Here is a 288,358-nt window from a genome sequence, read left to right as displayed (position 1 = left end):
CTAAACATCTGAAAAATGCCCTGAAACAAAATCATATAGGTCAAATTATAATATGCAGCAAATCCTGTATATATTTATAGTTAGGATTTGCTTAACATATCCATTTTCAGCATTGCTCCATTTCTCCACCATCTGTGATGACAAAACTTGGTCTAGGTCTTAAAAACCTTTTAAATAAAACCAGAAAAGAATAGTTATTATTGAGTACTGGCAGCACAGCTCTAGTTCTTTAGAATATTTTCTCTTAAAACCAGAAGTAATATATACTAGACATCTTAAGTGCTTAGTCTGCTTCTGATTTAATTCAGTTCCATCATTAAGTCGTAGAAGGTGATTGCTGAAGTTTTTTGTATGACTCTTGAATACTTGTCATTGGCGTTTAGTCCTACAAATCAAGAAGAATTAATGAACTTTATTCAACCCTCATACCATCTTGCTTCTATCTGAGATCTGCTACCAAATACATATACTGAAGCTTAACCATCTGAATTCTTCATTTAGAAAATATTAAGTTCAGTTCTGCAGCTTGTTAGTCACATGGATTAATGGCAGTACTTGTTGAGATCGTTTGTCACTAAAATATAAATTTTAATCAAAATAATAAAAACCTTTGCACAAGACCTAGAGTGTGTTGACAGAAAATGTCTATCTGCTGAATGTAAAATTGTTTACAAGATTATTTTTAACAAATCTATTGCTTTGGATTTTCTAATTGCAAAAGTAACTTATTTGTTTCAAAGCAAAAATATTGGTTTTCCATTGGAATAATTTTTTTCCAGTATGTAAGCTAATAAAACTGGGTTGGTTGGTGGGTTGGTTGGTTGGTTGGTTGGTGCGTTTTTTGTTTGTTTCTTTTGGTTTTTTAATGAAAGAAAGGATTAATTAAAAAAAAAAAAGAGAGAAAAATGTTTTCAACATATTGAGAGATCAAGTGACATTGCTTTGTGTGGACAGTTGTTGAACATTTATTTTCTTAAAGATTTAGATCTTTGTCCTCATTTATAATTAGGAAAAAAAAACCAAGCCAAACAAACAAACAAACAAAAAAACCCCTCTTTTTGACTGTTTTTCCAAAATAGGAAAGATGTTTTGCTCAATTTTAATAACGCCATTTATGAAAAAGTTTTCTATTAAGAAAAAATTCTGGATGGAAAGGGTTGTCAAGCATTGGAACAAGCTGCCAAGGGAAGTGGTGGAGTCACCATCCCTGGACGTGTTTAAGAGGTGTTTAGATGAGGTTTTTAGGGACATGGTTTAGTGACAGTGTTAGGTGATGCGTGGACTCGATGATCTTGAAGGTTTCTTTCAACTGAAATGATTTTGTGATTGCTTGATTCTATGATAATGACAGAACGACCATCATTGCTGAGAAAGATGTAGAGAGGAAGTAGAAATGAATGGCAGTCTCCATGGATTCCACTGCTCTGTTATCCCATCAAATGTGGTATCTTAAATATATAGCTGAATTTACTAGGATGCTGATCTACATCTCTGAGAAGTAAAACAAGGAAATAAGTATGGCTTGAACTATTTACAGAAAAAAACCTGTCACAAGCTCTTTGTTGTGCTCTGTTCTGCACAGGTGTTGCAGGAGGAAGGGAGGTGTTTTCAATCATGACATTGGAATTAAACTAAAAAAAAAAAAGTTTTAAACTTTGAGTTTCTAATGTATAAAATAATCATACCTAAAAGTGAACCAGCTACACTGAGGTTTTGTTTTGATTTGCTTTGTTTTGCTTTTTTGGAAATGCCTGTTTTGCTGTGGTGTTTATTTAGAAATTGATATATCAAGCACTACATGAGTGAAATAACCAATGGCACAAAGACATAGTCATTACTCAGTTCAGTTATCATTTTAACTGTGTATGCCCATATAATATGAAGAGTCTACATATTTAATTAAAGTTCCATTCCCCTGTTGCTTACCTGTACAGATCTCTTGCCCCTAATAGACAGGTTTTTCTCTGGGAATAGAACGTATTTGTGTGTGTGTGTCTTCATAGTATATGTTATAGAAATGTAACAGGACTGTTAAAATAATTTTACTATGGATAAATCTGCCTTTTCTCTGCCCCAAATATTATGCTTTGAAAGATATAGGTTTACCCCATGATTTCAATAAAAAAATTTCCATCATTTTCTGTTGTGATTATATTCATCTGAATTTTTAACGTGATGTCAAGATAGTTGGTTATCAAACCTTTTGAGAGGGAACCTCAAGGGTAGTATATTACATCTTTTCTTCCTTTTTCCAGTCTACCTGGTTATTGCAAATTACTTTCACTCCACATCACGTCCTCTATTTGAGATTATTTGGTGTTCTAATTGATAGATTATTCTAGAATGGTCTCCTGATTTTTATTATGTGTCTTCTCACACCTCATGACCCATACATTGTTAACAGAATCATATACCTTTAAAAATGTGTTGTTACACTATTTACTGTCAATGGGAAGCAATTTGTGGTAAACCTCCACATTTAGCTCTTATGCACAGAGCTTCTGTCAAATAAAAGTGCAGTGCGTACTGGACCACAGTACTAAAGTGTGCCCTACTTGGTCTCTATTTTGCATAAATACACACAGAGTTAAAATTAAAACGTGTGGTGTATTTATTCATGCAAAATTATATAAAAAGATGAAAAATACATTATTTCTTAAATATCTAAACTATGGTGATCCTATTTTTTTTCACCAAATGAAAATTTTTCTATATGGTCCATAATTACATTCAGATGCAAATCTCTGAAAATAATTCCATATATTTTAAAACCGTCTTAATAATATTTTGCAACTAACAATAAAGAAGAAAACTATCTAATGCTACAAAATGGGATTTAAAAACAAAGTCAAGACCCTTCCATATAATTGTTTTAATTATACTTAGATTTAGTAATTTTCACCACAATTGCTTTGGGTTTAGGCTAAAGATGTAGAAAAAATGACTTTGCTTAATGTTAATCTGGCCAGCAAAGTGTCTGTTCCCCTTCTTAATCAGAGATTGAGGAATCACCAAAAATACCTTAGGCAAAGATTGCATTAGAGCTGAAAGGTCTTAATGTGGAATGCTGTTATTTCAATTCTATTGAATAAACCAGAATAATATTTTCTGACAGTATTTTTCATTTGAAGAACAAATTAAAAAAACCCAGATAATTTACAGTTTATGTGAATTTCGAGAAACTTGGATTCTAGTAAGAGAAAAATATATCTATATATATTTAAAGCTAGGCTGTAAAAGATTTAAATAAATTTGGAACATTCACTTTTATTATTAATCACTGAGGACAGAAGAACATTTTCACTTTGTGTCAGATGACTTGGATAACTATATGTCAGATTTATAATTAAATTATGTTTATAAGTAGTATCTGTTGAAGTCAATGGAGAAGCTTACAATTTATTTCAGAAGGGCTTAGACTTCATTCTTGATGAGCACTTTACATGATACAGATCTTATTTGGATAGTCATATTAAGATCCATGAGAGAGATTTTTAATAAATCAACTTTGACATAAAAACAATGTATCAAATTTTTACATCTGTATAAGGTGGTATGTATACTCTGTGTATGTATCCATATTTATATGTACACAGAGTAAAATACTTGTAATGAGCTGATGTAGTAAAATATATATTATTACGATACATTTGGGATAAGCAAATCAGTGATGAATCTGTGTCACTCACACATTCATAAATATAAACTTTTTCAGAAGAAGAAAGATTTATGGTTGCATAGTATGACCTTCCACTTAACTCGGGCCATTTATTTCACGTATGTCAAACAAGAGTTATTAATTCTTTGTTTAAGGTGGAAATGGAGAAGGTTATATAATTTCATGATAAGAAAATCTGCATTTTATACAATTAAACAAACCAACAACAAGCAACTAAATAAGCAGATTTTCATTCACAATAAAACTGGTAATAATAAATAATGATTTTCAAAGGGAACCTTCTCTCCCCATAGACACATGTTGAACGTGCTGAATTACCTCATGGGCTTATTTGTGACAGGTAAAGTAGGTAGTTTTTCCCACTGTAATGTGTTTTTTTACCATTTTTAATTGTATTTATATATGATATTGGTGATCTCTTTCCAACTTGTCAGGAATATATTGAAAATACAACTTATCTCAAGCAGTTATCAATAAAACCTTCCTGACATTTACAGAGGCTGTTTTTTTAACGTTGATGTTTTATTTTTATTTCCCACATCAGAAAAAGCCATCTAGTTCAGTATAATGAGTACCATTTTTCAGCTTTTGAAAGGAGAGGGGAAACTCCAAACAATAAAAAAATATTTCTTCCTTTTAATAAGAATGTTGAACCTCAAAGGCAAACACCTTTTAAAATACACATGCAGTAAGAAATACCTTATTCCACTGTAGAAGTTTTCAAATTATAATCAAACCCCTTATTTGAGCTAGTCATGACCTACTGTACTGTTTATCTAAAATCCATTGTTCAAGACCTGGATTTCAGACAACTCCACATGTCTTTGTTGAAACTTTTGACATTCCACTCCATTGAGCAGCTGCAATCATCCATCACAAAAATAATAAAACAAAGAGAGGGTAGGGCGCTGAAACATATGAGGCGATCAAAGGTACATGATATATGAAATTTACCACAAGAGTCTTAAGTGTGCACCCTGCATGTCAACACCGTACGTGTGTTTAGCATCATAATAGTTGCGTTCAGATGCATATGTCATTTTTGAGATTGACATTCTTCTCTAAACATGAAGTTGTATGTTTATCTTTTTATTGCCCTATTCACATATAACTCAGAGTTTAAAACAAAAATATGACTACTTTTCTCCAGATCGCGGAAGTTGTGGGTAAGAGATTTTTTTTTTTTTTTTGATATAGAGAAAAGCTGGCATGCCTTATATGAAGCATCAAATCTGCCATTCAGACTGCTTATGGGGAACCTGAGTAGGGTGGATTTGAAGAACATTCATCATTTTGAGAGTGCAACATTACAGACCACCTTCTACAAGCACACATAAGGCTTCATGTCACAAAGCACGCCCTGAATAAGCTTTCCAAATCAGCACTAATGATACAAGTGAATTGCACGTCCTAAGTAAATGAATGTATGCAATTCATACCTGTTGGATTCTGATGTCTCAATATATATAATTCCTCAAAAAAAAAAAAAAGGGGGGGGGAGAATGTGTGACTCAGAAATGGAAATGCTAATTTTTAAATCAGTTGCATTTCCTTCTCTCTTATGAACTCTTAATTTTTTTTATATAAAATAAAGTACCATTTATGGACAGAGATACGTGACGTTTTTGAGGAATCCCATTTCATCCTAGGTCTTTTAAATTTGGTGTACATCTATAGAAAAGAAGAACTAATATGAGAATATTAAGGTTTAATTCAGACAAAATATGAAAAGAGGTTTATATGCCAGTCTGATGAAATCAACATTGTTTATGGATATCTGATTTCTCCATATTTTTTTGACATTTTGTTTTAAAAAATTTAATTATTTAAGGAATATAAATTACAGGGAATTAGTTGCTCATATGTTAACTGGCTGATTGGTGTCTAAAGAGTATTGTTAGTGACAGAATATCAGCAGGAGCCACTCAAGTTTGGTAAGAGAATAGAAAAATCATACATGATGATTACAGAACTGTCAAGAGAGCTGATAAAAACACAAAAAGTATTGGATTGCTAAAAAAAAAAAAAAAAGAAAGTAGGCAAAACTTAAAATTGACATCAATAAATTTAACTAAGACATTAAATACAATAACAACCTTCTAACAAGGGAATAGATCAACCATGACCTAGGACCAATAAAATCTGTCTTTAAAAACAAAACAAAAAAACCTGCTGTAATCCAGATGTCAGTTTGTCCTCCGCAGTAGTCCTCTCAGTCCCAGGTTCATAATCTAAGAAGATAAAGTATGGTCTTCAGTGCTCTCAATACATCAGCAATGCAATTCTGCATAAAAACTAGTATTGTCATTCAGTGATCTTCAGGAGCTATTTGCTTACAAGGACTAGAAAATTTGGGAATATGGATAAATTTTTTGTGCATGTCCAAATAATAATTTGAGGATCGGGTTGGGGTTTTTTTGGAGCATAGTACAATAATCACCTCGTACATTCCTTGACTATTTTTCATCAGCCCCTTTGCTGGTCAGTGCCACTCCAGGCAACTGAGGATTGAAATGCTTCGTTTAGCTCAGGTCACGTGGCCCCAAAGAGGAGTATATGGGTGAAAGTTAACAACTTGTGACATGCCATAGATTAATATAGAATATTTATTGGGTTCCCGTGGCCTTAAATACTGTGAAGTATAAAACATAAACTCACACCAGCTGGCTTGTGTAGTTACCCATCTGAGTAAGTTGATTACAAGTTAAGTACTGATACACTGAGGACTTCAGAGGCTCACTGGAAAAAATCCTTAGCCTACATGAAACCCCTGTCAAAGTCCCCACTGAACTCAGTAAGCTCAATTTTTTATTTAAGTGAGAACCTCTCCAGTCAAGTACTGAGTCCCGGTAATCCCAGCTGCAGTATTTTCCTCAGGACACTTCAGGACCAAGTCTTTCACACAGCATTCGATGAACAACACCCTCGTTCACCAGAGAAGTTTGAGAGTCGTGTGAAAAAATTCCTCGTGTAAATTGAAACCAGTGGTATTTCTTTCTTGACTTCCAAAGAACAGTGACAGTAAAAATGAAAATAAATCTCCTTGTGTCTTTCCATAACTTACCTGAGATCAAAAGAAGGTTTTGACAGTAAACACTCTCTCATTAGTAATCTAGGTAGGGAGAAGAGGTAGAAGATGATGGTCACAGTTCAAACTGTTCACCATATCATTCTGTCTCAACGTTACACATGATTGTTGACAGCAATACAACTACTATCATCATAATGAATGAATAATGTGATTAGCATAATTCCTTCAAAACGGGCCAACCTTTAATAAGTAGGAGGGTGTTTTTTAAGGTTAAAAGAAATAGAAACGAGCAGTTTCCCTTTCACTTCGTTGTCCTCCTCCACACAACACCCACACAAGAGTCTTTTTTTCCCTCAGTATAGCAGTTGCTGAGGCTCCCTGTGTCTCTTCTCTGGATAATCTCTCCTTATTTCCACCAGGGACAAGCATCTACCAAGCAGGAAACACATAAAGAAGAACAAAATGAAGGTGGTAACAACCTTCGGATCAGATCCTCAGCCAAGACAGAGTTACACCAATTAATGCACTGCTTAAGAATCTGGCTTCCAGTGTCTGCTTATTTTAAATCATTCAACAAAAGAGAGAGAGAGAGAGAGATTTGGAGAAAAACTTTTCAATGCTCAAGCCACCAGTGCAACATATGTTTTCTAATAATTCTTAGATATGCTTCATTTTAGGCACTTCGCATTCAGAGCTCTGAGTTGCCAATAGCCCAACTCAGAGTTTATGGAGAAGAGTAATTATAATTTCTGTTCTTCTTTGTACCACACTATTTCATTATATTCTTAAATCACTTCAGCGTGTAACCCCACAGTTCCAACCCCTTTCCAAATTCAGCCACCTGCCTCAAAATAAAGTAGCGAGTAAAGGAAAGCAAATCTCTGTTATGAATCAGAAATTATAACAAACCCAAGATTGGAGGGATCAGTGAAGAAAGGCACCATATTTAGCATTTGGAGCTTTTTCACTAGGAATATTGTGCTGTCAGTTTCTTCCACAGTTTCCAGAGAGCTGCTGCTCTTGACACAATGGTATCCAAGAAACTTAATTTCAATTAAAAGGGCTACAAGAGGTCATTATCTTGAACTCCACTGAGAAGTGAACCACACTAAGGCTTGAAAAAAGCTGCGCTTCTGACTCTTACATTCTGGTCTTTAAGGTGGCAAGGTAAATCATCTGGGTAACTAACTTTAAAATAACACATGGAGTGGATTGCCCATGTTCTTTTACAGTTTTACAGGTAACAGAGTTTGATGTAATTGAAAATGTTAGAAGAAATGTGTATGGAAAACTATGGACAATAACCATGAAAATTAACAGCTCAAGGCTGTTTTGAGACAGAAATGTTTAAACAGGGACATGTTCTGATCTCAATGTGAACTTAAAGTCGATGCACTCACCTTGGCCTGATCCACATTTGCACTGAAGAGCATGAAGGAGATCAAAACCTGTAACTGGAGGTCACTGCAGTAACCCCTCACAGCTGCAGTCACAGATTGACTTCCCTTGCTACCAGGGGCACAACCTCGTCATTATGTGAAATCTGTCATCTGCTCTGTAAGAACCTCATCTGAGTTCTCTGGCCTCTCTCCTTACCTTCAGTGAGGAGTGGTTTCTACAGACGAAAAGCCAAAATAGAAGAAAGACAGCAAAGCCACCCAGTTAGAGTATATTTATATAGCCCACAATCGAGCAATGTCTGTTTTAAATATCTCCACTCCTTAATTTTAATGAGGACATAGATTGAGCTTTTTTTAAAAATTGAGGTGTTTATGTCTTTTTATTTATTGAGATAACAAATCTACACTATGAAAATACACATTTGTCTTATGCATACCTTTAATTGTGTTGAGTTTATACGTGTGTTTAACTAACAAAAATCTGATTCTAGATAGTAACAAATGTGAAAATAAAAGAAAGAAAAAGAAAATAAAGCAGAACTAACTAATGTTCATTCCTTAGAAACTTTGCAGAATCTACAGTGTCAGATATTAATTTTATTTACTTGCACAGGGCTAGGTAAAGGCTTCTGGTCTATTTATTTCACCATGGGATTCTTTCTTAATCTTTGTATTTAAGATTGGTATGGAATGAAATTAAATATTTCATTGATATTTCTCTTAATGAAGGTGTGTTACAGTTCTTTTCTGACTGCTCCCTTCTTCTGAACCACCTACATACATATTCACAAACTCCTGAAAGAAGAAATTCTGACTGAATACTCAAATTGTATTTCATCTCAACAAAGGAGTGAGACTGAGAATATTATTTCACAAGAGGAAAAAAAGCCTGATTAGCATTTTAGAGATGTTATTATTCTTGTATTTGTTTCAAGTTTAGGCTAAAAATTGTGAGCACCAGTTGTGACATTCAGGACACTGAAGGTCTAGAGCAGCCTTCCCATGGAAATGGCAGACACAAAAGCAATGAAGGCTTGGCTGACTTGTTTACACAGAACCACTTATTGTAATTTGAGGTACCTACATGTGGACACCTAAGTTTGGGTGGCTTGAACTTGAATTAAATTTTATGCTTGTAGAGGTTTATGTGTGTGACAGATGCTTATTATAGACACTTGGGCTATGATTCAGTTGTCTGTGATGACCACACACAGTTATCTAGTGTCATTTGCAATTTCTCAGGGTATCTGAGACATCTGCACAAAGGGACAGATATGACACAAAACCTGTGGGAGACTAGAGACCTTCTGCAAGAGTAGTTGCAGGCATCCAAAATGGCATGAGTTGCCTGTGTGTGGGTAACTGGACAACCTCTAACTAAGCTGCTCCCCCAAGTCTCTCTCTCATGAAAAAGCTGATGACTGAGGATCAGCTTTACCTCAGTGTACAAAGTATTTAATATCCAAGTCAGCCACTTAATCCAATTTAGCTAATTCAATACTCCTCACAAGACTTCAGATTATACTAGGCCTGTGAACTCAAAGAATGCTGTCACCAGTCATAAAAATTATAAAGATCTAGATCCAGATCCAAATGTTTGTGGCATCTGCATGTGTCCAGTCCAAGGTTTTGTTCTGGTCACAGAGAGAACAAGTTGAATCAGACACAAATACCAGATCTGTAGGGGTAGGTGAACCTCAGGTTTTGATCCAGATTTACTGTCAATTTTACATCTTTTGTTCTGTAAATCAGCAAAGGTGGGTGGAGATGTTTGCACAGAGAGGTGTGATCCAAAGGAGAATTACACAGCAAACATAGGGCATGTCTGCACTAGGTAATGTACCAATGACATCGCACCTGCTGGCAAGCTCCAAACTGTTCACTGCTGGGTGGGTGCACCAGCTTCCTCAAAGACATCCAAGAGGTCATTTCACAACACTCCACTGTGTGAGGTAGACAGGCCTCTTGTGGAAAAATATTGTACAGATATAAATAGTTTTTGTGTACGGCTGATGAAGTTCATATCCAAGGGATTTGGTACTCTGACATGTAAAGTTTTAAAACAAATAAAAGGAAGGACACACATTCCTTCTCTGCTTTTTTTCTTTCTTTCTGCATTATAAGGTGAAGATAAAGGGATATATATAGTCAGACAACTCAAGACAAGCTTATGATAAGAAATGCATGTATTAATTTATAAATCTTTCCCTGCAAATCAAATTTAGAATTGGAAATCTGGGGCTTTGATGGGTCTTCACCTTGCCATATATCCTGTAATTTCTCTGCTGCTGTTTTGAATTTTGTATGCATTATTTAAAGAAAATTCTTCCATTGTGGTTATTAAATGCATTGAAACATTTATACTTTGGTAAGTATATACACATTCTTTAAATGGAAGACAGAATTTTCACACTTGAAAACTGAATATTAGATGTCTAACTAAAAAGAAATAGCCCATTTCAAAGACACTAACTTCCATAAACACACTATATAGTAGGTTGAAATTTGTATTTGACATATTTGGCTTGGGGTGTGATTTAATTTTTAACAGATTAAATTATTATACACATTTCTATTGGAAATCTATGGAAATATATTTATTTAAAATCAGTATTTACCATCAGTGTTTTAAAACTGAGACAGGCCATGTGAAATTTTAGGCAATTGATGGAACGTTTTGCTCCAAGACTAATGTTGACAATAAAAATTACTTATTCATTAAATGAAACTTTTTCTTACTCACAGTAGATTATTATAGTATTGGTTCTGCCAGTAGTGGTACACAATCAGAACTTAAGACTGAGACACTACCCACTGAAATATGGATGTGGAGTTATTTCAGTTGACTTTCTGCTATTCTATTAATTTGGATTATACTACTCAGGGAAAACAAATAGCATGATGACAGAAATCCACTTCACTTTTGTGTTAAGAAGTAGGATTTTTGCCACATACATGGTAATAACTGATTTAAAAGAGGAAAGTCAGTAAGGTAACTCTTGCTACAAAACAATTGCTAGTTACTTCTTGTGGGAGAAGGAGAGTTGTTCTTTGGGAAAGAAATCTTCAGGAAAAAACACTAATCCCCTCAATAAATGAAACATTTTGGTACAAAAAAAGTGTTCAGGTGGATTGCCTGTAGACATCACTTGATTTGCCTTTGTTTTGTTTTTTTTCTTTTCTGCTAAGATGTGTAGTTCCCTCAATGCAGGATGAAAATGTTTAAAGACTTCAAAAAGAAAAATATTAAGTCTCCATTTAAAAACATTTGCAACCATCAGCACAGAAACTGCCTGTACCGTGAATGAACTTAAAAAGCGGAAAATAAAAATATCTTAAATACTACCACTGTTTCTCTAATATGTGCTAGGAAAACTGAGTTCAAATACTGTTATAAAGAATTACTAAATCAGGAACATACAAAATGATACATCTGACATTAAATAAAGAAGGGATTGTTTCATGTTACTTCTTCCTTTTTGTTAAGCTTTGTTTTCACAGAATCACAGAATGATTGGGATTGGAAGGGATCTCTGGAGATCATCTAGTCCAACACACTTCCTAAAGTAGGTTCACCCAGAGCAGATCGCAGAGGAATGTGTCCAGATGGGTCTTGAATGTCTCAGAGAAGAAGACTCCACAACCTCTCTGGGCAGCCTGTTCCAGTGCTCTGGAACCCTCAAAGTGAAGTTTTTCCTCATATTTAGATGGAACCTCCTATGTTTCAGTCTGTGCCCATCCTATTGTTGGGCACCACTGAAAGCAGTCTGGTCCCATCCTCTTGACATCCACCCTTGAGATATTTATAAACATTGATGAGAACCTCTCTCAGCCTTCTCTTCTCCAGGTTGAACAGACCCAGTTCTCTCAGTCTCTCTATAAGAAAGATGATCCACACCCCTAATTATACTCATAGCTCTCCAATGGAGTTCCTCCAGTAATTCCTTGTCCTCCTTAAACTGAGGAACCCAGAACTGGACACAGTACTCCAGATGCAGCGTCAGCAAGGCAGAGTAGAGGGGGAGGATAACCTCCCTTGACCTGCTGGTCACACTTTTCTCACTGCATTCCAGGATACTATTGGCCTTCTTGATCACAAGGGCACATTGTTGACTCATGGTTAACCTGTTGTTGACCAGAACACCCAAATCCTCTGTGGTGTTTTTGCCCTCATCTTTTGAAAATGTTCCTGAAAGTAGTGTTCTGACCATTGTACTTAGTATCTGAAACAAAGTACTGATGAACATGGTTGGCTGATAATGTGAAGTTCCTTTGTCTTTAGTTATTAAGTGCAAATAATGACTCAACTGATGTGCTGCATCTGAGTCATGTGTTGAAGTTTTACTGAACTCAGGTTTAACAAGGGGTTCGTATTTTATCCTGTTTTCTTGGCCAAAAAAAAACAACACTACGTTACAGGTGCAGACTGTGGTTCAGCAGGATTCTCTCTTCATTAATATTGCAGAAGGTCTCTTAATTTATTCATAAATTAAACTTTATATAGTATCTTCCAGTGATAATGCCAAGTTTTTATTCGTCAGAACAAAAAAAAAAAAAACCAGTAATTTAACTTGAAATAAAATATTACTGTAACTTCTTGGTCTATAACCCTGAAATAAATTTTGATGTTTAGAGCTTTTCAGTCCTATTCCACCTATACAGGACTACAATTTATAAGTGATTTCATAATGTGCAAAAATAATGTTTTATCGTCAAGTAGACATTTAAACTGTTGTACTAATAAGACAAGAGACACCCACAGGCCAGTCTTAGTTGTTTTTACAGCTTGTTTTCCAAGATGATGTGACCCTTGTCTTCTTTTGAGTGTTACGGATCTGTTGGTTTAATAACACTGAATCCCCGCTACATTGCACTACAAAAGCCTGAAGAATTAACCTTGTCTCAAATCAAGCTTCCCTAGTGATGTTAAAAGCTAAAAGATATTAAAGTATGTAAATTTCCTAACCTTATATGTTCTGACTATTACCTATTATGTTCCGATATCCTATCTAATTACTGCAATGTCGCATCTTTAGTAGTTATGGGCACTCCAAAAATCCAAAGAAAAACGTATTCTCCTCCATTTGTTTCTTTAAAACTTCATTGTTCTACCACATTTTTCCCATCTCCAACAAAAGAATAATAGAATTCAGTTCCATTTTGAAGCACTATCTGTATGAACCAGGAATTACATTAAACAGTAAATACTAACTTTAATAATTTTAGTAAGTCAGAATATTTTCCACATTTTCCTTACTTATTATTGTCAATTTTTCTTTTCCTTCTCAGTTATATCAGTATTTTTATAACAGTCTCTGGGTGTTCTAAATTGCAACCCTCATATACTTAAGCAAGGAAGGTATTTACAAACAGTGAAGGCAGCACTAGCCTTTAGTAGCTTGAAAAATCAGACAGTCACAAGTGAGATGAGCAAAATCTTTATTATTTCTATTTTATGGACCAAAAGCTGAGGCCAAAATGACTAAATTATTTGCTCAACATTCATAATGTTTTGCAAAAAAAAAAAAAAGGCTGGAAAAAAATATGTTCATAGTCATCTTTAAAGAAACAAATATTTCTGTTGTCCTACTATCAAGGAAAATATCTTCTCCAGAAATAGCTGAAACGTTCTAATTTCAGCAGTTCTCCCTAAAATTATAGAAGGAAGATTCCTCTTTTTATAAAACACCAAAATAATCTCTGATATAATCCATATCAGACATATTATATGAACCAGAGGACATTTCTTATTGCTATTATTATTTTCAATAGCACCCTGAGGAAAAGTAAGAACATAAAGAAAGAAACTGAGGCTGCAGCCTGCTGAATAGGCAGTGCATTAATCCTATGTAATCTCTCTTTCACTAGAGGATTCATACTGATTACACTGACAGAAATGCTGAATGTATATCATTTACAGCAGAAAAGTCGTAGAAGCGCAGAACCAATACTGAATTCTGACAAGTTCTAGGGTTATTTGTACATTCAAGATCTCTACAGGCCATAAGTATAAGGGTTATATTCTACACATTCTGACAGCATTAACACCAGAAAAATTCCCCTTTGAATTAAAGTTAAAATATTAGTTGGCCAATAGTAGGGTGACTAACCTAAATCAAAGCTAATTGTATGCACTTAGAACAGCTTGAATCTGAATTATCTATGTTGTACTGCACCAAAAGGCACTAAAAAAAAAAAAAAAAAAAGCTTAGAAGCATTTGGCTTTATTCTCTAACATTTTAAATCTGCAATTTGCATGTAATCCATTGCTGTGAATAATATCAGACAAAAGAAGATTTAGGGAAGAGCAGGATGGAAAAGAATATTTGTTTCTTGTGATCTCATATTAGTATTTTAAAATTACTCTGAAACATTGCCACAGATGGCCTTCTGAAAAGGTTAGTTGCTGTTTTCTTATACTCCTTTTATTTGCTGTTGCAGTTATTTTATTGAGTAATAGCTCATGAGTGTGGTAGGCAATTGACTAAATTTATTATTAACACAGAACAGAGGTTTTTAGCTCTAAAATGTTGCCACTAACGAGATCATTTATTTATTTATTGCTTTTTAGGATAGTGGGTCTATGTGCATGATGAATACTACCATACATTAATATTTTAACAGCCAAGGCACTAAGTATTAAGAAACTTTGTTGAGAAAGCACTATATGAAATAGTCTATTTGTTTAGTAGATTTCTCGTGGCTTTCAAAAGTCAGAACGTCTGAAACTAAGCAAGAATGACTATGTTCGTACTTTCTGTCTCCTTCCTACATAGCATTCATTTGCCTTTTTTTTTTTTTTTAAACTCACACACGCATATTTATTACTATACCACTTCTTGAGTGTATGATTAAATGTGTTTTCTTTTAAACAGATGTATGGAGACAAAGTTTTCAAAAAAGTAAAGGCATATATAGGAAGTGCATGTGTATTTTTACTCATCAGCACTAATACTTTCATACATACACAAATAAAAACAAGAAGGAGAGGAACTGTCTTGCTCCTCACCGGGAAATTTAAAGAATGTATTCATCTCCTCAGAACCAACTTAAGCCCTTGCAGTCATCTCAAGTCAGAAATGTTCCCTCTAATTTAAGGAATCAATAAAAGTTACACTCAAAATTAAAAAAAAAAAAAGTCAGATTAAAAAACTAAATTAAAACCATGATGAATCATATTTTTAATGCTAGTAATGTTGCAGTAATGCAATGAGTTGCATTTCTTGCATTGCTGAATTAAACAAAAATGTCCCCTTCAGTGGTTAAAATGGCAGTTTAGCTTCTTAAGAAAAAAAACATGCCATTTGCTTCTGAAGCTGAAGGAAGAGACAAGTTATGCTTATTGTTTTAAAGAAAAGTGTTTCTGCCTAAAGATGGTAGTAGACTCTACCCATCAGCGTTCATAATAATACCAAATGCATAAAAGATGTATTATTTAATTGGGAATATTTGAAACAATGTATTAAAACCACAGAGCATCACATTAAAAAAAAAAGAAGTATTTTGGAACATAATTATAGCTTTATCGACATTTGGAATTTTAAAAATGTGAAATCCAAGCTGATGCAGAACACCCACACACATATTTTAATAGATATTTTAAGTGTTAAAGAGGGGATTGTGTAATGCTTTGTTCCAAAGACAGTTTCCTCCTAATTTATTTACAAAGTTCTTGTTCTAGTGTCCTTTCCATCCTTATATACAGGTGTAAATTCACTTTAATAGGTGAAACATATTTTCATTATGGTCTGGTAACATTAACAGGCATTTTATGTGACTTGTGTGAGTCTCTCATCCAAAGTACAGAGTCAGATTTTGTTGTTATAGGCCTAGGCAGGGAAAAAAAAATAGATAATAATAATAATTCTTATTCAGGTAAAGTTTAAGGAGCCCATGGAACCTATAAGAGTTTTACACTATACCAGCAAAAACTTCTACCCTTGTTGAAAAAGGTTATCTTGTATCTTACTGAAAGTGGTTAAGATAAATTACAGGATCCAAAAATGATAATCAATTGTCTGCTCATGATTACTTTCTCATAGAAGCAATAGATCACAACTGTCTAACTCTGTTTGCATGAGACATTCAAATTATGTACTGAGACTGAGGCCATACTGAATACCATGACTACCATGACATCATTAATAATCATTCACACTGTGGTTGTGAATGACAGGATTGCTGAGAAAAGAAGTTAAGTAAATAACATTATTTGTTGGCTCGTAAAGTAATCGGATAACTTCTCAGGATTTTTAAGTAATCCATTAATGTAAACCATTACTTAACAGTTATTTGATTCCATGTAACCATTGCTTAATTTCAGCACAGCACTTAAAAGGGCGGAGAGTGCCATGCTGCCTTGGTGCCAAATGTCAGTCATTGCCTATTTTAATCAGTACCTTTTACATGCTAGCATCAGTAACAATAAACAGTCTAAATCACCTATCTGCACAGCTGCCTTTTAGAAACCACAAATCAGAATGCCATCTTTGGAGAGCCTTTATATGGTTATGTACTCATCTATGCATGTGTTGATACATACAGATATGTGTTTATGTATGTACATTTGGAACATTTATTTTCATATCTCTGCACTATGTAGAAATGGTGAAGGTATCTAAAGTGTATCAAGGAAGCTACCAAGTTCAGGAAAGGAGAAAGAGTGGAAAGGGGAAAAAGAAGTTAAAGTGTACGGTGGAAAGATAAATATGAGGTGAAGAGAATAGGAAAGGATAAGCCACAGTACATATGACTTACTAGGTTCTCACCAATCCTGAAGACAGCCTTGCACTTCAATCAGCCTGCATAACTGAAGGAATCACTTCAGACTGATAGCTTTTATTCAGACCAAACCTGTTCAGAATCTTAGACTCAGTAAAATATTTGCCTTGCATCCACATTATTGTTCATAAGCAGCATTTTGTTGGGAAGCAACAATGGTTTACAAAAGGCTTTACTTTTTTTCTTAGAATTTTCTTAAGATCCATCGCATTCTTTCTTTCAACAAACTTCAATATGGAGAGCTAGTAAAGAAGGATTATCATAGTTCAGCAAAGTGAAAAACTAATTGAATCATTAACCAACCATTCAGATTCAAATGTCTTCCTCTCATTTGCACCCTTGTTTATACTTCTGCTTTATTCCTGCACATCTCTCTTTAGTTTGCCTTATTTGTAAAACATCTTAGATTCTAGCTCTACCCTGAAGAGGTCATGTGAAAATGCACATCAAAATATGAGTGAAAGTCAAGGTTTTCTGTCTTATTAGTCGTACATTTTTTCTGGTCAGACTTTTGTGCTTAGTGATTGAAAATGCACACCAAAAAAGTGCTAGAGGTTTTACAATTCTATTATTTTATGCAACTTTTTGTTTCATACAGTTATCATCTTGCCATGAATTATGTACATCATTGAACAAAATGCATGATTAAACACAATATTCACAAGTATCAACAAATTATTATTATGATTTTGCAAATTAAAAGCATTCCCTTTCAGTATAAATTAAGTTTTGTTTATCAACTACCTTGGTTGTTGTAGTGACAAATTGCAGAACAGTTTCATCTTATCATTCCATATCATCCCTTAACAGCAGCAATAAAAATAAAAATAAATTACGTGTAAAGTTAAAGGATATTACTGGTAGAGTTCTGACAAGTTTCTGTAAAGAGTTGCCTACATTTAAGTGTCTGACAACAATTTTTGTTTCAAGTTTCAGTTTTCCTGCCTGAATACCCTGTTAAATCTCACACTGAATGCACTCATTTTTAGTACTTAAAATACAGTTACCTTAGTGGTATTAGTCAACACAGAGATCAAAGAGTAGGTTCTATGATTCTCAAATTTGAGATGCAAACTTGTGTAGCCTTTTGTGACTGTGGTCAAAGGATATTTTGGATTTGAAAGTAAAAGTAAACTTTGGTTCTTTAATGTAACCATGGCTAGATGAATTAACAGATGGTCAAATTTCAAGGCCACTATTAAATCCACTTTTATGAAATACAATACTTATGAGCCACACGACATGTACCATTTTAGGGTTAGCAGCAAACATCAGTGTGAGATGAGTGTGTATCTGAGCATGTGCACAAAGGTAGAAACTAAGGTGTATTTCCTTTAATAAACGCAGTGTGATTTTCTTCCAGGAGTCATCAACATTACTAGAAGAACAAAATATTGATCTTATCCTTGTACTTGCCCACGTACAGATTGCATTTATGTATCTTTTTAATTTTGCTTTCTTAACTTTCTCTTTTATTCATATATGAAAGAGACAAAAACTATAGATAGAAGACTGAAGCCAGAACAGCATACCTGTTCACACATAAGTTTGCATATTTTAATCTATTTGATTTATATTTCATTACTTCTGTAGCTTTATAGTTAGTCAAAGGCAAACTGTAAGTGTAAGGGTTAAAATGCACCGTACACTTGAACTTAGGAAAAAAAAAAAAATTCAGGTGTATTCAAGTAATATTTCAGTCATTTCTTAGCATAAGAACAACTTTCTGAAACATGTTCATTAGTTTTTAAAATATAATTCTAAAAATTATACTTTTTATAAAGAAATTCATTTATGTTAGGGAGTTGAGAAGAGGGAAAAACACATCCATAGTGTCCACCTGAGGTTGCTGCAGCCCCCTGAAAATTCACTCCCCCTCTGTCCAAACCACCAGATTCTCTTCAACCCTCCTTGAAAACTTACCTAAATGATAATCAACTTCACACAGTTGACAACCCCTCTAATTGCTGCCTGCTGCTCCCATCTACCTATAGACTCCTCCACCACTACTGACCATCATCAGTCCTCTAGAGCTCCTTCCAAACCACCTGAAGTTTAAAAAGGGCAAGTGCCAGATTTTGCACCTGGAACACAGCAACCATGGCTGCAAATATAGACTGGGGAACGAGTTGATGGAAAGCCTCTCTGCAGGGAGAGATCTGGGAGTTCTGGTCAACAGCAAGTTGAACACGACCCAACAGTGTCCCTGGGAGCCAAGAGGGCAACCGTGTCCTAGGTGCATCCAGCACAGCATTGCCAACCAGGCGAGGGAGGTGATTGTCCAGCTCTGCTCTGCACTGGTGCAGCCTCACCTGTACCACTGAGTGCAGTTCTTGGCACCACAGTATAAAAAAGATATTAAGTTACTAGAGAGTGTCCAGAAGAGGGCCACAAGATTGGTGAAGGGTTTAGAGGGAAAGCCGCATGAGGCGTGGCTGAGGTCACTGGGTCTGTTCAGCCTGGAGAAGAGTAGACTGAAGAGAGAACAGTTCTACAGTTTCCTCACAAGGAAAGGAGGAAGGGCAGGTGCTGATCTCTTCTCTCTGGCAACCAATGATAGAACCTGAGGGAATGGCAGAAAGGTGTGCCAAGGGAGGTTTAGGTTGGACACTAGGAAAAGGTTCTTCACCCAGAGGGTGGTGGAGCACTGGAACAGGCTCCCCAGGGAGGCAGTCACAGCCCCAAACCTGACAGTGTTCAAAAAGAGTTTGGAAAATATCCTGAGACACATGGTGTGAATTGTGGGGTTGTCATATGCAGGTTCAGGAGTTGGACTTGATTATCCTTGTGGGTCCCTTCCAACTCAGGGCATTTTATGATTCTGTGTTGTTATTTTGCATTACAAGCACCAACACAGAAGGAAAAATCTTGAATTCAGCCAAAGTCAGTTTGGTGAGTATTTCATGAAGATGAGAACAATTTGGCTGACCTTTCTCTACATTTACCAAACACTGGGACAGGGAGCTTCCTCACTTGTGATCTGCAGATCACAGGCTTGTGGTCAACACTGAGGTTATGCTGGAACAGGTTTTTTTATTCAGTAAAATCATAAATTATTCCTCATGGAGCAGCTAAGAATGGTTTTCTTGCCCCTCATAACCTCTTGTCTTCCTCCCTCCCAGGAGTTGTATCACCCATGTGCAGCTTCAACATACATAAATACAAACACACGTACACGCACAATGTTTCTCTCCCACTGCTCATGTGGACTCCAGATGTTCGCCAACCACAGGCTGATTTCTTGCTGTTGGTTTAGAGGATAGGGTGGGTCAATGTAACAGGTAACTGAAAATGTGATGTCAAAGCCCATTCTCTTGTATGAATCTCGTTCTCAGAATAGACACTGTCTCCATGTAGAGTTTGTCATGTTGCACACATCCAATTACTCCTGGTATCTGTAGTAAGGTAATAACATATAGTGAGGATTTTCAGAGATGAATATATATTACAGACAAGCTCAGATCTTTGCAACAAGAAAGAAGCCTGGAAAATCCATATCTAGCCACTTATCCATCTATCTATCACAGTATCACAGTATCACAGTATGTTTGGGATTGGAAGGGACCTCAAAAGATCATCTAGTCCAATTCCCCTGCTGGAGCAGGAACGCCTAGGTGAGGTCGCACAGGAATGTGTCCAGGCGGGCTTTGAATGTCTCCAGGGAAGGAGACTCCACAACCTCCCTGGGTAGCCTGTTCCAGTGCTCTGTTACCCTCACTGAGAAGAAGTTCTTTCTCAAATTTAAGTGGAACCTCTTGTGTTCCAGCTTGATCCCATTGCCCCTTGTCCTATCATTGTTTGCCACTGAGAAGAGCCTGACTCCATCCTCGTGGCACTCACCCTTTATATATTTATAAACATTAATAAGGTCACCCCTCAGTCTCCTCTTCTCCAAACTAAAGAGCCCCAGCTCCCTCAGCCTTTCTTCATAAGGGAGATGCTCCACTCCCTTAATCATCTTTGTTGCCCTACGCTGGACCCTCTCCAGCAGTTCCCTGTCCTTCTTGAACTGAGGGGCCCAGAACTGGACACAATATTCCAGATGGGGTCTCACCAGGGCGGAGTAGAGGGGAAGGAGGACCTCTCTCGATCTACTGACCACGCCCCTTGTAATACACCCAAGGATGCCATTGGCCTTCCTGGCCACAAGGGCACAGTGCTGGCTCATGGTCATCCTGTTGTCCACCAGGACGCCCAGGTCCCTTTCCCCTACACTGCTCTCTAACAGGTCATTCCCCAACCTATACTGGAACCTGGGATTGTTCCTGCCCAGATGCAGGACTCTACACTTTCCCTTGTTAAATTCCATCAGGTTATCCCCCGCCCAACTCTCCAGCCTGTCCAGGTCCCGCTGGATGGCAGCACAGCCTTCTGGCGTGTCAGCCACTCCTCCCAGCTTGGTGTCATCAGCAAACTTGCTGATAGTACACTCAATTCCCTCGTCTAAATCATTAATGAATATATTGAATAATATTGGCCCCAGTACTGACCCCTGAGGCACTCCACTAGATACTGGCCTCCAACTGGACTCCGCACCATTGACCACCACTCTCTGGTTTCTCTCTTTAAGCCAGTTTGCAACCCACCTCACTACTCTATTGTCTAGAACACACCTCCTCAATTTAGCTGTGAGGATGCTGTGAGGGACTGTGTCAAAGGCTTTACTGAAGTCAAGGTAGACCACATTCACCGCTCTGCCATCATCCATCCACCTTGTTATATTCTCATAAAAGGCTATGAGGTTGGTCAAGCGTGACTTACCCTTGGTAAAGCCATGCTGACTGCCCCTAATGACCCATCTATCCACCTCTGCAAGACAAATTTTGGTTTCTAAAGAACAAAATATTAAGTATAATGTCTGTAATTTTGACTTAGAGAGGTGGTTTTTACTATTTTTCACTTAATACTTTTTAATCTGAACTCATTATCTCTTAAATCATAATAGATAAATAAAAAGTCAGTTTTTATTTCATGGGCTAATGAATATGATGTGAATGGTAGTTAATAGGATCTTACCTATTATACAGGACTTCAAAATTTCTTATAAAATTCATCAGTATCAGCAGAAGGCAGCTACTTTCACATGAGAAAAGTGACCTTTTCCCAGTGAACAATTACTCCTAAAATAAAATGAAAAAGTTTGTGAAGTCTGTAATGGCTTATTCATAATGCTGTTTATAAGTTTCCAAGTCTTCGTCACTTGATAGCCTACAAGGTTTAAATTTGCTGTGTGGTCTTACATGTTATTAAGATGCAATATTGCTGACATTTACATGTTGTTGGTTTTAACCCTTATATAGCACTTGGAGGGGGAAAAGACATTTTAAAAGCAAAATAATGTACATGTTAGTTTGAGACTGACAGGGGAGCAGGTGGGAATAATGTCTGGGTCAATGCAAGTAGTTACACGGAAATTGTAAGTTACCTGTCCTCTCCATGCTTCAAAGGTGTTTTCAGGGTGATATGTAATTCTGTCTGGTTTGATTCTCACTCACTGTATCTTGTACTTGAGGCAGGGTAAGGGCAGAGAATTTGGAAAGTGGCAGAGAGTAATAGTCCACTTCAGCTAGGTTTCAGTTCCTCGCAGCAACTTCCACATTTCCAGTTAAAAACAGAAAAGTTGAAAGCAAATAAATGAAGAAATGAAAAATTCAAAGGGAATGAGGCATTTTTTTGTTTGTTAGTTGGGTTTTTTTGTGGGATTTTTTTGGTTTTTTGGTGGACTGGTTGGTTTTTGTTGTGTTGTTGTTTTGTTTTTGTTTTTGTTAGGTTTTTTGTTGTGGTTTTTTTTGGTTTTTTTTTTTTTTTACTCTAAGATGTCCTTAAGTCAAAACCTACTCTATCATTATAGACTAGCTTAAAAGGAAAAAAAAAATAACTAAAATATTATTCTAACTGGGCACATTGGGTTTAACCAACATAATAAATGTTTTTTACTTTCCCTTTAGCACAGCTATCACAACTGAAAAAAAAAAAAACAATTCTCTTTGCATCATCTGACCAGACACAGCCTCTGAAGTAAAAAAAAAAAAAAAAGGTTTATTTGCATGCTATGATTTTTCTTTTTCCTAGAAAATCCATTAACTTGAAAAGATGGGAAAATTGTTTTAAAAGAGGTATTTTTCAAAAAATCTTTCCTAAAAACTATTCAACATTAGTCATGTTACCATACCAATAAGTTAAAATGAGTGTCTATGAATCCTTCCTACAAACTGTTCTGAGAGGAAAAAAAAAGTTATTTAGATCATTCTCATTACCATTCTCTAAATCACAATAACGCCTTGAATAGAATCAAACCATCCTTCCTTATTGCATGCAAAAAAGTAACAAGGAAATTCTCTCCACTGCAAAGAACTTGCAATCTCATTATAAGATAGACAGCAGATGGATGCAACAAACAGATGGAGGAAGAATAAGGTAGCAATAAGATGATTATAATCAGCATGATAAGCAGTGATGCATACCAGCAAACCGGCTGCTATTATCTATGTGTGTGTGTATGCATGTAAAATTAACATAAATACCATTTGTGTGATATTAACTAATTCAGAATGTCTGATATTGCCAGTTTAGAACAACAAGAAATGCAGACTCAAGCACTGAGACCTTGATGACCCTCAGGACACGTTGGGAAAAAGTATTAGAGATGCCTGATGATGTTAGCTGGTGAAAGAGTGGAAAAGACTTTCAGTCAGAAACTGGTTTGCTGAGCTTTTGCAAAGTGATCATTTCCATGTTACTGGGAATTATAAAGTAAGGAAGGGAGCTCAGGATGGGAAGACATCCTTCTAGACTTCGTGTTGTTTTCTTTCTAAATCAAAGTAAAGAAAATGAGTACTAGAGATAGATAAATCTGTCTTGGAGAGGAGGCACAGTCTGAAAGGCTGTATTGCTAAACATCTGAGGTCATTTTGCTCATTCTTAGAACAGAATTTTGAACAGATTATTCTACTCATTATGGCAGAATTGTTTTGGAAGACATTGGAATACCCTTGGGAATTATTTGATCTATGTTCTCTCAACTTTTTTTTTTTTTTTTTTTTAATATGCCTTTTAACTTTTAAGACCTGAGCTTCCACAAATATTCACGTGGCAAATACTAGCGGAGAAATATGGTTGTTGTTGCAAAAAAGATTTCTATAGGTGAAAATATAAATGTAAATTTATATGAAGTAGATAATTCTGCACACTCGTTTGATTTTTGTGTGTTACACAAATAATTATCAGGAACAGTGAGCTGCAGATACCTCTGGACTCAGGACAGCTTTACTATTACAACATGGCTGAAGATGTTATGAAAATGACAAAGTTCTGCAAACTACAGCACCTAATTTTTAAATTAATTAAACAGTGAAAAATTGCATCTAAAGTGTACTACAGAAATTACTTGCAAAAGACGTCTTGTGCTGCAGTAGACTATATTCTTCCCAGGATGGCATTCAAGGCATGACTTGAAGGGTGTTACTTTTACTTTCTTTTTTTTTTTTTTTTTTAATTCCTATACAAATATTAGCAATATTCAATAACAGGGATTTGAAACAGATCTTATGAAGATGAAAATACTGCATTTGCATGTCCAAGAGGGATGGCAATGAACATAAGTGCTACTTTAATTTTTTCATGCAATTTTAATTCTTACTTCTTAAACAAATTTATATTTCTCATGAGTACTTTAGGACTCTAAGTGTTAATGTTGTTAAAATTCATTCTTTTACTTAAATTAAGCCAGGTTTTTCATTTAAAAAAATGACTATGAGGAAACATTTCTCACCTATTTTAAACAAATTAAAAGTAAACTTTTCAACTGGATTATTATTAATATTCTGTTATTAATGTAATACGTTGCTGGCAATATTGTATTTTTTTAAGATTCTTTATTCAAAAATTATTATTTTTTTCTATAGCCTATTTCATTTTACCTGTAGATGAGGGTAGAACTGTGATTTTAATAGCCATGACTACAAAGAAATAATTACTTTCAAACCAAGGGATTCTTTAAATATGTGTCACTTAAATAAACTCTTCACAGATTAACATGATGGGGACATGTGAACACCGACTAAAAACACAAAGATATAAAGAAAGCTTTCTGTAAAGAAAAAAAAAGTACATAGTTTCTCTCTTTACACATGCAAATGAAAGTAACTCAATCATCCTACCACTGTTATTTTGCTTCATTGAATTAAATAGATCATTATGCATACCCTACCAGCCACTGATCTGAAGGTGGGCAAGCTAGAAATTGCAAATGGTGGCCCAAACCTACCTGAATGCTGTGAACAGTTCTTTGTCTGTGACAGAACTATATCTACTGGAGTCTTCTGAACATATCCATAGCACTTCTGTAGACATGTAGGTTTCTTAAACAGGTTCTTTAATGAAGCTTTCAGTTTCTTGTGTGATACATTTCCTAAATTATTATGCTTGATATCTTTGAGATCCAGACGTCAGTCATTATTCAGGTGATGTGAATAGATCATTAAGAGTTAAGAAGATGTTAACATCAAAATTTTGTAACATTCACACAATTTCACTAAAAAGAAAATTACCTTATTTTTTGATGTAGTGGTATCCAAAGTAATTGTATATACTAAAAAACAGCAGCTTACCTTTTATTTAAAAAATAAAAACACTTCTGCTATTTCATTGCTTTGAAATTTTGCTTTCCATGTTTTCAATACTTATGTCCCTTTCTAACAACAAATATTAATATGGCTTTTACCAATGGCTCTTGTGTCCTAAACCCAGAGAAAATAATCTAAGAACTAATACCAGGGAAAAAAAAAAAAATGGAAGGAAGAACTATAATAAAAGCGGGAGAAGAAAGCTGATAAATTAATAACAGTAAGGATGAAGAAATATACTAGAAATACAGGGACAGGACCATGGCTGAATATTGAATTTTATAGAAATATTGTACAAGAGACTATTGTAATATGCAGCTCTTTAATTCCAGCTGCTGCTACGGTTTGAATATGCATTGCTGAAACAAATTATTGTCTTCTTTATGAAGAGGTTATAGTGCTGTAAAGCATTCCACAGCATTCCACCATTTCCAGATTTTGTTGAAGCGATATAATTTTCTAATATTCAGGGATGCTGTAAGAAGTAGTGTGTTTTTCACCCTTCTCTAACTGCATTGTTCATACTATCCAGATGAAATAAACCCCAAGTCATTCCAGATCAAGGAACTGAAGTGGAAAGGAACAGTGTCTTTGCTCACAATGTCTCTGGCATACGTTTATGGACAAAGATCTTAGATTCATTTCCTTGTGACTACGTTGAAAGACAGAGTAGAATCATGAATGCCCAGTAGTAAGTAACACACATCCTTTCTGAAGTTATTCATAGTCATAGATCCTTCATAACTTTGCTTGTCAAATATTTCTTATGCTATATTTAATAAATTCAAATATTGCATTGATTGTTTCCATCATTCACAAAACTCTAGTATAAATAACAGTTAATCCAAATTTGACTTTCTGTTTCATATCTCCTGAAGAATTCTCATCTTCTGGTATATCTGAAGAAAGATAAGAGACAGGTCATGAGAAAGTTATTAAGATTTTCTCATGTGTTTTCTCTTTCACATTTTAAAACTTATTTTACAGATTACTGACATTTTAAAAATCCATCAACTTTAACCAGTACAAATTAACTCAGTTGAAAATATTTGGTAGCTTACAATTTTGTTGACTACATTGCTTATATCTCATATTTCTGACTGGGTGATATAAATCTGATAAAATCAGATAACCTAAAGAGTCTATGAATTACCCTGGCTAACATACTGCAAAGAAGAAAAAGTACCAAATGAAAAGGAGCTACTGCAGATATTCAAACATCAATGAAAAATGTCTTGCAATGCTCAGCCAGGGCTACAGGGGTTTGTTTGGGTTTTGTTTTTTAAAGACAGCACTAAAACTACTGTAAAATTATAATTTGATGAACATTTGGTTTAGTGACATAAGCCACAGCTATTGTAGAATTAGGACATTAAGATGATAAAACATTTCATAGACACTTAGAATGGAAGTGAGAACAACAGTTTTGAGTGCTGTATATTCTATTATGTTTTCCATCTCAATTTTTTATATTGTTTCTGGTGACATACAGTCTATTTGTATTCAACAGTGATGACAGATAAATTATTTTCCTTTCTCTATATTTTTTAAATTTGAGAGGATTTTATTGATTCCAGACTAATTTGGAATATAAATCTGATTTGCCTGTTTTAAGCAAGCAGTATCACGCATTTTCTTGTATTTTTGTCTGCCAACAGTAAGTGTATGATTACAATAAAAATGGAAAAACAGGTACCCAAACCACAAAACATATCTATTGTCACGTCTGAATACTGACGGAATAAAAAGATACTTGGACACTGCTAAGAGACATGACACCCAGCAGCTAAGTGTCTCAAATTCTTAGCACTGCATTAGCTTCTCAAGCTGCTTATAAATTGTAGGGGAACCGTACAGCTGATGATACATCAAGCAGAGAAATGACCAGATGAAACAATAAAGCCATGCCTATAATTATGTCTTTGCTGGACTCTTCTGTAACTGTAACCTTCAGGAAGACAACCATGGGAAACTGAAAATCCCTTCTGAAGATGTAGATCTCTTCTCAGCTTAAATGCCTAAGTAACAACACTGAGCAGAGTTGATCAACACTTTTAATGGAAAAATATTATGAGAAAATAAGGTAGTTTTTGAGTGACAACTACTGCCTGATAGGTGAGAACATGGAGTAGAAATTGTACACACTGCTTGGCCCGAGGATGTGCAAACGTCTGTAGAAGGATGAGTTAGCTTACACTGCCTCACTCCCCACACCCCGTGCAACGCTTGGTAGCCAAGGAAGAAAGGGTCACAGGAGCAGCGAGAAGGACATGGTTCTGCATCCCCATAATCAGGACTCTCACTTCAGAGATCAGAGACCTCTCAGATCTGTCAGAAATGTTCTTTCATCAAAGAAACCTTAGCCTCAAAACCGTATCCTACATGTGAATGCATTGTGCTGCAGATAGCACAATGCACCAGCACTACTAATGGGCCTGGCTGTCCCTGTCCAGCCCCTCTCAAGGGCTCTGCTCTACCCTACCCATGGCCCAGGATCCCATTTCAGCCCAGTGACTGTGGCTGTGGCTGTTCTGGTGCTCCCAGCTGCCCTGCTCCTGGCTGGGGTGGTGGGACAGGCTCCGGCTGGTATCCCCTGGGGACACCCCAGCCCCTGTTGTGGGGGCTGGGGAGCACATCTGGACTAGGTTATACTATAAGTGAAACAGCTGTCAAACACCAGCTGGGTTTGGAATGTCTATAAAATTGGATATTGGTAACTATTTTAATGTCATTTTTGTCATGTTTTGAAAATGAAAGTTGAGCATTTGTAACTCCATGTGCCAAGAAGGGAACTGACATATTCCTCCTTCCTGGAGCAGCATGCCAGCTACTAAACATATACACAGAGCTCCTACACAGATACACAGAGCTCCTACACTGATATCAGACTTCCTTCTCTGGACTTCTTGTTTTGGTGAATTTGACCATGGCTACTGGATGACCATGAGCCAGCACTGTGCCCTTGTGGCCAGGAAGGCCAATGGCATCCTTGGGTGTATTACAAGGGGCGTGGTCAGTAGATCGAGAGAGGTCCTCCTTCCCCTCTACTCCGCCCTGGTGAGACCCCATCTGGAATATTGTGTCCAGTTCTGGGCCCCTCAGTTCAAGAAGGACAGGGAACTGCTGGAGAGGGTCCAGCGTAGGGCAACAAAGATGATTAAGGGAGTGGAGCATCTCCCTTATGAAGAAAGGCTGAGGGAGCTGGGGCTCTTTAGTTTGGAGAAGAGGAGACTGAGGGGTGACCTTATTAATGTTTATAAATATATAAAGGGTGAGTGCCACGAGGATGGAGTCAGGCTCTTCTCAGTGGCAAACAATGATAGGACAAGGGGCAGTGGGATCAAGCTGGAACACAAGAGGTTCCACTTAAATTTGAGAAAGAACTTCTTCTCAGTGAGGGTAACAGAGCACTGGAACAGGCTACCCAGGGAGGTTGTGGAGTCTCCTTCCCTGGAGACATTCAAAGCCCGCCTGGACACATTCCTGTGCGACCTCACCTAGGCGTTCCTGCTCCAGCAGGGGGATTGGACTAGATGATCTTTTGAGGTCCCTTCCAATCCCAAACATACTGTGATACTGTGATACTGTGATACTGTGTTTTGTATTGCTGGAACGCATTAGGTCAGGTAGCCCAGGGAGTGTGCTGGGCACAAAGGTCTATGTAGCTTGTAGATCTGAGGAAGCTCAAGCAGCTGGTGAGCACCTAGATACATCAGTTAAGGGGCAAACGCTTTGGGGCCCGATTTGTAGAAGAATTTTAAGTGCATAAGAAATTGGTGAGATGAAAATACACTTCCTGAACAGGATAAACGGTTTTACAGACTTAGAGATCTAAATCTTGTTTTGGATCTTGCTTTCAATCCATACCTTTAAAACACTAAATGGTCTGTATCCAGGATAGTTGCTCTTCAAAAGGCACATCACTGCTGACAACTCTAATCCTCATGTCCAGACAAAAATCCCCAAAGAGAAAACTCTAATCTCCTGGAGACTCATAACTTTAACAGAGCTGATCATTTTGATTACTGTGATTATTCTTCAAAATGAGTTTACTAGAACAACTTCCCATGGGAAAGAAAACCCACTTCTTCAACCTTCTCTACCTTAACATAAATACACATAGTGATAATATACTCACTAAGTGGGAAAAAATATTCCCAGCTAGTTTTGTTTTTGAGTGGCAGGTGGCAAAACAAAGGTGATTTCTAACTCAGTGAATTTATGAGAGTTTCTCAGATATTGTATTTATTCTGTGTAACTGCCTATGTAGGATGCAACACCTCTAATGATTTATCTGCACTGAACAATGATCTGAACCAAGTGTTTCTGGTAGCTGTATTAGTATATAGCCAGGTGTAACTATGGACGAGAATAACTCCCCAGATGAGACTTGTAAACTGGTGAAGGTAGCATCACAGAGGAGGATGGGTAACCCTTCAGAAAGTTAATGGTTTCAACAACTACTGAAACCTGTGGGTGCCTTTAGAAAGTTGGTAGGTCCTAGGATCATTTCAGGTCTGAATGCAAGGACAGGAATTAGTCAAACCCAGGTGACAGGCAAGGAGAGACCTGTCAAAGAAATGGTATAAGGAATAGGAACATAGGCAATGGAGTGGAAGAAGGCAATAGACATCTGTGGGGTTTATTCCTTGGAATATGATCCAAACCATTATTTGAAATGAAACTTCAAGCCTTTCAGTACTTGTTTATTGTTGTTAGTGATGACAGAATAGAGACTGGAATGAGCAGAAGGATCAGTAAAAGAAAATATTACTAGATAAGATATTTGTTTAGTTTAAAGATGTCAAGATATATCTTAAAAAGAATTCTCTCTCATGTAAATTCCAGGTAGTTTATATCTTTGCTAAAGAAGAAAGCTTTTCTTCAAGCAACCTTTCCTTAGACATAACCATGTCTTCTCTGTCGTCCCTTTAGAGAGAGCCTCAGCAAGAGGAAAGTTTGCTTCTGAACCTCCCAATATATTCTTCACCTTTATAAAAACAAAACAAAACAAAACAAAACAAAAACACAGGAGCTGAAATTCTTAAACAACATAAAAATATTTTAATAGTAGTAACCTCATGGCTAAATGCAGACTAGTGTGCAAAAAGCCTGTTAAGAAGCTGAGTGCTAGGAAGATTTGCGATCAACTTCATTTACCCCTAGAGGATGGATAATTCTCCACAGAATACATTGACCCCTTCCAGGCTCCAGAAGCTCATTCAGGGGTCTTAAACATGTCTGTTTGGAAGTTCCTTCCCACCAATACAGCTTAGGAGCTGAGGGGGAAAAGGCAAGGCATCTGCCTAAGACTTCAATGCACTTAGACATACCACAATTATTTTCCTATTTAGTTTGTTCAGTTGTTGGATAGCTCAGTAGGTAAAGCCAAGGATTAAAAAGCAAGAAAGAAAATAAGAGGTGGTCTGAGATAGGCTGAGCTGTAATCTAAACAAGGAGAGAGTGACTGTGCATTATCTTCATGTGAATGGAGATTCCTGGGATAATGCTTATGGCTCTTAACTGCAAAAAAAAGACTTTACCAATAGCCACCTATTGTCCTGCTTTTGTCAAGACTGAAACAAGAGAGGACGGGCTTTTCAGGTCCAGCCTGTGAGGATGGCAGGGTGGAATGCAGTTGGATTCCAGCTGAGTGTTTGATGTCTTCATTTTTGAGGCCTCTTCTGAAAAAGAGCTGGCAGGAAAGTGTGGCCTTACATAGAAAAAGGGCAAGTCCTGGAGCAAGTTGCTTCCCTAGTAATGACTAGACATCCAATTCTATTATAATAATGTGCTTTCATTGCCACAGTGGAGCTAATAGAGTTGTGGCGACTTCACACCTGCTGCAGCCTGGCAAAAAAAAAAAAAATAAAATCACCATGAAATCTCCCAGAAGGCTCATGCTGTCTGTGGGCAGGAGTGCAAGTGACAGATAAAGTGTCTGACAATGACATATTGCTTTAGGACTGCAGTGAAATGACTAGAATGCTGTAGCATAATCTCCAACTTTCCTGCTTCTGAAAAATAAGAAAAAGTCAAGGAAATGATACATACAATTCAACATTACCATTTATTTTCCTGATTATCTGGGCAAGCTCTAGTATCCCATTTGAGAAGTTTAATTGAGATTTAAACTCCTCAAGACCATGTTCAATTCTATACCTGCTTTTATTACTATTAGAAAAGAAGCATTACAGTCTTATAGTTTGCATTAACTTGCAAATGACATTTTGTTTTTAAAAATATCAAGACCAGCTTCCTGTACTTCCAATGGCACAAGACTGCATTATTGCTTTTCTCCAGCTTCTACTGATAAACACAAGCTTGGTTTTCTTAAACGCCAAGATGCCATCTTTTTTGACAGATACAATATGTAGTTATGTCACAGCATTATGATAAACCTTATAGGGTAGACACAGCAGAGTCAGAGAGTTTCTACATTCCCAGCATAGTTTCCATGAAAGGAATATTTACATGACCCACAGCACTAAGTTTAAATATATGCAGCAGTTTTGCTGTTAACTCCCTGAACTTGCTTGCTGAGCAGCCTGTGACCAGCAAAATTCTGCTCGACTTGTTGTTATGGTGTTAGTGTTAACATTTTCCTGTCTTGTCAGCTGTTTTGGACATCTGCTGTGCTCTACAAAATGTCTTCACAGGGGTGGTTTTGGGGGTTTTGTTTGGTCTGTTTGAGTGGCTGAGGAACATAAATATTGGTCTGTCCTTTTGTTTATGTTGATTGAGGGTAGATGAGAGAAGAGAAGGAAATCTTGGATATCAAGCCAATGAAAATGAGTAAGATTCTCACTTGACACATGCAGTATTTGCCTTTTGTGACTCTTTTTCAAACCTGTAACATAGATGTACACAAAGCACAGGGTACATATGACCTAATGTTTTGTTAACATGCGGTTTTACAGGACGAATTAAAAACTCATTTTAGTCATACAGGTTTTTCATAATCAGAGTTAATATCTTTTGGCTTAGAGGGAATTGCTTTATGCATCATGAGCCTGCTATACACTAGAGAAATTAAACTGGCTAAAATGGTTTGAATGCTTACAAAGCACTTTATGTTGTTCTCAACAAGGCCTAATTAAAGCAGGAAGGCAGAGTAGATGGGGTACAAATCTGTGACTGGTTGAAGTTTATGCACAGAACATAGGCTAGGCCCAATTGTGTTTGCTCCTCTGGCTAAAAATTCTTACTTTCCTCTCAGTCGTTCTGAGAATATTCTATCCTAGTTTAAATCCATAGCCTTTAAAGCAATTTTTTGAGGGATATTATTGTTTCTAGTCTACAAATGGCAAAACTGAGGCAAAGAGAAAAGCAATTATTTCTCAAGTCTAAATGATAGACCTAAGAGAACAATTCAAGACTAAGTCTGAAGTGTTGGTCACAGTAGGATCAAGTCCATATTTAACTGCCTAGATTAAAACTGGTTAAAGCACTAGAAGCCACATAGGCACGAAGATGAGCATGGGCTTCAAAACTAATGATAAATGATAGCTGTAAGCTCACAATAGCTTATTTTATCACTGTGGTTGAACTATTAGGGGTGCCTGTGCTATCCTGTTTAAAGCTGACTTGATTATGCTTAGAACATATTACCCTTGCTTTTGTGACTGATATTCCAATTACTATCCACAGAAGAATGCTGCTTCCTTAGGAGTTCTAATTAGATTGCTAGTTTTGAAGGACTTTCTGAACAAAACTCAAAACTCTGGGGAACTGCTCATCATAGCCTTAATTTTGTGTCATTGTTCAAAACTTTCAAAAGTTTTTATAAAGACCAATTAAGATTGCAAATAACTTATAGAGCATACTTGAAAATTAAAACACTATGGCTTTGATTTATTAGAAGTTTCTCAGTTGAAGCATTTGACCTTGCTTAGAGGCTTTTTTCTTTTTTTTTTTTTCTTCATTACCTGCAGTTACATTCAAGCATTTTTCATGCATTTGCAAAGACTGATACGATTAGGGTTGTATTCATAGTGTGATGTCTAATGTCTTGGATGTTACTGTTAAAGAAGGGTTACTTTTCAAAATGTTATCTTTATTGCCTCTTAAAATATTTCGATTTTAAATTTGGAAGCAAATTCTTCCCATTTGTTTTTCCTTCACATGAACATATATGGCAATTATCTCAAACAAGATAGGCTACACATATTTTTTTCCACTTTTTACTTGACTGTATTTGAAATTTCTTCAGCAGTTGCAGAGAAACTGCATCTCAGCTATACAAACACAGTGTTGATCCTTCTCTCCAAATATAAATTTAAGTAGGATTCTCACTGTAGTTATTGGGAGCTCTCTCTGTATCCATATTCCTACTTCATCGCATTTTTGATGTCTTTAACAGCTTAAAATAAATTAAAAAATCATGCTCTATGACTCATTTTTTTAAACATTCTGCACTAAAACAGACACATCTGAAGTCACAAAAATCAAACAAACATTTCTCCATCTGAATGCAAAATCTGAAAGAATGTCGATGTATATCTTCTTCCCCACAGTAAAAATTGTAAGGTAACAGCTCAGTCATGCAGTCAAGTTGTTGACAACACAGGCTGAAAGCTCAGCAGTCAGATATGAGAGAAATGAGGCAGAGGATAAATTTCAGTCTTACTTGTGTTGCATGAATTAGCTTAGCAACAGAAGGGAGGGACGAGGTTTTCTTTATGACAAAAATGTCAGAGATGGTCAAAGGAATGCTGCCAAGGTTACAGACAGCACAGCACAACAGCAGCAACACTGAAACAACTGCCTGGCCAGTTACTAAAAGTGAACAGAAAGCACAATGGGAAAATGAACATTTTTCACCATCAGTTTTGAAAGAAAAAGCATACATGTTTTTCTTGCCCTGCAATATTTCCTGCCATGCACCTGTCTCAGACCTGCCAAATTACCTGGATTCACCCTGTGCTCACTTAAATTTGTTCATTTAGATCTCTGGTGCTTCAGGGACTGGTAATCCTGGAAACGCGGAGGGAATCTTAGGTTTTGATCTCTCCACCCTTACAGCATGTCCCACAGATGGATATGACAGCTGTTTGCATCTGACAGATTAAATCTGGTAACTGAACTTGCTGTGTGTGCACTCAGCCAGTCCTTGAACCAGAACCCTGGGGGTGTATAGAAATCAGGTTTACCAAGTGAGTCAAAAGGGAGCCTTCCACTAATAGCTGTGCTAAGCTTCTCTCAGTTTGAAGTCAGTTATTTGCAAGTCTTACAGCAATCCTTTGACAAGGGAGATTTTTTTTTCCTGTGATGAAACAAGAAACAGAGCTGGCATTAATAAGAAGAGGGATGTTACACTTTGCCATGCTGAAACTATGTGTCTGTTTTATTGCAGCAGGCTCATGGCTGTAAATGATGTCATTAATGCTTCACTATAGAAATGTGATTTGTAACAGGATTTGAGAGAGGGACAGGAGGTTGAGGCATTGCTTTTTTTTCCCTCCATTTAAATAAATGGACTCAGTCATTACAGAATTTTAAAACAAGACAAAGAACTTCTCTTTTTGTCACCTGAAAAAAATCTGGTGAAGGCTGGCAGAAGCTCTAACTTTGCTACAGAGATGCAGCTATCTACCTGAATTCCAGAAATACTGGGCTCAAGAAGAAATGAAGAATCTTAAAAAACAGAACCTGCTGCTAGTTCCCTGAAATTGTCCTTTGAGCCAGGTTTCAGCATCTCCATGAGAGCTTTAAAGGAATTTTTTCCCTCTGACCTAGGAATAAATGCCAATGTTTTGACCTAACACTTTTAGTGATGAAACTGTTGAGTTATCCACACTATTCTCACCTTTTGTATACATCAAAAAGCACCTAAACTATGACTGTGTTGCTTAAATTATTCAAAGAAAAATACATACTCGACTCCAGTCAAAGCTAGGTCCCTTTTTAAAATCTTTGACCTCACCTGCTTGACAACGAAGCTACGTTTTAGTGAAAAGTAGGAAATTTAACTTGAATTATTTCTCTCTGTGCATTCTTCTGGTAGATAATGTAAACTCAGGGCAGGCATATCCAAACAATGCTGTGGCAGCAGAGTAGTCATGAACCCCACTTCTCCTTGAAGGACTTGCTTTGCCTCACAAAATCTGCAGGAATTAACTTACACTTCTAAATAGATTTCTGACAGCTAATAAGGTCACCTTTGTGACTATTTTGATATTTTTCGTCAATCCATTTAGAAACGTTTCTCAGATGTTTGAGTTTTATGTTGTATATGACCTAAATACTAAACTGGTGAATGGAGGTGTTGTTTTTTATTTGTTTGTATTGTGCGTTTTTTTGTGGGGTTTTTTTTGTGGGTTTGTTTTTTTGTTTGTTTTTTTTTTTTTTCTGGTGTGAAAAAGGAAATACAAAATACAGCTCTCTAAGAGTTTATAGCTGTATACAGTGTTGGTAACACTGATCACAGAAAACTGTGTGTGTAATTTCAGTATTCACAATTTCACAACTTTGAAAGGAGATAGAGATGATTTGAGGTCTAGAGAAAATATCTTACAGTGAGAGATGTAAAGGATTTAATGTGTTGACTTTTTTTTTTTTTTAAATGGCTTTTTAAGTTGCAGATGTCATCGTAGATGGAAAATACAGGGTACTGAGGATTTTAAAATCTAGTAAAGAAAACCATAACAAGATTTACGGCTGCAAGAAGAAGACAGAAAAAAAACCAAATTAGGAATAAATCATTTTATAAAAACAAGTGGCCGTGATTAGTGAATGGAACAACCCAGCAGAGAAATGAATTCTTTGTCTCTCAACATCTTCAAATCAAAAGAGGATGAGTTTTTGGAAGCTACGCTTTTACTAAATACAAGTCATGGTTTAGTCAAACAACAACTGTTGGCTTCAGTACAGGGGTAAAGGGTGAAATTTAATGTCCTATATTAAATGAGTAAGGCTAGATGATCCAATGTTCCCTCTGGCTTGATTTTTATTAATCTCTTATTCTCTTATATAAGTGCTCAAGAAAACAGCAGAAAAAAAAATCACATTATGCATGTAGAAGTTGTTCTGTTTTTTATTTCATTACAAACATCTTCTTGAACTGGATGCACATTTAAAAAAAATGTATATACACTTAATTTCAGTACATGGAATTGAACAAAACTGAGTTTTTATTTCCTCAAACCACAAACAAATTCAGAAAATCATACATCTCTTTGCTTACATATAAGGTCTTTCTATCTGCAACCTACAGACCATTATTGTATGTGACAATAAAGACAGTCATAATACAAAGCAAGGTTAGATTTTTTAAATTATTATTTTGTAAATGCTAGATGCTTGCTCTCTTCATTATTACGTTAGTCTTCTGATGTAGATGTACATTCAACATCAGATCACAGTTTCAGCTACAGCTGACCTGCCATATCATTGGGTTTGCTAAACCTCCACTGTGTTTGTAAGCATAGGCACCATGCAGAGGATTCAAAGAGTTGAAGGCAAAGCATGACGGCTGGGGTTTTCTAAAGTACATCATTGCATTGGCCAAACTGTCGTTCATTTGAAATCAGCTGAAGTTGTACTGTTGATACCATAGGCAGTAGCTTCAGGCTGATACTCAATGCTTTTCATTATCTTAAGTAGCAATTGTTCAGCATCTTTCTTATTTCTGAACCATATAGTATTAAATTACAATAATGAATTAGTCGTAAACTGTGGCCAGTTGTAAATGACAACATTTATTTAACTAAAAGGAACTAGAAGGTAGTTGTATGATGGCAAGTACAAATGTAAACCTGTACTTTCACAATGCCTCTCTGAAACTGAAACAACTATTACTGTGAACACTAGAACAGTGTCTCCTTTTCCTCTGAGTTTTAAGTGGAGGGAGACTGAAAAGTTAGTACAGCTAATTTAAAAACACCTTACATTTTTCTCCCCTCTCTATTGTTCTCCTATATAATCAGCAGGAGAGATTATATGGAAGCTTGTCACCATGATGAGAAATCCAAATGCCTTTAAAGACAGTTAGTAACTGATGATAAAAGTCACGAGACAAACACTGCCCTATTCCTCTCAACTTTGGGTTATAGGTAACTCTCATTAGATGTTTACTATCCCACACAGCTCTGGCTTTCACCTATTTTCAAAGCCAGACATTTTTTTCCTGTGCACCTCTGTTGATTTTCTGATGTCACAGTAAAATTATTGGAGCATTGGATTAATCATTCTTGCCAATTTTAATAAGAAGTAGTCATTGCCAATGAGAAAAAAAAGAAATGTTCTGTGTTCACGAACATGTTTTTTTGCTGCTCTCGTCTTGCTAAATAAATGTGTGCCTTTTATGTTAGTTCTGGTCCCAGGTCACCCCCATAAAGATTGTGATATGAAAGTAAATTTAGGAAGAAGCTGTAGATAGAATCCTTATCAATAACAAGAAGAAAAAAAAATACAGCTACTTGTATCAATTTTAGGGCGTAATGAAGGGTGATATTTTAATGCATTATAGTTCACTTTTACACAGGTAAGGATGTTCGAATCAGCTGTGGCTCTATAGGGCAAAAAGGCATAAAAAGAAATCACTCTGCGGAGAAATGGATAATGTGCAATCTATTTAGGAATAATAATCAGTTGTGTAAGGACTTGATCATTGATTATAGTTCAGTTAAAATCTAATATATTTCATTTGAGGGACAAAATTGTTCTCTCATGTTTTTGCTGTGAAACTAATTTTTTGGAATTGCCCAAATCACTTATGAAGCTAAATCTTTTGGTTTACCTTACTAAACGAGCTACGTACCGCTAAAAATATTTCCCAGGGAAATTAAGTGCCTTTTCTGTATTATGCATTTCAGTTCAGCTTCTTTTTCTTTAATATGCCCATATTGAGAGCCAAGTACTGGATTCTATAAACCTTTTGTTATTGCTAGGGCAAATATAAGGGAGATTTCATATTATAGTATAGGGAAACCAATTTTTGTATATGTGGCAGCAAAAAAAGATTTTTAACTAAAAGGCAGCAATAAAATACAACTAATAATAATGCATTACAATGAAATGTCTGGAGGGAATAATGTTTCTTTTTTGGTCAGTTGTTAGATGAACCTATCCTCCAAATCACAAATAGAAATATTTGAATTGTTGTTCTGTGGTCTTCCTTCTCTAGCCTCACGGTCAGATTTAAATATTTCAGCCTCTTGTCAGCACTTCATCTGAGCTCTTCTGATGCATTTGCAAACAGTAAGGATGATAAACATTTGCTTACATGTCCTATCAAGAGAAAAAAATTCGGATGTTTCCCTGCATCTGGGGTAAGGGGCATGGGGGAGCTATGTACACTACTTTCTGCTGCTGATGTTAGGCTGGGATTAATGATAAATGATTAATTAACAGATTAGTCAAGTATCCATTGGGAATGGGGTAAATACATTTGGAGCAGAAAGATAGTATAGGTGACTCCTCAAGGTTCTTTGCAGATCTATCTTCTATTGTTCTATGATAACACATAAGTCCTTCCTCTTTCGTTGTTTTAGGTTTTTCTCTAAGGGAATGTCCCTATTCAAGGTCACTTCTCTAGAATGATATGCCTCATGGTTTATTGCCCTTAAGCAGAACTAAGCTGGCTAAAAATTTAGCTACAAAGTAGGGTGCTTCTGCTTACTTGCCTGGAGCTGCTGCAGTTCATAGTGGCTGAGGATATGGCTCCCATACTTCAACTTTCACCTCCAAAATGTAGTGAGCTCATTCTCAATATTTCAAGTGCCAGTGTGGGTGAATTCCAGCACTGGAAGCACATTTGAACTGGCAAACAGTAAATAGTTGCCATCAGGCATAAGCATTTGTTATATCAAAGCTTTGGCACATTATTTATAGAAGACTTACTCTAATGAATTCCATCCACACCTACCAGATGTGCAATCCTGGATTATGCCAGCTGTTTACTGAAATACTTGATGTCCAATAATATCATGAGTATAACATGACATTCAGTTTTAATGTTGCTGAACAAAGAAACTTTGTCTTGATATATTTGTGAGAAATGAAAAAGCAGTGTCCTCACATATCCTGATGCAAAATGGTAGCAAAATGTAAGCTGGTCCTGCTCTTATGCAAACACATGCGCTTCTGTGCATTTGGCCAACACCAATTAAATGTGCACAAGGCTTTCTGGTACTCATAACAAATAGACCTCATACATAAAATCTGTGGAACAATACAACACCAAACAAATGATAAAACAATCTGATTAGCTCAATAGCATTCATCATAGTCTGTTTATTTAAAGGTATCTGCAAGAACAAAACTCCATTTCTAATAATATTTAATGGTTTGATTCACAGACTTCCTCTCCATCACAGATCCCATTGAAATTAGTGGTATCTCTGACAAAATCAGGTTTTATCAAACATATGTGAAGATGGCAAAAGTTAGTTCTGTTTTTCTGTTATGTTCCATTTATGGAAAGAAGATTCCCTTTGTGCCTGTGTGGTGTTTTGTTTCATTTGTTGGGTTTGTTTGTTCGGTTGTTGTTTTGACCTGATTTTGTGTGGAAATGTGCCCTACTTGAAATGGTATTTTATCATAGAACATTGAAATAATTAAATATTAATAATTCGGTTTCTTGTACAAGAGCATTTAATTTTCAGGTTCACTGCTTGTAATGTATTGGCTTCATGGTCATTGAATTTACAGATACAATAACTTACCAATGAGAAGAATGATTCACTCTTTTAAGATCTATTCAAAGCTGGTAAGGCAACAAAGTCTTCTTGAAAGAATTACACCTTCTGGGATGATAAATATTTGTGATAACCTGTATGGCTTTATAACTATATAATCCGTTGACATATCAAATTAGGAAGAAATATAACGCGCTGATAACAACCCAAACATACACATTTGTTAAAACATGATGACTTTTTTTTTTTTTTGGTAAAAAAATTGTTTAAATGTCTTTATTTAGATAATGTAGAATACAAACAATTTACACAAGAACTGCTCTCACTTAATGGAAAAAAATAAAAACATAGTATCAGTTTATTGTATTGCTTTTTTAAAAGAGATTTTACTTTTAATTAGCTGCTATGTTGGCCTTTTAAAAATTCCTTTTCCTTAAAAATGCTCATCAAATTAGGACTAACTAGGTCTTGATCTCAGAAAAGATAGTGGTTCAAATTTCACTAACATTTCCTGCCCAGGTCTTTAATTTGTTAAATTATGTACTCCTTGGAACACATACTGTTAATGAGAAAGGGTAACTCTGCTGCTGATGTAACCGCATTGAAAATTCTAGTTTCTGACATTCCAGCTTGGTATTCTTAGTAGTAAAGCATCACACAATGATGTAACAACATAGCCAGATGCTGGATATATATCTGTATTGTGGTTGTCCAAAGATAGGGCATAAACACAGTTAAAAATATTACTTTGTTTATATTTTCTTGCAGAACAGTAGTAATACTTGTAATTTAATTTTCAAGTCTTCTTTATTTCCCCTGTGGGCCTGATTCTATATCAGCCCCATTGGTTGGTATCTTGAAAATAGCTTCAGATTAACATTTCTGTGTTGTAGTATCCCATTTCTAGGCTTTCATCTGTAACAACATCATTAGAATTCCTGCATTTCAATGGTGTTTGATAGGTGGACAATATTTATCAATGCGTATCAACATCTTTTATTCTACTTCTTGTTGTAAATATATATGTGGAAAAACAATAAAAGATCTTGGCATGAAAAATATATTTCACTGTCGAAAAAGAATTTCCCCACTGCACTCTGAATGAGCTTTATTCATCAGCCTTTTCCCATGGTTTTCATTGGCAGCTTTGGTCCAAAACTTACTGAAGTTGGTAGATTTTGAACTGGTTCCTCACATTCCAAGGTCATGAACATCTTTTCTATTTTTGAATCTTGTTAGAGAAAGAGTGTTATATATTAAAAAATATCTTAATGAAAACCAAAACCATCAGAAAATTTAATTAAATCATATATTATACTTTGTTCTCCACCATTACCAACCTGGAACAAGTAGTTAATTCTGCCACATGTGTACCTGCTTTTCAGTCATTATTAAGTAGTCATGTATGTTCAATTTCTGCAAAGCACTTTGAAATGTAATGTCAATGCTTACAGTCTTATTGGACAATGTTATGACTTCCCTATAAGTGCTCCTAAGGAAACATCAAAAAATATGGATGCATGTAAGATGTTAGGAGAAGAACATTTGCATTTAATAGTGAATGCATTTTTATTGTTTGGGTTTTTGTCAGCATAATTTAAGAACAAGATGAGGTCCAGGAGAAAAAAATCTGAATAAAAAAGTGAGACCAGGTTGAATAACATCTTGGTAGATTTTGAGAGTAGAAACTGAATGTATGAAGGCTGGAGGAAGGGTGGGGAGAGGAAAGGAATCTGATTTGCAAGGTATTTCCTGTTACTGTTGTTAGTGCACCCATATAATGAGTTCCTGATTGTCTCTATCCATTTCAGCAGTAGCCTGGAGACAACTTAATTTGTCCTAGAGACCTATATATGATCTGTGTCCAGACACAAAAGCCTCAAGCTCACTTCAAACTCTCCAGGAACACTGGCAGACAGTCCTTATTTGCTAATCATACCATATGCAGGTAAAAAGTTGCCAAGAGTCAAACCAGATCAGAAATATCTCCCAATCAATTCTGTGCTTACACATAACTCGTTTTAGAAGCCAAATTGTAATAAACAAATTGTTTTGCCATTTGTCCCCATCGTCTTTGCTCAGTCTTAACAGTGCAAAAACTACCGCTTTCCTAAAACTTCTCTCTTTGGACACCTGTCCAAACCTCTGACATGTAATAGCAACTCATTATTCATTCTTGTTTCATTGGCAAGTATATCTGCTGACAGAGACCAGGGAGAACTGAAGCTTCCTGTCCTCATAAACTTTCCAAGTGTCTGTAGAAAGACAGCATGCTCTCACATATATAGATATTAACAGTCATATCCAAGAACATAATACAAAAATAATGAGTATGACAACAAATGGGAGAAAATGTTGTACTTTAAGTCACTTTAGTTAAGAAGTTGTTCTTTTTTCTTCTTGAAGGGGTTATAAAAGGTAATGTGATTTAATAGGCTTGGTAAATTTTTTGCCACTTCATGGTGGAAACAAAGTTGACTTAATATGTTAGGTAATTCACTGTGCATTACAACTGGACACAAAATTGTTGTGATCAATAGAAAAACATCTAACCTTTTGACAGTGAGATATGTAGTGTGAACATAAATTTAGTGCACTTGAAATCTGAAAGGAGGCTCAGAGCTTTATGGCCTATCTACATAGATAGAACCAGTGCTTCTAGGAATTGTCACCAGGACACTTCATATGTACTTTTATCTGCCTTTTATCTGCTATTTATAATGCCTTTATCTTTGTATATACATGTATGTGTGTGGTATGTGTATAGAGAGGAAGAGAGAGAGAAAGAATGTGCTCTAAGCTTACACAGATACAATGAAGTCTCATAAACTTTTATTAATATCTCATCTATTTCTATCTTTTCCAAATGTAGTTTTATATCAAAAAAAAAAAAAAAAAAAAAAGGAAAACAGCAAGAAAGCAGGCAAGCAAGCACACTGAGACACACTGTAACAATTTTTATAAAAACTTGGAGGAGACTCTGTCTTCCATAAAAATGAAACAATTTGATAGAACATACATGCCTGTTGACACTTAACATTTCCAGGGAAGTATTCATTGTACAGACACTGTGAAACAGAGGCGAAACCTTCATTTGTATATTAATTTGCTCTGTCATGACACCAAGCTGCATCTTACTGTAGAAAAGAAACATTCTCTGACCATTTATTAAGACTGTATTATGCCTTCTTTGTATGTAACCTAGGCATATAAATATGATAATTCTACAGTTAAAGAAGGAATGTATTAGGCCCTCCACAAAGCCAGTGTTAAACACACAAAGCAAAGCAATGCACCTAAAAGTAGCCTCCTAAGCATGGGGCTGGATCAGGTCTAAGTTGATACTCTTTCTAAACTTACCCAACACCCCCTCATGAGTTGATATGTGCTGTTATTCACAAATTAACATAGATTCTTTTTCACTATCTTTTTCTCTCATATAGTTTACAGGTGAAGAGGATTTCAGATTTTTCACTACTTTCTAACCTCTCAGTACCGTTTTCACCTCTCTCATTAAATGTGCAGCTGATTGAAGAATTATTTATTTGATTTAGGAATGGATCAGTAAGGAAGTACTTATTTATTCATTAATTATTTACTTGATGGCTGATGTAAAACTGAAAGAAAAAAAAAAAGAGTCTGAAAGTGATTCAAAAGGAAAAGTATTTCTTTTACACGGTGAAATTTAAAGCTTAAAAGAACATCCTTTATCATGCAGGTTGACACTCAAACTGCCTAATTCCCTCTAACTTGATACTCAGAATTTAAAGCATTTATGTCTAAGAGTGATCCATTCCATCTGAGCTGATGGCATGAATATCTGGACACCTTTTGTTTGGAAGATAAAGTTTGTAATGTGCTTACATCTAAGCTCTAACATATGTCTGAAAGAAGCACCTGTTTCCCACCTAACCCCCTTTATGATTCACAGATGGGCTGGGAAGCAATTACTCATTTGGAATTCCCAATATGTAATCTATGATCTCAGTAAGACAATACACTCACACAGTCTAGAGTTTTAATTAAAAGCTACAGCCAGATGAAGAATCTTACTGCAATTAATTCTCATAATTGAAATGCTTACCCAGAAAGATATGGACGTGGATACTGGAGCTTCAGCACTAGGAGGGAGTCAGAGCTTCATCTCCTGCAACCAGGAGAGAGACTTAGGTGCCAAAACACAGGCCAGGCAGGACCAGCCTCATCTACATCTCCCTGTTGAACCTGAACTACTCTGGGGGAAAAACTGCAAGAATTAGTGGTTCAGAGAGCACAACAAAGAGTGTAGTTGGTACTCTAATCTTTAAGGCACTTGCTCTGGGTTAGGACACCTGAACTCCAATTGTTTTCTAATGAGCATTTATATATTTTAAGGAATGACTCTGTAATGTAAGAAAGTAATGACTACTTAAATAGATGTTAAAATTGAAGTCACTGTTTTCCAACTTTTTGCCACTAAAAAGGTCTCTCTAATGTTTTCACACTCATGTTCAGATTTATGGCTTGGCTACTGTGCAGAAGAAAGTTATTGTAAAAGGATCATCTCCTTGATTTTCTCCTCTCGTTGCTGGATTTTAAAAGAAAATGGCACCCACTTCTGCATTCTCTGTAGCACAGGTTTCCTAATAGAGGTGTACAGTGGACTCAAGTGAAGAAAAACAATTACTTTCTAGATTTGGATTGAGTTTAAGATGTAAAGCTGCTCTGGCACATAAAAAATAGAATCTATGCTGGGAATGCAGAGGCACCTAAGGAATGTTCATTTCAAGTGTTAACATGTCTATATGCTTTGGCACTCCGACAGCCAGCTATCAGTTGAATGTGGGTTTTCAGGATCATAAATCTGGACCTAGACAGACTGTTCCCACCTCATAGTCTTTTTCACATCCTACTTTGCGAAAATGTTGCCTGCAGTTGTAAGGGGGAAAAAAATATATATATATATTTCCCTGACATTTATATCACTGTATTATTAGGAATGCTGATTGAAGTGATTCTCTAGTTTGAATTTTAAACCCTTTCTTTAAATTGATTAAACACATCTACCCTTTTTGTTTCAAGTCATATAATGTTTGTCTTAGATAAATTACACATTGTCTTACATATTTATTTAGAAAAAGATATTGCTGACCATCTCATTTTGTCATTGAGCATTGTTATGAAGTCGAATCTGAAAATAGTTGAATTACTTTAAACAAGTAGTCCAATTTAGTGTTTAGTATACTACTGCACAAATGTCTCTGATGAAATTGTGTTGCTTTCTCTGAAAGAAAAATACATAATCCCAAATCCGTAATCACTGAAAATTACTACAGTTCCATTTAATGCACTTAGTTTCAAAGCTGAAAAAAATGAGACAGTTTCCTTTTGACAGGTTCTATTCTAAGTTAAAAGACATATTCCAATTCAGAAAACATGAGCATTCCTTCAGAAGAAAAGGAAGACCTCAAAGAAAAAGCTCAACATATGTTATAATGCACTGTTGTTTTAATACTTTCAAAATAACACCAGAAGCCACTCAAGGGTTCTCTGTTGAGCTGCAGAGGCTTGTTCACCAGCCACTGGTTATTCAAATAGAAGAAAGAAATCCCCTGTAAAACCAGCTAAAAGGCTGTGAATTTTTCTTCCTTTCATCTGACAGACTTCTCTTGGACATAAACTGCAGAAATGTATCTGAAAAATAACAGAAAGCTACACCCTTACCTTTGAAAGTTACATACATAAATATATATTTTGTATGTGTGTGTATATAGAGATGGAAGTTGGGTCAGGTATCACAATGAACTACCCTTCTGCTTGCATCACCTTCACTACTGAGCTAGATTTTGGTGAACTCTGATATTGCTTTTTTTACTTTCTTGATGTTATTTTTTTTTGTGTAAACATAAATGGACAGAGGGAACAAATTTATTAAGTACATGAATTGGAAGCACACTAAGCCACTGGGCTGATACTCCCATCTCAGACAAAACTTGATCTTTGCTGTGAGATGATGTTGAAGTTGTTGATGTTGAAGTTGAAGTGATGTTGATGTTGAAGTGTGATGTTGGTGTTGAAGCCAATATTTCAGACAAATCGGTCAGCAGACCATGTATAGACACTGGTCTGTGGCTTCCTAGTCATGCCTCCCTCATTAGCTCATGTGACGATCTTTGGCCACCAGCCCATCTAACCTCGGTTTTGCTAGGTTTTTTAGAATCAGAGAATCATAGAATCGTATAGACTGGAGAAGACATCTACAATCATATTCCTTCAGCCACTCCTCATAAGACTGGTGCTCCAGACCCTTCATCAGCTTCATTGTCTTTCTCTGAACTCTCTCCAGCACCACAATGTTTATCTTGCAGTGAGAGGCCCAAAACTGAACACAGGATTTGAGGTGCAGCCTCACCAGTGCCAAGTACAAGGGGACAATCCTGATGGTCAAACTATTTCTGATTTAAGTGAGGATGTTATTTGCCTTCTTGGCCACCTGAGCACACTGCTGGCTCAGGTTTAGCCAGATGTGTGCCCAGGTGGCCAGCACTCTTCCCTGAGCCCATCCCCAAGTCTACTCTTGCCTCACTACATGGGGTTGTTATGACTCAGGTGCAGGACACAACACTTGGCTTTGTTGAACCTCATACAATTGGCCTCAGCCCATTTATCCAATCTGTCCACGTCCCTCTGTATGGCCATCGCACCCTCCAGGAGATCAACACTCCCATCCAACTTGGTGTTGTCTGCAAACTTACTGAGGGTGAACTCGATCCCCTCATCCAGATCATTAACAAAGATATTAAACAGAACTGGCCCCAACTGGATTTAACTCCATTCATCACAACTCTTTGGGCCTGGCCATTGAACCAGTTCTTTACCCAGTGAAGAGTGCACACGACCAAGCCATGACCAGGTTCCCCAGGAGAATGCCATGGGAAATGGAGTCAAAGTCTTTACTGAATTCTATAATGGATAGACAACTTCCACTTCCCTTCCCCCATCCAATAAATAGATTACCTTGTCATGGAATGAGATGTGGTTACTTTAGTAAGTTAAGAGATCAGGTTTTACTACAGGCTGGGTGTAAGGGAAGTTGTAGATGTACAGCTTCTGCCTCCCAGCCTGGAAGCAGTCAAATGTGGGGGAGCCCGAGGGAAAATCACTATGGTTTCTTATTTCACTGCAAGCCATGACACAGTTATGCACTTTGGACCTTAAATAAGTGTCACACACATTTGTAAACATGCCTTCACAGCTTGCTTGAGAAGTTCAAAGCTGGTCCATGCCTATATATGGTTTTTTTTCATTATTTTACTGTTGGCCTTTATCCAGTTCTCTGTTAATTTTCTTTTCCCTTCCTGACTGTTGGACAGATATTTTCAGATAATGTCTTCTGATGGCATACTAGCTCTTGCAGTGCATTTTAACATTGAGCTTAGGAATCCCTGACCATACAAGCAGTTAAAAGTGCGATAAGGGCAGAGAATGGGGACAGAACACAGGAATACTCACTCTCACAATGTTACCTGCTCATTTTGGTGTTATAAAATTGCTGTTTACTTGGTTTATTTCTGAATAATTTTGTGGTGAGCTTATAATGTAATAATATTCTTAAGTCCCTTCAGACTTGGAAATAATTATCAACTGTGAGGTTTTTTAATGAAATTTAACCAGTTTAAAAGACTACGTTTTCTTTTTTCTTTTTTTTTTTTCCTTCTTCTTTTTTTTTTTTTTTCCCTAGTCACATTTTTATAAGAGTAAGACTTAGGAGCAGCGATAAAGAAAGCTTTTATTTTTTATGGGAAAGGGAAGAAAATAATAAATTGAATGAACTACCTTTGCAAACAGATTTCTGATTGCAGTTGGTGCTCTGGGACTATCACTTGTGTTAAGACCAATAAACAATTTTCTAAGCCAAGTTCTAACTCTCTAGTTGCTAATTTTAGGTAGAAAAAATGTTTTAATTTTTAATATGTTTTTCTTTCTCTTATATGTTTTTGATATCCTCTGCTGAGTGAAAAGGTAAAATTGTGTTCCATTTAAGCCTAAATAGGTAATTTTACTGTATTTGTCATCCTTCACTCAGTATTTATTGGCTGATTTTCACTTTAATTATCTTTTTTTCATATTTGAGTAAGAGAAGAAGGAAAATAATTTCCAATATTAAGATTAGAGTTATCTTACGTGAACCTAAAGGAAAAAGCTTTATTTAGATCTCACTTTTTTTTTTTTTTTTTGCCATGTGACTAGGAGCTAGGCTTTTTTTAAAATTTATTTTCAGTTAGTTACATTTATACTATGGGGAAAAATACTAAAAGAAACACACTAACAACAGTCTTCAAATTTAGGTTCCTCAATTCTCCAGTGCCTCTTGTGAAATCAACGTTATTTTTCAGACATGCTGAGCTTCTAGTAAATCAATGACAGTGCAACCTGTGAACATCAAATAAACAAACAAATAAAACCAGAAAAGCCCTTGACTTGAATGATGTGTTCCCGCTAACACAGAAAACAGTTTTATATCTATTGTCTCCCTCTCTGTCTTCACCTTCAAAAAAAAAAAAAAAAGAATAATCAAAGAAAAGAAAAATAATCCCTCAAAAATATTTACTTGTAGTAACTAGAAGGTGTTGTTTATATTCAGAATAAGAAATACTAGTGTATAGATGTTGTAGACTTTTAAATTATATCTGCACAAGAGTGTCAGGAAGATTAGTTAGCTGATGTTTGTAAAGTTATATACAATTGCTGAGTGTTATCAAATTTTTACTAGTTGTAGAGAACCTGATGAATTTCTGATTAAAAAACAAACAAATAAACAACAAAAACAAAACAAAACTTGAAAGATGTACTAGTAAGTCAGCTATCTATCCTAGCAGAGAGAACAGGAGGCAGACCTATAGAAGAATGGTTTTCTGAGACATTTTTAATGGACTGGGAAGGATGAAATAACCTCAAAAAGGGAATGCATAACCAGGAGACAAATAAAGACAAAATCATAGATTTGTTCCTCAGAATAATCACACACATTGCCACTGCTAACCCTGCCCTGTACTCCTGCTATCATCGATGGGAATGCTGCGGTGCATGGTAACAGATGCCAAATAGGCAAATGTGACAATAACCAGCTGAAAGATTCCAGGGTACTTGCCTGTAGACAAGCATCCAGAACCATCTGAGAATCCGTATTTTTGCCCCTACCTGGCTTCCATACACCACTGAAGGAAAGCATGTGTCTCTCATGGAGCCTGCGTTAGATTTGCCAGCACATGTAAATGTCCCAGCTATAAAAGAGTAACACCGTACTTACTACATGTCCAATGCATTTTCACAGACTCACAAATATGACACGAGACCTATGGGTTATTGTCTTTCTGGATGGATACTGAGTATTCTGGTGTTTCTAAAGTGTCTCCAGACATCTGTGTTTTACCAATACTAGGAATCTAATCTAAACTTAGCAGAATCATTCAGCTCCACTTAGTGTATTGACAAGATTTCCATTGAGTGTAAGACAATCTTGCGGTCTACAGGTGATAGAAAGACCTTTAGATAGATACCTACATTTAGGTGTCTTAGTCTCAAACTGAATACCACCCAAAGAGTTTTTCCTCAATTAGATGATGGCATTGAATATCCAGTACACAGATACTCACATAGATACAGATTTTTTTGTCTTGTGTTTGTTGTTGAATCATGATAAAAGAATAAGTGTTATTAATAGAGCTTCCCTATGAAGCCTTTTCCTGCTGGCTGCTGGCAGAGCTGTCCTGCACACTTTCTGTTTAGTTGACCACATAAGGTTACTCTGTAACCTCCAAATCTGCTGGGTAATATAGTTCTTGGCTGCTCTGAGTGAATCTTTTCTTGGTTGAACACCAGGACATACATGAAGTCAAAGGATCTCACAGTGGGTTCCTGTGCACCACCCATGATGGTTTATCTGCTGAATTTATTCTACTTTTTTTTTCATTCTTTGTGGAAAATTATCAGCTGTAGCAACCTTTAGTAAGAGTCAAGTTGCTCACAAAAATGCAGTCATATTCTTATAGCATTCTTACAGGTATTAAAAATATTTCCAGATGTTCCATTTTCCTTTTTTTGTCCACTGTTATTTTGTCAGCACTTCTGGGCTTTGACCTGTCTATTGGGGCTGCTTTCTAAGTACCTATATGCTTCAACTATTCAGACAATACTTTACACAAGTCTGGCTTTCAATGATTCTTCTCAAGACATGCCTGAGCATGACAGCAATCTTCAGTTAATTATAAGATTATGTATGTAAAAGTATTTTGGCGGATGCAGCTGCCAGAATGGATAAGTCTTGTGTTATTCATTCACTCATGTTATATATTATAAAAGATTCTCCTGACCATCCTCCAATGCTGAAAAGAAAAAAAAAAAAAAAGTAACCTGGACAAAAAAACCCCCACAATTTTTACAAAAGTTATATGTGATAGCCAGATACTACCTAAGGAAGACATAAACATTTTTAAATACATCCATAATCATCTTAATAGTCTTCACAGAGATAGCAAGACTTCTTATTTTTGTTGCTGTGTATGTCTAAACAGAAAATAAATAATCTGATTTTTTTTTTAAAATAGATCATAAGCAATTGTCTTTTGTGTGCAGTGGAACAGGGAGAAGACATACAGATGATGAAGAGGAATCTACCAGAAACAGAGATCCAGCTAAAGAATGATGTGTTATAAGAGTAATGTAGAAATCCTGAGAAAGTGAAAGAATGGAGGATTTTCTCTTTCTATTACTCAAAAACTCTCAAGTCCCAAACCTGAATCTGAAAATGACTTTGCCATAGCAGTGGGCAATTCACTTTTCTGAGTTCTCCCATATGTGATTTGGAGATAAGTATTTATTTGCCTCGTAAGAGTTGTATGAGGAAAATTAGTAAATATATGTGTGTGGCTTCATGTTGAAAAGTATTTTGATTTTTAAGCTGGATTAGTTATTTTGTCTTATATATCTTGAGTGTTTTTACTGTAGTTGGTGTAAATACAGTTGTGGTGTCAGACGTTCTCATGTAAAACCCTCCCACAGGAACTTTTAAATGAGCTCTAAATTAACCAAAGGGGATCAAACATAGTCCTCTGAATGTAATAATCTCTGCCTTGTATAAATATAGAAAAGTAATTAAAAAGCTGAATATAAGGATCCCACATCGTGTTTCCCAGTTCATTCTTGCATGTAACATTTCATGCAAATCAGATTATGTTGTTTGACTTAAAAATTACTGGGCCAGATTCTCAGCCAAACTGATATCAATGAAGCGAATTTGATTTACACAAGCTATGGACCTGATTGATTACATTAATTTAACATATTTAGATGTCAAAAAAAAAAAGAGAACTTTCATTAGAGAGGAAAAAAAAAAGAGAACTTTGCTTCAATGCTACCTTTTTCTTTTTCCTCTTCAAAGTAATATTATAGCTGTACTTCATGATAGGCAACATTTAACTGATGAGATCCATGCAAAACTATGAAGGGCTAGAGTTTGACTTCTGGTTCAGCTCTGAGAAAATTGTGACTACTCCCACCACAACTACAGGATGTATTGTGGCTGACAAATCCAATTCCTCCCATGTTTTCTTTTACATTCTAGGAGTTATTATAATAACTTATGACTGGTGAGACTAAACACCAAATACCTATGCTCCCAGTGTAAGTTGGTTTGGTTATTTTGGCTAGGGAAAAGGGGAAGTAAACCACTGTTGTGATTGTTCTTCCATGTCACACAAGGCAACCTGGCCTCATACAAAGTCTGTCAGGTCCAGCAGGAAAAAGCAATATAGATAATGATGCAATATATATGCTTTGGAACTGGAGCAGCAGTAAATGAGTAAAGAAGGCACGGTAATTTCCCCAACCTCGCCATACTCTTATTGTATATCAAAAACTGAGAACCAGGACTAGGTATAGTGGATAAAAATCAGTTGGAAAAAGAGAATTTAATCCTGACTGTTCTTCAGTTTCCCTGTTTTTATTTGTTGTCTTCAGATTCTACTGAAATTGAAGGATCACTATAGAGATATTGGAGGGAAACAGTAAATTAAGGTAAATTTCCTTATGAGTTCCTAGAATTTTAATTCCATTTCCAAATTTGCTTTCATAATTACTGTGACTTTAATTATCATAATTTAATGGAAGAAACAGAGAGATCCATATTAGTTAAGTGAGTTACACAGGTATTAAAAGGTCACATTTTCACTTCTGAAAAAGGAGTAAATTTTCATAGAATATGTGTATCTTTACCTCGCTTATCTAACCCACCTTCAACAGGTTATCTTAATTATCAAAAATCACTTTTAATAATATATTTGTCATCCAAGCCTGGTGTGAGCAAGTTTTATTTTGTGGAACAACATGTAAGTATTGTTCTTGCTTTGCTTCTGCGTAAAAGTTAAATGGTAATAAATATTTTATTAAATTGCAGTGAGGAACATGGACCCCAAATCCATTAACTGAAGAACTGACTGTATAAAATTTACTTAGAAGCTACTCACTGTTTTTTGGATCCATTTAAAGGAACACTTACAGAAGCAGATGCTTCCAGCTCAGGAGCAGTGAAGCCTAATGAAACAAATACTAGATGCAGAGATATGACTTTGTAAATTCTAATCCATGTTTTCTTGAGACAAATTGAGGAAAATTAGAAGGTATCTGGCCAGATCTCATTTGGAAATACTTTTTTTAGATTTTTGGGTTTCTTGTGCGTTCTACTTTCTCTGGCATATTCCAATTAAGACAACCAGAAAATCTATTCTTCCAAATTAGTCAACAGGTCCACATGATGGTTCTACAGAATCTTAGCATTTGTTCTTTTTATTATTGCAGGAAAAATCTGCCAGGAAGTACTTCTTACTAGTTTTATCCTTAAAAGGGTGATTGCAGTGGGCAAAAATCAAAATATATAAGTACAAATCTTCACATAAATCTGTTGGAATAGAGAACAATTTGAATGCATATTTTTATATTGACAGCTATGGAGTTCACACAGCTAAATTCAATACTTTTGGAATGTATTTCTAAACAAAACCAATTTTCTTGTGGCCTGCATGTCAAGTAGTAGTTTAAATGTAATTATACTGATTGCTATCTCTGGAGTTTCATTTCCCTGAAATATCTATCTATCTATCTATCTATCTATCTATCTATCTATCTATCTATCTATCTATCTATCTATTTGTTTGTTTGTTTGTTTGTTTGTTTGTTTGTTTGTTTGTTTGTTTGTTCTAGACTATGAAGTACAGATGCAGGACCAAGAAGGGATGATTTCTGGACTGTCACTGAACCAAGGGACCCAGAAGTGCATCTGAGTTTACAGTGCATGTTCTGACCATGTCACTCACCCACTCTCTGTATCCTGACTGTTGCAACAAAGAAACCTGAATATACAAGGTCTCAGAATGTTCTAAGTAGGTCCTCGTGGAGACAGACAGCCTGATCCACCAGCAAAGTTTTCTTGATTATTCCTGTAATTTGGAGATGAATTAAAATCTCAATCCCACCAAACAGGAACATAGAATAGTTAGGCCTAATTGTTCAGATTTGCTGCGAAACACCAATTAAATAACTGTAACCTCTTCATGTCTCCAAGGTTAATCCAGAAATAGGAATAGCAGTAAGAAATTTTCTCAGTTTTGTCTTTCTCTGTGTTTGAGTTGTTGCCTTAAGACTTCGTATCCAGAGGAGAGAGTGTGTGCATGTGTGCACGAATGTGCTAGAACAATAGTGCTGCAGCACACAATTTTAGAAATCAAAATAGATATAAATATTTATTAGTGTAAGAAGTAAATATATATGTATATATATATTTTTTACAATTGCAAAAAGCATTCCTTTACTGACTGTCGCTGCTCTGGCCACATTAACTAGATCCATGTTAGTGAGCTGTGCAGTGATGTTCAGTGGTTCACATAGATTTCTTAAAAGACTTGTAAAGACCCATCCCTACATGTTCATGGAACCATATGCTCTTCTAATGGCACTGTCTTTGCTTTAGACAAAAATAGTAGGAAAAAAATTATATCTTTTGAAGACTGTTTATTATCTTGTTTGTCTTGGAAAACAATTTTCCCTACAGTCATCACAATTACAAAAACAGTAAATGACTGTGTTCAAACCGTCTTCTAGAGGTGCCAAATATAAGCATTGTAGATACTTTTGCACCTCAAGTCAAGTTAAGAAGCAGAATTTTGGAACGCCTTGGCTAATATTTGCATACCTGTCCAGCTCTATTGTCAGTGAAAAGAAAAACATTCAAAACCTAAATTAAGAAAACAGCAAACTTTTTACTCTGGGAGTTTAACTTAAATATCACTCTTGTTCTCTCCATTGACCCTAGAGTCAGTAGATAAGCCAAGCTGAAAGAATTTTGTCCTGGAAATCTGTCATTATAATCCTGAACTGAAAAACCTCTGGAAGACTAAATATCACCTACAACAACCATTATTCCTGCATGAGGGCTTTTTGAGTTTTGTTTGAACTTATGTCTTCATAACCTGGTTATGGCATGATTTATATTACCTGGCATACTGAAAAATACCCAGTTTCTGATATTTAATCTTCCCAGGCAAATTGCTGGTATGCACAGGAAAAAAACACTATATTTAATTTCTTATTTATCAATAATTTTATTCAATACAAAATTATTTGCATTTAACTAAAAATGTTTAAAAATATGTAAATTCCACTGCCATCTCTTTTCTTAATTTTGATGTTTAAATCTTATCTTTAGAAGAGTCATATAGTTCTTTTGCTCCTATTTTTTTAGTGTACACATTATTGTTTGCTACTAAAAAAGAAAAGCTGGACAGTTGATTCAGCTGTTAAATCATGTCTACAATGTGTCATAAACAGCAAAAAGATATAAAGCAAGAATCTAATAGACCAATACTTGGGTGGTGTGTGACATTACGTAGCTGTTTTAGCTGGCTTTGTAACATCGCAGAAATCTATAAGTTCATACTTCATGAGTCAGAATCAATAAACCTGCCATTACAGACTCCAAAATCAATCTTGCCTTGCATGCTCCCTCCTTTTTACTTCTTCCTCTTTTCCTTCTAGTTCCCAGCAAAACAAAACGAACTGCTTTGAGAATTTATAATCTTTTGATCTAACTAAAACCGATTAATTAAGAATGTGGGTTCTATGGGCAATATCACTTACCACCCTCTTCAGGGCTGAGTGTTGAAACAAACACCTCAGAGTTGACACTTGCGCCCAATCTGGTTTTCCACTATAGCCATAGCCCCTCATTCCTCTCTTTTTTTTTTTTTTTTTAAATTACTGTGACTTAAGTTCAACTTTATCAGCCTTAGGCAAATGAATACTTCAGGTAAAGCCCTAATTTATCCTGTAATATCTGCAATTCCTCTGTTCTTCTTTCTGAAAACTCATTTTACAATCCAGATATCCGACATTATGACCTATATCTTTGCCATCCTAACGCACTTTTTACCCCTTCAGTTCAGGACTCCACCATCATAGGTGCTACGCTTCATCTACCTACCTCCTTAACCACGTACCCAGGTGTCTTAAAGCCTGTACCGATGTCACTGATCTCCCCCAGGAATTTCATGAGGTCAGTCATTGGAAAAGCAATGTGGGGCACTGCTGTCATTCTAAAAATGTTACTGCACCAGTTGTGTCATGAGAACTATTTGTGTAATGTCTCTTTGACCTTGTAGCACATGTCAGATGGTTTTAAATCCTTACCCTTTCAGGAAAGAGGAGTAAGCTCCTTCAGATATCCCATAAAGAAACTGGATGTTCATAGCAAGAGCATCCTCAGATCTTTGGAAGTCCAAGAAATCACTTACCTCCTTATTCTTAAGTTTTTGCTAGTTATCAGAGAAAAAGGGATAGAAAAATATGTGAATATTACCAACATTTAAATGACAAAAATGATGGTAAAAACTGCCCCTATGTTCCTTTCATAGGGGATTTTGTTGTTTACTCAGTGCAAATCCAGATATTTTGTTACTAAAGGCTTGGGTTGCCACTTAATTATCTGAAAGAATCAGCTCCAAGGAAGTACATGAACCATATATGAAAACAGTTTTCACAGGTATGAGTACAATGGAAAAAAATAACTTGTTTGAATAGAATTCTGTGATTCTGTGAGAATAGACCAAAATCTCAAAATCAGACAAGAAAGGTGATAGGATCTTTGGTTTGGTTTATTTATAAAATATCCCATTTCTGTTTTCTTCACCAAGGAAATTCTAATAGATCTACAATTTTATCTTGCAAAACTAATACACAAATAGTATGTTTGGTACATCATATAGCTCCTGGTGCTAACTGAATCCAAACAATGTGAATACTAATCTCTTCTGAGCACAGATTTTCTGTATTTTCCTCATTATTTATTTATATTTCCAAATAGCCCAGACACCACTTATGATGTGGTTTAATAACAGTAGATTTTACTGTTGAGCTATTAGTGCTCTTGTAGAGAGCATTTTTAGCATGTATTTTGCTGTGTCAGCCCACTGAAGTACTTAACAAAAGTTGGTAAATGAGAAGTTTGAGAACGGAAGGAGAACAGTTAGCAGGTGTCATGCATTTACATAGCTCCACTTGCTACACTGAACCTGTAATCTCAGAAAATTATTGGCTTAAAATGGCAGAGAAGAATGAAAAAAATGCTTATGTATGGAACAATTATATTTTCTTGGCAGTTTTTCGCAGAATTTGGCATCATTTTTGCCCATTTCTAGGAAGACCAGAGCAGTTCCTCCACACAAGATGCCATGTAATCCTTAGTTGGCTTCTCTGATCTTACCAAAAAGGGGATATGGACTCTTTCCAAGATTAATGACTGTGCATCTGTTAGTATAACAGTGAGGCAGATTTGTGGTCAATAGCCCTACACATGTAATTGAAGAAATCAGTGGCACTGATTGAATCTAATCATGTAATTACAAAAAATGGGCCATTCTACAAGTCATCTGTGTCTCTTTATTTTGATGGTATTTGATTCTGCTATGATATTTTAAATGCTCAAAGTGTCAGTATTCCCTTCCCTTTACTTTCCTTCCCTTTTCTTCCTTCCCTTAATGGGGACTTTCTCCAAAACTATTTCTTAACAAGAAAGGACAACTGCTGAAAGATCAATTATAAATCATTACTTCCTATAGCTGAACAGAAAATTGAAAGAAAATTGCAGAGCATTTAATGAATATTTAAAATTCTCTCTCTTGTTTGATAGAGAGATTGCCTTGAGAATGTTTATCTCTCTTGTAATTTCTGGATTGACTGACTTTCTTCTACTTGTCCACTAATAGTAGCAATGAGGTTGCTACACAGATTTCTAAAAGTGAAAATGGTATTGAAAAATATTTCTGATGTGTTTTGAGCTTTCTTCATCTTGACATAATCTGAAAAGAAGAAGTATTATTCCAGTTAAATTAAATGAATGAAATTTAATTAATTGCAATAAAACATGGAGGAGAACTTGGACCAATCAGTCCTCAGTAGGCCACAAGCAGGTTCTCCTTTAACCACTTTGGAAGCTATTCGGATTACATGACAACTTTAGTACAGATCATGTTTGTTCTATTTTTAGTCATGCTATCAAATACTAGTAATGCAAGCATAGAAAAAGAAAAAAAAAAGGAACAGTGTAAAAATGTACATTTTAACAGCAATGTGTGCAACAATGTTAACTTTAAAACCTGACCAGAAGGCTTGCTCCCCTATATATGTGATACTACAGTCTCTATGCAAATAAAATTGCCGCTGAAATACACTGTCTGAGAAATAACTGCAGAGAGCTTCACAGCCAACTCACACCCATACTACCATTCAGTACGAATAATTCCTTTTTTGCACAGGAGAAGAAAGTGCTATGTTTTTGTCTTAATTCTGTAGAGATAAGCTAGTCTACATAGAATTAAAAATCTGAGCTCAAAGAGACTGAAAGGAGCTTGTGGATCTCAGTAGATCTCCCTTCACACCAAAACACAAACCATCACTAGTTGTTGTCACCAGCCTTCAATAACATAAGATCTTTTTTCACCCTGCTAGAAATGTGAGAAAAAGTCTCTGAGAACACATCTCAAACCATACATACATATAGTAAAGGCAATGAAACAACATGACCAAGCAATAGGTGTTTAGTTTCTTTCAGAAGAAACTACAAGTTTTGTGAAAAAAAATACTATAATCTGACTTTGCACAGAAGGAAGAAGTAATTATGCTTTTCAGTCAACGAATGCAAGAGAAACTGCACATGTATATGAATTCTCATGTTCCTGGTGAGTTATTTGGCTATGGAAAAGGATAAATTTAGACCCAAATGAATGTGCTATGCCACTACAAGTGATTTATCTGCTTGTAAGAAACAGTAATTCAAAGGAGGTGAAGAACAGGTCTAGCTGAGCATTCTGAAGCTGTTATCACTAATTAAATAATAATATTAAGCTGCACATATTTCTGAAATTAGAAAATGGTAAACCCATGGACATAGCACCAATAAGAAAAAGGTTAACGAGATAAGTAAAACTGAGTTCTAAAGGAATTGTTTGTTTTTTCTTCACCAGTACTACACAGTGAGTATTCTCAGCGAAGGTTAATCTTTATCATCTTTTCGCAACACAAAGAATCTTTTTTTTTATGCCAGCTCTACTGATACCTTGTACTTAAGTTTGATAAAGCCTTAAAGAAAGCCTGTATTTGGCCTCTGTGAGTTGTTTTTTGACCCTTTGTGGTGGCCTCCTTTTAACTTATAACCACAGTTCTTCAGAGCAGTGTATCAGTTTTCTTGTGTTTGGGAGAAAATCTTGATGAGAGTGAAGTTTCATCACCTCTCCCTGAGGATCTGGCTTTTTTTTCAAAATGTAAGTTATAATGCTTCACACGTTGTCCCTGGCAGGATGTTTTCTAAGCAAAATGTCAAGATTTGCAATACGAAAACAGTTTCCTACCTATTGAAATTTTAGTGATGGAGACATGAAAAATATTTCACTTGTCAAAGAAATCTTATTAAGAGATTCTCTTTGCCAGTGGTAGGTTCATGTAAGCATGTGAGTAACTGCTGCTGACCTCTAGTCTGCTCAGGAACTTGAAGGTCAGTATGGGATTATGTGCTACACAGAGTAGCTGACATCTACCAAGCTAACTGTATTGACTTCTTTTTTACTTAATACCTACAACCTGTACTCTTCTTATTAGTTGTTTGTTTGTTTTTCAGAACAGTATCCTTGCACAACTTTATGAGAAGAGGAATGGTCTCTCTTCCAAATTCTCATTTGGGAGGAGTTAATATTATTGTTCTTTCTCCTGCACCATTTTGTCACATGAGCCATTAAAATGACATGCAAGAGTTTGAAGTTAGGAGTGCTCTAAATTATGTATTTCCAGTGATACTGCTTCGTACAGCTGCCTGGGAGACATGAGCTTGATTTTACATCTCAATCTCATATTCCTGCACATTTAAATAGAAAAAAAACCAAAACAAAACAAAAAAACAAATGTTAATAGTAACTAGTAATTAATAAGCTTTTCCAACTTGGCATGTCCTTCAATCCCTGAGAGAGATACTGCTTCCCTCACTAGCACAACAGAAATTGTAAGGAAATAACAATATAGTTGTGAATGTTATTATCTTTTCTGTAGTGTTACTTAACAGCAAGCTATTGCTTGAAGTCTGAGAAAAACCTCTGACCATAAAATGAGTTAATGTGTCCTTCCTCCTACCTTGTTAGGACCTCCATTGGGTCTGAAGAGCTCTTATAGTAGAAAACTCTATTTTTCCCCAAGGAAGCAGGTTTGTGGGTCATTTATCAGAATGAGAGACCAGGCTTTGATATGCCTCATTGATCTATCTATTCTTAAGTTCCAGTATGAGATATTGGTTCTCAGAACCAATGGCTGTGATAGCCTGCAACTATGCAACTAGGTCATCTATTCCAGAATATAAAATAGACCCAGAATAGACTCAACACTTCCTGTCCCTGTGGAATGATAAGATCAAAACTACAAATATACCACTGCCTGCCCTGTTTTTCTAGAGACCACCAAATCAAAAGGAAAGTTTGAATTCCTATTGCTAGTTCACTCCCAAATTTGTTGTGACATTATTCTTCAGAAACAGATGTAAGCACATTTGAACATTGCAACATTATTATTACATTAAAAAAACCCAACTTTGCTCTACATATGTATATAGATAGATTTCTATAATATTGGTTTTTATATATAAGTATTTATTCATGTGTATACAGATCTTAGAATGCTGGTTTATGGTTGTCATCAGGCTCATTCTTGTTGCATTGCCTGCTCTACAACTGAATTTTGAGCCATGTACCACTGGGATTCCATATGTATACAGCAGTCTGCCAATGCTCAGTGAATTGCAAATTTGGGAATTTAATAAAAGTATCATGAAATTGCAGGGAATATTTAATGAAAAAGACTCACTTTTAAGAAGCATAGCATGCCCACAGTAGTTTACAGGTTTGTGAAAATCATGAATTGATTATGAAAGTATATCATGGTGTAACATTTTGAACAATTCTGACTGTGAAAAGAATATGAGTTGAACATATAGTCCAAAATTTAACATTAATACATAGATTTTTGGCAAACACTAGAACAAAGAAAAAGAGTGTACCTTTAAGAATATTTATCACTTCTGTCTTATTTTTCATTACAAGGGCTCAAAGTGCTTCATAAACATCAATTAAATCATACTCATCTCCTCATCTACTTCAAATGAGCAAACTGAAGTTCAGAGAGATTAAAGGGTTTCTCTATAATAAAGTAGCAAATCAGTGCAAGAGCTAAAAGAAGAATTGAAGAGTTTGGATGAAAAGACCATATTATGCAAAATTTTCGTAATGAATGAAATTAAAAAAAAGTCTCAAATATCAAGGAGATTTTTTGTTATAGATTCATAATTGGATCAAATCTAGAGAAAACAACATTTAAATGCTAGTGGGAACAAAAATTATCCTTGTGACTGAAGTATTCAAATCACATTTGAGACTGTTTTCCAGTAATAACAAGCCTGTTTGTGAGTGAAAATAGATTCTTGAAAATTGTTTGTATATCAAAGAACAAGTGGTTTTATATATCCGTATCTACGTATGTGTGTACCATTATATTTATAATTATGTATACATATAGCCAGTAGTATCATCTTATTAAAGCTACAAATACAGGAAGAACAATGGGCCTGAAAATATTGTAAGACAATGACAATTTTCATGCAAAATCACACAAAATCAAAATGGCAGAGGTAAGCTAGCTGTAATCCTGACCATGAACCCAATGATAGAAACCAATATGATGCATTCTTTCAACCAAAAATTAGTTTCAGTTTTCAGAAATGTGAGCAGTTGTTTTTTAATTTATACAATTTCTTTTTAGAAAGCACATTAGATCTCGAAGTAATGGCAAGTAATGACCAAAATTAAAACAATGAGATATATTTAGGATATTTATTGTTTTCTTTACTGACAACAGCAAAACCCACTGAAACCTTTGGCGAACTTCAAACTGAAGTTTCAGCACTTCACAGGCTTCATGATGTTTTTGTTCTTGGAGATTTATTTGGCTATATTATATCTGGCACTAGCCAGTGAACAACTAACAACATAGCACAGTAATGACTGCATGATGCTGTCTCTGTTCTCACTGTGAGCTGGGCTGTTTCCTATTTCATGTAACCTTAACAATTTGTTCAGGTGGTAGAAAAATAGTATGCTAAACTTGTCACACACCGAAAAGAATGAAAATAATATTCATAAAAAAATATTTCTGTCTTGTTGGTTTTGGAAAGTTATCTGAGAGGTTAGATGTGCAAAGTAGACATCTTGGTGATTGTGTGGGCTTATCTCATTGCAGCCTCCCGGAGTCAGCTCAGCACCCAAGTGTCAATAGTTTTAGCTGCAGATGCTGGGTAAGTATTTCAGTGTGTTATATTGCAATCTCCCCTACACCTTGTCACTTATTTCTTTCACACATTTTGTTTGTTTCATATCTCAGTAAAATTTCAGCTTCCCAGGCAACTGCCAGCTGCTGGTGCAATACGGCTGGCACATTCACCCTGGTCCCACTACAGTCAATGAAAAGAATCCCATTGATTTCATCAAGATCTAGATCAAGGCTTTTTTTGTGAAGCAAAGCTCATTCAAGTTCCCAGTAAATTCCTCTGCCATATTCTTGGTCAGAGAGTGAGATTAAAATCAAATTCCCGTTTGCCAGACCCAAACAGTTGAATGCAAGCCATTTTTTGATTCACCTGCAAAAATCAGTAGTGTTACTGCACTAGAACAGGAGAATGGACAGATGTGTTGTTTTTTTTTGGTTTTGTTTTTCTTTGCTGCTGACTGCAAGCCTATGTCTATCTAACTAACTACTTATTACTGTTAGGTTATTTGATAATATCGAGCGGGTTGGTATGCTCAAGGATCTCAGGTGAGTCTTGTTCTACATGAGGCAGGAAATACATTTGTACACAGACATGTATTTAATACTTCTGTGACAGTCCTTGCATTTACAAAGAATAGGGAGATAACGTTCTTCATAAGAATGTTTTGGGAATTCTCATTCTGAAATTTACTGTTTCTTTAATTCATGTGGGTGGAATTCATCTCATTTAACCTTCAGCCGTCTACAAGCTTAGCCACGTCACTGGGGGTTTATCTATAGCCATGAGAAAGAAAAGCAATGCATCCAATTCTGAAACAAGCAACTCAGTTAAATGGAATGAATCACCCTTTAATAACGCTTGCCTTTCTGCATTAATTATAGTACCTAAATAATTAATATAGCTTAGATACACAGATTCTCTGTCACACTATTATTTTTTTCCTTTAAAAAAGAAATAAGCCCTATTCTAAAGACAAACTTCATATGCATATGACCAGTAGCATAGGTAAATATAAATATATAATACATAAACATGTACACAGATGTGCAAAGACACATAAACGCACATATACATACATTTATCTAGATATATGCATACTTAAAACACCCATAACACCTGTATCCATGTATGTGTGTGATCAGTTTTTTCAGATTGCTTTCTGTAAGGCATTCATTTAGTTTCTCTAAATATCAGTAAGTAACCTATACAGCTCTCCTTCTAGTGTCCTAGGTATTTCATTAATAAAATTACATCAACAATTAAGAAAGGCAGAACTTTTTTTCTTTTTCAGTTGACCTTCCATTAAAAAAATCCCTCACATTTTATGTAACTGTTTTCTTCCTTATTGTATTGTACTCAAAATTATCAGCTACAATTATATTTTTTAAAATAAAATATTTTAAATATTGGAAAGTTTTATTTTCAGATTTCTAATATTCAGTATTTTTTTAAAACATAATTTACTTTTTTTTGTAGTGATGTCAACAGATAAAGTGTCACTAGATTAATTTTGATGACACCTGTCATATTACCTGCTGTAATAAGGTCTTAAAGTTCATGTTTTGTTGAGAAAATTATTATGACAGTGGAAGAAACAGCTCATTAGTAGGATGATAAAGAGGGACAGTAAATGCACTGTAAAATAGAAGTCAGCTTTACTTTCAGAGTGATATTAGTTTTGTACCAGAGAATATAATTTCATTGAAAGTGATTTTATGCACTGGTTTTCAGTTTTGTATTTGATTTAGGCTTGAACATGCCATACCAAGGAGTTGCTGAGATGCTGCAGTTAAAATTTCCTGTAAAAATATTTAAATGCAAAGAGTCTTGCTTCTGGTTTTGGCTTGCATTTTTCCTCCAGATAAATGCTAACCTCTTATGAGATTGTTATCATTACCAGTAATTGTTAACAACAATATTGTTAATACTAATTAGCAAAAATGTTCCTACATCCGGAGAAAACATATGCATATCTAAAAATACGGGCGAGGCGCTTGTTAGGAACCTGATCAAACAAGCTTAATTATGACCCCCAGATAAAAGGGCTGCCATTAAGCCATTAAATTATCACAGATAACACAGGTTCTCAGTCACTGTCTGATGGTAAATCGCAGCTAACAACAGCAAGGAAATCAGAGCTTGAACTGCTAATCCTTTTGAGGTTTGTGATGAGCACCAGTTCTCCTACTGTTTTGCATCTATTTATGTTGCACTCCAAACCCCCAAATGGCCTCTGCTTATCTGCAGCTCTAGATAATTTATGCCTATTGGTGTGTCACCTCACAGTAGAGGCTGTTATCAGGAAAGAGGAGCTTTAGGAAATCTGATCCCTTGAAATGCTAATCCTCTGGAGATCACTGCACATAAACAACTTTTCTGCCATGATTTACTTTTGTTTATTGTAGCAGAGATTAGAACTTTACAATTGCCATTTCAGACAACTACATAGTTTGGGAATAAAGTGATTATTTAATGTGGTGGATTTTCACATCTGAAGCTGTCCTGTTTCTTGCAATCAGAAGGCAAGACAGTAATTTTAATTTATACATTCTCTCTTAAAAGATTTGTAAATATTTTACTACATGAAAGGCTGAACTTAAATGCCTCATTCCCTAGACCCTAATCCAGAAAGACATGTACTCTTCTGTGTAATTTTAAGCATCTGGGTGATCATGGTAACTTTGATAGGATATTCTTGTACTAATAAGGCACACTAAGGTGTGCTTAAGCACTTGCTGGGTCAGGCCCCAGCAATAAGATGCTCTCTCGTTTCATTCAGTTATAATGGGTACTTTCTGTGCTGAAACGATTACTGATGAGAAAGGATGTATGATACGGAGTTTTATTAAAAAGTTTTTTTCCCTATCTTAATGCTGTTGAACTGCTAAAAAATCTTATCTTTTAGAATTCTATGGGGTTATTTGGCTGGTAGTTAAATGTAGTGCTTTTTAGTGCTACGGAATATTCCTAAATGAAAAACTACCAAAGCCATCAAATTCAAAGTTGTCTCTAAGTGTAACATAATGAAACCTTGAACTGCAGGCACGTAGGGCTGCTGAAAAAATAAGCGGACTAAACACACAGTTGCTAATTGTTTCCAATTTCCTTTTTTGCTGTTGTACTCAGGTTCAATAGTCAGACTGGATGAGATCACACCAAGTGACATGACTGATTACTAATTAGCCAAGCGTTCTGATGGTAGCTGTTAGTGGCAGCTACTGAGATACAGTACAATGTGTCAGAGAGATAAGGAGAGGTAAGAAATTAAGTTGACCTTGAGATTTCATTACATTTAATATCACCTGATAGCACCTGATATTTTTAATGCTCCTTACCAAATCCATTTCCACTGGCAAACATGATTTAAAAACCAAAATGAAACAAACGAACAAACAAACAAACAAAAGACAAAAAAAATGTTTCAGAACTTTCGCACTGTTTTCCCCCTTGGGAATACTTCAGTATAAAAATGCATATAAGGGCAGTCTGGAGGGAAAGAAGTAGTGTCCGCTATTTTCAAGGGTGACAGAGGGACTATTATATTTCTTGAAAGAATGTACTCATATATAATTTTTAGGTTTTTTTTTTTTTTTTTTCTGGGTCCCTTGGGGGGAATGCAGTTAGTCTGTGATTCTGTTAATCTACAAAAGCACATTAGTGAGGAGGTGGAAAGTAAGCATGTTCTCAAAATAAATCAAAAGATGGACACACAGATAGGCAAGCAACAATGCAGATTACATCTCTGAATGCTTGTTTTTGTTCTATTTTAGAGAATTACGTCTTTATACACATTAAGGTTTCTGTGTAATTTCAATTCAGATATCATGCAAAGGAAAAGATTTCCTTAAAAGTAGTTTGATTCTGAACATGCCTTTAGTTCCTGAGTAGAAGAAACAAAGATAATATCTTTTGACCGGCCTCTGTACGTGTGTTTGTACATGTGCTTGAATATCTGTATGCACCCATGGGTAGGTACAGAAAATTCCTGGTAAACTTAAGAGTAAAATCTTTTTAGCTTTTTCCCAAGAATTTGGTCTAGATCTGCCTAAAGATTTATGTATAGTTTCAGTGACAATTAAGATGTGATGACACAAGTATCTAAATCCTTTGTTTTCTTTTTTTCTATTCAGCTGTCAAAACAGATGTATAGTTGTTGGTGACTGTATAGATAAAATATTACATTGCATGGACTAGTATGACAATTCCTACATTTTTATTTGGCAAAGAAAGATAATATAAATATGTCGTACTAGCTTCAGACTTAAAGTGATTCATCTACAAAAGTCTGCTCTTTTGCTGTCAGCCTTGCCTATTGTTTCTGTAAGTTATGCTTAAATTGTGTTTTAAATGAATGTTAGAAAACATTATAGCATGAAATTTTCAGAAAGGAGGCACTCCATACATTTTTACAGATTAATTGGTAAATTATTGACAACATAAATACTTCGCAGTAAGAAAACTGTAGATCTTAAATTGCCTAAAGAAATTTCTGCTGGCTCTAGTCACTGAAATACAATTTTGAAATGGTGTTATTGTTGTAGGGATAGTTATTTCAACAGTGGACTACAGCAAGGTTTGAAATATTCTTCTCCAAATTAGTATTAATTATGGTTGACAACAGTGCATCTTTTAAGTTTCACTTAGCTGAAATATTTAATGAAGCATATCATCAGCTCCTTGTATTTATTAGAAAAACTGCCTCCAAACTGACCATCTCAATTTGTTTTCATAGATACTTCAGCTTTGATAAGAATTTCTGTCCACTGGTTAAAAGTTCATTTGTAATATTAAATTGGCGAGCCTGCCCTGGCTACTCAGTAAAGTGCAGACATATAGGTATGCATTTATAATATAGAGCTTCAGCATAAAATAAAGCAAGGCCCTAAATGTCAAAAGAAAAGCAACTGACTTAGGCTTTTTATTTTATTTTAAATACTGGGTTTGTTTGGGTGGCTTTTGTTTGTTTGTTTGTTTGTTTAAAATATATATATTTCTGCAGTTTGTAACAAAGTGAGAATTCCTGCATTTAAAAGGTTTGGAAATCAGTTCTTAACAAAAAAAAAAAAAAAGTCCCATGAAGGGTTTCAAGTTAAGTTCCAAACTTTCGGAAACCACAATGCAAAATTATGTTACAGGAAAAGTTTTGATTTTACAGAACTAGAGAAGATGATTTTTTTTCCCTCTCTCTCTAAAGAATCAGTAATTACTCACTAAATTCTGGGAGTTTGTTTTGGAACAAAAGATTGAACCAAGTCCATCTTTCAATAATGTAAGTAGAGTTTACATTCAAAATGAAACTAAAAAGACAGAAAAATCTTAAATAGACCTGAGGCTAACAACCAATGAAGTGATATAAGAACAAGTCCAAGTGAAGCAGGGTGGGAAAGGGTGTGGACATCCAGCCTTCAATCCCAGCCTACACAGAAAGAAAAGAACTAGAAAGAACTGGTGAGATGGGTTGTGAAGAAGGAATGAACATTCCTAAAGCACCTGGTGTACACACTCAATAGCAGAACTGGCAATAAAATTCATCAGCTTGCAGTTAGTACCATTTTGGCATTGTATATAAAAAGATCTGTACCCACCCAGTACATACCAGGAAAGATTTGCTGACCTGGCATTTGTTATTAGTTTTCCTCTAATCGCAGATTTCTGTTCACTCTATTTTTTTACTGCCTGCCACTGTTACTCAATAGTTGTCAATAGAGAGACTGGGCCAACATATATGTCTAACATAAACAGAGAAAGTAAGAAATTAATTGCAAATGTAGGAACTAGCCTTTGTTGGACATAAGATGATAGATATAGCAGTCACTCACGGTTTATTCATTCTTAAAACATTGCATGGCAGTTTGATTTGACACTTTGTGGAGTCTCTTAATTTTTGGCTTATTACTTCCCAAAGTTCTACTGATTCAGAGAAAGATTTACAGGCATCTACACTGCAATGGAACAGATGGAAATTCATAACACTTTCTCTAGAAACATCAAAAATCTCCTCTGACAGCTAGTCTCTTTAGTCTCTGAACCAGCCCAGTATAGCTATATATTTTGAAAGAATTAGTTTTATAACTACAGAAAAAGAAAAACACAGTACTACATATTTCTGTATTTTTTTTTAATAGAAGCAAGCAGAGATGTTTCTAAAAACCAAATAAATTAATAAAAGCTCTTCATTCCTCCTCTCAACTATCCAAGGTGCAACTCAGCTTGGGAAACACTAAATGTCAGTCATCACCCACTTACTTCCCCCGCTATGTAAAATTTCTAGTATGTTATGAATACCAGTAACTCATAGGGTCTACTCCCCTGTCTATAATTACAAACTTGCAGTATTCAGATAAGGCAACATGGGTCATGGCATAATCCTTGTACAGACAGAGAATAGGTTTTGGAAAATTATTAAAATACCATTTCAATGAAGTTAAGATATGGGACAAACAGAAATGATTCCTTTGTACACAAGCAAATTTAACAGATTTACTAATTCAGGGTTCAAATTATTCTCATTGCTTTTACTGGTATTGTAACACAGACCCCACCTTACACCTGCAATGAAACAGAAGTGGTTCCCCAGGGAGGTGTCATGGCCCCAAGCCTGACAATGTTCAATAAGAGATTGGACAACACCCTCAGAGACATGGTGTGAACTGTGGGGTTGTCATGTGCAGGGGTAGGGGTTGGACTTGATGATCCTTGTGGGTCCTTTCCAACTCAGGACATTCTCTGATTCTATGAAATGCAGCTTTGGGTGCTCACACTGACGTGGTAGTTCCCCAAAGTTCACACAATTGTTGCCTAACACTGAAAGTACAATATTTACTGGGATAGAGAGATAGAGAGGGATTGGCACTTCAGTGTTGCAGTTCCGTGCTAGAGCTCACTGCAGGGAATCATGGAACAAATGAGAGAAAAAGGTACTGTGGCAGAGATTCTGAGAGTCTTACCTCACAACACCCTCTAGTCCTGTGAGTAAGGCAGTGTTGAAAAATATACCAATATCAGCACACCATTCACTTGTTTTATTTCTCCCATCTGACTCTTTCTCCAGCTCACTCAGACTGTTCCCTGCTCCGTATGCCAGAGTTGGTGGAGGCTGTTGCTGAACACCTGGCTGTCCCCTTTCATTGTAGAGGGATGTGCCTAATCTGGGTTTATAGCTTCTGTGAGGAGGCAGGACATTGAAGAGGCTAAAGGCTATTCCTAAATGCACTTTATGGATCTAGCCCTTAGCAATTTTTCACTCTGAAGGTTGTATAACCACTCTGTCAGAACCAGTAGGCAATAAGAAGGTTTAAACTCTACTTTTGAGGTTTCCAATTAATAAACCACAAATAGCTTGAAGGCCTCTCTCCCCGACACTGGACAACGCAGAAGCAAATTATAGCAACCAGGCACTTAAGTGTGTGCAAAGCTTCCTGGACTGAGGCACGAATTAAAACAAAGGTTTTAAGCAAAAGTACTTTTATTAGTAGTAAAAGGAAATGTGATATCTAAGAATTGTCAGATGAGAAAGTTTGATACAAAATGATTTTTAAAAGTTAAATCAGAAGCTGTCTGTAAGGAACTGCAAAATGATTTCACAATTTTGAATGCCATTGGCAATAAAGTGGTGATGAAATTTGATAAAACAGAAAGAAATGCACAAGGGAAAAATACGTCTAGCTATATATACACAGGCAGGGACTACAAATTAACTTGCTTGAGAAGAAAAAAAATAATTAATACTAGACAGCTTTCTGAAAACATCAAGTCAAGCACTCAGTATCGATTAAAACTGTAAAACAGGATATTTGGATGATTAAGAAAGAAACTGTAAACAAAATAGAAAACATATATATCACTGTATAAATACACTGTATCGCTATATCACTGTATAAATACATCATATACTCTTATGTTGAATAATTCATGCAGCCCTGGTCATTCTATTTTAGAAGAAAGAAGGGCAAGACAGAGAGAGAAAGAGAGACAGAAGGAGAAAGTAAATTCACAGGATCTAGGACAAATTCAGACTATTAAACATAGTGCACCCCTCATTTAGGAAGCATTTGAACTGTACATATTGGATACAGAGCCCTGAAGATGTCTGTAAGTCAACAGCTGAAGGTGTTCCTAATCTGTATGGGACAGTGGAGGCCTTATAACAACAGGACTGTACCCCTACCATGGCAGGGGACCTGCCAGGTACACAGGATTATGTGAACTTGTGGTTTGAATCAGTGCAGCTATTCTTACTTTATGCACAACCAGGTGTCCTCTTGGAAAATCTGACAGATAACAACAGGAAAACATTGGCAGGAAAAGTATAGGCAAGGTTAAAAAAAATAAATTATAGGCAAAATAACCATGCTGTCCTTTACTCTCGGGATACATTATAATATTATATATATTTTTTAATTATTTTTTTTTTTAAAAAACTTTTTCCTTTAACACCACGTGGCTACTGAGGTAGCTGGTATTAACAACCTTCCCAAATCATGCATCTAGTTCAGTGTCTGAACTCACAAGGTAGATCAAACTAAAGTTTTCAGAGGTTATGCCACCTCATCCAATTGAAATTAGCTTTTTTTTTCTTTTGGTAGCAGAGGGTGGGAAGGTGCCACACAGTGGAATCCTCTCTCAGGGCCAGAAGATAGGTGCACACATCTTCCCTATCTGCTATCATGCCAGAAGCAGGGGCAAAATTATGCAAAATCTGGAGTGTGGTTAAACGTAATTAGTAGAATTATTAACTATGTCTTGATATTGCTTTGTGCTGAGCCTCTTTTTGCAAAAAGTTATACGCAGTTGAGTTAATAGGGATCTTTCAAACGTAAAAACGACGTAAAAAATTCTGTGTTGCGGGGAGATGACAGTGCCTTACAATCTCTCTTTTTTTTTTTTTTTAACAATATGTGGACTGTTGTAAAACTTCGAGCTACTTTTTATTATAAGAGGAATGTAAACATGGTAGATTTTGTAAGTTGACTCCATGACTACATGATTTAAATCCAATATTATTTCAATAACAGTAGAGAGAAATTACTAAGGTGGGCCTGATTTTTCAAGCACTGCTGAGCATTGTGTAGCTCTCTGCTTAGTATTTTCTTCAGTAGCTGAAGTTTCTACATTGACAGAGCAGGTCCTGTAAACCTCATTGCTAAAATGGTATGCTGAGGTGAAGAGTTTGATTAACTTAAGCAAAGTTCAAATTGAAGACAACTTAAAAAAATGTACTTGGCCATTGCTGCCATTTGACAATCCAGTAAGCCACCATTTACCAAAACGTTCAGGCAAATGATGGACAAAGCCAACCAATTACAGAGTTTTGGTAATATTTCAGCTATGACTTTCAGTTGTCTCCTCCTCACCTAGATGAATTATTTGAATCCTGTCCAGAGTCACCATGTTCTTAAACAAGGCTGTTGTCTCCGCTAGATGATACTTACATCATCCTACTGTTAGGAGACTGAAAATGGGCATCATATTGATAAGGTGTCACAACAACTAACTTGATATTACTCTGGTGCACATTCAAGATGAATGACTCATGCAAAACTGTGTTAGCCTGAAGGAGAAGAAAAAATTATCCAGTGTTGTCCCCTGAAACTTACAAGAAAAAATAGAATGGGCAACTACCTATAGTACCCTAAACATAAATACTTTACAGTCAGAAGCACCAAGCAAAAAGTGTCTATATATGCCAAAGTAACAGAATACTCTATCACCAGCAGTAGTCTGTCAGCTGTCATACCAGTACATTTGCCACGCTCTAACTATGTCTAAAACCAGTTTCACTGGAGATAGAAAGATCTGAGCCTTTCCAATATACTTTCTGATAAACTTTCCCAGGCAAAATAGAAGAGCTGTGAGGAGGATTTAAATGGAGACATAGTCCGCAGCAAAAAAAAAGTAACTTCCTGTAAGCATAGCTAGTTAATAATTCTTAAAGAAGTTGGCAAAATGCCTTTTCTGAGGGAGACAAAGAAACTGGTTTTGCTCTTTGCAGCTTAATCACTAGACATGTCTGATCACCGAAGCAGAGGAGAAGGAAGTGAGGAAGAGATTAGACTGGCCACTTTGCAAATTTCTTGCTCTTGAAGAAATCTTACTTTGGAAATTAGGGTAGTTTAAAATGTCTAACAGAGTGAAAATGACAATTTTCCAGTTTCCTTCTAAAAACATCAATTTTCTAGGAAAAAAAAAAAGCCAATCCAACATAATTAAATAATTTCAAATTTTATCAGATATGTTAATGAAAAGTTATAGAATGTATTCTTTTTTTTCAATTAGCAAAATCCCCCTTATATCTTTCCGTAATACTGAAATTATTATTTTCAGCTTTAAAAGAAACTGCTCAAAGATGTTTCTTCCCTGTTTCCATTTCACTGTGAATGTTTTAATTTCTGTTTATTTCTGATCTAGAATGAAGGACATTTTAAAATGCCCTGGATTGGCTAGAGTATCATAATATCGCTGATTATTTCTCAGCAAGGTCTATTTGTAAGTAGTGGCAAAGGCTCCCATTGATTTGTCTGTATGAGAAAGGCTGACAGGATGCTCTGTGTCACTTGCTACCAGCAGCAGCATCAGTGAATCTGTATCATCCCAGCTTAAACTTCTTCCCCAGCAGGACCTTTGGAAGTGTTTGATTTAGCTGCCTCTCCTTCTCCTTTGCTCTTCTATATACATATTTTGTGTATAAGAGGGGAGCTAGAAAGAAGATGGGGAAGCAGGTTTGTATGAGTGTGAGGAGCTTCCAGGGCAGGGTTCCAGGGCAGCTTTGCTGGCTCTTCTCTATCTAGCAGCATCGCCATGTCCTGCTTCGCCATCCTCCTGAAATCATCATGCTCTTCAGATGTGGTCTTTCATTCTTGGCAAAAGTCATAATCCTCAGTTTGTCAGGTGTGTGTTCTGGCCTTTCCCATACACCTCTGTTTACTCTTCCTCCTGTTGCCAGTCTTTTTCCTCCCTTCTTCTCCATTCCTTTCCATGCTTCTTTTCTACATTTCCATTCTCTAATCCCAACTACAGTCCTTATGTGCTTTAAAAAAATGCCTCATAGCGTTCACTGTGCCTCCAAACCAACCTCATGATCTTATGGTTATAACTCTTGTTTTGCTTCCCCTTTCTGCTTCCTTTGTTTCCTGTCATTATGCCATGTCTATTCAGGCTGTCATCTCTTCTGGAAAGGGATTTTTCTTGTTCTCTGTTTTGCAAAGCACCTGGCATGTTTTTGATTCTGTCAAACAAATAATAACAACAGATATGAAATTGGCAGTGAAGCAGAATCCTGATATTAGGAAGCAATAGAGGCAAATTACAATGTCATTGCCATGTATACACCACTACTTGATAAAAATTCTCATCAACTAAGTAGGTAAACATCAAAAATGCAAAGATTCCCAAGCAAACACTTCTAACATGTTGATTCATTTCATGTTGGATCTCAATGAGCCACAAGGTTATACTTGACAATTTCAGAATTTGAAATAAAGAAAATAAATGAATGAGGTGTAGTTTTTCAGATGGATGTTTGGGTATAAAATTAAGGATTGGGAGAAGATGTGGATAACTCTTTAAAACAGAGAAGCAGGAAAAGGGTGGAACGGGTGTGTTCAATTTAAACTCTGCTTAATTAAAAAAGCATACACATGGTAGTTAGCTTCTAGCATGTAAACTAATAAAATACTCTCCTTTAGCCTAACTGACATTGTCAGAAGCTCTCAGTATTCTGAAGAATCTTGCAAAACATTTTAACTGACTTGTCTCAGTCATTACACGATATCAGGCACTCCAAGACAATGTTTATGTTGCTTGTGTTGCCAAAAACAAAAACCCCCAAAAATTTAAAAAAGAAAAGGAAAGATGTCAATTTTACTGTACATTTAGTGACAGGCTAGCCATGGGAATTCTCCAAAACAATATAGCTCCAGGACTAATGGATATAGGCCAAGACTGAAGAAAAATTGTTTTACATATGGTGAGCAATCTCTTAACCAAATTATTTTAAATTCCTGAGAGAAAAGCAATTTATTACAGACATTGAGACAAGCCAATGTAACACTAATACTAAAGAAAAATAAACCAGCAGAGGAATGTCCCCCTGCCATACCAATCAATAATCTTGTAGTTGATTCCAAAGAAGTATCTGTCATTTTGGCACATGGATTAGATTATTTAACAGTGTGAATCAAAAAGAAGATACTCATTCAAGAGAAGAGCATTATTAATATGTTCTAGAATGCCATACATCTCTGTCACCAAACTGGACACTATGGGAGCAGATGTTTTATGATAAACTGAGAAGAGGATCTGACAATACTAATAGCCATAATGTCTCTAAGGCTTAAGAAAAAAAAAAAAAAGGAAAAAAAAAGGAAAAAAAAAAAAGCTGGAGGAAGCAATCTGATGGAAGGACAAAATGTTTGTTTTTTTGTTTGCTTGTTTGTTTCTGTCTACAGTGTAGTGTCCTAGGGACTAACTTTACATGAAGGGAAGGTATTAACTAGCTAAATTTAATTTCTATTAGTTGGGTTTTTTTTTGCACCTGCCCTTTGAAACCCTAGTAATGCCAGGAATGCATGAGAAAAGAATGCAGCAAAAAAAACCTCTGAGGAGAAATCCTTTCCAAAAATAAGACTTTTTTGATCCTGATAGTTCCTTTTTTTACTGTTTTGAAGGTAAGCAGATATTTCAATTCGTAAAAATGATTGACATGTGAACTTCTTCAAAGCTAAAGGCAAATGCATAGATACAAAGGTATTTAAAACCTCAGGTTACATTTATATTGGCTATGCCTCTACTGACATTTTTGGTCAGCACCAGGATGAAGGTCTTCAGATCAAGAGATTCATGAGACACTGGGTGTATACCTTGGACTGTGGCACGGCTGTACTCTGGGCTGCACCTGGTTCTCATTGCCAAGTGCTGGTTTCACCAGAGTTGAGACCAGGTGCAAGCTAACAAGTATGAAACATCAACAGATGGGAGATGAAGATCCCTGTGTGACACATGGTAAATCAATTTGATAATTTCCTTGCATTTGTATGACCTAGTTATTCATTATTTTAATGCTTGGTTTCTAGCTGCCCTGCTGTCCATTGTCACTCCTGAATTAGATACTCTGTCTTGCTGGGAAGAGAGAGAAACCTAAAATGGTTTTAAGAAACTGAAGGCCAGTCAAAGACAGTGGACAAGACAGATGACAAGCCCCACTGAGGTAAACATATGCCTTCAGTTCTTGGTTGGGATATCTGTATGGTCAGATTTAGTATTCATTTACCCAGTCTCTGATGGTGCCAAGGCCATACCTGTAGTTAATAATGAAACAAAACCAGCACACACGAGTTATCACTCACCCTAACTTCCACAGCAAGGAAACACCTTGAACTAGAACTAGCACTCAGCACACTTATGAGGGCCCTGGGTATGCCATAGTGTATCCCAGCAGTAAATCTGGATGTGTCCCGAGGAAACTATTTTCAGGGATTCACAGCCCCAAACTGTCTCTGAACATAGATGCCCAAATTCACCTTTTCAACAGGAAACACACATAAAAGCAGTATCAAAGAGATGATACACATTTTATCTAATAGTGGAGCAATGGCAGAATGATAGGGGAAAGTATGGTCTCTGCAGACCAATATTTTAGCTCTTCTGGGACATGACAGGACACTTAACCTCTTCCATGAAAAATCTCCATCTTCACAGTATCACAGTATCACAGTATGTTTGGGATTGGAAGGGACCTCAAAAGATCATCTAGTCCAATTCCCCTGCTGGAGCAGGAACGCCTAGGTGAGGTCGCACAGGAATGTGTCCAGGCGGGCTTTGAATGTCTCCAGGGAAGGAGACTCCACAACCTCCCTGGGTAGCCTGTTCCAGTGCTCTGTTACCCTCACTGAGAAGAAGTTCTTTCTCAAATTTAAGTGGAACCTCTTGTGTTCCAGCTTGATCCCATTGCCCCTTGTCCTATCATTGTTTGCCACTGAGAAGAGCCTGACTCCATCCTCGTGGCACTCACCCTTTATATATTTATAAACATTAATAAGGTCACCCCTCAGTCTCCTCTCCTCTTCTCTTACTCAGAACAATAGTCTTCTGTTGTCTGAACACCAATTTAAGAGGGAGGGGATTTTTGGAAGAGAAAGGTGCTTCAGGAAGGGAAGAGACTGTACAGTGCAAGTAGGAATTCTGAAAGTAATTTTGGATTAGGCTTAGCTTAACCAACTTTCTTCCAAGGCAAGCAGCTGCAGATCAAAATGTTTGGCAATATATGAATACCTACAGTTTCTCCCTTCCCATACAGATGTTGAAAGTATCATGTTGGCCTTCTTGTATCACCTTCCTGCAGCCCAAAGCTGTTGAGTCAATCTTACTCTTTCTATGCCTTTCTTACCCAAGAGATACATAAAATTTCCATGTGTTGTCAGAAAATAACTAAGTCATTCATCAAACAAAAACAAAATATGGTGAGCATTCTTGGAAGCAGAGGTAAAAGGATGCCAGATAGGTATTACATTTCCATCAGCTATGTATCCTGAACTATGAGTAGCCATTGTTCAGCTGCCAATAAGCATGAGGGGAGTCAGTCTGTTGGATTGCTCTGGCAACACTAGACAAGGAGGGAGAATGAGTTCAGTAACAGCTGAACATCAGCTCTGTGAGATACAACCATACTTTAATCAAATGGCTTCTACCAATTTACACCATATTTATCTGCTTACTAATGTTCACTGATCTCAGCTAACAAGAGCTTGCATCACCAAAAGGCCTTAAATACAAAAACAATAGTAACAACACAAAAGAACTTACAGTCTAAGCGTCAAATATAATATTCCATTTTGCAAAAGTATGCTGTGATGGCTCAACAACAGATACATAGATGCATAACTATATGCTAAGATGTATGGTTTCTGTTTCTCTGGTATCTAAAGTGAAGCACTGTGAGTTTAGACCTCAACATTCAACCTTAAATATCATGCAACAATTTGTGAAAGCATTCTGAAATATATACTATCTTATAGGATTTAAAATAACTTGTCAGCATCTGATGTTTATAAAAAAAATAAATAAATTCAGCTTTACACAATACTATTTCAAAATACAAGTGTAAAAACGGTATTAGCTGCCTTGAAGGCTTACTTTATAAGGATTTCTTTTTCCTTTTCCATAATTAAGATACTTTGCTAGGCTGAAAGCATGTAGTATTTCTAGGGAACATCTTTATTCTTTTCCAGCAAATAAATCAGAAGCAGATAACACAGGTAAAGCATTAATTTCCATATGATTTCTATTAATCCAGTTATATTAATTTCATAAAATCCGTAAGAAGTAGGTTTATAATAGTATGAAAGAATGAGAAGAGACTTTCCTCCCAGTCATTATCGGGAGTATAAAATCATCATTATTTTCTCCCACCAGCCTGAAATAGTCCCCTCTCCAGGTGTTTTGATTTCTGCCATTCAGCTCCCTCTTAGATTGTATGGCCAATAGAAACGCATACTCCATTAGCTTGTACCATTGGTGTTGCTGGGTGGTCTCTTGTAAACCTGGATGGTTCAGCTTTTCTGTGTTTCAACATGCCCCTCCCACATAGACACGCTTTTTTTTTGGTGTTTGTTTTGACCTACATTATTGACTTCTGCACTTAGAGGGCAGATCACCTGGAGAGATCTCTATGACCCATAGTTTGTTGGTTGTAGATAGATGTTGCATTTGTTGTTGCTGAGGTACTATAATAAATGTTCCTTCCTCACTGTCATCTTCTACTTACCCCCCAGTGAAGCATGGATGGTGCTAGGTAAGTACGAATGATGAAGGCCAGCTAGGGAGAAATGGAAGTAGAGCATAGTGCAAAAAAAAGTTTCCCTTCACGTGGTTGGGGAAATATCCTTCAAAAGCCAGCGACACCTCTGCACAAGGAATCAAACATGGACATCTGGTGGTGAGTTACTCAGGTAACTACCACAAGAAAGGTACTGCCTGTGAAACACCCCGTGCTTTGCGAGCAGTTTCATGGGATAGGAGGCAGCTTGTGAACGAGATTTTCAACAGACAACACACAGCTTATCTGGGATTCTTTTACCAGCAAATAAGAAACATTGAAGAGGATTTGCTTCTTGAACAAGTTTGGGTAATGTAGGCATCAAGACAATTATTTCTCTTGAAAAGAGCACGACAAAGAAATGCCTGAAAGCCTTTTTTTCTTCTTCCCTGGCCCCCTTCCTGCTCTTGACAGTGTGGAGTGTGTAGGGAAGCAATATGGTAGGGTGTAGGCTTTCTTGTCACAATAGCAATCGATAGTACTGAGGCCAAGTAATATCAAAGGAAACTCTCATTAGGAATCCCTCTCAGAGCCTTGCTGGCCCAATTTCTTCTTGTATTTGCCTGGATTTGAATCTAACAGTGTCTTCTTCTGCAGCCCTTGAGGGTATAAACATTGGCTACTGGGGAACAAGACACTGCTATTTTGTACAGAGTAATAAAGAGAGGACATAAGGTGTTACTTGAGTAAAAAAGCCAGGAGAGAGACCTGGGATGAAACAGTCTGAAGGCAAGGGCTCTGCACTGCAAAGATCCTGAAACAGAAATACAAAGTTTGCCCAAAGTCACCCATAGGTCCAGCACATCCTCTCAGCCTCTCAGTTCCCAGAGTCTCCTCACTCCACCCAGTTCCGTGTTCCTCTTGTTTACTGGACCCACCTTAATTTTCCACTGACACCACAAGGAAGCACCAGAACTGCCAAGACCAGACAATAAATGGTGAAGACCTGGTCTGATTCTGTTATTTGTTTGTTTGTTTGTTTACTCCTATGAACTCATGGATTTTGCATTTTTTATCTAGTTTCAGTGACAGTGACAGAGGATATCTGCTGCCCAGAAAGCTCCATGCTTTGCTATGTAGAGTGTTTTACAGAGTGTGAAAATTGCACACACAGACTTCACGTAGACCCACTTCTTTCACTTTCTGAACAAAATCCTAACCACCAACTAAAACCAGCCATTTCTGAGTGACCTTCAGGAGGTATCTGAGTGATTTTACTAATTTGATTCTAGACCAATCATATTTCTCTTATAATTTACTATGAGCAGCCTCTGTGGGCAAATACATTTAATTTGTGATTATGACTGAAAAGAACACTCTGAAGAGAACTAATCTGAGTTTCCTGCACCTTCTTACTCTTAAGCTACACATGTGTTCTTGGCACAGTCTGGTTGGTCCCTGAGGAAAGGAAACTGAAGCATGTTTTGCAGCAAACATCTTAAAAACGGACATGCAGCCCTTGAGGAAGCCAGTGGAAGCTGGCCTAGTAAGACAGGTTGAATGATAGTCAAGATATTGCCTGGGTAATGTTTCTGCAGAGGTGAAATGCAAGGGATAAACATGGATACATTGTATTTATCACTCTTCAGTCCATCCTCTTTCAAGCTAGATTTTGATGTCTTCGTAAAACAGCGAGGTGGCATCTTTGGAGCAGGAAGTTTTTTTCTTGTAAGGGATAAACTCACGCTTTTCTTCGTAATTATAAGGAATTAATCAGAAGATGATTTGTATTGCACTTGATAGGCCTTACAGACTCCTCAGCATTCCTTCCATCTTTTTATTTGGCACAAAAGAGGAAGGCTTAGTTATAGACTTGGGCCTATAATGTCTCCAGTTTATAGCTGACTTGAAATACTCAAGAGTCACGTAATTCTAATACCAGTAGCACACATAAGTCTTTGGGCATAGCTGTGGCTTAATCACTGTGTTTTTCAATGTTAGCCATATTATGATTCATCAGATGACCTCTTAGCTATAGTTTTTCATTATTAGTATTAATTATTATTAGCAGCACAGTTCTACAATTGATTATTTGGTTAAATTAAACACAGAAGCCTTGGTCCATGGATGAATAGATTTTCTGTTCCTGATTTAGCTCTTCTGGCACTAGGTATTATGTCTTGTTTTGTCCAAGATGCATTTGGCTGGCTACACAAGTTTTCGCATGGCTGTGTCGCATCTTTTTTTCACAGTCTATCAAGACATCAACTATTTTTTGACTAGTGGTTCTTTTTTGATCACCCTAATTAGATATTAATTTCATCCAGTTCGTACAGTATCAATGCTAAAATCTGCTACCATTACCCTAGACTTAAAGAAAACTACTCTAAAACCTTCTGAGAGTAAATATCATCAGAGTCCATGTTTTATTTTCAGGCTTTTAGTGTAAAATTCTCCTTTCATGTCTCTTTCAAGTCTGCTTGAATTAGCGTATTACCAGTTGCTTTCCCATCTGTCTCAATTTAATCTCTTTGACAAATTCCAATCTGGCCTGAGCAAAAATCAGAGCACTGAAACCACTCCATATTAGATTATAAGGTATATTTTATTAACAATGTCTCTTTAGTTCAACAAAAAATCTTGACACTCCGTAACTCCTCTGCCAGCGATATCTTGTGGAGCCGTATGACGTAGAGTCACGTATAGTGAATGGCTCTCCTTCCATTCCCTCCCAAATTCTGACTTTTAACCAGGTACAAAAGTGAGGGGTTTCCTCTTTAGCTTCTAACTTTTCACAATCTCTCTGGACATAACCTACACAGTCTGTACAGCATATAAACTCCATACGACTCCTTTCACTTTCAAACTGCCTAATCCTTACCCATGCTGAAAGTGCACTGAGAATTTAATGGACTTAATAGACATACTAGTTTTGTCCCTTAGCCTTCCTCAACAGACTTTATTCTAAATTTGTGTGGTAATTATCCTAACTTAAAAACTCACAAAACCCAATCTGGAGATGAAAAACTCCCACAAATGTAGCTTGCATTCTGCCACTACTCTTTTGTCAGGATATTGCAGATTTTATGCCTTTGGTTTAATCTTTTATATTTTCCAAATTCCTGTATGTAATGTGCTACAAAAAATGGTGAGTCCAGTCACACTTTGGGTTTCACAGGTCATTTGTTGGATTGGATTTTTCTTTCTTTCTTTCTTTTTTTTTTTTCTTTCCCCAAAACTTTTGTATCCCCCCCCCGCACTATCCCCCATCATCCCTCCCTGATCCTTTTGGCAGGAAATTCAATTAAAGAACTGCCTACTCCCAAGAAAAGAAGGCTGCACTATGCAAACAATAAAAACCTCTGTTTATAAGCAGTTTTTGGCTGTGTTTGACAACCCTTAAGGGAATAGGAAAGAAAATACAGGCTGCTGCCCAGAATTTCTTGTTTTACTAGAAACTGGTTTGAGGCTAAGACTTTTGAGTAGTCTAGTGAATCCCAAATATACCATCTGCAAGTCCATTCCAAGTTAGAGGGGGAAAAAAAATCGCATGTTTCTACATATCAGTTAATTCATCAGAAGTACAATCTTAACAGGTCCTGAACGTGCAGTAACCCTGCTGTGCTAGATGCTCAGCAAATCATAGCACCATCTGCCTGAATACCCCTGCAGCACCTGCTGCCACGGTTACTGTTAGGCAAGAATTTGTATTGTACTTTTCTTAAACTCAGCTTGTCATTCTATCTGGGAACTGTTCTCTTCAACAAGCATGCCAAATGTCACTTGTTTAAAATAAAACAAATAAATAAACAAACCAACAAACAAAAACTGCAAAAACCCAAATGCATACGATGAGTATATCAGTTCCTAACTGCATGTAGGAAATAATGCATTAAGGATGTGTTAGCTCTAACATATCACATATATCTATTTTTAAAAGATGAAATGACCTTTTTTTGACTGAGTTAGCCTTTGCTCCTCACACACAGCTGGGGGACGGTTTCATGCCATTACTATGCAACAGAATGCCAGCTGAATCCGCCCCTGTGGCAGAGTGTCTTGGCATCACTTGGTATTATGGCTGTTGTGACATGATTGCCATCTCAATAGTAACCCAAAAGTCAAGGAATTTAAATCATTCTCAAAGTTGTTACATATGAATGATTTAGAAAGTTAAGGACAAATCATTATTTTTTTATTTCAACTACTAACCAATAAATGTAAAAAAATACCAACAACAAACCAAAAATAACCCCCTTCATCCCCCACATTAAAGCAATAGATTTTGTAACATTCAAAACAGTGGAAACTATTTAACATGTATTACTATTAGTGGAAAAAAGCAAATTTAATTTAAAATAATTGTTTCAAACTCCCTCAGTGGATGCCAGATAACTCCAGCTTAAACAAATATAAAACCCTCATTTTAAATGGAGAATAATACAGACAGAGCTCAGTTATTGAGATATTAAGGGCAACATTCAATTTGAGATACAGTTAAGCATCTTTGCCTCCTGGAGATTTTTACATGACAAGGCTTTATATAAACATGGTTTTGCAAACAGCAACTATCATATCTGATCACATAACCTCTGGACTGAAGCAGTATGTCAGCAAATATTTCTGATTATTTAAAATACTAAATAACTGTAACTTACTAGGCAGGTCTTTCTCAGAACAATCACATTTTTTTTCAAGAATTAATATCCATATACAAAAAGTATTTAGATGATATGTTACCAATCTCTGAATTAAAAAAAGAAAAATCAACTCTCTCTGTGATAAAGCCCAGTTCTGTGAGATACTAGTAGTGGAGGTTCTGTCGTTCTATGACACTCAGCTTGTGGATGAAATTGTATCAGCTAAGGACATATAGGGTAGGAATCACCTCACCTAACTTCAACTATCTAGACATTAGATACCTATTTTAAGCTAATCATCTGGGTTCCCTCTACAGGTAATAGAGATATGCATTGCTAGAGGGAGATTCATCCTGCTTGTCTTAGGCCTCTCTCTTTTAGATGCTTATAGATGAATAAAATCAAGGAAGATCAACCTCACTGACAGTCTGCTAATCTGTCTTTTAGAGATGACAATTTCCAAATTCAATGAAATTAGGCCAGAACTGAGATGATGTTTTTTTTTCATCATTTAGCCTTCAATCCTCCTTCTTACCCAACTTTTTCTTTTGTTCCTCTCAGGAACATCAACTTTCTCTGGCCTTTTATTTTTCTTTCACTGGACTATGTTTTCCTGGAACCTGTGGAACTGCAACCAACATCAATACGTTGCTGCTTTACCAGTTACAAATCCATTTACATGCATGTGCTCTAAATCGCAGTAATGTTCTGAGCAGATAGCTACGATAGGAGTATTGAATAGCAATTGTGCTTTCTGGGTCTACTCTACCACTTTCAAATGTGTAAAAATCTGTGGCAACATTAAGGCAGTCAAGGTATATAGATGAATGCTTAAATCTATTTAATATTCAAAGAAGATGGCTTAAATCAAACAAGGAAAAATAAGGAAGAAATACCATTAGGGCTCTCACTTTTACATGTGTGAGCCCAGGTCACCACACATGCTTCGAGGCCTCTGTGCTTCAGAATATTGAACAAGTCTTAAAGGTGAAGCCTGGCCTGAACTCTCTTGCATTTAGGGTTCATGGGTTCTCAGCAATACCAGCATTGCTGCATCGCACCTTTATTCACCAAGCCCTTGGAAACAATAGCCAAGATTTATAAGGAAGCAGGCATCTGAACTTAGACTCCTAAATTCATAACTGGGTGCTTAAAACAGTAGTAAAACTGACAAGCACCCTGATACTCACTCCAGCAGTGAGGCACTTAGCTTTTGTCATAACACAAAATGGATGTTGATTAATTAAGAGTGTTCCAACGGCCACTTGAAGTGCCTTGGCCGAGTGCTTGCGTGCACTAAGTTCAATATTGGGCATGCAGTCTACTCTGCGTCTTACTTCTACACCATTTCTAGAAAATTTATTTTAATAGTTAAAAAAACATCTTGAGCTGCATACATGAAAATAACTCCATTTCTACTGAATGACAATCTAATATGAAATAAGAATATTCACCTTTTTTCTTACTCTGCCCAAATCCAGGCAATAAATTAGGCTTCTCAGCATGACTGTAAAGTGCTGTGAATTGTATAAACAATCATATATGGACACTGAAAAATAACCCTTATGCACATTGCATTATAGTTCCAAAAATATATTTACAGTCTATTACAAAGATTACAAATGGAAGTGTCTATGTAACGGGATTATGCTAGTTAAAAGCTTTTTACAGATTTTCTTCAACAAAGGCGGGAAGGGACAAAAAATTAGTATAACCAAACTTTTTTCTACTGAAACAAATAAATAAAATGACAAATATAACACTGTACAGTGATCTAAAAAGGGGCAGAAAAAAAGGAGAGGGAAAATGATGCATTTAAGTTTTTAATAACTATCTTTGGTCCTAAATGTGGGAAAACACATTATGTAGCACTGAATATACATGTTTGTGATGCTCTGCAAGTAAAATAGAAAAATATAGTGCATTTTCAATGTATTCAGAGCTCACTACACATAAATGTGTGTACAAAACAAGACAGTATAAATAAAATTTACAAGTTTTACAAAGGAACATTTACAGGTTTTTTTTCTTTTGTTTTTATTTTTTTTGTGTGGATGCCCACATTATCAAACAAGACCAATTTATGACTGATCCCTGGGATCTTTCTCTATTAAAATCAATAGAAGCAGCCTAATTCTCTTTGGAAGTACAGCATTTCATTGCTGGGGTAGTTCACAATTTTCAGATTTTTTTAAAGCATTTCTCTCTGGTTCATATACATTCCTGCAATATCCCTAAAGACATCATTCATTATTGCTTATGGTAGTTATATATTTTAATCAAACAAAATTCATCTATAAGTAAATGGTGTAAAAAGATATTCTGTTGAGCAACTACTCTTGCATCTGTGTTCCTGATGAATGATTGCTGTGTCTGTGTGAACACACACACCTATGTTTGTTCAGAGCAGCAAAAGCTTGTAAAAAACTTGAAAATTTTGAACTACCCCTTGCCTCATGCTCTACAGTTCTCATATAAAATCTATGTCCTTATTCTGACAGCTGGACTGCATTCGGCTTAAACTCATATAAAATATACTCCAGCTATTTCTCTCAGATTTGCTAATGCAGAGTATAGAAAAAAAACGTGATGTGCTCAGATTAAATGGTTTAGGTAACACTGGAGAACTGCACCCATGCTCTGAGACACTCCTACAATCACTTGTCCATTCAACGCAGTGTCTCAGCAGGTTTACAGTTGTAGATCTACATCTTAGAATATATCTCACTTTCACTCTAGTCCATTAAAATCATCTTGCAAACAATTTGCTAAAAGTGCCTAGAACTACTTAGGGGTCATTATTGCTTTTCTTTTTTTTCTTTTTTTTTTTTTTTTTTTTTTTGGCTTTTATTTTCTTTTAAAAGATAGTATATGTGTAACCTTAAAAAATTCTTTAAAAAATATCAGAGCTCTTGGCAACTTGCATTTTCCTGACTCCCTGCCAATTAGCTAGCCATGTTGATATAGTGTTGATTTAACAAAAGTAAATGGCACAAAAGGATACCAAAGTTTGGACAGATATACATTGCTTGGTCATGCTTCTTAAATCTCTAGGAACTCAAATAATCCTTCAGAGGTACCCAGTGTAGTATGTGTCATAGAATTAGCACTAAAAAGGTCCAAAGATATAAACATCATACTAAAAGAATGTCTTTATGAAGAATAAACACATATGATTAAAAAAAGATTCAGAAATCACAGATTTAAGGAAAATATTTTGTTGAATTCAACAATAATATCATGATTTTATCTGACAAATATATTCTTTTTTAAATTTTTATGTACATTTAAAAAGTCTATTAGATAAAAAGGAGGTTAGAGAGCTCAAGGTGTTTGTATGTTTATTCAGGTAGTACTTTGTTTATTGTCACTGCTGTTTTCCTTGCCACCACTGGTGGATCCTAATTCCCTTTTCATAAATTCTGGTGGCACTTAGGAGTTCAAGTCTGTAGGTGCTTCTTGTAGCTCTTCTATTCACTGCAGGAAGGACCCAGGAAATCAAGTGTCTTCTAGCAGCACTTCATATATAGTGAAGGCCAGTGCTGTTCTCTCAGTCTGTCACCTCCCTCATAAGGGAGAAATGTCTATCACACTTGGATGCCAGTGCCGTGTAAATGTAGCATTTGTGCTCTCATAGTCTGAATGCTGCTCATGATTTTCTTTTGATGACCAACCAACGTGATCCCTAAACTCATCACATCCCTGGGGAAGATAAATGCGTACATTGTTAATTTTTCAACTTAGACTGCTATTGTATGGTATTAAACTGTGAGTCAAAGCTATGTAGTGCTCTGGGCTACCAGCTTCTAACATTGAAGTTACACTGGAACCTCAGCTCAGTACTGTGAAGTTCATAGAGGCGGCTGTTCAACTTCTCAGTGAGCAATGCATTTACATGGTAAGTATCACGTAATTATACCGCATGTGGCTCCACATCTAAGAATGAGGCCAGTATATTTTGCACTACAATAACCTTTTATTGTGCCTTTAAGGACATCCGAAGAAAGAGACACTTCTCTTGTAAAATACTTCGGATGGCTTTCAAGACAAAGTTACCTAAATACAAGATTTTGGGGACCACCGGCTTCCTAAAGAGATGCCTAGAGAAACCCTTTGCATATTGACCCATATCCATCATGCAGATGAAGAAGAGCAGCTGTTCAGTTCCACTGCTACTAGTGTTACTGATCTAGCAGAAGCTTGTGGGCTCTGATGACAGTTCCCAAGCTATAGGGTGAGTCTCCTAGTGATACCAACTAGGCAAGAGTAGGGTTGCAAACTTGAGAATATGGTTTAGAAACTTGTTTAGAAAAACACTGTTCTCTATAAGAGGAATAACATGTGTTTGGCAACCACCAGGACAAGAATGTTGTTTGCAGGGTGCCAAGAAGACCCATTTAAGATGGCAGCTCTAATACAGGCCACACTTGCCTTCAGAAAATTGTTTTGCTTCCATAGAGTTTTATCCTAATGCAAAGTCATTTTTTGCAGGACACAGACAGCCCCCCAGCCAATTGGAAGAACATTCCACATCTTCTAGTACATGTCTGGAGAAGGTACCAATTAACTAGTGAAGGCAAAGTGGTTATTTTCCTATACACACATATTTTGAAATGGGCCACATTCTCCCTCAAATTCTAGCCCCTTGGTTTTCTTTCAGTTGGTCTCAAAAGCAGGGAAAAAAGTGATGCCACACATAGGTAACAGGGTATTTGCCCTTTCATGGGATGCTGCTAAATCGGCTTGGCTTATCCCCAAGTACCATGTTTGTACTCAGGGTAAAGTTTTGGAGGTGAACATTGTGTATTATTTTACCTAGAAATTCCCTAAATGCAAGTTAAACATGCCCAGTACTAACTTACTCAATAGTCATCCTGGCAACTGATTCAAGAGAGTTGTAGCCTGCTGCTGTGAAATTATCCTTATATCTTTCCATCTTAATAGCTTGTAACCATTCGCCTACGGAGCAGAAAGTGGTAAAATCGGGAGTGTTCTGGTCCAGAAGAGGGCTAATTGGTCTACGGAGAAGGAAAAAGGAAAGTAAGTTGTTTCCAAAGAGAGTAAAACATCAGGGAGTATTTAGCAAGGTGAGAGTTATATAAGTTTGGGATTTAAAATGTCAAGAGTAGAAAGTAATAGGCCTTTATACACAGTTTAGATTATTCCGTGAATAGCTGTTGACTACTCTGTAACTCACAATATGTGTTTCCTAAGCTTGCTCACGTAAAAGATGAAAGGTCAGAGTGAGCAAAATCAGCCTAATGGACTATTGTTACCAACAGAAAATCAACCTTATTACCTAGCATGACAGAAGCTGCAACTAAATTTGCTGGGTATAATAAAGATGCTATTATTTTAAGCATCTTAGAAAATGTAGCAGCAGCTATTGCCATTATTCAATTGGATGGGACAAAACAGAGACAAGGAAAGAGCAGAGACACGAAGTAAGTTGCTTAAGGTCACACAGCAAATCAGTCAGTAGAAGAACTGAGAGCAGAACACAGGCCAGTTGATTTCCTAGTGCAGTGATCTAGCTAGCAGATCAAAAGATTACCACAATTAAATAATCCACCCGAAATTTATGAAGAAGCCGTTAAAAGCTACACTGTGAAATACAATGAGATGCAATCACTGAAAGGAGTTAAAGCCAGAAAATGAAAGGCAAAAATCTACAGTGTAGCTTATCAAAGCACATTGGCCAAGCATGAGTATTGCTAATTACTATTTCTACCGTAGTAGTTCTTAGGGCAAAGGATGCACCATATAAAAGTATAATAGATTATGATCCTTGCCCTCCAGACTTCACAATTTTAAGAAACAAGGAAAACAAAGACTGCTAGTGGTGAGAGTGTGGAAAGAGTGATGAGCAGGCAGTAGTTCATTGAGAAATGTGTTAGTTCCATGATATTTACTTTCTTCATTTTGGTTATTTTTTTTAAGAAAGTCCTTTTGGGCTTTGTTCAGCATGGTAAAAAAGAAGGCCAAATGAGGGAAGGTAAAAACAGGGAACAGAAGGAAGAAGGAACTGAGGGACACATGGAGTAAGTGTGAACTGGAACCAGCCACCAAGCAGAACATCCAGAACATCCAGAACCAGCCACGTGCACCATCAAAAGAATGCACACTAAGGATTTTCTTACCTGCTACAGGTTCCCATTGGGGTTTTCAAGCTGTTTGGGTTTCTTATCATTTTGTCCAGAATACCAACTATCTGCTCAAACTTTGGCCTTTCACTGCGTTCCTTCTGCCAACAATCCAGCATCAGCTGGTGCAGTCCTGCTGGGCAATCCATGGGTGCTGGCAAACGATAGCCTTCTTCGATTGCTTTTATAACCTAGTAGCCAACATAGTTAATCATTTTTCATCAAGGAATATTTAAGGAATATATATTGCTACCCAGTTCAAGAAATAAAAGAAAAAAAATCAAGAAATAAAATTTGCCATCAGTGTTGCAAAAATATGAATCTGCTGTTTTGACACTAGCCTTCATGTTTTCAAATAATTTCCCCAACTGTATCTTTGGGCTTATTAAGCATATTGTCCTATATGTGCAGAACATAGATATATTACCTAGTCAAGTGAGCAGTGGCGAACAACAATTAAATTCACCAAGAGAGCAACAGATAGATTGATAAATGGAGTTATTTTAGAAAGCATTATTACTTGCCTCAAGGCTTTTATGAAAGAGTGTGTGGTAGAAGCATCTGACTTGTAAATGGATAGAGATCTGCGTGTGCACATATAAAATACAAAACCCCTGAAGATATTATAAAAGGATCCAAGAAAAATGTTTACTGGACAGAAATTGTTAGGGAAAAAAGTTGTGTTCTATGTCTAGCCATGTTATATTAATGATAAAGTAGCAGAAATGTGCCATGTGAGAGATGAAGACCTGGCTGAATGGTATTTTAATATATCACCTAAACAGAAAGATAGATTTAATAAGAGATGCTGCCAGATAATGATATGATTGAAGGAGAGCATAAATGTCTGAACCAAGAATTATACTCACCCATTGATTTCCTTAGACAAGTCCATTTGCATTTAAGTAAAAAATAAAAATGGGTAAAATAAAATCAGAGGAAACTGCTGTAAACCTTGAGGGCAGGATAAGAAAGCACATCAGGAAGCAAGGCAGATAAAAAGGTTTGTGAAAAAGGACTAAAACACTGTTCATGGGGGATTTCAAGTCTATTGACATTGACTGACATAGCAATATTAGAATTGCTAAGGAAGGGTGCTTGTTCCTGAAGGGTAGCGCATAGGACTGTCTTCTCCCGTGGTTGCTATAGATAGCAAGATTAGAAGCTGTTCTGGAGGTAGCCCTAGGAAGTAGGTCTGCTATGATAAATAAAGTTGGTGAATATCCAGAGTTTAGTGAAAATAATAACCTCAGATGGGAAATATTCCATAGGTTGTACGAGAAAATGAAAAAGCAGTGGACTGCAAAGTAGACAGGACTGCAAAGTAGACAGAACTGCAAAGAATACAAAATAATCTTAAAAAAGCTGGCTGAGAACCATGATTGTATCAAAACCTTTTGCAGAAAATCAGTTTTGTGAAAAGAGGAGGTATAGCCCAGCGGCAGAGTGCTTACTGCATGTTTGTGTCAGAGAATGTCCTTCTGACCCCAGGAAAGTTTCCTCGTCTCCCTGGGCCTCAGCTTTCTATCTGAACATTCAGAATGACAGTACTGTCCTGCAACTCAAAAATGACTGAGAAATATTCAACTCCTGTAGTAACATCTGTGCCTTGAAGAATGAGTAAGTGAAGTTATCTGTCAGAAAGGGCAGGGAAAGAGTATTTATGTAGAAGAGCAGGCGAATTGGAAGAACAGTAGTATATAGAAAAGAAAACATTAAAAGTAAAATTTGGATCTTTCAGAGCAGTGTTAAGAGGAAACATAAAAGAACAGCTCCTTATGCTCAGAAGCAGCAGTGCAATAAAACTGAAAAGCTACAGTGTGTATAGGACAAAAGGTGTATTATGAAAAGTAATGCAGAATTTTTGACTTTTGACTTTGACTTCCAAAAATCAGTACTCAGAGATAACAAAATAGATGCAGATTTTTATATTTTTTTAAAATAAGCAAAGCGACAAAAAACCAAAACAAAACAACAGAGCTGGACCTCCTACTAATAGAATGGATTTATATTATTTACACTTCCCACAATTTTTTTTTTTTATTCAGATTCTGCTTTTGTTGCAAAAAGAGAAAAAGGGAATACTGTTAAAAGTCAAGTATGTTTTTATCTTAATCAAGCTATCTGAGGATGTGAAGTAGAACAGAAGAGGGCCAGGTCTGTATATACTGGTTGCCAACAAAGAAGCACTAAATACGGGTAACTGGATAATGTAGTGTTATCACTCTGCTTCTGGGTACATAAAAATAATACAAATTAATAATCATAATAATGGTAATAAATCCAGGAGTACAGCAATGAAAAAAATATGCAAGCCTAAGTTCTAGGCCTTTTCTGAAGAACTAATCTGCACTAGGGTTAGTAACTGAATGACAGCAAGAACTAGCAACCACCAGCATCTAACAGAGGAAAAGGGTAAAGTGCAGTGGGTTTAGGGCTACTGTTACTAGAAAGGATCAAGCTGAGGGGAGCCCACTGATCAGAGAAGTTGGGTGAACTCTGTGTATCACCTGTGCTCAGCCCGATGTGCCTCTGTGGGGAGCTTGTAGGATGATTATTCTGGTGCACCCTGACTCTAGTCGCTACTCAAAGGAGGACTTTTGCTTAAAAAGAGATTGCAACAATGATTTGTATCCTCCATCAATCTAAAACAATGTCTTAAAGGAAGCAGAATTAAATAAATGGCATCTGAAGATCCAAAATCAGGGAGACATACTTTTTTTGAGATCTGGTTTATGACTGCACCCACATCCACTTTTAGACAAATTATATAATTAAGATATATAAACTGCTTGATTGCTTCTGCAAAATCAGAAAAATTTAGCATTTTTTATTACAGTTAAATACTCCCATTGGTAACTGTGAAAGAGAATCAATAACTAATCATAAGATAATTCAAAATTTTTTCATCATATATTTACTCAGGGGATTGGTAGGATGTGTATATATTTTGGGAGGTATGTTTCAGGATATGATTGAAGATCACAGCATACAAGAATATCTGAAATTATTTTACCAAGATGCATCTTTTAACCATGTGCTATTGAAGATTATTATGTAAGATGCTAAAAAGAGATAAAACTGCAAGAAACGGTAATTAGCTGTTCTATGAAAAAGGTTCAGTCATGCGCTTTACTTGCATGGGGATACTTCTCAAAATCCAACAAGAAGCATGAAGATACCAAAATTTCTCCACTATTTGAAAGTTTTTCTTTATTGTTCCCTGAAAGCTAGGTAAGGTTTGCCTTTGAGGCATCTTATATTCCTGTCAGACTTCTTTTATGTTTAAATCTAGTACAGAAGGAAGGTGTCAAAAGAAATGAAACTCTACTTGGTGTCTAGGGAATGTAAATATTTCTCTTTCTCTGCCCCAAGGACTTGTTTGCCCGTATTTTGACAGTCCATGAAATCTTTGACACTGAGACCTGTCAAATATTAACAACTTTGCACTGTGCCAAACTGACTCATCATTTACACTTTTATCTTTTTTTTTTTCAAGTTTGATGTCGATCATTCAATCAAAAAATAAAATAATAACAAAAAACACTCAAGACCCTGACGTGAAGAACTTTAAATGAGACTCTTTCTGACATCTTTCTTACCTGTATGGCTTTTTCCTATGTAATTTCTATATTAATAGATACTCTTGTCAGAAATCAAGATTAACACCCATTTGTTCTATTACCACTAACCTGTTGGTCTGGGTCATATTTTATGCAAACAAGGCTATTGTTTAATCAGCATAATTAATTTGAAAAAGCCAAAGTAGGTCATTAACTGCCACTCACATTTTTAACAATTTTTATCAGCTCATTAATCATTGCTCTGAGGTCAGAAACCTCAGAATTATTTTTGTTGGAAAAAAATAATTTCTTCTGTGCTGAAGTATAATAGAGTGAAGAGCATATATTACTATTTTTGATATTCCAATTTTACTTGATACTTGGGACAGAAATCTACAACATCCACATGGCAAAAGAAATATTTAGAGATTTAGGTAAAAAGTGAAAGCTCTGTATCTTTTTAATTTTGTAAGAACACTTACAGTATTTTGATAAATCTTATTTCTAAACCAACATTTTATGCATGTATAGTGAAACACATATATATGTGTTTACAGTATGTAATTTTTGTTTTTTCTAATACACACACATGCGCACAAACAGTCAAAGTATAACCTACATCTTGATTTGACATGTCCCAGTAAGGCCGTTCTCCATAAGACATTACTTCCCACATAACTATTCCATAACTCCACACATCGCTGGCTGAAGTAAATTTGCGGTACTGGATGGCTTCTGGAGCTGTCCATCTCACTGGAATTTTTCCACCCTAAGAAATATAAAGAAAAGAATAAAGTTTTATTGTTTGCTTGTTTGTTTTATCCACAAAATTTCCATAACATCTTCTGTAGAGTGCATCTCCAATTATTTCCATCAACATCAGAAGCAGCAACTATGATATCTACTATAGTTGACCTACTGTAGAATTTTCAAAGCAGTCTAAGGAAGTTCAGGCAGAAACAGAAACTTAGACACCTGTCTAGGCTAAGTTGGATGCATTTCTCTGGAAATGCTTATCTCTCCATTGATTTTAAGCGGCTGGCTAGACATCTGATTTACCTAGTCATTTAAGTCCCGTCTGGCTGAAGCTAGGGAGGGTAGTGTCATCCTGTTCATATAAATCCAGCTGACTTTGAGATCTTGGTCTGACGTATTTAAACTGAGGTCCTATTTTAGACCCCCGTGGCAGGAGTGACAGCCACGAACACTGGTGCGGTTTCCTCGATCCCTGTGCCTGTTGGAGCAGATTCCAGGGGCCCCTCCTTCCCTCAGCATGAGAAAATAGGTACAGCAAAGCCCCACGGGTGGGAAAGTAGAGCTGGCTCAACAAAAGAATAAAGAGCATAGTGTGCCCAGTGAATGCTTATTTAAGAAAAGCGTCCCACCCAAAAGCAAGGGAAAATACAGGAGTTGAGCTTTGTCACAGCCTAGCCTCAAGCTAGTCAACTTTTTGTGTGATAAAATCTAGTCTGAAAAACAGTAATAGCCTACAAATATTTTAATTGACTCATAGTAAATGAGACAATTAAAATTTTTATGGGTTAAACTTCAATATTTGTTCAAACAGAAAATCATGAGGAAGGGAATAATGAAGATACTGTGCAAAATTTTGAGAACTTTACCAAATAAAAATTAAAGTTCTTACAAAATTATCAGTCCCTAATTCCAGACACATTTCTAAAGAGACTCTTCTCCTTTTGACTAGCTAATATTTCTCAAGCAATTTATCTATTTCTCTTATCTATACTGTCCATAAGATGTGCTGTTTCTTAATAACCACAATTCAAAACTACTAAAACCCATCGATTTCACTTACGGTAGTAGTGTAGACGGCCTCTGGATCATCTTCTATAACTCTGGAAAGGCCAAAGTCTGATACTTTACAAACAAGGTTGCTGTTGACAAGAATATTGCGTGCTGCAAGATCCCTGTGTACATATCCCATATCGGCCAAATATCTCATTCCAGCAGCAATTCCTCTCAACATCCCCACTAGCTGAATGACTGTAAATTGCCCATCATGTTTCTGGAGGGAAGAAAGGAGCAGCAATTCTTGTTAGCATGACTGAGAAGAAAAATAAGGATTAGTTTCACAACTTCAGCTTTCTACTTATTTACTACTTCTGTGGCAATTCATCCAGGGGCAAAGAAACTCATTTCAAACACAAGTTTTATGAGATAAAGCAGTACATCCAGTTGAGAAACGTGTGAGTAGTTAATGTACTAGAAGTAACAAAACTTGTTAATCACTATAAATTTCTGGCTAAGTCCTGACAAGCCTCTTCTAAGAGAGATTACCTGATGCACAAGTCTTTATAGTTTGCCTCTATGCGCTTCATCTCTCAGCATAATTATTTATATCAAGAGAATAAGGACTATCTCCTTTTAGAGATACAACAATATAACAAACATAATCTTTTTGTTCTCTATAGGGTGTTTATATATCACCTTGCACTGTCTTGTACACCTGGTAAGGAGTTTAGGACACACACTCAAAAAATACTAAATTATTGTGAAGTTGCATTGCTTTTTCCTTTGTTCTTCTCTTATACACAACCATAGTTCATTTAGTGATCCTTGTATACTGATTTCTACCATGCTGACACAATAAAATTCTTCACCCAAGAGGCAGAAGATTGGGCCTTAGGTATCGGTGGTTTTAACTTCAGGTGGTGGCAATAATAGAACCCACCATGTCTATGCCATATTAAATCACCTAAATTCCTAGAATGTTCCCATGTGATCCTGTCTGATCCTCTCATTTCTGATCTGGTTTTGCTGAAATAACATAGTGAACTCGTAGCATTTGTCAAGCTTCATTTCAGCCTGAAAACCATTTTAATTATACGAATATCATGCATGTATACCTATATAGGCACATATCTAAACCCACATTTTTAAAGGTGACAACACATAATATAATATACATACCACTTAAAATATGTTTATGTATGTTTTCATTTTGGTACTCACCCTAAGAAATGCATCTAAGGCCCCATTCTCCATGTATTCTATTACAATCATGACTGGTTTCCCTGAAAGAAAAGAAGACTTATTTTGTTTGAGAAACTGTAACGCAAATGGAGTGCCTTTTTTTGATCAAACACATGGTACTCCTTTGAAGGACTGAATCACTGAGGCAACGAACATTTCTGAGGCCTCCAGCACTGTTGCTGAGCTCTAATAAGTTCTTAAATGTCTGTGTGGAACGTGGTCATGATTCACAAAATTAAACCATACAAATCAAAATGTCAGTGTGTTCTCCTAACTCCTGCTGTGTGAACAGGACTCTGGAATAATGACACTTCAGATAATATAAAAGGACATAAGAAACCTTATCTCTCTGCATGGTCTTTGAGGCTAAATGAAACTAGAAAAATAATATATTTAAAAGTACTTCATCTTTTAATCATGCATGCATCTTAATTTTTTTCCTCAGGTTGCACCACAAAGTAAGTATTGTTTTAGTTAGTAACGCATCAGGAAAAAATCCATTACGAGTGTGCAGCCTAATTTGAATCTTTGACCATGAATAACCTAAAGTAATTTCTGCCATTATGTTGTTATTTGACTGACAGGTGGAGCCACTGCTTACCTCTGGTAACAACCCCTTCTAAGTGAACAACGTTCGGGTGGTCAAACTGTCCCATGATGCTAGCTTCACACAGGAAATCTCTCCTTTGCTTTTCAGTGTAGCCAACTTTCAGAGTTTTTATGGCTACTGCAACATCTCTCTTGCCAGGAAGCTTTAGACGCCCACTGCACACTTCACCAAACTCTCCTAAAATGAAGTAGACCAATGCTGAGTTACTCCGACTAGAATATCAATATTTCTCTTAGGCCTTGAGTCAACTAGCAGCCTAAGTATGTGTTAAAATTTAGCATGTGACTGTTCATATTTGAAATGGATTACTTAGAAACATAAAGACAGGCATGTGCTTTAAATGAATTGCTGATTGAATACCTTACACAGTAAACACTTCATGTTAAGTCTATCTACAAGACTCTTATTTGAATATTTCATAAGACTTGTTAGTAATTTGTCACATTTTTTCATAAATAGGAAATAAATATGAAGTAGTTTTCATAAGAAAATACTATTACAGAAATAGTAATACCATTTCTAAGTGAAAATGTAATTCTGTTCTACATGGTTTCCTTGTCATCTTTAGATCCGATGGGCTTTTTTCTTTCAAAAGGCAGCTCTTTCAGAGCTACTTTTAATTTAACATCATTATGGTGTTAAATGAAGCACTACATTATTACCTTCAAGTAGGATAATTTACTTTGCAGATTATGAAATGAAAGGTGTGACTTATAATAATTTTGCTACATTAAACAAACACAAGCGTATACTAGAAGTTTGTAAAAGGTTTCTAAACTAACAGACAACTGGAACTTGAAGAAGTATGTGAAAAAAAATTGCCAAACAGCCAGCAACAATGCCAGAAAAAAAAAGCCCCAACAACCACATGGAAGCACGTGAGATGTGGAGATAAATGCCACTACTATTGAGACTGTGAAAGATTCAAGGATTGTCCCATGCCTCACAGCCATGTCACCAGAAAGGAAAACAAAGACCTCCCATTCTGTGGCCAGGAAGAAAAATCTCTTGAAATATATAGGAGAAAAAGTTAGTAACATATACTGAATGAAGGGGAACATCTCTTTAAAAAGCAAAAGATTCATCACAAAAATATTTAATAATCTGGTACTTTTTAAATTTATCTGCAGTATGGGAGATAAAGATCCAAGTCCCTCTTCCAAATCAAATCAAGTCAGAAATTTATCTCCCACATATCTATGGAGTGCCTTAACATTAACCTATTGAGTATACACAAGTATGCAGACACACCTATATCCACACACACCTATACAGGGCGAGTGCTGAAAAAAATGATTTGTATGAGGAAAGACTAACATAAAGACTTTGACTAGAGAACTCCTTTGGGACATAGGCTGAGGTCCTAAGAAACCTGGTGGGATCAGGACTTAAGTGCACATACACACTGCCAAGGCATCTGGCTGGCAGTGGAGAGAGAGGTATGCCTGGAAACGGAGATGAATGCCTGAAGAGGTAGATGTTTGAAGTGTCCTAGTGGATGAGTTCTGTTTAGGACACTGCCGCCGTTCCAATGCTACTGTTCTCTTCTCACCCCCAAAAGCAGAGCCTTGGCTTCACCATTCTCCAGACCAGACAGAAGTGTAGAACTTTGGCCAAACCTTAATATTTCCTACTGACTTGTTCAGGCAAATCTCCACTCAGCATGGCTGGTTTTATGAATCTCACAGGAGATGACTGCATACTGAATTGAATTTCTCTCTCTCTGTTCTTTGCTAGTTGAATTAAGGTTAGCTCAGATCAACTCCATATACCTCTGCTAACACCGTGCTGTAGCAGAACTAATTGGCCAGATAGAGTACAACTGTTCCTGCCTGCACAGGTGAGGCATTAGCCTCAACCCTCCTTGGGTACTGGTGGTGGTGTCTGAATTTCCATCTCATAGCTACGAATACCATGAGGCACAGCTGTGACGTATGTAACAACTAGCTGCTCATGCCCTTAGCCTGGTGCCTTGACCTCCTTCATGTACTTCATTAGCCATATGGATGACTATTAATGAATTCACCACTCACCTGGCTCACAGCTCCTAGCCACAAGAACTTACTAAAGGATAATAATTTTCTCTAGTAGTATCTTCCAAAACTGTTTTTTGTTCCATGTTGAAAATGAGACGTGTGTATGTGTGTATGTGATACTTCAGATCCAGGTAATTAGGATACTTGGCACAGGAGATGCTAAGGCTTAGCACCTTTCCAGCTCTCTGTGATCTTTTTTTGATCGATTTCCAAAAGCAGATCACTCACACTCAGGTAAACCAGAAACTTGAACTTGGATGTTATGCATTTCAGGCCAGGAAGCTAGCCATTGCACTACTTTTATTCCCAATAAAATAGTATATTCAGCTGAAATGATGCCCAAAAAGGATCCACAAAATATGACAACAGGAGAGGGAATACTGGACAGTCACATAGCCACTAGCTCAGCACGTCAACAAGAAAGAGATTGAAACAAAGGATGTGTGGTATGAACAAGGACTCATCATAGTGGACACCATATTCTGTGTCTGACAGGTGGCCGCAGCAGGGTAGTAATGAAAATGTTGGCAAGGAAAGCACATATCCCTCATGCAAATTGAGCACAAGCATACTTTCAGCCTGTTTGTCTGATAGTTGACATGGCCAGGATTGCTGATGTGTATTGAGACTGCTAAGTGGCTTTTCTGGTGCTGTCACTAGTACAAATTCTATATTCTTCTTTGATGTGTGAGTTTCAGCTGCTTCTTTGGGTCTTTAACATTCTGTTGTTCCTGGACTTCATTTCATTTCACTCCTGTCTGCTATCTACATCAACAGGTTAAAGCCGTAGCTAAACCCCATACACAATATGCTATTCACCATAGCACTTCTAATTAACTTTCTTCAGTATGACTAATGACACGTTAGTTTTTTGCTATCACTCGTACTGAAGAATAAATTCATCTGCAGTCAACAAAATTAACATTCCGGAATTACTCTGTCACAACAGTGAAAATACATTTTAAACTGTATACTCTTTGCAACTGAAGCATTTTCAATGTTTTGTTCAGAAGGCATAGGCAAAGTCCAACTGAATATATCTTTGTGCTCTGAGCTGTTGCTATGCTCATAGTTTTTTAACTCAAAGGAAAAGATAAAGCTCAGTAATTTTTCTATGCTAATCTTGATTTTAAATATTGTATATTATGTATTTATTACAAGAGATGCTGCCATTCTAGCATCACAAAAGTTATTAGTTGGCACGGGCTGGATTCTTATGGTCTTACTCATCTGAAGTAATAATTTGCTCAGCAGTGTTGTTAATTTCAACAGTACTACTCCGTGATTAAGACATGATTCAACATGAGTGAGGTTACATTAAGGAGGCATTGTGAATTCTAAGTGTAAAGATTTTAATACAGGTAAACCAACTTGTTTTAGAGATATTTCTTCTCTTTTTAAATAATGCCACAGTATGTAATTTACAGTGCATACCAAACTACAGGGTGATTTAAAAAGTATTCTACTAATACTTTTATAAAACAACAGGAAAGCAAAAGAACATTTCCTCCAGGAATCCAAAGTATTTGATATTTTTCTTACTCATGGAAACTTAATTTTACTACATGGACTAGTGCAATAAAAATGTCACATATCTTATTAATGCAAACAAATGAAACTGCCTTTTTAGAGCATGAACACCATGTCTTAAGTAGGTGGTAGACAGTTTAAGAGGAAGAAAAGCAATGTAATGCTGGTGCAATTACAATCAGTCATGACAAGTTAAACAATAACTTTTTGTATTCATAAAATATCAAAAAGAAAAATGGTAGAACAAAAAGCAGCCTTAGGGAAGATTCTGTTATACAGAAACAAGACCTTCCTAGTCTCTATTTAAGATTTTGTGCTGCAGCCAGTTTTCCTTACATACAGGAACAAAAATTCAGAGGTCAAAAAGCCCTCTTGCAAAAGGAAAGCAAGTAGAATTTGCACTCATGCCTAACACCTTTAATATGCAGCAAAACTCCCCCCCCAGTTAAATTTTTAACAGTAGATACAGAATTAGAAACCCACAAGATTTCAATGTCAAGCAAGGCTCTTCATTTACTTATTCATTTGGGTTTTGTAGGTTTTTTTCCCTGTGTTTGTCTTTATATTTTAGAGGCGAGTAAAGCTTCATTGCTCTTAACCACTCTGGCAAATGCAAGAAGTTCTTCTATACTTGAGGTATAATTATTTGCCTGTCATTATGATGTATGAGTTTCGATCCCGGGTAAATGGAACAGTTGAATCAGGAAGCCACGGCAGCCTTACCTGCACCAATCACGCGCTCAATTTTAATACAAGAGGCATCTAGCTCCTTGGCGAATTGATGGACAGCTCTATTTGGGTCCTCATAGGTTTCAGGGTCGATGTAGGTTTTGGTGCCTGGAAATTTAACTGTAATGATGTAAGAAAGCATGACTGTGATGAAGCAAAGGCACTTATTGTGCAGTCAGCCCAGGAATTTCATTATGCAGAGTGCTTCTTGGAAGAGTGAACCTGCTTCCACGCTGCCTGAGTCAGAGCTGCTCTGAGAGGCAACTTTAGTTTTAGGCATCATCTGCAAGCATGCTGACACAACTACACAATCCCATCTCTAAAAATTACTAACATGAGCATCTGCATCTCCAACTTGAAGTGAAAGAAGTAATAAATGTTAAATAGTGCTCAATGGAATAAAATGTAAGGGTTGAGTGGAAGCAAAAATAAAGCAGGGGAAGGGGTATAAGAGCAGCAGGTGAGGTGAAACTTTCTTTTCTGTTTAAGGACAGTTTATCTTCTTTTCCCACATTGTGTAAGCAGGGTTTCTTTATGTTATCTCTGTCTTCTAGGGGGATTTGAAAGTCTCCTTCACCTACTTCAATTTGCTTAAACTACTGAATCTAGTATTATTTACATGCTGTGGCAATAGTCAGGCTGAACTATTCACAACACTCAGAATTTATATCCTTAGGTAAGTTTCTTGCACTAGAATATGAACATAAGAAACACTTGTAGCCAACTTGTAAAGGCATATGAAGGGAAAGTGGGCTCTGTAGCACAATTATTCCCTCTCTCAAGCACCTAAGTGAATAATATGGTGCAATTAGTTTTTTGCTCCCTCTTTCTCCAGTATAGCATTTAGTGCAACTCAGGCAGCACAGAGCTCTGGCCAGTATGTAGTTTTTCCCCTTAGTTAGCTGCTGATTCAGGAAAATTATTTTTTCCTCTTCTGGTGAAAGCAGAAACTTCTGGTGAAACAAGAGTAATGCTGGAAATCTATTAATCAAGCATTTTTTTATAAATAAATTCAGCTCACAGGGATTACGGTTCTGAGCTTTAATTAAATCAGTGAATCAAAACTCATTATGAAAATACAAGAATGTTCCTCCATTAGTTGATACACTGATACACAAGAACAGGATCAAAAGTCAATACAAAACATATGGTAACTTTGTAATCTTTTAATTGAACATAAAATATTTTAAATTTGAACATCTATTGAAAAATACCTTACTAATCACGTGTATTTATGTTTCAGATGGTATTAGTGACCAAAAAAAAAAAAAACCCAAGCCCTCAAAAGAACAAAAAGCTAGAGAAAATGTTTGAGTTATCTAACAAATTTACATCCAGAAAAATTATTTGAAATGTTGCCCAGATGTTATTATCTGAGACATTATGTATTTAAATAGATGTTCTTCCAGTTTTACTGATAGTACTACAAATATTTAAAATTATAAATATTTATTTCTTAAAACCAAAAATGACTAGAGAAAATGAGAAGGAAGAAATAGGTTAATCTCATATGATACTGCTTTCAGGCAGGGAGATGGAGGAGTCATCCTCTTGTGTTTGTGATAAGGGGCCTGGAATGGAGGTAACCTTGTGAATCTCAAAAAGGTCTGTGATGGTTCTTTATTCAAGCTGTCATAAAACATTTTGTCAGACCAAGGCTATCCTGGCATACCAATGTGAAATAATGTTGGCTTAGATTTGAAGACATTGTTAGAAGAAAATGGTAGGAGGAAACCAAATATAAATCTGAATTGCTTGACTAAACTCCTGCATTGTACTTGTATCTTCAAGTGTAGAACTTAAGGTCACAGAGAGTTGAAGGGGACAGAAACAAAATATTTGACACACTATTAAACACAGTACTTTAAAACCTGCTTTTAAAAATGGTTACTTGTAAGTTTTTGTGTTAATTAAGCACTTGTTATAAGTCACATTTTTGAAAATCCAATCTGATACCTCAGCACAGAAGAGGGTTGTCTAGATGTTATGAAGCAAAAGGACACCAAATTGGTATTCACAGCTTTGTGACCAAGTTCGTGTCCACAGCACTGGGTTCCATCTCATTCTGTACATGGTTGTCAAATAAAATTAAACACTAAACTTTCAATCAGCAGATGATGAAAAAATAGGTTGGCAAAAAGTGTCTTCTACTTGGTGCCATGATTTTAAAAGACTATGTATGCTAACTCTTCTGACTGATTCGCTGGATAACCAGATTTCTTGAAAGCAAAATGATCAAAATGAAAACTTATAAAATCTCACAATTTCTGATAAACTATTAATCATTATGTAGCAACTTTCATATTAATCTGTTTACACTTTCACTGAAATAAAAAATGCCACCGATAATTGAGATGAATTATTTAGCTACCATATTGCTTTTGTTTATATACTGACATACAAGAATACATATCTGACCTTTTTCTTCAAGGACATAATGGGGATTTTAAAAGTGAAAGCAGCTCTTCTGAAGACATGAAAAGCTTATAATGCATCTAAGAGAGGTAAATTTCATATCCATCACTCCCAGAATAGTAACATTTAAGTAACATCAGAAATTTTATCAATACTTTAGAATCAACTGCACTGCAAAGTGCGTGATAAATAATTCTTATCCCATTCTTATCCACCTTTCTTGCACAGATTATGAATTGATTGACTAAAGCTGCAATGATGTCACTACTTAGTTTGCTACTCACTGCATTTCAAAGAAATGATTTAGGTAGCAACACACCCAAACTCAGGGAGAATAAACAAATTCCCACTGATCTGATTTTTCAGGGCAGAAAGGTGAGACAGAAACCTTGATTTTGAGTGGAGCCTTGGATAGAACTACTCATTTAAAGAGACATGCATTGAGAAGATGCTACAAATTTGTGACTAGTGGGTACTTCATTCTCCACATGAAGTTACATTCTCATGATTTTAACATATGTAAAATAAGATAAAACATATTGCTTTCATCAAAAAAATCTGATGGATTTAAGCTACATCTGCAATTATCGGCAGACAACAAAGGCTATATACATCATACCATGACTGAATGTCAAGTTCTGCTGATAGGAGGTGTGGGAGAATACTGGAAACCCAGGCATTGTTCTGTGTCAGAACTTGGGGTTTAATTCTGTTATGTGATTTTGGATTTTAAAAATTATTTTGGAATTTAATTTTACCATACTTCCTGAGTTAATGACTGATTGTAAAAGAAATGAAAATATTTTTAATTTCTCATGTCAAAATGATATTACAAGTGAAATGAGAAAGGGCTAAAATAAAGTTTTTTAAAATGTATTTTGATAAAAAATAAACTATTCTTGTATGAGTCTGCCTCTCCCCTTAAATTTTCAGTTGTCATTAACCAAAGAAAGATGCATTTTATTAAATTTTTTTCAGGGTTCTGGCATAAGTTCGGGTGGTAGCTGTGATTTTAAGAAGAGGCTTTAGGTGTTATTCTTCACTAGGCGAGTGATTCTAGAACAGAGAACAGCAATAAAGTAGCTCACCTTTCTTTTCACATTAAATATTCTATTTTTAAGGGCTTTATGTTTTGTAAATATTGATGCCACAGTATTCACAGTAGCAGAAAACAGCTGCTGAGCAGAACAGCTTCATTGTTAAGGTGATGCAGAGACCCATACTTTTTTAATCTGAAGTTTGCCTGAGGTAAAGATCATACAGTCACTTAGCCAAAGGTCTCGCAAATACTGCACCTTAGAGGGATCATTAGGATGGTGTGAAACATGTATTTAAAGCAACTAAATTAAAAAAAAAAAAGGCAAAATGAAAACAACAATATATCATACACATGTATAGAAATAAAACTGTCTGTGTGAACAACGTTGACTTTAATCTGCATTCTTTTTGTTTAGGTCACATTTTCACAGTGTCTAACTTCCCACTTGCTATTTATACAGCATTTTTGAATTTCTTATGGCTTTCTCTTTTATGAAGTGTTGTTTTAGTATTGTTTACACTATTGCAGTTGGTAATTTTTGAAAGCTGGGGAAAAAAGCAAAACACTTACAATGAAAGTAAAGTTCTTCATCCCCTTCTTGATCAGCTTTGCTATAGCCACAATGCCTGAAAAGAAAAATGTCAGTTTTACTCATAAATAATGATTTGCTTCCTCACATTTCAAGTCCTGACAACATCAGCTTTGCGGGCTGAGATTTTTAGGCACTGAGCACCTAACTCCCGTAAGCCCTTTGAAAGTTTCAGCTACAATTCTCTTGATAGCAGAGTTTTAAATAAATCATGAACAGTTCTAAGCAAAAGGCTTTTGTACCAAATACCAGTTGGGACAGGTCCTAAAGAGAAAATTCTAGTTCTGGTGAAAAGCTTCTACGGATAAAACAGAGGATTAAAGAACTTGAAAGTAGAACACTGTTTTACATGATGGTATTCTTAAACTTACTGCTGTGCTTCTTTTTCTTGAATGTAAAGTCATTTAAAGGCTGATCAGATAAAGTGTCAGACTTCTACACACAGGAAAACTGAACAGAAAAAGGAACTTTTAGGAGTACAGGTAAAGAACCTAGTAGGGGTTCCTTTTACAGCACGTTTACATAGGACAAAAAGAACATCTTGATTTAAGTATGTCTTGCCAAAGAGGACAAACTATAATTGATAACGGGATTTAAATGAAAATGGTCCTTACTAAAAACTACTTCTGTTTGAGTTCTGCAAATTACCATCCCAGATTAGCCTATGTCTCAAGAATTCACAAGAGTGTGGTCAGATGTGCTTGTGCCTACACAAGGTGCAATACCTTCGCCCAATGATGAATCCAAACACCATGAAGACCAGAATGATGGTTCCTGCCACAGCAACCACAGCTATGATAATAACAGGATTCTGTTCACTGGAAACAGCTGTGGCTACAAACAGAGCACAGAGTAGAGATTAGTCTAAAATTATTCCCTACAAAGGAACTGCAAAAAATTAAGTAAACGTTCATGAATTGCAGACTGTTAGTTTACCTTTTCAGTTGCCTGAAACTATTAAATTGATAATGTTAGCCTGAAAAGGGGTCTCTGTTGGAAAGTCATCCAAATGTTGGATGAGTTAATGATCATCTACAGGGAGTAAAAAGAAGCTATGTTGGAATTGGTTTGGTCAAAGTGGCACAGCCATTGACCAAAAGCCAGCACCAGCCACTTCCACTCCCTCCTACAGCTGTGCTGCCTTCTGTTTTGCTCAGTGGTTGACTTCTTCCTGAAAGAAAAGACCTGGATGTCCCTGTAAAGGGGGAGAGTAGGAGAACAATCCCTGAAGACTTCTTCTCCTAGCCTCCTGCCCAAAACTGCTTAATGTGACTTTGAGGGTATCCAAGGAACCAGTGTCTTAACTATAAGAATAATGTTTGAGATGACACACTATCAATTAACACACATTTCCTAGTTAGCATATTTCTATCTCTTACTGCCATTAATCATTATAAATTGCTATTATTATTTATTCATTTCTGTTAGGAACAAAAAGGTGCTTTCACATATACAAAATTGAATTCTCTGTGCTTCAGAGAATTTACATGCTAAAATATCCACACGTTATTGTTCTTTATATTCAGATATGCCAATGCTATTAATACATACGAATGTATACCTGTCACATCAATGTAAACTGAGGAGTAAATAGCCTCAGAGACCTCCAGGTTTGTTAAATAGTAATACATTGGTGCCCAACATCTAAGGAAGGTGGCCATATATTCAGTCACATTAAATTAGTGCAGCTCTACTGAGCTTTATGGAGCTTTGCTGGTTTGTAACAGAGAGGATATAGCCCAAGAAACTGAGAATACAGGAGGAGACATCAGGCAGTGATCCTGAGCAAGGGACTGTGAAAGTGTGAATCATTTGGAAACAGCAGAGAGACAACAGAGGGGGGAAAAAAAGCAAACCCAACTGACAACTGATTAACTAAATTGTGGATGGTTAACTCTGGCAGAGGTAACTGAAAGGAACGTCTACATGAGGATTTTATGAATTCCACAGAACCAGATTCCTGTTACAGGCTTAAGAGGTTCCCATAGAAACAAATAAACCAATCTTTTATTTGTTCTGTCCTGGGAGAAGTGAGCCAATCAACATGATGTATTTGACACTGACCTGTACCAGTTGCTTCCACCCCTCAAAAGAATAAATTCCTTGTTATTCCACACAGATACAGAATACTACTCATTGATGGGAAATTTCCTCTCCCTGCCCAGTTTCAATTCCTAAAGAAACTTTGTAATTTTTTAATGTTCTAGCTAATGCAGATAAGGAAGATCTCATTTTTCATATTGATCTTTAACTGAAAAGAACAAATGCTTATTTTTGAGTAACTAAAGAAAAAATGCTTATTTTTGAGTAGCTGTAACTTTCTGAGATGCTCAGATCAGCAGGTTGCTCCTGCAGGCCTGCACATATCCCACTTGTGGGACTTCTGGGAAATCAGTGGTCACTATTTCGTGCAAGAGTGTAGGGGCATAAGTAACGCAACTCAGTTCCTGTAGCATCACCAGGCCATCGAAGCCAACTTTCCCAAACATGGGAAAGTAAAATTTATGTATTACACAGCATTTCCTAAAACAGTTCCTTTCTCTCTTTGAACTTCAGTGCAAACCTCACTTGGAAGTCAAGAAGAGGCAGCATCCTGTCACAACAGCCAGGGTGCAAAGCTGCATCCATGTAAGACAGTCTAGAAAAATACCCACCCCAGCCTGTCATCTAATCTGGCAGCTGAGCTAAGTGCATAGAGGTTGACGTGTGTGAGTGGGTTGCTCTGCATAACTGCCACACAGATTTTAGGTATTGGCACATTCTGGAAGCAGGCCGAGGATGTTATCTGAGTTCTGGAAAAAGATGGAGGCATGGTTCATTGGACAACTGGTAATATAGGTGGGATGCAATGTATGATGTATTTTTACATCTTCCTTGATGAGAATTATATTCTACAATGTCCTCTCAAGATAATGGAAAATACACCACTTTTAAAATTTTCTTTAATGACATACATTTTACATGGCACGTCAAAACACAAAGCTGGCCTTTGAGAAGAGAAAAATCTGCTGTGCATACTGGCCAAGTATCTCCCTGGTTTATATGCAGTTTTTCATCACCTGAGTCACAAAAAGGGCACATGGGCATGGTCGGTAATGCATTCATTCTAGAATTTCCTAATCTTCCATATGTTGACCAAACTCCAGTCAAGACTTTACCTTTGAAATTATCTTTGCTAACCTCAGTAGCTACAACTGTGCTTACATTCAGTATATAAAAATTACCTACATAATTAAGGAAATGTGGAAACATTTTGGTCTACTAATTTTAAACCATTATGGACAATAAATTAGCTAATTAGCAGAAACCTATGACAGATTATGACAGACTTTTAATTTGTTTTCTAGCAATCTCCTCAAAATAAGAAATGACTTCTGGCTGTACCTCATGTTCTCATTCTGTAAAATGGGAATTCTGCTACTGGCTCTTTCTAAAGTGGAACTTTATGGATGGAAAGCATGCTATCAGACACAGAGCTAATAATATTAGTAATAACAGTTTATTGCTGCTATTATGATAATTACTATTTCAATTACGTCTATTAGATATGTGGTGTTTTTCATCATCGATAGTTTACATGTTCTGTGTGGAACCAAGCTGGAATCATGACATAACTACTGTGTTTTAAGAAAGCCTACAAACTGTTCATGTGGCACCTGGCTGCAATTAATTGGATGCAACAGTGTGCGTCCACACCTTAGGTACGCTGGATAAAGTGTAAAGAGCAAAGCCGGCATTCCTACTCTTTGAACCTGTTGGCTAAGTATTCTCAGCTCCATATCTGGCTGATCTGCTGTGTGACAGGTCAACGTGAAGCAAATGACCCAAAGAAAGCATAACCAAATTTGGGTCTGTGACAGAGTGGTGAAGCTGCAAGTGACACAGGCCATTTTCATGAGTGGGCTTATGGCTGCCAGGTCTCAGTGACTGAAGAGTTTCTTTCTGAAGACCCAAAATGTGGAAGATTTTCTCTAATCATGAATGCTCATATCTACATTAGTGAAGAAAACAGGTATCAGTATAATTTTTAGACAAATAAAGAAACAAAATTGGTTTCAACATTAAGGAAAGAGCAAGCTCTCCTGAAGTGTTATCCCTCTGCTGAGATGTCACAGCCACATTCTCTGGTGTACTGTACTCAGAGAGTGTGTACTTCAGCTTCATACTTTGTGAGAGTTTTGGAGAGGTGTTTTTTTTTCCTTTACATAGTTTACACCTTATTATATGAGAAATCTAGTATCTTTGAGACTTCTGTTTCTTTATTAAATCAAGCTGAAATTAGCCAATGAACTCAAAAGACACTGAGGATGGACATACAGCTTAAACAAGACACACACATAAACAAAACTATGAAGAGTCTGCTCCAGCAGGGGATTGGACTAGATGATCTTTCGAGATCCCTTCCAATCCCTAACATTCTGTGATTCTGTGTGTGAAATCAAACAGGGAAAATATGACCTGGAGATGCCTCTGTGGGCTGAAATTTCTTCCGTGCTCCACCCAGTTAAAGAAGAATCTAGTAGAGTTATTCAGGTCACCACTACTCACTTCTCTTATGGAGGGAAAGAGGTGTGTATTTGAATGAAAAAAAATCATTTCTTGACGTTAGAAGGACATCAGAGGAGAATAACCTGATATGTTACAAATCCTTTCCAGCTCTTTAGGAGAGTGTAATCTGTAGTTCTGTAGTAAAACAACTAATTTAAGCTTATTCTTCAAAATACAGTGAGAACAATCCACCTTCCTATAGAATTTCATTCTTTCTAATTTTAATAATATTACCTATGACTCTTTCCTGTCTTGCTTTACTTACTACTTCTATTGAAAGTGTTAAACTTTCAATAAATCTAATTGTTTACCTGTGGCTTCTTCAAGTGTGGCAACATCCAGTCTGGGGCTGTAATTTCCATAACCAGCAGCAGTAAAAGCACGAATCTGGAAAACATACACTGTTCCTGGCTTTAGGTTATTAATAGAAGCTGAAGTGGACTTGGTTTTCACTGTTGAATAGGTCCTTTCTCTTTGATCCTGTAAACAATAAGACAAAAGATTAAATGACATTTACAGGTCAGATTTTATCATGGTTGCACATCAGCAATGGACAGCCAGCCTGGGTAGTTTATTTCAATTTGTTGAATGTTTTTTTTTTTTCCCCAACATAAGAAATAAAACATACTTTGTGGAGTATTACAAAACACTGTCAATGTAATGAAGAGCTCTAAGTGTAACATAAAATTCAAATGGGATGCTCATGTTGTTACTCATAAAACATCCAGATATAAAATGTTCCTTTGGCTCTGGTTACATTTTGAGAAATTCTGCTGAGTAAATAGTTTGACCTCAGATTTCCAGGGGAAACTGTGGGGTTTAAACAGTTATACTTAAGTCAGTTTTCACTTAGGTGTTCTTTTGTTTGTTCGTTTGTTTGTTTGTTTTTTTTTTTTCCTCTGGCTTTTAGTCTTTTTTCAGGTTTTAACTTTATGGTATCAAGGAGAACGCAGGGAAAGAAGCTTAGTATGACACCATCCAAAACTGAAGAAGTAAGAATACAAAATCTATGAGCAATAACTCACTTTCAAATACCAGAAAAGCTGTATCACAGATCATTACAGTATTCAAAATGCTCTACTTATTCATCACATTTACTGATCCAGATTATCTTTCAGCATAGATATGTGCAGCCCTGTTGATTTTTGGTGGCAGATGCAACCCTGATTTGAAGGGCAGAAGAGATGAATTAACCAACCATCTGAATGCAACGCATGACCAGAGAAGCATGAGCCGAACGAGGCAGTGATAATGAGACAGATACAGAGGGAAGGAATAAATCTGTAACTCATTTCAATAGCACTTGAGCAGCTAAAAATTATAGAGAACCTTCCTCTTAGCAGACAATAGAGCACCAAAGGCTTTTGCTGAAACACAGGGTTAAATACAACATATAAGATTATTTTCTGAGATTCAGTCATGGCCTCTCCTGGGTCTTGTCCAGTCTGTCATTTCAGTAAGCCTGCTGGCTTGACTAGCAATTTTTCATATCTTCTCCAGGACGGTTTAAATCATCTGTAAGTGAGAACCATGGTGGAAAGTGTGTTGTTATGTGAGAAAGAACAAGAATGCTTGAGAGATGAGAAACAAGTGCGTGGAAACCATAAACAGTCATGTTTGGGACTGTAAGCCACAGTGGAATTTCAGAGTTTCAGTTTTGATGTATAAATGGGGCTTATTTGAATTTCCAATAGTTCTTGCATTAAAAATAAATAACAAAGAAATAAAAAACCCATGCTAGAAATCTCACAGGACAGGTTTACTAAGGAGATTTCAGGCAGTTTCCATTCCAGTTGTAGCCAGAAGTGAGAGGTGAAAAAAACACTTATCAGAACACTTCGGAACCACAAAAATGTTTGATTTAATTTGGCTCTAAAACAACCTGAAAGCTCAGATTTTTTTCTTTTAGATTAATGGACCAACATTTAAACTGCCTCTCTCGTTCTGAGCAAGAAGCTTATGCAGCAATTTTCGAGCTGAATAGCATTATTTTGGAAGGAAGGCAAGCATTTAAGTATTTGTGTTGAAATTCTCTGCCCAAATTAAAAGGTACATCATTTAGTTTAGCTGTGACTGTAGGATGAGCTTCTTATTCTCTTTTACTAATTTCACTTTAACAAGTATAGTGCTGGTAGGTTTCCTCCCATTACAAAACAAGTTTAACATCAGTTCTTGTCTTTGCAAACATAAGAAACTAGCAAAGAAATTCTGCTGCTTATGTAAAGTAACATGAATATACAGGAAAAACAGAAAAAAGTCACATTCTGAAAGTTGTCTCTTTATGAAATATCTAGTATCTCGAGCATTTTTCTGTAATTTTTCATTAACTATTTTATTGTAACAGACTGGAAATTCATCTGCATATTAAAAAACAAAAATAAAACCAAACAGAAACCAACTAAACAAACTCTATTGTTTGTAGTTTTGTTTTTTTTTTTTTTTTAAGGTTTTTTAGTTGGTTGGTTGAGGTTTGGTTTTTGTTGTTGTTGTTGGGCTTTTTTTTTTTGTGTGTGTGTGTTTGTTTGTTTTGGCGGAGGGGGGGTGTGGGGAGAACATTTTTGCCTTTGGTAAATACAAAACTTCTTTTCTTTAAATGTATGGACTTTACTTGTGTGTGTGCACACACACACGCTTGAGGGACAAAAATTACTATTAAAATTATTACAATTCCCTTAAAATAATTGTTTAGCTAACTGTACATATCTGGTAAATTTTATAAGAGTCATTAAAATGAACAACCTAAACTGAGAGTTAGCATCAACAAATAAATATTTTACTCCCCTCTCAAATCATATAAAGATCTTTTGATAACTATGTGTGTACAATTCAGCTTTGAAAATTAGATGTGACACTTCATATTAGATCCAATCTGGTCTGAATGTACCTGATTCTACGTTATCCGGTAAGCAGACATGGTCTTCTTGATATAGAGGTGACACTACCTTTTTTGCAGAGATGAAATATCTTCACAAGTGATCACAAAGGAGCTCCTCTGTTCATTTCTTTGCGTTTTTATTCTTTCCTTTTTCTCCCAGAATGCTTTATAAAAATTAGGAATATGTTATGTGCTACAATAAGTTTCCCAGGGAATCTGGAGGAGCCACACTTAGTCTGGGTCTCACGACAAACACATAGCTGCACAACCTGCCTTCTCTCTGCTTTCATCCAGCTTATGGTTGCATGTGGCCCTACTTATATGCTTGTCGGAATGTTTTTATTCTGGAGTAGTTCAAAGTTATCACGAATGAAGCCCTAGACACGCTGAAATGAATGGCAAAACTCCGGCTGACATCAATAAGATTGCAATTTCACTCTACCAGAAACAGATCACTTAATCTACTATTGAAAAGCAGCCCTCAATTCATTGTTGTGTTGAGACAACAAGTGAAAAATAAATCTCACAATGCTGGGACTATTTAAAAGGATAAATAAGGAATATTTATCAGCTGAAACAGTAGGGAGTGCTTTGAAAATTTTCAGACATCAAGTCGAAGCGGCCCAGCTCATAAGGAAATACCAAATGCAGTCAAAGTGTTGTATTTCATAGATTATCTCAAGACTGGAATTACAGTGACATAGAAGGAAATGAAACAAGCTTTATACACAATGTAGAAGAGACGGGAAAATGACAAATATCATGGCAAAATATCCAAGTCCAACTTAACAAAAAAGAAAGTGGGAAAAAAAGCCAGATTTCAAGTGGATATTCCATTGTTAGGATACCAAAATACAATATATGTGACATATGATAACATTAATAATTGTAAGGATTCACTAGTTATTAAAAACAAGCAAAATCACTGTGACTTTGAAGAGACAGGATAGTTGATAGCTGATGGCTTTAACATTGTTCCACAACATAGCAAGCCAAAACAAAGCAACAGCACATTGTCATACATTACAGGTAATCTTAGCACTTACTTTCTCATAATACTTGATTTCATATTCAGTAATGACTCCATTGGGATGTTCTGGTTCCTGCCAGGAAAGCTCCACGCTCCTTTGCAGCACTCGCTCTTTCATTACTCCACTAACTTGCGAGGGAGCTGTTTGGACAAGATGTGTCAATAAATAAAAAGCAAATTCGTTGGATGACTAAAATCAAATGTCACTACTGATCCACCCCATGCTGAGCCACTTTCATTAAGGCAAAAGAAAGCACTTTTTCATAGCTCAGAATTCAAAGCTAATGAATATTCAAGCAGGACCCTATTACTGTTCATAAACTTAGAATGGAAGTCGAATTAAAGTTCAGACAGCAAAAAGTGGCATTATTCAAGTTAGTGCAAAACTGAGATTAATGGGATAGGAATAACAATCAAGCAAATTAATTCTGATTAAGATAGCAAGGTAGATTTTTAGATTGATGTGTAGCAAATTAAGAGTCTAAATATTTATTGCATTTATTTCTGAAATGCGCATAAAAAGAAAAATAATGTTTTGGAAACAAAATCACATTTTAGGCTGATTATGTTCATATAACTTATTCCAATTCTGCTTAAAAAAAAAAAAACCGTTGCACTATCTGATTATGGCATGACTTGGTGATGAAAACAGCTTTGTTAAGAGACTAAACCCCCACTTTTTCTTTAATTTAAACTTTCCAGGGCATTATCTCTTTAGAGCTCAAGTTTCTATATTTGGTCTTTGATTTTTTTGAAAGTGTGAGACAATTGAAGAAGTAGATCTTATGAAATAAAGGGGTTACTGTCTTCCTTCACCTCACTCTACAGAGACATACCTATATACACACTCACACGTGTGCACACATACACGGAGTTTCCGAATAAAAATCACCAACAAACAAGAATTTTTTGAAATCAAAGAAAGTCAATAATGTACAATCACTATAGAGCCATTGACTGTCATTTAAAAATGTTTAAGAGATAATTTAATAAAGTGTGAGCGACTGAAAAATTAACTTGCTTTATTGGTTTATCTCATATCGATTTATCTCATAAGGATGGAAGAATTTCCAGTGATGTGTGGTTGTAACGGAGGTCTAATATCACACTTATCCTCAAACATACATACTGCCTCTATGAATGTAGTACAAAAGTCCTCTTAAAACCTAGCTCTTTAAAAAAACCCACAACTTGATCCTCAGCCCCCTACAGTTAAAAGCAAAATGACACTTATGTGTACAGGACCTTGGTCATATTCAGAGAGCAGATTCAGACACAGGAAAAGAAAACTTGAGATAAGTTTATTTATATGTTTTCAAGTGTATAATCTAGTACTGATTCTACACTGGAATGTTCAAATAAAAATCCTGTAAAATTTAAATCTTTTTCTAGGTAAAAAAAGAACAACGTTTCAGAACTGTATATAAAGATTTCACTATGTAAAATGATGTACAGTCTTCAGAAAACACAGGGTTCCTATCCCATGCAACAAGCAGGTGAACTGCACTTTCTCTTTTACCATTCCCCTTGAGTCTAATTAGAATAACTCTCACTCCAATATTCTTTAGTGTGCAAGCTTTATTTAAATAACATAGAAATAAAATACATAGAATGCATACTCCTGTAGCATTAAGAATAAAAATATAATGGTAACAAAAAAGATATATGGCACAACTGAGACAATAATTCCCTAAAAAACTTAAAATCTGATTGTTAACTTCTTATTTTAATTGTGACATTTCTAACTTTTTTATTATAACACATATATTCATGTAGGTTTTTAAATTAAATTTATTTACATTTCATTAGAAGCTCCAAGCAACCATGAAAATTAAGGATTGAAGCTGTGCATGATAATTTTCATTAGGAAGTATTATGTTATATATGATCAATATAATCAGAGTTGAAGACCCCTTAACATAGGCTGCCCTACTGATAAATTCACAACATCGTATCATGCAAACACCACAAGTTGATACACCATTCCAAAGCCAGGATCTCTCTCTTTTGCTTTTCTTGCACTCTCTTTCTAAAAGCTTAGCGAACTTTCTCTAATTAGTGAAATATATTCTTTTTCGTAGCTAAGAGTCTGGAATGCAGCAAACTAATTTACTCTGTCTAGTTTTCTTTGCCTTGATTAACTAGTTGTCCTCTTTGTCTAAATGAGTAACACAGCATCCTGGCTGAATTTCAGAGAGGTTATTATGTTTCATGTATAATGTTCTATCTCATCCAGATAAATGCTTTCAAATTGCTAATTTTACATTTTAGATGCCTAAAATCGTTAATGTTCATACTTATCATGGAAAAAAAACCCAACATGTTACCTAGGTCATTGGAGTTTGTTCTCAACGTTTGCTGCCTTTTGTTTTAGCTTATCAAATTTTTTCATTCCGTTGGTCATAGCATTCATTTTTTTTAAGCAGTGAAGCAAAATGAACTTGCTTCCTCTGGTATTAGTTAACTCTCTCTGTGTATGTGGTGAAGAAACAGCAATGAAGAGAAGGAGGAACAGAGAAGGCAGAAGATTTTAATCGGGGAAGTGAAATATATTATGTGAGATTCCTACTTAACATCTGTACAAAGCACAACACCAACAGTCATTTTCCATTCTGAAGGAATTTTCAAAACAAAATCTTTGTGCTTTATGGACATTGCAAGACAGTATTCAAAACTCTTCAATAAATGCACTCAACAATAAATAATCTGTCAATTAATACTCCTTTCATTCAAGAATGCTCAGATTAAAAGCTGGTTTGTCATTTGGTTTTAGCTGTTTGTTTTTGTTTTTTGGAGGGGAGGGTTGTGTTTTGGGTTCTGCCCCCTTCCCCTGTAACTAAAATGTTGTGCTACTTTTCATTGGTAGAACCACCACACAAGGAAGAAGAGAATGTTCAACCCTGCAGGTTCTATCTGTTGGTACCTCTGAAGACGATTAAGTTGTATGTAATTCCCATAACACATGATATTCCTAAAATGCAGTTAGTTACATATGCTTATTTTGTCTCTATATTTGTTGGGGGAAGAAGGGAATCACCAACTTGGTTGAAGCCAGAGTATCCTTCTCTGGCAAGGTATACTGATCTATTGTTACTGCAAGAAAATCACTGTAAACTAGAGCAACCACATAAGCCAATCTATTGACGCTACAGGCCAGACGTATACGCTATCTTTCTCCTGCCTTTTGAGTTGCATTTCTTGAACTCTGCTTTATGAGACTGTACAGGTCAGAACCATATTGTTCTTTATTCTAGTATAATAATTTCATCTGTATTCTCTCTGCGGCTTTCTTGCAGACTGTTTTGTATTCGTGTTTTATTTGTTCTGGCTTCATCACACCTCATTTTAAACCTTTAGCCCGTTTCTTATTGCCTACCTTTGTTAATTAGCTAACAAACTATTTATGGTTTTGAAACAACTATGTTTGAGCAATCTTGAAAATGAGTTAAAGCATTCAATTAATCCCTAAATACAAGGTCATATATGTTATTAAACCACAAAAAAGATAACTCTATTAAAAACATAATTTAAAAAATATTATTAACAATAATAGTTGATTAAGTTTTGTTTGTTTGTTTTTGTTTTGTTGTTGTTGTGGGGTTTTTGTTTGTTTTTCATTTAGTAATCTAGCTCTTGCCATTGCATCTATAACAAAGCTGCTCATGGTGAAGACACTTCTTACAGTATTTCTAGATAACTAAGTACTCAGTCTTGAATGACTTGAGCATGCATAATCCCTACTGCATCACTTCAGGTTACAAAGAAGCATCACTTGTCGGAATCATTATTTCCATAATGTATTACACTGGGGGATACAGGCTGTTCAAAACACCATTTGCTATCAACTTTCTTTCTGATATACCTCATCTCTTCTTTTTCTCCTTCCTGCTGACACAACATCCAATGCATCAAACAGACACAGCCTCTCAGGGCTAACAGGCAGATGTACCTACACATGCTGCATAAGAAAGTACTTAGAGAATGACAGGCACTCAGCACACTCATTCACCTTTTTTAAATGATTCATATATACCATTCAGCAAAAGGAAAAATTGATTTTTCACCAGGTTTCAACATCACAGCCACAGAGAAATATAACTCTGCTGGGCTTTACTGATAAAGCCTTCAAGTTATATAGATTTCAAGCTGGTCATCATTTTCAGATCAAGTTATAGAAAAAGTTAAAACTGAGGTGTCAAAAAGAGCAGGATATTTCAAATAACTATTCTAGTCCAGAGAGAATATTGCATCTGGTAGACTGATGTGTTACATCTATATTGCTAAGCCAAACATATGGTATATTATTAATGAGTGCAAATATTTATATACAGAAAACTGTACTGATTGTTTTGGAAGGCATTGGTTTTAGTCCAGAGTCCTCTGAAAATGTTTAAAATTTCTCATGCCTTTAATCTCTATGTGTAGCTATTCTCTGATTCTTACGCCTAACATTTCCCTTGTTCCCCAGTGTACTTTCCAAAAGACAAAGATATATGCAAAATTAAATCTTTTGCACTTTGTATCAGAAACAAGCAAACAAACAAAAACCCAACAAAACCACAAACAAACCAAAATAAAATACAATACTAAACCAAAACAATAAAAACTGAAAAATGAAAATGTGAAGATGGACATTCACATATACAAGGAACCAGGCATAATGCACCTATTGCTAGCACAAAATCAACTATAACACATTTTTATTGAAAAAAAAGATAACTCAGAAAAAGAAACATACCTAGCCATCTCTCTGATATTTCTTAAATTTCTGCGTTTTAAATGTGTCTCAATTCCAGCAACAACATCAGTCCTGGAGACCTTTAATTTGATACTTTTTAAAAAGTCTCTCTAGCAGAAGCATTCCAGGTGTTCAGTAGTGTATGTGTATAAAACAAACCACTAAAAAGCCTCAGAAATAAGGGTTTCAATCCTGCAGTACCACTTCATGCAGAATGTTTCAGAAATGAACATGAGTAAAGGCTCCCAACATAAGACCAAACTCCTTATCAACAAATGCTACCAAATATATGTTTGCAACTCCAGTTTTGTCAATTGTTACACAAAGACTAATGAATGAATGGGCTATCAGCCTTCCTTAACTATTTTTTATACTTATTTATTTTATAGCAGCAATAATGTGCTTAAGACAATCTGAGCTTCACCTGGTACTTGCTGAAATCAGCACTAACACTCTCATTTTCATAGAATGGACCCTTACAGCACTTCCTAAAGGACAAAAAGTCTTGACTTTTGACATCTTTCCTTTTAATATCATGAAGATACGCATAGTCACTCAAAACCACTGGCTTCTCATACAGCAGCAAAAAGATCAATTTTTATATTCCTGCAAAATTGCATCTTAGGGTCCAATGTAAGTTTTACATTATAAGAAGCATTAACATAATTTTTCTGCAACCATGTTTTACAGTAGTTGGGGGGTGTTTGGGGTATTCAGCCTGAAGGGGATGTTGCTAACAGATGCAAACCATGGAAAAAATGGAGATATCGGCATCCCAATGGTTATAACCTGCTCTATTACTTTTTTAAAAAGTGTCTTTGCTGTCTTCTTTCCTGGCAGAAATCTTTGTATAACAGAGTTGCTTTGACTCTACATCTATTTTAAGTGAGACTGGAATCTGGCATTTTACCAACAACAGATGCAAAATGAACCCATGTATACATATATGGAAATAGTAGCAGAAAATTATACTGTTGTTAGCTCTTAAATGGTTGTTCAGGAAGAGAATACAAAACTCATGATACTCTATTAACAATGCTGCACTGATATTACCCAAGTGGCACCCTTCTGCACTGGTTTGTGTACTAATTTGCTCCCAAGAGAAAGTGTGCAAATGAAGTCACAACCTGGCCTCACACCATGCTCTGGTTTGCTCTGAAGGGAAACTTACACATCAGAATTGCTGAAATTACTAAATATGACACCTGGAGGGACTGCAGCTACCTCTGTCAGGGGCCTGGGATCAGCATGTGGCACCACACTGGTTTTTATGCTCACCTGAAGCAAGTATCTTGACAAGGGTTTGCAGGTACTGGGGAAATTTTAAGACTTTATTGTGTAGACATTTCCCTTACTTGTTTATTCATTTTCCCATAAATATGAAAGCTTTGTGTGGGAAAAAAAAAAAAAAATTTAGAGCACTGTAATGTGGCAGTGCTATTCAAGCCATGATAGACATCTGCCACAACTTGTTTGTTGAATTCTTCAGAAAAAGGGCCTACATTTATCTTCATGTTTACACTAATATGCACAATAATTTTCATATTGTTTTTAATAAGAGTTCATAACACCCCCCCATAAAAACCAAACAAAACAACAAAAACAACAACAACAAACACCCAGAAAACAGGTGGTTTTAAACTGCACGTTATTAAATAGATAGATGGAAATTCATAAGACTTCCTTTTTTGTTACAATGTGTTTCTGTCCCCTCAGTTAAGTCTCTACATGACAAAGCAGCCCATGATAAAAGATTATTGAGTACCACTGTATTATGCCATTAGTACCCATTGCTTTGGATCAATGACAGAGAAATTCCCCACTGTGTTTACAAGCTGCAGCATTCAAAAAGAGACCCAAATAAATCAGATATTTTACACTAACAATATCCTACAAAGAAGCCATTTTAACTTCCTCTCTGATACACTTTACTTTCCGGCTCATAAATACAGCACAGTATGCCTACAATGCTCTATAATCCACCAGCAGAGGCACACATGGCTCTTTGGGCCACTTGGGGATGTCCTGAGTACATGGTAACAGCCAATGTAGTCAAGTAATACTTGACTGCATTACTCCATTTCATTTTCTGCCATTGCTTTTGTGGTTGAGAAACTCAAATTACCTGCTGATCTACAGAGAGGAACAGAAGCAGTAGTTCCCTGAATACTTTTACAAATCAATTAATAAATGCAAGTAAAAAAAAACAGTAAAAACAACAAATACATTCTGATTTCCCCTAATATCATTAGCAAAGTTTTAAGAAAACGTATACTCAAATAGCATTCTTACAAAAATGTAGCGATTTACTAATTGTCCATATCTTTTATATATCTGATGCATTTAAAATACTTAATGGTTTGCTAATTCCTTCATCAAGCTCAAAAGTCATCAGCTTTATCAGTTTCATATGCTGTCGATTCTGGCAGAGTTCTGGGGAGGGAAACTGATAAAAAGAAAAAGGACTTACCAGAAAGAAATGAAACAATTTAGAAAGATCAGGGTTGACAGTTTGTCTATCATGCTTTGTGGTATTTTTTTTCTGGTCAGAGTCTACATCTAGACCCATTCTATGAAGTCCCCTGTTTCTCCTGCCTGACATTTGGAACAAATATTATTGTCATGTCTGTATGCCATTTCTTCCAAAACTGGCAACTTGGGCATCAATCAGTGCTGAACGGATGCTGAGTTGCGTAACAAGTGACAACATTGACTCCCATGGCATCCACAACTCTTGCTTTGTGAATAAGTTTTGACATGTCAGGCACAAACCTGATTCTTACAAATGTGTTAGAGTAACAAACCAGCCTTACAAATAACAGAGAGGGGCTTTTGTTCTCCTGAAGCATTTGTTTACTTTTGCAGAAGAAATATTTCTATGTTAATTAGGTTTTTCTTTTGTCATGCCTTCTTTTGCAATTCATCTTTCATAACTTTTTTTTTTTTTTTTTTTTTTTTGTTAACAGAAACATCTGCCACCAGCCTTGCAGTAAATCCTGGACACACAGGTATTATTCTTCATTAAAGAAAACAAAACACCACAAACCTCTCCAAAGATGAGGATATGCTTTCCCCTGGTGAGCTACTCAGACACATTATGTTCTCCTTCTGTCTCCAGCCATCTCTGCTGGCAAGTGTCAATTACAGACACAGGTTTTAGGGAACAGAAGGATAAAGCACAATTTACAAATACGTTCCTCTGGAAGCAGACAGGTGTAATGACTGAGACTGTCTGCTGTAATTGAATTTCATGCTGTCATCTATTCAGTCACAAAAAGATATCAGCTTCAAGGATGCTACGTATGGGGAAAAAAAAAAAATCCAAACCCACCTTAATACATTCTTATTGCTACTGTATAGCTAATATTGCCACCCTAGTTTGACTTCTCTAAAAGTAAAAGTTGCTTTTGCTAGAGGGTATGAGGTGATTAGAACAGTGGCTTTGGAGGCCTGCAGACTGGTACAATTATGTTTATTTAGTGTATGATGCCCAAGAGACAACTGAATGAATTCCAGCCCTATAACAAAGCATTTTGTTTCACATATAGCCAACCAAAATCTGGAAACATAGTGCCATGCCAAAAAAATAAAAAAGAAAAACAGTTGATCAAATATTAACAGAAAAGCATATAAATATTCTATAAAGATGTCAGTACAAAACAATGATTATCATTGTGCCAAAGGTTTGATCAAACTGATGCTTTCAACGACATAATTGTTCAGTGGGGAAAAAATACTACTCTACTAACATTGCTAAAATGCGTGAAACTTCTGTTCCAGCCTTCCAAATTCCTGTGAAATGCATTATAATGGCACTGCTAACGACAGACATATTTCTGAAAGCAGCATTGGTGGTATTCGCAGGGAACACGGGAAGAATTCCTTGAAAAAATGGCCTGCATTTTTTTTTTTTTTTCATGTTATGAACCTGTACTTCTTCCCCCAAAGAGCAGTAACTCTCTAGAATTTAAGGAGATACATATATATCCGTCTGGGATTCCCTGCTACAGTGATAAATATCAGAAGTAACAAGCCTGAAGTTAGTGACTATGTGCGGGAGTGAAAGTCATGTTCATGAGAGGAAGGTCAGGCACAGCAGTCAGTCCATGGCTCCCTCGGTCAGAGCTTGTGGAAAGCAGCAGTTTCACTGACCAGAGTGAGGTCACCACTGTGGAGAACTGCCACTGACATAAATACAATATTCAAAATTTCCCTTGAAGTATAAAAATTCACGTACATTCTGACAACTGGAAAAAGAACCTACTTGACACAATGCTGATTGTCCCAAATGAAATAATTTTGGAAGTATGCATGAGTTGTTAAAAAAATTCTGTCAAACAAAAGCAGAGGAGAATCCCTTATCTTAGGGGGAATATATTTCATAAAGTGAAGCTAGTTGATTGGTCTGAATACGCAGTATAAATCAACACAGGCCTACTGAGCAATAATTACTTTGGAGGTAATGTCCATATTTACTTAATAATAAAAGACACAAAATTTGCATGAAAATATCTTCAGTTTGTTTATTTTATTTTTTTTTTTTTTTTGTAATCAATAATATTAAAACTTGAAACAGGAATAACACATTTCTAGGACTTACACAACGATACCTGATAAATTGGCATGATTTTTTTAAAAAATGTATCCCTACCATCTATTACACAAACACTAAATTCTAAACAGAATTTCCAAAATACCTTAAATATTCCTGACTTTGAGTAGACATTGGTTCCTAAAATCTCCTTACTACTTGAAATCACATGCGATTTGAGGGAGTTTTTTTTGTTATTTGAGAACATGCTATGGTTCAATGCTTCTCCACGTTCTGTTAACCGGAAAATTTTGCACAAAGACTTGTCTGATTCAGAAACTTATTAAACTGGAAAGACATGAATCACTTAATGAAAGAACTTACTACGTGGTTTTAAAAGCTGTAAAGCATCACCATCTTTTTACAGAATTTCTAGTGGCCTCACTTCCCTGAATGCTATGCGGCTCTAAGGGAAACCCAAGATCTATATCCAAAGGTTAACTTCTTGGAGATTTAGATTACGAAAATGTCAATTGCACAAATTATAAACCCATTTAGCTTTCTGATTAGTTTCACTTCTAGTATACCATTTAGGGCTCAATTCTGACCTCTCATCAATTATATTTTAGTTTGGCTGCACTGATTTTATCTAAGTTATCCTTGTGTTATACCAATGGAAATAAGATCAGAATCAGGTCCTAAGGGTAAAGTAATTAAAAATGTAATTACCACAACTGATCATGCAACGTAGCTACATCATTAGTTGGTTACAGCTTAAAAAAAAAAAAAGATTAAAATTTCTTTTTACTCTTCTATTTCAGAAGTAGATCTGGATGGAATCCAAACAATCTAACTTAGGCACCTGGGTGCACCTACCCTTTAGGCGACTACAGCTCTCCTAAATCAAGTGCTTAAGTTCCTCCAAATAGCTTTGCTCCCTATGACAGAAAGATAAGTGAACTGGAAATATCCAGAAAGACATCCTGCTTGTTTAAACTAAGACCTATAAATTTGTAAACATCTTCATTTTAAAGCCTCTGAGAAACTTTATCCACTAACGACATAGTGAATTTAGGCACTGATTTTAGGAGAAACAGATGACCAACAGGTACACTAAATAAAATTGACATTTACATACTTCTTAGGTGAGGTAAACTCCATCTTCCTCGCACACTATCTAGAATTTCTTCTTATCTCATAAGTTTTCCTTGTGAATTTAAGGAAGTGTATTCCTTGGTCCTTAAGGTAATTAGTCTGGAGTCTGCTATGACTTACCTCTCATCACATCTTGTGGGATCCAGGTTTCTACACATAATCATATAACTCTAATTCTTGACAAGCTTAGAAGTATTTTAGCAAGCTGCTAGCTAAATACTCTGACTCCACATTTACAATTGTGTGGAATCAATTTAATGCTGAAAAATATTCCTAAATAGAATTGAAGTGTGAACCAACATTTTTATAAGAAAAACAAGAAAAACAAAACCAAACCCAAACCAGAACAAAAGCTCCTGGGTGTGAGTATCTTTCAGTTTTTAATGGCGTGAATAAGTACTGACTGCACTGACTCCTTTCATCCTGGATGTTGAACTTTAATCAATATCTAGGATGAAGGAGATAAAAATGGGGCTCTTTGCAGTAACAGAAAACCATGCAATGTTTAGTCAAGGTTAAACATAAAAGAAAAAAAAGAAAAAAAGAAAAAAAAAGAAAAAAAAATACAAAGCTGTTCTGTCATATTGCAGAATTACTCAATATATTGGAAAAATAAGCAAAATTACATTAGCATCCTTGAATAGTTTATTATGGTTTTATTTATCCTAAAAAATATACTTAGGTCTGATTCTCCATTTCCTCACTCATAGTGGATGTATTGGGAGAGTGCAGGGTTGGTCTCTTTTTCAGACTGCATGCAACATACACTGTCCTTTTAAATAAAACTATGAAAAATTGTGTCTATACACCTTACGGGTCCTTCCAGGTTGCAAAGGTTACGACAAAAATACAGTAAAACTGGAATGTCACAAAATAAATTAAACTTGAGTCACAACCAGAGCACTATCCTGTGTTTTAAAGAAAATTACCATTTTCCTACAAAGACTTTGTAGATCATTTTTCAATCACTGTTTTTCTAAGAGAAGCTCTAACTCTACGGTAGAAATTATTGCTCCCTACATGTATATATAGCACGAAAGTTGTATTCACCAGCAACATCAAAAGACATAAATTTAGTGATTCCCAAGCACATCACGAGTAAAGCAACTCAATTTACATGAGTGAGTACAGTGTACAATATCGTTCACATTTAGATTAGCTGAACAATATGACATCATTTGGACCAATAGTGTATTAAATACCAGAACATGTAAGGTTGCACAGTGTGTAAACAGAAAGAGAAATAGGACTAGATCCTCTGCATATCACTCTATTGCCTTATTCATATGAAAAAGATCCAGTGTATTTACACTTATGAATGTATTATAATACACATATCAACATGGATATACATCAGAATCATGAACATCTATAGCTTGTTTTCTTAATTAATATAGTTTCAGAACTGCTGAAAACAGATATACTAAAACACTTGGAAAGTCCTGTCATGATCATTAAATGATAGAAACACTTAATCTACTCATTACTTATATAAGAGTTTCTATAGTTCTTTAAGTGAGCCCCACTGAAGAAGGTGAAATAGCAGAGAGCTTACTTAACTAATCAAAGCTGTGCTACACACATGCTCAAGGATAATAAAAAAGGCAAAACAAAATGTCCCCCTTTGTTCTGAATAGCCAACAGTGGTTGAATTAATCATAAAATAAAGCTGGCAATGATAAGGGCTTATTTTATTTTAAATCTCTACTTGAAGGGTTTTTCTTTTTTTAACCTTGTAATTTCTCTAATCCAAACTAAATTAAAGGTTTATGAAACGTGCATATAAAGTCAGATAATATAAAGACTCAAGGCACTTTTATAATAACATCTGTATCCCACAGGAACCAATCAGAGCTTCATACATGCAATATGTGTGCAGATCAAACAGGATAGATACCATCAAATGGACACGACTGCAAACTGATTTTAGGAATGGAACACCCAACAGACTTTGTTGCTCCAGGTATGGCCTGAGATGGAAAAAACACCACTTGATTGGTAGGACTCATTTTCCATGCTATGTCTTTCATAGGGTTTGAGGGTTTTTTTATTATCTTATTATCATTATTCAGTTTTAAAAGGCTACCCTAATATTTGTTTTCTGTAATAAAAATACAGAGATGCTGGTATCTGTATCAATTGATTACCCATAGCTGGGAAATAGCCTCCCTAATTTAAACTCTTGAATCTACAAAGTAGTCACCTAATGAAAAAAATCTCTCCCAGAAAGAAATCTAATGAAGGAAAGGGGGTGCCCTTAAAGGCCTCCAGAGAGGTCATCTTACCTGGCACAGCTCAGGCACCCAGCTAGGGAGGCAGGAGTCCCCTCTGAGGGACCTCAGAAGCATCAGCCACTCTTCAAGAGGCAAATCAGGCATGTCCTTTAAGCAGCCTGGTTTACTCAGAGCTTAAAATTTGTGTTGATATGTGATACACAGAAAAGTTTGGCAGATGGAGTCTACCACCTACCCACCTTTCTGCTGCAGTCATTAACTTTTCTCTGGGATCCCTAGAAACCATTCTAACCCCCTAGATACAAACATAATTTTGAGTTTCTGCAATTAATTTCCACAAGATTGTATTCTGCGAGACACACTTGCATAAAAGATATGTAGATATATATGTGATACATTAGGACTGTGCGTAATGCAGGTTTGTGCAGTGTAACATGTAATCAGCTAGCCAGCTGACCTACAGCACAACAATCATATATATGTCTTAAGTAAATGAACTTGGACTGAAGTTACAGGATGACCCAAACCTGTGCTTGAACCCTACATTTTACTGTACAGCCAGTCTATCCAGATTACATACTCCAATGTTAAGTACGTACTACTGGTACACTTTTGAACTCTGTGGTAAGCTGCTGACAAAATAATTAAAAAACAACAAAAAATAGATCATCAATACAGTATATAAAAATACTTAGAATACATTTTTATATGTATATGTATTTTATATATATTTAATAACAAGCTAGGACTCAACCCCCTGCCCCCCCCAAAAAAAAAAAAAAAATCAAGAAAGAAAATCCAAATCTGCAGTGGTTTTGAACACAGGTGGATTAAATTAGTGTGAAAATATCCTATTTGCTACTTTTCTTTAGTTTTCATACTAGTCCATAGCTCAGGGAATACGGTACAAGAAGGAAGAGATAAGGTGTCATGGTTTAACACCAGCCAGCAACTAAGCACCACACAGCCACTCACTCACTCCACTGCCGTGGGTGTGGGAGAGAATCAGAAGCTAAAAACTACAAAGTCCTTGACTGCTTTGCAACAACCTAAACATCAGTGTGTTACCAACATTATTCTCATATGAAATCTGAAGCACAGCACTATACCAGCTTCTAGGGAGAAAATTAACTCTCTCCCAGCCAAAATCAGGACAGAAGGGAAGGGTTGCAGGTTTTTTCAGTCAGTGCTTGCTTTATGAGAAATCAGATGCCTGCATCTTCCTCATCGATTTTAACATGAAGAAAGCAAAATCTGAAAAAAAATTCTGTCCCTGTCCTGATTGTATAACAGCAAGTGAAGTGCCTTGACTGGTCTTGAGTACTCACTCAGTGCTTCCAGAAGGTCAGGAATACAAGCAGTTGGCTGGACTTTAAAGGAAACTCAAGTTGAAAAAAAAAAAAAAAGAAAAGAAAAAAAAGCCATTTTAATGACTTACCAGTGTCTCAAAGCAGGTTAAGCTGTCTGCATAGATACAAGCAACGACAATAAAAATGTTAGACTAAAGAAATTCTCCTTACCTATAGAAAATCAATGTTTATCAGAGGAACTTTATCTTGTTCTTAACAACTTGAATCATGCAAAAACAAGATCAATAAGGGAGGATGTCTCTAAAGATCCACGGTAGCATAATGGCACTTACTTTGAAGAGCTGGCTGTGCGTTCATGGAGAGTTAACAAACTGTCCCTGCAGGCACAGGTGACATTAGGCAGCTCAAAATACAGTATTTCACTTGAAGCATATCTGACTCATTCTATTGGCATAAACATCACATGTTTAGCATTAACTGCTTTTACAGCCTGCTTTATAAATACATTTTGCTTCCCTTTCCAATGGTTGTCTTTTCCTTTCTTCTGTTGCAAATATTTTTGCTTGTTACTTTTGTCTCTGACAGTTTGACAGTTATTACCTTAAGACATTGCAGGTGTTCTTTAGCTCTTTTCAAAGAATCATCTAGGAACCTAAAGCTTTCTGCACATTAACAGATGACTAATTTTAATAGTACATCTAAAAGAATAAAGTTCAAAGACACAAAATACAAATAAAAATAAAATGGTGACAGGAGGACTTTTTTTTTTTTTTTAATGCAGTGGTATTATTTTTAAGCTGAAATGAAGAATAGTCTAATCATTGGCACTTTATAACATGGAACTGCAACACACAGATTACAACGAATGGAACACACTACCCTCTTAATAAGGCTGTTAATCAGCAGAGTGAAAGGTGGATCACCTGTGTTACACTTGCTCTAGATGCAGATTTCTAGACGGTCACTGGTTGTCCAGACAGTGGTCATTCTGCAGAAATGCTATTTTTGCTTAAACAGCACACTTCGACCCAGTCATTCGGGGACTGAGAGTAAATCTCCCTTGTTTGTCTCCACAGCAAAGTCCCTTTGAAAGGAATTTGGACTTTGAAAGAGAATTGTTTCGTATGAGAAGCAAATTTATGAATTTGAGGTTTAGAAATGTCCCCTTGGTCTGCACCAGCTTTTCCTGGATAGAGCCACAGTTTTTTTCTCAACGGAAGTTAACATGGGCAAGCCTCTCTTTCCAAAATCAAGCAGGCAAGAGAAAAAGAAAGGTCAGCCTTATTTCTATATATCTTTTATCCTTTTATCTCTTTGCTATGAATGCCTGATGAGACTGATCTGAATTTTGCCTTCTATAGACTTCCTGTCCATTCCACCTTGTCTTATTTTGTCTACATTTAAAAGTAAAAACAAGGACAAAGTGTTTCTAGGATTGACTCAACTATCATTTAAGTTATGCTTCATGCACTTAAATACACTCAAAGTTTTAAAATAAGCTTGTAGATTTTGAATAACAATATGGTGGAGTTTAATGAAACCTAAATTCTACATAACTTGCAATATGAAATTGGGACAAAGACTTTAAATATCTCTATTGTAGAAGAATCAAAGAGCAAGGAAAAGACAAACTTTTTAAATATAGCAAAACAGAGGCATTATGTGGAAGGCTACATCAAGCCACTAAAAGAATGGGTATCAGGCATGACCCAGATTTACATATAGTTGAGAGATACCTCAGGAAATTATACTTCTAGGTCTCTTCTAATATTACCACATAAAACACCTAACTGTAACTTAACTGAAACTTACCTTTTACTTACTACAGAAAATGTTACTACAGAAGACTTCTCTCTGAGATGCCTGCCCACAGCAAATGTACAAGAGGATTAAAAGTTGTGTAAGTAAACAGGGATGTACTGATGCTGAGTGGTCCATTTAAGAGACAACGATGTTTGAACAGAGATTGTCCAAACTGGACTTTTTTTTCCACATCCTAAGATTATCTTTCACCCTTTTAATTGCAAGCAGTAAATTCACCTTAAAATAATAAATAGCACATGGTACCTCTTTCTGTTCCTCTCAGTTTAGGAACAATACCTGCACCTAGCATCTATATAGATAGCATCTATACCACTAGCCTGTAGCCCCCCAGGGACTGGAATGTAGGTGGTGTGTACCACTTGAGAGAGAGGCCCCAAGAGCAGAACGCTGCCAAAGGCTGGAAAAACAAATTATGTCTTTTAATCACTGGAATCATCCAGCCTTGTGTTAAATCACAGATATAAATTAAAAATGAAAATTACATGACTAGAATTAAAGAGATCTTAATGAAATTCATTTCTAGCCTCATTCTTTTTCTTCCCGACTCCTTTGTCATAGTATTCAAACACAGCTTTCCTCTAAATAAAACTTCAATGTATTTTTCCACTTTTTTTTTCCCAAATTCTCAAAAGATTTGTTTTTTTTCAAGGTAGTTCTTTTGAAACTGTCAGCCTTAACAATGGTTTATTTAATGTCCTCTGCAAAACTGTTTCTCTCTTAGACATATGAATTTATTTACTGACTGTGTTTCCATCTTTCTTTTTAACTTTCTAAGTTTATTTTACTATTTGCATTCTTTCACAGCCCTGAGGTGAAAAACAACCTCACTATGTATATCAGTATATGGCTTTTTAACTGAAACTCTCTGCACAATGAAGACTTTGCTATGGGCTTTCATTCAAGATGTATCACCTGGCACTTTTTTGTTTGGTTGCTTTATCTATTTTCTGGCCTGATTCATCAGAACATCAGCTGTGAATAGAAGCTAATACACCTGCTTTGCTTTAACTGCTTACCTTTTAAATAATTCTGGTCACCAGAAACAATTGATACTACAAATGACTTGTATGTTAATGACATAAAAGAAACAAAAAAGTGTTATACTGATGACCCTCTAATTATCACATCTTTATGGCAGCACACTTATAAATGCTGTTGGACTTTTATATTGCTAGGACATTGATTTTTGCTAACTAATGAATCCTTGTATCCTGAGAGAATAATATTCTTTCTTGAGCTAGATCCAGATCTCTGATTACACAGAGGTGTTCTTGGGAAAACACCGTAGTTTTTCATTTTAATGTTCTCTTATTTGTGAGCAATAGTGAACTGAATCTTCTGGGATAATTATCACCTCCAATCCCACCAAAAATAAATGTCACAAAAACAAACACAATCCGCCAATGTTATGGTGATAATAGGATAAATCAGTACATTCTGTTTCCCTGACAAAGAAACGGTAATATGCCCATGTGAAGGCAAGTCTGAGTTTTGCACTACAGGCTTTATAGTAACCAAGTGTGACAATAGCAAGAATTAATGTATTCTAAATAGGTTATCTCATTTAAAGATCTAAATTTTCTTAGTCATAATTCCACTTAAAATATGTATTGTTTATTAATATTTATTAAAGTATTATGTAAAATAGTACTTTTAAAGCATGTTGATTAAAAAAAGTATGGGAAGCTAGAAACTTTTGCACTAACAGAAATACAGCCATCAAAGAAGTTGTAGATTTCCGTCTTAAGCATTAGCATCTGCACCAGTGACTTGAAGGTGTCTGAATACCTCATTCTCTAATGTTGACTCTGGACCAGGAAACCCAGGTTCATCTTCATGCATTATGTGGCACACCAAAGTTAAAAAACTAAAGTTTCCAAGACTCCTTAAACACACATTCCAATCAAACATCCATATGTCTTGCTGTTGGATTTAGGAGAGTTAAAAACGAAACAAAACAAAACAAAACACCACCAAAACACCAAAACCAACCAAAAACACCAAAAAACACAGCTTTATCACTAGCATACAGACTTCTGGTTAGGTGCTAAACTGAAAAGGATTAAAATTAGGCCTGAGTCTTGATCCAGCAAGTGTGACTCAATTTACACTGATATATTGTCCCATGGGAGTCTAGAAAAGCAGGGTTTTGATCAAAATATGATTTAATGTGCAACACCAGTCTTGATTGGCCAAAGCTTGCCACAAAGGCCAGCAAAGCTAGCATATCAGATAAAAAAAAGGAAAACAAAACACTGAACAACAGCCTAACAAAATCTATTTGAGATTGGAATTAACAGTGTTTACCTGCTCAATTTTTAATTTCCTTACTCCTTCATTTTTAACTGTGGAAAGGGCGGCATCCCTTTCTAAAACAAGATGAGAGAAGAACTGAGGGCACTTGATTCACAGTGCTGTTCCTGCTAAAAACTGGGTCTGTTCAAGTGTTCAATTTAGTGATATATGCTAACAAAAATGCAAGAAAAAAAGATTGTGAGCTTACTGTATATTACATCCAAATAGGTTTCTCGTTTGTATATCTAGGCTTTGGCCACAGCTTAAGGAGAAAATGTTCCTGCCACTCAAAAGAAGCTGTCTCAGAAATGTCGTTCTAACATTTATTGCTTCTACAATTCTATTTTACACAATGCTGAATATTAAATGTTCTTTTTTTTCCTTATTAATTACACCCATTTAATCTTGCTATTTCCTTTTAAAAATTAAACGCAATGCATAGTAAGATCACTTCAAGTCCTGCATTGAAAAGAAAATTTGTGACGTTTTAGCATTTACTAGTACTGCCTATAAGAATTACTCTATGAAGAAAAGGATGAGTGGCCACGGAGCATGAGGAACTGGAGTATCTCAGGAATCTGCGAGTGGGTGGGTGAGATGTCCTGACACTTCCATATCACAGCTGTGTATGAAATACCTTCCCTTAGTTACAGTCATTTCAACTTCCTTTATTCACCAAAAATGAATCTTGCTCTTCAGATTTGGCCACCTGATAAAAGAAAAGACCTTCTGAAGTGGGGGAAAAAACCAAAAAAGTGGCTTCCATAATTTCATTTTAAAATTACAACTTAAGGTATACTTTTTCTGCCTTTTTTTTTTTTTAAAGATATATATATATTTGCCATGGCGATATAAGGTTTGGGGGTTTGTTTGTTTTTGTTTTGTGTTTTGTTTTGTTTGTTGTTGTTGTTGTGCTTTTTTTGGTTGGTTTGTTGGTTGTTTTTTTGGCTGGCACGATTCAGTGGAGTGCCAGGGAATGCTATAACTTCCTTTCTATTTATGTATCACATTTGTAAACTGTTTGATTTTTTCTGTACGGTGAACAAAATTAAGCACGTTGTTATACAACTTACTTGAATGACTATTTCAGACCAGAATTTAAGTTCACATGTTTTGATGTTACACGTAAGATTTGCTTTTCTTCATTACAATATGATTTTTTTTTTTTTTTTTAAATACAGTAAAATAACTTAAACTTCTTCAGAAGTAACTTGGTGTGTTTGGTTAAAAAGGCACACATCTGTTACATATACTAAACACTAGGGTATTCTTTGAAAAGAGAATTCTGTACTAATGTAAGTAAAATTATTCATAACACTAAGACTAAAAATAGCACTACAGAAGGTAATCTTTTTATGAATATCTATTCTAGTATATATTATTGTCTGTATATAATACAACTTTGAATATATAATGCATGTATGATATATGTAATGAATAACATATCTTTAAAATACAGGTTTTAGCTCCTCCCTGCCCCCCACAAAAACCAGCAACAACAACAACAAACTAAAACAAACCCAAAAAAAACCCCACCAAAACAAAACAAAACAACAAAACAAAAACCCAAACACAAAAGCAAGAATAACATTGCTATAAGAATATTTCCCTGGTAATTACTTCTACTAATATTAGAACTGTTTCTTAAAAAAACCCTCATTAATAAAAACGACTAGCATAATGACTTGTTTAGAAAGCACCAATATATTTTTCTAGGTTTTACTGTAAGGCTTTTAACCTGATGTCTAGTTAAATGTGTACTTCACCCGCCTTCCAGAGAAGTGATATGTTAACTACCCCAAATAACAAAAATGTGCTGGATTGAACCTTTTCAAGCCCCAGAAATTTCACATAAGACATACATCAAATCTGCATCAAATAAACCCACAGACACTTAAATAACTTTTGACTGCTTTTCCTAATAGAAAGTTCAAAAGCTGGGTAACGTTATCTGTCATGCCTAATAGAAAAAATAGTCTATGGCAGAGATTTAGGAAAGAAGACATGGGAAATGTGTGTTGAACCAGCAAATAAAGATTTTCATCTAAAACGGTGGAAAGAAATTTGAAGAATCTGTATTGTTTCCCAGACAGAACCATTGTAAATTGGCATAATAAATGAGCATGTCCTAATTACTCAGGAAGTTCCAGAAATTAGAATCATAAAGCTGTCCTTCAGAGTAAAGACATTTGTCTACTTCACCACTTGCTATGTTGAAATGAGCGGTAAACAGGACATTAGCATTTCACCTTGTCCTTGGCAAAGCATGCCATTGTTACTTAAACTAAAAGCTTTTTGGATTAGAGAACGCATTTTTATATGTGTATCTAATGACTAATGCAGTCAGTCTGAAGTCTGATGGGCACCTTTCAACACTATTCTAAAAGAAAAGAAAAAACAGTATGCAAAAAAACCCTGATAATGACACCATCTTTCAGCTAGTTTGGCAGTGAAGTTTTATATGGCTCTGCAGATGAGAGATAATTTTAAGTATACTGCCAAAAATAAGGTGAAAAAAAACAGTGATTCCATGGATTTAATAAGGCACATTCATAGCAGAAAAATAACAGAATTATATGTACTTTCCCATGCTTTATACATCACTCCTTCCCCTTTTCTGCCTTTAGCAGAAATAGCTGTATGAAACAAGATAGGCTACTTCTATTTCTGTCTTGGTTTTCAGGACCCAGTCCTGCAGAAAAATCATAAAGTTGGTTTGTGACATCAGAAATAATGTTCACTGTAACAGTTCTTATCACAGATTTTGGAGTAAAGATTCTTTGAACAATAAGCCAGGAAAAGGTGAGTCATAAGGAGAAAAAGTATATAAATATCTAGAAAAATATGAAAATGGAGCAGCAAATGGGATAAACAATCATTTAAAGCTAGTTCCAATGCAGGCATGCTATCCAAAACTGTATACCACAAGTATGCTACAAGAATTAATATTCAATTTCTCTGAATATTTATAATGTACTTGCAGAATTCTCTTTCTTAGTCTACCATTAATAATCAATAATATCAGTGGTATAACCAGACAGCAATATTATTAGTAGTGCATGGTAATGGCAATTACAATGGAATAAATATTTTAACATTACAATAGTGATTGTTTCCAGTAGCTCCTAAAGTGTTTTTAATATTATATTAACAATAACAAGGGAAAGATAACACGTGCAATATTTACAATTTTCCAATATCTTGTGTTCACTAGTATTCATCAATATGAATGTTCATGAACATCTACACAACACTCAATAAAAGGTGTATGCAATATCAGTACTGTCCCAGCACTTGTGATTACAGAAGATCAAAACTCAATTTCATCAGAATATTAAAAAGAAAAAATAAGAATCAATAGTCACTAATTTTTTGTTAAAATTTCTCCTCACGATTCTTGGTTATTTTGCTGTAAGTGTGGTTCAAATAAATATGTATATATTAATAAGTCATAAATAAACATTCCACCCTTTCACTTTTCACTTAATACAAAAGATGAAGATTTTATTTCAAAAGTCCAGTTTTCTTCTTCCACAAACTACTAAGCAAAGAAACAGAAATCCTATCAGTCTGAAACATCTTAGCCAAAAAATAAGAGCTGGAATGCAAATGCTTAAGCAACTATAAGCCTAATTGTCTTTGCCCTGTCTTGGTTCTATCTGTACCCACATCTAGGCTAGGATTATCATGAAACTAAATATGTTTAAGGCAACTTTGGATTCGTAAAACCAGTTTTACTTGGAGATGCTTGACATTGATCCAGTAGCTACAAGTGATTTAAACTTTCGTGATTTAAAGAGTATGCACATCCATGGTCATACTTCATCATAAACACAACTATTAGGTACAGAAAGAAAACCCTTATTCTTACTACAGAGAGTATAAGAAAAAAAAAAGTATATATTTTTTCAAAAGAAATATTAAAAATAAATGCCAATATTCATTAACGAGATCTAGTTATACTTGACAATAAGTAAAGCGTATGAAAATATATAAAACAATGTAAAAAAATGTAAATCAGAAGTAAAAATGATAGTGTTTGTTAGCTAATGAGATTCACTTTCTAATCTGCAGAGCTGTTGAAAGGAGATGTATTGAGAGCAAACAAAAGTCCACCATATGGTGCAAGGAAAGGCGAATAATAATTAACCCTTAACAAGGGAAGCACTGCACGCTATCAGTTTGTGAATTCTCTTCACATTAGCTAGATTTCAAATGGCTGCATAGTTTAAACAAAGAGAGATCTGGAAGTGCCCCAGCATTCCTGCTACAGAGCACTGTGGATCTGGCACCTCTCTGTGGATCAATGTCTCCCTCTCTCCTTCCAGGCTTTGAAGCTGGGGTGAAAGATTTGTACTTTTACGCCTGCCAAAATGTCTGCTCAAATGCTTCGTTTTGACTCCATAGCATAGACGGGTGCAAAAGAGGAGTAGAATGAAGAAGGGGAAAGTTTAACCAGTCTTCTGAGCATGCTGCAGTTTAGTGGTCTGCCTGCCTCCACATGCGAACAGGGGAACAGGGACGGGATCCCCAGATGCTGGGCTGCAAGTGGGCCACACTCCTGTTTTTTGCCTTCTGCTGGTAATACACCTACTTAAGGTATGTGTGCTCCTAGATTGGAATACAGTTGTTTTCATGGGATCCCAAAGTACTCCTACTCCTTACCTCAGGATGACATCTAGGGTACAGCACAACATTAGGAAAAAACAAACAAAAAAACAGCGCCCCCCCCCAACACACAAACAAAAGAGTTTTTTCTAATACAAATGCCTTATTGCATCCTTACATTTACTTAAGACCCTTCAAACATGATATATTTTCAAGACTTCTCTGAGCTTCCAATATTACAAACAAGACTCTAAGAGAAGGAAATGTATATGTGTAAAGGCATCAAAATTAAAATATCTACAGTGACATTAAATTTGTAAATTTTTATTACATTTTTTGTGGCACTTCCAGGTTATCAGATCAAATGAAATGTCATGCTATTCAAATCTAGCAATCACTGTGTAATTACTGCTATAAAAAGATATACAGGGTTTCTAAATAGTTTTCTGGTGTCTACCAGCAGGGATATGCTTTCTGGAAAGCAGGTTTCAGTACTTGGACAGATGGAAAGAAGAACACTTTTTAAAGAGGATGAAGATTCTTTGTATTCATATGAAAATATTGAAAACCTTTTGGTAGCTCTTAAATTTCAGCATTTTTCCTTATGAATGTTGAAGAGGATTTTTTTTTGGGGCGGCGGGTAGGCTATGATTTCAGACCGCATAAACAGACAAAGTGAGAGAGAAGCTTTCTAAATACACTGTTTAAAAGAAGAGACAAGAAAACAGAATCGAAGGCACAAAGTAAGTTGAAGTGGTGCAAGTATACAATATATTCTTTATATTTCATGAAATGCTCACTGTTTCGAAGCCTTTGAGGCTTAATCACTAATGAGTGATGTGCCATATGATAACTCAAAGCTCAATCTCAGGATCTACCCATGCCAAACCTTTATTGCTCCTGAAAACTACAATCTGTTTCTCAATGACTCACTGAATTGAACTCACATGCACTCTTCATCACCTGCTCTGGCAAGTGAGAGAGTTTTGAATAAACCCCAAGAAAGAAATATCCAAGCACTGCCCTTCCTTAGCAGGAAGCTTTAGAAATAAAAATGTGACTTTCATTGCTCTTTCAAACTAAATCAAAATTAATCCACTTTGTTTTGAGTCTTTGAAAAAAAAAAAAATGTGGGTAAAGGGAAAGAGGAAGGGGAAAGTGGCAATGGAAGAGGAAGAAGAGAGAGGAAATAGAAGAAGGTGGAATCAGCAAAGCTCACAACTGGGAAATAACTGGCCTGCAGATTAATCTAGCCCAAGCTGCAATAAATTCAGAATGTGATCTGCTCCAGCCTCAACAATGAAATCAGTCTGAATGTTACTTTATAAATCATTCAGTCATTCTTTAACAAGATGAATGTCTGGCAAGATTCTTTCCTTCCCTGCCTCCTGGAAGAGATTATGTTTTGAAAAGCTTTAATTTCTGAAAATCTTCAATATGGTAAAGTATGGGCTGCTCCAGAAAGCAGCTTTAGCTCTGTATTTCAACAAATGGATTGAGTGTGAATACACAAAGAGGAAGATGATTTATACTCACCATCTCTTTCATATTAGCGTGGGAAAAATAAATGAATGAACAAATAAATAAACTCCAAACCACCCCTTTTCTGCATAAACCTTGTTACTTTGCTGAAATGCTAATTCTAATACAAACTATCACAGAGATTGTTTGTTGAATCAGTGCTTTGCTACTCATGCTTCTGGGAATGCATGATACCTTATTGCCAAATTCACCCTGATACAGCTCTGGGTTATACTAGATTTGATTCTGACCTACAGTGAATCAATCATTTAACTGAAATGAGTAACAAAGCCAGAGAAAGGGTTTTCTGCATTTGTTTTTTTTTTCTTTGTTGACATCTTTTTCCTGAAGGGTAGCACTGACAGAAAATAAATCATATATTTAGAAGTAATCCCTTTCTAAACAAATATTTTCGTTTTCTGATTCTGAAATTGCTTAATCTGATGCAAGAAATAGGTAGGAAGGACAAAGATATTTTTAACCAGCCCATCTATCAATGAATACCTTGACAAGCTTCAGTTCTGTAAATTCCGAAAGCCTGTGCTTAGATGTTCAGCCAATTAAAGTCAATGAGATTTAAGAATATGCTGAGTTTTGCTTACCTGTTTTGTCAAAATCGGTATTTTGTGGGATCAAGTCCAAACTAAACAGCCCACCCACAGCAACTAGCTTTTTAAAATCTATTCCACTACATTACCATACTCTCACTATATTTAAGATAAATGAACGCAAAGCAGATATATTTGTCCTTCATATCTTAATCCTTTTCAGAGAAAGGGCTAAAAACTATATTTTAATTATGTGTAATAAACATTAAGCAAACTGTGCTCAGGCAAAATCTCACTTAAGTTACTCTGGGTTTATACATGAATGCTAGAGCACTTGGTTGAAAGATCTCTGCCTGGCACTTCTGGGCTCTGGCGCATTCTTCCTTTCAGAGTCCATTTCTTGCAGTTTGCTTCATGTCTCATCAGCCTCATATATGCTGCAGAGGGAATAGCATAGAAAGAATCCATCTAGAAATGAATACACTTGTTGTCACATTAACTTCAAGGTGAATTTTCATGTGGTTTGTAGTTCCTTAGCCCTGCCTTTCAAATCTTGGACCTTTGAAGTAAGAAGAATTGAGTCTTAGAGGCATTTTTACATACAAATTCTTGGGAAGAAAGGATTAGGCCAAACCAGAAATCCTACAAAGATGACTAGTAACTCTTAATTAAATAGTTTCACATTTATAAATCCTACCTAAGGAATGAGAGATTCTGTGTGATTTTCTATATAACCTGGGCACACTACTCTTATTTTGGCAAGATATACTCTATGGACAAAGACATTCAGTTCTACAAGAATCCTATAAATTATCAAGGATTCATAGATAAGACACATATTTGTCCACTTCAGATCTGTATGAGGTCCTAGATGCTTCAAATTGTATATATCAGATTAGAGGACTGTTTCTGCTCTCACAATCAGCTTTTTAAATTATTTTGAAAATTCCATCTCTACATGTTCTCAAGGTGCCTCAATATACTTAAAAGACACAAAACCACACCATCAAAATAAAACCAACCCCAAAACTGTTCTTAAACTACTCAGGCTTACAAAGAGTTGTCTTGGTTTAAATCAAACTTATTTTTATTCCGTTTGGTTGAAGTTACACTAAGGAAGCTTCTTGTATAATAGCAGTAAAGGGATGTACGCAGATATATAAATGCTCATCAACACATGTACTAGTTATATGAACAGATCCATGGTATTAAAATCTTATGGGTTAGTCTTGTATTCTAAGCTTATCTTTGAGATCCTGGATTTACACTCCACAAATGTTTGATCAAATTAATTGTCTTCATTTCCTCTTCCTTGACTATGCAGATTTTGAGATGTGAAATTTGATCAAGCACAATACTTTAAATACGATTTGAAAATATCCTTTAAGAAAATGCGGACTGTGCTCTCTAAGATCTCATGACAAGCTCCCAGAGGATATGACTGGTAGTTTTGAGAGTTTTAGCTTTTTTAAAAGTTCTGATTAAACCTGCAGGGGCTGATCTTTGTGCTGTAGTGTTGCCAGTAGATTCCAGCAGCATGATATGCTTTGTCCCTGACAAGATAGGCAGCAAAGTCCTGATATCATAATAAGGCCCCATGATTATTACTGTCAGTAATGCTTCAAGTTTAGCTCAGTTGATAAATATTGTACCTAGCTAGTTTTATTAAATCAACACCACAAATTTTTATAATGTTAAATTACCCTTCCACAGTCCTTGTTTTACAAGTTTTTATTCTGAATAACCTGAAGAAATGAAAGTCACAACTGACATTCAGACTCAGAAGGGAATACGTACAGAAACAGGAACATTCCTGAAGTAGCAGATTTTCATTTTATTAATTCAGTATACATGGCCTGTAACAAGACCCTTTCTAGAGATAACAGGGATACCACCCCTGAGAACTGCTTGACTGAGTTCATTTAAAGATTCAGACCAATCTTTAAATACTCTCATCTTTCTTCCTGAGGGAAATAGAAGATATTCAAGGAGGAATTCAATTGTCAAAATCCTTTGTTCTGTGCTCCTCATAGAAGAGAGTTCACCTACTAAAATGCTATGTCTCCTCTCTCAAGATGAGTCTTCATTTGTTTGCACACAGCTGACATGAGTCACAAGCTGAACTAACTAAACACTTACACAGATCTTGTTACTCATTTCCAATTAACTGTTCTTTACGTCTCCAGAACGTTATGAGGAATGAAACAAAAATTTGCTAAACTTCTCTTGACTCTGGATATCACTCCTTAGCCTCAGAAAACAGGTATTGGTCATGGCTGCAACACTGTGAACAAGGTTTCTGCATTACAAGAAATGTGACTGGGATAAAGAAGAACCATGGAGACATTTAAGAAGTTCTGATTATTGAGTAGAGAAAGTGACACCCATATGTCAGTTCACTATGGCACTCCACAAAATGCATAACTCCTTCACAGCAAAAAGCGTACATTCCTTGTCTTACTCCAACATGATCTTCTACAAATGAAGACTGTTTAGCTTCCCTTCTCATAATGCAGGTTCAGACACTATACCAAAACCAAAATTGTTAAAAATTTCTGCACTGTTAAAAAAGCTGCACATAATACAAACATTTGAAGAAGGAATTATATTGTTCAATCCCTTAAATTGCTACATTTGTATAGGAAGGATAGATGGTTGTATATCAGAAAAAAACTTCCTTATTACAACTGGAGTCCTCTGATATTGAGTATAATGTTCTCAGGATATTTTTGGCAATAAAGTTATTTTGCTGTGATGGCAAATAAAAAATATCTATGGAGTAAACAAACTTTAAATGAAGAAAAGAATTAGAGAGCAGAGAAAAATACTATTAAATATACTACTCTGATGCTGAGAAGTGGAAAAAAAAAACCCAAGGCACATTTAAGATCCTCCTTAGAGAAATACAGATATACAGAGTTTATTTTACTTTGGTGTTAAGAGAAAATAAAATTCTTTAACAGAGGTATTCCTTAAACTTGTCTTTTCTATTATGTCATACCAAATGTAAATTGATGTGTTATCTGAACTTTAAAACTATGAGAAAGTGACCCTTGAGGCATACATACTATCTTCCCTCTGTGAATCAGTTTCCCCTGGCAAGACTTCATTTCCTCTGCCAGCTAAGGACTGTCCATTCTGCTCAGATTCCCTTCTTTACTGACTTGCAAACTATCCAGTAAAAAGATTTATTTGACACTCATTCCAGGGTTTGTTTATTTCTTCTTATTATTACTAATTTGTTTTAGCCTTTCTTTAGTCATCTTTGCTGTTAAACCGACAGAGATTCTCTCTCTGTCCTAAAACTAAACAGGAATAAAGGAAAACAAAACAAAACAAAAACATCAAGGAAGCCCATGTCAAATATTGGTTTTCCATATCTGGAATGGAACTTGTCTGCCACTTTGTAAGGAGCAAGTATTTCAGCTGGAGAACTTAGACTGACAAATAGCCAAGATCATATCTCAGAGTCCCAAAATAGTGGCAACACTTGCATACTCAGCTAAAATTAACACTGACAGAAGACAATAACTGCAATTATGTTTACTTACAGGACAAGGCTCAAATGCAATGGCTGAAGTAGTGCATAAAACAAAACAAAAGAACAACAAACAAACAAAAAGAAAAACTGGTTATCCAAGTTAAATTTCTTATAGAGGTTGGAACTCTTGAGAAGCTAAAATGCCTGCTGGAAAGATATTAAACCAGAGACTGCTTCAAAACCATCAAATCAGTATTAGCTCCTGATTGCTGTGGATATAAGACTTTAACATACCAGGACTTCAAGTTTCTCCACCCTCTCTTTTATTTCCTGAGAAAGCTTCCTTTAGATAAGAAGTTCTTTAAAAAGAAGCTTCAGAAGCTTCTATTGCAACCATATAGTTTCTGTGGAGTGAGTACTTCATATTCTTTTTGACAGAAGGCATGAATTTGCCTTTTCTTGCTATCACATTCACATAGCCTGACCAATAACATGCTCATCAATCTTTGGTTAGTTCATCATCATAAACTACTCCCTTTGAAACACTGAATGTCTGCACTAAAAATAGATTTATTTTACTCTTTTTTTTTTTTTTTTCCTAATCTCCAGTAAAATCTAGGCAATATTGATGTTTCTGATCACAATGGATCAACAACTTTTGGAAATGCCACTTCTATTGAGAGTCACAGCTTGATTTGCATATTCTGATTTGGGAAGTTCTTCGTCTCTAATGGAACAGGCTAAGAAAATTTGGAGATATGTCTGTTTGCCTGACACACTTCCTAGATCCTTTCTGTCCTTCCTCTCTTTGGCAATATGTTGTTCAATGTTTGGAATTTCTTAGAGTCAGTAAATAAATCCTATCTGACAAATCATCACTCTTCTGTGACTGGAAAGAGATCTCTGGGTCACAAAACTTAATGCTCTGTTAACTGCATTGTAGCTATCATTACGTGGTCAGAATATCAAGATGCAAAATATCACGGGATTTGCTGCTTTTTTGGCTGGAAGATTCTTCTAGAATGAGATGCATGCATTATTAACTTATGAGTATTTCCTACCTGCCCTTCTCTTGCTAAACAAGCTACATATTTTTATTTCTCCTCACCCCTAAAATGTTTGGGGAGGAGTCACTAAATCTTTTAGGTAGGAGAGAAATTTGAGTGAAAGAGAAGTGTTGCCTAGGAAGCCTGACACTAAAAGTGCTGTGGTGAAGGGGTAGAAGTGACAAGGGGAGGGGAAGAAAGTGATGGTAACAGTATAATGCAAAATCTGATCTCTATCTTCTTTAAAAGACCCAAACCCCTGTAGTATGTGGTATAGCCCAAACAGAAGTATTCTTACAAAGCTGCTTTCTGGACAAGACACTGATAGAGTTCTGCTGAAGGCGAGTTTAAAGTAACACATCCCAAAGAAATGAAGGCAGTTTCACTCCTTTTCCTTCTTGCTGCCTTGGGTTATTGCAACAGAAGCTTTTCCAATGGTGCAGAGAGGTGAAATATATCCAGGCAAATTATAGTTCCCTTTTTCTGCACAGCATGCCAGCTGCAGAGCTGAAGTGGCCAGGATGCTCCTGAAGTCTGTTCAGCCTTTGAGAGTTTCCCTTGGAGAATATGCCCTATGAGTAGAACAAACATCTGCCAACATCAATGCACTGATAGAGGGGATAATGCTGCTTTGGCTGTGCACATAACTTTTTCCGTCCTTTATCTTGGCCTGGTCTTGGCTTCCAGGTGGCTTGATCCACTATTTGAAGGATAAAATAGATAGACTATTCAGAACAGGTGAGAAAAAAGACAGTATAAAACTAAGGATGGAAAATAGGAACAGAGATGAAGGGATTCTTGCTGACAAAGAAAAAAATGTACAGTATTTCCAGGTGCCCATGCAAAATATGAATAATAAATCAGTCAGACTGCTATCCCATTTCTAACAGCTTAGGTGAATGCAGTCCACGTGTGTAGTTTAACCAGACAATGCCATAAGAAAAAGTAATTACATAACAAATTAGACACAAAGCTCACCTTAAGTAATCAGTATGACTAAATGAATAAGGAACAAAACTTGGAGCTGAGATATTTGGATACTTTTCTACACTCTGCCAATGATTTCCTTTCAAATCTTCAATAACACTTGGTATCTCTTCATCAGAAATTTCTACTGCAAGACTGCATAATAATTGTTACCCTTATTTATGATGTATATGAAGATTAGAAAATAATCAGTACATCAGATTTTCCTAGGGATTTTCCTATACTTAGGACATGAACCTTACAAGGCATATCTCTGTGAAAACATAATGTAATTATTACATTAAACAAAAAGGTCATTCACTGACCCAACTCTGTCAATTTAATAAGAACATTTCTCCACAGATAAGACTATTACTGCTATTTGTATTTAGCAACAGTGTGAGGCAGTGAGATTATCCTTGCTTCTCTACAGCCACCAGCAATATTTCTTTGCCCAGAGATGACAACCATGAAAAAGACTTGCTTTGTAATACAAGACATCCTTCTGATTTATTTATTATTATTTAGCTTTTTTAAAAAAATATATATTAGCTATAGGTTCTATCATGACTAGCAGATAATAAATACATAAATCTGAAAGCATGAGATTTATTAAATTATTCATATTTTAACAGACTGATTTTTTTAATTGCAGCAGCAGTAGATAGGGGCAGCTGGTTCCAGAATCAGTAAATTAATGAATCCATCATGTCACGACTGATAAGTGTGAAAAGGCTGCTTACCATTATAAAAACCTTTGTTTATCAGAACAAAGCAAACTATACTAACCAGGTGGAAGAAGAAGATTCTTTCAATTTTGTCCCAACTTAAACAACCACTATCCTTTCATTTTTTGTATTTGGATATATTTTACATTACAACTGAATGTGCTGACATATACAACAACAAGAGATACTGTGTTTGAAATCCAGTCCAATAAAATTGCTATGAGAAAGCCAACCTTCATTAATCCAAAGTGGATGACTAGGAATGAAGAAGCAAGACACAGGAACACCATCTTAAAATATCTTTTAAATCACGTATTCTTTTTGTATAACAAAAATAAACATGGCAAAGACTTTCAATTTTTATGTTATTGATGCCTCTTTTTTCTTCACAATATATAAAAGAAGATAAACATGTTGTTTTGATTTGGCAAACAGAAGTGAGGAAGAATGAAAAAACCTATAATAAACAACTAAAAACATGATATGAAAGATCAAATTTACTAAAATTATCTATGTCTTTGGCTTCCCAAAAGACAAGCAAACACCATAAACCAGCCAAAGGCTTGCCTTTATAAGCCAGTGAAGATGTATAGATAGCCTTACTCAGGAACTCTAATCCGCACTTGCCTGTAGCTCTGGCATTCAAAAGAACTACACTCAAACTCTAGTTGCTTTGAAGAAGGCAGAGGATATGCAGACAAGAGTGTCTCAAGGTTCCTGCAATAGGAGGAAAACATGCAGTCTCTGTTTTACTAGCAACTTGTTCAGATACACATTAAGACTTTTAATTAGCAAACTGGTTTCCTTTATCCATTGACTTTCACTGTTTTTTTCCAGGTATAGCCCATTGTTGTATCATCAATGTCCCCATAGCAATGGTAAGTATATCAGTATACATTTGTAAAAATAAAATAAATTGCTATGTCTTCACTGGGACTACAACATCGCTTGCAATAATATTTTTATGTAAAGTGTTTCCTTCCTCAGAACACATTCATATTCATTTCTGTATGCATTGCTACATTAAATTTTAATTTTCAACTCCTAATCATAACAGATTATGCAAGGACTTTTATTGTTTATCTGTTTATAACAGCTGAACCTTCCACCAATCTAGTCTGTTTTTCTCACTAGCAGTCCAATATTTCCACCTATTTATAAAGCCCAAGTGAAATATAAACATTTTCCTAATTTAGATGATTCTTATTGTCTCTGCTATGCACTATTTTGGGAAACATTTCCGATTTTGATACCCTACTGAAAAGGCTAAATCCTGCAGGCATGCTTTCATAAAGTAAGGTATGGTCCTAAATCTCAGACATATATTTTCTTATCTATTTATACTTTACTATTCACCACCAGACATCAGTGAAAACTGCAACCGGATTTAGTGTGAAGTACGTCTGCTAAATTTCAGTGAAATATGCCATGATCTGCCATTAAAATAAAATAAAGCAAGACAGCTGAGACTAGAAAATTCCTTTTATTTTTTTTTCCCACCTGTCCTTAAAAAATACTAGTTTATTAAATGCTAGGTTTCATTAGAAACCAAGAACAAGTGTGTTTTTAGCATAGTGAAATTTTACTAAAAGTATATATTAATTTTAATGGAAATGTATGTATGTTTTTGTTTTCCCCATTAAAAAGGGCTTTCAAAAGATAAGCTTTATATTTCTATGCTATTTCTTGGGGTTGAAGTTCAGTCATATTAGTTTTTTTATGGGAGTGCAGCAATTAGTATACAAAGCGTTTTTGTCCAAGTTCATTACACAAGGTAAGAACACAACTTGTAAATTTTCATTATAATTCGATGTCATGTAACATAATTTTCATAATTAGGTGCTACTATTGCTATATGTTCTTGAAAAATCAACATAAAGCTCAAATTGAAAAATATTAAAAAGAAAAAAAGACAGTAAAATATCCTTTCTGTTTATCCGATTTAATGATAAAATACTAAACTGCAAAAATGCCAGTTTTAAAATATTTTTTAACCAAAGCTTGCATACTTGTGGTAATGCTTAGTGCTCTGGAGCCAGTATGGACTGACACAATTAGCAAATCCATGAGACAACATTGAGAAGCTAAATGGTGAGATAAGAGTAAGCTTACTGACTCCTATGTTCCCCAAAAGATTCTGGACATAACTAGGAGATAATCCTGTTAGTAAGGGGTTCCGCATGCCTCCGCACACTATATTACGGAAACTGTATTTTCCATCTTGTGGAATTAGCAAGAGTCAAGTATGTGTAACAAGCCTATTGCTTTATAAAACACCATGGCTGTTATTCTCATAAAGTACTATTGTTTCACCATCATTAAACTTGCATAATTATAACTTCGTTTTATGCTATTGCCCCGCCATTGGGTGAGTGCATTAGAGTGCATGACTGTGTATGTGCTTTAAAAACAGACAGCCCTATGCTTTAAAAAGGGACATCACCAATTTGAATGTTTGACTAATTTTTTTCCAGGTACCGTCAGTCTATGATTGAAACATCTTTAAATGCTACTACATTATTATTTTATTATGCAACGTTCCAACAAGGAAGAAACACAGCACTTGAATTCTGTACAAGAAGTCCAGTTCAGTGAAATGTAGGATTAAGGTGCCTTTCCGGCACTTTTTCATGTTTCCCAGGCTGGACTATGATGGAAATTGGAACGGGCCCCAGGAGATGACAGTTGAGGGGGGCATTCTGTATTATAGCAGACTCCAAAGATGCCCTAAGGTAAGCGGAATTGCTCAGAGTTTGCACAATGTCACTTGCTGTTATTTTGTTATTGAAGGCACTGTTACATTTTAGTACACTGTGCATTCACAGCCCACCGGCAAAGAGGTGACAGGCATCACTGGTCATCTAGTAAAGCAGTTTGGTTCTCTTTAGATTTTCATTTATAATGCAGCCATTTTATGTGTCTGGAGAGATACTCTCCTCTGCTACCTGTGCAATGAGAAGAAACGAAGGAGTCTGCTTCAGAACATTACATGCCAAAAATAAGGCAAAAAATCTTTGCCCCTTACAGAATAGAAATATACATTAATAAATCTCACTTCCCGTACATTGGCCCATCTGTACCAGAATGCTACTGGAACAGATCTTTACTGTGCCAGTGCTATCAAATGCTATGTATTATGGAGATGAGAGGGGCACATTCTGTTTTTCTTCAGAGTCCAAGATGAACCTATGATCTCTGGAAAAAAGTTGCACAGGAGGAACAATTATACTGGGAAAAAATAATAATATGGGGAAGAAATAAAAAAAAATGAAACTGTTCAGCCTTCTAAGAATCTAATTCCAGAAATATTGTTGACATCAGGAGTCCTGATGCATCATATAAGTGTATGCAAAATTATAGATCTAAACAGTATAATATCACACACTGTCATAAAACTAGTGCATGGCCTGGGATAGAGAAAGAGTACCCTTATGTCCCTTGCTACTATTAAGATTGTCCTAAAGAGCTTTAAGCTGAAATCCTTGTTTGAAATGAAGTTTTCAGCATTTGAGTCTGTTGTCTTTCTTTAGACTCCCTGGCAGAGGGACTCTCCCCCCACTGTTTCTACAGTGCCTGGCACAATGGGATATCAAACCTCACTGTGTGCATTAGATACAACTGTAAAATCATTATCGTCTAAACATATCTATTCTGTTTCTTTGGTTCATCACTATTATTCATGTGCTCTCTCCTCTCTCAAACTTGCAGCCGAATGTCCTCTGTGAAACAAGAGATTACACTGGTAAATATGAACTATGCAGATTCTGAAATCTGCCAGCAAAGCATACATGATAATTAAACATCAGCAGATGCATGTTATTTGCTAACTAGGCCTTCAACATCAATACATTCTGGGTTATATTCTGCGCTCCTCAGGCTGTTTGTTAAAGCATCATAATAGCAAATGTTTACCTATTTTGACATATTTTTTAATTTTAGTTTTAAATGTTCAACTTCCTGCTGGATTAAAATTACTCTTACAAGGCCAAAGTACTAAAAATTGAAGAAATTTCCTCCTAGCTAATCTAATGGAGTATCATCTCAGCTTCCAGTCATTCCTGCTTCTTAGCATCTTTGAGCTTGATATCAGTTTTGGATGCAGCAAAATGCCAACTATCCCAATAAACATGTACACTACCAGCTGTTGCTCCATCTGCTCAACTAAACATTTTCACACCAAATCTGCCGGGGAAAAAAATGTTGGTTTTGGACTTGGTTTGTAACAACTGAAATATTAAAATCTTAACTCCAGGTGGCCCTTCACTCTTCTGTTCTTCTGATGTGTATATTTAGAAGAAAACAAAACCAGCTATTTGTAGTCTGCCTCAAACCCACAAAATCCAATGGAAGGAATTTGGTGCAAAAAGAAGAGATAAATAAAAGAGAAATCCCGAGATGATAAATCTCCACTTTGTCTCTTGCAGAGTCCTTGCAAGTGCCTACGTGACTGCAAGACCTGACGGATGTACAGCGGCAGCTATAAATAGCTCCCAGTCCCTCTGCCTCACCCTTGGGATGAACAGCAACACCCTGGAGGCAGGCAAGGCTGGTGGGGCTGTCTGCCTGCTCCCAAGCGCTGCGGTTGCAAACACAGAGCTGAAATCTGTACTTCACTAAACTGATATGATAGCTGCAGTGTTTCAGAGTCTTATGAAAACAAAATATTCCCCCTTTTTGTGAGCAGGGACACCTATAGGAACAGTGAAGCCAACATCCTACCAGAGTCCTAGATGTACTACCAGTCTGAATTGACTTCCACATGTACACCACACTCTGGAGTCATAGCTGTGTACACACCTTTGTATCAGACAGATGCCTATCCCATTACTGTTAACATGTGAATATTCGGATCTTCTTGAGCAAAGAAATAAAAGTCCTCAAGTAAAGGCAAAGCAACACTGTGGATGTGGCTCTTGCTTGAACTGTCAAAATCATGTTAGAAAGTTCAGTGTGGTAATGAGAGGGCACTAGGAATGGTACCTGCCAACGCACTAATATACCAAGTCTGAACGAGGATCAAGGTTTAAATTGCACTAAGTGCTTTTCACATTCCGTTCCCCTGCTGGGAACCTGACAGAAGGTGTGGGGCAGCCCCAATTCTGTCACTGTGAAAGCCTGAGTGGTTGTTGTGAAACAGGGACAGCACAATGGCTGAGCAGGAAGACTAATCCTAGCCACAAGAAGCTCAAGTATTTTTTTTTTTTTCCTGCTATACTTGCTGGGACCTGTAAATTGCTCCTTCTGAGAATCCTCAACTGCACATGCCAGAGTCCTGACATAATCTTACACCTTCACGAACAACATCTTGAAAATAATGGATACAAGTCTATTTAGCTCAAAAGACTAGCTGATTCAGACCAGCATGTGTTTTGTACAGTTTCATCTTAAAGAAAAAAACAGAACAACTCTCCACCCCAGTCAGGGCCTTTAAACAGTTGCAATAACATAAGTAAGCAAACAGCAAAATAATGGATGAATAGACTATACTGTGATTTAACATTCAGAGACATCCTAGTAGAAACCCAAGAAGGCTGAAAGGTGTGATGCTACTGTAATTTTTGTTAATGAAAGCCAAGAGTAATTTTATTGAAGTGAATGGAGTAATGCTAAAATTTTCTTACTAAAGAGACATCAGACCCATTTAGCTACAAAGTTCTTCTTAACAACTACATACATTTCTGTTTTAGAAAGTTAAATTGTATTTTGGATATTACACCTTCTTCTATTCTGTTACATTTGTTCCTTATAAAAATACAAGAAAAAAACTATTTCTAGATCTAATAATTTCTTCTAATATAAAGAAAAAAGAAATGTCACCCAGGAATGTGCTTTAAGTAGACATGGCAAGCAATTAACAGTTTAGACTCCACATCAGAGACTTCTGAAACTTTTTGATACACCTTTCTCATTATTTTGTTCTGAGTTTATTCTTATTACCAAGGTCCAGTACATAGGAAACCCAGAAGGTTTTTCCCAGCTGCTGAAATTAAATAACAGAAATTAAAACGATCATGAGAAAGTTATTGAAATTCTGCACAAAGATTTAGGTTTGTACATTTTATCCTTTCTGGTTCACTTAGCAATGCTTTGTCTATCTACATGAGTACAAAGGTATCAGTAAAAAAGGAGTTTGGGCTAGAAAAATGTATTATATTATATTGAATAAATTATCACCTAACAGTTCTCATTAATGAACACATTTCAGTCTAATACCTAGTGCTATTGTATCTAACAAGTTAAGACAATCAAACTGTGAAAAATACATATCTGTCTTTCTTTCCCTTCATATTTTTTACTAAGGAAACATTACAAAAAACCTCAGTAACAAATGAAATTGTGAGAGATATGAGTTCCAGAAATAAGCTAAATATTATGAAGTTATGTGCAGAGCCACATGTAGATAATCCACTTCACTACCTTCTGTATTTCTAAGTTCTCCAAAAGAAGTCCTATTAGAATTAGTCAGAAAATAACAGAACGGAACTTATTTTTGCAAAATATATTTTTTTTTAAAAATTAAGATTTAAAAAACAAGATCAATATCCAGCATTGTACATGAACAAATTAGGTTTTTTATTGTTCTGTATTCAGCATCTGGCTATTGACTAACACTGAGGAATAATATTTTTCAAAATAATCCTAAATCATAACATTTATTTCATTATTTTAGTATTTAGCTTCAGTATAGATATTGCATTGTTATCTATGTCTGTGATTTATAACAGAACAAAAATTAGTCTAGCACTTCTTTAGAAGCAAAGCTTATGAGCCATATAATCCAGCAAGTTCTTGTAATAATGATTTTCCATCTATATATTCATCTGTTATAACGTGACATATTTTCACTGTAGTCCTTTGAGCTGTACTAGTTTATAAAGCTAGGCATCTTTCCAAATACAGAAGCATATGAATATAATGTATATTTCTCATCCTTTCTCAAGGAGCAGAGGAAAGGGTAACTGAACCTCTGAGCTGGAAAGTGCCTTTTTGTTCTATTATGGCTGTTTCTCTGTAACTGTATCAAGATAGAAGCAAGTCCAAGAAATTTGCATCACACAGAGAAATAAGGCAATATTTTGATAGCCATCAGATTCCTTGGGAATTAACTCAGAGACTTTGATGCAAACTGTACTGCTGTATGCTCTTTCCTATAGATAAGCCTTACATTTACTGTGAAGAAATCTACTGGAGAACTTCCAGCAGTGAAGCTATCAAGCACTGGGGCTTGAGATAGCCTTTTAGATATCTGAGCCCAGGCCAGAGAGTCTTGAAGATAAAGAGTGGAGACTGAAGTTAAGCTTAATTCTCTGAAAAGCCAGTGTAAGGCAGACTGATGTGCTCATGGTAGTCTGAGTTGCTACAGGCTTTTGTATTAGATAACTTTCCCTATCCACTAAGAGCTTTATGCTCAGATCTACTGCACTGCTGTTTTCCAAGGGAGAAGCAGTAAATGCTCAAATAACTGCACCCACTTCAAAACTCAGTGGGATGAGGTAGACTCTCTTACCTAAAGAGCAAATATGGACAGTTTTAGCTATCAGATGTCACTCTGTGGCTGTTTTAGTGTCAACACAGAATGCATTGATCAAAAAATGACGTATAACTTTAACCAGAGGTTACTATACCAGGCCTGGGAACTCATGGACTTGTCATTTTATTCTTACTAGTACCACCTCTGCCTCATTTGGGTTCAGTTTTAATCAATTATACTTCATTTCTGTGCTGTTTTCTTGCAATCAGTTGTCACTACAGTGAAACTGGAATGGTTAACGGTCTCAGAGTACTAAAGGAAATGTATACTATCTGCATATTTCCCAAGCATACCATCTGACCTGTTTACACAGTAGCTGAGTACAGATGCCAAAAAGAGATAGCAATAAAACTGATTCTTGAAGAACACCAGAATGAAGAACAGAAAGGCAGTCTGCCCTGACTACTCATTGGATGTGTTTGTCCGGGAAGAATGCCAGCCATTTTAGTGTATTACTTCGGATCCCACTACTTCTCTCAAACAAGAAAGTACAATCTCATGATCAACTGTGTTAAATGATTCAGATGTGTCTAAAGTGATGAGAATAGTCATCTGTCCTCTCTCCACTGACATGAGCAGATTACCTATTACGCATGCCACTAAGGCCATTTCATGCCCTGCTTTAAATTCAGATTGTGCTGGATCTAGAATTTTATCTTAATTTAGTTAATGCAGTTGGCCTTTGGCTAGCTTCTCTATGAGCTTGCAAAGAGTTTCACAATTATTCTGTGTCTGTATATGGGGACAAAGAAAGATGATTACAGTTAGCTCTAGGGTGAAATGTGGAAACTGTTAAAAAGCACATGGAAATGCTACACAAAGGTTTGGGACAGGAAATGAATGGATAATGCAACTGAAGCTACATGGGGAACAACAGGGATGTGAGACATAATTACTCAAACTGGAATTTGCTCAGGACACTGAGGTTAATACCTCTCCTCTTGCATATTGTGCCAAGGCTACAGCTGACAGGACTTCAGTTTTTTTTATTCCGTTCAAAAAGCAACAAATCCAATTGCAAGTTCCTTTTTCCCACAGAGGACAATGGGTTCAGCATAACAGTAAGAAAGAACTGTCTTCTGAATCATCCTTAGCACTTCTTTCAACATCTAGATTCTCACTGCAGATATCCCATTCCAGTAATAATACTCCCCAGCATAATTCAGTCTGATAAGTGAAGAGAAACAGCTTAAAGAAGTATACCTACAGTGACTGTAAGTCAAATATTCATGTAATTTAACCTTGGCAACTAAGTAAATAACAACAGACCATGAACTAAACTCTGGCGAATATACAACAACCTGGAAAATTTCTAGATTGTTACTTTAAGGTTAAACAAGAGTGGAAAGTAGATGAATGCAGGTTATTAAAACCCATATAAATGTACACACTCTCACATATATAAAAGAATCAATTTTATGATGTTCAAAAGCTGTACAAAAAATACTAGGTCTTTGTGGGATTTTGCTGATCTTTCAAGAATGACAGATCAATCTGTTAAAGGAAGAAAAATGGATTGAAATCCCACAATGTTTTAAAAAGCAATTCCTTTCAGAACTCTACTTTTTTGATAAATTAACTATGATCAGCAATGGAGAAATCCATTTTCTTTTCTACCTAAGTTTCAAATAATGATATATAATTTTTAAAAAAGTACATGAGCAATTCATACAAATGCACAAATTCTTCAGAAGTAGCCTCCACTTTTCAATTGCTTTATTTTTGTAACTCACATCATGATTTTCAGAGATGCTAATTGCCTACAAGTCCAGTGGCACTTCAATTATGCAGCAAATACTCCTGCCAAGGAGTCTGGCAGGTGTCTGCTTTGCTGCATCCCTGAAGCCTGAGTGACCAACTTGGTGCAAGGTGAGCTGTCCTACTGCCATATCTTCCTTCCTGAACCTTTGAAAGGAACAGTTCCCCACAGTAATCACTGTTGAAAATCAGGCACAGTGGATATCCAGCATCTGAAGCATTCAGAGAAACCACATTTTAAAACCTCGGTCATATTTCTACATCATCAGGCAGTTATGTCATTACTTATAACCTGCAACCTTAAAGACCCTCCTCCAGGGATTTCATGCCATACAGCAAGTTAATGACTCGCTGCAAAGTACCTCCTTATTATGGCATTCAAAACTTCATTTTAGCACCTTGATTATGAATGACATGCCTCTTGTGTGATTGCCAGAAAGGTGCTGAGTCATTAGCAGAACAACATAAGAAAGCAGAAGCTTTTCAGATGTTAGATATGTAACATTAACAAAGCTAAGAAAAACACCATTTTCCAAAGAGTCCCTTAAACTTATAAACTACATAGACTATACTACTATTACCTGTAGCAGAAAAGCCTTTTAGCATCTAGTTTTTGTGCTACACAAAGGCAAAACTTGTTTAAAATTCATCATAAGAATCAGTTAGTATTAAGGACTATAAATTTGTCTTCTGAATCTGACTTACTGATGGCATAACATAATCTTTCTTTAAAGCTGATTTGAACTCATTTAACTGTAGTACCAATGTAAAACAATATGTCTGAGTACTCCTTTTAGTGACTACAACATGATTTGTCCTCCCACAAATTACAAAAAGTAAGTGTTTTGGTTAAAAAACGGCGAAATCATAATATAGTCAAATGTATTTTTAGTATCAATGAAGCAGAATTTACAGATCCTAAAAGGTTAACAAACGCAACATTCATTTAAAAGTAAACAAACTGGGGATAAGTCTTTGCTCACCTTCTAAATTTACACTATCCAGTGAAACAACACTTACTCTATGCTTTATCGGTCTTGACATCAATATTAAAACAGTTATACAAACTGTCATAATTGTTTATACATCCCGTTCAGCCATTTCAATGTGAACAGTGTCCTCCTTGTTTCTTACCCTACATGCAGCTATTTCATCATCTCCAGTTCACATATCAATTACCAGACTTCTGCAATCTCAACAAAGATTTTTCTTTTCTATGTGCAACCTCTCTTAAGCAATAAAAACCACCACCATCAAATTACAGGTGAAATGTTTCTGAGAAACTGGAGAACATAACAAAATATAAAGTCTTTTCCTAATTAAGAAAGTAGGAGTGGAAGGGCACTTTGGGATCACCATATCCAGTTACCTGCCATCTCAGGCAACCACGTGATGTCATTCCTTCAAGAAGAATGGACCAAGCTCTGTCTTAAAATCAGATTATGTCTCCCACTATTCCCATCAAAACGCTAGTCCAGAATCTCACTGCTCTGATGGTTAGAAAACTTGAAAGTTTCCAGCCTAAATATCTCATGTTACAAAATCACCTAGTTGTTTTCACATCAGCACTAGTCATTCCATTAAGCTGACAATTAGTTTGTAATTTCTTCCCAACATTCTGTCCCAGTGTATTTCCAAATATTAGTGAAATTTGTGGAAGCAAGGAGTCTCTCTTTGTCATTCCTGCTGAATCTCTGTCGTGTGAAAGAAAGGCAATAAGAAAGGAAGAAAATTAGGTACTACACATAAACATGACTCTGTGGCCTAAAAATTAGGGTATTCCTACAGAAAAGAGTTAAACTCATCAGTTAAAGAAGCGAAATGACTCTCCCATTTCACAGGCTACAGCATAATGCCAGAGCAGTATTTCTGAGCTCTAGCACCCTATTTTAACAGAAGACTGAGCCTGTTCTTTTCTCAAAAATTCATGATTACTGGCGCACACACTTCTGGACAGGTTTTCTGGCTCTCAAGTCCATATACACTCCTGTTCCAAATAAAAGGCAGAAGCTAACCAGGTCCAACAGCTTTTCTTGCGGCATGTTTCTCCTGAATCCTTCTCCTGAGGCACCTGACTTTCTATAAGCAGAAGGTGACATTTCATACTATTCTTGATCCCTCCTAATAATGGGCTACTGATACGATATTCCTGTTCTCCTCTGTGCTTAAAATCACTCTATCCCATAATTTCCTTTACATGAGATGTGTGGAACCACAACTGAGAATAAGAGGAAACTGTTCTCTTGCTTTCTTAACACTGGCATCTGGATTATGAATGCAGGACCCAACACTCAGGTCCTTTCAAGGACTTTGTATCTTTCCTTTTCACCTGTATAACAGAGATAATTAGCACTTTTTAATGTGGAATTAAACCACCTGTTTGAAGTTTCTTCAGGCTCATGTCCTCATGATGCTGAAGCATTGCAATGAGTGTAATCTTTGATGGCGTCCACGTACTCATACTGAAGACTAATTTTTATTTTCCAAGTGGCCACTCTTGGACTCTTTAGAAGCAAATAATTGTGTTAAACTCTAAAATATAAATGACTCCATATTTATTAAAAAGAAACCAAATCTAATTTTTTTTTAAACTAAAGTATAAATGGTTTAATGTCTTTTTTAAAAAAAACCTGATCTGCAGTTCATTGTCATTAATCATACAGCCAATATCAAGCTTCTCGTTTCAAACTGCTTTTTATTTTATTAAGGTCAGTTAAAGACAACAAAGCAATTACAACAATACAGCACCTAATGCAAAGAAACTGAAGAATTTGCTTTCAACTTTTACAGGAGTCTGAGCATCTTCTGTTTAATTTTTATCCCAGTTAATATCTGCAGATATTACACTGTATTTAATCTGTACTACAGCCATTTATTTATCTTGAATTTTTCTGTCACATGTATGTTCATGACCAAAAAAAAAAATCCTCAAAATGTTTCATGTGATGAGGATACCAGAGTGGATTTCATTTTCCTTCACAACCAGTTAGCAAAATCTAATTACTTTCATATTTTGCAATACCAGACGTTTTTGGTAGTACTTCAAATTCATAAACTCCAACAAAAAAAATATGTATTTTATCCACTCTAATACAAATAACCTCACCTTACTACATTTTTTTCCTTCATACTCCTCCCCCAAAATGGATTTAAAAATACAATTAGCACTGGTCACTTAACTCGATAATTTTCTGAAAGGTGAAAAGATATTTTAGAATGGTGATTTCAGGTGTTCCTAATATAAAATTACGTTTGAGACAACTCAGTGCAAAAATCTATAAATCTGTAAAACAGATCTGTGGCCAGATTTTCCAACAGTAGCCTACATTTCAGTGCAATCTGTGATCAACAGAAACTGTGAGCAGTTTTATGTCCAAACTTTATAAAGCACAATAAAACAATTAGTATTGTAGCTCAAAATGTATACAAATTACAAGCAAAAAATGAAAGCCCTCAGAGAATTCCTCTGGTGAAAAAAAAAAGAAGTGTAACAAAAGAATCTTTGAGATTTAATATTTTTCATATGTGCAAATAATAATTACTGATGTCTATGAAGTCATCAATAGTATTATAAACCAAAATATTGTTTGTAGTTGAGTAAATTTTCCTTAAAAAATTCAAAAGTTGAATCACCTATTCAGTTCAAGGTTAAAAGAGTAAAGGAAATTCATATGGGTCCCTGATGATCAAGGTAGGATTAACATATTTTCAGCTTCTGTAATAGAACTGCTTTGGTACAAAATACATTGTTCTGCACTGTCATGATGTATGGCTCATATTTAGAAATCTGACAGTTTAGGAGTGCATTATGGCATTCCATTAAAGTGAATACATTTTTGTGCGGCACAGGAAAAGATAAAGAGGCCACAATTTCTGTCTTCTTTTTTTTAAAAAAAAATGGCTTATCTCACTACAGTAGTAAAAAATTTAGAAAATGTGGTATTTACTGGACTGGTAAGTTCTATTCTCTGTGTTTCCAAAACCATGAGGAGGATGTAATTCTTTATTGCATATAAATTATAACTGCTTTAAAAGAAGATGAACTATATTAATTGATAGAGGTGACAGCTAAAACCCTCATTTACAACTGCAATAACAGTAATTGTGAAAACCTTTGGAATTTGACCTGTAAGTAGACTGTGATGTTTCAACTTCTGAGTGATACTAATGATTTAGGTAATTGCAAAATGCCAGCAACACTGGTGATGCACTGTTATTTCATAGAACAACGCTGTCACTGAGACAAGAAAGAAAGGAAAGATGAGGGGCAAGAAATGAGGCTTGAGAAGAGAAAGGAAAGAGGACTAGAAAAACACCAGTGAAACTTCAGGTTAGGACATACATGTGTGAGAACTCCTTATTCCCGTGACAGGACACAGCAAAGTTATCTATAAACCCCTGGAATGTAGACAAGGCATTCATTTAAGAGCTTTTTTCTTAATACACATTTGGGGTTGTACTATTGCAAACCCACCTGTGTCACAGAAGTTAATTAGCCCGTTGTCCAAATGCCTGAAATTTTCTTCACCTCAACAAGAGTCCAGAGAATGCTTTTAAAATGGTATATCAGTTGACTTGTTTCTTCAGCAGTACACTTTTTACCTTCCCTTCAGTCTTGTAACAAAATATTCAAAATCAAGATGAATAAAAAGACAGTTTCCTGAAGATCTCTATTTCCTCTAATTAGATTAATTTTAGTTACTGGATCATGAAGAAAAGTAAAATGGCAGTGCTTGGCCAGAACAGGAGAACATGGGAGTCCTTTTATCACGGGACCTAGAAAGGCTTCACTCCTGAAGCTTCAGCTGCACATTCCAGTTTCTCTCTTCCCTTATGGTTGGGTCAAAAAAATGTAACATGGGCCAAAAAGGTAGCAAAGCAATCACAGCATCAGCCTGCAAATGTATGAGGCAAGATGTTGGCTTTGAGAAAGTGTGGAAGAGGAACCAGGAGGCCAAGGCTTGATGGTTCTGCTGTGCTCAGTATCATCTGGAGCTGTGGGAAATTGTCCACAGTGTCTGTACCTAAAATTTACTCTGTGATTACCTCTTTATTAATGGTCTGAATTTGCTGAAAGTCTGTGGTTTTATGCCTGGACTACATATGACTTTAACTACATTTTTAATCAAAAATTATAAAATTGGTCCCTAAAGTTTTGCATCCTCTGTTGTTCCTTACACCTACTTTTGTGTGATCTTAAAAGATGATCAGATTTAAAATTGCTTTCCTTGGAGACATTAGAACAGAAGGTAAAACAACTTATGCCCATATGTCTGAACAATCTCTTGAGCTGTAGTGATGCTGTAATGTGGCAGAAAGGTGACATCTAAGTTTTAGAACACTTGCAATATAAAACAAACCTAACATCTTTCCACACAAAAGATAAAGAGTAATGTTGCTGGTCTCCATAAAATTATTCCTCTCATTTGGAGTAGTGGGGTGAGAAAAAACATGAGCCACAAAAAAGCACTTTAATGTGACCAGTCTTGTTAGAGTACTGGGTGAACAGCTTATTAACTGCAACAAGAACCAGATCTTCCCAGGTGCAATTAGGGAATGGAGGAATGTATCAATGTTACAGTTTAAAAAATGCTATATTAAAGACCTGCTTTTGTCCCATGGGAGACTTACCTAGAACACTGCAGAAAGATTCACCGGGGTTAGGTTGCCAAAAAAGTGTCACAATGATTAGTGATTAAAAGCAAAGTTCCAGCAAGAACAAACTATTTCAGAAAGGTCACAATCTCAGGATTTTCTTTAATAGGCAAATGTATTATTAAAACATCCTTAAGGGCTAACCCTGCTACCTGCTCACCGTCTGCGAACTTGGAGACTCCTGGTGAGATTTGTTTCTCTTCCATATGCAACACTGGCAGTTACCCAGTGCATCCAGCAGAGCTGCAGGAGACATAAGCTTTCTTAAAAAGCTGGTGATGTACTGGACTAGTCCTGTTTACAATATCTCGTGTCTTACAGTTCTCAGGAAATATACAGAGGGATAAAAAAAGAGTGTTAAGGGAGGTTTACCAAAATTTCAGCCAAGAAGAATTTGGCTGTTAGTGAACAAAGAAGACCAACAACTCTAGATGAACATGAAAACAAGCACTTCATTTTATTACATATTTCACAAAAAAAATAAAAGGGCAAAAAAAAGGACCAAAAAAACCCCACACAGGAAGACTTTAACCTATTTTAGTACTTACCTAACTACTAGCAAAATAGTACCTAAACACCTCACAGTCACTAATGGATTTTTCTTCACAATGCTCCTTTGATGCAAGGAAGTCCTATTATCCTCATTCTTCTCATGAAGAACAGTGCCACAGAGAGATTAAGTCATTTATCCACGGTAACACAAGATGCCTATGGGAATGACTATGTAATTTATCATGGATCTCCAGAGCCTCAGTCCAGTGCCTGAACCAGTAGACCATTCTCTTCTCAATAGACAAGAGCTGCTGTACAGTACCTTAAATGACCTTTCAAAATGGCTATTTTTACTTGTGTGTTGGTTGTTTGTTTGTTTTCTCTATCACAATTATAAGAAAGTTGTTAAAGTAATAGATTGTGAGAAAGCTTAATGAAGCACCCTGTATCTTGTCTCAACATCAACTGTCAAACTTTGGAACACAAATACTTTTCAGATCAAATATTACATTTCTCCTCAAAGACATCAGCAAAGCTAAAGCTCAGTAGCTTGGCAGCTGCCAAAGATCCTGGATGCTCTGCAAATGACCATACTTTAATAAAGTCCTTTAAAGGATTTTTTCCAGGCTTTTTATATTCCTGTGACTGAAAACAGCTACTATACTAGCAATATGTAAGTCTGAATATAGGGCAGGAACCATTCGGTAAGTACAAAAATAACTTATTTCCTGGCAAACTGCAAGCAAAACTGAAGAGATCAGTTTATCATTTGGTAAATCTTCTTAAAACCAAAAGGAAGTCAATTGTTTTCTTTTTATATTCAATGAATGGTTTCGGTTTGAATGCAATTCAAGTTGCAGGAGCATCCACGAGGCTGGCAGTCTAACACACTGGGACTGTATCTACCTCTAAAGATTCAGAGTAATTAAGATATGATATTTAAAGAAAAAAACTACTAAAGTTCTTGCTTTATCCAGAGAATAAGTACAATTCACATCAGCAATCTAGCATTCTCCAGCCATTATGCTCACCTGAAGGGATCATGACCAGGAGTGAAAAGTTTACTAGGTCATGCTCCTTTAATCTTACCTTCTCTTCTGAATGACTGCCAAAAGCACTGCTTATTATGATGTTTATGAAAAAGAAAATTAACTGAGTTCATCATTTAAATTCCACACAGTTCACAAACAACTTTCATATGGTAACAATTTTTTGGACACTGCTTAGGTTGACTGAATTTAAATTGGTGACCTAAAGGTGAAAGATTCTGCATTCCATGATCAATCTCCATGCTGTTCATTGTTCCCAGTTTCTGAAGTTCAAAGTGGTAGAAGTGGGAGTTACACGGTTAAACACAGTGGCCTCAACTTTTCATCCAGTTAAATATTTTCAGATTTTTCCCTTAAAATTATTCTAAGCATAAAGCACAATTATACCAAATTTTCTCATGTTCTCATCTTTCTGCTGATTAAAAAAATGTACCTCCATTAAATAAGAAAATAATCTGCTGGCAGATAATCAATTTTGATATTAAAGAAATCCTGTAAACAATAAGGAAAAAGAAGCACAAGTTCAATTCTGGCTTTGTAAAACTGTCTCCTACTTTCAAGAGTTTTCAGTTAAGGATATAAAACAGCCTGCTTTGGTAACTTAAAAATTATGACAACAAAGAAGAATCATGTGAACTTAAGATTTTGTAATTTTCTTCACAAATCTTAATGCTTTCTTAATTCCTATTAAAAAGTGTTTTATTTCCAATCCAAAAGATCTGTTCTGTACTCAAAATATGAAACTCAACTAAAACACACATTCTTATCAGCTTCAGTGATAAAGTCAGTAAACTTATTTCCAGGAAATGAACTTGTGAAAATTCGCAAGAAATTCTCAGCTGTATCTGAGGTAAAAGTTTTCTATCAAAACCTTTGTAAAATGTGACCCATCACATTTTTTCTTTGAGGAATTAGAATTTAGAGGAAACAGAGGGAAACAGAGGGAAACAAAACAAAACAAAAACAAAGCACCTTCGGAAAAATTACAAAATCATTTCCAAAATAGACATAGTGCGTCTAAAGTGTAGGCAACTGAATGAAAGATTCGCATTACGCTATTATTTATTTTTACTTAATGAGACAGCATTTTTGTTCAGCTTTCCAAATATCATAACTTTTCACCATTTTTAATGAGACAGGCACAAGAAAAACACAAAAACCTCTCCTACATGTTTATTACCATGTTATTTAATCTGGTGGTTCAACAGTACTTTTTTAAAAGCCTGTCTTTCACCCACAAAGCAATGAAAAACGAAACTGAATACACTTGCAAATCCCTGATCTGATACTGGGAGGAGGACTACTAATTTATCCTCTGAATACAACTGCTCTACAAAATGTGTCTTGGGCATACCAAGTTTATATTGTAAAAACCGTACATTATTCAAGAGCAAAAAAAAAAATATCATTTTTGGTACCTAGTATCACAACCTGGTAATTATTTCTTCAGAGATTTTTATGATCTGTGCTTTTTAAATTATTATTGTATCAGCCACCATTTTCTACCATTGGCCTTTCCTGCTTTACATTGTTCAAATCTCAACTATGTAAACCAAATCAACTAGACCACAACATGCTTACAGACAAAAAAAGAAAAGTGAAAACAAGAGGGACCAAAATTTGTTTAATGGCCTATTTGGTTTAACAACAGACCCAAAGCCCATTCAAGCACAAATAATTCAGAAGGCCTGCCTGCCAGCAATAAAGACTGAAATTGGATACTTCGTGAGATTAATTACCTAGATAGGGCATGATAATGCTAGTCAAATGGGAAGGTAATTAAAGTGCACCTTCCATGAAAATTATTCATTGCTGACGGATCAGGTGACAGATAAATCAAAAGGCACTTAAAGAAGCTACAGGTTAACTTGTAGAAGGCTGTTCCTCTCTGGAAGTCACCATAACCGCAACTGCTCGTTCCCATCGTAAGACAAAAGGTGGGAGGGTAACGCAGCCTCTGAGAAAGAAGAACCCCGAGAAAAGTTATCAGCATTGTGCCTGCAGACAAAGGGTCAGCTAGAGTGGAACCAGGCGGCTGGCAGCCTTCGGATTACTAGATCTCTCTGCTTGTATGCCATAAAGGGGTATTGCAACCGTAAAAGGCGGCAAGTGATGAATTAATAAGTTGACTAGTCCCCCGGGTGCAATCCTTATAGGCGGAAGACATGCTGCGGTAATCAAACAGGGTTATAAATTGTGTACATTGAACAGCACAAAATGCGTCTCACTTCATCACCGTTAAGTCAAGACTTCCTGAATCTGTCATTAACTCTTTAGCTTCAATATATTTATTTAAACTTTAAAAGTAAGAGAAAGTGCTTACAATAACAAAAGGGCAACTGATACTACCCAGCGGGATACACAGCCTAATGGAGATCACTGACTCTTACTTTCTACAGCTACAAGGGTCAAACTGCACTCCTTTTATGCCAAAGCTCCCCTTGAGATGTACCGATTAAGTTCAAAACATTCGACTAAACGTATTTCTGAACATAGAAAAAATAAAAAAGAGGATTAAGTTTTGGGGTTTTTTTACAGCTAGCTTATGCAAATTCCTATGTATTTATTCCCTACTTGAAAAAAAATAAAATGAGCTTTTTACATGGGTAAGCATTTCCCAGATCGCAGTTTTTTACAGAAAATTTCAAAACTATCTTATTTTGCGTGCAACATCTGATTATTAAAATATATGAAAATGGATAGTTGAATAATTACCACCTTTTTTCTTTTTTCTTTTTTTTTTTTGAATGTGTGCTAACTCTCTAGGTTGTGATCTTATGATAATTCTGACTGTTCAGTGGAAGTTAAATGGAAAGCAACTTTGTGACACCCTTTTAATCTTTAATAATAGTAAATTTTCAAGCTATTTTCAAGGCCTTTAGACACCTACCAGATCTAAAGGGAAACTAACCTCTGACTTCGAATCAGAGCACAAATAGGCAGAAAGATATTTTTTTTTAAAAATCCTTTACTTAATTTATTATCCAAAAATATATCTAAGGTTTTCCCACACTTGGAAACAACAGTTCTGCATGTTTTATAAATAACTTTAAAACAGTTTTCCACATCCTCTGAATCTTTTTCCCTTCACTAGGCTTCATAGTGAGTACAGGAAATGAAAATTTGAGTACTGAAAAGTGAAGTAAACTTCAAAAACATGAACTCCAAAGTGAAGCTCCTTCTGTGTAGCCAGTGGAAAGCATAATTCTTTTTTTAAAAAGAATTTATGACACCAGTCTTGACTGCTCCCAGTCTGAGGGTGTATTCTGTATTAAAGAAGTTTATATGATCATGTGACAAAAAGAGGCATGGTACTAGTTTACCAGCTTCACCGCAGTTGGCAGCTGTGGCATTTCCCCCAGTAAAGTTGTGCTGGTTTTATGCATCATTTTATCATTTTGAGATCAGCCTATAACATTATTTTCCAATAAGTCAAATTTTATAACCTCCTAATCTATAAATATAGCTCGGTAAATTTAGTAACTTAATCTAGTAAAGTAAACTGTGGTAAAGTTGAGGGTGGAGTACAAATACATGCTTGCACTTACTATTAATTCATTAACACGCTTAGCTAGTTGGGCATAGTTGTGGTAATCTCAATGTAGGCACATGGGTTTGGGAGATGAAGATGTTTAACTTAGCTTTGGAAACATGAGCCCTGATGTGTCAGGAACAGAGGATGGACGCTCATCCTTTTTGTGTAGGCACAGTTTTGGTAAACAAGGAACACACATTAGCTTCCTTAGACTCTCACTGTCTGTCTGTTGGTATTCAAGTGGAGTTTGAGCTATTGATTTAGATCTATAGCTTGCTAAATGGGATGAGACTTGTCTGCCTGAGAGATCACCACCATCCTTTACCCCTGCTGTAGTCAGCAGAGGTATGAAAGGTGGTTTCCTGGAAATTACTCTCCAAAGTGTCATGAATGTGACAATATTCTGAGAGCCTAGGGTACCTGCTAGGGCAAAGGTTGAGAAACAGCTCCCAGAAGGATGGTGAAGGAGTTCACTCCCTTTGTTTATTGCTCATTGAAGGTTATCTCTTTGTAACTGTTCTGTGCCACTGCATGTCTGAGTTAATGTATTGTTTACACAAAAGTATATAACACTCATGAGTGCTCATCACTGCATTATTGTAGGCAAGATAAACTGTAAGGCACCTGCAGTCCTTCTAATGGGGACTCTTAACAAGCATTAAAATAAAAAGAAAGCATAGAATAAGTATTTTAAATTTTTAAAACATTTTAAGATTAATGCTATACACTGTGATCAAGTGAGATATCCAAATTTTCAAGACACACCTGTATATGCATATCCTGACTAAGCACCTTAGTTAATTCAGTCTATGGTAAAAGGCTTCCAAAATACTTAATAACATAAATTACTAACAGGACAAGCAAATTATTTTTAAGGAGTTTTTAAATCCTGAAGACAATAAATTATTTTAAAATTTACTTGCTTGTTTAGTATTTTCTTGAAAATAAATATAAGCATGTAAATATTTAATGTTAACATTGTGGCAGAAATTAACATTTGTGCACGTAGGGCTAGGAGGAAGAGGGCATTCCTGTCGTCACTTTTTGGCAGTTAATTTAGGTGGCTAAATAGGGAAGGTAATCCAAAGCTTCCTCCGCAATTAAGGACGAGTCAATGCACAATTCCTAAATTGGGCTCCTGTTCCAAATCACCCCCTGAAGAAACCTATCAATCTCCACTGACTACAACAATGTAAATATCCACCAAAGATTTACATGCTAATGTTTAATGCCAACATCAAAGAGCAGAACATTTAGCCCTAAAATGCTTCATGTGATTAATTCTACACAACATAAAGAGCAATGACACTTTTCCCTCTTCATTACCAGTTAAGCTGCAATACACAAAAAATACAACTAAGGGTGAAATTTTGATCTCAGCTACACAAGGGAATATTTAGAATAATTCCACAGAAGGTCCACAGAGACAAATCATTAGAATATTGGCTCTGAAATATTCACATCCAATTCCTCGTTTCACAGCCATGATTAGAGGCTCTATGAACTTAAACAGACTCTTCAATGAAGTAAATGACATTTCTCCACACAAGCATCAGGGTTTACTTCCTCAGAATCCAGCCTGCTGACTCAGCCTCTGCTGCCTGAAAGGAGCTTGGGTGCTACGGACAAAAATTAGTGCTCCATGATGCATTAGGAAATGGGATAGTCAAAAAACAGAAATCCTTAGATGACAGGCAGACAGAAAAGGTCAAAGGGAGAGATGCTAAATAGATCCATTCAGCAGGCATGAGATGGGAGATGCAGAAAATGAAGCGTCTATTGTTGCAGAGGCATACATGTGAGAGGTAGCCCTGGAATCCTGGATAATTGTGTACAACAAGCTGTTCAAATGTAAAAGATTTAGGAGGGTCAGCTTTAAAAAGGAAAAACTAAGAATCACAGTGACGGGATCTTGTCCCTAGAGTCTTAAGCTCACTTCAGAGGAAATGAGATATGGCTTAAAAATTCTGAAAATTACACTTAACAGGCTAGAAGAAAGTGAGATTAAAAAGAGATTAAGCTTCATGTAGGCATGTGTGTGTGCATGTGCATGTGAGAGGACATCTTCCTCTCTTTTCCTTTCTCTGTGCCTGCATAGGACAGAAACCACATGGAAATGTGAAAAATCCCATTCTGCACTTCTAATATTTCTTTCATTAACGTTAGAAAAATACCAACAGTTCTCTGAATAGTTTCTCTTACAGTTTTCTGTGTTTCTGCCCATATGGATTCTCTTATGTTGGATACAGGATTTAGCTCATTCAGTAAGGTACTGGTTTTCATTGGCCTGTTGACTTCATGTAGGAGTTTAAGATTTCAGCCTCTCTGTCAAACATAATTAAAACACGTTAAAGGTGCTGAAAGAAAATTGTCCAAAGAGATATCTATTTTGCACATTCTCATAGCCTTGTATGTTTATAAAATCGAGCTAAAAATAACCTTTTCTTAATTAACATTAATACTAAAATGGCCTGAATCATATGACTTACACTGCTTGCTGCGAAAATTTAAAAGTACAGATGAAAGAGCAGCAAGTTAGGGAGTTTAAAGTACAGTTGTCATTAAAGCCTGCTTTATTTTGTGGGTTGCTATCACAAACAATCTACCTTATGGGAGCATGAAATGCTGCTTGTTATAAGCTTGAATTTAGGACATTTATATTGGTCCCACAATAAGATTTCTGTGTCATTATCGTGAACATGATTTAGCTGACTTATGTTCACATGCAGACACCGTTATGTAACACTTAGCTCAGACAAATGGCTTCGTTCTTGATCTTCCCTTTTCTACTGTAGTTAATGACCAAATATTGTTAAAAATTGGGACACTAATTATCTGATGTCGACATGTTATGGATAATTAAGAATTGCTCACTCTGAAGCCATGCTAATTGTTTTTCACAGGTCTCCTTCTCTCGTCCTTGTGTCCTCAAAAAGGCAAGCAGCTACACGTTTATGCGTACATCTCTGTCACATACTTTGTCACAGAATATACATCATCCTTTCTGGCTCATCCCCGATTAATTTTGCTGCCTTGCAGCAATTATCTCTCCCTTTGTGACTGACCTCGTGGTAAATGGAGTGCAAGATAGCTGGGTAATTTTTTCCTGCGTATTTTACCACTTAATTGATCCTAGTTGGCTGCCCACAATAGAATATAGTAAACTTAAGTCATAAAATGCTTGAAATTGGAAGTGGTAACCATGTTATACCAATTGTAGTTGACAGCTGTAAAAGTCAGATCTTGATAATGTTCTCTCATTTACCCTATTACTTGGATCAGTTGGTTAAAGCTGTTAATGATCCTCTTGGATCAATGTCTTTTGCTTGTAGCTATAATTTACTGCATTGGTGGATTAGTACAGATGTTTTCATAGATAGCTTTGCATCATTCCACCAGATTGCTGTCTGAATCAAATTTGCTTTCATTCATCACTAACGAAGCAAAGAGAAAGCTAATCAGCATCTCCAAACTTAACATTAACTATTGAACTTGGGATAACACTTTTATTGTTGTCAATTTGCAGCCTTCAGCCATGGCTTCCTCAGTAAATTGCCCTGAGTATTTCCTCTAGAAATAGATCCAATGATATATTTTTACTATAACGGAGAAAGACTACAGAAATGTCAAACTGTACAAAACTACTAATACACTAAGAGTAGTAGATATAACTGTTCAATTAGAAATATGCCCTATGGAGTCAGGGCTGGTTCTACCTCAAGGAAAGCAGAAGCAACTACATAGGGCAGCAACACATCAGAGATGGCAAAAACTGCTCAGACATATTAATTACCCAGACCAATGCAGAACTGGAAAAATCTGCTGCCACCCATGGAGCTGTCATAGCAGGTAAGTCAGCAATGGCTATTGCTATTAGACAAGATGTTTCCCCTTCCTGTTAGCCCAGTAGCATCAGGAAGATCAAGCCTAGCTCTTCACAGACCTCTATTTTGCCCTGACATTCCACCTCATCTTGGCTGTCTTTTATCCCTACCTGCCAGAAGTGAACCATTCATTCTTGGGCCATTAATACTCCCTAAACTGCCAGAAGGCCATGGGCCAGGAGGTTAAAATTTGTATCTTTCACCTGAGGACCCATTTAGCCAGAATTCCTTTTTTCCTTCTAAAAAAAAACAAAAGGAGGCTTGCTGACAGAAGCACCAAATAAAAGATAAGTAACTGAGTAAAATATGATCTGTTTCAAAAGAGCAGCAGCAGAATCTCTGACTCTATTTCTAATGAGAATACATATACAAAGCAGACTGAAAATAGCCTATGTTAAAATGCTAGACAAATCTTCTGGCATCTCCTTCTACACAATTAATTATGAGACTGAACTTCATCCCTAAGTGGTGGATTGAACCTTGCTTTAAGAAAGCTCTTGATTCAAGACATTCTTTGTCCCTTCCTGCAGTGCATTTTGGCACTAACTACACTAGCTGTGATAGACTCACCACAAAAATCTTCCAGCTATTAAACAGGCACTAGTGTGAGCAATCTCTTCTATCCAGAAGTTGCACACTGATTCTATCATTTAAGCTTAATGGAGAAACTTTTTTAGCTCTCCGTGTACAAGCTATCATCTTCTCCCTTTTAAAGAGTTCCACAGAAGTCGTTACAGTAGGCTGGCTCTAGGCCATGCTGTCATCAAATGCTTCACTCTAAAGAGATGTTAAAGAATTTTTTAATTTACTACATACAACCTCAATTAGGATTTCAGATCTGATGTCACTCATGCATTTGCAATAGTGCCTTTCAGTAGTGATGTTCATTTCTCATCAAAGAAACATTTATGCACTTAGAGGGTTTTGTCTGTTCTAATGGCAACGGGACTTGAATTCTTCAAAAGGTCTGAAACAAACCACCAAATATTAGGAAATTCAGGGACAAAATTGCTAATGCTACAAACATTATCAAAATCTTTTTCTTTAAGTGTTGTTTTTTTAGGCAAAATAACAAACAAATGAAACCTCTTAATAATAAATTATACTGTACTGAAGTAAGATCTCAGAATTCATGAGCAGTGTGTTTTGGCTAGATTAATTCAAACAACATGTATTATTCTGTCATACTGATAGCAATATTTCACAGTTTTGTTCACTGAAGGAGTTCAAATCTGTTTTGTAAATATTGAAACCCAAATCTTCCCTGTGCTTTCAGGATGCCAGCTATGTGTTGCTATTAGCTACTAATAAGAAACAGGAAGCTAAACAAACAAACAAAAGAAGTCATTGAGCCGTTTTATGACAGAATCAGAATAGGCCTTTCTTTTTGCCAGTTTCTCCACTGTATTTCTCTTTTACTCTTGGGTCTCAATATAGCCACAACAGTATTTTGCCTAAGAAAGTTTCCTATGAAAGTTCTAAAGTTTCTGCACAAATATTTGCCCACATTTCATAATCATCATAATGAGATTATCTTGGTAAGAGAATGATACATGTGGTAAAATTATTCAACAAATAACAAATGAAGTTACAGAATCATACAATCACTGGTTGGAAAAGACCTTTACAATCATGGAGTTCAACCTAACCTAACCTAATTCTGGCATTAAACCATGTCCCTAAGAACCTCATCTACACATCTTTTAAACACCTTCAGGTATGGTGACTCCCCAACTTCCCTGGGCAGCTGGTTCCAGTGTTTGACAACCCTTTCTGTAAAGAAATTTTTCTTAATATCCAATCTGAACCTCCCCTTGTGCAACTTGAGGTCATTTCCTCTTGTCCTGTCACTTGCTACTTGGGAGAAGAGCCCAACACCCTTCCATGCTACAACCTCCTTTCAGGTAGTTGTAGACAGTGATAAGGTCTCCCGTCAACCTCCTTTTCTCCAGGTTAAACAGCCCTAGTTCCCTCACTTGTTTGTGCTCCAGACCCCTAACCAGCTTTGTCACCCTCCTCTGAACACTCTAGTATCTCAATGTCTTTCCTACAGTGAGGGGCCCAAAACCGAACACAGGATTCAAGGTGGGGCCTCACCAGTGCCAAGTACAGGGGGATGATCACTTCCCTAGTCCTGCTGTCCACACTATTTCTGATACAAGCCAGGATGCTGCTGGTCTTTTTGGCCACCTGGGTACACTGCTGGCTCATATTCAGCCAGATGTCGATCAACACCCCCAGATACCTCTCTGCCAGGCAGTTTTCCAGCCACTCTTCCCTGAGCCTGTAGTGTTGCATGGGGTTGTTGTGACCCAAATGCAGGACTAGGCATTATAGAATTGTTCTTTCTTTACATATGAGTTAATTAGCTACATTAAGCTGTGTATCGCCATGTATAAATGTATTAAGTGATTTCTTGCCTTTGTACTGCAAGTATCTTGAAAGTCCTTGAAGTTGGCCAGGTCTTCACAGAACTATGCATGAGAGTCCCTAAAGAGTGTAATAGAGCTCAAAGAATACTATTTAGTTTCTACTCTGTTCAAAAGGACTTATGGCCATGAGAAATAATCTAACTATGGATAAAGTGAAAGAAGAAGCCAAGCATATTTATGAGGGGCTAAAATCCCACCCAGCAGGCATAACAAGTAGAGCTCTTTTATTTTACAGACCTTTCTGGAACTGGTCATAGAAAATGTGATGTTAACTTTTTTTTTTTTTTTTTTTTAAGGTCAGGATAAATTTTTGCTCAATAATTTTAAGAAGAGAACTGGTGTAATTCATAAATATCAAGGATATGTCTGGCCTGTGTTTGTAACATTAGAAGAAAAAGTGGTTCCTAGTCCTTTGTTTTATATTAGCAAGCAAATCTCTCCTTTCTTTGGCTAAATTGTACTTTATATTGTTCATTTTCTTCCTCGGGTTTATATATTTTTTTTGTTCCATAGTTGGTGAAATTATGTTTTAGTTGTGTACATTTGACTGTGGCGACTTTACCTGCTATTACAATAGCTCAGTACATGGAAAAGTGGGCTGTAATGCTTCTAGAAGGTTGCTACCATACATTTAACATAAATAAAGCTTAATCTGACCATTTCTAATTCATAACTTCGGTTCTGTGAGACTTAAGCTTTGCTTTGTCATTGTGTAGCTACACTAGAATGTAGCTTCCCACTACTTTTATGTCTAAATAGGGTAAAATTCACACAGTCTCTATGAGAAAAACTTGGTTTCTTAGCAAAAACAATTACATCTATCTCTAAAAAGCTTTTATGGTAAAGGTGGACAGGCAAGAGTTCTGATACTCATTTGGAAAAAAAAAATCATATCTTCAGTATACTAAAAATGAATAAAAATTCAAATGACATTCAGCCACAAATTGATGTGCAAACACCAGCTACAGTCAGAATCAAAATTGATATGAAGTTAATTTTCCCTTTCAGGATGACAGACTGCCCACTGCTTTGGTTCCTGTGTGTTTTGATAGAGCATAAGGTTCAAATCCTGCTCCTATTGAAGTCAATGACAAAACTTCCATTGACTTCAGCGGTGCAGGATCAGACCCTAAGCAACACAGCTAACATCTTTCTTGCTTCCTCTCTTATCTTTCAGTGAAAAATATCAGAAAAAATTAGAACTAGATATTAGAAAAAAATGAATTATTATCAATTGGCTATTCTGTGATAGGTTTTCTTATAAAACATATTGCTTTCCATTTCAAATGTATTTAGATATATATTCTGTATATGTATACAAAATATTATCAAAACTGTCAAATATCATACCATATTATAACTTATATATGATACCTTCTTTATGAAAATCCTAAAAAAAATTTAACATTTAGTAATCTTAAAGTAGTGCCCCAACCTAGCAATTCTACAGTATCTCTATAACCTTGTGGACTTCACTACATGAAATATGACCTGATACAATCAGGGAATGAACAAGCTGCTTTCTCTGATCTGATGGTATTTGCTATACAGAGACTGGAATTCTTATCAAGTTTTTATCCATGAGTTTAATTCAGGCATAAATTGATTTACCGTCTCCTGTCAAAATATGTGATATTAGTCCAGGGTAATGTGATTGCAGATCAATAGGCAGTTTTAGCTTCACCGAAGTAACCTAATCCAGTTTTTACATGCACTAAAAAACATTAAAAACTAGAATAATAATAACTACCACATGTAATTAATCTCCACTCCAATTTTGCCCTTTTCAGTTGGTGGCCATGGAGTGCAGAATGCTTACAGAACTATGCTGTCTGCCTACTGGTCTAGAAAAAAGTTAAAGCAGATTAAAATATATCTTAAATATTATTAATAATAAGCAGTAACATCTTTGTGGCTCCCATTAAATAAACCAAGGAAAATGGTTAGCCAAAGTACAGTCATCATAATATATATGTTTCTAAAAAGCACAGCTTAATGAAAGTGGTTAAGGAATATTAGTTTTGAAAAGCAACTTTTTCTATAAAATAATCATCCCAGCTCAACAGGTGGAACATGTTTGTTAAAAAGAAAATAAAAACATTATTTTTATACTTGGAATTCTTTTTACATGAAGCACTGTTTTTAAATAAATATACAGATGTAGTCTTATCCATGTGGGAAAGTTGATCTCCATTTGAAGGCTAGAAGATGAAGTATACCCCAAAAAGTAAAGTTGCAAGCAGGAAATATCAAATAAAACCTGAAGCTAGAGGGAGTCCATTGAAATAGGGAAACATAGAAGCAATGTTCAGTTGAACACTGAAGCTGTTTGTAATAAGCTGTCATGTATCACCAGAAGCGAACATTGGACGGAAGGGGTACATAAAGGTAGATAAAAACAACTTGGCGGCAGAATGGGAAGACACCAAAATAGTCTGAGGAAAGGAGAAAAGTAGGCATAGGACTGGAACAGTGAGGTCAAAGTGACTGGGAAAGCCATGGGCATGAATTTTCTTGATTGTTGCCTCTGCTGGGAAGCAGGTCACTGATGAAGAAAAGTCAGGCTTAAGTGAGAATGACAGGGAACAGGAAAAAAAATAGATGGTCAATAATGCAGAGACTATGAAAGAGGAGACTTTAAAAAATGTGTAGAGATAATTGAGAGCTGGGGAAAATGCAAAGAGAAGCAAAGAAGAGTAAAATTATGAGCAGCAACACCAAAGGAGAACATAGAGTAGGGGAGAATATAAACTGCCTCCCCTGTTTAGAAAGACTTCCAAGTACCTATGAAAGGCAGAACCCATCACACACTTCTACAAAAGGGATGGCTTACTTCCTTTATGCATTCAATCATTTCTTCTTGGCATGTAAATCAATGGTACTGTGGCTAATAGTCATGATTTTATAGCATGTAATGTTTTTTTCTGTTCAAGTTGCTGGGATAATGCAATGTTGAAAAATTCAGTTCTCTGGGTTTTTTTCCCTTTTTTTTTAAAGTCAATTTTGGAATCTGTTTTATGTAGGGAAAGGTCTGAAAATTGAACTCTAAGATGCAAGAAAAGAAAAAAAAGGAAAAGCACATCAACATCTATAAAATAAATTGTTGGTAAAAAACATTTTTCAAGAGTAAGCCTTGATTATGGAGCTGAATCAGGGTTTTTTAACCACTTCAAGTTGTCAGCATTAAGTGCATCTGAAGGCGCAGCATGACCTAAGAGTGCTGTGGGGCACCTTTCTCTTGCTGTGAAGAAGCAGTGAGCATTAGCAAGTGTTCCCTGCATAAGAACAGAGAGTACATTTAGGAACAGGTATTGGCATTACAGTTTAACTTTTGTTTGTCATGTTTGGTTATAGTAATACGACATGATGAGTGTCCCCTTGGATATTATTTTTTTCTTTCCAGTTACTATAAAGACAGCTCAAACCGTCTCAGGACAGATACTTACATTTTCTCAATCCTTGAGAAAATGTTGGGATTCATCCAACCTACCTTAAATTTTCTCAAAGTCAGGCTAGGGTAGGTGAATATCACCCTTTATCACAGACCAGTACATTGTAGAGTCAGTTAAAATTCAAAGGAAAGGATGTAGAAATATAGTTTTAAAAACACAGTATTTTTGTGAAATTGTCAAAAGAAAAATTATACAAGTGTTATTGAAACACTTATTTTTTTAAAGGTTTGGAAGTGCATAAATGATAAACCTGAAAATATTCATCTGCTGTGAATCCTACCTGATGCCATTAACCTTTTGAGTGTTGCATGGAAAAAATGTAAAATTTAGAAAGGAATTTGATGGATCAAAAGGAACTGTCAGTACCACCGAAAGGTGAATATCTTATTAGGGAAGTGGTAAATTTTATCTTTGGTAAACAACCATTCAATAAGCTTACAAAGGTAGTGCTTGTCAGCTGTTTGCCAGCTGCAGCTCTTCAGTACATTCACCTATTGTAACTGGGGCTTAATCACATTTAAATCTGAATTCTAGAAGGATGCATGGATTCTAGTAGATCAGATTGCAATACTGAGATGACATCCTGTATTCTTTATATGATGCTGGATGGGCAAGATATGAAACAAGATGGTTTACTCCTGAGAGACTTAGTGCACTTAATCTTCTACCTCTGATTCTGGCTCAGTTCTTTCATGCTTTTGTCAAAAAAAAACAAAACAAAAAACAAACAAAGCAAAACAAAAGGCCTCATGGTTCTTGGCTGCAGCATAAAAAATATGCCATATGACAACTGATAGCCTAGTCACAAAGACTTTTAAACAAGGAATGAATAGCAATGTGTCATGTGTATATATGTGAGCAATGTGAAATGCTACCTACCCATTTGCAGTCATTTTATTGCATTATTTCCACAAATATAAATAGGTTTTTATCAACCACCTGGTTCTTTTCTGTGACATGCTCTCTTTGTCTCATCAGAAGCTTGTTATATGTGGGTGAAGAAACACTGAATGTATTCCATAACACCATTCTTTTATCAATAATTTCCTGTTATCATTACACAATGATTTGAATTTTGTGAATATGGCCAGAAAAGATCAATTCAATTAAACCAAAACTACAAAGGGAATATCTCACTGCAAACCTCTGTGCAACTGGTGAACCCAGTAATTATATATAGCCACCTATTGTGCTAGCATAATAACATGTGAAGAAGGTTTAGTTAGACACATTTACACACATAAAAAGCAATATGAGCACAGAAAAAGTCATTTTTGCTGAAAGTATAGAACAGTCACACAGTAACAAATGAAACCTGCATGAATCCTAGTTTACTTAGCTATAAATAAATCCAACATTTTCTTTCTCTCCATGGTAAAATAAAATAGGAGCATAGAAGCATAACAGTCTCTTTTGAGCAACCAGTCTCTTTCTGTTCAATTATAGTAATCAATCTGTTCCACCTAAAATATTTTCCTCCTTGAGAAATCAAAGAAATCAGTATTAGGATCCAAAACATGCTGTTGCAAATATAATGTAAAAGAGGTCTTTCCTTTTGGTGAATGCATTTGTTCTGAAATACTGTGTTTTCTTTAACACAAATTTTATAATTTGGGTGAAAAAAAAGGCTGCAGTTATATGGCACTTTTAATCAGAAAATCTTGAAGAGCTTCATAAGGAAAGGTAAGGGTTACCTCCACGTTACAGACAGAGAAAACTGGAACAAAGAAAGTTTAAATCTATTTTTTCTTTTCCCCAAATCTGTTTCCCATGTTTCCTTCTAGATGTCCAATTGGAAGCCTTTAAAACCTGATATTCAGAAGTGCTAAACAGACAAAGCTTCAGTTGTCCAGGTACCCTTTCTCTCAACAGTGACACCGTCAGATTCTGTAGCACTGGGAAATACTCACCTGTGCATAATCCCACAGCAAACTGGAGAGCAGGGAAGGAACAGAGTCAGGTCTCCTGTTTCCTATTGCATGCTCTTACAGAATTTATCTAGGAGGGTGAAGGTTTACCCATTACTTGAAATCACTAGGTCAAGTTTGGATGTTGTCTCTAATATATATCCAAATCATTCAACTTGTGTTAATTGTAAGGTAACAAGATAACCACATTATGTTTTCTGGCCTGAAAACCTGATCAATCTATGACTATGTAAACACAAGAAAATGAACTATAATGAATTATCTTGGGAGTAACACAAGAAACTTCTATTAAGGCTTTTTCATCTTCCTGAGGTGTGATACTAGTGACCAAATTTTATTGTCTCTTTCTTTACCTTGTGTGCCACTGAACCATCAAAGCATATAAAGTGAAGTAAATTTGATTTAACTATTAGGAAAATAATCCAAATTCTACCAACATCTACAGACATCTACCGAGAGCAGAAGACTGTCCACCTGTGCATGTTCGAATTATAGAGAATTATTTTAAAGATGAAAAATCAAGATGTCAAAATAATACAATCTGTGGCGCAAAAATAGTTTCAGGGTAAGTTCTCTGTGCTCAAAATCTCATCATAAGCTCCAAGAACTGACCAAGCACAGAGATTAATCCTTTCAGTCATAGGGTTGGTTCTAAAATAATACAAAATGTGCATTTGGTATCCAGGAAAGCACTACAGGGAAATTAAATATCCCATAAATATTCCAGCCTAACTTTAACAACTAAACAACTACATAAACCATCCTAGGTTTGTAGGGAGGGAAGGCTTTTTTTGTCCTTTTTATTTATTTTTTTTTTAAATTGAGGTGACCATCTTTAAAGTGCAAAAGAACTACAGTTTTTCCTATTTGTTCATTGCTCCCATATGGTGAGTTTGTCCTCAGTTCAAAGCATTACTGTAGGGGACCACTCCTAGTGCACTAAAAAATAATAGCTTGATCACAATCTTTAAAATTTCTTCCAAGATGTAAGTATGAAATATCCTTTAAAACACTGGTTAGCTGTTCTCACAGCAAGCATCAGTTATTCACTTTATATTTTCATTTAAGGCATTTCTTCAGAAGACAGGTCTTGTAAACAATATTCACTTTATGATTTTTTGTTCAATGTATAAAAGTTTAGTTTTACTATCCTCTCTTAAAGTCCACAGTGCACTACTGTAGATTCAGAGGCCTATAATTTTTATCAACAAGCAGCTCATCTTTTCAGAAACCTGAATCAGAGAATTATTTTTTTTTTCCTCTCAGCATGCAGACAGCTAAAGTCCTTTTTCGCCCTGGGGTGATGTGTTAGTTTGATTTTATTTTCCCTGACATTTCACCTGTTAGGTTATGATAAGTAGAAGAAACGAAGAATAATCATCACATTCTCACTGAATCTCATAAAAAAATATCTGGAAATATAAGATAAATTAGAAACATTATCCCGAGGCAAAACATGAACACTGAAAACACCACCAGATATCCAAATCATCTCTCAGTGACCGAGGACTCCCATATGGGTTTAAAAAATTCAGAAGGGAAACCTCCATAAGACTGCCACATCTACTTTTTTTATCTTCAAATACTAGAGAATTACCTGCAGTGACGTAAGAAGACAAGAAAAAAAAAAAAGCTGTAGAATTAAGAAAACCTATTTAATAATAAAGATGTTTGTTTTCTTTAAGTCTTTCATGTATGCTTTCTGAAAGCAATCCTGAGGCCAAGACACAGGACAGGTTATCGTGAAATAGTATAAATGCAAATTAACTACTTGGAAAGGCGAAAAGATTAATGAGCCAAAACACACCAAACATGCTCCTGATTTACTGCATCTGCAGTTTGCACGTTCCCGGTTTCTCTCAGTCTCACATTGTTGAGATTCATAAGTGATGAAAACTTACCTGCTTGACCGGTGGTAACACTGACAGCTGCAAAAAGCCTCTGGGAACGACTCAAGTCAGAAACCCCGTTCACAGCTTCAACTTCAAACGTGTAGTTAGCATGAGCTAGCAGGTCCATGACAGTGACATAGTTATCTACTAATCCAGTTTGCTGGGGCATATATCCAATGTTACTCCCACAGGGAACACATTCGCCCTGCTCCCAGCTGCACCTCTTGCACAAAATGCGGTAGGTTACATCATTTCTTCCCCCGTTGTCAGCAGGAGGACTCCACTCCAAACTCACGGTAGTCTGGTTGATATTGAAAATGAGGTTCTGTGGTGCCGATGGAGGTCCTATGTAACACACAAAAGATCCAAGGTAATTGTACAGAATCGAACAGGACGTGTGGCTAGTTTTTTAATTACTGAGACAGAAAATAGTTAAATAGTTTCTTCACATAAACATTTCATTATTTTTACTACAAGCTGCATAAAAGCTTCCTTGAACTCACTTGGCAAGAGCTTTATTTATTTCCCATCAAGGCATCACAATAACAATTGTCTGTATATTTACTGCAACTGACTTTAGCTATTTCTCTTCTGTGCAATTAAAAGGATTGCTTAATGTACCTTAAAGGTTGTCTTTTATAGTTTTCCCAAGTATGGGATTTGTTCATCTCTTCTCAATATACTGTATCAACTGCATCTAGTCCTTTATTATCAGCTCTGATATGATTTACAGAGATATTTGGTGCTGCTTTGGATTTAGGAGACTTCCACTATTTGAACCACCCATCTGCATAGGTTAGTCTATTTGCAGTTAGAGGGTTAAGCCAGATCCAATTACGGTTCAATCAAAGCTCATATGTGCACAGGTTACTTTTCATTTTTCATGTTACTCATTTTGGTATTATATCACATACAGCACATTGTCTTCAACAATTTTACAGCCATGGGAAAATTATGCCTGTATTCTATCACAATGAGTTACACACTTACCCAACATGTAACGTTTTCCAATGTTATATCAAACAAACATGAAAATTGTATTTGTGCTGATTCTGTATTCACTGACAAATTTTTTTCCCCTCTGCCTTTCAATTTCATTTACTGTCGTAAATGTACTTTTCAAATATAGGAAAAGCCAGCTGAAACTACTAGCTACAAGTGGCTGCACCTGGTTGGTTAAGCAACATCCTTTACTATGAAATTCATGACTGACTCACTTGTGCATGCGACATATGGTGGATCAGAAGGTGCTCTATAATAGCTATCTTCACAATCGCATCTTGAAGATCCTTCCTTGTCAGAGAAGCTGTGAGTAGGGCAGCGGGAGCACTGCAGATCTTGTGAAGAGGATTTGTAGAACCCACGGCCACAAGCTAAGGCAGAACAAAACAAATTAATGTTTAGATTTGAAGGGGCTATTTTGATATTTTTTCTGTCTCTGTCACACGAGGTACACATTCCTGTAAACTTCTAAACTATCCATTCTGTTATGTTGGTGCAAGCCAAAAGAAAACACAATTTATTTTTCTTCAGTTGATGCCGTTAATGATTTCATGGCATTTTTATGAGTTCAAGCATACACTACAAATACCTCAGCAGTTGGCAGCATAATATTTTAAAACAGAGGGCCACAGAAATAGAAAAGCATCTTTTTTTTTTTTTTAACAAAGAAGAGTACAATCATGGTGTGAAAAGGCTGGATGCCTGTAATAGGCCTAAACAAGGGAAAAATAGTCTGGAGTAGCTCTGCTTCAAGGCCACTGAAGTGTTTCTGATATCTGAACTAGTTGCATCAGAATTAACAGAGCAAAAGTTACTATTCCCTGATCTGAGAAACCCAAAGAAGCTGTAACACACCAATGAACCCTGAACCGAAGGAAAGAATGAGGTGTGAACAGTTGTTGGACAGATGAAGCTGGTAAGGAACAAGCAGAAAGAGGAGGAAGGCAGACAGTGTAAGCTGCACAATTGGTTTTTCCAGTTCCACTGGGAAAGACAAACAGGCTGAAATTAATGTACTAGAACTTTCAAGGGAAAGTAAAATGTAGATCATTGGAAATATGCATGTAAGATCACTTCATACTTCGGTTTGTGTTCTGGGAACGCATGGAAGTAAAAAATATGTTGTGTTCCAAACCTATGTTTAGAAACAATTTTATCAGCTACTACCACAGTTCCAAAAGCACAAACACCCGTAAAACACACCTATAATGATTCTTACAAGCACATAACTGCAACCTAGACAGCCAGCTTAAGAATGGATGAACTATGAGAGCTGTAGGAGACAAGGAAGAGAGAACTGGGGATCAGACAGTGCTAAAACTGGAAACAGATTAAGACTCCATTTAAGCACTGAGGTTATGGGCAAACTTGCAAACACTGTCAACATGAAAAACAGAACACAGAAGTCCTCTAGAACTTTCTCATAAAGCAGAGTTTTTTTCAACCACACTATTTTATTCTCTTTTTCCAAGCCTAACAAACAATCTGACCTTCTTAAGCCATCACCTCTATTCAAAGAAAAGGGGACAGCGGGTGAAACTTAGTACTGAGTATCAAAATATTAAAGCTAGTTAAATAGTCATTCTGAATTCAGAGGGAGAGAATTTACTTTGGTTATATTCATATTTGCTTGGATATTTTCTCAGAACAGAAATGCAAAGACACTGATATTTGGAACAGTTATTTCAGTTGCCTGGTATTGCAGTGTTGGAAAGAGCATGAAAACAGTGAGCTTTATCCAAATCTCACTGAAGTCAATGAGAAGTGCCTTTGACTTCAGTAGCCTTTGGGCTGGACCCACAGTGTAGCTACAGCAACATCATTCTTATTAATCTGATTAATTGTATGCAACTAAGAGGAAAAAAAAATGGTGGTAATACTTAAGATAACAGTAGATTCAAGTTGATGAATTAGGTAAATCAACACTGGCTCATAACACTATAAAATGATAGGAAATTCTGACCCTCTGTTACTCCCTATCAATATACTAACTTTCTAAAGAAAAAAGATAAGCTTAAAGGACAGAAATAGCCATAACATTTAGCATTTGTCATGCTGGAAAAAAAAAAACAAACAAACACTGGATGGCAGCTATATCACCTGGCAGAGAAAATTAGCATGCAAAGCATGTATTCTTTGACTTTGACAAAGGGGCACGAGTTTGCATTAGAAGAAAGTCTAGCCCAGCTTGTAAAACATACTATAGTTTGATTCTATCACAGCAGCTGTTACACATTCTACTCAGAAAAGAAGATAGAAAGAAACAGTTTTGGGGAAACACTTTGGAAAAACATGAGCCATGAATTCATAGCTGTGACAAATGCAACTCAGAATTATCCTTTCACACCCTTATTCAAGATTGTTTCAGAATTTCCTAACAGGAGACAAAGAGCACAAAAGCTGAATTCATTTGTGTATGTGTACCTTAAGACATATATTTAAACTTCTGTCTGCTTTTTCAGTACTTGCAGTTGAAATGTAGCTAAAATTACCAAATAATAGCTTCCTGCCTTTCTTGAATAGTCATGTTCCTGTCACACTGAGCAAAACACTGGACAAATACACTGGGCATTCCAGCACGCAGCGCTCTGCAAAGCAAAGAGCAACTTAAAAGGCAAAGATTCCCACTGTGTTTCCAGTCTGTCCTTCTCAGCAGGGAACATTACAAAGCAAAGATGCAGAGGGTAAAATAGAGATTTCAGAAAGAAATAGCAAAACGTAAACAAAAACTTTGTTTTTTTTCTGATGACTCGATCAAGACATTTATATGCTTAGTCACTATTTAAAGTAAGTGTGCATTTCTTATTAGAGTTCAAAAGATGTGAACGTCTGTGACTAGTTTACATGACTGAAAGCCATTTATTCTCCCACACAGCATACCACAGGTGGCAGGTTTAGGCTCTCATACCAGCCTACAATTCCTTATCGTTTTTTCCAATAAGAGTCTTGTGACGACATTTAATAACCATCCCTTCAACTTATACAGCTCATAAACATAAAAGGCAGAATATTCCAGCAATGAAATTTTTAGCAGTATGAAAACAGTGCTTTTAAAAAGGATTTTTAAAAGTTTGTAGCTCTTTAGAAAAGAGAGTATGCAGGAGTAACACATCATCATTAAAATTACTCATTGGAGGAATACAACTAAATTCTTTTCCCACTTTTTTTCACAAATTTAAATTTGTCACTATTTTTTTTTCTTTTCAGCCTAGTACTGGAATAATTCTATTGTTCAAAAATCAGAGAACTACGAATCCTTATTTGTTTTTCACATATATCATTGCCCTTGCCAAGAAACTTACAATTGAAAACTATACCAAGACCGGGTGTTGCGTGGATCACTTATCAAGGTGTGATGACTTGCCACTGATCTGTTATAGACCATAGATTGAATGAACCATTCAAAAATATGTTTTTGATTCATTTTTTCCTCCTTCTGTGCTATCTTGCCAAATTACCATGGTGTTGTGTTTTTTTTTTTTTTTAATATTATGAGTAATTCAAATAAATTGTTTTGTTCTAATCTATTTTAAATCTACTTATTTTGATCCAGTATAGTTCTTTAGGTAATATTCTTAATACCACAAGGACAGGTGGTATAAATCCCCATTTCCATTACCTTCATGAGTAACACTAAAAAAATTAGCCAAACATTACTTGGAGCTCTGTACCTGCAAATCTAAAGGTGATAAATACAGACACTGTTCCACAAAAGTATATCTCATGGCAAAGCTTGAAGCAACTCGAATTACATTTTATCACCTCCATTGTAATATTTCAGTTCATTAGTGCAGCAGAGCACTCATCAGGAGCACTTTTTTCCTATACAGGGAGCCTACATTGTAAATCAAGGTAGAGAACTTCAGCAATGATGGGAGGTATGGAGGAGGGTATAACTGGTGAGGCAGCACTATGATGTTGTAGCCATAATCCTTGTTATTGTCGACCTGAGTAAAATGCGAACTCATTTGATATCCCTCAAGCAAACTAAGATCCAAAAGTTGTTTTGCTACTGAAGGTCTGCTGGGGTACTAGAAAATATGGGGAAGAAAGGGAAGAAAGCCAGCACAAAATAAATTTACTCCCATCCACTGTGGTGTGTCATTTACAGTTGCTAATTTAATAGAACAGCTCTTCCCAGATGAAGCTCCCATTTTATTCAAACAGCTGCTCCAAAGTCTCATATGTTCCAGGAAAGGGTTTCAAACCAAGAGCAGTCAACTTTACTGACAGCACAAAGACACAGAATAACACCTACCAGCCCAACGTAAACCAGCCTTCAAATAATGAGAAATTAGTTGCTAATTCTTCCCCCATATGCTACAAAATCAACAATAATTACAGAAGAAAGCTATGCTTCAGCTAAGACACAATTCTTTGTTTAATATCTTAGCCTCACAGCCGTTAGGGACTGACCATCAGTGACCCCCCAGGGCTACCTGGCACCTTGGATTTACTTGTCTGCAACAGCCATGGCTGCTTCTCAGACAAAATCTTCCCACCTGCTCTGTGAAGCAAAGAGGTTTCTCTTGTTGGGAAGCTGGCAGAGTTCCACCATGAAATACAAAGACGATGTGAAGAGCTCTTGGATAAGAGAGTCTCCTTACTCTGCAGAGCTGTGGTTTGAAACTGAGCAGGCCATTGTTTTTTTCAGATTTAAACTTCCTTGCCTGGAAGCCCTAGATAAAGAAGTATATTATTCCGTCTGTATATGATGAAAGACCCTGGTGAAGATGACACTAGCAGTCTTTTTTGGCTTGGACTAAGTTGATTTCTTCTAGTACCTCCAGTACTCAGCCATAACAAGGACGTACCGTGACAGTAGGGTCTGGTATACGGTTGGACAAGGCTGCAGCATCAGTGCAGAGTACTCATTTGAATACACATTTAGCATATGCCATTGCAGTCAGTGCTATTCCAAACATTTTCAGACAATATGTTTGATATCATTTAAGGGCCCATACAAATACTGTAAATAATGGCATATTGCAAAGCCACAAGTACATTCTGAGGATTTAACACACACTACTAAGAACTAGGATGCCACATCTGTGGCACAACGAGGCATTAGTTGTTGTAACTAAAGATGCTGACTGCAGCTTATGTAGAAAAATAGCAGCTTCTCTGCTGTGAGCTCATCACATGCCTCAGTGGCCTGGTAGAGATCAAATAATGTAATTTTTTCCATATTTATAAAAAAATTTCAAGAAACTCTGGAAGGAGGAAAGAAGGCAGATGTAGACAGCAGCAAACAGCAGTCTGAAGTCCTACTCGTGGGACAGGAAAACGAAAAAAAGGGACATGTTAAGTACTGTTCATTTTTATGTAACCTTTTCACTATAAACACTGTGGAGATTCATTTTGCTTCTGGGAGAGATAGGGAACTTAAACTGGGAGGGATGATGGAAATATGGTGAGGGCTATGAGTGACACGTCTAACAACTGATGTTTATATAACCAAAGGAGAAGGAGTAAACAGTTGTAGGGCAGTGACACATGAAGAAAATTATTTGCTACTACAGTAATACAAACAAATTAAAAAAGAAATCTCCATCATTGAAGTGCGAGACTTTCAGGTGGCATATCAGCTTAAGACTTAGAGGGCATGCAATTGTTTCAGCATGTTAAATCCTTGATTAAACATGGCTTTTGATAATAATTTTTGAGTTTATATGAAAATAATGAAACGTAATAAGTTGCAAGGAGGTTACTGCACTAATTACTGTTTGATCCCACTATAAAAAGTAGACTTGTATGAGGAGAGGAAAATAAAGATGGCATACTATGCTAGCAGAGCAAAAGAGCTTATCTGTGTATTCTGGTTTACTCGCCACTCCCTGGGTTTGCCATCATGAGTGAGTTTTAGCGGCACACACGGCACAGTTTAGTGCACGCTAGAGGTAAGACTAATGTTTAAAAAGCCGATACTTTTTCACAGTTAGCATCAAAGTAAGGCAAAGAAGTAATCACAGAGTTTCAACAACAGCATTTTACTTATGAACTTCAGGTAACAGTCTGAGATCCCCACCAAAATGACTGCACTACTCAGGAGAGCTCAGGTTTTCCCCAGGTTCCTCCCTTCTCTTCAGTTTAATAAAGTAAGTTGACTATATGTTAAAGTGATACTGTACATTGTATTTTTTCCTAGAGGCAGTGGCTAGAATTTGTTTTATATATGTGTGGACATAAGCTTCCATTCTTTTGATTTGTTTTGTGTTATCTTAATCAACTCCCTACCCTTCTACCCTCCTCAAGCCTGAAAACATGAAAGACAATTCATCTAACCCCCTTTTCACAGAAATTATGCATATACAAGGAGTTTGTACAGATGTTTCCTGGATGAAGTTATGCAGCTGCAAAGACTTTATTAATTATAAAATGCAAAATGGATTGTTCTGTAATTGAAACTCTCTGGGGCTCCAATACATTTGAAAATTAACATACATATATGTATGGTCAGGACATAGATGGATGCTGTTAGATTATTTATTACAGATGGATATTTTAGCTAATGCAGAAAAAGGGCTGGTCTTTCTCCAGTGGAGCTTTCAAATATTTGCTTCATATTAATGTCTATGGTTCCATAACTCAGGACTGAAAGCACAGCTTGCAGAAACAGTACTCCCACTGCTAGTGTTGCTGACCTCATCTACGATGGACAGGTCCAAAATCTTTACTTTAATCCTATTGACAGTGCCTCAGTGGGAGTAATTATAAGAGTCGGTCACAAATCCAGACCTCCTGTCACTGATATATTAGGGTTTTTCACGATGAAAATGAACAGCAGACAAGGAGGATGAAAACAACATGGGGTAGCGATTATAGCAAGATTTGTCAACCCCCTTCTGTATTAACCTGCTACAAACATATGACAATTTGGCATGGGAGACATCAGAAAAGCACAATGTTTAATCTTCCATAGTAGCAAAAATAAAATTTTGAAAATAGTTTGGGGGGGTATTGTTCTCTTATGAGATACTTGGCTCGTAGACCACATCAGCCACAGGCACTTTTTAGCCAACCTATCTTAAAAGTTTAGATAAACTGAAAGCAGACCATTATAAAATAATTCCAAATGTGGATTTCAGTGTGAAATATTAGACATAAGAAACGCAGTAACAAAAGGAGACTTTATAACCTCTGATCCCCTTTTCCAATAATTTGTGTATGTTCAAGTCATGACTATGTTTTAAACTGTAAATTACTTTTATAGTGAGAGATGGCATCTGTTAGGCTTTCTCCGGCACCTAATATATATTGTTTTATAAGGAGCTTAGAGTGTAGTATTTTATTTGTCTAACTACTATGCAATGATAAATGTCTAGCTGAAAAATATGTTTATTTTAGCTTGATTTTTAAACTGCAATAGCATTTAAAGATTATTCATGTTTCAACCAAGGTATTATGTTGTATGGTTTAGCCAGAGTAAACTCAGAACTCTTAATGGTGCCTCAGCTACAGTGTGAATGACATATCTAAATAGGGCTGTCCCATGGCTGCATACCATCATCCAGTGAATGTTTTCTGTTGCCTGTCAGGAATCTCTTAGACCTTGTATTCACTCCCCAAGCCTAATATGCCCTTGTTGTCCAAAGTCCTGCTAATGTCTTTTGAGAGAGGTTCACATACTGCTGTTCACACAAATACAGATCTAGAAACAGATTGCTAGCTGAGTAATAGTAACTTATTCCGATTTTTCCACCGTTACCTCTCCACAAATCTACTTAAAAAAAAAAAGAAAAAAAAAATCCTCAACATGGATTATGTCATCATGTGTGCCTTTTTAATTTATCTAGCTACAAAGAAACACAGGCACAAATAAATACTCTGGTCTTTTCCTGGCTAATTTATACACAAGGACAAGGTAATCAGGTTGAAGAACATATCCCACAAATCAAAGAATACCCAATGTCACTATACTATTAAAGTAAAATTACTTGGAATCTAATGATTCTGAATAAGCACACAGAAGACTACATTTAAATGGCAATTGAAGAAACTCTAGCATCATATGAGCAGAATTAATTAACTGGGTAAGTTAAAAGTTGTGCACTGAGGCTATGACATAATAATTCTCTACATTTGCAGAGTTTGTAAGGACTTGTGCCTCTCATTATCTTTCCTGGGAACCACAAATTTGAGGGAAATTAACATTTGAGAGATATACAGGCATAAAAATGCAGACAGATGCAACTCTGTTGCTGAACATAGTTCCAAAGTGAAAGGTGTGTCAGAGAAATGAAAGAAAAAAGATATTCTGGCTTTTCTGTTCATTCTTTTCCTTTTTGCTGTTGTTGTTTTTTGATTGTTTGTTTGTTTGTTTTCTTCCACCATGCCCTTCCCTCAAGATTAGGTTTGGTTTCTGTGCATAGTTGAGTGACAGCTCGACTGATTAGCCAGATTGGGAGAAAAAGCTCCACACTTTGCTGGACACGGTGCAGATTTGTCACCAAAAAAACCCCAACCAATCAAACAAAAAAACCCACATGCCTTAGGCTTTGTCAGTAGTATAAAGTCACTGTGTTTTTCAACGAGCCCCAGAAAAGCAGTTTCCAAATATCTGCAAAACCTCTCTCACTCCAATGGTTGCCCCTTTTCTCCTTTCCTGGGAGTATCACCAAGAAATTTCCAGGAGAAGAAACATGAACTGGTGAAGGGAAGGCTAGTGACAGTTTTTTGGGGGGAGTTACTTCTACATTATCATCAGAGAGAGAGTGGAAATATGGGTAAGTTTTGGTCTGTCATAGGCATGTCAGCCAGATCTGCCAGCCAAAGAGATCTAAGTATGAAGAGACTGAAGTTCCCAACTTGCCTCTCACACTTCAGGGCCACTCCTCAATGGACAAGTCCCATGGCCATGGGGGACAGACAGCTTATGCTAGTCCAGGAAAAGCAGATGCCTGCTGCTAGGCACTTCTCAGGGTGCCTACATTCTCAAATTGCCCCTTTGAGAGTGTCCAGGAGAGTCTGTATGTTGACCTGCCTGCCTGACTCCAACCATATGCAGTCATGGGTGGGACAGTGTTGGCTCAGGTCAGCTGGAGGATACCAGGCCAAGTTTTCCTTCCCAGAATGCCATGAAAGACACTTGTCTCTGAAAGCCTGGACACTCAGCCAGTCTGGTTTTGCTCAAAGGCTCAACACTGATGTCTAAAATACAATGCAGATGCACCTGTGCTGACAAAGGAGTTCTCCACTAGTTCTTCCACAAGAAATAAAAAACTATTCACGTCACTAAAGCCTTATTTACAAAACCTTCTGATGTACCACTGTAAAAGTAATTGTTTGCTGTTAGTTTTATTGTTTCCTCAATCCAGTTCACTCTTCAGCCACCAAATGTCTGTGAAGGCACAGTACTGAGGGCTGAGAATTGGTGGCACCACTTCTTTCAGCAACGATGCTTACTTGATGCATTAAAAAAATGTAAAGATAGTAAAAATATAACCTGAGTAGGCTCTTGTACTTCTGTGAGGAGAACAGTACTACGTTTGCTCATTCTGTCTCTTTATGTCACAGATTCTCTGCTCACACAGAAGATTCCCTCCTGATGGCCCAAAATCCTGTCTTACAACAACTGTCTGGATACAAATATAATGGGAGAGTTTCCTATGAAGGCCTCAGATAATCTGAAATCCTTTCATGAAGTCATTTTGTCCCCTGTCAAATAACGGAGGTCTTTTGGGGGAGTCTTAGATCATATGGTTTAAGGATAAAATTCTCTATAAAGGAAGTGGAGCAAATAGATTTGTTACTGTAGACTTTCAGAAGCTCTAAGACAATCAACATGATGTGGATGTTTAATTTAATTTAACTGTAATGGTGGTTAGTAATTGGCTAGCGTGAAATTAATCTGGTGGGCTTACTTATAAAATAGAACAGAAGCAGCATCTCTATAAGCTTTCCCATTGAAATTAAATTAAAATAACCTAATAACACATTTTTGTTTCCTTTGGACAATGAGCTACCATAACCATTCCAGGCCTCAATCCAGAAGAAATTTTTCACAAGTTTCTGTAACACATTCTTCAAGGCCATCATTATACAGCATGAAATCCATCCAAACAAAAGACCAGCTTCTAAGACTCCGTAAGAGAGAAATGACTCAATTACTGCACAACGGTGTTACAGAATCTAAAAATAACTTCAGTTGCAAATCCTGGTCTCCGATATTCATATGTTTAATGTTGATTGGACTCCTTACTCAGAAAAATATGCTCACATGTATTAATCTGTTGGGGTGCTTTTGGAGGAACTTTCATGCAAAAAAGCAACTCTTCCCCACATTTACATTTGTCTTGGAATGGGAAGAAACAGGAATACTCGCAGGAAGCAACCAAAAATACACTCTAATTTCTTTAAGATGGGATTGCCTCCCAGGTTCACTGAAGCCAACAAAATTTTAATCAGTCCATCAACTGGAAATTTTAGCTGTCCATGTAAGCATTTAACCATAAGCTTTCAAAATAAAAATGGATTTAACCTTTTTATCTAAAGATTAGAGTATCTGTTTATTAGAAATTGCAAACACACAGCTCCCCTTTAATGAAAAAAAAAAAAAAAAGGAAAAGTATTACCCTAGTAATTCACTGATATGAAGCTGAACTGGAAAAAAGGATGAAGAAACTTTCTGGGTTCAGTTCAGTAACTCTGTGGTAAGAAAAGACACTGCTAACTCTGACAGATTTATCTGCTACAAGTTTTTATGAGAAAACTTCCCATATTCACACTATGCTTTAATTCCAAATAGTGCAGCAGAAGTTGTGATACTGTGAAATGAAGTTGTCTATACTAATTGCATACTCTGAGCAGAAGTGTGTCTTATAGCAGAGAGCGTATCAAATCTGCCTGGCTGATCCTTATGATTTGGAAATGTCACTTTCTACTAAGCACAGAGAAAATAGGGAGGGGCAATAAAGCCGCTCAAAGATAGCAGCCATCCAAAAAGATAAAGAACATGCTGAGGAAAAGCAGACAACAGATTGCAGAGACAGAACAATCACAGATGGAGGCCAGGTGGGTGGGTCAAACAATTTTTTTATAAAAAGGCTAATTTTCATATTTAAACAGTACCCCGTTGTGTAAATGTTCAGCAAAGAACTGATAAGAAAATGGATTTGTAAGTGCGTTTGAACAAACAACATGTCTTATAGTCAAGAGGGGCTTAGTCGTATATAATTAAGGGATAACGTGCATGGTTGAAGAGTGTATGATACAACAAGCATTTTCTGCAAGTGATTAAATGCCACTGCAAAACAAAGGAGCCCGATACCTGAGGAAGCTTTATGGAGCCAGCATGGAGTAATCTTAAAACATGAACTTCCTTTTTCTTAGAGAAGACAAGGATATTCATCTAACCATACAAAAGATTTTTTTTCACTGAAAACGCTGTGAACTTCCACACTGCTTCTGCCACCTAATCAAGTTCTTTAGCTAAGATTATCACACTTTCTGTTTCAGTGTACACTACTATTACATTTAATCTTTTAAACCCCCTAAGAGAACAGCTCTGTGCACATACAATACCCAGGTTCACTGGAACTGTGTGCAATCACAGTTCTCTACAAATTTCCACAATCTTAGTGGCATTACTCAGCTGAGCAATTACAGCCCTAAGGGCTTGATCCAAACCTGCTGAAATAATGGGTCTCTTGGACAATAAATGACCTGAATCATGCAATAAAGACAAGGCAAATGAGGAACATCGATGGTCCACCTAGACCACTAGCTTATTTCTGTCAATGACCTATGTCAGATGCTTACAAAAGGAAAGAAAGAGCAGGGCAGAGGGAAGCAGGGTGGGCCCACATCCAACAAGCAAGCAGTAGCAATCATGAGCTATTAACCATCTCCACCTCTTAGCTTAATATCTTCAGACAAACTTTCCTTTCCTGAATTTATCCAATTATTTTCATAAACTACCAGAGTTCATCCAAGTGATTATTTGCTTGAATTTTAAAGCATGTTTCTGCACAATTCCTCACACAGCTGGTAGTTTCTACAGATACAGACACACCAACACTGAATCTGGGTAATGCTGACAGCAATACCACAGCAGCAGACAACTCTGTGTGGCTTTCAAGGGCCCAAGAAACAGAGCAAATAGCAGGTTCCAAACACTGACCATTACAAGGGTTGTGTGCAGGTGTCATTGATGACATAGCCAGCTCAGGTATGTCATAGCACAGACTGCAGTAGGGACACGTGTACAATCTCCACTGCATTTCACCAGATGTCAGATACATTTCCAAGAATACCAATATTCCAAGACATTTACAAAACTTTCAAGGATCTGGAAACTTAGAATTCCTATTTGTGTTTTTTATTGTCATTATTGATTTGTGTGTTGGGTTTCAACTTTAAAAAACAGAAAGAGAATAGAAAGAATGCTAATATAGCATGAATGCATCGACATTAGCACTGTTGAAGTGACTTCCTGGTCATCCCTGCTTGCTACATTTTGGTTCATGTCAGAGTTCTCTCAGGGCACATGAACTGGTGTGCTTTCAGAGGAAAATAACCAGAAAATGTGCTCTAAGAATAAAAATAATGCACTCCAACCACAACTGGACTAGACATCTAGTAGGTCTACTGCCCCAAATAAGTTCCCCAGAAATTTACTTAGTGTAGACATCAAGTTCTCAGGACTAACTGTTTTGCTTTACAGGTTTATGCCTTTTGTTCTGTGCTTCTTGCTAGAGACACGATAGTGAGGGGAAAACATGAATTCTTTGTTTGGAGAAGCTTCTGTCGTTGCCTTTGATTGGCAAATCAGTACATAACTTATTCAACACATGCAGAACTGACTCAGCGTCCTAATTGTGAACAATTTGTTACTCAAATGATTCTTTTCTGCCCAAGTAATTCTTCAAACAGCTCTGTATAGCTTGTTAGAAAGACAAATTCATAGATGTTGGTTCCTCAGTGCTCAAGAAACTGCACAATGCTTTGAAAAAAGAGCAAGATACTGAAAGAAAAACAATGAAGGAAGAAACTTGTTATAGTCACAAAGAAAGAAAGAAAACAGAAAAAAAATATTAATAAAGAAAATAAAAACTGGTTTACAGAAGCAGAGGAGGAAGCAAATTTATATAAAGTTCAATAACAGGCAATGGGGTCCGGTTTGTCCTATCATAACGGGTATGAAGCTCCCAGAAGAAATACTGTCCATGTTTGAGAAGTGCCCTCACAGCCCACGGCAGAATTCAATTTTCCACTTAGGGTGGAATTTAAGGCTTTCAATTATGCAGCTCTATTCAAAAATCATTCATTCATTTTCAAAAGGATGGACTACCAAGGAAGAAATAAAACGTATCTGAAGAAGGCGTGAAAGTCATGGCGATGGCCCAGGGGACAGCAGATACTGCCAGTGACAGAAAGCATTTCCTGATATCTCCCTGGCCTCTAATACATTTCCATCTTCAGTTCTGCTACATTACCCAAAAGCGTACCAATCTTCCAGTACACTGTCCTTCTTCCTCATTCTTGCAATTTTCCACATTAAATATTAACGTTTTTTTCTGACTGATAACAACACATTAAACATTAAACTTTAATTAAAGTTAATTTTATAAGAAAAACAAAGATAGAACAAATTCAGAAACTAGAGTGGCTGTGGAGATCCACTAAGCGTCAAGGAATGGGGCCGAGCAATGGGAAACAAAACAGGCATGTAGTCTTTACTCAGGGCTCAGTTCATCCCCTTCTCCTCCCAACTTTTTCTAATTGCTCAGCCAGACAAATTTCCATTACACAACCCAGCTCCTTATCACCATCAAGCACACTACTCCAACAGACCTACTGATCTCAGCTGGGTCTCCTCTGAGGCAGTGACAGGAAAGCTACACAAAGGAAAAAGGTTGGCCCACTCTGACACTGGATTTAAATACAAAGTCAGATTGGGACTTGGGCATCCTGAGTCTGCCTTCAGGACTTCAGCAGGAAAAAAAAGGGCTGTTGGGAGGGAAACGTCAACAGAAACTGCAGCAATGTGATACAGAGCAGGAATGTTTTTTAAAAGTAAGTTGTCCATATTAATCCCTTGATCTCCACTGCCTAGCTGACAACTCGCCAGATTACACTACCTAAATTTCAGTGTCTATATGCTAGTGCTTACATGTTTAATAAGTAGCTTTCATTGGAGTCTATAGAGACCCAGGACTCACTTCTGAGCTGCCTAAATGCAATTGTCTAGTCCAGCCTGAGAAAGGCTATTCTGACAGGTGCCCAGCTAGTGGCCCAAAAGCGTACAGGCCTTCCGTGACTCCCGTATCATATCTCCCAGCCCACAGAGATGTCTTTTTACTATACATCACCTCAAAGAAGACCAAACAATGTTTATGAACCCAACCCCAGCCTCTTGCAAATGGTCAGTGGAATGGCTCTCCAGGCGACAGCTTCAAAATTAATCCTGCTCGCACTTGTCCTGGCATGCCAACATATAAAGCATCCAGCCATAAGAATTACCAGTAATCCTCAAATGGCACCCATCTGCATATCCTCATATAATATCTCCTGTTTTCATCTGCAAGCAGTTTATCTAGTATCTTATAATAGGTGGGTAGTGATGAGAAATGAGAGCAGTAGATTATCCACATTCTCTATCAGGTCTGCCTCTATCAAGCACCAAATAGATCCATACACATAGCGTTGTAGAGCTTTTTATAGCTTGTCTCAGTGGCTGAACTGAAATGAGTAATGTATGCCTACAGGGAATGAGATATCAAGCTGAGGTTGGCATATCTGAGCCTCAGAGTAGAGAACTGGTGTACTGTAACTAGTTATCTAAATTCAAAATAAAATACTGGTGAAGTTGTTTATGATTATGTTCGGCTATTACGACATTTATGTGGAAGATGATGAAAATTAATTTGATACGAATGCAAATGCTAGCTGGCAATTTAATGCATTACAACAGCAGTATAGATAGAACACACATTTGAAGAATCTTAATTCTGCACGAACAACGTGCGTCTATGTTTGTGGGCATGTGTATACACATATGCATGCTTCGCAAGCATTCATATTTCAATGATATAATGTTCTTACTGGAGGACTATTATGTGCCCAAAAATGAATGGCAGAAGTAGAAAATAGTTTGGGTGAAGCCAAGAACAAGTAAACATTCTCAGTTATTAGTGACTGCAGAAAGCTGAGTTATTAAAAACTTTATCAAGTACACATTGATTCCTAAAGGGAAAAAAAAACACCAAAAAAACCCACCACCTCTATTTGTCTTTCCATATCTCATCCTTCTTCAAACTTCGGAACAAACTAACATATGACATCAGTGAAATAGCAGATGCAAAAACTAGATATTGGGCTTTTTGCCACTATATGCACGAAGATACGAAAAGTATTAATTATGGACAATTCTGGGAGATTCTGTTTCCTGCACTACAAAGGGGGCCAACCCCTTTTTCTGGCCACTAATTCTCATGTTGAATTAATAAGGCACTTTTGAGCATTTTAGGCCCTTTTGATTTCCTTGTCCTGTAAGGCCCATAAGTGGTCAAAACTCTATCCTGCATTTAGCCTGTAGCTTTTAAAATATTTGATAATTACTGATAACTTTGCCAAAATAAAACAAATTGCAGTTCAGAGCAAGGAGCTCCAAGATGTAAAAGGAATGGAAAGTTCACTGGAATCTTCCTCAAATGCAGGGAGAGCTTTTGACTATATGTACCCACACATATCATGTCAGTGTCACACAGAGTGACTCTATTGTACATATTTGCATGAATGAGCCCAAACGCAGATCATCACTACAGGCATACTGGTTTTCAAGCAATAAGGTGCCCAACAACTACCTCTGAATGGACTTAAACCAATATATCCTCCCATCTGTCCTCTGCACCTATGCTTTTCCAGCAGTACCAGAGGTTTCAAATAGCCCATACTCAGTGCTGGATTTTCACTCATCCTCCTTCAGTCCTGAACATAGCCCATATTGTGGATTAGCAATCAAAAAACCTGTTTCATCAAAGTCTGAAAATGGGGGCTAGTGGAAAAATAAATTGAGTTTAATGAGCAAATAGGTAATGCTAGGGTTGCTGTACTGATTGCTTTTTTGCTTTTTGCCTTTTTTTTTTTTTTTATCCTGAATTCACTTACAGCCTCTGCTTTTGATTTGCACTGAAGCTGCTATAAAATGTTCTCTCAGCCGTAGCTGGTTTGCAAAATTAAGGGCTACTGTTGTACAATTTAGAAATACAGATTCTTGACCTTTTCCATGATGATGTTTCTACAACATCCTTTGGCAGCAAAGCCCGTATTCTAATCGATCGTATAGTAATTGTCCTGAAACTTAATATAAATTGTTCTTGACAGTGCTTAAGCACATAGAATTTTTATTTATGTCCACTGACATATGAAAATAAAATAGTCCTTTTCTCTTTGTAACTCTCTATAACAGATTGGCAGGCTTCAGATTTTCCCTAGAAATAAAAGAGTTTGTGTGTTCTGCACTGCTTTAAAACAACCCCTCCAAAAAACCAAAACATCTCACAACTTTAAGAATGAAGACTACAAATGCCAAGTCATGCTGTTAGATGAGTAGCTCCCACCAATATAGAAAAGTGAAGCACCTCTTTCATATGAGAAAATCTGAAGAGAAGAGGGGACAAGGGAAAACCTCAGGCAGATTCAGAATGCAAGAAGATTAGGTAGAGTTTATGTGGTTTTACAAGTAAATCAAATCAAATAACACAAAACCTAAGGAAGGGATTGACTTTTGGTATCATCTCAGTCTATATTGTTCAGCTAAAGATTCGACAGCTATATAGCCCATTTACATGTGGCTCTTTGCATATGCAGCAAAATTTATGTTTCCTGCTCAAGTTTTATTCCAGTTCTGTTAAACTTAGAAGATCGATTGCACTACTGTTCTCCCAAAGGTCAAACTGGTGATGGAAGCTTCTGCCACTTTTAGTTCATAAATTTCTGGAAAGCTACCTTAATTCTTTGTTTTTTAGGTTTACTTTATTAAGGTCGTAGCCATGATTAAACACCTCAGTGGGGTGGGAAAATGCAATTTTTCTGCATAAAAGAATAACATGACATTTGTCAACCCCTACATCTGCATTATCTCCTTAATTTTCTCTTTGCATCAAAGCCAGATTAAAACTGCAGTTATTTTCTTTATTCTCTTTTCTTTACCTAGAATTATTTTACATTTTCAACAAACTTGGGTAAACTTTCCACTGAAGTATTTATTCCTTGAAGTAAGATGACCACAATAACTCATATTTGTGATAATTCATTTTACCTCTTCTAGCCTCTCATTTTTATATCAGAGAATCTGTATACTGTTCTTCCAGACTTTCTAGCATCTTATCGCCTCATCTTCTTCAGCCTGACTTCCTGGCACTGAGTACATGGAACCTGTCTGCCAATTTTAAGTGATTACATAACACACTTTTTCATTGTCTGTCTTCACAGGCCCTTACTCTGAAGTGACTGAGTTGGCAACAATATATGCACTATGTCCTTATGTCCCATCATGGAAAGTGTTAAAAGAGAATTATAAGTGGTTGCATACATTTAAATATGCATAAAACTCCAAATACAGGCTTCTCTTCAAAATTTATTTCTTCATATGTCTGTAAGCCTAATGTCCATTTTTGTATCCTTCTCTTCGTGATGATAACCATCAAACTAGAAATAGATGTCGTAGCAAGAGCTGAAGAAAAGTGGATAGCCTACTGTGTTTCAACTTTCATTAGTCATGATGAGGTACAGTACAGGCCTGATAATTTAGTTTTTATGGCCTCTGTTCTAAGCAGAGTTATAAAGCAGAAGTGGAAGTGGACCAAATCCACACCTGATGTTATTTCGAGATTTCATTGTACTAGTCTGCTAACTAGAATAGTTATTTGGCCAGTTTTGCAGGCTATGCAGTCTTCTTCATAGAAGACAATTATTTAGAACTAGCATTGCTCAGTAACAAGGGTACTAAGTTGAAATTTGTATTTGGGATCTATTCCTCACGCTGGCACTTAACAGCTTTTTGAGCACAGCCAACTCACTTCATTTCTTCTGTTTTCTCTATCTTCTCTGATTAAATAATGAACAATTTGAACAAAATAGGATACATTTCCACAGAGTGTAAAGACAGTAGCACCTCAGAATCAACTGATTCGTCTTTTTGAGCCTGGTTGAAACGTGTAGGCATTAATACACTCAACAGCAAAAATAGCCTTAAAAAAATCTGTGCAATTTCAGAAGAATTCAAACTGCCCAAAGGAAAATATCACTAGGATAGAGAATATTTTCTAACAGCTGATGGAATTACATAGAACTGACTGTCTTCTCTATACTTCCACCAAAACAAGCATGAAATGAAGAAGTGGAAAGGAACCTTGCTGTCAGCCATAGGATATACCTAGCAGGCACACTGAAGATAAAGGCTTTATTCCTGCATCTTTTTTCCTGAGGATTTCAGGAGAGGATTGTGGAGGTGAAAGGGAAGATAGACAAGGGGCTTTTATCGATTTTGTGTGCCATACTTGCTCTTGCTACTCATTAAGAGCTGTGGAAATTGCCCATAGTTATCTTTTTCCATGTTGGTTGGTTTGTTTGTTTTTCTGGCTACAATACTATCACTCCTGTCTTTGTTCAGGTCCTGGAAAAGCAGTTACTTCAAGGATCACTGCTACAACCGCAGCACACACCGAAGGCATATAAATGAAGATGGTAAGAGATGTGTAAACATTTTGCAATATTCTGAATTCTCCTATTAATCAACACTGTCGTCACTTAAAGAGGTAAAGACCTTCAACCCACAATACCTACGGCTAACACCATCCAAAAGCAAGATAGATCCCATAGGATCAGGCTGTGAAAGACTGCCTTGTTTTTACTGTGGGTCTTTTTTTTTCAACCAGAGTTAGACTCATTGTGACTTTCCTTTAAGAATTTGCAATGGTGTCAACAACAGAGGCAGTAGAGGCAGCAGCTTTCCAAGCATCTGTTGTGTCAGTGCTGGGGCCATCAGTTTAAACAGATTGTGCTAGAGACAGTTGTCCCATGTGAATCAGTAAGACTCAGCCAATTCTCTCCATCCTGTGCTGATCACTGACGAAAAGGATTTTCTTTTGAATTGAAGGATAAATGTTATAAGTTCCTTGTATGTACAAAAAATCTCAGCATGTTTTATGCCTTACTTTCCCTGAAATTCTCCTGACAAATGCACACTCTAATCTGATAAATATTCCCTGAGGAGCACCATGCATTTTGCCTGTACAGACACACAAGGTAAAAAAAAAATATTAAAAATCAACCAATGGATGACTAAATACTGGTGAATATTGTGTGAATTCTGAGACAGGTTTTCCCCTCCTCTGTCTTCTACTTTCTAATTTACAGAGTCTGCAGTATTTGGAGTCACAATGTCAACCAAAGTCAGAAGAAATAGAATTCTAGAAAGCATTACAACCATCATTAGCACTCTCTATCCCAGCTACTTATCAGATGCATATAAATCTTGATGCCTATGTGACTCACTATGATGAAATTAAATGAGACCAAACAGAGCAAATGCATGTCTACTGCTTTTATCTCTAACCTAGTCAGACAGTAATCAATATATTTGAGCTACAGCAATATATTGTGAAATATTTCAGAATATTCTTATCATTGTATTAAACCAAATATATTTAGTATTTATTCCTTGTATACCTCCATAGTTTCCTAATAGATAACTCCTCTCTAGTGCTGACTAAATCATCCAACTATCCAGCATTTAATACAACAGCTTAACATGCTTTCTTTTCTAAAAAAATAATACATAATTTATTTTCAAATATACATTTACCTTATGCATAATGTGCTGCAAGGAGAGCTAAAATGGGCATACACAAAGGCAAGGAAGTAAAGCAGTTAGAGTCAGTAAGAACATTAAAGCATGTGGTATCCCTGTTCATAACTGCATGTATTGTAAAAGCATGGAAGCTGTACATTCACACCAAATCAACCCTCCATTTACCCACGGACATTTTAATCTGTTTCCTTAAAAGGACAGGTGCTGATAAAGATTTGAAACAGAGACCGAATTAAGAAAATGACAGGAAAAAAGAATCCCTGCTGCTACAAAACAGCACTCTCACTGGGACTGTATTTCTTGAATATTCTCCTTCAAGGAGAGGAGTGTATCGTATTTTATATTTAGCCAAGGAAGGCGACAGACTGAAATCAGAGTTGTTAAAACCAAGGCAGGTAGTGTGAAATCTAAAGAAGTAGATAATTGAGAAATTAAAAAGAGAAAAGGGGTTAAAATTCTTTTTCGTCTTTAGAAAATCAGCACATTATTCTAACTGAGCTAACATGTTCAACTGTACTGTAGAATTACAAGGAAGCTGAAAACAAAGGTTTCATTCAAAAGTCTACCCTTTTATAAGAGATAACCTCCTGCACAGATGTGAAGTCTAGTCACATCTGATTAAGTTCACTTCTCCTGTGACAGTAGACAACACTTTTGGAATCAAAGTAGAAAGAGAAACCTTGATCGTGGATCAGACAGTACCCTGCATATTGCTCAGATCAAAATTTAGCATAGGAAAGTTGCACAGGTAGATATTCATTACAATTATGCTAAAAACCATGAAGAAATAGATAATCCTCTTTTTCACCATAACCTAATAAAAATACTAACCCTTTATAATAGCAAGTTGTGAAATACTTTCAAACATCACTGATTTTCCACCATTTATTTTCTTTTATTACAGGACATGTTTCAAATAAATCATTGTCAATATTGTTTAAGAAGGTACCTCCTCTTGATGTCTGTCTTATCCATGATGTTTCTGCTTTGTGACATCACAATTAGCTGTCATGGAAATTAATATGAGATAATAAACAGAATACTTTCAGCCAATTCCTGATCCAATTAAACTAAGATTCCAGCTATTCACTTCAGTAACGCCAAAATTTCACCTTTTAACTTCCGCCAATGAAAACCCAGAGGGAATAGCCGAACAGAACACGGCATCCAGTTTTTATGCAACATTTGATAAATAAATTCAGCAGGAGGTTTGGCATTTGTTTTCATGGAAACATGGATGAACCTATTGGATGCAAATATGCTGTGGGGACAGAAAAACATCCATTCATTGGAATATTTTGTAGAAATTGATTTTTTCACACAAAGCTTATGATTTTAGGAACTTATTAGTTGTCCCAGAAGTCAAACTAAAAGGAGTCATCCTACAAACAGGCAGAAAACTATTCTGTTTGCCTCTGAATTACACATCATCGTTTTTTATTCTGAATTTCTGGCAATGTACTATGAGACTATATTAACTCTTTGTGCTTAACGAGGCAGCAAAGAAGAGTATAAGACTTTTGATCGTGTTAGAAGGTTATCTTTTAGCACACCACTTCATCCTGTAAGTTTGTCAAAATATGTGTGATCATTTTTTAAATTGAAAATAATAATGCAAAATCACTACATGCATATGATACACTAATCAGCATCTACCTCAGAATCGTAGCAAGAAAAAAAAAGTGATAGGTAAGACAGAAACCTGACACTATAAATATTTTTTAATCTGTTTCTACTCTGATACCTTAATATTGCTCATTTATCACAGAAAAGTAGAATGTGTGCTGACCTAGCACTGCAACTTTTTTGCAAATGCACAATAGCCAGCTACTAATGGCTTTGAATGCTCTTAGTGCATTGTGGTGAGAATAAATGTATCAATGAGTTTTTAATGACTTTAAATGGGATGCCTCTGTGCAGCAGCAAGGACAGGCACAAACATAATACACTGTGTTTTATTAATAAAAGAACAACCATTTTTCCCTCCATCAAGATGATCCCCCTCAGGCCTGACGTGCACTGTAGGTGATGGCTTTGCGACAAAAATAGAAAGACATTCTCTCAGTCCTAAAAGAATCCTCCCTAGAAGGCAGTACTTTCTTCCTCCAAAGCAAGCAGATTACTTTGGACTCTCACGCAGCCCCAGACAGATAGCTCACATCTGAAAAACACACCTCAAGAAAAACTTAAAACTCCTTGCCTAATGAATGATGGGCATACAGAAAGGCTAACAATGGCAGGTCGATCTCTACCTATTTGCACTGTGGACTTTAAAATATGTCCATTTCCATTTTCTTTTTTGATTATCCTTACATTTATTATCTTCTTCTAGTATCCTTAACTATACAGCATTTTTAAAACATCAGAACTGTTTGACAGCTTATCCGTTAAAAGATTCGAGAAAAGAAAACTGAAATGTATTTCTGCAGGAGCTGATACTGCACAGCAGCAAAGTAGGTATAAAGCTTGTGATAACACTACAAGAGCTGGCAAGAGGCACTTCACACAATGAGGCAAATTCAGAGTTATTTTATTGTCCAGTGTAACTTTACTGAATTCCCACACTTTATTTTTAGCACAGAATTAAAATTACCCTCTATTTCCCCAGTGTTTCAAAGGAATTCAGTGAATGATGGAGTATCATCAGGATAGAGCATTTTAGTTCTTACAGCAGAGCAGAAGTTGGTAATTCCAGGAAGGGCAAACAGCAGCAGCAAGGTTGTTAATTTCTAGGGCTATATTACCAAGAGTACTGTGCATTACTTCAGTAGAAGTAAAAAAAAGAAAGCATGCAAAGTAGAAAATGCAGTGGAACACTGTTCTGAAATAATAAGATTGGTATTGCATATCAAACAATTTATTCCCTTTTAGCAGTCAGTGGTAAAGAGACCAGACATGGCAACTCAGAGCTAAATATCTGATTTACAAGCTGAGGATCACTGCGGTCTTCACATGCGGTTGTTCCTGATTAAATCCATGCAAACAGAATAACACTTGCTCCTGTTTAGTTTAAATCACCTTTAAACCTAGATTCCCCTGGATGCAATTGTTTGCCACCAACAATTCCTCTTTTTATCCTGCACTCTTCAGCATGGAGGAAAGGGTGCAACCTGACGAGAAACTTACTGCTGCTCAGCAAGGATATTTCCTTGCTCTTAACCTAAATTCTGCCCATAGGGAGACTTCAATTACACAGACGTTGGAATGCAAGTCCTGTGTTCCCTGATGCACTGTACACAAGGAGCTGTGAAGGTGCCAGACCTCATGTGCTCCATGTTCTCTGCAGTCTAGCCATTGAGGGTATTCACAGATTCAGGCTGTAGCAAGATGTCACTTCAAAAAGGCCTCTACAGTCATCTCGGAGAGCGGCAGCAGTCCATGCTTATGCTTTGGTGAATTCAGCAGCAAATATACTTAGTTTGCAAGAAAAAGGATGTTTTGCCTTTCACCCGTCATACAAAGCCAAGTCTTTACTTACAGACTTTAAAAGCCACAAGTGACTTAGCTCTTTCCCATTCCTCATCAGTGGTAACAGTGTTTCCACAAGTTAAATTATGTCCCCAATTACACCTATGCAACAAATAAACATTCTCCAACATTTTTGACACTTTGCCTTTGACAGTTTTACTGGTTTACCAGGGTAAAAGCTACTGGAAGTCGTATAAAGTTGCCAATTCTCTTTTTTTTTTTTTTTTTTAATTCTTAATCCTAAAGCAATTGATAATGTATTTTAAATTCCAGCTCTAAGAATCATATGTTTTTGTTGCTGTCATTGTTTCGGAACAACTGCCTGAACTCCAGCTTGAGGAAAAACAGCTTCTATTCCTTACAGTTATGGAAAATAGTTTGAAAAGATGACCCAACCCATTTCAGAGACTGAACAGATGCATATACAAAGACTAAAGATTGTTTCAAACATTCCTGGTTTTGTGGGGACCCAGTAAATTTTGGTTACTTGAGGTATGCAAGCCTGCCTAAAAGGTAAGAAGTTTAAAAAAAAGCAGCAAATTCTCAGATTCAGAACCCTCTTTCTTCTACTGAACTCATATTTTAATTTCCACTTTTGCAGGCACTTAGGGATGACAGAGGGAGAAAAGAGACATTCCAGCTTGCTTAATGAGAAGCACAGAACTCAATTGCCCTAGGTCCATATCATAAATTTAAATTTTATCTTTTTTTCTTTTTTTTTTCCTAAAGTAATATTACACAGTTCCTGCTTTTCTTGCCGCATGGGTAAAACACAATGAAAACTTTTGTTTGGGTAGTACAAAAATCTAACTTTGGTCACACCCTATGCTGTTCGAGGAGAAAGAGAAACAGCATGCAAGAGGGAAGAGGAAAAATGCACCTTATTCTCCCCCACTAAACAAGAGTATGGCTGCACTTACAATAAGCCCTTCTTTTTTTATTATTATCTATGAAAGGTATTTCCACAATGTTTACCACTGAAATTTAATCTATTAGAACGGTTATTTTTTTGTGTATGAAAGGCACTTTGAAAACTGTTATGAAAAAAAAAAAACAACAAAAGCAGGAAGTAGACCTTAGCTCTCATGAAAGACAATCTCTCAGTCACTTCAAGGGGATAAGGTCAGGCCTCACCTTTATTCTCATGCATTTGCATTATTGACTTTATGAAACAAAGGCAAAGCCCTGTGTAAAGAACTCGTTGTGCAAACCAAGGATGCCTGCGTGATCCAGTGTCATTAGCGATGGCACCCCATGCTGGCTGAGACACTGCCTATTTGCACAGCATTCAGATACCACTTTGCTGTGGTATGCAAACCATTAAATGATAGGCCTACCACAGTGATGAAAACTCCTGCTTTACACTTGTATTCGCTCACCTGTCGACACACTCACCACCTGGCACTCCCATGTACAGGGTAGAGGCTTAGAAACAACTCCACCCACAAGCTCAGCCCCTGCCCAAAATCATGCCCTCAGATCGCATCTCCTCACCTTTCCACATTCTCCTTTCTCCTTGAGGATATATCCCCAGGCTTCAGTTTGACAGCGTTTTAAGCTGTTCAATGCTTTGTGTGGGTGGAGTAAATTATATTACTGACTTGAAAAAAAAAAAAAGGTAGCCTTGTTAGTATACAAAAGAATAAAGTGGTCCATTTAATTTAGACTTTTTTTTTTTTTCCCCATATGGCAAATTTTGTTTGTTGTAAAATCACGTATTTCATTACTGTTATTTACACTATTTTCGATCTGTCCAACAAAATGGTACATGGTTTTAACCAGTCTCTCTGAGGTGATTCTATATTAGTCATATAATCCATTTTTCTACTGATTAGGGAAGATGAGTCAGTACTGAATATTCTGGTTCTTCATACAATTGATTTTTGTGCTTTTTCTTCCAATATTATTTTCTCCAACACAAATTTGCTGGTTAGTCTTTATTAGTATAAATCATCTGCAGATGTGCTAGAGATTTCACACTACAGCTTCAAAGATCTCTTCTAGAAACTCCAGAGAACAAAGCAATTTTTCATACCTAATTCCATTTTTCTCTTCCCCACTGATGTAACTGTCAAAGAAAATCACAGTTGTGCTGACAATGCAATACAGAATGAACTCAGATCCATACAGACTGTTTCTGCAGAGGTCCAGAGTCCAAAGGTGAAAATTATTTATTACGCTAAACAACAGAACCAGACAAAAAAGAAAAATCTGCTGTTGAAGATCTCACTCCTTGTGGATAAGAATAATCAGGAGGAAAATGAACCTAGCTACAAGCAAGTACATCAGATGCCCAGTCTCTGCCAGGTTCCCTCCATGACAGCTGCCAGACACGGTGACAATGTCACCAGAAACCAGATGTTGGTACTGCCAGGTTTATTTCTGCTTTCAGACAGCAAGAGAGACACCACCAGCCACCTCCCCACACCCCCACAGCTCACAGCTAGCGGTGTCACTACCACCCTAATGAATCTTCCACTGACATTTAGTCCAAAGCATCTTTTGTTTTGTTCTGTTTTGTTTAAAGGAAAAAACACAACTCACAAACAAACAGGAAAGTACATTAAACCAAGCACTTTCAATTTACATTATTTTTGGATCACTTCCTCAGCAGCCTGCCCATGGAAAGCTATCATTTTGCAAACTTTCAACTAAAATAGGAACAATATTCAATACCAACATGATGAAGTGAATCAATCTGCCCGTGGTTTAATTCACAAAGGCAAACTTTGTTTTCATAGTGGAAAATAAACTTCTGTACTTCAGTATCCATTTCTGCTGGAGAAGAGGGCAGAATTGGGTCAGTTTGATGTTTTTTTGGCATTCTACACTTTTCACAGGATAAAGCCTGACAAAGGGACAGGCTATCAAAACTGAGCCAGAAATGAATGGATTTACAGCAGTGTAGTAAAATCAAAATGTGACTCAATCTGGTTATTAGTCCATATAACTTACAGAATAAATGGGTCTTTGTAAAGTCTTAAACAAATTAATTTGCTTGCTTAGCAGACTTAGGGCTTGTTAAAAGCCCACAATGGTGCCTCATTGCTTTCAGTGCTCTCTGGCTCATTGCTCCTTTCACACTGTTCAGTAGTTGGCCATATTTCTGTACTTCAGAAGTTTTCTTCTAACTTCAGGTAATTTCACAACAACTATAGAACAGACTGAATATAGGATTGGTGTGGGGTAAAAATCCGAGTTAATCTATCTGGACAGATTAGTCCTACCACGTACCCCATTAAAGTTGTTCCAAACTAAAAATTGTCTTTTAGTCATCTGAGCTACAACTGAGCCATTACATGTCGCAGCCAGCACACAAATAACCAAAAGCTAATGAAATACGGTGCTGTACTTCAAAAAAAACCAATAACCGATTTCTTAAAATTTATTTCAGAAACATAGTGAACTTATTTCTCTCTCTTTTTTTTTTTCTTTTTTTTTTTTTTTTAAATCTCATCTGATGTGAGTCAATATCAAGCAAAGGCACACAGAGAAATCTCTGGCTGATTAGTTGCTAAGTAAATCTGCTACTACTGGAAACTTGTTCACATCTTTAGCAGGTACAAACAAACACAACTGATGGGAAGAACACAATCAATAAAATAGTTTCCCCAAAATCCTAGGACTGTTTATCTTAAGATCAGATCTGAGTGATTTCAATTAGATGCAGATCTGTTCTGGTATTTCTCATCTTTGCCAGTTTGTCAGATAATTGCCTCCCAAGCAACACTGGTGATCAGGCTTTCTCAGTTCAACCTTTAACTCATTCTTTGACACACACACAGAGAAAAAAAAATGATGCCATGGTACTTTGAGTTCTTTTTCAAAAGGACAAGTATGGATTGCAGCCTAAAAGGTGCTAGCTGTACTACACTCATCATTCAAACACATTTTTAAAACCAATACTGCAGCATAATAGAGAGTTTTCCAGTTTTCCATTACTTGCTGCTGTGTTCTGTACACAGTAGGGAAAAATATGGTTGTGTGAAGTTCATTGCTGGATACAGATGAAAATTTTGATTAATAATGATTACTCATCCTGCATCTGCACTTTCTTACCATAAGCCATTATTCTCATCTCTCATAAGGTAAGCACACATAAGCCAGAATTACAGCTAATTTACATGAAAAAAAAACAAAAACAAAAAACAACCTACTTTTTCCCTTCCGTGAGTGGTATATTTTTATATGCTTCCTTGAATCAGAACCACAAGCTACTGAGAAACACCACTATGCCTTAAAAAAGCCATAGTGTGTTACCCCAGAATTACAACAGATGTTTGACACTTGGCTTTTACACAAGAGGAGTGAGGATGCATTCTGTTCATAAAAGTCTGTGGAAGGTTTGGGGATCTATCTGGATTAAATGTACTGTGTAAATATGCAGTTATCGTCGGTACACTTGTGTCTTAGATAAACCTCTGGCAAAGTGGAACCTATGAAAACTGTTTAACTTTCTGTAATTAAAACAATATTAGAATAGTCATGTTTCACCATGACAAAATATTACTGGAGACAAAAGAAGACCTTAACCATTTCTTGTAAGAGGTCTTTCACAGGAAAAACCATGCCCATGAAAGCGAGATTTTTTTTTTTACTTCTGCGATAAATTTCCTTTCATGAAGGTATGTTGCAAAACAAATGCTATTCTTCATTGTGTTCTAAAAATGTCTGCTTTAAACTATTCATGCTATTTTAATTACTTGCTGTTTTATCAGCATAAATAAAATTTGCTTACTGACCCATATATTTCTTATCTAAGTGAACCAAGATACTTGTCCCAGATCATTTAGTGCAGGTTAGCCAGGCTTCGTGAGCAGCATATAATGATATGCAAACTAAAACCATAACTATGTCAATTTAAGGTCAAAAAGGCCTATTTGTGGCTATTATGGAAATCAGTTTAAATGTGAGGTGGCTAAACAATGTGTCTTTGCGTACTGGCTCAGCAAAAAAACACAAACAACCTGCCAACATCTGCTTTTTGAAGTGTCAGATAACATTATTTCCAGGATGACATCAAGGGCCTTCATTGGCTATGCATAAGGTCAGTGAATATTAACTTCATTTACACTTGGCTGAGAATTGGCTGGTGCCAACAATAGAGGTTTAGATCCTCTGCTGAGCAGGGTTAAAAACTGACAGAAAGCTGCCATTGAGGAAGATGGATGATCGTACTAGCTGACCCTATTCCTCCCCAAGTGTCACAGCTTCAGCCCCTTTTCTATCTCCGCAACAAAAGACCCTCTCTGAGCTTCCCAGTGGCCTTCAGCTTTATTGGTGCTAACAGGCCCAGACATTTTCATCGATTGGATTCTCTACCTCTTAAACACAAGAGCTTGCCCTCTCTGGCTAGCCAAACCTTGGCACAGATGTCTTTTTTTGTAATTGCTTCTCTGCTGTCTGTTGGGAAGGATGCAATCGGACAGGCGAACATCATGTCAACACGGAAAATGCTTCACCATTTATCTCAGTTTCCCAATGGCATTTTAAGGAAAGTGATACACTGTTTGCCTGGGGAGATTAACCCTTCAATGCCTCCATGTGCCTTTAAATGCAGAAAAAGAAGTTGCTGTAACATTGCTGTAATAAAATTGTAGTGCATTTGTCCTATGCATAGTTCACAAATGAACTCATTTTTCAGTCAAACTATTTGAAATACACATCTCTAAATGCACAGAAATCAGTTTAGTGTTGTTATTGGGTATGTTTCTCTTTCAGATCCTCAAGGGGCTTTTCAGTCAAGTTCAAAGCATACATTTCATAAATAATAAGGCTTAAATAGTTAATAATGTAAACATCTGTAGAATTTCCAGTCTAAATCTGAGGCCGCAAACTTAATAAAAATCACAAAAATACACTAGGAGTTTAAATGGATTAGAACATAGCTACTGCATTGAATGAAAACAATCAGACGTCTTTTAACATTTGAATGACAGAACGATTGGAGAAAGGACACAAAGGAAACATAACAGAACTGTATAGAATGCCTTGGGTTGAAGGAAAACAAGACTGATTCTCTTTTCTCTTCAGTTTTTTAAACATCTGCTACTGGACATTGCTGGCAAAAGAGTGACAGATTTGACAAGCCACTTGTTTGACCCAATACAGCAATTCCTGTCTTTCTGCATACACCATGGAAACACTCAGCCTCCTATCATAATTTATATATTTTTCCAGATTCTGGGCTGCGCTGCATGTGCTCTGTGCCAGACCGATTGTGCAAAGCCGCCCCTGAAGGCATTATAGCTAGCCAGAGGACTGGTCTCCCACCGAGGTGCAATCAACAGGATTATAATAACACTTGCTCTGCCTAACATAGGTTTATAGCCAGAAGCAAAAGAGCACAGATTAAACGCCCCTATTAAAACCCATGGCTCAAGTTATCTAGCAGGGACTGGCATGACTCTCAGGACTAAGGATGATGTAAAATCCATGCATATAAAAGCTGATGAAAAAAACTGGGCAGGGGGCACTAAAACTGATTTTTTACAGAGCTATGGGTTTTGTACTAAATATGATAGAGAAATTCTTTTATATATAAAATCAGAAATGCTAAACACAGGGGAGGGCACAAAGGTGGGAAAAAAAAACAACACAAAACAAAACAAAACCCAAGCTGTTAGTCCAACCTATAAAGCTGGATCAAAGTATCAGCCACCAAAAAATACTAATCTGCCATGACACAGTGTGGCAGGATGGATCAAATAATTTCAGTTTTCCAATAACGCTTGTAGTTATAATTGAGGAAGGTGATTGACATGAGTGGTGGGGTCATCAAGTAAAAAGGCATTTTCTGGTGGGGGAGAGGGAAACTAATCATGATCAAAAAGGAGGTTTACATCAGTCATAAAAACAGTAGAAAAGAAAACTTGGTCATAATTCAGCCATAAAATGAAAAGTTGTACTCTGAAAAACGTATGTGTGAAAGTAGCTGAAGTTATTTTTGAAAACACAGCAATATCTATATTTATTGGAATTGGATGTTTATTGCATACAGCCTACCACAATATAAAATAATGCAACTGTGTGATTGCATACCAAGACTCATGATGACTTTTTTTTTTCCTTTTTTTTTTTTTTTTACATTACTTGTAGGGAATAGTGTCACAGTAATGAGGAAAACACACATTTTTCATATTTGTAGTAAGTCCTATTAAACGAACTGCTTTTAGCAAGTGCTGCACGACTGGGTTCTTGCTCTTTGTATTTATAACAGATGGTTATGACATGGAGCCGATTCCTGTTTTTCTTAATCTCATAAATAGTCCCAAAGGACTTTTATTTTTTTTGTTTTTAATAAAGCAACCAAGATTTTACGCAAGGGAAAACAAGCAGTTTTGCAACAAAAACATTTGTGGTCCTCTTTTCCACTGGGTAAAAGTAGGGAGTTCTGCCTCTTCAGCACGTCCTGCCAGCCCCCAAGGCAGTGTTAAGGAACTCCAATTGCAGGTGCTTGGAAGGAAAAGTGAGAGGGAGAACTGGTATGTAAGTATGAAATGATGACAGCTCTCAACAGATTTCCCCAATATGTTTCAGAAACCACTATCAGAGATGGAGATTGGCAAGGGATCCCCAGCAGCACACTACTTCCATCTGGACTGGGTGGAACTCTGGTGTCTCCCAAAGCAGATAGCTACAGGGATTTTTAAAGAGGACAAGACAGATCCATTTGTTAACCTACAGAGATGTGTAATATAGTTCAGGGTTTTTTTACCCATGGGTCTAGTCAGAAAATATTCTCCTTTATTCTACTTTTTTAATCACCTTAATGAATACCCTTCCATCTCTTTTCGTTAACAAATCCAAGTCAACCATGATAGCATATTCTTAAAATTAAAATGAATAAAAATTATGAGAAATAAGTATCCGTGAAGCAGTTGGTTATCATACACTGAAGATGACCAGCCTGTTCACCTATACAGGAAACTATCACCTCTCTATATTTGCTATACTGTCAATAAACCACCAGTCTGCGTTTCTTTAGCTAACTGCCACCACTGTTGTATGATCAGGTGCCCACCACAACAAGCAGGAGGATCTGAGCAACTGTTTCCATGGTGCACAGGCTACCCAGCCTAGGGCAAGTGACACACAAAGGGCTTGTAATAGCCTCCTTGAAAAGGAGGTGTGAGGTTGCCACAAGTTCGGTCTTCATTTCACTGAGTGTAAATACACTACTGACTCAGGGAACTGGAGACAACTGGTATGACCATGGGTATTTAAAAGTCACTTCTGAAGAAGACTGTAGAGATTGCAAGATTGAAAAGCCTCTTCCGTATCTGCATTTCAGTGTAATACAAATTAGGGTTTCGGAATTTTCTTCCTCCTAAAGAAGAAATTACTTTAGTATATATCCATTAGGTAAGTATGTAGCATCTTGGGTATAGCAATACCCAAAAATATTGTTTCAACCTGAATGCTTAAGCACCTTAGCTACTCATAGCTAGAAACAGCATGATAGCATTGCCCATATTTCCCAGACCAAACTAGACTCTACTTCACTGATGGCCATGGTGCTAGAAATCTAAGGTTTAACTTACAAACCAAGTGAAACTAGGATACATGGAAGGATATCCTCCTTTTAGACAGAAAAACAGCCTGAGCAAAAGATCTTTTTGTGTATGTCGAGCTGATCTGTAATGTTTTTCTGTGTCCAGATGACCTGAGCATCCTGTTTGTGCGTAGTCCCAGAATACGTCCATCAATCAATGTCAACATTCTTGCAAGCTCCACTTTGACTGGCAACTGACAGTTATCTCATGAATGTTAATTAATAATGAATACCCTTGTCACCACCTAAATACACAAAATGTCTTTAAAAGACGGAATTTTAAAAATGGGGTTTGTTCTGTGAGAACAGGGATTGTATTTTCATTTAGTCCTTCTATTAAGAAGACAAATAATATTCCTCATGTAAAGATTGCACATCATTTGCACTATCAACTTGTGCTTTATTTTTCTGAAAAACATTCATCTCTACTTGTGTCATGAAATTTTGAATCTTATGTTCCTGGATACATGATTTTTACAACAGTAATACACAATACAGTGACTGTGTAGCTCTACGTATGACAGAAAATCTTTAAGACAGAAGATCAAAAGTAGGAATATCATTGTCTCCTCTGTCACACTCACCCACAAAAAAGAAAAAGTGTAGTTTTAAAAGATGTTATTTTTCTCCTTTGTTTATTGGCATTATTCACTAGCAATTCCACTGACAAGGCTTTTTTCAATAATAGGCCAAATAGAGACTTATTTCAACTAACTAGCTAAAGCAGACAAAAAAGCATACACTTCAATAAACCCAAATAATTCCTCCCTTTAAATCAGAAAATTAAGTAATACACAAGTAACAATAAGTGAAAGTGTACAAAAGACATGGTCACAGATCACAGATTGAATATTCTATTCAAGCTGCACTGGGAGACATGATTTTCAGCCCTGTTTATGATTTTATGCATATGATAGTTTCACACTTCCCAGCAGAAGGCTGCAGATTAAATCTGGCTGAGAATTCCATAGGTGAGATAATTAGGTGACAATGTGGAGCCTTGGGATTTGCTAACAGTTAAAACAACCTCTGTTTCCCTTAGGAGTCATTTGGGTGGACTTTATCAGTACTTTTTTTTTCTACTTAGTGTCAATAAAACTGCTCACATTTTGAAAGTTGCCCATTTGGCTCTGTAAACATATTGTCATTACACTAGCAAGACAAACAATATCACAATTATAATATACTCAAGAAAAGAAATACTGAATGTTAACTTTCATTAAAGAGCTACTGGTACAGAGCAAAACTTTAAAAAATTGGACAAAAATTAAAATGGAGAGTTACGTAATTTATTTACTGCTCAAATAAATTGATCAAGAAAAAATATGTTGACATTTTGAAACATGAGCAATCAAACATCTGAGAGTCAATGTTTGATTTCAGCTAAGGTGGATCATGGGCCTGATCCACCACAAGAAGTAGGAATACCTTCTCTTCAATAGGATTCCAATCACATTCCAAAATTATCTCTATGCAGCAATTAAAAAAGAAATACCAAATATGACCTTAAAAAAAAAGTTTTGTGCAATCTTTTGCTGCCTAATTAGATTTTCTTATTTGATATTTTAAGACTTCAAATGACACCATATGGTCTAATGGAAACAAGAAAAAAAATTAGTACATCTCCATTTGCTTTGACATACAAACAAGTCCTCCTTACAAACAAATGAAAAATCAGTAGAATGCTTTCTCCTGTTCTCTTATTCACCGCAAAAATATATACATATATATATAGTGCAAATTTCTTGATCAAGACAAAAATATGTTAACATTCTGAAACATGAGACCTCAAGCATCCAAGATTAAATGCTTTATATATTTATATCTATTTACATATATATATGCGTGTGTGTTTTATATATTAAAAGTATATATACATATATATATAAAAGAAAGCTCAGAACTTAAGAGACTGGAACCCATCACTCCATATGAATGGTTCTAACTGCTAGGCTATATAAGGAAGTTTCAGCAGGGGCTAATAAAACCTTCTAACAGTGACCGCATGTCGGTTAATAGGCATACCCTATTTGAAGCAAGAGATCCGAATTCAAATTCTCCTCAGCAAGAAAAATAATTGACCTAAATCTGAAAAACCTGAGTTGAATGAAATAATATAAATATGATCAATGATCACAGCCACATGTTGCCCACTCAAACCATAGTCCACAGACAAATTTTTGAATGTGTAACTTGCTCCAGCCTCTTCAGTTCTGAACTATTTGGCACACAAACTGCCAAACTTTTAGGAATACAATAAATTTTGCTGATAGAATTTCAATTGCCAACATTCTTCAAGGATTTTCATGGTAACTAAGCAAGAGCTCAAAGATTTTAAACTACAGATTTAATGAGATTCTCAACATCAGCTATGTCTCTCTGTGGACACAAATGGATTGATTCAAATAGAAATCACATTGACATTCATGAAATGTATCATTTGTTCTCAAAATATAGCCATACAATAGTTTAGTGTAAAAAAAAAAAGTTCGAAGAATACTATGTTTACTACTCATAAATGAAGATGATCTAGTAAGCTGGGAAACTGAGGGATTTGGAGGGTTGGAGGCCACAGGCAGTATTAATTTTTCAGGTGGAGTGGATCAGGTCATTAACCCAAGCTCTAGACAACTCTTAATGGTCTACCAGAACTGGATGGAGAACTCTGACATCCTGCCCCAAGGTTTATACTTCTATAGAGAAATATGTACATATAAACTATACTGTAAGACTAGAACAAAACCATATACATGGTCATTTGAGAAAAACAAGCTTTTTCAGGCATCAGGGGACACTTACAGTTCAGTCACATCATAACGACATATCCAGTAAGGTGAAGGGAACGTACAGCAGGTCACATGCATACGGCTACATGAGGCAACCATGTTAGTCGCCCGACAAGGGTCACCCTAGTTCAATCCATTGTGTCCAGTCTACTGGAGAAATGAACACCAGACATCTAGGCTGGGTGATATTCCACATTCACTAAATGTAAGGAAAGAACAATAAGAAGTTATAGCCACTAATTTTGCTGGAGATTATACATCTCATGTACAATCAGTGGAATTTTTGAGTCCTTTTCAGCTCCTCTGTACACATTTATACCAACACAATACCTGCAATTCAGAAAAGTACATCTAATCAAACATGCATTTAAATATTTCATCAGCATAAAAGTTTTAGGTTTATGTATGTGCTTACAGTTACTTAAAACTTTAGCACTTTCCTAAGTAGAAAAATTTTAACACATGACGTTATCTCATCGAGTTAACGGGTTTCTTGCCATTAAGGTATAGGGATTATGCCTCAGCCCATATTTCTACAGATAGTTTTGTGTTAAGCATTACTTCCTTAAATAGTTATAACTTATTTACTGAAAAGAGCCCTATTTTTTTACACTTTCTACAGCATGTTTATTTATGGTAATACATACTATCAGAATTTTTTTTTTTTTTTCAAAATGAAAAATTCAGTAGCCAACAGCAAGCCAGGGTTCTAGGCTTGCACCAGTTTCTCAAAATGGAACCCTTAAGTTATTTTGCAAGTATAGCAAGAAATAATCTTTGCATTTATGCATATTAAATACATTGCAAAACAATAGCAGTAATTATATTTCTTAAACATGTACTTCCTTTTCATCCATCAATCACACATATTTGAGGTATGTCAGGTGTCAGAAAATACTAACAATTAGTTAGACTTTTATTAGAAAAATGCTGGATATCATTATTGCAGGAGAACCATGTCTTGCCGAGAGTCACGTGTAAATAATCCAAACCACAAAAATGAAGAAGTTGAAGTATCAATTTACCTTGAGTAAAAAACCTTCATGTTTCTTACAGATGTGAGCAACTTTATCCTCCTTAGGATAGGCAGCAGGGCCACCCAGATGAATAAAGTTATACGGGTACATGGATTGACAGCATCAAGACTCAAGAAGTATAATAACTGAACCTAATACTTACGCCACACAAGTATTATACTTGGTTGCCTTTACTACTTTGAATCAAAAATTAGTTTAGTATTAAGCAAAGTTCCCAAAAATGCACATAGCTTTTAAAAAACACTTTTTTCTATGAGGAAAATCTCTTCTTAATGGAGAAAAAAAAAGACACATGGAAAAAAGCGTTAAATACTGAACAGTCACTCTCCAGTATGTTGGCATGTTGTGTTTATTAGGGAGACTTGATGAAGTCAGAAACAGTCATTAATGGAAAAGTACACAAGAATATTACTTAACCAGATACACCAGACATACCGCTGATATATCTGAGAACAAGAAATGAAATACGAGATTCTCACAGAAAATAAAGTTTCTTCTGTGAACTATTAACAAGGATACTATTCACTTTCACATATAGCATTTATTTTTCATTCATGTTAGGGGCAAGAGAACTCACTGTTACAGATACAGGCAACAAAGATTAGAAAGTACACAGGGATAAAAGCTTTTCTTAGTAAGGAGAAGTCTGTCCATAAAAATGTCTTAAATATATTTGCTGTTGCTGCTGTTTTCTCAATAATGCAAGGCTACAGAAGAAATTAGATACATCATCCTGTAAAGATAGGTTACATTTTATGAAATTTAAGAGGGGTAATTAAACAGTGATCCTGCCTTTTTTTTTTCCTGCTTGATGGCACAACATTCTGTGAAGTCTTACAGTAGAAAACATCTACATATTTTTCCTGTCATGTGAACTATGTTTGGCTTTTAATAAACTCCCTGAACATACTTTTCTAAGTATTTTAATGAAATCTCTTATAAATTGTTTTATTCTTAACTTAGTTCCAGTCTTAAATTTTTATTAACAAAGTAGTATGTGTACATATCAAGTATACTTCAAAAGATCCACCTCGTCTTTGCAGATATTAATTTGAAAATGTTTTACACATTTTCAATTTTAAAAGTGTTAATCCACAAGCTGTGTACAACTTATTGTTTTTAATAGCTAAATTAGTACTGCAAGCAGAGCTTGCACAGTACAGGAAAAATACTGAGATTCAATGCTGAGAAGTCAAGGAGAAACAATTATTTTTTTTACCTAGTAGTTCAAGTGGTAATAAGCCTGATACTAACTGAAAACCCACATAAAGAGAGAACTATCTCCACAGTTTCCCAAGCAAAAGCAGAAAGGTATTCTTCAGTTTTAATACTGCTTAATATAAATGAACTGTTGGGAGGATGGGGGGAAAATATTTTCATAACAGAGGAAGTTTGGGATGCAGCAAAATTCAAAAGTTAATCTAGTTAAGCAAACATTTTACTATCATGATTTTTATTTTCTTTCGACTTCAGTACCAAATACGGATTTCTCTCTATGGTTGTCCCACTTCTTGAGTGAGAATATCCGCTTCACTCTTTTGCTTAAAGCAGAGAACAATTTATACTTCGAACTGCAGTTCGCTTGAACAACTTTGAATAGCATTTCACTATCCATGTAATAGATGTCTTACAAATACATAAAATAGATTAGTTAAACACTTATTAACATGTTCCTCTTTTCTGTGACCGGTTCTTTCATTAAATGATCTCTACTTTCAGTTTCTCTGTAACCTACTAACTCTCCTTCTTTTCTCTTCCTAGAACCTTGTTTACTGGCTGGGTGGGTCAAGTGGGGGGAAGAGATGAGGCATGTTTTCTGTTTTGTTTTTTTCTTATAAAGCTAACGGCCGTATTTAATGGAAGGCATGTACATTTTATATTCCCCTAACAAGGATTATATCTGTCACTTCTCTCATTTGTACTCAAAAACAAAATAATATTTAAATTTACAATATCTAAATGCATTTTTAGTGGCTTAATTATCAGATGATAACAGAAATCCTGGATCAAAAAAACACCATACAACCAAAACAAAACCAAAACAAGCAAAAAAAAAAAAAAATTCCCAGTAATCCAGTCGCTTTTTCATGTAGGAAATTCTTCTGTACTTAGAGAGTGACAACAAAGCTCTTGCACACCTATTGCACCTTTTGCAAGAGATTTCTGGGCAGAAAACTTTGTTTCAGAACCAAGACGTATGGTTTTAGGCAACAGACTCGAAACAATTAGATTCCATTTCTAAATACCAACTAAAGCTTCATTTAGAACAAACAGAAGATAGACTTTATGGCTAAGGAGTTAACAGCCCAGCTGTTGAGCAGCCGTAGCTAATTCAGCAGTGGCATCCCAGATGCGTAAAAAGACAGCTTTAGTGCTTCCTCTGTAACTAAAGGAGAAATTACTAAGATTTTGTTAGATTTCATTGCTGGCTTTGTTTTGATTTCAAAATTTATGCACAGCACTGAAACTGACAAAAAAAATACGGCAAATTCAGTTTAAAAAAAAAATATATATTCAGCAAACCTTTGGTAAAATACAAAAAATAAAATTAATTCCTGGAGACAATAGAATCTGAGAACAGGAACGGGGTGCAGGGTGGGGATGAAGAAAGGCTGGAGTAGGGATAGAGCTCTACATGCAACTACATTATCCAATAATTTTGCTTCTAGGAACTGGGCTTTTTATTGCCCACCTGCATGTGCTATTTCATTCCTGTCAGCTCTTCAGGAACAAAACAACTAGTTCGTTGGAAACTAAACCCATCAGTAGCTCTGCAGTTAGTTAATTTTAGGGATCACTCTGATGCCATTATGGATGAGAATGAGTCATTTTTGACTGTCTCCACCACTTGATCATTTCAACTTAATATTGCCTTACTTCTCATACATATCTTTATGTCACACTTGAGAGAGGATGCTGTATCACCAAAAGTATGATGGTCTACAGCCATACTAACCAAACTAATTTGGACATTTCAGGAAAAGGAACACTTTTTAGTGTATCTAAGAGCCAGAAGGAAAACCAGGGGAGACTGGAAACAAATGCTATGCAGCATGAAGGCAACAGTTTATTCAGGTGACAGCTAAGCCTGACCACGAAGAACACAAGCCATCTTGTTTCATTTTATTTGGAAACCACTCTTCAAAGAGCACGCATTTAACACCAGACATAGCTCCTCTCCCCTTCTCTCTGTTGACGCATCCAAAAGGCTGAAGGGCATGTACAAAGTAGGTCAAAGAAACCCAAATGACTTACAGAGACTGACAAATTTGTGAAAATCATTCTCTTTATGAACACTAGACTGTTCTGAAGGAAAATTAAAAAAAAAAAAAATATATATATATATATATATAAAACCACATCTCTCTGACAAGAAGGGCAGTCAGAAGACTCCAGGGTGAAGGAAAGCAAAGACATTCAACTTTCTAGAAATTCCAAAGGGGGCTAGAAGCAGAAATCACAGCTCTTTATTTAATAGTAGAAACACCTTCAGTATTCTTGACCATCTAGCTAGAAAGTCTTAGTTTCACCTTAAAAGTGTTTGGTATATTTTTGAAACCTGCTAGGATCCTTTGGAAAGATACATGGTTTGGTTTTGGGTTTTTTTTAATCCAATAGTTCCTATGCAGTTGTATCTGAGACCTGATATCAGACTGACCTTTCTTCAAAATGGTATAGAAAAAATATTTAATGTGTTACATGATGAAAAGGGAAGGAGGTAGACACTTTCCTGTTAAACTTCCACTGGCTCCAGAGAAAATAACAAGACTCAGGGATACCCTCATTTTCTGCTCTGGTTCAATTTGCTGAGAATAATTACATTCTCTTCCCTAGAGTAATTTTGGAGGCAAATGAAAGAAAGGTAACTTTTCTTCAAAAAGGAAACCTTTAGAGTCTCGATGATATAAATGCCATTGAAAAAGTTTTCTATCATTTTGCCCCTTCTCCACAAAGCAAAATATTTCAAGTTGAAAATGCAGCACCGTCAATATACTCAAGCTTCAGGTCACCCACAGCTTTTGGAACATACTGTCTGCGCTAAACTCTACACCCAATTCACAACATGCACAAGTTGGACTTCTTAGAAGCACAGTAACGTATTTTTAACAACAACTTATTCACATTCACCTCTTCATTCATTGCCCTCTACCAGTAAACTTGTGACACAACAGCTCCTAAAGTGGTGTAATATTAAAAAACAAACAAACAACAAAAAAAAAAAACTAAAAAAACACAGCCACACATAAGTTACCACAAATATGCCAAGCATAGGGCAAATTCAGTTTCTAGATGCATTTTCAAGTAATATTTCACAAATTCAAGAGATAAAAGTTCATTCCAAGAAGGAAAAAAAAAAAAAAAAACAAACAACAGATGCAGCTTGCAGTCTGGCACGGTGTACAGCACATGACAAAGTTTGGAAAGAAAAGTCTGTAGCTCTCTTTTTACCTCACCAAGACAAAATGTACAAATAGCTATAATCCCCTCCCCATTTTGGGGCCAATAAAACAACTGTTAATGCATATGGCATTATAAAATGTTCAACAGTAAAATGCACCCATTTGGCTTTCCTGAGAAATCTGAATTTTTTGACTTAGTGCCAAATCATCTATGTAATTTCTCAGTTCAGTCATGTTAAGAGATGCTTCCTACCTTCTGAAATATCACACTACTACTCCAATTGAATAAATTTAATTCTCTCCCTCCCCATCTCCAACTAACATGAAACAGATGGAAAATACATTACACTAGAAGTTCTCAAAGAATTATTTTCTCCTTCAAATACCAATTACTGATCGCAGTGCAGTTCTCACATGCACAACATATTGACTGGACTCCACTGTGAGAAAAATATTGAAGTTAGACCTATTGAGAGTCCACTACAGTTAGTCAGAAATTTACTGGGGTTTTGTGGTTGTTTTTTTTTTTTTTTTTTTTGCCAGAACAGATGCAATATGTGATGTCGGAAGAACCAAATATTTTAAGTACCTTTCTGGTGCCTTTGCTAGGTACATTTCCATACGATCCTTTAAAATGTACAGCTTACACACCTGAGCGCAGTGCCACACACCAGCAGATATAAAATCAACATTGAGGAGATTGTGTCCTTGCACGTAAGCAAAAGAATCTGCAATTCAAAGTTCAGAGGCTTATCTTGTTTTCTCATGTTTGTTTCACCCAGCTTTAAGATTTTTTTTCTTTAAATGACAATTGTGAGCTCTCTGGAATTTGGCTCTCTTATGTACGTGTGTTATCACAATAGATCACTGAGGTGTCACAGACTCTTTGGCACCCCTGTAGTGAGAAGTAATCAATGTACAACCAAAACCAAGATTAATTCAGCTTGAAAGATCAAGCGCTGAAGACAAAACACATAGGAGCTGACCCAGATTATGTGTTTCACCGCTCATGATTGTTTTCTTCCCTATCCTTCCTAGCATTACCAGTTACTTACATTCACACAACAACAACAACAACAACAACAACAAATCTTCTGGCAACATACTCAGTGCAGAGTTGTGTATAAAACAAAATTGAATTGTTTTAGTATCTGAACTCAATAAATTTAACACTCAGGAGAAGAGCTGTATGCAAAAGGAACACATTTTTCAATCACAGCCAGCCAATCAAGCTAGTGTAACACGAATGAAAATCCCCACTGAGTTACAGGCTGAAGAGCTATTTGGAACTACAATGTGGCCATCTACTCCTACCTTTGCTGCAACACAGCCAGATAAGGTATTATTCTGTATCTCTAAAAGACCTTCCTATTGTGCTAAGTTAATTCAGCTGAGCTTTAGCAAGTGTGAGAGAGGAATCACAGACTTCTGCCCATCCTGTCAGAGCACAATGCTTTCTGCCATGAGTAGTCCCAAAGAAGTCACACAGCGTGCCAGGTACAAAGTATTTCCAGAAGTGAGCCCTCAGACAGGGCTATAAAAGCTCTGGGTTAAGAAAGCACACACCAACTTGCTTCTGCTTGATCTGTTACACAGCTTGACAGTAACAGATAGCCGGTTGCATTAGTGTCAATGTTCAGATAAGTTTCTCTCAATATCTGTCACAAAAACCAGACGCGGTATCAGTGTGCCAGCTGTATTATCGGTCACTACATAGTTGATCATACTTAATAACATCCTCAAGCGTAGACACGGCTAACAAGTATCACAGACAGCAATTACTATTGTGCGCCAGTCACCCAGGTCGTTCTGACTCGGAGCTGCCAACACGCATTCGGCGAGTGCCTGCCTCCCACCTTTTCCCTCGCAAATACATTAACTTGCCTCAATATGGAACCAGAGTTTGTTCTGAAACTCTTAACAGGATCACTGAAAGAAAAGAAGAAAAATACTATAAATGATCCTCTGGACTGTTTCCAGAGTAGCATTTTCTCCTAGCAATTGCTTTGGAAGCAAGCCAAAAATGGGAAGTGTTCTTGCAAATGAGCACGCTACTATACTCAAGTACAAGTTATCATTTAATTCTTTTGTCAACATCAGTGCAGTTAGAAATTAAGAAGCCTGTTTAATAAACAGGTAGCTTGAATTCCAGTCACCGAACACAAATTTCTTCTCTATCAATCCCACCCATGCTCACGCAGCTCCTGTCCTTCACCCACTTCCCAACATACACTGCTTTATTTTTGGATACTTTCTCTCCTTTATTGAAACAGAAATAAAATTAATGTATTAATTACATCAACCAGGACTACATCTGTAACCAAGAGCAAGTTAACTAAGAAAAGGAAAAAAGTCAGTGACTCAGAAAAAAAAACATTAAAAAAACTCAAAACAGGCTTCTATGGGACACAGTGCTTAATAGTTTAAACAGAGCTTTAATACAGTCTGCTGAAGGGTTTTGTGGGGGCAGTTTTTCATATTACAATTACTCCTAATGAGATCACCCTCTGCAGTGTATGAGCCCTGATCCCTCCCCAACAGAACAATGAAAGATTTATGCAGGGCTACAAAGGCCTGATCAACTCCACCCACTTCACCTTGTATCAAATTCCCTCATAAAAACTCCCGAAGAACACAATCACACAATCATGGGGGGTTTTGTGCGTGTGTGTTTTTTTTCTTTCTTTTTTTTTTTCCTGAGGATAAATTATTAATAATGAGATACATTTATTTTTGTTTTAGGCTGCTCATAATCCTCTGTAAATGATTTTGAAGTCCTCACACAGACATCACAGTATCACAGTATGTTTGGGATTGGATTTGGATCTCAGATTCAGTGACTGCTGCCAGCTTTCTTTTTGAGATTTTGTGGGTTTCTCCTCTTCACATATTTGTGGTTATTTGGGGGGTTTATTTGTTGTTTGTTTGGTGGTGTTTTGCTTGTTTGTTTGTTTTTTCCCCCAGTTTTTGACTTACAGCATTTCTCATCAACAAATGTCTGCCCATCTTACAATGAAGATACGGTAATATATAACTTTTGTCATCTTATGATAAAAATGGTAGACCTTGTGTTAAATGTACATGAAAATATGCATCTTCAAACAAACTGCCTATTCTCTTGATTTTACTGTAAGCAAAGACAATGAAATATGCTCTCTTACTCTAAGCAGAAGCATCTTGCACATATAGCCACAGTGACAGCAATACTGAGGTATTATTCTAAGAACATGGGTAACTGAATCAGTCTGAATTAGAAAGAACAACTCAGTAGTCTCTGATTTGCTAGTATTTTGGGAAGCCAAAAGTTTAGAGCTAGTTTTATGTAAAAAGAAATTGTAGAAAGGAAAACATACTTTACTCTGGAACTTGACATTCTGTTTGAAAGATCTAAAATTATAATCTTTTGTCTGAATTTATACACACTTACAAACCTCAAACTCAGTTTTTATTATATATTTTTCCCATTACTAACCACGCCTTTTTCTTCCTCAGTTTTAGTTTCCTTATAATCCTGTCACAGTCCACGTGAAAGAAAAAATTGTTTAATTACTCATATCCAAGATTATTAATAGAATGTTCTGTGATAGGTATGACTTGCTCAGCAAGAATTACGAGGAACATAACCTTATCCAGTTTAAAATGTTAATCCTGAATCTAAATTTATAGTTCATACAACTTTAAATTTTCTTGTTTAAATTTTAAAATGCAGAATGCAACTGCTGATCTGCCTATCAAGAAAAGGTGACTGCTTTAGATTAGCCAGTGTGCAGTTTTCAGATCGAGGATCCAAAAATTTTTAAAGCAGACTGATGATGTATTTATCTTGAGAAAAAAAAAAAAAGCTCATAGAACATGACCTATAATGTACAATTAGAACAAGTTGCACGTTTACTTACGTTCACATGTGTCTCCTTTTTGCTGGTATCCCGCTTTGCAGATACATTTTCCAATAGGCACTAACCATTCTCCTTCTGCGCTGCAGTGCATCTTCGGCGAGTTCTCCGCCTCCTCTTCTGCACTGCTGACACAAGTTCCTCGCACTTCAACTAAGGAGGAAAACTCTGAGCCAGTCACTGTGTCAGGAAAAATAGCTAAGTTCTCAATGATGGACCAGCACTTCTTGTAGTAGACTTTGACAGAGACCAAAGCAATGCAGGCCCCTACATCCTGAAATGCAAGATAGAATCCTTTTTTGGACAAAGGTCCAATTTCTCTGACCTCTGTGTTAAGTTTCATTTTTCTCTCCCCAAGATCACCCTGGGTAAAACTTTCATCTGCTGCAATAGTGTCTATTTTTACATATTGGTTTTCTCGGATATTCCTGCCAGTGTCGTAGTCTGTTTCATAATAATACAAGTTAAAAGTTTCTTTACAAGTCCCCAGAACTCCAGGAAGACTGTTACAATCCCTCAGAGTGAATTTCAGTTCTACAAAAATCCTTTGTGCATTGCTTTTTGCAATCCAGTTAGTCCGCAGCCAGTTGTTTTGGTTTGATTCCATCACCTGGCATACCTGGTATGTTCGTATAGGAGTGTAGTTTTCATCCAGTCCACTAATTTCTTCCCACTAAAACAATAACAAACAGTTAGTAATACAAAACAAGTATGCCACCAGATGTAACTATTGAGTATTTTAAAAGGCTTCACACAAGTCTCCTCATTTTTTACAATATGGCTTCATAGAAGTTATTGTTAAAATACTCGTAAAGACCGAAATGAAGAAAATACATATTAACGCAGCTGCAGGCTCTCTCTCCGTCCACATCTTTCCCACATATAAAAACCTGCTAAAAATAATTTCCATATCACTGGCACAGTTGTAAAAGGGAAGCTTCAGAAGGCTGTCCCACGTACCAAGTTCCGATTACACACTGGGCTCTCCCACATTTTATTAAGGTCATGACAGTTTTGGGTAAGCAAAGACCAAAAAGAGGGAGGCAGCTTCACTTCCAGAGAAACCTAAAATCAGTGAAGTCTTAGAAACTGAAATTGCCTAGTGTTACAGTACATAAAACTTGTGCACATAAAACTTCCAGTTAAGCTTTCAGTTGTAAAGAAAGCATAGGACCAGGTCCTGAAACTTGCAAGTCATACAGTTTTAACTCCTGTATAATGAAAGTGGCATAGAGAGAGCGCAAAAGAAAAGAGACAATATTAAAAATGTGAAAGCAAGAAAATATTTTGGATATTCCCTTTTTTTCAGTCTACCTTCTGTTCTACTTACAAACCAAAGAAGGTAAGCAGGAGCTTCTCACTCCACATTTTGTTCAGTGGCTGCCTCCATGTTAAAATGAGTGAACTTCATTTAGTTAGGAGTTCAAATGAACCATGAGATTACATACATAATTAAGAAAAACCCACAAGACTGAAAGTTCACTAGTTCAAAGCCTGGGTTTTGTTGTTGTTCCCTCTTCAGGATACCAACTATTAAACAAACTGGTAAACATGTAACAATCCCAAAGTCTTCTACAGCCTTTGGTGGCATGGGAGTTTGCATCTCTGCAAAAAGCAAACCTTCCACAGGAATCAACCAGGTGGATCTGCCCAGGTCCAACCAATATAATACCTGTCTCTCAGCTTTTTCCACCTTTCTTATAACATTTTATTCACTACAGAAACCACAGCTATAATAAATTAGAGGTGTTTTTATTGTGCTATCCTCACCTGATGATACAGGCAACCATGGCACTTAGCCCTCTGGCCCTGTGTCAATAATGCACTTAAGCTCACGCTTAAGATCAATAACAGTACTTATGAGCTTAATGGTAAGCGTGTGCTTAAGTGCTTTGTGGGACTAGCATACTCGGCACCTCTGCAGGATGGAGCACTCACTGACATTCCTTATATCAGCAACCAAGCATGGAAGGCATTGGTTTCCCAGACTAGGGGCCATGCAGTGTACAGTACTTTGCAAGCCCATTCGACAGCAAATGAGATCATTTTAATGTTGGTCTACTGCTCCAAGAAAAAGCAGATGTGGCTGAACTGATGCTGGAAGTTATCACCACAAAATATATCATGGCTGCAGATGCTGAAATGCACAGAAGTTGTAAATATCAAAGCACATTTCAAAGACCCACAGTTAATATAGATGTGGTATGTATGGTATTATATTTGCATATGGTAGTAAATGATTGAAATATATTTTTAAATGCTCATGGAGTTAACTGAACTGATTGTATATGGAACTGTGTTAATCTCAGAACAGAAGAAAGTCTATCTTCGTAATAGATTTATTAGATCTGAATGAGTAAGATCCCTCACCCCTCCAAAGATCTAGTACAAAGAAGGAAAAGAAAAAAGGGACACTGGACTGAGGCTTTTGTCTCTGCCATATCAAAAATTTAAAAAAAAAAAAACCAAACTATAATTTTACCGGTTTTTATTTTCTGTTTCACATCAGGCAGTGTTGTGGGTTTTGTTCTGTTTTTTTGTTTTTTCTTTATGAGTTCATTTGGTTTTTGTTAGTTTTATTTTTATGTTGTGTAAGCAGTCAGTCCTCCCTCAAAACAACAGGTCAGATTCTACGACGAGATATTTCAGTCCAATGATGTATTGTATCTTTGAAATGAAAGTAACTCTAACACCATGCACAATAGAATCTGACTCCTCACATTTTGATGTGGACTGCTCCATCAAAACAAATCTTCAAACGCCCACATCCTCCCCCCCCAAAAAAAAATCATACTAAACACAAATGGAGTCAAAAGTCCATTACAAGAGCCTAGCTACTATGAGAGAGATTGTTATGCTATAGTCAAGGACTACAATACGAAACACTAAATTCAGATAAGAAATCCTGCTTTACCTTATCCCTAGCATTAAACACTGAAGTCTACCCTTCCATATTTTGCCATACATTAAGTATGATTTTCCTAAAAAATTAAGGAAATATGACTTATGATTCAATTATGTAACCACAAAGCTATTATTTTAAGTACTCCATTGGAGGTGTACCTGTTTCTCTGCAGGAAAAAAAAAAAAACAAACACCAGTACTTCAGGATGTTTTCACCTGGCAATCTGAGGTCATATTTCCTTAATGTCTCTTTAAAATGATCAATTCCATAACAGCTTTTACAGCAAGAAAATTCAACTTTTCTTTGTCCTGCAGCAACATTTGGTGATAGACATGTAATTCCATTTGAATGTGTCCTGTTCTATTGGTTTCAATATATGGTATTTTAACTTCTTGGTTATCTTAACAATACTTGAGATCATTGTTAGATGTAACATTTGCAGTTGAATGAGGCATTTAATGAGTGTCTGGCTGATATATTCCATACTGTGATAATGCAGTAGTTTGTCTTAAGAAGATTTTCTGTGTTTATTCCCATGAAGTCTTTATTGCCCAGCAGAAAATTCAGTAACTAAAATCAGAAAAACATTTATTTTCAAAATTATACTATTAAAATGTTACTTTTATGTTAATTTACAAGCAGCTATTCCTGACTATTTTTGTGCATAGGAACCAAGCCATTAGTTTTTATTTACTTTTAATTCCTGATTGAATTGGCTTCTACTTCTGAAAGTCGCCTTTTACTACTTGTTGAATTTGACTCTACTTTCGTCTTTCTATACACTGACATGTGTAACATGTGTTGACATGTCTTTCATTATCTACAGGTTAGCCTAATATAATTGCCACCAAGCTAATCTTTTAAATACCTCTGGTAAAGGCTTCAATCAGTGTAAAACACTAATGCCGAAGTTATTAGCCATCATACGTGTTGAGCTCGCATTATATTTTTTCTGAAGTCCTTAGATTTGTTTCCAGTTTATGCTTGTATTGATTTTACAATCTTGCTTTCAAAGAAAGACACTTTCATATTTTCATTCTTCTTATTTAAAGGATTTGTTACACTTTTCTATCCCCACTCACACTTCACGGTCTTCTGGCTCCAGATTTCTTAATGCACTGAAGATTAAGGGCCTGATCCCCCAAGTTATTTCTGCAAGGACCTGCAATGGATTCTGTAAGACTGCTTACAAGAGTAAGAACTGTCCATATAATTTATGATTTGTCAGACTGAGCTAAGGTAGGACTGAGCTAAGGCAGGACAATACACCCATCATATCTTTCTGAAAATGTTGTACCTCAAGGCTTGAGGAAGAAGGGTTTTTATGCCACTTTTAATTCAGTCTGAAAAGAACATTTCTCAACTTTACATATATAATAAATAAGACAATAACACCAAGGTTTCTAAATTCCTTATTATTTATAATTATGTACTTTACAATAGTGCATTTCAGGGAGCACCATGAGATTAATTTGTAAGCAAGCTGGAGGTGGCCTTAACCACATAATTCGTGCCTAGTTCCAGATATCAAGCTCCTCGAGAGTTGGGGATGTTTCAAGTTTGGAATGTCATTTCAAACACATCTGCAGTATAAATGTTTTTATTTTAGAGCACTTCAATCTGTGCTATTCAATTACAAAGAAAACATCGTAAACAAATTTATGATCACCCATTATACCAAAAATGAAAAACATATTTTTAGAAAGTTTCCACAGAGAAGTTAATTCTGCTGTTTCTAAAGGAAGAAGGAAAAAGTGGTTTAAAATACTGTGTTATAAATATACAGAGCTTTCTGGTACAGCACAAAGGATTACACTACAAAACATAAAGCTACCAAGAACACTTAGGTGAGTTTCTAAAGTGACTCTTACTTTCAATTAGCTTGTACATTTGTACACTGTAGGTACACCTTAGGCATGCTTCTTTCCATTCTAAAAATGACAAAGCCATAAACACTTGGTACAATTACTGAGAGAAATATGAGGGCGAGCTAGTTTAAAGCAAGTCTTTCAATTGCTTTCGTAAAATAACTACTCTTCCTTAGGAAGTTAATTTCTGCCTGGAGTACTTACCCCATTGGGAGGAGAGGAAATCCATTCCAACTCTGTCTGTTGTGCTTTAGAGTCCAGCAATATTACTAAAAAAAAAAAAAATCCACTGTTTGTTAAATAAAAGTGGGAATATAGAAACACATATTTTTTTATACAAATTAATAATTTTTTCTTCATATTAAAAAATTACCTGCAACCACAACTACGCGTTTTTTTGTAAATAGATGATTAAATTATTATGTAGCATCCACATATAAGCAGATATTCACTAATCTTAACCATTTCACTGCTTAAATCAAATTCTATTGTTTTTCTTAGTGCTCTAAGGTGTTACTAATCAGTCATTAAGAAGCATGCTTCCTTCACCTCCTTTGTCATAAGGACATTTCCCATATGCTGGTTATTACAAAGAGCTTAAAACAAACAAATACACATAAATACTTCAACACTTTTCCAAACTGATTTAGACAGGACTAGTCTATACCTTACCAGGAGTTGCACTGCAAAATCAATGATCTATCTGAGTTTGTAAGAAAAATATATGTCCCTTAGGTGGTAAAACTGTAATTCTATAAACAAATAACAATCAAGAATATATAAAATAAGATACTCTGCAATTACCTTATACTTTTCATACACAAAATACTACATACACTATATCAGACTAGTTCATTTTATGGTAATGGCTTACTAAGATCTTAATGTCACTCCGGTGACACTTCTATAAAAAGAGACATCAGTTCTAGTAGCACTGCAATTGTTTTCAGCTAAATGTAACCCTGTCTCCAAAAGTGGTTAATCACAGCCTAATAAAACAACCTAATAAAACAAATCTGAACATACTTTACAGCACATATTGGAGATTATATTACTGATTACCTCCAAACATGCATTTCTATATATGTCTTATATTTCAGTTATAGCTATAAGCTTCTTTCTTAGTGTTATCAGTGTAAGTTTCTGTAAGACTTCCAAATGGTACATGTTAATCTGTAACAAAAAAAATAATAATTAAAAAAAAAAAACTTAAATAATCTTCTGCAATACCTTCTTTCAAACAGTCAAAGCTGTAGAGTGATCAACCACATATCTAGGTTTGGTACACTTCGAAGATTCCTTCTTCAAAGGTGCACATTTAACTTCACACTTCCATTTGATTAAATGAAAAGTAGCATTTTAAATTTAAATCTATTCAGTATATTTTTGGCTATAAAGCTATTTATAACTTTATACGCTAGCATTTAAGTACTGATACTTCATTGCATGATTTAAGGCTGTAACTTGAAGCAACTTTTGTGGGGTCTTTTAAAATGGTTATTATTCTTGCTTCAGCCCTTTGTCCTAGTAGAATTTAACACAAAATTTCAGTGAATTACTAGAAAGATGACATGACCTTAAAAATTATTTAGAGGTTCATACAGTAATATCTGGAATGTTAGGTGAACACAAAACGGTAGCTTCCAGGCCTGAATTTCAGTAATAAAGTGGAGCTACTCAATAAAAAAGTTAGTCTCTCTCTAGAAAGATTATCTGCTTATTTCATTAAGCTTGGATTCCAGGGGCTTTACTTTGTAACACTTTCTATAGAAAAGCAGGTGGTGTATGTGGTGGTTTGTTAAACCAGAACATTTATAATGGTCCTGGGAAAAAAAGGTACCACGAAAAATTTAACTGTTTCGGCACCAGCACAACGTCCCATGGCTGTGAATCGTACTTATTATTTGGCAGCAATTCTCCATCACATAGTAACGACCGGACTCATTCCAGAAAGAAAAGACAATCAGCAAATAAACATAAAACCCTGCTCTGCAAACACCCCTTGCAAAGAAAACGTTGCGTCTCCGTGTGGCACCGAAAGTGGCTGGAGAAGAGCTTTCCAGGCCACCGGCGGGTGCGCTGCTCCCAGCCCGGACCCCGCAGCGCTGGGACGCGATATGGGGGAAGCTCGGGGACTGTGCCGCGCTCCGCGTACGCCACTGGCAGCCGCGCACACATGCGCAGCCTCCAAGGTGCCGGCGCTCCGCGGAGGCGCAGTGGGCCGCGCTCCACGTGCGGGGGAGGCGCCGCTCAGGGCTCCTTTCGGCGTGGCGGCGGGACAGAGAGCGAAAGGAGGCGTAAAACCGGCGGGCGAAGCGCGGGAGCGCGGCCGTAGGGCGCCGCGCAGGCGGGGAGCAGCGGTCACTCGCCTCCGCGGGAAGGCAAACCACGCACTCCGCCCCGAGAGATGCGCGGGGCTGCGCAAAGGTGGCAGTGCTTCCGCGCGGGACGTTGCGACCGAGCAGCATTGCTACCGCGGCAGCTCCCGCCACACCCCGCCAGCCCGGCAGCTGCCGTTTTGGGGAGGGACCGTCTGGGACAGCAGCCTCGGGACGGAGCCCCGAGGGTTCGTAAACCACTGGGCGGAGGGATAGGACGTCCTACCCGGGGAGAGCGGGCCGCAGCGCCCCCGCGTTTGCGCTCGCCTCGAGGGTCCCAGCCGCGGCGCTGGCTGAGGGCTCCGCAGGTAACGCGATCACCCCCTCTTCTTGGAGAGCCAGGCGGACCCTGCCCCGCTCTTCTCCAGCATCTCACCGCGGCTTTTATTTAGCTACAGAACGGGAACTCGGAAAACTTTTCGGCCTCTCATCCCCCCAAACCCTCTTCCGCACCCAGCAGGGAACGGTAGGAAACTGCGAGGGGCTGCTGCTGCCACGCGCCCTTCGGCGAGGCCGGAGGTGAAGCTGAAAAGTTACTTTTTTTTTTTTCCTCCCTCGTTCGTTCTTCCGCGGGAGTTCTCTGCGCTTGTAGCAGGTAGCCGCTATCAATCCCTGTCTGCCGCTCGCCCCCTCCTGACCCTCCTTTGGCTAGGTTGATTTTCTCCAAACATACACAAACACGTATACACTTATATGTATAGTTGCCTGTATATACACATCCGTACACGCATTACACACACAAACACGAGGCAGACGACCGCCGGGACGAACCGGCGCAGCCCCGATCGCATCGCAATCTGGGGGGCAGAGCGGGGCATGCAGCCCGCACCCTCCCTGCCTGTCCGGCCCTTCCCTGCTCCCCAGTCCACGGCCACGCGTTAGAACTCCCCGTGTGGGGGTCTCTGTGCTTTACAGCCTTTCCAGATAAACTTTCGAAATTCTGCTACAGAAAGGCTCTCTCCTCTAACCTCGCCATCGCCTTCTTCTCTTAATGGCAGAAGACATTTTAATTGAAGGATTTTTTTAAGCTCCAGTCACAAGCTCTAAATGGTATTTTACTGCATGCCAACGGTTTGATGAAAAATATTGATGTATTCGGCTGAGGGGGTAAAGCCCCCAAACGCATACATATGCGGAGACACCGAAACAGATCTCGAGTCCCCCTTCCCTGTCGTTGTCCCCCCCGCCCCGAAGATGGAGACGGACCTTTGCCTTTGGCTGTCAAATGCGAGCAGGGCGCTCCTTTAAATCATTTCAGATTTTCTCAGCGTGAGAAAAGAGATTCCCAAATGGACTTTGTGAATTGATTTTATACACCTCCATCAGTCTCTGATAGAAAACTGCTTGTTTTCTCTCTGTGCGTGGGGGAAACAAATGTCCAGGGTTCGCCTTACACAGATACCAGTGTTGGATTGATGGGAGCCGGAAAGCCTCGTTGTGATACGCAGATCGCGTAAAACATTCATCCCTAAACCTCTCCCTCTCTCCAGCCATGCCGAGAGAGAGCACACACGTTGCAGAGACACGACGCCAAGATGTATGTACCCTCTAAATGCATGCCGAGCCTAGGTGTCTAGGAGGTGCAAATCTAAACCCCGATGCTCCTTCCCACCGCCTGTGCACGACCCTGCGGGACCGGAGCGCCGCAGGCCCCCGGAAGGCAGTGGTGAGGAGCTGCCCCGCAGCCTCAGCCCCACGCCATGCCGTGACTCCCACGAAACGTCCCGAGCCCTAAAACTCAGTCCTCAGCCCCTACAGCCCCCGCCCGGGGAGCAGCGAGGTAACACCCCCTCCCCGCACCTCGTCAGGAGGGTTAAGGCTGCCACAGGAGAGCGAGGCTCCCCTGCACGGATCCTCGGCCGGGGGCTGTCTCCCCAGCTCCATGCCTTTTCATCACGTGCAAATACCTCGCAAACCTGATTTCTGAGAGCAAAGGCAGTTGTCCCGGTCTCTCACACATACACACGCACACCCTCAGTGAATGCCTTGCTCTTTCCTCCCTCCCATCTCAACTAAAAAAATGTCTTTTCTTTTAAGGGGGTCTGACAAGGAGCTCTCAGTGGCAGGCAGGTCCTCAGCTAAGCCACCACACAGAGTTCGTGTGCAAAAGCAATAAATAAGCCCAAACTTTTGTTTTCCGCATCACCTTACCTTCTTTTGCAGCCTGTGCTTCCCCCGTGTGTGCAAAGCGGAACAGCCAGATGGAGCACAAAATAATCCAAGAAGGGAGCCTACTTTGGAAAACCATGGTGCAGGAGCGGGGTGATTTTATATTTCTAGCTATATATTTCTAGACACTGCCGCTGCCGCCGCTTGGTGGGTGCTAGAGGACGGTGGAGAATTTGCTCTGCTCGTCTCTGGCCCGGCGCTCCCTCCCTCCCGGCTGTCTTTCTCCTCCTCCTTCTCCTCCACCCCCTCCTCCGCGCCGCTACCCGGCTCCCGCACCAGGCCGGCCGCTCGCCAGCCCCGACTGCAGCCCGGCCGCCCGCACCGCACTCCGGTAATATCAAATAGGGCGAGGGGGCGGGACCGCAGCGGCACGGCAGCCCGTCCCTCAACCTGACTGACGGCCGCCGTCGGCCAAACAGCAGCGACCCTCAGCGCCCGGCGGGCCGAGTCGGCTCCTGAGTCGTCCCGGCTGGGAGGGCGGGGTCGGCGGTGCCGCCCAATGAGCGTGCGGGGGGTGTCGGCTTGCCGCCGGTGCTGGGGAGCCGCTGGCTGTGAGCGGGGCGACGGCGGCGGGACCGAGGGGCCGCGCAGCGCCGAGCCAAGCAGAGCCGAGCCGAGGCGAGCCGGGACGGGGACACTGGGCCCGTCCGGCACACGAGGGCTGCCCCACACGCCTGGAGGTGGCTGACCGGCTGGCTTGTTCTCTTAGCGAGTGGGGCGGCCGGCGCTTGGTGCTCTCGCCCCGTGCCGCCCCGCTGGGGTAGAGAGCGAGGGGATCCTGGCTGGGGCCCAGCCCAACCCGCCACCGGCGGGTCCCGGCTCTGCCTCCGGTGCCGTGCCCGGCCGTGGCCCAGCCGAGCACGCACCGGGGCTGCTGCCACCGAAAGGGGAAACTTCGTGACGAGCTGCGGGATGGTGCCCCGGGACACTCCTCTGCCAAAAGTGAAGTTCCTCAGGGCTGACATCACTTGGGCTCCCTTCCCTTTGTTTCATTTGGGTTCTCTGTCCCCCGTCTCCGATTTTCCCCAGATGCGAAGAACAGGGTAATGACAATTTAGGTCGTATTTGGGGGGGTAAGAAGCGATTGCTCCCCCAGCCCCCCCGTCGTGTGTAACCTGAAGCGAGGGTAATCAGCTAACAATGAGACAATTTAAATAGAAGGGCGAGGGGAAAAAAAAGCAAAACCCCAGGGAGAGACGAACTTGCCAAATCCCTTTTGTCAGCGCTCACCCTACGGGCGGGCCCAGCAGCGCTTTTCCTGGGGACCCATTACCCATTATGCCCCCACCCCTCCGTTTTCCCTTGCCCAAACCCAGCCTTACTCCTTCAACGAGTGAAAACAACAGAACGACACAAAAACTTACCGTTCCCTGACGGAGGCTGCGGAGCGGAGCCCGGTGCGACGGGCACCGTGTCTCCGCCGGACTCGGTGGGACCGCTCCTCTCCCCGGCCGCGGCGGGACAGGGGCCGGGGCCGGGACCGGGACCGCGCAGGGCCCGCGGCAGGAGGCGGTGGCCCCGGCTGCGCTCCACGCTCCGCGCCCCCTGCGGAGCCCCTGCCTGGCCCCTGCCTCTAACTCTGCCCTGGGCACCTTCCCGGGGCTGATGCTGCGCGGCTCGGAGCGGGTTTTGTACAGCTCTATTAAAAGTGCATCGCGGTGTCCTTTCGGAGAATAGAAATGCGATGTAAACGGAATAAGTGATTGTTTTCCCGGACGCAGGCTAAGGCAGCGAAGCGCGGGGGATGTATTTGCAATTCGCTGGCAAGATTTTGCGAGAATCCTAAACAATCCTTGCGCAAATGGGGACTCCGATACAGAAAATGTCATGCCATAAATGGAAATTTAATTTGGGCGCGAGGGAGGGTTGTTTATGGGAACTTTAGGTAGATACGGCAAAATTTGAATTCATATTATTAATAATATTCTCAACACTGTCGGATAAACAGCCACCATACTCCGGGCTTTGAGCATTTTCGCTGTGGTCTCCTTGTTTCATCTGAGAATGGTGTGGAGATAGCCTCAAAGATGCACTGCGTTCGTTTCACTTGCTGAATAATTAATACTCATGTCTTACAACATGACAGTTTTTGCGTTTCATTCAGAATGCTCTTTTGATACTCTGGATACTGTGATTAGTGTAGGCAAAGTACACGCTCTTGATTCTCTTGTCCTCTCTCATCTCTCATTCTCATCCTCATATGTGCTGTCAGAGAGGGGAGCTGAACCGAACAGTGAGTTTGCTTGTCTTCTTTTAAAAACACTATTTTGTTTTGAATACTGACATGGAGGTATTGTGTAACTTGTTTGCAAATTTTCATAAATAAAGTTAGTTTTAATGTGGCATACGTTGTAGCAGTGAGTAAAGCAGATGTAGGAAGTCCTTAACACACTTAGTCCTCTCTGATTTCCTAGCATAAAGTGCAGGCATTTCACTGCAACATCATTAACCCACCCCAAAAATTTAACCTGCAGAATGTATTAATAAAGTTATTTGTATTGAGACTTTGAACAACTATGTTCATAAAAACACAGGAACTTACTAAATGAACAGGTTGAGAACAGAAATGCTCAAATGGTTATATAGTGTTGGGCCAGACACTTATTTTCTTCATCACCTGCATTTATACAGGCTATATTGTACTATATTATACAAGCAAATATTGTATGTGTATAATATCTGTATATGATCTGTACACATATAAGGATACTTAAAATTATGTGAATGTATTCACCCCAGAAAGTATAGATGTGCACATGACTGAGTGTATAAAGAAATAAGAAATTAAGAATAAAGGGTGTGTATTTATCTTCCTAATTAACTAATTTTAAATACCTTGTCTTCGTGATATTCCTAAAATGAGCTAAAGATAACATATTATAGGTAATTGCTTTTTTAGCAAATCTGTTTTTTTTCCTCTTCCTCTGCTTCCTTGTGGTGTTCTCTAATACTTGTATTCTGTAGGATGCACAGCCTGTATTGCGTCTCATCCAGCTGAGAGTTGGATCCTCTGTGAACAAAAACAGAAAAGAGAAATATTATAACTGAACTACAATCTTCAAGCTAAATGGACCACAACTTTCAGATTTGGTATCACATTCCCTGAGAGAAGAAAAAAAAAAAACACAAAAAACACAAAAACCAACCAACCAAACAAACAAAACAACAACAACAAAACAATTAAAAGGAAAACAAACTGGGAACATCATTCAACTGAATGTACCACAGTTTAGACATCACCAAAGTAAGTGGTTAACTGTAACAGAACAATGTAATCAAAGAGACTAAGGTTGCTTTTTTGCTTTATTCTGTTTTGTCTTTTTTTCTTACTCGAATCTGTAGGCCAGATTCTGCATTTATTTAAGCTTGTGTGTAGTGAGAATGGCTTTCTTGTTGTTACCTGGCTTCTCTTTTACTGATATCAGCGTGATACTAGCCGAGCTTCCCTATACTGAATTGCAATGGTCTAAGCAGACTTTGGAGAAATATTTAAAGAATTTTCTCTGTAAAATTGGCTAACTCTATCTTCACCACATAAATCAATATGAAATTGTGATACAAGAAATATGGGATGAATTCTAAGGCTATACAAGCATATGTAAGGAAATGAGCTTGGTTTGAAAGTAGTTATGAAATTCTGTTTTCACAAATCCGTTTTTGAAGGATTCCAATATTCTTTCCTGTGCAGGGATGAAGCGAAATTTCAATAGCTTCAAAAAATTGTTGAAGTTTAGCCTCAGACATAGTTAATGAAAATGATATTGAGTCTGGGTTCTGTCCACACAAGAATGACCCTTAAAACTGGTTTTGACCAAAAACATGTGAAATACGTTTTACAGAAGTAAAAATAGACACTAAGCTTCAGTAATACAAGAAGATATATTTTTTTTAAACTCTCAACTGGGTCATTTATGATCATAATCTAAGGAATCCCTTTACTTGTGTACTAGATTTTCTATGAAATACGTACACATGTTTGTAAAAGTTTTGTCATTTTTTGGTAGAATTTTTACTATAAAAATGCAGTGGCTTCATGGCATTTGACTTTTAAGTAATATGTGTATAATAAATCATTATATGACATTTTGCATTTAATCTTCCAGATGTAATGGCACGTACATTCCAAACCCAGATCAGAGATGACTGTTCCGTTCGGTGTCAATTTCAGATCTTCTGGTGGATTTGTAAGTCAAAGTAGCTCTATTATAGTAAAGAAGGGAATATATTAATTTAATATTACTGGTTCATACAGTAATTGTAGAGAATTTGGACTGACTTGTTTGAAAAGCATGCTCATATGAAAAATCCTTTCTATTGCTGAATTTTTTTTTTAAACTATTTTAGCGCAAATCAAAAATGGTGTTATAAAGCTTCACACTTTGAAGTCTTCACATGCATCAGAATGGTCATAACAATTCATTGCAAATTTTCTCTCAGGGGGTCTAAGGTGCTAAATAGCTATTTAACTTCTGTTTTTCAAATCTATGCATCTTCAATACGCTTGAAAAACACTGTCCAGAAATAGAGATGAGATGGTGTACCATCTTGCTATGTAATGGAAATTAAATATATTCTATAGAACACCACAAATTCACATTAAATACATAAGTGAACATGAAATGCCTCTGCCTTTCCCAAGGAACAGCATCAAAGAGTTCCACGAGGTCCAAAAAAATGCTGCATCTGGGTCCTGTAAGACTGCTTCTCCTGATAAATCTGAATTTGAAAACTGTTTTACTGAGGAGTAAGAGCCACTGGAGAATATACTACCTCTGTGTTGATCACTCCTCAGAGTCTGTTACTACATCTTATTGTGCTGCAGACCTTCCCCTGGGAAGCCCGAGCAGAGCAAGCCGGTTCCATCATCCTGCAAGGACATGTGGGGATATTCAGAAAGGAGATAATTTCTATGGCTTATTTATGAATGTCTTTCTGCCCAGGTGCATCAAGAAGTAACATAAGCACATTTTTTACTTCAATACCCTATAAGTTTCAATTTTTCTACATTGTTTGTCATACTGAAAGTTGCGCACAGAAGAGCCTGATCGTAAGGGTAACTAATTCATATTTTGTTAATTAGTTGTAAGTAGTAGATAAACTCTAGCAATATGCTCCAGTGAGGCTGGTATCTTCCTGTTCTCCTTGAGTACAAGTGACATCTGATCACTTCCATCTGTGACAGTCTCAGATTCTTCTTTCAGCCCAGCTGAGGTGAAAAATCAGGCCCAGTAGATTTCCTGTTTCCATATATTACCTTCTCTTACAGTCAGACTCTATCTCTCAGTTTCCTTATGGTTCCGTGAAAGAGCATGGAAGAGGAAAAAAAAAAAAATCTCTCAATCTCCCTTCTGTGTTAGGAGGTAGGAGGGGGAAGGATAAAAGAACAGATGCAATAACCCTTTTTTAGTTTTGAAAGAGAAACTACAGATTGCAATGGCAGGAGTTCCAGTGCTTTCACCTCTAGATCCAGGAAGTGTAGTGATGTGGAGCATCACTACTGACAGGAAAGCTGCCAGTGTGCATGGGAGAAAGTGTTCCTTGAAGCAGAATAATTTAAGAATTGTATTCCTCAGGAGTACAACCCTCTGCAGATTTTCCTCTTTGCCATCTCTCACATATTCTTATACTCTGTCAAGCTGCTATATGCGTATACTACCACTTCTGTAGATATATCTCCTCTCAAAAGTGATCTCTCATCATCCACTGCAGGTAAAACAGATTCCTAAGAATTGATACACATATCAATTTAGGGTAGATTTTTTTTCTTATATATATACTGAGATAGCCGGTGCTTAGCAGATATGTTAAATCACAATACCTTACATATTTTATTTTATTTCCTTCAAATGTGGAAGTTCATGTGATAGGGAGTTTTGTGGGTAAGTAATGATGTATGCAGAACACATTTACTTTTGGCTTCAATTTGCCAACTGTAGTTTCAGGATGTGATTTCTTTGGTATTTACTGTAGTGTGACAAAGGTTAATAGAAGTACCTAACCAACTGTTTTTATACAGTCAACTCTGGTTTATCTAGAGTAATAATATTGTAACACAAATGCAGGGATGATGGAAATCCTCTGTAAAATTAAGCTACATGACTGTATAATGAAGAAGAAAGGTTTTGCTATATTTGACCCTAAAGGGCAAGCTAACACCTGCCTGGATCAGTAAATGCAGACTGAGAAATAAACCACAATATTGCAACACTGCCTCTGGACCCCTCCTGTCCCTCATGCAACCAGATTAGCTCTCTGTGTCCCCACAATAAAGTGCACCACAAAATGGATAATTTCACCTAGTCACCACTGACTGGGTTCTTTCTTTATTTCTATTATTATTATTATTATTATTATTATTATTATTATTATTATTATTATTATTATTATTATTATTATTTCATGTACATTTATCAACTAATTTCTTAGTTGTCTCATGTCTAAAGCCTCTGTTCAGATAATGCTTTCCTCTGGTAAGCAGTTCCATCGATCTAGGTGAGAGTTAGGTGCTACTCTAGCTGAATGAGAGTGACACTCTTAGGTAAACACTAAGTATCTTTAAAGCTCCTTCAGATGGAAAACACTTCATTTCAATAAATCCTTTATTTGTTCTTTTGTACATGTTTTTCTTGAGGAGGTAATTTGAACTGTAAGCAATAAGGAGAGTTAACTGACATGGTGGGGAGTGCTTTTTTTCGTACATGATTTTTGTTGGTGTGTTTTTTTGTTTGTTGATTCATTTTGTTGTTCTTGTTTTTTGGTTGGTTGGCTGGTATTTGTTTGTTTTGCTGGGTGGTTTTTTTGTTTGTTTGTTTCAGTGGTGTTCTTGGGTTTTTACATTGGTTTTGTTTTTGTTTTGTTGAGCTTGTTTTGTTTGGTTTTATTTGGTTTAGTTTCTTTTTCCAATGATGGCACAATAAGCAGTTGTCACTGAGCTATAGTGTTGCCAGTGATGTCTAGGTCTATCCCTTAAATGGTTGCAATAAATTTAAAGCCCCTCAATGTGATTGAATACTTTTTTTTTTTTTCTTCTTTCTAGTGAATAACATGGCAGCTATCTACAGTAATTCATCTGTCATTGTGTTACCCAGTTGCTTAGAGGTAGGGTTTCTAATCCACTGCATAACCTTCCTTAATGCTGGCTAACCTGAGTAACCTTTTGTCACATAACTGTCTACAACTTCTACAATAGGTAATAAATATATTAAACTGTGCTACTCATAGTACATATCTTGGAGTACCCTATAATTTGCCTGGTTTTATGATGAAATCAACCATTTATTTGTTAATGCACTTTGTTTTCCATCTCATATCCAGACATCTTTTAGGAGACTCAATTGACTATCTTGTATCATTTTATTTGAACTTCTATTTTTTCCTTTTTAGTAATACTATCCAAAACATTAAAATGAAAGGCAACTGTAATACATGAATTAACTATGTCCCTTTGCTTTTAAATATTGTTCTTCATCACATTTTTAAACATAAGCAAATATTCAAGTAACACTACATGAAGGGAAATTAATTAGTACAGCTGGCAGACTCAAACTTAGAAAAAAAAAAAACAGATTTATGCTGTCCATGAGGTAATAAGATTTTGTATTTTTTTCTACATCTTTTATTAGTCCAGAAGCTACCAGGGAAATTTCTATAATTGCTGTATTACAGTAGTAAGCCCAATAGTAAGAAATCAACTTACCTAATTGAACTTCCAGTGTTAAGAAAGAAAAAAGAAAAGTGCCCAACACCAGGGCATCTGCCAAGGACATTTCAGCAGAAATTAGCTTCCTGAATTCTAGGAGAAAAACTCCACACAATTTTTTTCCTTCTTCAGTGTTAACATGTATCTTCTTAATCATCCCATATGGGTAGTGGGAGTTTGTTTTTCCCCCAAATGGGCACAGAGTTCTCAATGAATGTTGCTACCCAAAGAAAAAAAAAAAAAAGCCACCAAAAAACCCCACAACAAACCCAAACCAAAACAACAACAACAAAACCACCAAACCCCCCCACCTATTAAAATTTATGGTCAAGGGACATGGCAGGCTGAGAAAGCATTAACTCACCTTTGTGTCATTCTGATTTGGTAAGCTGAAAATGTCTTCAGTGTACCCGAAAGTGCTCTGGAGGCCTGTAAAATTATGACGCACTCCTAAGGCTGCCTGGTGCACTGCAGGACCAGTTTCAGTCTGTGCCGTCTGCTGCCCTGTCCCATCCCATCCTTCCTTCCCCTAGCTTTGCCCCTTGCCATGATTTGCAGTGCAGTGCTTTAAAAGCTGCCTTCCAGCATGCCTGCACAAAGGCTTTCCTCTCTCAGACAGAAACATTGATTGTAGGGCTTTAATGCTATTCCAGCCTCTTTGTCCTGCCATAAAATGTGCCTTGCATATAACCAGCTGTAGCATAATTAAGCTAGATTTTAGGTGCTTAATCAGGCTCAGCAAAATAACAGTTTGTCACATTCCTTCCAGCTGAAATCAGTACATAGTTATAAGTCTACACTGCCTCTACTGTACCTGTGAGTAACTGCTGTCAGCTGGCAAGAGCTTCATATGAATTTGGATTCACTAGATTAATTTAAGATACTTTTCCTTCAAAACAAGTACTGTACTGTATCTGTTCAGACTGAGACTTTTCAGTACATTTATTTGTCAAATATGCATATGTATGTGTCTACATACATAATTTCCTCATAAATTCAGTAGTTGTAGATAAATGGAATGTAGAGATAATATAGTTTCATGCACGCAATACTGTGTACAGAGGGCCAGTCCGTTATCTCCTGTGAAATGACATAATTGCAACAACATTATGCTAGTTGGGGCTTGTTGACAAGAATTCATGCCAGTTACATAATTAATTGCAGCATATTCTAACCTACTGAAGTTTATGCATATTTTTAGGCATGGCTTGTACAGTCCCAGTGATTTCTGCTTACAAATTCCCTTTATACGTGCCCTCAGATTCCCCCTGGATATGCTCCTGTCACCATGTCACTTTGAGAATCACTGCTTCAGTTCTTCTATCTATGCAGTTCTCATAGAAGTCAGTGTGGGATTCAGATGCACACAGGTAGTAAGGCTGGATGCTGGGCAAAGCATGGTAGATTCTGAGCTCTTCTAACAGTCCTCTGCACATCCTTCTGATAACCAAGTTCTGTGAGCCTCAGCCTGACCTGATATGAGCCCCTAGAGTTAGCGTCTTTATGCACCTGCTAAGATTTCTACCTTGAGATGAGCTGTACCATTTAAATATTTCAAATTGTGTTTGTATATATATATATGAAAACATATAATATCGAGTATCTGGGTAATATTAGAGGGGTTTTGGCTGGTTGTGTTTGTTTTTGTTTGTTTGTTTGTTTGTTTGTTTTAAATAAGAATTCTGTAGGTTTTTGTGGGAATGGAGAACTCTCCACCTTTTCTCCACGTAGCCACCAGGCTAGTTTTGTTAGGAGACCAGGGCTTATTGCTGAGGATATCTGCCATGCAGTCGAGACAGTAACCCACAGTGGGATTTCAGATGTTAGAACTGTCTTCTTCTGCACATCCTCATTGAGATATTGTACCAACTGTCACTGTGAAATACCCTCTCTCGCCCAAAGGCATGGCCGGTCTACATGACTCCACTTGCTCACTGTTCTGTCTCTATTTCAAGACTGTGCAGGAGAAACGAAAGGAGTAAGGGAAGATGAAGAGTACAGCTTGTATTATCTATGCCTTATCTTCTTTTCTCACCCTCAGTTTTGCTGTTCATATGGACTTAGTGAATTCTCAGAAAGGTGTAACTTTGATTTCAAAGGTATCTGTATCCAAATGATGGAAAGCCGGAAGAGTTCACAAGGAGGCTAAAATAACAAGATTGTTTAAAAATGACATTTGCTTATGGTTTTAACTGTTGTGTCTCTCTAGCATGCAGATATTTGTGATAACCCCACTTAGCTGACAGTTAGGTCATATTAATCAGGCTACTTCTATAGCTGCTTCTTTCTATCTGCAACTTCATATCGTTCTCCAAAGGAATTCTGCAGTTGTGGACACTGTAGAGACAGGAGTAATTTGGCAGTGCTTTGCTGAGCTGTGTTAAGTTGTTTTGCTATATGGAAAGAATTTAATTAGCTCACATCAAAGTTGCATCACCTTCAGTGGCAGGTAAAACTGGTGTGTAACACTATGAGCTGAATCAATTTAAACTGATATAAAACTCTGCAAAACTAGATTTCAATGGACTGCTTAATGCAGCTCAGAAAAGCAAATCCCAGCACAATATAGCATGCAAAGTGAAATAAATGAATGAAAACTGCATGATTAAATGCTTTCATCTGGAAATTTCATTGCAATATTCAGAATCTCTACAAATTCTTCTAATTCATCATACTCTTTGTTTATTACTAATAAATTAACGTGCTGATGGAAGGAATTCATTACCCTTTCTACACACTTCACTAGTTGCAGGTCATTTATTAATCTGTGTTATCTGGTAAGACTAAAACCAGCTGTAATTACATTGTTAAACATTGATTAATAAGCAGCCCACATCACTAATATACGCAAGAAGCAAGATAAAAAATCTTTTTAAAGATTTAGAGCAAAATTTTAACATTCCTTTGGGAATAAGGAAATCTGGATCTTCATCAATATTCATTTTTGTAGGATTCCATTTGCTTGTATAGCTGTATCTCTAAACACCTTTTGGAAACAGATTAACAAGCAAATTCAATTACACTAGGGTAAACGAACTGCATTCACAAAATTGTATTAATGCACTAAGTGAACCATTTAGAATGAAACATTTTTTTTTAAATAGTCTTCAGCTAACCGTTCTTTTTTTGTTTTGTGTTCTTAGTTCAATCGCAATTAAGTACACATCTATTTTAAACCCATTTATATTTCACAGATTTAAAAACAATTGAGCAATTTGAAATACATTATTAAAAATACTGTAGATTTCTAGACCCTGCTTTTGTAGGCTTTCAATAAAATCAGTTTGATTGAAGTGACACACAGCACATTATTACATGTAAGAAACTTTGATTATAATTAACAGCAAATAAACAGAATGTTTCTGGCACTTGACAAAATTGGGGAACTTATTTTTGTGATATAGCTCTATGGAAATAAAGCAGATGGAAAGAAGATGCCTTTAGAAAAGATGTTTTAAGATGGTCCTCGATTAATCATAAATGACAAATCTTATTATAGCAGCACTATTGCTAAGGGTCTGTCAGTATTTCCATTACAAACCTATATTTCAAAGATTTATAAATGGGCTATAAAAATTAAGTCTGGGATGAAATTTGGTGTTCATACTGTTCACTGTGGGATCACATAAAACTTTTAGAAAATCCATTTTACCTTTTTCAGTAGGACAACTGCAAAGGGACTGGAAGTGAGATGTTTGGGATGACTTGTTTGTTTGTATAACTTTAAAAAAGGACACTTCTTTTGAGGAAGATCAGAAGCTTGTTTTGAGACCCATTAGTACATACTTTCTACTGAAGGATGTTAGAGGTGATTCACTAGTTCTTTTCTACTGTTCCCTACCTGTGAGACAGGACTACCCACAACATATATCCTTTGATAGGACAAGGGGTAGTGGTTTTAAACTAAAAGAGGGTAGATTTGGACTAGATGTAAGGATGACATTTTTTACGATGAGGGTAGTGAGGTACAGGAACAGATTGCCCAGAGAGGTGGTAGATACCTCATCCCTGGAAACATTCAAGGTCAAGTTGGACAGGGCTCTGAGCAGCCTGATCTAGTTAAAATGTCCCTATTACTTGCAGGGGGGTTGGACTAGATGATCTTTAAAGGTACCTTCCAACCCAAACTATTCTGTGATTCTATGATATGGAGAACACAATAAGGAGATCCCAGTTCTCTGGGATGTGACAGTGTCCAAAGTCTGCCTTGGTAAGCTGTGTCTGACTGTTGTCTGGCGCTGTTTGTCTGGTAGAGGAGTTTCTCTATCCCACCCCTCAGCTGGCTGAACTACCAAACCATGCAGCTACACGAAGCCTGTCCATGAGGAATTGCACCTGCCCATGCCCAGAATTGTTTAGGAAAGTGCTACATAGTCTGGCCAGATTCTGCTATAACAGTGCAAATAACCAGTGTTTGCCAAGATTCCCTAGTGCTGTTTTATTTACTAATACATACATAGACTTTGAGGCCATTCAAACTGATGAGACAGCTAGAGATTGATTTGGACTGAACTGAAATCTGCAATCAGGGTGAAGTTTGCCAGTACCAAATGGGGGAATCCAGCTTCAGAGGGCCAGACTTTCAGGTTGTCAAAGATCATGTTACCTCCAGAGCTGGCAGCCTTGAATGACCAATGCATAGACATATGCTGATTTCTGCACATCATATATCTAAAAAATTCCTGGTATATTAACAGGCAAAGACACTGTTCCAGAAAAGCCACAATATTCATCTGGCTGTCCTGGATATGCTTTCATAAGAGAAGAATAAGATACTTTTTCATCCACTACTGCTGAAAAATTGTGTTCTTTTTGTAGTAGCAGCCTTGGAATAGGCTCACACTAGAGATCATTGCCTGCTACCCAGCAAATCAACCTGCAAATGAACCTACTAACTACTGCAAGTGAACCTGGTGTCCTTTCAGTGCCTGAATAAGAGACTGGCCTGTGAAATATATGCCTGCAGTGATACGCCACCTGCTTCCACTAAACACACCCCTCCCTTCCTCTCATATGCCAGGCTTGGCTGGCTGACGAGAAATAGGAACCCTACAGCCAAAATTCAAGCTGAATTACCAAGAAACTAGATTTGAATAGGTGGTAAAAAAAGAGAAGAATGCTTACAGAAGGAAGATATTAAACAGACACTAGCATTATTATTGATGACATTATTATTATGCTGAAAATTACAATCCCGTTGTTTTTGTAAAAGACAGAAGACATGAAGAAGAAAATGTATGATCTTGTGTTTTTCTTTATTTAGGAAATAACATTTGTGAACGCCGAAGTCTAGGCTGATAGCTTGTTTCATCTGGACAGTTGATGCTTAAGATTTTGTGGAGAAATAGAAAAAAAACCCTCTCTGTTTTATTCAGAAGTTACTTAATATTTCAGTTTCTCTGCAGGTGGAGAGTAATTATGTTGTGTTATTTTTTTCTTATTTCGTCTTCATGCAACATTGGTCATGCTGAAGGCAGTAGAAACTGTCTAGAATATGATGTTATCATCTGAGAATATAAAAAATAAATCTAAAGAGGTAAAAGCAAATAAAATGGTAATAAGGGGAAGTGGGTCAAGTGAGCAGACCAATAAATATGTAAAGTAATTATCTTTAGCATGTATTCTCTTCTTTTCCAGGGATTTAAACAGTCATATTTTATTAATAAACTTACTGCATATCTGTAAAAATTAAACTTGTAATACAGGCCTCCCTGCAGTATGCAATGTGTCTCATCTATGTTTTGGGGGATAACCAGAAACAGAGTGGTCGAACAGTGAATTTTCATAAACTTTCACAGGTTAATGTATGCTAACTTGCGATTGTTGGTGATTTCTGAGACTGGAAGGTGTGATATGTGAAAAATGTAAAGGTTATTTGTGCAGATCCTCACTGATTTCAAAAGCTATACGTATTTCAATACAGGCAAGTATTCCTAAAAAGAAGAATATTGCCCTTTATTCTGTTATTTCAACTGTGTTCATTACGGACTAGAATCAATACTGTGGAACTTAGGTGGCCAGCCACTAACTGATAGTATTGACTAATACAAGTAACTTCATATCATGGTTGAGGTTCACAGACATCACTTCTGGCCAGAAAATTATAGATCAATCCAAACTTTAACAAAAGCAGTCCATGATTCATTAGTCAAAACACACTTAAATGTTTGCAGACTCTGGTTAACCAATAGTTTCATCAGTGGAAAAGGAATTACTAAGCAATGTTCCTCCTAAGCATTGCAGCTGCTTAATGACTCACATGCAAATGTTATCAAAAAGGTCATTTACCTCATTCTTTCACTGTAGAGTTCATTTGAATATTCTGCATTTGAATTACTCTTTTTTTAATTAACCTAACGTGACTGGAGGTGTATTTTACACAGTAGTAGCATGTGAGTTGTCAGGATTGGCCCAGTACTTCATATCTGTGACAGTAAGTCTTTGGGGAAACACTAAGCACACTCAAAATATTGATGGAGAAATTGCTTCTTTCTTATAGACATACACAGAAAATTACAAAACCCTGGAGATTCAACACAGTTGGCGACATTTGATTGTGTTGTCCGCAGTCTGGTTGTATGAGTAGCTGCTAAGTTGTGTTTTAATCTTTACCTGTATTATTTCCCAGGCTCACTGCCTCAAACTGAGAGCATCAATGAGCATATTTTAAAAGATTTCTTGACTGAAGTTAGAAGAAAATTTGGTATGAAAACAGCCCTATAGGGCTTGGGAAGATAGGAAAGCATGATACCAACTAGCAAGAATGTCTGGTTTCAGCTGATTTTGATGCATAACTAGCAGTCTGTGCTTGATTTGCTGCTCTTCTTCCTTATACATGCTTGTATGTATCTGTGGATACAGTGTTGTACGCTGCAGGCTGGAGGCAGTTTAGAGAAGACAGAAGCTCTGATGTACCTTTGAAGAAAATACAGCAAAATCTCTGGTTGTGCCTTCTGTTGCACATTTTGAACAACAAAAAAATTTTGCATCAACACAGCTTTTACATGAGTCTCACCAGCCATGCAATCTAACTGAAAATGTTATGGTCTAAACTCTGATGGTTTTATTATCTCACATGGTCTGATTTTCTGGTAGTATCCTAGCTGGACCTCTGTAACAGACCATGGGACCTAAGCACAAACATAGCTTTTGTATCTCATGGTGGTATGTTTGTAGGGAACCTGGTACTCTGCAGGATTTTCTGTCTCCTAAGACTGATGGTTGTGCATAAAAATGAAGCTTTTGTGTGTGCTGAAAATTCCACAGTTCTGGATTTCTCATATTTTTTGTAGGAAAAGTTGAAAGAAAAAATGACAATATTTTTATATTTGAAGTGATTGTTTTTGTGGTGGTGGGATTTTATTTTCTTTCAAAGAGGAAGATAAAATCAGGTTGTTTTTTTTTTTTTTTCCAGAAGTGAAAAAAGGTTTCTACCTTAGGTAGAAACTGTTTATCTGCTTATTAATATTTGTAAATAAGTTTTTGTTTCAAAAAAATAAACCTAACCAACTCTAATTTCATGTTGAGCATTATGTGGAAAATACTGCAAAAAGAATGGCTAAGTAAGTATAGAGGTGATTTCAAGAGTGAGGCAACATAACCAAATATATACATAGCTTTTAACTATGGCAGAAAACAAACAAAAAAAAAGATACTTCCACGCTAATAAATACAGTGTTTCATGGCCTATTCTTGACTTCTGAAATCAAGCGGCACAATGTGGTTTGCATGTCCTCTGTCCTAAAAGAGGGTGGACTTGCTGACTCGTGCAACCAGTCCCAACTGCATTGTCACCCACCTGAGCTGGCGCTGGCTATCCGAGCAGCCCCACATCTGAGTCCCCATTGGCAGTTATGGGTGGATGGAATGCAGATGACCACAGGTCCCTGTTTAAAGCCATGCCGTGGCCCTGCTTAGTTTCTTAGTAAAGATGTGGCAAAGGGATTAGCTTTCTGGTAAAATTTGGGTATGAGCTTAATTTACCTGCTGGTCTTGATCCTCAGTGATTAGAGAGCTTTTTTCATGTTGAGGAGCCTCACTGCTGATGAACCGAGCACAGGAAAGAGCTTTTGGCTTGAAATAGGAGTGGTCTGTTCTGAATGATCATTTTTAATACGGTGTGAATCACTGCTATGTCATCAAGAATATAGCAAAATTGCATGAGAAAATTCTGTCAATAGAATGCTATTTCCATGGACTATTTTGTATTATAACAAATTGTATTTGCTGTCATAAGTTACAAATGTAATTTATTACAAGTTAACATTGAGACTGAGACAAGTCATTAAAAATGTATAATACACACAATTTTGTTTCCCCTGATAAATGTGAAGTTTGCTAGGCTCAACTCCCCTTATTAGTATGTGACAGTGCCAGAAGACACTTTGATCCAAAAGGCTAGATATACATGCTGTATGCCATAAATGCATTTTAGTTTTAATAACTATCCAAGAGGTTCAGCATATTGCTTAATAAAAGATCAATGCCGTAATATGATTAACCACCCTGTGTTGCTTTCTTTCTGTTTCTGAGAAAAGATAGTTCAGGAGCTGCATGGCAGTGAATAGCAAAATGACTAATTGACAGGCAAAATGAAGGTTTCCCTAAAGGTTTTTTCCCCCTCTCCGCCCTCAGGGCTTTCTTTGTTGGTAGAATGCTGTTAACTCTTTTGTTTAGGGTCTCTTACCTTTAAGCAGGCCTGTGGAAGAGCTTTTCATATTTTTTAGCAGTAGATTTACTTGCTGAGTAAATACAGCTGATGAAAGAAAAGCTGGTGATCCATAAAAGACCAGGCTGCAGGGATCCTCATTAATCTTCCAATAGTTTTTGCTGTCATTCCTCTTTAAAGTTCCTTGCCTTGTAAAGTGTTTGTGGAAAAAGTAGGAACACTTGTGCCTTCCACTAAGCAATGATCCAGCCAGATCCCAACAAAAGCTCACACTCCTTTTCAACTAGTTTTAACTTCAACCATGTCACTGGTCAGGGTTCTCAGCCACGAAAGAGAAAACACTGTGTAACTGTTTTACAAAAGGAGGACAAAGAAGAAGACAGAGAAAAACAGTTTTCTTGTTGTCTACTGATGGTAATGTGACTATATCATCAAATAGATAAACTAAGTGGAATACAATGATAAAAAAATATATTTGAGTACATTCAACCTTAAATAAGAGACTGTCCCTTGCAAATCTTACTGAAAGAGTAAAACATACAGCATGAAATTGAGAAAATTAATAGAATTAGCTGTGATGGATTATGGCAGGATCATGAGAACATTAGGATGGAGGCCTACAGTTTAGAAGGTATTCCAGATTTAGGATTGCTGAGCTAATGGTCACCAAGCAGGGCTCAAAGCATGGTCTGCTGAGGATGATTAAACTGACTTGTGTTTAGATTGTGCTTTCTATTAGCACCATCCAGAATTTTAGTCCATCTATCAGATATGCCACCAGTCTTCTGACCAAGGAAGAAGTCATAGGGAATAATTCAAGCTCTTTCATGGAAAACAGACAACAAAATCAAAGGGTTTTAAAATCTCCTATGGTTCAAAAACTAAGAAAGAGTATAAACCACCAAAATGCTACCAGTTTGCATAAAAAAAAAAAAAAAAAAAGAGGAGAAAAAGAGACAGTATAAGAGTCCCATTCAGCATTCCTGACACAAAATATTTTGGTGTGAGCACCATACAGAAAATAAAGAAAGTATCCTTATAGCACAAGTGGTAATACTTGCTCTGGTAACCCTACTACTGAAGCCCTCTCTGGGAACTGGGAGGCCTAGGTTTTGATGTATTATCTTTTTGAACTGAAGTAGAAAAAGAGACCCTGTGAATACTGGCAATCCATTGCTCTTCCTCCAGTCTCCCACTTTACGGCTTTCTTGGTTTGTGTATAACACTGAAATTATCATCAAGGCACAAGCTAAAACTTAAGAGCAAGTTTTGTGTTGCTTAGTTTTAGATAGCTAAACAGTAGTCATTTTGTTTAAAACATCTTCCAGGATCCTTCTACAGTCAATATCAGGTCACAAAATCAGTCTTAAGACCTATCTAAGAATTAGTTTGATCTGTGAATCTTTCTTTGCTGATGGTAACAGAAGTTTAGATTATTACCTAAATCTATTCTTTACAGAAATATGGCAAAGCTGGGTGATACAAATCCCTGCTTGGGTGTCTCTTCTTCTAATAGGTCCTAGACTTACTTTCATTTCTCTCGGTGGCCTAGTGAATAGCTAATTATTTACACAATGGGCAATACTTTAAACAAAAGCCATAGAAAAACAGAGCTCCAAGTGACTGAGAAACTTACATTCTTCTAGGACAATGGGCAAGAGGAAAACACTACCCAGTGCCCTAAAGGAAATATTTGTGCTTCTAGAATAAACTAAGCATTAATTTGTCCCTGAAATTTGATTGTGCTGTCACTGAATTAACCATACAAATTATCTAACATTATCCCCAATACTATAAAGTAAGGCTATATAATAAACATACCAACATAATCCTATGTACAAGAGTTGCTTACTAGATTTCTCTGTCTTTGGCAACATATATAATTATTATGATCTTTTCTATTATTGGGCATTGAAGTGATCTGGAAACTAAAATGTCACTTTTCCTATGGAAAAAAAATCAGAGGAGTCAGGTGCAGCAGTACATTTCAGGTTGTACAAGCAAGACCTCATCATCTACAGTCATGGCTCTGTGGCAGACTGACTTATTCAGTGTATAGGTCAGCCACAGACAGATGGCTAGTCCCTGAGAAAGCCTTCAAAAGTGAGTTAAAGGACTGCCTGGGGCAAGCTCTCTTCATGGAAATGAGCTCACCTCTTCCTCCATTCCTAAATTCCTAATTCCTGGAAACACCTGTTCTTTAACCTGGGGCTGCTTAGTTCAAGAGAGATATTTCAGCTCGTTTCTTTGTAGCCTTGGCTTTGTAAATCTGTCTCTGCCTGTTGGGGAGAAATGGAGGGACCTTCCCACCACGGAAGGCATTGGCTCTCTGAGGCTTGTAAAGGACAAAACACACAGGGTCTGATTGTAATAGCAAGTTGTTCTCACAATGCCAATAACATTAATCCTGTACCATAATAAACAAGTCCAGATACTAGCATTAACTTCTATTTGTAACAATTATTATTATTGTAGAGCAGGACCTCCATGATAAAGCACTGCATGATCATGAGTGAAAGCCTATGCCTCAAAGACCTATAGTCCAGAACCAAGGAACAGCAAATAATACCCACTGGAGTAATTGGTTTCATTTGAAAGAAATGAATGGACTCAGAAAATCAAGTATGTTAACATAATCCAGTTGCTAACAACCAGTTAAGGTTTAGGAAAGCTAACACAGCCTTGATTTATATGGTAAAAATTGCCAGTGCAATAAGGCCTTTACATGATTTAAAGCTCTTCGAGCCAGAAAAGGAAACAAACAAACAGAAAACAAGAAACTTCTGTTGTGTTTTAACCCCAGCCAGCAACCACACAGCTACTTGCTCACCCTGCCCTGTTGGGATAAGGGAAGGAATCAGAAGGGTAGAAGTGAGAAAACTTCTGGGTTAAGATAAAAGCAGTATAATAAGTAAAGCAAAAGCCATGCACACAAGCAAAGCAAAACAAGAAATTCATTCACTACTTCCCACAGGCAGTCAGGTGTTCAACCTTCTCCAGGAAAGCCAAGCTTCATCACTTGTAACCATTCCTTGGGAAGACAAACAGCAGAACTCTGAACATCACCCCCTCTCCTTCTTCTTCCCCCAGCTTTATATGCTGATCATGATATCATATGGTGTGGAGTATCTCTTTGGTCACTTGGGGTCAGCTGTCCCAGCTGTGTCTCCTCACAACTCCTTGTGCACCTTCAGCCTACTCACTGCTGTTGTGCTGTGGGGAGCAGAAAAGGCTTTGACTCTGTGTATGCACTGCTCATCAGTAACTAAAACATCCCTGTGTTATCAACACTGTTTCCAGCACAAATCCAAAACACAGCCCCATGCTAGCTACTACGAAGAAAATTAACTCTGTCCCAGTCAAAACCAGAACAGCTCCAAACAACAAATAATAACCCAACACCCCCCTCCCCCCAAAAAAAAGAAAAAAAAGTCCTTTTTTACTGTTTGTTCTCAGATAGATACACCAAATAAGACCCACAGGAAATTCAGGCTAAGTGTTACGCTGTGTGGACAGGACTAGTCTACTAGTAGCCTCATTCTCTCATGGTAGGGAACATAGTACTACCTCTGCTGGTGAATTTTGAATTAATCAGTGTGATAATTCTTATTTTCCTGTTTTAAAAAGACACAAATGAAAATAGAGATGGGACAATAAAAGTTGAGTATGATAGATCTTTTAGAGGTCTGTCTTCACAAGATGTTTTCAAGGGGATCAGTCATTCCTAATATCACAATTTCTGCTACAGACTCTCATTAGCTACTCCAGGATCTTGTGTGATTGATCTGGACAGGTCCATCGCCTTCATTGCTCTGAGGCTAGGCTAAAACATCTGGGCTGTTCCACTTCTGCTGCCATTGTGATTGCTCTCAGGATTGAAAAGCAGAAAGGACCAGAGTGAGAAAAGGAAAGGCAGCAATAAGAAAAATCTGAGGAAAACAGAGAAATATGCTGAAAGGATGAAAGAGGATGAATATTTTTTTTCTGTGTTTGTAAGTGTGTGGACCACTGGTCTGATGTCCCTAATGTGGACATCCTGCTTTTTTTTTTGTTGTTGTTGTTGTTGTTTGTTTTGTTTGGTTGTTTTTTTGTTTATTGTTTGGTTGTTGGTTTTTTGTTTGGTTTTTTCCCCAGGCTCAATACTGAACCCATTCAACACAACAGGAACACATTTCATTTTCAGGACTTTGAGAAGTGAGGTTACAGATGGAATGTACTGTCCCAGACTATCTCATTCAATATTTAGATCCTTTCTTTGCAATAATAGTTTTAGTTCGTTGATTTTTCAGTCTGATAATTTTTGTATTTAATAAGCTGAAATTTCACATGGGTGCTGAGGTTTATCAAAATTCTTTTTCATTTGAATAACTTATTTTTTCCCCACTTTCGTACCACTTCCTTCAAACAGTCAGTATATTATTTTATGAATTTTTGACCACTTCGCACAACTGAACTCACCATTAGGGAAAATGTTCAAACTCAGATTTTTACAACAAGATAATAAGGAAACAATAAGGCATATTTGTCAGCATTGCAGGCAGTTGGCTCAACACTAGCAGCTGGACAGTTAGGAAGTGTTTTGAAGGCATCAGGGAAAAGGAGAGTTTTAAGATTTAAAGGAAGATAGTGAATTAGGATTGCAGATGTTCACAAGGATACCTTTCCAAATGTGAGTAGAAAAAAAATCATAAAGAACCTGACAGAAAAAAATAAATGCCTAAGATAAGCCATGGATGATCCTTCCTTGAATGTGAAAGCAGGTAGCCAGAATTCAGTGAAAGAAAGAAGGGAAAGCCAAGAGAAAGACAGAAAGAGCTAAGTTGAGTTGGTCAAAGTGCCAAACTATCGAAAAGATCATTGCAAAACAATTTTGAATGCACTGAAAAAGAGAGATTACCTGTCTTAAGGCCTGGGGGAAGGATGTTATGCTAACTGAAATGCCAGATGACAGGAGCCAGCTGAAATAGATAAGATAGAAAAGGCTGCAACCAAGAGATATTTCAAAAGATTTAGACACAGTCTGGAAACAAAGATCTAGAGAAAAGTCTAAAGTGGCCTAGAAGTACCTATTAATCTTCATTAACTATTCAGGAGGTCTAAATGACTGCTCAGCTTTGATTGTTCTTACCCGTGTCTGTGATGGCTAGGTGATAGATTTGATTGACAGCTCGGTCTTTGATCGCTTTTTTTCAACAGAAAGGAGAAAAATTGGGGAAATCTTTAAGAGGAAGAACAAGGTCCTATTTTAGCTACATGGAGTATAAGCTGATGACTAGATATCTTCAAGAATGCAGGAGAGATGAAAGAGAATTTTAATTTGTACAGAAGACAAGTTTGGCCAAAGTAGAACTGTGATTTGTCATAGTAGAGTAAAATCAGTTTGCATCTGAAAATAAAATTACTTGTAAAGAGAGAATGAAAGAGAAAAAGAATATAGAACACAGTGTGTAGATCAACCACACTGAGGTTCCTCCTTTGATGAATGTATTGAAAGGACAGTCGTTAGAAGCAGGAGAGGATCCAGGAAAGCATCATAGAAGCTAAATGAGACAAGATTTAAGGAAAGGTTGATAATATCAAACACAGCTGACACATTAAGGTAAAACAAGTTCTGGGAAAAAAGGAGGAATTAGAACTGTAGGAAGAATTGTTTCACTGTACATAAGAAGAAATGGTGGGAAATTGACAGTTTAAGTTAGAGAAAAGTATTAAGAACGATTTTATAAACAGTGATCAACTAACTTGAAAGTAGAAGAATGTGAGATTTTTTTTTTCTTTTTTCTTTGTAAAGTGGAAAGATTGCTGTTTGTGTCATCAGGAGAAAAAAATTGAATTGAGAGCTTGTAGATAACAGGAAGGTATAAAAATGAATGGTAGACCTATGGGATTAGAGGGTACATTTGATTCAATGGTGAACAGAAGAAAGGTTTCTTCTGAGACAGGATGGTGGAAAGAAGGGTGGGTAGGAAGTCATGTTGTATTTTATCAGATGATACTCTGTCTGGATAATGGTACACAATTATGTATATCTATTTTTCTCTTCAAACGTAGATGACCTTAAAACATTCTCTTGGGTTGTAACAATTTTCTTGTATGGTATCATGAAATATTTTGGAGAAATTCCAAAAAAGAGAAAAAAAATCTAACCTTTACTTCCCACTCGTGTGTGTATATATATATATATATATATACATATGTATATAACAAATAGCCAGGTAATTCTTAAGAAAAATATTTCTTCATAGCAATGTGCTAAAACATTTCTCACAGTGTTGTGGCTGCGCTGAGAATGTATGTTACTGACACAGACATAGCTAGAAATATTGGAGTGGAGTATATAACTTTTCTTGAAAATATCTCTTTCATTTTCATTCATAACTTTATTGAGCTCAGATTTATGTATTAGAAAACATTGAAGCATATCAATGGTTAAGGAATTCTGCACAAATCAGGCTTTCCCCATGAGAAGCAATCCACACACCTATATTTCTGGGCTGCATTCTCATTCACTTTTGGAGCAAAGAAAGTATAGCAAAGTGCTCTTCAGGACTGGGAATGAATCCTGCCTCACCATCTGTTACTAATTTTGGAACTGAAGACCCCATGCATTATTAAATCACTAAGTTAAAAAACTTGTGTTAAGCTGGTGTTAACTTAACCCACTGCAGTCAGGAATGTTAAAGTTCAGACTAGATTTGGAACAGGGTATCAGGGGTGAATAGATTCCTAACTTTATATATAACCTTTCTTTGGGGCATAAGATGTTATATTTTATAAATAATTGCTTCACACTGTTGTGAGTATTGAAGTGGTTTCGAATAGTATTATATTGTCTTCTCTGTAATGTCTTAGTACAGTGAAGCAGCTAAACAGTGAATTATTGGTTGTGGGTATGCTCTCAGCTGTGTCTGATATATGGTGCTATCTGAGCTGTGTCCTTGTGATGTAATGGCTTTAAAAGGTCATCCATTGCTTTACACAGGTCACCTTTTTTGGCCCTGCACTACACACTTCGTCTTTCCCTGAACATCTCATAAGGGCTGAGGAGATAACACTGCAGAAGTTGACAATTTCAACTTTATTTGTTGAAGAGCTCTGTAGTATGGCAATAGTCCAGAGTATCGCTTGGAACTGAGTCCTTCATTCTGAAGTTCTCTTATTGTAAGTGAAGGTATGCGTTCAGCCTGAGTAATTTACAGGTTTACTTTCTTTTTCTGCAAGATTTCCTAGAAGAAGTACATCCAGAAAGCATTTGGCTTGCTGTACTTGAGCTATACAGATGGCCTGCACGTGCGCATAGAATCAGACGCATTGACCTGCCCATGTGTAGCCGATATGTCTGTGATGCTCCTCCAACTGAGCTGCCAGGCATCTGGAATTCTCAAAAAAAATGTCAAAAATAGTTGGATCCCACCTGGACACCATTTCCGTGAGGAAGAAGAGGACACATCAGGAAAAACTTGGATATATGGCAGCTCTGGTACTATGAGAATTTTTAACTATGAAAGCAGCCCATTGTATATTTTGTATTCTCTATCTTGTGCTGGAAATGTAACACACCTGTCAATGTGATTTTAGGGTAGTTCTTTATTGTTTATCTTATCTCTTTTATCATGGAAATTTAAAGAATAGACAGTGGTTTTCTGCTACAATTCATTAGGTTTGCAGGCTTCTCTAATGTCAGTATTTTCTATAACATGGAGTTATATTCTTCATGCTCTTCCCAAGAGTCATTATCACATGTAATATGAATGTGAATGCAAAATAATTTAAAATAGCTATAGGGGATCTATAGCTCCTACTTCAGTTACAAAGCAACCTCAGTGTACACTTTTCCACCATCAGTATATTTTATGTTTTATACCCATGAAAAGCAATCACTACTTTTGTTACTTTGCAGCATTAAGGTAATGGTTCCTTTGAACATGGACACGCTGTATTGTAATAATAGCACAGATTGCATATTATGAATCTGCAATACTCAATGCAAAGTAGATATCTCAATGGCAAGTAGCTTCTGAGAATGTGCAGTAGTTGTTTTAAAACCACAACATCTTCTTGCCCAATTTAAATTACTTAAACTGAATATTCTACATTCCAGGCTAATTGCCTGCAAAATTTCATTATAAAAATCACAGCTGTTTTCTGGTGCATGTGTGCATGGGAATTTGTTTGTTTGGTTGCTTTTTATTCATTTGAGAAAAGACAAATATGTGTCTGAAACACTTTTTTTTTTTTCAGTTTTCAAAGCCACATTTAGTATAAAATGTTTAACACAGAATCAGTTTCAGCCTATTAAGCCTTATACCCTAACATTCCATCCACATCACCTCTTTGCATAGACCTTACGAACATGTTGCTATGGAATATGCATCTATACATCAATGCCTGAACACACATATTGCTTCGAAGCATACTGACTCAATCTGGGCATAATTTTTATAAAAAATGGGCAATGTCTATTCTTATTTGCATATAAAGAGCCACAGATATCTTCAGATATGAATTAGAAAATCCAGTTGACATCAATGGAAGTACATGCACTAATACTAGCATATGGTCCTCAGTTTGTGGAAAACAAGTGTTCTGCCCATACTTTTTTTAAGATACACACACACGCAGAGGGCCTATGCTTTATACTTCCACCAGCTGCAAAATGTTAGAAATTGAATTAGCAAATGTCTTTTATATATATATATATATATATATATATATATATTTTTTTTTTTAATCTAGACCTCTACTCAGTAGGATTTAGTTTTGTTGTAACTGAGCATTCAGAGAGAGTCATAACTAATATTTGCATGGACTAAACTGCTGACAGAGACATAAACTTGCCAGAGAAAAATATGACTGATGCCTTAAAATTCCAGTTCTGTTTCCTGTATAGACATGGGTAAAAGTTGCTGCTTACTTCGATGCCATTAGCTGCAATAGCAATAATGGTGATCATGGTATGTGAGCAAGATAAATCTGGGGAGTCGTGCCTTATATAGCAATTGCATCCCATCAATGAATCACTTATTTCTGTTCCATCTCTCCAACTGCAGGCAGTGTCAGCTCCCTCCATAAAAGGCTAAGAGTATTCACACTGCAACTGCAGTTACCACTCAACCAGTGACTGGAGAGGATATTCTGGTAGACACTATTTAGTGACTTTTCAAAAACACCTGCGTGACTCAGAAGTTTGAAAGTGGCTTAGACACTTTAGAAAGTCAATAGAAATTATGCACCTCAGAGCCAGATTTTTAAATGCTACTATCTTCCATTGATTACAGGAATTAGGAACCTAAATACCTTTACAAATCTGGCACAAGAGGCTAAATCACATTTGAAAGTCAATAAGAATTAGACTCCTAAGTGCCTAAATCAAATGAAAAAAAGACATGTTTTAGGAGTGAGAATCTTTATAATTGTATTCCCACTAGTGTAACTGCAAATTATGGGTTCAATTATTCCACTTAGGCACAGCTCAGAGGAAGAAAGTGGTATGAAGTTGCAATGCCCCAGAGGAAAGCAACTGTTCCTAAACTCTTCTAGGAGATGCAACATATTGCTTCATGAATTTTTGTCTTGTGAGAGAAAGAGATGATGGTTTTGTTTAAAGCTGTTTTCTTTAGAGTGTCAGGATAAAGACTAATGATTCTATTGGCCTTTATTTCTATTTATAAAAGGATGCATTTTAAAAAACTATACTGTTTAATAGGTCTTACAAGTCTGAAAACTGATATAATACTTAACAAAAATAGAACGAGATATTTTCCTTGAGTCTAATGACTTACAATGTAGGGATGAAATAATATAATCATTTGAATGTTGATGTGTGTGCTCCAATCAGGTAGATTAGTTGGATTGAGAAGTAACATTTTACTCAGTAGAAGTGCTCACTATGAACAAATGTGGCAAAATATAGCCATGAGTAAACAGCGACAAATAAGAAAACAGATCAAATAAAAACACACAAAAGTGAACAAAAAAAAAAAACACCAACAAGAAGGTAAAAAATATTTTTGACAATGCCTTGAAAAGCAAATAAATATATATCGCTATCACAGATTTATTTTGTTTATAATTTTACCATAATTACATAAGAGAGTCAGCCCACCACTACCAAAAGGACAGTGATTTTATGCAAAGATCATCTCTCTTCACATTAATCAAGGAGTTAACAGTGATTGAGATGATTTGGGAAAAGGCTAGAATGAAAATGGAGTAATTATTCAGAGAAGGGAAGAAAATCAACAGGAAACATCATGTATTGCAAAAATGAATAACGAGACTCCAAAATGAATACCACATTCACTTCCAGCACTATCCCATCTAGGGGGCGGGGGGGAAATTCCATCTGAGCTATCAGTACCACAGTACCACATGCAATAAATTAACTACTTTTTAACTCCTCATTTGGGGGACAAATTATGGGAACTGAGGAGGGTATATAAAGAAAGACATGTAAAGGATGCCTACAAAATCATACATGGTATAGCAAAAGTAAATCAGGAGTAAATCAGGATCGCCAGCTTGAACCCCTACCAGTCCAAGTGGGCCATTTGTGCTTGTGTTACCCAAAAAGGTCAGATCTGCATGTGGAGCAACTCCCGTGGTGAAGGAAAGCTCTTTTCTATAGAGCTAGTCAATGAAAGCGGTGAGATTAGAGCTACTACATTCAGTGATCACGCAGACAAGTTCTTTCCTCTCATCGAATTGAACAAGGTATATTATTTTTCCAAAGGCACTTTGAAGAGTGCTAACAAGCAATATACAGCTGTTAAGAATGACTATGAAACTACATCACTAGTGAGACTTCAGTTGTGCCCTGTGATGATGCTCAGCATCTTCCATCTGTCCAGTTTGACTTTGTGTCCATCTCTGACTTTGAGAGCACATCCAAAGACTCAATTGTTAATGTAACCGGAGTTTGCAAGAGCTATGATGACGTCATTAAAATTATTGTGAAAGCGAACAATAGGGACGTATCAAAGAGGAATGTGCATCTGATGGATTCACCAAGTCTCACAATGCAGCAACTAGGGACAATCCAATGAAATTATCAGAAAGCAAAAATACAACAAAGAAAAAGGAAGATTGGTTGTTTTCCACACAAAATATTGTTACATTGCATTACTTTTTGTTATATACTGTTGTGGAGGTAAAGTGTAGCATTGGTCAAAATAGCGTTAAGATAAATTAATGAAGAAGACGTCAAGTGATAGTTTTAATCCTGTTAACAAAGATGTTAGATCTGAAAATCCCTAACTTTGATGACTGTCAGAATTCAGGTAGAAGAAGCAACTTAAGGAGAAAAGATGAAAATAAGAGCACCAGAAGAATGATTATGTATATCTTATTCTTACATTCTTCCCTTAATATAAATTAGCACCTGGTGATCCTATTGAGTCTTTTTCTTATGGACAGGTTCATGCCTGATTAAAAGGTCTTTCCATGAAACCCGTGTCCTGTTGCCAAAGGGAATGCAGAGAAAAAAAAAAAAAAAGCTGGAATGAGCAAAATCAGTGTGGGGGAAATAATAAATAGAAAAGGGAGGAGGGTAACTATTAAAAGGCCACAAACATAAGGGCAGGGAAACAGCAGGAGACACCAATAAGAGTCCCTCAACTCATCAGTCTTTGAAAGTATCATCCAAGGAGTAGATCATTGCTTGCTGATGTGATGTGTTGAGATATGACAGGAGAAGGCAACAGAAATAGTCTGCAGTTGTTCCCTTTCTCCATGCAGTTTTATTTTCCTGATGACAAGAATGGTCAGGGCCACCAGGAGGGTGATGAGGAGGTGCCAGACTATGATGGGCTCTCAAATCTCACAGGTATAAATGAATGGAAAAGAAGAAAAAGGTAATATCAGTAAAGAGTTATTGAGGTGGAAGAGGGACTTCAGCTGATGTACATGGTGAATATTTGCACCTGAATCTCCCTCTTTCTGCAGGAAACACAGGAGATGCCAAGAACTGCTCGATGTCCATAAATATGTCCACATGTGGACAATTTTCCATTTGGTATTCACAGTGAAATGGGGAGCATGCTTCCCCACAGGCATTTTTTGCCAACTTGATAGTTAGAGACCCTGTCAATTAGTGTCTGGATGGGGCACAAAAGTGAAGAAACAGAGTGAAGCGATTGTGTGTGTTGTCACAGGACAGTTAGGAGACTGAGTAGCTACACATCGTGAGACCTGCTTGTGTGGGGTTGTGATGTGCTTATGCTAGGATAGCGTATATAAGGGCAGAACTCAATGAGGAAACCCGTGTAGCCAAGATTCAGGCATGCCTGGAGTCTACCTCTTACAAGGTTTTCCTGGAGGAGGGAGAGACTGAGAGATTCAAAATAGTCTTCCTCTTCTTGAGCAGAGGACAGGTAATATGGGGCCATGCGTATCTACTGACTATAGTCCAGTAGGTCTCCAATCTTGCCAATCTCCATTCTTCTACATGGCAAGAGGATGTCTACTACCGACACATGTAGGTGAGGGTAGTGCAGCAGAAGTTCAGCAAGATTCTCCTCTTTGATGGCAATAGGGAATATAGGTCCTCCAAAGAACTTTTAGGTCCTATTGGCATATGCTGTTGCAAACCATGTCAGTTAGATAAAGCTTCACTCTAAACCTGACAGTCCTTATATATTTGCTTGAAGTCCTCTCATCGTGCTTGACTTTTATAAAATAAGTCTAGGTTTCCTTTATAGCCAGTGTAGGGAGAGGCACCTTGGCTGCTTACTCTTTAATGCTAGGGTGGATGAACCTAGACCCCTCTGAGAAGACTGTGTAGGAGGAAGGAGTTCTTGGTATATCAAACATTGAGGAAAAAAAGTTCTTATTGCCTGGCTTGATGCTGATCTGCTATAAGGGTAGCTTTCATAATGGAGGCTCTAGCTGTCAGACTGCAGTCATAAAAATAAGCTTTCTTCTATGTTTGGTATAAAGAAACATTTAATACCCTTTCAGGCTCCTCTTTTTGCAGGTTATGGAACAATAGACAATTCAAACTCTATTTGTATTGCTCTACTAATACAATAAAGCCACCCTCTGAGAATTTCCAGTATTGCAATACTTCCACGGTGAGTACTGCATTTCCCATACAAAATAAATCAGAAGTCATGTAATGCTGCAACAGAGTCCTGTCAATACCAGTTAAGAATCCAAGAGGATTTATGAGGTGCCGGCCTTCTGATTCTGCAACACAAGGTAGCTCAAATTACCCTGAAGTTTGATTTAAAAGCAGTGACCCTCAAAGTTTGCTGCTTAAATATTATAAAAACTTGCTGCTAATTATCAGGGCCATTACTGTCAACAAATCATGGTTTAGAAAACTGAGCTTGAGACTGTCAACTATTCTATTCATATGTAGAAGATTTATAGTTGCAATTCACATCCTGGCAAATCCTTTCATCTGTAGAATGACAGGTGTGATTTAAGCATGTCACTTATCTATTAAGCTCAGTGAAATTCCAGAGCTGAATTGTTTCATATTTCTTTTAACAAGAGAAAGACATTTCAATTTTTTTTTTTTTGTTTCCCAGTGTAATGAGCTATCCACATTAATTGACAAAATATTGCATGTAGATTTTGTAGTTGTAAATGGAAAAGTAATTAGCGTTTGAAAATCATATGGCTTCAGTCCTTGTAGTTTTAAATACTTAATTGAGTGTTGACCTTGCAAATGTTTGTGTATGTGAGCACTGTGATTAAAGTTAACAATGCATCTACAGCTTTGTAGATTGGAACTTTTCATGATACATCCAAGCACTTCTTTTTGTAGGTTATGAGATACATATAAAGAAAGTTCGTTTGTAGAATCAATTGCTTTCAGTAGCTGCTGGTTGAGAGATCTCAAGGTATAATGAGTCATGAAAGGACTTGTTTTCTTTCAGAAACTTGTAAGAGGAGATTTGTAAGTTTTATTCCTAAATCATGTGAGTATTTTCCTCTGTTCAGATTGCTCATGAAAGTTCCATTAAGCATCTGAATTTACCAGTTATTAAACGTACTTATGTTTCTGATTAATATTCAATTTCTAACCTAAAAAGACAACCATAAAAGATATGAGAATTCTTTTTCCTTTGGGAATTGTAAGATTTTCCCCAAATAAGTGGCCATGTATTACTGAAGAACTAAATTGCTCCTTATCATTCAACATATATGTTGCTTACAATAATATTTTTATTTCTATTATTATTTTACTTTTCCATGTAGAGAAAACAAGATTTCAAATTGTATGGTATGGTATGGTATGGTATGGTATGGTATGGTATGGTATGGTATGGTATGGTATGGTATGGTATGGTATGGTATGGTATAACCAATCAGTCTGTTCTCTTAGTCTATGGTACACAAGACTGCCATTGTATTTTGAATACCTTGGTGTTTCTGTCAACTTGCTTTTTTTCTCCTTCTCCCATATCATGACCTCTAAATACTAAAAGCAATAAATTATATTCCTGATTGCAGGAAATGGGAATCATAAAAATTCTAAGGGAGCATAAGGATTTTTCAAGTACATGTTTATTTGCTTAGTAAATCAGATTTTTCCATGACTTTTTTTTTTTTTAATGGATATAAAGAAATCATTCATCATTTGATAAAATGCAAAAATATAACTTGTTCTTGGGAGAAGCTCAGTTCATTTCTTCCTCATAGAATCATTACTGTATTATGGATTATTGTATTAGGGACTGTAATCAAGAGGCAAAAATTGTTAACATTACAGGAAAACATCTCTTCCTTTTGTTCTTGAAATACAAGGTGTTTCAAAAATGATGGACCCAATTTCAAAGCAGTAGTCATTTCAAATTGGGTCCATCTTTTTGAAGATCCAGCACCCTATAGGAGAAGTTCCGTAACCTTCCAGCTTTGCATTAAATAGACTTCCAAAATTATGTGTTATTTATACATGTAATTCCCTTTAGTACTAATTAAAATATATAATCATGTGTGCAAGACTTTCCCATGTGCTACCTAGTGAACGGTCTATGATAGCAAGTTTCCAGTCCAGGGACAATATTATATGCATAGGACAGTGTGGAAAAAAGAAAATAAAAAAAAAGAAGAGAGAGAAAACATAATGAAACTATCAGAAAAAACAATGAATGGGATTTTCTGGTTAATGATGAGAGAACATGTTGGGGTTTTTGGGAAGTGTTCAGTAAGTATTTTAAAAAAATAGTATCTTTTACTATAGACAGTGGTATCATTAGCTTCTGTTGGGTAGCCATCAGAGGATTCTTGACAGGTCCAAACCACTGACAGATACATATCCACCTGTATTCACTTATCACTCAGCAACTGCACCCAGCTGTGGCATCTGGATCCCTCTGGAGCCAGTTAAATACATGAAGTTTGCAGAACACTAAGAAAGACAGAAGGTTGAAAGAAAGAAAAAAAAAAGAGAGAGAGAAAAACAGTAAAGCAGGAAGGATGTAAAGAGAAAAAAGAGGATGAATAAGGGAAGGTCCTCTGAGAGTAAATTTTCCTTTACTGACTAGAGGAGGATCCAAACAATTGGCTAAAAATAGATAACTAATTAGTAGACAACTAAAAAGGTAGGAGATAAATTTCAGTCTTAGTGGAATAGCGTTCAAAACAGATGCAAGATAGGTGAACTTGCATCCATTATTCTGCTTTGCAACAGGGCACGTGGTCCTTTATTCTAGAGCTCCTTGTTCTATACAGCGAGGTAAAAAGATTTGTAATTGCCATGGGACACATAGCCCTGTAGAAAGATAATACACAGGCACACTATTTGAATCCTTCCCCACATATTGAATCAAAGTAACTTTGTCAAATGACAACATTACTTTTAACTTCCTTATGCAAAAATTTATTTTTCCTGTACTAAGGACCATCTTTACTTCTGCACCGCTACTGTCTCTTCCTTTTCCTATAGCCCCTACTCACCTCTGTAGGACTTCTAACAGGACTTAGGGTAACCAGCCAGCTCTCTCAAACTGCCTCGTATCCCTGTCTGTCATCTACTTTTTCTTCTGAGACTACATGAAGCACTAATATGCTTCTTTCCTGTGGATTAAATGTCCTGAAATGATTGATTGATTAATTGATTGATCTATTTATTTATTAGTATGTAGTCATCTAGATTGCTCTGCCTCCATTCCACCTTCTCCAGTGGTGATGTAAAGCTTTTCTCTGTGCATTTTGGCTGGATCTCTTTCACTATACCAGTTAATGCACTTCCTCCAGGGATGCTTCCAGTAGCAATGAGATTCATAGGCGGTACTGTCTCTAGCCCTTCTACTGCGAACAGCTCCGACTTCTACACAAAAGACACATATCTGTCTGATGGTGCCAGGATTCCCAAACCCTGCAGCAAAGGAATGATTTTCCTTTTAACCCCACATAATATGCCTATTTTCTGACACTGATTGGTGTTTTCATTGAGTTAAATGGCAGTTGTTTCCATTGCGAACTTGAAGTAAAAGCTTTACAAAGTATTTATGCTCAGATTTCTATCTCAATCCTTAAATTTAATCCAAAATGTTATGTTTAGTTCTGGTTAATATGCAAAGATAGTTAAGCCATGTAGCATTTACAGAATCAGTTTAACTTAACATTTATTAAATCTGCATATTTTACTGGTTTACAGACTTCTCTATCTGAGACTTTCTTCCAAATTTGTTGAAAATGTTGCTTAGGAAAATTGCTCCTTTTTCTCTCCTTTTTTTTCTGCACTTTTTTTGAGGAGTAGCTGGAACCGAAAATAGTACTCTATAGTGCACTGATGTACTGCTAAGCAATGCAGCATAATTGCCTAGCTTGTTTAACATGACACTCATAATAATACAACCCAGATAGCATTTACGGTATTTGAAATATGTCATGTTGTTGACTCATTTAATTCATCATCTGCTAAAGCACCTAGATCCTTCTCTCTAACTGCAAATTTAGTGATTCTTATATTTTATATGAATGCTTCTGGTTGTTTCTTCTTGTCAGGAACACTTCATGTAATCTCATTGGATTCTGTATTCTTTTTCAGGAGTTATATCCCATTTTTCAGCATTGTAGCTATTTTTTATTATCTGCAGAGTGTCATACCCAAAACCCCTGGTCATGGTTATCAGGCTTCTGCCATACCCTGCTTCTGCCATTTACATCTGTCTTGTACCAACATGATATTTTGATTACTTTCAGCAGTGTATTTATCTACAAACGCAATTAACATATTCCCAACTTTAGCCTCCAAGTCATTAATGAAAATATTGAATGAAATTGAAGCCAGAATAGATCTCTGAGAGACCCATCTTAATATCTCCTGCCAAGCTGATGTTGAGTCATTAATATCGAAGTGGAAGAATAATTTGTACTAATTTACTGGATAAGTCTTTTTTTTCATGTTTACTGATTGCAAGTGAGAAGATCATTTTCAAATGGATATTCCAGTTTCCATAAAAAAGCTGTGGTGAGAAATCCTTGATTACCATTTTTCTCTTGAAATAAAAGAAAATGCATGGCAATGTATGCTTTAAATTGTGCACACTGATGCTACTATTTAGGAGCTGTATACACAGAAGAGTCACAGAGGAAGAATCAAGCATGGGAATACTATCTGATCTTCATGAATTCCTACTATGGATGTGCATGATGATTACTCTGCCTGGCACCAGCTACTCACTTTTCAAGATAGTGTAGCTACTACACGCATCATTACTCATAGTTCTCACTAATCCTGTGTCTATATTAGTGAATTATATGTGCATGAGAACAATTGTGGGTGCTGAGGCCAACTGGCATGATGCTGTCCACATCTTTGGTAGCAAACTCTCTTAGCTCCAGAACAGAGTGTTGTATGTAAACTGTTTATTGGAAATGAGCTAGCCTGTACAAGCTCATGAACCATCTCTGGGCATGGTCTGAACTGTGATGGTTGGCATGAGCCAAATTAGTGCTAAGGAACATTTAAGCATTTACTCATATAGACAATTGTGTTCCAGCATCTGGAAACACTCATAGGCGTGACTGAATTTAATGCAACAGATACAGTTTAAAGGTCTACACTGAATGTTTGTGTGGCATGCTGATGTGTTTTAAATTCCCATCCAACTATGCTGTTAATTATTTCTCTTAAGTTCCCTAACTGTTTACGTGTAGGTACACGTAGTACTTACTTGGTTCTGTTCTCCAGCACAACTTTCAAGCATTAATTTTACCTTGGAGCATAGCCTTAAGGAAAATCAGGTCATTTGATGGCAAATGACTCACTTCCTACTTCCCAGCCCATATCATTGCCTTTTCCGTTGAAGTCTTTTACTAGTCCTGGAGATGGAGGAGATCAGCTATTGCTAGAAGCATAAGAAACCCACTAAGTACCAAATATTTTCTGGTGAATCTGGAAAGCAATTAGATATTTATGCTGCTGAAGAGATGGGGATTGCTGTTGTCACTTCAAAGAGTGATTCATGGAAGTACCCCAAACATGGTACAAACACCTTCAGTGTTTGTCCTCAAAATACTGAAAAGGCTGATCCATTCTTAATCTTCATAAGAAAAATATTCCATATTTTAACTTGGTCAACCTGACATTTTGATCCAACAAATCATGATAGATTCAACCAAGTTAAAATCCCATTTCAGTATATCTGTGATTGACATCCTGAACATCATTCTAGTTTGCATCCCTAATACTGTGTTATTTAATGTGTTAAAATATTGTCATAACTCACAGCAAGACATACACACACACACACACACACACACACAAACCCCTAATCTTGTACATTTTCTTTGATGGTCATTGTTTACTAGTTTGTAAATGCAAACTCCTCCTCACAAAAAAAGAAAAAAGTGAGAGATACTGATGGGGTTCTATAAACTTAAAAAAAAAAAAAAAGGGAAAAAAAAAGAAAAAAGAAAAAAGTTTTTGAAGGAAAAGGTTATTTAACACATAGTGGAAGTAGGAAAGCCTTATTTAATTTTAATTTTTTCCTGTGAATTTTAGGCTCTCTTCTTGACACCTTCTTTCCCTCCTCCTCAACTTCATTTAGGTGTTTTTTATTACATGCTATAGGTGGTTTGATGTTATGCTTGCGATGATTACTTGCCAATATACAGATGCTGAATGGCCAGATGTCTGATTCCTCTCAAAGGAGGTAAAAGGATAAGTTGCATTTGCTTTTCCCTCAGGGGAGACAATAATTTGTGGCTTTTTCCTCTATCCAAATTCCAATTATCACATGAACTTTGAAAAGTTAAATTACTTATTCAATTGGTTAAAATTGGTGAGTGACTTCAGAAGTTATTTGTAGGACAGACAGCATGGTAGCATAAGCATTACTGCACCAAGAAACCAGACTAAAATTATACATCTGGAATAGATATCAGAACTTTTGCTTATATATTCATCATATATTTTTTATAGATTTCAGCAACATTCAGTTCATACACTACGATAATTTCCAACTAATCAACCTTAAATTTCTCAGTTTTATATGATCTGATGCACAAATCTTGTTATACAGTTATTTTAATGTTTTTCAGGATGCTTTAGATTATTAGATCTTGACCGAGAGATATTTATGTGAAATGGCTCTAAGCCAGTAATATGTCTTTTGTTTAATAAAAATGCACTGTGAACAGTTTAAGAGGTGTCTGTGTTTAATGGTGAATAAAACACTGACTGTTCCTTTCTACGGCCAAGTTGCTGTCTAGCTTGAGGTGCTAAATAACAGAGAGTAAATTTTGTGGTCTCTGCTAAGCCTGAAAATGGAAACACCAGAGAAATTCCATGTACAAAAGCTTCCAGAGAAGGACATAGAAAATGGCTTAGTGCGTAAACGAAGTTAGAAGAGCAACAAGTCCAAAGGATATTCTAGGTGATTGAGGTTGTTGCCTCACAGGACAATTTAACTCAGGTGACCGAAGTGTCTTGGAGCACCGTGCCCTACCCTTGTCCCCATGGGTGCTGTGCCAATGGGTAGGACGGCTGGCTCCATGTGAAGCTGCTCCTGAATGCATTATTTTACATCTGACCTTTTGCCTTACTATGCTAGTGGTAAGCTGTTCAAGGAATAACATTAGAGCTGGACCAGTCTTACCAGCTGCAAGTGGCCACCTTTGCCAGAAGCAAGGCGAATAATAACAGCGAATTGCTGCTTCAGCCAGACAAGTTTAATCTACTTGTGCCCACATGTCAACACCAAGATGGAGTGAGGTGAGATTCAAGGTGAAATTTAAGGTAAGATGTTGAACAGTCTTCACTTGTAACTTTTACATTGCTTGAATTTTGGGAGTGCAAAACACTTCCCTGCTTACCTTTCCCAGTTAAAAGATGGCAAAGTGTTAAGCCCTGACAGCCTTAGGGAGTAGCCCCTTCAGATCTCAGGGCTCTGCTATTACAAAAGTCATTCTTGAGGCAGTGTGACTTCTTCAGCAAGTAATGACTATTCACTTAGACAATCCTTTCTGAAATAAGGTTTATATATATGTTTGTCTAGCAGCATTAGTACAGTCCAGGAAATGATCTTCTACAACAAATTGAACTAAGTAAATACAGTATTTCTGTTCTTGTAGCGTGATCTAAATACCACTAAAATTGCTGACAGCTTCTGAAATTATAATGGCAGGCCTTGAATCAGATTCTTATTAAAGAGTTTCATAAGTTTTTGTGTGCTTAGTGTCCCCCTCTCCAAACAGAAATTGTGGTTACCGATTTCAGACTAGTATTATGTTTTTAAAGCTGTAAGATTCCAAACAGAAGGGAAAGACTCTAGCTTGATTTGTGCATGTTTTCTATACATGAATTGTGTATGTTTTCTATATTGTGCAGATATTTTTCTCAGCATTCAGCCTTTGAAACAGGTTGAGGCTTTTTCAATTAATATGAGAAATGTTAGTATACCACCATTTTTCGGATTGATTTTTTTCATAATTCACTGAAAAAAGGTGGGTTTTTTTCATTGTTTGCTTGTTTGTTTTTGTCTTATTATGGGCAAACTGTGACCCTATGCAAGGGGCGTCTTTCCATTTGCTTAACTAGAACATGATACATTCCCAACCCAAGACTCAATCAGATCTGCAGTGTAAGATTAAAAAGTTGTTGCTCTATACAGAAAAAGGCACCATTTAAACAACTGACCATTGTTTTCTCAGCTGGGAACTGCCTAGGTGGTGTGGGACAGAATTTAAGCCAGCAGGAGAAGGTAGGGGGTAAGAAGAATGAAACATGCTTCATTCCTTCTCTTCAAGCATGCTTCCGCTCAAAGCTTGCTTCAGCTGGGGGCCAGGAAAAAAAGCTGAGTGGTAATGGGGGGTGCAGCTGGGAGACCCGTCTCTCCATAGCTTCTACTAGGTGAGAGGGAAAAAAAAGACATTTTGGAGTGGGACAAAAGAAATGAGAGACATGTAGTGTCTCAGACATGGGTGACAATATTTTCAGAGCAGGAGATAGAGAGATATTAGAAGGGAGAAAGTTGACAGGACAGAATGAGGAAATTAAGGAGCTTTAACCAAGTCCACTTCTGACAGCAGCTCTACCAGGATACGACCATGGTCCTCGCTGCCTACCTCATGTTTTTCTGTTGGGATGTTTTCACAACAGCATCCAAATCTCCTTGGAGTTCTCTTTTCTTACCAGGTTTCTTTGTAACTAATTGTAACTAAAGTGTCCTGACAAGAGCCTGTTGTTTCCATGGGGTTGGAGGCTTGGCCAACTGTCACCTATTTTGTGCCAGAGGAGAATTCGTCTTCTCAAATCCTCCCAGCCTCCACTTCCAAAGCTGCAGTTAAAGTGTCTGAAGAGGAACTGGATGCCCTTGGATATCTTTTCAGATTATATGTAAACTTGAAATAACATTTTCTATCAAAACTGGAATAAAGCAGATCGCACGATCTGCATGTTTACCAAACTCTCCAGTGTTATCTTTCTGAACACTTATTTATTGTGGGAACAGTGGGGAGCTCTAGCTCAATGTAAGATTTTATGGCACTTGAAAGGACACTTAATCAGTGACTCATTTGTAATTTAATTTTATTATACTTAAAGATACTATAAATACAGATTTAGGGACTGAGACTGCAAGTCTTTAGTCATGCAAATAGCCCCATTGCACTCAAAAATACTATTTCTGTGATTACAGAATGAGCTCTTAGGTTATTGGGAAGCTGTACAGCTGTTAATCAGACAATATCATGTTCATAATAGCTATTCAGAAAAAGAATCTATAACTGTGTCAAGAGGAAAAGAAAAAAATATTAAAACGGTAGGTGTTTATGAGAAAAAAATCATATAATAAAAACATTTATTTTATTACCACATATAAATAAACTTTGGTATATGTCAATTACCATTTGCATGCATATCTATCTGAGAATGAATTTTTGTTTTTTCAAGTAAGAATTCCTATACAGATTCAAACAGTCTCTTTGTGTTTAATCATTTATAAGAGGAACTTAAAGAGTTATTGTAGCACCAGTGCCAATCTTGGTAGCTGGCATGATTATTTTGCCAGTCTTGGTAACTGGTGTGGCTACAGTGGCAGAGGCTCTTCTGTAGACAGTACTCAGACACGTAACTTTTGGCTAAATGCTCTTTAAATGATGTCTTTAGCACAGTCAGTGAAATGGTTAGTAAGGTTTCAATAATTCTTCTTCTTACATGCGAAAAAAAAAGTTTCCTTTACTGTAATTCACTCTTTTAATACAGAATATGTGGAAGACCAATATATATATTAATTTGATTAATTTTTAGCTGTGTAGAAGTTAGACACTTACATGTATGTAGCTTGCACATAGCTTGGCAAACCACGGAAGACCAGGTTGTGGGCCTTACCACTGACATACAATCGTCTATAGCATCCAGCAGAAAGCACAGATCCTGGTAATTTTTTACCATGCCTACTGTTGCTTTCTCAGACAATTCTGGGAGCAGTTTGGCTTCAACCTCCCCTGTTTTGGCAGGCAAGGGGTTGTGTGTAGTTGAATGGAGGACTATGCCATAGTGGTTGGGTTCAGGCCAGAAAACAGTCCATGTCCTGTTTTTTTTTTTTTTTTACTGATATCCATGTAGTCTTAGCCTCATCCACTCTTTCTGTCTCATCTCAACAGAGACAGATAGGCATTGCCAGTAGGTGGTTCAAGCTGACTTAATACCACTGTCTTAATTAGAAAAATTACATGACCCATTGACTTTAGAAAGATCTTTATTGACTAAGTTAGAGAAGATGCTACTTTAGACAAAATTCAGTGAACTAAATCCTAGGGAGCTGAGTCCCTGGTGAAGACAGATCATGAAGCAAGAGGAGTGTTTCCTAGCAGAAATCTCATTTGCAGCAGGCTAGGAGCTACAGAATGAAGATGATGTGCCAAAGGAGACACTCATGCTGCAATGTACTATAGAGATACTGCAAGGTTTTGTGGGAAGCTGTGAGGTATTTGAAATATGAGAGATAATTAATAGGCTTGGAGGAAATCAAAGTAAGTAAGTATCTATGTCTAGATAATTGTATATTATTAAGGCTCCCATCTATAGAGTAAGCTGGCATATTTAAAATACCATTTGGACATATTTTCATGAGGTTTTAACTGCAACTAGCTTGCACTGTCCTTAGGCATTAATAAGATTATGTCCTAGGTGTGGTATGGCTTTTGAAAAAGTAAAATCCAACACATCATTTCAGTCCCTTGTCATTTTGTGATGTTAGAAGTGGATTGTTGTGTGGAAATGTTCATGTTTCCAATGGGACATTGAACTTGCTTCTTACTTTTGAAAGCCCCAAATAACAAACTACTGAGGCACTGAATTGGACACATCACTTTTCACCTGCACTACATTATCTCTAACATTAACATGTGTTAATCCACACCACAAGCCCTTGTGTAGAGGACTCACAGCATATGAGGTTCCTGTTGTTTGTACACTCTCTCTGGGGCTATTCCCTTCTGTATTCATAATTCACCTGTCAGACTTAAAGGACACACTTCTCAAATCACCTGACAACAGTGAATGACTGGTAAGTAGGCATACTGCTTGTAATTCATGCAAAAGTGTTTTTATGGTGACAGCAAATCTTTACATGTCCTTTCTGAAGGAGCATCATTGACATGGAACCATCAAGATTTCTGGATGACTTTGTGCACAGTGATTGACAAAGTGCTTGTGCGGCTATTAGTAAATGTAGTACCTCAATGGTTGCACAGGTATTACCAAAAATACATTATATTATGACATATTTCTGTCCACTCTTAGAGCTATGATGTACCTGGCAATTGCAGGATAGCAACCAAGTTGTTTCCTCCCCAAGTAATATAGTTAAGAGTTATTTTTCATAGGTGTCACTCAACCCCAGGCTAGGGGTGGTGACAGGACACCTTGTACAATGTGGAAAGTCATCATAATGGCTTGGATTCACTTTAGAACTAGCGCACATCAGATAGGAGGGTAAAATATGCAATCCTTGCTAGGCATGTATTTAATTGCACAATGGACCCTCCAACCTACTGTGAAGGCCATGAACCCACAGTGCACACTAATAATCCAGACAGCAACTCCTGAAGCAGTTTGTAGCAGTAACAATTCTGTGTCTTCATAGTAGCTGGAAAGAATATGGAGTCTCTTAAAAATGATTTGTAGTAAAATAAATTAAGGAGGTAAGAGTTCTACACAAGCTACCTATGTACTAAGCAAAAATGAAGCTGGAACAAAAATTCAGTTGGAACAACTGAATTAACTCCTTTCGAGATATAAGAACATGGTCATAGCCAATTTCTACATTCAACATACTAGAGCAATCACTGGGGCTTTTTGTCTATTGTTTGAAGTTTAAACTGTGTAAATTCATACTAGGAACAAGACAAAGATTTTAACTGTGACAGTGGCAGAGTAATCAATGAAGTAACTGACTAGTGCACAAACTTTCTCAATTTTATGGTAGATGGTATGTGACTCTGAATTTTCAAAGAAAGGCTTTCTTAAACTGTGGTTGAGAAGTTGCGGGGCTTTTATAGCCAAGTGACAGGTTTCTTGCCTGTTGCAGTATGTTACTATATATAAATTTATTTTTCTGCAAATACTATAATATATATGTTCTGAGAATCAACTTTAAATGGCCCTATTTAGCCTTGCTGACCATTAACACTTTTCAGGCTACAGTTACTATCTGCTGTCTAGTTCAAAAATTATTTCATGAAAGACTCTTACCTTAAGACCAGTTTGGGTAATCTCAATGGTTCTTTATGATATCATAATCTGTGAATATCAGTGTTGAGGACAAGAAAGGCTAGGATAAAGTTCAAGACCATAATCAGGGAGCAGTTATTAATTCACCTTCTTTCCAAGAAAACAATGTCCCTATCAATGATCCTTTAGTGTAAATGATAACAAAATTTCCTACCCCTGAGCTAATGGATTTGATCCACTTGAAAGACAGATGAACAGCTATGTAAAGGATGTCTGAACATACAGAATAGAAAGAGTCTTGGAAAATGGATCAGTTGGAAAGGAAATTAATTTGGACAAATGAACAAAGAATCCTGATAGCTTCCATGTACTGAAAAGTAGATGGACACACTTTAGGGTGAAGCAACTACTTTCATTCATGAAGAGTCCCCATGAAAAATCAGTGCAAAGCAAGAACCAAGCAGTAAACACAAATAAAAATTGTCTGTTTTCTTTCAGTCTGCAAGTCATAAGATAGTTTACTTAGTTTACTTCCTAAGGAATATTTTAAACATAATTACTTTTTGTTTTCCCCAGGAATTTTTGCTTTCTTAATAATACTGTTAAAGAAATAATTTTGTGTAAACTTTCTCAAAAAAATACAGAGGTAAAAAAATCCTAAGGTGAAATAACGAAATTAAAAAAATGTTGTTTCTTTCATATTATTCTTGGCCTTAGGTCAGGGCTATATGTGAAGGTGTGAATTACATCGTTGACAGGTGAGAATCTAAAAGACAAATGTGGGTGGTTAAAAAACAAGCTCATTGTGGTAAAAATAGTTTAATGAATAATATCTTCGAGTGCATGAGCAGTAGTGGGTGGACAGACACATAACATTTCAGATCCACCATTGCAGCATGTGGATCAGTAAACTGTATTTTCCGTTTGTTTGGGTTTGATATCTAAGCATTTATTTCTGAAATATGAAGCCTCCTCCTAAAAATGTGTACAGGAGTTTATCAGCTTCAAGCTAGAAAAGCCTGAATTCTGCAATCATTTGATGGTCTGAACACACGCTATCTTTTATATTTTAAAAATTTATTGCATTTGATTTGGGTTTTTCTGTAAATTTTGTGCTAGGACTGTAAGAAAATACTCCCATACATACATACTCACATACATCTCAAGTTCATTGAGATAATAACACATAATGAAATACATGTGAATCTTTGTTAAAATCATAGTGTCTTAAAGCACTTTGCAAACACCAGTGAGAACATATCAGAAACTTACAAGTTTTTCATTGCATTTTATGGAGGTGGGAATGGAAAGTTCTAGTGCATTTAGCTGCAGCTGTTCAGGATATCCACCAGTGATTTGTACTAAGACACTAATACAGCAAATGTCAGTGGCCATTGGATGTGTCCACTTCTGCCTGGTGTCTGGGTGAAATGGCAGCAAGAGAAACCAGGGTACATGGACAAGGTGGGGGGGAAGATAAAGTAAGCTCCAGCAGGTCCCCTTGTACGGGTAACCAAAAGATTAGGGCTGTTCTGTATACCACAAAAGATACCCATCCCATCGAATAGTGCCTCAAGCTGGCAATATGAAGACTATTTTCCTCTTCCTTAATCTCACCATCTTCCTGAAGACAATACAAGTTTCAGCAGATTTGACCTAGATTTAGTCTGAGTTGCCATTAATAATATCTTAAGTCTCTCTTTTTCTAAGACATCCTACAGCCAGAGTTGTACTCTCAACAATATCAGATGCTTACTCTACCTTGCCACCAGCTGTCCTTGGACTCAGGTAACTGGAGGAGAAGAAGGAATTTGAACATGTCCTGAGTACATAGCCAGAGACCACTTGTGTGAAATATTTTAAGTATGTTATAGAATTTTTTATAGGTTATAGAATATATATATGTACAGGTCTTACTACTGTAAATAACCAGTTCCTGAGCATGAACCCTTCAAAAGCATTATTAATCATCAGAACATAAAATAGTAGCATATTTTCATAGAACCTTAGCTTAGATAAGACAGCTGTGTCAGCAACAACTAGATCCTCATATTATCAGTTTCATTGTAACAATTGACAGCAAATACATTGTCTTACACTTGGGAAACATTGATTTTGTATTCTGATGCATCTTGTAATTTAACTGTTCAGGGAATTATGTGTCATGTTTCTTTACTGGTGAGCATTCAGAAATGGTTGTAACAGATATATATTCTTTTGCTTTTCCATTTCTTCATTTCTGAAGGGCAAAATGTGATGCCCGAAGCTGAAAGTTCCGTAAAAATCACCCAGGCGTGGCAAAAATTTATACTGGTGGTACAGTATGCATATCTTCCCATACCTGCATGAAGCCAGAACACAGGTTCATCAAAGCAGTTGATTTCTAACTACTTTATTAGTGACATAGAGTGAATAATTATGAAAATACCAACATTAGAACAAAAATATTTTTTAAAAATGGTAACAAGTTGTTGTGGAGTGCTAGAAACTGCCTAGCTGAAGAAGCAGCAGAAAATAAAGTCCCAGTAGTTTTGCATTATAAATCAAATTACTTTCTTCAGAACAAAGTGGTTAAGGTTTGAATCATTATTATATTTTATTTAGGGCCTTTCCCATTTTATTTCAGGTCATCTTCTGACCAACTCTCCTACTTCTGTATTCTGTTTACATATTGAGTTAGTTGCAAAATATTTCTTGTTCTAAAGTGCTGAGTAGCATTGTTTTATGACGGACAACAGATGGGTTCTTCAATTTTTATTTCCTTCTTTCACAGAGATACTGTGACCTGAGTTAACTAATATTCGTAAGGCAGTTAAAGATATTTTAATGAGAGTTACACAGCTAGCACAGAAATAAAACACTGTATCTGGTTCCCTCACATTTGCTGAAGTTCAGAACCGTGTCGTGGGTGTGATGAGCACAGTTTGTGACTAGCAACAGCAATGAACATTTCCAAAGGGCAATTTATCCTCCCTATCTCAGAGACCCAATTTAGGACAGGATGTGTCATAAGATTATCTCCTCATCTCAATCTACTTCTTGTAATTTATTGTAGGAAAAAAATATGGAGCTATGCTAGAGTAGTCTGACTTCTTAATAGCTAGTGTTAGGTGAGCCGAATATGACATTATCTATTAAATCTGCATCTTTTCACTGATTTTAATAGAGCAACATGGAATTGTGGAATCCAGAGTTTTTATCCAGCAGAAGGAAAATCTCAAATCAAAAATGGAAATGCACTTGGAAGTTGTAAGTCACAGCTTACCAGAATTTTAAAGGAAGATAAAAGTGCTTTTAGTCAGTAATTTAGCAGTAAGAAAATCTGGTCAATTAGTCAGCAAGTTGAAAAGCTAACAAGAAAAAACACTGAGAACACCAGAAGTGCCGTTGTCCTTTGTACTTTTATCTCTCTTCTAAAGTTTAACTGTGGCATACAACTAACAATTTATGCCAATCATTTAATGGTGAAAATTCAAATTATAATGAAAAAAAAATACATTGAAATCTTCTTAGATATATTAGAGCTTGCATGGAATTTGCCCTTAGGGAATTGGCTGAAATAATTTCAAACTAGCTAGTAGTCATTTTTGGGAAATGAAGAAGGACGGCTGAAACAATAGAGAACTAGAAAAAGATACGATGCCTAACCTCAGGTGGTAAGATGAAATATGTATACTGAATTTAAGGCTTTGGAACAAAAATCAAAAAATTTATTTGTAAGCGTTTAGAAGATAATAAGGCATTAAGTAACAGTCAACACAGATTTGCTAAGAACAATCATGTTAAATCAATACAATTTCCAACTAATCCTTGTGGAAGAGAGAAAAGTAAAATGTGTATTTTTTCCTGGTTGCTCTAAGGTTCCTAACAGTTTTAGTTGACATAATGATCAAAGTAGGTTAAATTTGACATAGATGAAACTATAGTAAAGTGAACGGATAAAGCTCCAGAAAAGTATAGTTTTGTGCTGTTCACTATCAGTCTTTATGAAGCTGGGTTGTACAGATATCTGTTCTGGCTCTGATACTTTATTTAACAATAATTGGGAGTACATTTATTTAATGATAACAAGCTAGAAAAGTTACAAGTACTTTGTGGAGGTAAGGAGTAAAATTCAAAATGATCATGACAAGCTATATATTTGTTTGACAAATGGGCAACAAGGCAATGTAGTATATTCGGTAAGAAAAAACTGCACCTGCAAGATGTGGAATCATTGTCTAGATAGTTCTGTGGAATGTAATCTGGAAGATACTTTAATTCTTAAACTGATCATCAGTCATGCGGCTGCAAAAAAAAACCTGAACATTTTTCTGTGATACATAAATAGGAGAATTATATGTAAGAAACAAAACAATCCTTCCACTGCCCACAAATAGTCTTAATTAGGCACAATCCAGAGGGTTGTGAGAATTATCAGAAGTTTAGAAAAGACAAGATTATAGGAAGAATATCTGAAAGGAGTGAATCATTAAGTCTTGAGGAGAAATGACAACAGACAAATGTGTAATAACATTGCTTAGGAAAATAGCCTGTTCCCTGTGTCCAGAGGTATTAAAAAATTATCTGAACAGTAGCAGGGGAATTTAACTTATATATCTCCAAGGATGGAGACTCCAGAACCTTGTCTCTGGTCAGCTTTTTCTGGTGTTTGATCACTCTCACAATATTTTTTTTTTCTTTTAGGTTGAATTTTCTGTATTTCAGTTTGTGCACTTTGACCTTCCCCTAGATGTTTAAGTCCTTTAAGGCTATAATTTGTTTCCTAAAATATAGTTTTCTTCAAGGAAATGCAAAAGCTTCCAGTAGAGTGTAGGAAAGCAACCAAAGACAGAAGATCGACAGAACTTCATGACTTCATAATAAAATATCCATCAGAAATCCTATTCCACAAAGTAAATTGAAAAATATTACGTGATATTTTAGTCCCATCTTTCCATTCAGAGTAATTGAGAGCCCAATACTTAATACAGTTTTCACTGGCTAGCAAATTTATACTTTAATATTCCTTTGATTTGTGAGTATGAAAACTTTATAATATCTCAAATTTAAAGTATAATAAGGGAGAGTATTCTTCTGTACATCATGAAATAACCTTTATTTTATTGTCAAATAAGATATTAAACTATAAAGAATCTTGAAATGTCCATTATCTTCCCCTTGATAATAAAGTTTGTATTTTATTTTTCTTAAACAATGTTCAACCAAAAAGTCCAATGAGAATGAAGAGCTGGTTTTTAGACTGAAGTAAAAGATAAGCGTACGCACAGATGCTCATTTCTGTTTACATTCTCATTCTTCCTTAAGAATGAAGCAAAACGTTAAAAGTATAAATCTTAAAATGTACAGTAATTTTTATCTGATTAACATGGGTTGTTAATTCAAAATGCAAATAATTTCAATTTTCACATCCATTATCCTTTCCTCCTTCAGAAAAACTTAATTTCTTTCTGTATGTTTGTCTTTTTACAAGGATTGATGATCTCTCTCCTGCTTGCAACTAGCTGGAATACCTTGCCTCTTTGAACTCAATTTATTTCATCTGATTAAGACAGAGAAATTAGGCAACATTTGGTGCCTCAGTTCTTTGCTGGATCTAATCCTGTACTAATGCTAATGATTAATAAACTAATATACTCTCTTGCATACAGAAGGCCTAGAGAAGAGCTAAGCAGTCAAAGATTTTGACAAGTTTAAACGTTTTAGCTACTGCTTTTTTATAGATGCCCTTTGTCTCAGTTGGGTACATACCCATGTACTTTAAATTGTGATATTTGAGGTGTGAGTCATAGATTTATATTTCAAGTATGTAATTATTAGATTGTGAGCATCTCAAAAAGAGGAAAAGAATAAAATTTATAGAATGCTTGTACTTGAAATTAGATCTGTTCATCTAATGCCTCCTTGAATAATTTATTTTGAAAAAAAAATGTGAAATTCATCTGATGATCTGATCTGCAATGAATAACTCAGTTACCTTGACATGACGTAGTATTGCATGAGATTTGAGTTGAGTTGCCATAGTAAGGCTACAGAGAGAAAAAAAAAATGTTTAACTACCCACCTGCCAGTTCTTCAGGAAAGGAATGAATTTTGAAGTTTGCCTTCAGAAAAGGTGGTTACGTGTCTGTAACAATTGCCCTGTGCATCAGAGTAAAAGAGTTTTCAGATTATTTCATTCTGTTTGTCTTCTGCATACTACCATGGTAAGGACAACTTGTCTGATGAAAAACCTGACATCTCATATCACTAGTGGGCGTCTAACTCAGCAGCAGAAACAGATGGAGTCAGGGAAATCACAGCATCTGTCACATAGACAGCTATGAAACGCATAAACATTTTTTGTGAAGGTGAAAATTGGCAGATTATTCTTCTGGTTGTAACATAGAACATGGGCTACAAAACTAGCTCCTGGATGAATCATTCTCACAGGTAAAGGTCACTAGTTTTCTCACTTACATGTACATTCATCCACTTCCAGATTCGCATTAAGTACAAGACAGTCAGCACTGGCTAGAGTAGATAGATGTTGGGGAGGTGGATGGATAATGCTGATAAGTCTAAAAACCAGAAGACTGAGATGGTTGGGTGTGTTGGAAGATGGACACTGTCCAAAAGGTGCTTTTTTGGATACCACCAACACTGAGGGCTTCTGGTTGTGCTATTGTTAAAGTAATTTCTAGGCTTTACCAGAAACAAGAGACGTTGGGTAGGGAACAGAGACTGCAGACTTCATGTCACAGAGAACCGCATAATCATTCTACCAAAATGTGTGAATGTCAAACAAGATATGAGAGTATATTTGTAAAATTCTGTTCCTGATGTCTACTATTTTGGGAGCTGACTCAACCCATGATTTTCAGTGTTTTGATACACTGGGCTAACAGTATCTCCAGTGTTACACTGTCTTTCTAATGGACATGGGCAGGTAATGGTGAACAAAAAGTAATTCAAAGAAGACACCATCAATGTATCTGTCCAAATTGTCAGCTGGATTTGAAAACAAAATATTAGATTGGAAAGAAAACAAAACAAGAAAATGAAATATATTAGAATGGTGTTTGAAACCAGAACCATGTGGGGGCTCTGTCTGCAAATAAGCCAAGCAACGTAGGAAGAAGTCACTTAATTTGGCTGAGGTGAATGAATTCACTGCCAGGAGTCAACACTGGTAAGCCAGATAGAAAAACTGGAGAATGACTAGGGATTCAGCTGGTAATAAATAATTTTTCTTAGGTAAGGGGTAACCTAGTTGCTTTAGAATTCAAATCAAAGTGGGAACTTGAGGATTAACAAAATGTTAATTGCCAAATGCTGTATGTAATTGAAAACGTAAAAATCACTTTTTAATTTTAGACATTTGCACATCACTGTCACTGAAAAATAGTGTCCTTCCCACAGAGAGCAAACATACTGAAACCAGTATGTTTTTTGTCATGACAGAATGCACAATGTTCATTTCTACAGCCAACTGTCATGTTGTGCGGTGATCAGTGTGGTATCATAAAAACCATAATTATTTAATTGTCCTTCATCACTCCATCTCACAAGTCAAAAATGGCTTTCAGCTGTCTGTACAGCAGCATAAAGGTGGGGATCAGTCTTCTACCCCTTTGATACACTATGAAAAATTTTGAAAATAAGATACTTCAAAAGGAAAAAACATGAGGAACTTGGTGATTTTTTTGTACTTTCCTTTAGTCCTTTGGAATGATCAGAAGCGTAATGTATAACTGAATTTGAGTCTAATAAAGTAAGGAAATCAGATGCCTGGCAGTCACTTACTACCAAACACCCCAGTTATTCTTCATGGAATTATCTGAGGTGTTAGCTCCATCTAAGAAGTAAAATTTGAAATATGGGATGTCTCCAAAGATTTACATAACGTCACATCTGTAGGATAATCGTGATTACACCTTACTGCTTGTTGGGATCTAGTCTTACACTCTACCAACTGCTATTGAGTCTCTTACTTTAATATTTCTTATACTGTTATTGTTGTCAATTGAGACTGATTGTAAGAATATACCAGTGAAGTAACCTCAAATAGGGAATCTCAAGACAAAAAGACTGGAGGTAAATGCCTCACGGCAAGAACGTGCAAATGAAGAACTATTCTGGGAAGACATTACCTTGCCTCAGGATTAAATTCCCTTGGACTGGAAATGAAGTTTCTTGGTTTAAGGCAGATTACCTCAGCTCAGTAGTCTTCATTATGTAGCCAGAACTGTGGTGTGGTTTTTTTTTTTTTTAATTAACTAGTTCTCCATACTATCCTATTTATATGCTTATGCCCTTACTTTGCAAATTATATTTCTTGCTTTCCAAATATATCTTGTTATTTAATTAGCACTTCTGTATCCACTTCTGAAATGTCAGTCTGAAGTTACATAAAATCTCTGTACTCAGCATTTAAATGTTTCTTAAAAAGAAGGCTATCAATATTCATTGTGAATGTTATTTCTTCATTGACAGTGTGAATATCAAGTCTTTTTGCTTTTAGTAAATTAGCCTTTTATTCAAAATACAGATTTTCTGCTTACTCATTCTTCAATCTCAAATATAATGGGATACAAAGATGTTGTCTATATTATATGAAATCAAGACTACATTTGTTTGGATGACCTTTCTAAAATGAAAATAGTTCAATTTAAGGAATGTTTGTTGTCCTTTACTCAGTTTTGATAATTAATAGTTGACTAAAAAGTAATGCAAAATCTGAGACCACTGAAAATATTGACTGCTGAAAGAGCTGGTACAGTTTTCTTGGAATAAGTATCCTCTGCTTGTAAGTTTGCCAGAACCTGAAATAATTAAGTAGAAATGTAGTGCCTCCTCTAAAAGATGAACTGTAATTGAATAACGATCAGTTAGTAGACGCTGAAAATATTGATATAGCTTTATGTTTAAACATTGACAATTCTTTCCCTGATATCTGAAAATTATGAAATCTGTGTAAGACTGCTAAGAACACTTAGCATTTAAGAACAGTTTCTGAGCATTGTGGTCATCTTCCAGTAACCCTTACTCAATGGAGTTTGCTTTTTACTTGTAAGAATCAGTGAGTGCACATTGCAATACACTAGGTGGGAATATGGAAGGTTAAATCCAGCAGAAGGGGAATTAAGCATGGGCTTTTTGTGTTACTAGACTGTATGATCTTTTTTCTAACACTCTTCTGCCTTTTCTTCTGATTTGACACTTCAGTGCTGGAGTTCACTTAAAGCACTGTCATTATCTGAAGACTCTGATGCTTCTACATTCATCTTTAGAACTTCTGTATTGGCTGATAGCTCTGTTTCTCTTTCTGTAACTTTGAAGCATATTTAGAACAAGGAAAAGAAGATATACAAGCTCAGAAAGCAAAGGATATGCAGTCAGATGTCTGAAGTAGAATTTGACTCCATGAGTTATTAGACACATTGAAAACAACTTAAACTTCTAAACAAAACCAAAACCCATAATTGTAACTCACAGAATGGTTGTGGCTGGAAGGGACTTCAAGACGTTCCTGGAGGCCATCTCCTTTCCTGGGCCAAGGAATCCTTTTCTAACCCATTTAATTAACTACCTAAATGTATGGTGCCTCCCTATTTGATCTGAAATTTCTGCAACGGCTAGTTTTTTTGAATAGACTGAATACTTCAGGGACTGCTTCTACCAAGCTCAAGATCAGAGCATCCTGACACACAGGAAGTCAAGGAAGAGAACCAGGAGACCTGCTCAGTTAACATGGAACTTCTGGGCAAGCTCAAGTGGAAGAGGAGAGCTTACAGATCATGGAAAGAGGTGCTGGCCACTTGGGAAGAATAGAAGTCTGTTGTCAGAGGATGTAGGGAGGCAACTAGGAAAGCTAAGGCCTCCTTAGAATTAAACCTTGCAAGGAGGGTGAAGTACAACAGAAAGAGCTTCTTCAGATACATGGGCAACGTAGGCCCATCTAGAATATTGTGTCCAGTTCTGGGCCTCTCAGTTCAAGAAGGACAGGGAACTGCTGGAGAGAGTTTCCAGTACAGGGAAACGAAGATGATTAAGGGAGTGAAACATCTCCCTTATGAGGAAAGGCTGAGGGAGCTGGCTCCCTTGAGCTTGGAGGAGACTGAGGGGTGACCTCATGAATGTTTATGAATATGTAAAGGGTGAGTGTCATGAGAATGGAGACAGGCTCTTCTCAGTGACAACCAATGATAGGACCAGGGGCAATGGGTACAAACTGGAACACAGGAAGTTCCACTTAAATATGAAAAGAAACTTCTTCTCAGTAAGAGTAACAGAACACTGGAACAGATTGCCCAGGGAGGTTGTGTAGTTTCTTTTTCTGGAGACATTCAAAACCTGCCTGGACACCTTCCTGTGTAACCTTATCTAGGTGTTCCTGCTCCAACAGGGGGATTGGATTAGATGATCTTTCAAGGTCTCTTCCAGTCCCTAAGATTCTGTGATTCATTCTTGTTGATGTGTATTTATCATTGCCTGTGTCTCACTGGGATCCAGAGACTAAAAAGAATACTGTAGATGTCTTCTCATAGCATAATTGACTAGACCAGGCCCTTTGGAACAATGTTTGTTTTAACTGAAGTGATAGTCATACACTGAAAGATAACCACAACATTAAAATAGATAGACTTTTTTTTTTTTTTTCACTGTCACATGATAAAAATTTACAGTAGTTAAAATATTTAAATTAACAGAAACAAAAATTATTAGCAATGTTCTTATGCTTTCATGTGCTTGGAAAGACTTTGTGTTAGAAATATCACTTCTCCTTATTTCCCTGGTCTATCCCAATCTGAGATTTTATCCAAGTTGAAGGCCCTAGCTGGGCTGCATACATTTTACCAGTTGAATGACAGGAAGCAGAGCACAGTGAATAACAGTCTTCCATTTCATTGTCAATATGTCTTTTTATGACAGAATGATTTGAAAATGAAACAGTATTTCAAAAGATGAAAATTTCCACCTTTATTGGGGGAGAGCAAATGTAAAACTTTTCTATTTAGTTAATTCTATGTTTGGAAAGCATATTCCATTATAAAAAACAAGGGAAATATTTTCTTATTGTTTTTAATTACGAATTCTGGTTTGGTAATTGAACAAACAAAAGAGACTATAATTGTGTGTAGATGGAAGCTAAAATGCTATACCAGGAAACTACTGCTCTCAGGCTGGCTAATACTCATGCTCTTTCCCAGAACACCGATTACCGGACATCACTTGAGACAGCCTTTTGAGTTATATACCCTTTTCATCTGACCAGCTTAGCAATTTTTGCATCCTATTCATTTTGCTCTAAGGATATGACATTTTGCACACACCTAGAATGCAATGCAGTTTTCAGACTATATATTGAGGGAAATTATACTTTCTGAAAATGTATTTAAGTTGAAGATAAAAGTATTTTAAGCTGGTAATACTTTGCACACATAGCTCTTGCCAACAGATCAGAAATTAAGAGACAGAAAAGAAGCTGGTTTGCAAACCTCACCCTCATGCAAGTGAGCCATTACTCACATGAATGACCACTGAGTTTTCACTCTCACTGCATCAGAGAGTTGCTCGTGAAAACTGATTATTTTGTAATCAGAAGACAAGGACACAGCATAAACTTATTCTATAAGCACACCCTGAGTGTGAGATTTGTCATATGCTGATAAATGGAAATACTCTACTCATACAGTCTTACCTTCGTTCAGGTTTATTTTCACATGGCATTTAGCCACAAGGAATATAGTTTATTTGACATACTTGAGGCATTAAGGATCACATTCTAATTCCAGCTAAGAATTTCTGTGAATCTCAAAACATATGGCTTTGTGGTTGTGTTGAAAATTTTTAAGAAACAGGGAGGTGTGTGTTTGAAGTTGAAATCTGACCCATAACACTGTGTAGTACAGTAAAACAGTTCTATTTTTTTTTTTTTTTTGTAATGGTGCATGCAGATGGACAGTTTTGTATTTTTGTACTGGTTAACTGATTACAAAATGTATTTCAGAATAATTATCTCAACCAGACATCTGTGAACACCTTCTTCCTTTAGATACTCTCTTAACGTCATTCACAAGGATATTTGTGGAGTATGACATGGCACACATATTTTAATTTTCTGCAGGAACATACAGCCTATTGCAACAAATGTATTTCTTCTCCTCTAAATACTCATGAGGCACTGTGATTTTACATGGTTTTAAAAGAGACATTGTAAAATGGACTGGAAGTCAAGAAGAACGCAAGGGAGCAGGGGGAAATAAAGAGGGAGAGAATGTTTATGGATAAGCCTAGAGAGCAGTATCTGCTAAGAATAAAAGATCTATAGGAAATCAAGTTGTGATTGTAAGATATCTGTGCAAGCAGTAGTTCCCATCCTTCCTTTACTCCTAGCAGCACAAACTCAAGAGCTTTGATGCTAATGGCTTCTCCAGCATTTAACTTAAGGAACTGTCCCTAGGCTCACTCCTTCATGCCGACAGCCTCTCAACCTGCTTAATACCAGTCTTGCTGCATTCATGAGGAGACACTCCTGGGGCCTTGTAACCTGCTATGTAAGCTCTGTTCCTATTCCTGCTTTTTTCAGGGCCTCAGTGTTTCCCTCTGTGTTCCTACATTTCCCTCCAAGCAGTGCAGCAGAAAGAGCTTTTGACTAATTCCATTAAAGCTATTGAAATAACTTACAGAAATGCAAATAAATGTAGGCAAATCACAGCAAAAGAGGTTTTCTTTCCCTTAAAGGGAGTATACTATTTTTATTAGTAGATTTATCATACTGTTTCTAGAAAAGATGATGATATTCAATATAGAAAAAGAATAGTTTTACCTAGATGCACAGTAAAGAACAATGATTTCTTAATAAGCATCCATCTCTTGGGTGCTTTAAATTAGCAGTTAGTCCAGTCTCAGTGGAGGTCCTCTTACAGCCACACAACAGCCATCTTACTCTCTGATTTGTCCTAAAAACAGCTTAGTACCCCTCATATTGCTTCATTATACCAGCTCTTCTTTTCTCCCTGTGTGCTAAATAAGGACTTTTTTACTTCATGAATCATTCACATTACAGTGTAATAATTCATGTAAGTCAGTTCATAGTCTTTTGTGCTTACACTAATTCAGAAAGATATGTTTAATTTTTCTTGAAACCTCTTCAGTTCTACTCTTGCAGAGTTCAATCTCACAGCACTTGCTGCACATTCGGGTGTTCTTGCTGTTTCTTGGCCTTTAACACTGAAATAATTTTCCCGAAGCTTTCCCCTTTTAGGTTTATCCCTGCACCTTAGGAATGCCCTGCCTTTCAGTTCTAAGATCACTTAATATCCTGATTATAACTGTTGTCTCGAATTTCTTTTTGCCAAGTTGATCTGGACTATTTCCAAACCAGTTTCTGTCATTTTCAAGCACTGAAGCCGTTGTCTGAAATACATCTAACAGCATCTTGCAGCCTGTACTCTTTCTTTCTTCTTGTCCTCCCTGCTGTTTTTCAACATTCTTGCTCAATATTTCCTTAAACTGGATGCCCTTTTGATTTCTTTAACTCATTTGTCTTTTGACTGAATATCTCCAGACATTCTTTATTATTTGTTCCTGGGGACTACTTTCTTCATTATGTATTGTATTCTCCAAGCATCCTACACATTGCCAGTTTGTTTCTTTAGATAATTTTTTTAAAATGTTTGTGTTTGTTTGTTTGTTTGTTTGTTTGTTTTTGTGTGTGTGGCACACAGGATTTTCTCAGATAATGGTATTATTAACAAAAGACCTCCCAATTTTATCCTACTGATTTGCAGTTCATATTTTATGCTTCTTGTGTTTCATCCATTGTTCAAGACTGTATGGATTTATTGTATGGATTTAATTTCTAAATAGGTGGTGTTCTCCTTTAACAGTTTCTTGTTCTTATCGATACCAACACTATTGCTCTGTGGCTGATACCTACAACAGAAGGACCGCTTTGTCTCTCATCTCTCTCTTAACCATGATCTATACTTGTAAGTTTTGCAAGCTGAATGATCTCAGTTTAAAGTGTGGAATAAATTGCACACATCACAAAGTGATACAGTCTAGACCTTCATAAAGCAAGACAAATATAATAACCAAAAGTTATTTTGTCTGAGTAATATATTTTATTCAGGAAGTGACTATGACATTTTTGAAGAAAAGTTCTGTTGTGTGTTTGCTGGAAGTGATTACCAGATTAGCTGTAGTATTGTATGATACCAGCAAATTCAGTACTGTCATGCATTTTGTATTAATATATCTAAATCTGATATTTTGGTTTATGTTCACCCAGTCCAAAAATTCTTGTTCAAACTATTATCTCCCATGAAGATATTTCCTATTTGTCCCTGGAAAATTGTAATTTTCCATGGTGGCTCTTTTTTCAAATTTGTTTGTGGTTTGAATTTTTGTTCTGTTGAACCAAATTCAGTAATGTCTTGGAAAGTATTTACTTAGTGGACCAGTGTCGATCAATCAAGCTGTGATTGACAACATAGTTCAACTCAAACCAGCAGCCTGACACAGCACTCCTGCTCCTTCAGCCCCCATGCTTTGTGTGATCTCTGTATCTCTCAAGACTTGTTTTCCTTGCCAACTGCCATGTATAAAATTAGTCTGAGATAAAATACAAACTCAACATCACACCAAGACAAAATGAAAGCACATGCCAACACAGAAGAATCACAAAAGGGACAAATGCTGTGGAGGAGATCAAGGTGGCTTTACAGGTTCATCAACCAAGTTCAAGTTCAAAGGTCACTGCTTCTGTGATCATCATCACAAGGGAATTGGTCGCCAAAGAAACTCTGCAGTGAGATCACCTTAGTGTAAATGTCAGTGTGCAATATAAGGAATAACAGTCAATCTGTTTAATAAGTAGCGAGTTTTCCTTTCAAAGAGAAATTTGCTTTAAGAGTTGTCTTAAAAGATGCTAGATGTGCTTCACAATCTGAACTTTGGGATTTTTTTTTTTTCAAAATTTCTCCTAAATTTGAACTGACACTGAACTGAAATAACAATCCAGTTAATAACAGTGAAGGCAGGAGATCAGCTTCTGGTTTCCATTACCCATTTTTGTATTTTTGAAGTTTTCATTGTCAATATTTCCATGACTAAAGAAAAGCACTTCATAACAGTAAAAAAAATGGTGAAAATGCTTCCACTGTGCTTTACATGTTAAAAGTTTTACAGCTTCATCTGCTGGTGGTAGCTGTGAGAAGAACCTTTCTCTCAAATAAATGGCAAAACACTTTTCTTCTGGAGTGAGATCATCTCCTTAAGATCTAAACAACCACTGGGAATTCAAAGGAGTCACAGATGTAGCATTTAGATGACATAAAATTTTCCTAATTAGAGAAACAAACGTTAGATGCATGTGCTCAACAGCTTTCACTTTCTCTTTTCTAGAGAAGGCATATAAAAGAAAATGCCTAATCTCTACTAACTCATGTGAATCCGTTCATGTTAAAAAT

At 36.6% G+C, this 288,358-nt stretch overlaps 1 protein-coding gene and 1 long non-coding RNA gene across 9 annotated transcripts; one reads left to right on the top strand and one right to left on the bottom strand.

Moving 5' to 3' along the window:
* Positions 1 to 69,484: 69,484 nt before the first annotated feature.
* On the bottom strand, positions 69,485 to 232,896 carry EPHA7 (EPH receptor A7). Of its 8 annotated transcripts, none has more exons than XM_065836021.2 (17): positions 232,763 to 232,896; positions 227,056 to 227,120; positions 222,082 to 222,751; positions 178,340 to 178,495; positions 177,132 to 177,467; positions 112,546 to 112,670; positions 108,936 to 109,104; positions 104,802 to 104,910; positions 104,058 to 104,113; positions 100,028 to 100,153; positions 95,730 to 95,915; positions 95,108 to 95,169; positions 93,951 to 94,160; positions 92,754 to 92,903; positions 88,569 to 88,762; positions 87,291 to 87,446; positions 69,485 to 73,261 (listed from the first exon to the last, which is right to left on the bottom strand). In XM_065836021.2, the coding sequence occupies exons 3-17, from the start codon at positions 222,683 to 222,685 to the stop codon at positions 73,066 to 73,068; spliced, it is 2,835 nt and encodes a 944-aa protein (XP_065692093.1). In that variant the 5' UTR covers positions 222,686 to 222,751; positions 227,056 to 227,120; positions 232,763 to 232,896; the 3' UTR covers positions 69,485 to 73,065. The 8 variants fall into 8 exon arrangements, with proteins under 8 accessions (XP_065692093.1, XP_065692087.1, XP_065692088.1 ...); XM_065836015.2 differs by lacking the exon at positions 232,763 to 232,896 and adding an exon at positions 231,381 to 231,694; XM_065836016.2 differs by lacking the exon at positions 232,763 to 232,896 and adding an exon at positions 231,381 to 231,694 and having other exon boundaries at positions 100,028 to 100,141.
* Positions 232,897 to 234,130: 1,234 nt separating this feature from the next.
* LOC139827610 (uncharacterized) lies at positions 234,131 to 237,715 on the top strand. The gene is made up of 3 exons (XR_011738444.1): positions 234,131 to 234,642; positions 235,502 to 235,582; positions 236,038 to 237,715. It is a non-coding gene; the product is annotated as an uncharacterized lncRNA (long non-coding RNA).
* The last annotated feature ends 50,643 nt before the right edge of the window (positions 237,716 to 288,358 follow it).

This window comes from Patagioenas fasciata, chromosome 3, assembly GCF_037038585.1.
Source record: "Patagioenas fasciata isolate bPatFas1 chromosome 3, bPatFas1.hap1, whole genome shotgun sequence".
Classification (NCBI taxonomy): domain Eukaryota; kingdom Metazoa; phylum Chordata; class Aves; order Columbiformes; family Columbidae; genus Patagioenas; species Patagioenas fasciata.
Note: the sequence above shows the minus strand (reverse complement) of the source record. Positions and strands in the feature narration are given on the sequence as shown.

Coding starts and splice junctions, on each gene's coding strand:
- EPHA7 (XM_065836015.2), bottom strand. CDS start 231,477: ATGGTTTTCCAAAGTAGGCTCCCTTCTTGGATTATTTTGTGCTCCATC. Junction 177,468..178,339: donor ACCATATGTCGCATGCACAA/GTGAGTCAGTCA, acceptor TGTGTTACATAG/GACCTCCATCGGCACCACAG. Junction 104,114..104,801: donor GGATTCATCATTGGGCGAAG/GTATTGCACCTT, acceptor TTTTCTTTTCAG/GCATTGTGGCTATAGCAAAG.